The sequence below is a fragment of the Ambystoma mexicanum genome, chromosome 3q, assembly GCF_040938575.1.
Source record: "Ambystoma mexicanum isolate Mex_15411 chromosome 3q, UKY_AmexF1_1, whole genome shotgun sequence".
Lineage (NCBI taxonomy): Eukaryota > Metazoa > Chordata > Amphibia > Caudata > Ambystomatidae > Ambystoma > Ambystoma mexicanum.
Window position 1 is genome coordinate 340,528,540 of NC_090926.1, and position 288,358 is coordinate 340,816,897.

The window sequence follows — 288,358 nt, forward strand, 5'->3', positions numbered from 1 at the left end:
GGGGGGCAACAGCAGAGAGACACGGGGCATGAGAGGGGGGTGGGGGGGTAACAGGAGACAGACACGGGGCATGAGCGGGGGCGGGGGAAAACGAGGGAAACACGGGGCATGAGAGGGGGTGTGGGGTAACAGGAGAGAGACACGGAGCATGAGCGGGGGTGGGGGGCAACAGCAGAGAGACACGGGGCATGACCGGGGTGGGGGGCAACAGTAGGGAGACACGGGGCATGACCAGGGGGTGGGGGGCAACAGCAGGGAGACACAGGGCATGACCGGAAGGTGGGGGGCAACAGGAGAGAGACACGTGGTTTAAGAGGGGGGTGGGGGGTAACAGGAGAGAGACACAGGGCATGAGCGGGGGTGGGGGGCAACAGCAGGGAGACACGGGGCATGAATGGGGGGTGGGGGCAACAGGAGAGAGACACGGGGCATGAGAGGGGGTGGGGGGTAACAGGAGAGAGACACAGGGCATGAGCAGGGGGCAACAGCAGGGAGACACGGAGCATGACCGGGATTTGGGGGGTAACAGGAGAAAAACACAGGGCATGAGCGGGGGGTGGGAGCAAAAGCAGGGAGACACGGGGCATGAGCGGGGGTGGGGGGCAACAGGAGAGAGACACTGAGCATGAGCGGAGGGTGGGGGGCAACAGCAGGGAGACACAGGGCATGACTGGGCGTTGGGGGGAACAGGAGAGAGACACAGGGCATGAGAGGGGGGTGGAGGGTAACAGGAGAGAGACATGGGGCATGAGAGGGGGGTGGGAGGCAACAGCAGGGAGACACAGGGCATGAGCATGGGGTGGGGGAACACGAGGGAGACACAGGGCATGAGAGGGGGGTGGGGGTAACAGGAGAGAGACACGGGGCATGAGCGGGGGTGGGGGCAACAGCAGGGAGATACGGGCATGAGCGGGGGTGGGGGTAACAGGGGAGCGACACGGGGCATTAGCGGGGGGTGGGGGCAACAGCAAGGAGACATGGGGCATGAGAGGGGGGTGGGGGGCAACAGGAGAGAGACACAGGGCATGAGAGGGGGGTGGGGGTAACAGGAGAGAGACACGGGGCATGAGAGGGGGGTGGGGGTAACAGGAGAGAGACACGGGGCATGAGAGGGGGGTGGGGGGGTAAAAGGAGAGAGACACGGGGCATGAGACGGGGTGGGGGGTAACAGGAGAGAGACACAGGGCATGAGCGGGGGGTGGGAGGCAACAGCAGGGAGACACGGGGCATGACCGGGGGGTGGGGGGCAACAGAAGGGAGACACGGGGCATGAGCGGGGGTGGGGGGTAACAGGAGAGACACGGGCCATGAGAGGGGGGTGGGGGGTAACAGGAGAGAGACACGGGGCATGAGCGGGGGGGCAACAGCAGAGAGACACGGGGCATGAGAGGGGGGTGGGGGGTAACAGGAGACAGACACGGGGCATGAGCGGGGGGTGGGGGGCAAAAGCAGGGAGACACGGGGCATGAGCGGGGGGCGGGGGAAAACGAGGGAAACACAGGGCATGAGAGGGGGTGTGGGGTAACATGAGAGAGACACGGAGCATGAGCGGGGGGTGGGGGGCAACAGCAGAGAGACACGGGGCATGACCGGGGGTGGGGGGCAACAGTAGGGAGACACGGGGCATGACCAGGGGGTGGGGGGCAACAGCAGGGAGACACAGGGCATGACCGGAAGGTGGGGGGCACCAGGAGAGAGACACGTGGCTTAAGAGGGGGGTGGGGGGTAACAGGAGAGAGACACAGGGCATGAGCGGGGGTGGGGGGCAACAGCAGGGAGACACGGGGCATGAATGGGGGGTGGGGGCAACAGGAGAGAGACACGGGGCATGAGAGGGGGTGGGGGGTAACAGGAGAGAGACACAGGGCATGAGCAGGGGGCAACAGCAGGGAGACACGGAGCATGACCGGGGTTTGGGGGGTAACAGGAGAAAAACACAGGGCATGAGCGGGGGGTGGGAGCAAAAGCAGGGAGACACGGGGCATGAGCGGGGGTGGGGGGCAACAGGAGAGAGACATGGGGCATGAGCGGGGGGTGGGGGAACAAGAGAGAGACACTGAGCATGAGCGGAGGGTGGGGGGCAACAGCAGGGAGACACAGGGCATGACCGGGCGTTGGGGGGAACAGGAGAGAGACACAGGGCATGAGAGGGGGGTGGAGGGTAACAGGAGAGAGACATGGGGCATGAGAGGGGGGTGGGAGGCAACAGCAGGGAGACATGGGGCATGAGCATGGGGTGGGGGAACACGAGGGAGACACAGGGCGTGAAAGGGGGGTGGGGGTAACAGGAGAGAGACACGGGGCATGACCGGGGGTGGGGGCAACAGCAGGGAGATACGGGCATGAGCGGGGGTGGGGGTAACAGGGGAGCGACACGGGGCATGAGCGGGGGGTGGGGGCAACAGCAAGGAGACATGGGGCATGAGAGGGGGGTGGGGGGCAACAGGAGAGAGACACAGGGCATGAGAGGGGGGTGGGGGTAACAGGAGAGAGACACGGGGCATGAGAGGGGGTGGGGGTAACAGGAGAGAGACACGGGGCATGAGAGGGGGCTGGGGGGGTAAAAGGAGAGAGACACGGGGCATGAGACGGGGTGGAGGGTAACAGAAGAGAGACACGGGGCATGAGCGGGGGGTTGGGAACAACAGCAGGGAGACATGGGGCATGAGCGGGGGGTCGGGGGGAACAGGGGAGACACGAGGCATGAGCGGGGGTGGGGGAACAGGAGAGAGACACAGGGCATGAGCGAGGGGCAACAGCAGGGAGACACGGGGCATGACCTGCGGGTGTGGGGTAACACAAGAGAGACACGGGCATGAGCGGGGGGTGGAGGGCAACAGCAGGGAGACACAGGGCATGACAAGGGGGTGGGGGGCAACAGGAGAGAGTCACGGGGCATGAGAGGGGCGTGGGGGGTAACAGGAGAGAGACACGGGGCATGAGCAGGGGGCGGGGGGCAACAGCAGGGAGACACGGGGCATGACGGGGGGGTGGGGGGTAACAGGAGAGAGACACGGGGCATGAGTGGGGGGTGGGGGGCAACAGCAGGGAGACACGGGCATGACCGGGGGTGGGGGGCAATAGGAGAGAGACACGGGGTATGAGAGGGGGTGGAGGGTAACAGGAGAGAGACACGGGGCATGAGGGGGGTAGGGGGCAACAGCAGGGAAACACGGGCATGAGCAGGGGGGTGTGGGCAACACGAGGGAGACACGGGGCATGAGAGGGGTTTGGGGGGTAACAGGAGAGAGACACGGGGCATGAGCGGGGGGTGGGGGGCAGCAGCAGGGAGACACGGGGCACGAGCGGGGGTAGGGGCCAACAGCAGGGAGACACGGGGCATGACCGGGGGGTCAGGGGCAACAGCAGGGAGACACGGGGCATGGGGGGGTGGGGTAACAGGGGAGAGACACGGGGCATGAGCGGGGGGTGGGGGCAACAGCAGGGAGACATGGGGCATGACCAGGGGGTGGGGGGCAACAGGAGAGAGACACAGGGCATGAGAGAGGGGTGGGGGGTAACATGAGAGAGACACGGGGCATGAGAGGGGGGTGGGGGGTAACAGGAGAGACACACGGGGCATGAGAGGGTGGTGGGGGGTAACAGGAGAGAGACATAGGGCATGAGCGGGGGTGGGGGCAACAGCAGGGAGGCAGGGGGCATGAACGGAGTGTGGGGGCAACAGCAGGGAGATACGGGGCATGAGAGGGGGTGGGGGGTAACAGGAGAGAAACACGGGGCATGAGCGGGGGGGGTGGGGGCAACAGGAGAGAGACATGGGGCATGAGCGTGGGGTGGGGGGCAACAGGAGAGAGACATGGTGCATAAGCGGGGGGTGGGGGTAACAGGAGAGAGACACGGGTATGGGCAGGGGGTGGGGGGTAACAGCAGGGAGACACAGGGCATGAGTGGGGGGTGAGGGGCAACAGCATGGAGACACGAGGCATGACGAAGGGTGGGGGGAACAGGAGAGAGACACAGGGCATGAACGGAGGGTGGGGGCAACAGCAGGGAGACACGGGGCATGAGAGGGGGGTGGGGGGTAACAGGAGAGAAACACGGGGCATGAGCGGGGGGGTGGGGGCAACAGGAGAGAGACACAGGGCATGTGCGTGGGGTGGGGGGCAACAGGAGAGAGACACGGTGCCAGGGGGTGGGGGGAACAGGAGAGAGACACGGGGCATGAGCAGGGGGTGGGGGCAACAGCAGGGAGACACGGGGCATGACCGGGGTTGGGGGGCAACAGGAGAGAGATACGGGGCATGAGCGGGGGGTGGGGGGCAACAACAGGGAGACACAGGGCATGACCAGGGGGTGGGGGGTAACAGGAGAGAGATACAGGGCTTGAGCGGGGGGTGGGGGGCAACAGAAAGGAGACACGGGGCATGACTGGGGGTGGGGGGCAACAGGAGAGAGACACGGTCAAATGAGAGGGGGTGCGGGGTAGCAGGAGAGAGACATGGGGCATGAGCGGGGGGTCAGGGGCAACAGCAGGGAGACACGGGGCATGACTGGGGGGTAACAGGAGAGAGACACAGGGCATGAGTCGCGGGTGGGGGGCAACAGCAGGGAGACACAGGGCATGACCGGGGGTGGGGGGCAACAGGAGAGAGACACGGGGCATGAGAGGGGGGTGGGGGGTAACAGGAGAGAGACACGGGGCATGAGTGGGGGGTGGGGGGCAACAGCAGGGAGACACGGGGCATGACCGGGGTGGGGGGCAATAGGAGAGAGACACGGGGTATGAGAGGGGGTGGAGGGTAACAGGAGAGAGACACGGGGCATGATGGGTAGGGGGCAACATCAGGGAAACACGGGGCATGAGCGGGGGGTGTGGTCAACACAAGGGAGACACAGGGCATGAGAGGGGGGTGGGGGGTAACAGGAGAGAGAGACGAGGCATGAGCGGGGGGTGGGGGGCAGCAGCAGGGAGACACGGAGCATGAGCGGGGGGTGGGGGCCAACAGCAGTGAGACACGCGGCATGACGGGGGGGTTAGGGGCAACAGCACGGAGACACGGGGCATGAGGGGGGTGGGGGTAACAGGGAAGAGACACGGGGCATGAGAGGGGGGTGGGGGCAACAGGAGAGAGACACGGGGCATGAGAGGGGTGTGGGGGGTAACAGGAGAGAGAGACGGGGCATGAGCGGAGGGTGGGGGCAACATGAGAGAGACACGGGGCATGAACGGGGGTGGGGGGCAACAGCAGTGAGACACTGGGCATGAGCGGGGGGTGGGGGGAATATGAGGGACACAAGGGGCATGAGAGGGGGGTGGAGGGTAACAGGAGAGAGACACAGGGCATGAGTGGGGGGTGGGAGGCAACAGCAGGGAGACACGGGGCATGACCGGGGGTGGGGGGCAACAGAAGGGAGACACGGGGCATGAGCGGGGGTTGGGGGTAACAGGAGAGAGACACGGGGCATGAGAGGGGGGTGGGGGGTTACAGGAGAGACACGGGCCATGAGAGGGGGGTGGGGGGTAACAGGAGAGAGACACGGGGCATGAGCGGGGGGGCAACAGCAGAGAGACACGGGGCATGAGAGGGGGGTGGGGGGGCAACAGGAGACAGACACGGGGCATGAGCGGGGGGTGGGGGGCAACAGCAGGGAGACACGGGGCATGAGCGGAGGGCGGGGGAAAACGAGGGAGACACGGGGCATGAGAGGGGGTGGGGGGTAACAGGAGAGAGACACGGGGCATGAGCGGGGGGTGGGGAGCAACAGCAGAGAGACACGGGGCATGACCGGGGGTGGGGGGCAACAGTAGGGAGACACGGGGCATGACCGGGGGGTGGGGGGCAACAGCAGGGAGACACAGGGCATGACCGGAAGGTGGGGGGCAACAGGAGAGAGACACGGGGCTTGAGAGGGGGGTGGGGGGTAACAGGAGAGATACACAGGGCATGAGCGGGGGTGGGGGGCAACAGCAGGGAGACATGGGGCATGAATGGGGGGTGGGGGGCAACAGGAGAGAGACACGGGGCATGAGAGTGGGTGGGGGGTAACAGGAGAGGGACACAGGGCATGAGCAGGGGGCAACAGCAGGGAGACACAGGGCATGAGAGGGGGTGGGGGTAACAGGGGAGCGACACAGGGCATGAGCGGGGGGTGGGGGCAACAGCAAGGAGACATGGGGCATGAGAGGGGGTGGGGGGCAACAGGAGAGAGACACAGGGCATGAGAGGGGGGTGGGGGTAACAGAAGAGAGACACGAGGCATGAGAGGGGGGTGGGGTGTAAAAGGAGAGAGACACGGGGCATGAGAGGGGGTGGGGGGTAACAGGAGAGAGACACGGGGCATGAGCGGGGGGTTGGGAGCAACAGCAGGGAGACACAGGGCATGAGCAGGGGGTCGGGGGGAACAGGGGAGACACGAGGCATGAGCGGGGGTGGGGGGAACAGGAGAGAGACACAGGGCATGAGCGGGGGGCAACAGCAGGGAGACACGGGGCATGACCTGCGGGTGGGGGGTAACACAAGAGAGACACGGGCATGAGCGGGGGTTGGGGGGCAACAGCAGGGAGACACAGGGCATGACAAGGGGGTGGGGTGCAACAGGAGAGAGACACGGTGCATGAGAGGGGCGTGGGGGGTAACAGGAGAGAGACACGGGGCATGAGCAGGGGGCGGGGGGCAACAGCAGGGAGACACGGGGCATGACCGGGGGTGGGGGGTAACAGGAGAGAGACACGGGCATGAGGGGGGGTGGGGGGCAACAGCAGGGAGACACGGGCATGACCGGGGGTGGGGGGAACAGGAGAGAGACACGTGGCATGAGCAGGGGGTGGGGGCAACAGCAGGGAGACACGGGGCATGACCGGGGTTGGGGGGCAACAGGAGAGAGATACGGGGCATGAGCGGGGGGTGGGGGGCAACAACAGGGAGACACGGGGCATGACCAGGGGGTGGGGGGTAACAGGAGAGAGATACAGGGCTTGAGCGGGGGGTGGGGGGCAACAGAAAGGAGACACGGGGCATGACTTGGGGTGGGGGGCAACAGGAGAGAGACACGGTCAAATGAGAGGGGGGTGGGGGGTAGCAGGAGAGAGACATGGGGCATGAGCGGGGGGTCAGGGGCAACAGCAGGGAGACACGGGGCATGACTGGGGGGTAACAGGAGAGAGACACAGGGCATGAGTCGCGGGTGGGGGGCAACAGCAGGGAGACACAGGGCATGACCGGGGGTGGGGGGCAACAGGAGAGAGACACGGGGCATGAGAGGGGGGTGGGGGGGTAACAGGAGAGAGACACGGGGCATGAGTGGGGGGTGGGGGGCAACAGCAGGGATACACGGGGCATGACCGGGGTGGGGGGCAATAGGAGAGAGACACGGGGTATGATAGGGGGTGGAGGGTAACAGGAGAGAGACACGGGGCATGAGGGGGGTAGGGGGCAACATCAGGGAAACACGGGGCATGAGCGGGGGGTGTGGGCAACACAAGGGAGACACAGGGCATGAGAGGGGGGTGGGGGGTAACAGGAGAGAGAGACGAGGCATGAGCGGGGGGTGGGGGGCAGCAGCAGGGAGACACGGGGCATGAGCGGGGGGTGGGGGCCAACAGCAGGGAGACACGCGGCATGACCGGGGGGTTAGGGGCAACAGCAGGGAGACACGGGGCATGAGGGGGGTGGGGGTAACAGGGAAGAGACACGGGGCATGAGAGGGGGGTGGGGGCAACAGGAGAGAGACACGGGGCATGAGAGGGGGGTGGGGGGTAACAGGAGAGAGAGACGGGGCATGAGCGGAGGGTGGGGGCAACATGAGAGAGACACGGGGCATGAACGGGGGTGGGGGGCAACAGCAGTGAGACACTGGGCATGAGCGGGGGGTGGGGGGAATATGAGGGACACAAGGGGCATGAGAGGGGGGTGGAGGGTAACAGGAGAGAGACACAGGGCATGAGCGGGGGGTGGGAGGCAACAGCAGGGAGACACGGGGCATGACCGGGGGTGGGGGGCAACAGAAGGGAGACACGGGGCATGAGCGGGGGTTGGGGGTAACAGGAGAGAGACACGGGGCATGAGAGGGGGGTGGGGGGTTACAGGAGAGACACGGGCCATGAGAGGGGGGTAACAGGAGAGAGACACGGGGCATGAGCGGGGGGGCAACAGCAGAGAGACACGGGGCATGAGAGGGGGGTGGGGGGGCAACAGGAGACAGACACGGGGCATGAGCGGGGGGTGGGGGGCAACAGCAGGGAGACACGGGGCATGAGCGGAGGGCGGGGGAAAACGAGGGAGACACGGGGCATGAGAGGGGGTGGGGGGTAACAGGAGAGAGACACGGGGCATGAGCGGGGGGTGGGGAGCAACAGCAGAGAGACACGGGGCATGACCGGGGGTGGGGGGCAACAGTAGGGAGACACGGGGCATGACCGGGGGGTGGGGGGCAACAGCAGGGAGACACAGGGCATGACCGGAAGGTGGGGGCAACAGGAGAGAGACACGGGGCTTGAGAGGGGGGTGGGGGGTAACAGGAGAGATACACAGGGCATGAGCGGGGGTGGGGGGCAACAGCAGGGAGACATGGGGCATGAATGGGGGGTGGGGGGCAACAGGAGAGAGACACGGGGCATGAGAGTGGGTGGGGGGTAACAGGAGAGGGACACAGGGCATGAGCAGGGGGCAACAGCAGGGAGACACAGGGCATGAGAGGGGGTGGGGGTAACAGGGGAGCGACACAGGGCATGAGCGGGGGGTGGGGGCAACAGCAAGGAGACATGGGGCATGAGAGGGGGGTGGGGGGCAACAAGAGAGAGACACAGGGCATGAGAGGGGGGGTGGGGGTAACAGAAGAGAGACACGAGGCATGAGAGGGGGGTGGGGTGTAAAAGGAGAGAGACACGGGGCATGAGAGGGGGTGGGGGGTAACAGGAGAGAGACACGGGGCATGAGCGGGGGGTTGGGAGCAACAGCAGGGAGACACAGGGCATGAGCAGGGGGTCGGGTGGAACAGGGGAGACACGAGGCATGAGCGGGGGTGGGGGGAACAGGAGAGAGACACAGGGCATGAGCGGGGGGCAACAGCAGGGAGACACGGGGCATAACCGGGGGTGGGGGGTAACACAAGAGAGACACGGCATGAGCGGGGGTTGGGGGGCAACAGCAGGGAGACACAGGGCATGACAAGGGGGTGGGGGGCAACAGGAGAGAGACACGGTGCATGAGAGGGGCGTGGGGGGTAACAGGAGAGAGACACAGGGCATGAGCAGGGGGCGGGGGGCAACAGCAGGGAGACACGGGGCATAACCGGGGGTGGGGGGTAACAGGAGAGAGACACGGGCATGAGTGGGGGGTGGGGGGCAACAGCAGGGAGACACGGGCATGACCGGGGGTGGGGGGCAATAGGAGAGAGACACGGGGTATGAGAGGGGGTGGAGGGTAACAGGAGAGAGACACGGGGCATGAGGAGGGTAGGGGGCAACAGCAGGGAAACACGGGCATGAGCGGGGGGTGTGGGCAACACAAGGGAGACACGGGGCATGAGAGGGGTTTGGGGGGTAACAGGAGAGAGACACGGGGCATGAGCGGGGGATGGGGGCAGCAGCAGGGAGACACAGGGCATGACCAGGGGGTCAGGGGCAACAGCAGGGAGACACGGGGCATGAGGGGGGGTGGGGTAACAGGGGAGAGACACGGGGCATGAGCGGGGTGTGGGGGCAACAGCAGGGAGACATGGGGCATGACCGGGGGTGGGGGGCAACAGGAGAGAGACACGGGGCATGAGAGGGGGGTGGGGGGTAACAGGAGAGAGAGACGGGGCATGAGAGGGGGGTGGGGGGTAACAGGAGAGACACACGGGGCATGAGAGGGTGGTGGCGGGGTAACAGGAGAGAGACATAGGGCATGAGCGGGGGTGGGGGGCAACAGCAGGGAGGCACGGAGCATGAACGGAGGGTGGGGGCAACAGCAGGGAGACACGGGGCATGAGAGGGGGGTGGGGGATAACACGGAGAGAAACACGGGGCATGTGCGGGGGGTGGGGGCAACAGGAGTGAGACACGGGGCATGTGCGTGGGGTGGGGGGCAACAGGAGAGAGACACGGTGCATAAACGGGGGGTGGGGGTAACAGGAGAGAGACACGGGGCATGGGCAGGGGGTGGGGGGTAACAGCAGGGAGACACAGGGCATGAGTGGGGGTTGAGGGGCAACAGCAGGGAGACACGAGGCATGACCGGGGGGTGGGGGGTAACAGGAGAGAAACACGGGGAATGAGCGAGGGGTGGGGGCAACAGGAGAGAGACACAGGGCATGTGCGTGGGCTGGGGGGCAACAGGAGAGAGACACGGTGCCAGGGGGTGGGGGGAACAGGAGAGAGACACGGGGCATGAACGGACGGGTGGGGCAACAGCAGGGAGACACGGGGCATGAGAGGGGGGTGGGGGGTAACAGGAGAGAAACACGGGGAATGAGCGGGGGGTGGGGGCAACAGGAGAGAGACACAGGGCATGTGCGTGGGCTGGGGGGCAACAGGAGAGAGACACGGTGCCAGGGGGTGGGGGGAACAGGAGAGAGACACAGGGCATGAGCAGGGGGTGGGGGCAACAGCAGGGAGACACGGGGCATGACCGGGGGTTGGGGGGCAACAGGAGAGAGACACGGGGCATGAGCGGGGGGTGGGGGGAAACAACAGGGAGACACAGGGCATGACCAGGGGGTGGGGGGTAACAGGAGAGAGATACAGGGCATGAGCGGGGGGTGGGGGGCAACAGCAAGGAGACACGGGGCATGACTGGGGGTGGGGGGCAACAGGAGAGAGACACGGTCAAATGAGAGGGGGGTGGGGGGTAAAAGGAGAAAGACACGGGGCATGAGCGGGGGGTTGGGGGCAACAGCAGGGAGACACGGGGCATGACTGGGGGGTGGGGGGTAACAGGAGAGAGACACAGGGCATGAGTCGCGGGTGGGGGGCAACAGCAGGGAGACACAGGGCATGATCGGGGGTGGGGGGCAACAGGAGAGAGACACGGGGCATGAGAGGGGGGTGGGGGGAATATGAGGGACACAAGGGGCATGAGAGGGGGGTGGAGGGTAACAGGAGAGAGACACAGGGCATGAGCGGGGGGTGGGGGGCAGCAGCAGGGAGACACGGGGCATGAGCGGGGGGTGGGGGCCAACAGCAGGGAGACACGCGGCATGACCGGGGGGTTAGGGGCAACAGCAGGGAGACACGGGGCATGAGGGGGGTGGGGGTAACAGGGAAGAGACACGGGGCATGAGAGGGGGGTGGGGGCAACAGGAGAGAGACACGGGGCATGAGAGGGGGGTGGGGGGTAACAGGAGAGAGAGACGGGGCATGAGCGGAGGGTGGGGGCAACATGAGAGAGACACGGGGCATGAACGGGGGTGGGGGGCAACAGCAGTGAGACACTGGGCATGAGCGGGGGGTGGGGGGAATATGAGGGACACAAGGGGCATGAGAGGGGGGTGGAGGGTAACAGGAGAGAGACACAGGGCATGAGCGGGTGGTGGGAGGCAACAGCAGGGAGACACGGGGCATGACCGGGGGTGGGGGGCAACAGAAGGGAGACACGGGGCATGAGCGGGGGTTGGGGGTAACAGGAGAGAGACACGGGGCATGAGAGGGGGGTGGGGGGTTACAGGAGAGACACGGGCCATGAGAGGGGGGTAACAGGAGAGAGACACGGGGCATGAGCGGGGGGGCAACAGCAGAGAGACACGGGGCATGAGAGGGGGGTGGGGGGGCAACAGGAGACAGACACGGGGCATGAGCGGGGGGTGGGGGGCAACAGCAGGGAGACACGGGGCATGAGCGGAGGGCGGGGGAAAACGAGGGAGACACGGGGCATGAGAGGGGGTGGGGGGTAACAGGAGAGAGACACGGGGCATGAGCGGGGGGTGGGGAGCAACAGCAGAGAGACACGGGGCATGACCGGGGGTGGGGGGCAACAGTAGGGAGACACGGGGCATGACCGGGGGGGTGGGGGGCAACAGCAGGGAGACACAGGGCATGACCGGAAGGTGGGGGGCAACAGGAGAGAGACACGGGGCTTGAGAGGGGGGTGGGGGGTAACAGGAGAGATACACAGGGCATGAGCGGGGGTGGGGGGCAACAACAGGGAGACATGGGGCATGAATGGGGGGTGGGGGGCAACAGGAGAGAGACACGGGGCATGAGAGTGGGTGGGGGGTAACAGGAGAGGGACACAGGGCATGAGCAGGGGGCAACAGCAGGGAGACACAGGGCATGAGAGGGGGTGGGGGTAACAGGGGAGCGACACAGGGCATGAGCGGGGGGTGGGGGCAACAGCAAGGAGACATGGGGCATGAGAGGGGGTGGGGGGCAACAGGAGAGAGACACAGGGCATGAGAGGGGGGTGGGGGTAACAGAAGAGAGACACGAGGCATGAGAGGGGGGTGGGGTGTAAAAGGAGAGAGACACGGGGCATGAGAGGGGGTGGGGGGTAACAGGAGAGAGACACGGGGCATGAGCGGGGGGTTGGGAGCAACAGCAGGGAGACACAGGGCATGAGCAGGGGGTCGGGGGGAACAGGGGAGACACGAGGCATGAGCGGGGGTGGGGGGAATAGGAGAGAGACACAGGGCATGAGCGGGGGGCAACAGCAGGGAGACACGGGGCATGACCTGCGGGTGGGGGGTAACACAAGAGAGACACGGGCATGAGCGGGGGTTGGGGGGCAACAGCAGGGAGACACAGGGCATGACAAGGGGGTGGGGTGCAACAGGAGAGAGACACGGTGCATGAGAGGGGCGTGGGGGGTAACAGGAGAGAGACACGGGGCATGAGCAGGGGGCGGGGGGCAACAGCAGGGAGACACGGGGCATGACCGGGGGTGGGGGGTAACAGGAGAGAGACACGGGCATGAGGGGGGGTGGGGGGCAACAGCAGGGAGACACGGGCATGACCGGGGGTGGGGGGAACAGGAGAGAGACACGTGGCATGAGCAGGGGGTGGGGGCAACAGCAGGGAGACACGGGGCATGACCGGGGTTGGGGGGCAACAGGAGAGAGATACGGGGCATGAGCGGGGGGTGGGGGGCAACAACAGGGAGACACGGGGCATGACCAGGGGGTGGGGGGTAACAGGAGAGAGATACAGGGCTTGAGCGGGGGGGTGGGGGGCAACAGAAAGGAGACACGGGGCATGACTTGGGGTGGGGGGCAACAGGAGAGAGACACGGTCAAATGAGAGGGGGGTGGGGGGTAGCAGGAGAGAGACATGGGGCATGAGCGGGGGGTCAGGGGCAACAGCAGGGAGACACGGGGCATGACTGGGGGGTAACAGGAGAGAGACACAGGGCATGAGTCGCGGGTGGGGGGCAACAGCAGGGAGACACAGGGCATGACCGGGGGTGGGGGGCAACAGGAGAGAGACACGGGGCATGAGAGGGGGGTGGGGGGTAACAGGAGAGAGACACGGGGCATGAGTGGGGGGTGGGGGGCAACAGCAGGGATACACGGGGCATGACCGGGGTGGGGGGCAATAGGAGAGAGACACGGGGTATGAGAGGGGGTGGAGGGTAACAGGAGAGAGACACGGGGCATGAGGGGGGTAGGGGGCAACATCAGGGAAACACGGGGCATGAGCGGGGGGTGTGGGCAACACAAGGGAGACACAGGGCATGAGAGGGGGGTGGGGGGTAACAGGAGAGAGAGACGAGGCATGAGCGGGGGGTGGGGGGCAGCAGCAGGGAGACACGGGGCATGAGCGGGGGGTGGGGGCCAACAGCAGGGAGACACGCGGCATGACCGGGGGGTTAGGGGCAACAGCAGGGAGACACGGGGCATGAGGGGGGTGGGGGTAACAGGGAAGAGACACGGGGCATGAGAGGGGGGTGGGGGCAACAGGAGAGAGACACGGGGCATGAGAGGGGGGTGGGGGGTAACAGGAGAGAGAGACGGGGCATGAGCGGAGGGTGGGGGCAACATGAGAGAGACACGGGGCATGAACGGGGGTGGGGGGCAACAGCAGTGAGACACTGGGCATGAGCGGGGGGTGGGGGGAATATGAGGGACACAAGGGGCATGAGAGGGGGGTGGAGGGTAACAGGAGAGAGACACAGGGCATGAGCGGGGGGTGGGAGGCAACAGCAGGGAGACACGGGGCATGACCGGGGGTGGGGGGCAACAGAAGGGAGACACGGGGCATGAGCGGGGGTTGGGGGTAACAGGAGAGAGACACGGGGCATGAGAGGGGGGTGGGGGGTTACAGGAGAGACACGGGCCATGAGAGGGGGGTAACAGGAGAGAGACACGGGGCATGAGCGGGGGGGCAACAGCAGAGAGACACGGGGCATGAGAGGGGGGTGGGGGGCAACAGGAGACAGACACGGGGCATGAGCGGGGGGTGGGGGGCAACAGCAGGGAGACACGGGGCATGAGCGGAGGGCGGGGGAAAACGAGGGAGACACGGGGCATGAGAGGGGGTGGGGGGTAACAGGAGAGAGACACGGGGCATGAGCGGGGGGTGGGGAGCAACAGCAGAGAGACACGGGGCATGACCGGGGGTGGGGGGCAACAGTAGGGAGACACGGGGCATGACCGGGGGGTGGGGGGCAACAGCAGGGAGACACAGGGCATGACCGGAAGGTGGGGGGCAACAGGAGAGAGACACGGGGCTTGAGAGGGGGGTGGGGGGTAACAGGAGAGATACACAGGGCATGAGCGGGGGTGGGGGGCAACAGCAGGGAGACATGGGGCATGAATGGGGGGTGGGGGGCAACAGGAGAGAGACACGGGGCATGAGAGTGGGTGGGGGGTAACAGGAGAGGGACACAGGGCATGAGCAGGGGGCAACAGCAGGGAGACACAGGGCATGAGAGGGGGTGGGGGTAACAGGGGAGCGACACAGGGCATGAGCGGGGGGTGGGGGCAACAGCAAGGAGACATGGGGCATGAGAGGGGGGTGGGGGGCAACAAGAGAGAGACACAGGGCATGAGAGGGGGGGTGGGGGTAACAGAAGAGAGACACGAGGCATGAGAGGGGGGTGGGGTGTAAAAGGAGAGAGACACGGGGCATGAGAGGGGGTGGGGGTAACAGGAGAGAGACACGGGGCATGAGCGGGGGGTTGGGAGCAACAGCAGGGAGACACAGGGCATGAGCAGGGGGTCGGGTGGAACAGGGGAGACACGAGGCATGAGCGGGGGTGGGGGGAACAGGAGAGAGACACAGGGCATGAGCGGGGGGCAACAGCAGGGAGACACGGGGCATGACCTGCGGGTGGGGGGTAACACAAGAGAGACACGGGCATGAGCGGGGGTTGGGGGGCAACAGCAGGGAGACACAGGGCATGACAAGGGGGTGGGGGGCAACAGGAGAGAGACACGGTGCATGAGAGGGGCGTGGGGGGTAACAGGAGAGAGACACGGGGCATGAGCAGGGGGCGGGGGGCAACAGCAGGGAGACACGGGGCATAACCGGGGGTGGGGGGTAACAGGAGAGAGACACGGGCATGAGTGGGGGGTGGGGGGCAACAGCAGGGAGACACGGGCATGACCGGGGGTGGGGGGCAATAGGAGAGAGACACGGGGTATGAGAGGGGGTGGAGGGTAACAGGAGAGAGACACGGGGCATGAGGAGGGTAGGGGGCAACAGCAGGGAAACACGGGCATGAGCGGGGGGTGTGGGCAACACAAGGGAGACACGGGGCATGAGAGGGGTTTGGGGGGTAACAGGAGAGAGACACGGGGCATGAGCGGGGGGTGGGGGCAGCAGCAGGGAGACACGGGGCATGAGCGGGGATAGGGGCCAACAGCAGGGAGACACAGGGCATGACCGGGGGGTCAGGGGCAACAGCAGGGAGACACGGGGCATGAGCGGGGTGTGGGGGCAACAGCAGGGAGACATGGGGCATGACCGGGGGTGGGGGGCAACAGGAGAGAGACACGGGGCATGAGAGGGGGGTGGGGGGTAACAGGAGAGAGAGACGGGGCATGAGAGGGGGGTGGGGGGTAACAGGAGAGACACACGGGGCATGAGAGGGTGGTGGCGGGGTAACAGGAGAGAGACATAGGGCATGAGCGGGGGTGGGGGGCAACAGCAGGGAGGCACGGAGCATGAACGGAGGGTGGGAGCAACAGCAGGGAGACACGGGGCATGAGAGGGGGGTGGGGGATAACAGGAGAGAAACACGGGGCATGTGCGGGGGGTGGGGGCAACAGGAGAGAGACACGGGGCATGTGCGTGGGGTGGGGGGCAACAGGAGAGAGACACGGTGCATAAGCGGGGGGTGGGGGTAACAGGAGAGAGACACGGGGCATGGGCAGGGGGTGGGGGGTAACAGCAGGGAGACACAGGGCATGAGTGGGGGTTGAGGGGCAACAGCAGGGAGACACGAGGCATGACCGGGGGGTGGGGGGTAACAGGAGAGAAACACGGGGAATGAGCGGGGGGTGGGGGCAACAGGAGAGAGACACAGGGCATGTGCGTGGGCTGGGGGGCAACAGGAGAGAGACACGGTGCCAGGGGGTGGGGGGAACAGGAGAGAGACACGGGGCATGAACGGACGGGTGGGGCAACAGCAGGGAGACACGGGGCATGAGAGGGGGGTGGGGGGTAACAGGAGAGAAACACGGGGAATGAGCGGGGGGTGGGGGCAACAGGAGAGAGACACAGGGCATGTGCGTGGGCTGGGGGGCAACAGGAGAGAGACACGGTGCCAGGGGGTGGGGGGAACAGGAGAGAGACACAGGGCATGAGCAGGGGGTGGGGGCAACAGCAGGGAGACACGGGGCATGACCGGGGGTTGGGGGGCAACAGGAGAGAGACACGGGGCATGAGCGGGGGGTGGGGGGAAACAACAGGGAGACACAGGGCATGACCAGGGGGTGGGGGGTAACAGGAGAGAGATACAGGGCATGAGCGGGGGGTGGGGGGCAACAGCAAGGAGACACGGGGCATGACTGGGGGTGGGGGGCAACAGGAGAGAGACACGGTCAAATGAGAGGGGGGTGGGGGGTAAAAGGAGAAAGACACGGGGCATGAGCGGGGGGTTGGGGGCAACAGCAGGGAGACACGGGGCATGACTGGGGGGTGGGGGGTAACAGGAGAGAGACACAGGGCATGAGTCGCGGGTGGGGGGCAACAGCAGGGAGACACAGGGCATGATCGGGGGTGGGGGGCAACAGGAGAGAGACACGGGGCATGAGAGGGGGGTGGGGGGTAACAGGAGAGAGACACGGGCATGAGAGGGGGTGGGGGCAACAGTAGGGAGACACAGGGCATGAGCCGGCGGTGGGGGCAACAGCAGGGAGACACGGGGCATGACCGGGGGTGGGGGGCAACAGGAGAGAGACACAGGGCATGAGAGGGAGGTGGGGGTAACAGGAGAGAGACACGGGCATGAAAGGGGGGTGGGGGGTAACAGGAGAGAGACACAGGGCAAGAGAGGGGGTTGTAACAGGAGAGAGACATGGGGCATGAGCGGGGGGTGAGGGGCAACAGCAAGGAGACACGGGGCTTGAGTGGAGGGTGGGGGGCAACAGCAGGGAGACATGGGGCACGAGAGGGGGGTGGGGGTAACAGGAGAGAGACACGGGCATGAGAGGGGGGTGGGGGTAACAGGAGAGAGACACAGGGCAAGAGAGGGGGGTGTAACAGGAGAGAGACATGGGGCATGAGCGGGGGATGGGGGCAACAGGAGAGACACGGGGCATGAGCGAGGGGTGGGGGGCAACAGGAGAGAGACACGGGGCATGAGAGGGGGGTGGGGGTAACAGGAGAGAGACACGGGGCATGAGCGGGGGGTGGGGGGCAACACCAGGGAGACACGGGGCATGAGTGGGGGGTGAGGGGCAACAGCAGGGAGACACAGGGCATGAGCGGGGGTGGGGGGAACAGGAGAGAGACACGGGGCATGAGCGGGGCGTAGGGGGCAACAACAGGGAGACACGGGGCATGACCAGGGGGTGGGGGGCAACAGGAGAGAGACACGGGGCATGAGAGGGGGGTGGGTGCAACAGCAGGGAGACACAGGGCATGACCGGGGGTGGGGGGCAACAGGAGAGAGACACGGGGCATGAGAGGGGGGTGGGGGGTAACAGGAGAGAGACACGGGGCATGAGTGGGGGGTGGGGGGCAACAGCAGGGAGACACGGGGCATGACCGGGGTGGGGGGCAATAGGAGAGAGACACGGGGTATGAGAGGGGGTGGAGGGTAACAGGAGAGAGACACGGGGCATGAGGGGGGTAGGGGGCAACAGCAGGGAAACACGGGGCATGAGCGGGGGGGGTGGGCAACACAAGGGAGACACAGGGCATGAGAGGGGAGTGGGGGGTAACAGGAGAGAGAGACGGGGCATGAGCGGGGGGTGGGGGGCAGCAGCAGGGAGACACGGGGCTTGAGCGGGGGTGGGGGCCAACAGCAGGGAGACACGGGGCATGACCGGGGGGTTAGGGGCAACAGCAGGGAGACACGGGGCATGAGGGGGGTTGGGGTAACAGGGAAGAGACACGGGGCATGAGAGGGGGGTGGGGGCAACAGGAGAGAGACACGGGGCATGAGAGGGGGGTGGGGGGTAACAGGAGAGAGAGACGGGGCATGAGCGGAGGGTGGGGGCAACATGAGAGAGACACGGGGCATGAACGGGGGTGGGGGGCAACAGCAGTGAGACACTGGGCATGAGCGGGGGGTGGGGGGAATATGAGGGACACAAGGGGCATGAGAGGGGGGTGGAGGGTAACAGGAGAGAGACACAGGGCATGAGCGGGGGTGGGAGGCAACAGCAGGGAGACACGTGGCATGACCGGGGGTGGGGGGCAACAGAAGGGAGACACGGGGCATGAGCGGGGGTTGGGGGTAACAGGAGAGAGACACGGGGCATGAGAGGGGGGTGGGGGGTTACAGGAGAGACACGGGCCATGAGAGGGGGGTGGGGGGTAACAGGAGAGAGACACGGGGCATGAGCGGGGGGCAACAGCAGAGAGACACGGGGCATGAGAGGGGGGTGGGGGGGCAACAGGAGACAGACACGGGGCATGAGCGGGGGGTGGGGGGCAACAGGAGAGAGACACAGGGCATGAGAGGGAGGTGGGGGTAACAGGAGAGAGACACGGGCATGAAAGGGGGGTGGGGGGTAACAGGAGAGAGACACAGGGCAAGAGAGGGGGGTGTAACAGGAGAGAGACATGGGGCATGAGCGGGGGGTGAGGGGCAACAGCAGGGAGACACGGGGCTTGAGTGGAGGGTGGGGGGCAACAGCAGGGAGACATGGGGCATGAGAGGGGGGTGGGGGTAACAGGAGAGAGACACGGGCATGAGAGGGGGTGGGGGGTAACAGGAGAGAGACACAGGGCAAGAGAGGGGGGTGTAACAGGAGAGAGACATGGGGCATGAGCGGGGGATGGGGGCAACAGGAGAGACACGGGGCATGAGCGAGGGGTGGGGGGCAACAGGAGAGAGACACGGGGCATGAGAGGGGGGTGGGGGTAACAGGAGAGAGACACGGGGCATGAGCGGGGGGTGAGGGGCAACACCAGGGAGACACGGGGCATGAGTGGGGGGTGAGGGGCAACAGCAGGGAGACACAGGGCATGAGCGGGGGTGGGGGGAACAGGAGAGAGACACGGGGCATGAGCGGGGCGTAGGGGGCAACAACAGGGAGACACGGGGCATGACCAGGGGGTGGGGGGCAACAGGAGAGAGACACGGGGCATGAGAGGGGGGTGGGGGCAACAGCAGGGAGACACAGGGCATGACCGGGGGTGGGTGGCAACAGGAGAGAGACACGGGGCATGAGAGGGGGGTGGGGGGTAACAGGAGAGAGACACAGGGCATGAGTGGGGGGTGGGGGGCAACAGCAGGGAGACACGGGGCATGACCGGGGTGGGGGGCAATAGGAGAGAGACACGGGGTATGAGAGGGGGTGGAGGGTAACAGGAGAGAGACACGGGGCATGAGGGGGGTAGGGGGCAACAGCAGGGAAACACAGGGCATGAGCGGGGGGTGTGGGCAACACAAGGGAGACACAGGGCATGAGAGGGGGGTGGGGGGTAACAGGAGAGAGAGACCGGGCATGAGCGGGGGGTGGGGGGCAGCAGCAGGGAGACACGGGGCATGAGCGGGGGGTGGGGGCCAACAGCAGGGAGACACGGGGCATGACCGGGGGGTTAGGGGCAACAGCAGGGAGACACGGGGCATGAGGGGGGTGGGGGTAACAGGGAAGAGACACGGGGCATGAGAGGGGGGTGGGGGCAACAGGAGAGAGACACGGGGCATGAGAGGGGGGTGGGGGGTAACAGGAGAGAGAGACGGGGCATGAGCGGAGGGTGGGGGCAACATGAGAGATACACGGGGCATGAACGGGGGTGGGGGGCAACAGCAGTGAGACACTGGGCATGAGCGGGGGGTGGGGGGAATATGAGGGACACAAGGGGCATGAGAGGGGGGTGGAGGGTAACAGGAGAGAGACACAGGCATTGAGCGGGGGGTGGGAGGCAACAGCAGGGAGACATGCGGCATGACCGGGGGTGGGGGGCAACAGAAGGGAGACACGGGGCATGAGCGGGGGTTGGGGGTAACAGGAGAGAGACACGGGGCATGAGAGGGGGGTGGGGGGTTACAGGAGAGACACGGGCCATGAGAGGGGGGTGGGGGGTAACAGGAGAGAGACACGGGGCATGAGCGGGGGGGCAACAGCAGAGAGACACGGGGCATGAGAGGGGGGGGCAACAGGAGACAGACACGGGGCATGAGCGGGGGGTGGGGGGCAACAGCAGGGAGACACAGGGCATGACCGGGGGTGGGGGGCAACAGGAGAGAGACACGGGGCATGAGAGGGGGGTGGGGGGTAACAGGAGAGAGACACGGGGCATGAGTGGGGGGTGGGGGGCAACAGCAGGGAGACACGGGGCATGACCGGGGTGGGGGGCAATAGGAGAGAGACACGGGGTATGAGAGGGGGTGGAGGGTAACAGGAGAGAGACACGGGGCATGAGGGGGGTAGGGGGCAACAGCAGGGAAACACGGGGCATGAGCGGGGGGGGTGGGCAACACAAGGGAGACACAGGGCATGAGAGGGGGGTGGGGGGTAACAGGAGAGAGAGACGGGGCATGAGCGGGGGGTGGGGGGCAGCAGCAGGGAGACACGGGGCTTGAGCGGGGGTGGGGGCCAACAGCAGGGAGACACGGGGCATGACCGGGGGGTTAGGGGCAACAGCAGGGAGACACGGGGCATGAGGGGGGTTGGGGTAACAGGGAAGAGACACGGGGCATGAGAGGGGGGTGGGGGCAACAGGAGAGAGACACGGGGCATGAGAGGGGGGTGGGGGGTAACAGGAGAGAGAGACGGGGCATGAGCGGAGGGTGGGGGCAACATGAGAGAGACACGGGGCATGAACGGGGGTGGGGGGCAACAGCAGTGAGACACTGGGCATGAGCGGGGGGTGGGGGGAATATGAGGGACACAAGGGGCATGAGAGGGGGGTGGAGGGTAACAGGAGAGAGACACAGGGCATGAGCGGGGGGTGGGAGGCAACAGCAGGGAGACACGGGGCATGACCGGGGGTGGGGGGCAACAGAAGGGAGACACGGGGCATGAGCGGGGGTTGGGGGTAACAGGAGAGAGACACGGGGCATGAGAGGGGGGTGGGGGGTTACAGGAGAGACACGGGCCATGAGAGGGGGGGGGGGTAACAGGAGAGAGACACGGGGCATGAGCGGGGGGCAACAGCAGAGAGACACGGGGCATGAGAGGGGGGTGGGGGGGCAACAGGAGACAGACACGGGGCATGAGCGGGGGGTGGGGGGCAACAGGAGAGAGACACAGGGCATGAGAGGGAGGTGGGGGTAACAGGAGAGAGACACGGGCATGAAAGGGGGGTGGGGGGTAACAGGAGAGAGACACAGGGCAAGAGAGGGGGGTGTAACAGGAGAGAGACATGGGGCATGAGCGGGGGGTGAGGGGCAACAGCAGGGAGACACGGGGCTTGAGTGGAGGGTGGGGGGCAACAGCAGGGAGACATGGGGCATGAGAGGGGGGTGGGGGTAACAGGAGAGAGACACGGGCATGAGAGGGGGTGGGGGGTAACAGGAGAGAGACACAGGGCAAGAGAGGGGGGTGTAACAGGAGAGAGACATGGGGCATGAGCGGGGGATGGGGGCAACAGGAGAGACACGGGGCATGAGCGAGGGGTGGGGGGCAACAGGAGAGAGACACGGGGCATGAGAGGGGGGTGGGGGTAACAGGAGAGAGACACGGGGCATGAGCGGGGGGTGAGGGGCAACACCAGGGAGACACGGGGCATGAGTGGGGGGTGAGGGGCAACAGCAGGGAGACACAGGGCATGAGCGGGGGTGGGGGGAACAGGAGAGAGACACGGGGCATGAGCGGGGCGTAGGGGGCAACAACAGGGAGACACGGGGCATGACCAGGGGGTGGGGGGCAACAGGAGAGAGACACGGGGCATGAGAGGGGGGTGGGGGCAACAGCAGGGAGACACAGGGCATGACCGGGGGTGGGTGGCAACAGGAGAGAGACACGGGGCATGAGAGGGGGGTGGGGGGTAACAGGAGAGAGACACAGGGCATGAGTGGGGGGTGGGGGGCAACAGCAGGGAGACACGGGGCATGACCGGGGTGGGGGGCAATAGGAGAGAGACACGGGGTATGAGAGGGGGTGGAGGGTAACAGGAGAGAGACACGGGGCATGAGGGGGGTAGGGGGCAACAGCAGGGAAACACAGGGCATGAGCGGGGGGTGTGGGCAACACAAGGGAGACACAGGGCATGAGAGGGGGGTGGGGGGTAACAGGAGAGAGAGACCGGGCATGAGCGGGGGGTGGGGGGCAGCAGCAGGGAGACACGGGGCATGAGCGGGGGGTGGGGGCCAACAGCAGGGAGACACGGGGCATGACCGGGGGGTTAGGGGCAACAGCAGGGAGACACGGGGCATGAGGGGGGTGGGGGTAACAGGGAAGAGACACGGGGCATGAGAGGGGGGTGGGGGCAACAGGAGAGAGACACGGGGCATGAGAGGGGGGTGGGGGGTAACAGGAGAGAGAGACGGGGCATGAGCGGAGGGTGGGGGCAACATGAGAGATACACGGGGCATGAACGGGGGTGGGGGGCAACAGCAGTGAGACACTGGGCATGAGCGGGGGGTGGGGGGAATATGAGGGACACAAGGGGCATGAGAGGGGGGTGGAGGGTAACAGGAGAGAGACACAGGCATTGAGCGGGGGGTGGGAGGCAACAGCAGGGAGACATGCGGCATGACCGGGGGTGGGGGGCAACAGAAGGGAGACACGGGGCATGAGCGGGGGTTGGGGGTAACAGGAGAGAGACACGGGGCATGAGAGGGGGGTGGGGGGTTACAGGAGAGACACGGGCCATGAGAGGGGGGTGGGGGGTAACAGGAGAGAGACACGGGGCATGAGCGGGGGGGCAACAGCAGAGAGACACGGGGCATGAGAGGGGGGGCAACAGGAGACAGACACGGGGCATGAGCGGGGGGTGGGGGGCAACAGCAGGGAGACACGGGGCATGAGCGGAGGGCGGGGGAAAACGAGGGAGACACGGGGCATGAGAGGGGGTGGGGGGTAACAGGAGAGAGACACGGGGCATGAGCGGGGGTTGGGGAGCAACAGCAGAGAGACACGGGGCATGACCGGGGGTGGGGGGCAACAGTAGGGAGACACGGGGCATGACCGGGGGGTGGGGGGCAACAGCAGGGAGACACAGGGCATGACCGGAAGGTGGGGGGCAACAGGAGAGAGACACGGGGCTTGAGAGGGGGGTGGGGGGCAACAGGAGAGATACACAGGGCATGAGCGGGGGTGGGGGGCAACAGCAGGGAGACATGGGGCATGAATGGGGGGTGGGGGGCAACAGGAGAGAGACACGGGGCATGAGAGTGGGTGGGGGGTAACAGGAGAGGGACACAGGGCATGAGCAGGGGGCAACAGCAGGGAGACACAGGGCATGACCGGGGTTTGGGGGGTAACAGGAGAAAAACACAGGGCATGAGCGGGGGGTGGGAGCAAAAGCAGGGAGACACGGGGCATGAGCGGGGGTGGGGGGCAACAGGAGAGAGACACGGGGCATGAGCGGGGGGTGGGGGAACAGGAGAGAGACACTGAGCATGAGCGGGGGGTGGGGGGCAACAGCAGGGAGACACAGGGCATGACCGGGCGTTGGGGGGAACAGGAGAGAGACACAGGGCATGAGAGGGGGGTGGAGGGTAACAGGAGAGAGACATGGGGCATGAGAGGGGGGTGGGAGGCAACAACAGGGAGACACGGGGCATGAGCATGGGGTGGGGGAACACGAGGGAGGCACAGGGCATGAGAGGGGGCTGGGGGTAACAGGGGAGAGACACGGGGCATGAGCGGGGGGTGGGGGCAACAGCAGGGAGATACGGGCATGAGCGCGGGTGGGGGTAACAGGGGAGCGACACGGGGTATGAGCGGGGGGTGGGGGCAACAGCAAGGAGACATGGGGCATGAGAGGGGGGTGGGGGGAAACAGGAGAGAGACACAGGGCATGAGAGGGGGGTGGGGGTAACAGGAGAGAGACACGAGGCATGAGAGGGGGGTGGGGTGTAAAAGGAGAGAGACACGGGGCATGAGAGGGGGTGGGGGGTAACAGGAGAGAGACACGGGGCATGAGCGGGGGGTTGGGAGCAACAGCAGGGAGACACAGGGCATGAGCAGGGGGTCGGGGGGAACAGGGGAGACACGAGGCATGAGCGGGGGTGCGGGGAACAGGAGAGAGACACAGGGCATGAGCGGGGGGCAACAGCAGGGAGACACGGGGCATGACCTGCGGGTGGGGGGTAACACAAGAGAGACACGGGCATGAGCGGGGGTTGGGGGGCAACAGCAGGGAGACACAGGGCATGACAAGGGGGTGGGGGGCAACAGGAGAGAGACACGGTGCATGAGAGGGGCGTGGGGGTAACAGGAGGGAGACACGGGGCATGAGCAGGGGGCGGGGGGCAACAGCAGGGAGACACGGGGCATGACCGGGGGTGGGGGGTAACAGGAGAGAGACACGGGGCATGAGTGGGGGGTGGGGGCAACAGCAGGGAGACACGGGCATGACCGGGGGTGGGGGGCAATAGGAGAGAGACACGGGGTATGAGAGGGGGTGGAGGGTAACAGGAGAGAGACACGGGGCATGAGGAGGGTAGGGGGCAACAGCAGGGAAACACGGGCATGAGCGGGGGGTGTGGGCAACACAAGGGAGACACGGGGCATGAGAGGGGTTTGGGGGGTAACAGGAGAGAGACACGGGGCATGAGCGGGGGGTGGGGGGCAGCAGCAGGGAGACACGGGGCATGAGCGGGGATAGGGGCCAACAGCAGGGAGACACGGGGCATGATCGGGGGGTCAGGGGCAACAGCAGGGAGACACGGGGCATGAGGGGGGGTGGGGTAACAGGGGAGAGACACGGGGCATGAGCGGGGTGTGGGGGCAACAGCAGGGAGACATGGGGCATGACCGGGGGTGGGGGGCAACAGGAGAGAGACACGGGGCATGAGAGGGGGGTGGGGGGTAACAGGAGAGAGACACGGGGCATGAGAGGGGGTGGGGGTAACAGGAGAGACACACGGGGCATGAGAGGGTGGTGGCGGGGTAACAGGAGAGAGACATAGGGCATGAGCGGGGGTGGGGGGCAACAGCAGGGAGGCACGGAGCATGAACGGAGGGTGGGGGCAACAGCAGGGAGACACGGGGCATGAGAGGGGGGTGGGGATAACAGGAGAGAAACACGGGGCATGAGCGGGGGGTGGGGGCAACAGGAGAGAGACACGGGGCATGTGCGTGGGGTGGGGGGCAACAGGAGAGAGACACGGTGCATAAGCGGGGGGTGGGGGTAACAGGAGAGAGACACGGGGCATGGGCAGGGGATGGGGGGTAACAGCAGGGAGACACAGGGCATGAGTGGGGGTTGAGGGGCAACAGCAGGGAGACACGAGGCATGACCGGGGGGTGGGGGGAACAGGAGAGAGACACGGGGCATGAACGGACGGGTGGGGCAACAGCAGGGAGACACGGGGCATGAGAGGGGGGTGGGGGAGAACAGGAGAGAAACACGGGTAATGAGCGGGGGGTGGGGGCAACAGGAGAGAGACACAGGGCATGTACGTGGGCTGGGGGGCAACAGGAGAGAGACACGGTGCCAGGGGGTGGGGGGAACAGGAGAGAGACACGGGGCATGAGCAGGGGGTGGGGGCAACAGCAGGGAGACACGGGGCATGACCGGGGGTTGGGGGGCAACAGGAGAGAGACACGGGGCATGAGCGGGGGGTGGGGGGCAACAACAGGGAGACACAGGGCATGACCAGGGGGTGGGGGGTAACAGGAGAGAGATACAGGGCATGAGCGGGGGGTGGGGGGCAACAGCAAGGAGACACGGGGCATGACTGGGGGTGGGGGGCAACAGGAGAGAGACACGGTCAAATGAGAGGGGGGTGAGGGGTAACAGGAGAAAGACACGGGGCATGAGCGGGGGGTCGGGGGCAACAGCAGGGAGACACGGGGCATGACTGGGGGGTGGGGGGTAACAGGAGAGAGACACAGGGCATGAGTCGCGGGTGGGGGGCAACAGCAGGGAGACACAGGGCATGATCGGGGGTGGGGGGCAACAGGAGAGAGACACAGGGCATGAGAGGGGGGTGGGGGGTAACAGGAGAGAGACACGGGCATGAGAGGGGGTGGGGGCAACAGTAGGGAGACACAGGGCATGAGCGGGCAGTGGGGGGCAACAGCAGGGAGACACGGGGCATGACCGGGGGTGGGGGGCAACAGGAGAGAGACACAGGGCATGAGAGGGAGGTGGGGGTAACAGGAGAGAGACACGGGCATGAAAGGGGGGTGGGGGTAACAGGAGAGAGACACAGGGCAAGAGAGGGGGGTGTAACAGGAGAGAGACATGGGGCATGTGCGGGGGGTGAGGGGCAACAGCAGGGAGACACAGTGCTTGAGAGAGAGGTGGGGGTAACAGGAGAGAGACACGGGCATGAAAGGGGGGTGGGGGTAACAGGAGAGAGACACAGGGCAAGAGAGGGGGGTGTAACAGGAGAGAGACATGGGGCATGAGCGGGGGGTGGGGGGCAACAGCAGGGAGACATGGGGTATGAGAGGGGGGTGGGGGTAACAGGAGAGAGACATGGGCATGAGAGGGGGTGGGGGTAACAGGAGAGAGACACAGGGCAAGAGAGGGGGGTGTAACAGGAGAGAGACATGGGGCATGAGCGGGGGATGGGGGCAACAGGAGAGACACGGGGCATGAGTGAGGGGTGGGGGGCAACAGGAGAGAGACACGGGGCATGAGAGGGGGGTGGGGGTAACAGGAGAGAGACACGGGGCATGAGCGGGGCGTGGGGGGCAACACCAGGGAGACACGGGGCATGAGCAGGGGGTGAGGGGCAACAGCAGGGAGACACAGGGCATGAGCGGGGATGGGGGGAACAGGAGAGAGACACGGGGCATGAGCAGGGCGTAGGGGGCAACAACAGGGAGACACGGGGCATGACCAGGGGGTGGGGGGCAACAGGAGAGAGACACGGGGCATGAGAGGGGGGTGGGGGCAACAGCAGGGAGACACAGGGCATGAGCAGGGGGTCGGGGGGAACAGGGGAGACACGAGGCATGAGCGGGGGTGGGGGGAACAGGAGAGAGACACAGGGCATGAGTGGGGGTGGGGGGCAACAGCAGGGAGACACGGGGCATGACCGGGGTGGGGGGGCAACAGGAGAGGGGGTGGAGGGTAACAGGAGAGAGACACGGGCATGAGGGGGGTAGGGGGCAACAGCAGACAGAGACCCAGGGCATGACCAGAAGGTGGGGGGCAACAGCAGGGAGACATGGGGCATGAGAGGGGGGTGGGGGTAACAGGAGAGAGACACGGGTCATGAGCGGGGGATGGGGGCAACAGGAGAGACACGGGGCATGAGTGAGGGGTGGGGGGCAACAGGAGAGAGACACGGGGCATGAGAGGGGTGTGGGGGCAACAGGAGAGAGACACGGGGCATGAGAGGGGGGTGGGGGCAACAGCAGGGAGACACGGGGCATGAGCGGGGGGTCGGGGGGAACAGGAGAGAGACACAGGGCATGAGCGGGCGGTGGGGGGCAACAGCAGGGAGACACGGGGCATGACCGGGGGTGGGGGGCAACAGGAGAGAGACACAGGGCATGAGAGGGAGGTGGGGGTAACAGGAGAGAGACACGGGCATGAGAGGGGGGTGGGGGGTAACAGGAGAGAGACACAGGGCAAGAGAGGGGGGTGTAACAGGAGAGAGACATGGGGCATGAGCGGGGGGTGAGGGGCAACAGCAGGGAGACACGGGGCTTGAGTGGAGGGTGGGGGGCAACAGCAGGGAGACATGGGGCATGAGAGGGGTGTGGGGGTAACAGGAGAGAGACACGGGCATGAGAGGGGGGTGGGGGGTAACAGGAGAGAGACACAGGGCAAGAGAGGGGGGTGTAACAGGAGAGAGACATGGGGCATGAGCGGGGGATGGGGGCAACAGGAGAGACACGGGGCATGAGCGAGGGGTGGGGGGCAACAGGAGAGAGACACGGGGCATGAGAGGGGGGTGGGGGTAACAGGAGAGAGACACGGGGCATGAGCGGGGGGTGGGGGGCAACACCAGGGAGACACAGGGCATGAGCGGGGGGTGAGGGGCAACAGCAGGGAGACACAGGGCATGAGCGGGGGTGGGGGGAACAGGAGAGAGACACGGGGCATGAGCGGGGCGTAGGGGGCAACAACAGGGAGACACGGGGCATGACCAGGGGGTGGGGGGCAAACAGGAGAGAGACACGGGGCATGAGAGGGGGGTGGGGGCAACAGCAGGGAGACACGGGGCATGAGCGGGGGGTCGGGGGGAACAGGGGAGACACGAGGCTTGAGCGGGGGTGGAGGGAACAGGAGAGAGACACAGGGCATGAGTGGGGGTGGGGGGCAACAGCAGGGAGACACGGGGCATGACCGGGGTGGGGGGCAATAGGAGGGAGACACGGGGTATGAGAGGGGGTGATGGGTAACAGGAGAGAGACACGGGGCATGAGGGGGGTAGGGGGCAACAGCAGACGACAAAGACCCAGGGCATGACCGGAAGGTGGGGGGCAACCACAGGGAGACATGGGGCATGAGAGAGGGGTGGGGGTAACAGGAGAGAGACACGGGTCATGAGCGGGGGATGGGGGCAACAGGAGAGACACGGGGCATGAGCGAGGGGTGGGGGGCAACAGGAGAGAGACACGGGGCATGAGAGGGGTGTGGGGGCAACAGGAGAGAGACACGGGGCATGAGAGGGGGTGGGGGCAACAGCAGGGAGACACGGGGCATGAGCGGGGGGTCGGGGGGAACAGGAGAGAGACACAGGGCATGAGTGGGGGGTGGGGGGCAACAGCAAGGAGACACGGGGCATGACCGGGGTGGGGGGGTATAGGAGAGAGACACAGGGTATGAGAGGGGGTGGAGGGTAACAGGAGAGAGACACGGGGCATGAGGGGGGTAGGGGGCAACAGCAGGGAAACACGGGGCATGAGCGGGGGGTGTGGGCAACACGAGGGAGACACAGGGCATGAGAGGGGGGTGGGGGTAACAGGAGAGAGACACGGGGCATGAGCGGGGGGTTGGGGCCAACAGCAGGGAGACACGGGGCATGACCGGGGGGTCAGGGGCAACAGCAGGGAGACACGGGGCATGAGAGGGGGGTGGGTGCAACAGCAGGGAGACACGGGGCATGAGCGGGGGTTCGGGGGGAACAGGAGAGAGACACAGGGCATGAGTGGGGGGTGGGGGGCAACAGCAAGGAGACACGGGGCATGACCGGGGTGGGGGGTAACAGGGGAGAGACACGGGGCATGAGCGGGGTGTGGGGGGCAACAGGAGAGAGACACGGGGCATGAGAGGGGGGTGGGGGGTAACAGGAGAGAGAGATGGGGCATAAGCAGAGGGTGGGGGCAACATGAGAGAGACATGGGGCATGAACAGGGGGTGGGGGGCAACAGCAGTGAGACACTGGGCATGAGCGGGGGGTGGGGGGAATATGAGGGACACAAGGGGCATGAGAGGGGGGTGGGGGGTAACAGGAGAGAGACACAGGGCATGAGCTGGGGGTGGGAGGCAACAGCAGGGAGACAGGGAGACACGGGGCATGACCGGGGGGTGGGGGGCAACAGAAGGGAGACACGGGGCATGACCGGGGGTGGGGGGTAACAGGAGAGAGACACGGGGCATGAGAGGGGGGTGTGGGGTTACAGGAGAGACACGGGCCATGAGAGGGGTGTGGGGGGTAACAGGAGAGAGACACAGGGTATGAGCAGGGGGGCAACAGCAGAAAGACACGGGGCATGAGAGGGGGGTGGGGGCAACAGCAAGGAGACAATGGGCATGAGCGGGGGGTGGGGGCAACAGGAGAGAGACACGGGGCATGAGAGGGAGATGGGGGTTAACAGGAGAGAGACACGGGCATGAGAGGGGGGTAGGGGGTAACAGGAGAGAGACACGGGGCAAGAGAGGGGGGTAGGGGGGTAACAGGAGAGAGACATGGGGCATGAGCGGGGGGTGAGCGGCAACAGCAGGGAGACACGGGGCATGAGTAGAGGGTGGGGGGCAACAGCAGGGAGACACGGGGCATGAGAGGGGGTGGGGGTAACAGGAGAGAGACAGGGGGCATGAGCGGGGGATGGGGGCAACAGGAGAGACACGGGGCATGACCAGGGGGTAGGGGGGTAACAGGAGAGAGACATGGGGCATGAGCGGGGGGGTGAGCGGCAACAGCAGGGAGACACGGGGCATGAGTAGAGGGTGGGGGGCAACAGCAGGGAGACACGGGGCATGAGAGGGGGTGGGGGTAACAGGAGAGAGACACGGGCATGAGAGGGGGGTAGGGGGTAACAGGAGAGAGACACGGGGCAAGAGAGGGGGTAGGGGGGTAACAGGAGAGAGACATGGGGCATGAGCGGGGGGTGAGCGGCAACAGCAGGGAGACACGGGGCATGAGTAGAGGGTGGGGGCAACAGCAGGGAGACACGGGGCATGAGAGGGGGGTGGAGGTAACAGGAGAGAGACACGGGGCATGAGCGGGGGATGGGGGCAAAAGGAGAGACACGGGGCAAGAGAGGGGGGTATGGGGGTAACAGGAGAGAGACACAGGGCATGAGCGGGGCATGGGGGCAACAGCAGGGAGACACGGGGCATGAGCGGGGGTGGGGGCTAACATTAGAGAGACACGGGGCATGAGCGGGGGTTGGGGGCAACAGCAGGGAGACACGGGGCATGACCGGGGGGTGGGGGGCCACAGGAGAGAGACACATGGCATGAGAGGGAGTGGGGGTAACAGGAGAGAGACAGGGGGAATGAGCGGGGGGTGAGGGGCAACAGCAGGTCAACACGGGGCATGACCAGGGGGTGGGGGCAACAGGAGAGAGACACGGGGCATGAGAGGGGGGTCGGGGTAACAGGAGAGAGACACAGGACATGAGAGGGTGGTGGGGGGTAACAGGAGAGAGACACAGGACATGAGCGGGGGTGGGGGGCATGAGTGGAGGGTGGGGGGCAACAGCAGGGAGACACGGGGCATGAGCGGGGGATGGGGGAACACGAGGGAGACACCAGGCATGAGCGGGGGGTGGGGGTGTAACAGAAGATAGACACAGGGCATGAGCAGGGGTGGGGTCTACAGTAGGGAGACACGGGGGCATGAGCGGGGGGTGGGAGCAACAGGAGAGAGACACGGGCATGAGCGGGGGTGGGGGACAACAGCAGGGAGACACGGGGCATGAGGGGCAACATCAGGGAGACACGGGGCATGAACGGGGGTGGGGTGGAACACGAGGGAGACACGGGGCATGAGCAGGGGGTGGGGGGTAACAGGAGAGAGACACAGGGCATGAGCGGGGGGTGGGGGGCCACAGCAGGGAGACACGGGGCATGAGCGGTGTGTGGGGGGGTGACAGGAGACAGACACGGGGCATGAGCGGGGGGTGTGGGGGCAACAGGAGGGAGACACGGGGCATGAGCAGGGGGTGGGGGGCAACAGCAGGGAGACACGGGGCATGAGCAGGGGGTGCGGGAACACGAGGGAGATATGGGTCATGAGCAGGGGTGGGGGGCAACAAGAGGGAGACAGGGGGCATGAGCGGGGGGTGGGGGTAACAGGAGAGAGACACGGGGCATGAGCGGGAGTGGGGAGCAACAGGAGGGAGACACGGGGCATGAGCGGGGGTGGGGGGCAACAGGAGGGAGACACGGGGCATGAGCAGGGGTGGGGGGAACACGAGGGAGACACGGGGCATGAGCGGGGGGTGGGGGGCAACAGGAGGGAGACACGGGGCATGAGCGGGGGTGGGGGGAACACGAGGGAGACACGGGGCATGAGCGGGGGGTTGGGGGCAACAGCAGGGAGACACTGGGCATGAGCGGGAGGTGGTGGTAACACGAGGGAGACACGGGGCATGAGCAGGGGGTGGGTTTAACAGGAGAGAGACACGGGGCATGAGCGGGGGTGGGGGCAACAGGAGGGAGACACGGGCATGAGAGGGGGCGGGGGCAACAGCAGGGAGACACAGGGCATGGGCGGGGGTGGGGGAACACAAGGGAGACACGGGGCATGATCAGGGGATGGGGTAACAGGAGAGAGACACGGGGCATGAGCGGGGGGTGGGGGGTAACAGGAGGGAGACACGGGCATGAGAGGGGGCGGGGGCAACAGCAGGGAGACACAGAGCATGAGCGGGGTGGGGGAACACGAGGGAGACACGGGGCATGAGAGGGGCGTGGGGGGTAACAGGAGAGAGACACGGGGCATGAGCAGGGGGTGGAGGGCAACAGCAGGGAGACACAGGGCATGACCGGGGGGTGGAGGGCAACAGCAGGGAGACACGTTGCATGAGGGGCAACAAGAGGGAGACACAGGGCATGAGCGGGTGGTGGGGGTAACAGGAGAGAGACACGGAGAATGAGCAGGGGTGGGGGGCAACAGGAGGGAGACACGGGGCATGAGCGGGGGGTGGGGGGAACAGGAGGGAGACACAGGGCATGAGCTAGTGGTGGGGGTCAACAGGAGGGAGACACGGGGCATGTGCGGGGGTTGGGGGGAACAGGGGAGACACGGGGCATGAGTGGGGGGTGGGGGGAACACGAGGGAGACACGGGGCATGAGCGGGGGGTGGGGGGAAAGAAGAGAGAGACACGGGCATGAGCGGGGAGTGGGGGGGTACAGGAGGGAGACACGGTAATGAGCAGGGGGTGGGGGAAACAAGAGAGAGACATGGGGCATGAGCGGGGGGTGGGGGGAACACGAGGAAGACACGGAATGAGCGGGGGGTGGGGGGATACAGGAGGGAGACACGGGTAATGAGCGGGGGTGGGGGGAACAGGGTATCCGCTCCTTGGTCCTCCGCAGGCCACCGTGTACCGATGGCGATGGCGTGTCTCCTGCAAGTCTGCAGCAGCCTGGGACGTTCAGGAAGTGTAATCCAGTGTAATCCAGATGAGCCTCACACAGCCCCATTGGAGGCTCCGCTGTCCTCTGATCTTATCACATCGGAATTTTCGCTTGTTACGTTGTGATAATCACTTGTGAAGTCTGGAGTCACCGCAGAGCTTGCCACAGATGCCAATATACGAACAATAAACTAAGATGGCGGGCATCTCTGAAAATAAGACGCACTGCACACTTTACTACAGCCAATGAGAGAGCACGTCAGATGTCCGCGGACATCACGCAAGTCGCTTGCCCAATCCCCGTTCTGTCCGCGGAGTGAACAGGGAAGTGTGTCCGCGAAGCGGACACAGATATCACTAATTTTTTTCACTTACATTTTTGTCTTTTTTTTTAAAACTACTGGACGGATTTAGACCAAATAAAAGAAGCACGCTTTCGGGACCAAGCCGCCGCTCTTGCTGCAAATTTGGTGTAAATTCGTCCAGTGGTTTGGGCCATGTAAGAACTACAAAAAAAACATTGTTGAGGCGACGTTATGGTTAAGTTGCCCTAACAAAAACCTGTACACTTCACTAAAAAAATACTTTCCACCTCTCCTTTATGCTTCAAATTAAAACCGAAAAACCCCTGAAATTCAACAGTTATGGTAAACTAAGCCCCCAACCCTGCCACCACCCCTGTGCACTGCTAACACTAACACCCAGACCATGAAAGATGTCATCTCAAATGTCAATTATGACATCAATGATGACATCACTTGTTTAGCCCCTTTCTTTTCCTTCCCTGCCATACATATATATGTACATTCAGTAAAAAAAATGTCACTAAAGGAATGTTATACTTCACAGTGCAACCAAACACCACTGCACATTCCCCCATTATAGTAAGCTAAGCAACCATAAATCACGCCATCTACGTGCATTGCTAAGACTAACACCCAGGACATCGAAGATGTGATTACAAATATGATTGATGACATCAACATTACCCAAAGAGGCGGGGGGTAACTGAAAATGTACTATTGTTTTACACAAAAAGTGTGTAACGTAGAAGAAGGACATAAAGATATTATAAGTAGTAATAAGTAAATATGGAAACCTGAAGCTGAGAAAAGAAAACGACACAATTAATAACCACGTAGAATGAAGTGGATGGTACCACAAAAAGAAATAGGATGCCTCCAGCGTAATCACTTCACAGAAACTCGGCAGCCTAGAACGACAGTGGACGGACGCAGTAGGACGAAGGGAGATTAGAGCAAAAGAGTGAATGCAGGTCATTTTTTTATATAGGTGTGTTTTTTTTTTTGGTATGTGGTGCAGAAATAATAATTTCTTTCTGTTGTTTTGACTCAGAAATGGCTAGTACTTTGGAGTGGCTGGAGGAGTATTTCCTGCATGGGGAAATGTCTGAAGACAGCGACAATAATGGTACACATTGCTAGCATATGGAAAATAGTGACCAGTATTTTATAGGCATTTAACTTATGTATTTTTTTTTCAACAGACCAGGAAAAAAAAGAGGAAAGGGCAACAAACGAGACAGAAGAAGACAGGATAAAAAGGATAGAGCAGAAAATGGACATATTGAACGAAAATTTTAAAAGTTTTCGGGAGTTTGTTACCATTGCCCCACCTGCACCTGCCCTGCTTCTCCATTCCCTAGTGACCCATCCCCAAACCTTCAAGAGGAAAATAGACGTTTTGACGAAATATCCATCCTTTCTTCCCCTGACAAATCTTCTCCTCATAACCAGCCTGTGTTGAATCCTTATTCCCCCATATTTGTTTCAGTGTCCGCTTCCCCCGCTATTTCTTTAGAATGATGTGTGTGTGTTTTAAATGTTTTTGTACAGTAGTTGTAGAGAAAGAGTTTGTGTTTAAACATTTTTTTAAAAAGACGTAAAATGTTCGCGAACAGAGCCCCTGTTCGACCTATCCGCAAGGAATGGAATGAGGGTGCTGTAAAGGCAGTACACCTATCCTTACTAATGTCAAGTAAGATGGATTTGATGTTTGACTGCACCATCTCTTGAAATTGTGCGTAAATAAACAGAAAGGGGTGTCCAAAGGATATTATACCTCGCCATACCGCTTGGAAACGAGATGATACATGTTCGTAGAACACACCAGATGTCCCGAACAGGCTGTAAATGAGCAAAATGGGAGTGTGTGAAGGACAGTATAGCTGTCCATGTCAGGCGCAGCCAAAATGGTGCTGTCCGTAGAACAGACGCAGTGGCCGGCAAGTTCGTAGGCAAACAAAATGGAGTTGTTCTAAGGACACTGGATCTGTCCATACAGTGAACATAACATGCGTGGACATGCGCAGTACAAACATAAGTGTAGCAAACATCGCGCCTGTCCCTAACTGTCCGTCTCACTTGTGTCGCACTTTGTATGACTTTGAGAACCCGAACACTGTCCGTAGGACACTTGCACGCATGCGCACGTTTCATTCTTTGCATTTGCTGTCCAGGGGACTTTCATTACTGGCGCGGATGTGTTGAGGACGTCATCATGTGACCGCGCCCACGCTGAGCGTGGGGACTAATTTGCGCGGTTGGTGTGCTTCCGCAACAGTACAAAAGAACTTGTAGACACAAGGCAAAGTATTGTAGAGTGTAAAAATGTAATTTCACATATCCCAGACAATAGCTGACCTCAGGACTTGCTGTGTAAAATGTTTGTACCGCTGTGTAGGGATAAAGACGGTCACGAGGCACACCCCTCCACCCCTACAAATGGCCACACCCCCGAGCGCATCTTCATTGTCCTTCTAGCTATAGCAGATTGAGGTTTACTGCCTTTACTGCTATAGTGACCAAAAGGAAACTAATCGGTATGGCTTCCATGGCTGCTGTTGGGTCATTAGCCTCTGCACCACCCCCGAACCCGCCACCACCTCCCCAAGGGCCTGCAGAGAGATATATGGGTAAGGATGTAGAGAGCGAGGAAGAAGAGGAGGAATAGAATGAAGTGTAGGAACTCCGCACTAGGAGCACTCGGCGGGAGTCGTGGGTGTGGCGGTTGTTTTCCGTTTATGGGAACGTACCAAAAGTACGTGCGAACCTAGTGAAGTGTAACCAGTGCGAGGTGGTGCTGTCGTGGGAGATTTGGTGCGTACAGTTTTGGAACGACAGCCATGAAGCGACACCTCACTTTGTTTCCGCACTGCAGACATTCGCGAGGTGGTGCCATGTGAAGAGCGTAGTCGCTTGAGTTCCTCCACAGCATCCTCCGTGTCCGATCCTCCCACCACAAGAGACACTCCTGTGGGGGAGCACCTCCCTCCAGTTGCCTCACAAGCCATTCGCAATGCTGTTGGACCCTTACCTTTCAAAGGTGACAGTAGTGTACACGTATTGTGACACAGTACTCTGCAGGTGGGGAGAGTTTTCGAAGTGCTTTTGAGGCTGCAGTCACAGAGCACCAGAAGATCTGCTCCTTACCTAAATAAAGCTCACCCTAAATCTTTCACTGTTCATTTGTCTTTTCTTATCCCTGTGGCTGGTGTCCATTCCTTACCCTCCTTTGGCCTCTTCTCCTAGTGTGCTGTGTGCTGTTAAGCAATAAATGTAAAAACAACAAAAATTACAGAAAACGCTCTTTTCAGAGCCGCCTTTCTCAGTATAACAATAGAACTATGAAGTGACGGTCGTAGACCCCCGCGTAGTTTGAAAAAGTTTGCGGACAGTCGTAGGGGAAAAAAGGGAGGGTGCAAGTGAAGAAAAAACAATGAAGTGTACGCTGGAGTAAGTGATGGCTCTGAAAAGACCCTTTCGGTGGTGTGTTGTGTGGGTCAAAAACTGTGGATTGGTGAAAACGGATTGTCAGATAGGTTAGTGTAATTGCAAAAGAGGTTGCAATGCATTTTGTACATTATGAAGAAAAATCTGATTACCAGCATATGTGAGGCAGACTCCATCTCTGTGGAAAATGAAAGTGCTGCGAAACAAAATGTTTTCATTGTGGAAAGACGACATGGCAACATCTCTTAAAAATGCACACACATCCTTATTCACATTGCGTCTCCCTTTCTCCATTTGTGGACCAAACGCAGAAGAATGCAGCCATAAATGTCTTTGGGCAATACGGGAAAAAAGTATTTGACAATTTGGAAACATGTCCATGAGCTTCGCGAGTCCTTCCTTCATTGCAAATTGCAAAGAAATTCCAGATAAATGGCCTAAACTGTTTCCTCCGCAATGAATGAGGACGCTCTGTCAGTAAAGTAACACAGAGAGGTACCAAGTCCAGCCATCTCATGCCACGCACGCCATGCCAGTGCACTTCCACATGAGATTTGTAGATAAACTGGAGCTTTCTGCATGCACCTTCACCCAATGTATCCATGAGTCTCCCAAAATCCAGATAATCTGTTTTCGAGCATGGAAAGCCATGGCTGTGTGGTCTCCTGTGAGGGAGAAGATGGTCTCACTAAAGTACGTTGGTCAGAAGACACCTACTGAACTTTATGGACCAATCCCTAGCTCCGCTCATTCTCATTTACATGCATCTCCACTCCTGAATCCCTGTTGGTGATATGTGCTGGCTGCAAACTACTGCCATGTTCGCGGACATGTACAGGATCAGAGCGTGACTCCGGTACATTAAAGTACTATTCCCCTTTTTCCCCTTTAAGGTAGGCTCTGAAAAGAGCCGTTTTTTTTTTTTTTTTTTTGGCAAGGTACCGTACCGACATCTGGTATTTTATGTATTTTTTTGTATTTTCTGTCCTTGCTTTACTCTTGCAAACATTAAAGAACCTTCTCTAAAGCAAGCCTTACGTTCCAAAAGAACATTGCATTTCTCAAAGAAGATAGCGCAACACCATCTCCTTCAAAATAATCCGCATTGCTTGGAGCAATGTTATTGTGGCAGCAAAAAAACATACCAGCTCGTAGCATGAATGCACGCATGCTGCGATTAATGATACACCTCCCGATGCTTTGATCTGGACAGAAAACAGAATTGTTGTTCCATTGTACTCTAGGGAGTAAAGCAGAAAAAATGACTTTACTTGTTGGGAAGATGGTCATGAGTGCTTCGACCAACTTTGCCAAATCTGCCAACAAAGTACGTGAAGTCACAGATCCCAAATGGCAAGCACCGTAGTGCAAAATTACCACACGAGGAGTGGTCATTGTACGCATGTCTCTACAAACTTGCAGAATTGCCGCAGCATTTGGTGTGCCACATGCCTACTCTCGGCATAGTGTTGTAAGCCTTGCACAAAAATGTCTCCAAGCATCAAAACCCTGGCCCTCTCCACCTCTGCCATCTTCAGTGTGCGCACTGTCTTTCGACACAAAAGAGTAATGTGAACATCTGATTGGCTGATGCTTACAGTCGTCTTTCCATGCAGGATTTATTGTAGAAACCCGTATGTGACACGCCCTACCAGTGGACAAGCGCTGCCTACGTGCGGCACGTAACTCTTACCCAGTCCTTCCACCCTTTCTACAGCAGTACCAAAGCGAGTTCCTCATTGGACACAACTAAACAATCGCACAATCATCCACCAATCACATTGAGCATTGCTAATTTTAACTCTGTCATCAACATTGCGCACTTCAAAATTACTGTTGATGATTCTGAATGGAAGTCGCATATCATTGGACAGCACCTACTTCACAAGCTACTGTGCAAATATTGCAAATTTGTACGTGTAGCTCCATGCATGTGCACATGCATGAGTATAGAGAACAGGTATGTATATTTTAATCAGAGAACATGTGGAACCCTTATGTGTCATGATCTCTGCTTCCAAAAGGTCAGGGTTTTCCCAACTCCCTTGGAAGCAGATCCATAACCCAGGTTCCGAGTGCCAACCAGTCCCAATTGGGACCTTTTGGACCCAGTCCTGGCGCCAGTGGCACCAGGCTCATAAATATGCCCAGTCCCAGCGCTGGAAGCGCCGGGCTCATAATGCTTGGGTGGACTTACCTTCAGCAGACAATGCTGCTTACTTGCCTGCCAGTTGAGCCTCTGATCCTCTTCTGTTTGGAACTACTTTTCCTGTTGGGTGGGGCTGGAGCCACTCCCTAGATTCAGAACACTGGAACTCTTCTGGAAGGCAGGAACTCTTTTCTTACCAGGAACTCTTTTCTTACTTAGGCGTGGCTGTGGAAGGAGACACCAAAGCACTACAGGAGGCTATTTAAACCACACCCGGTGGATGAATCTTGCTTTGCGTTATTCTGCAACCTCTGCAGCAGAACGCTCATCGTGTCTTCTGCATCCGGTCCTGGGCCTAAGGAAAAAGGCTTACCATCCTGAATCCAGTCTTCAGCAACACCTATAAAGACAAGAAAGAACAGGTTAGCATTCCGGCATCTGAAAGGCAAAGGCTTACCATCCTGAATCCAGTCTTCAGCAACACCTATAAAGACAAGAAAGAACAGGTTAGCATTCCGGCATCTGAAAGGCAAAGGCTTACCTACTCTTCGTACGCTCCGGAGGCCTTCGGCGCTGCATCCCGCATCTGAAAGACAAAACAAGGTGCGTTTAAAGACATTGGGGAACTTTAATACTCACGTGCCATTACTCCTTTCCACATCTAATCCAGTGGGTATTCCGGCACCCTGCAGCCGCTCCGAACTCGTACCTGCAAAATAAAAAGACAGTTAGAGCGCATAGTGAAGCAGGCAACAAGCGCTTACTTACGTGCTTCCAGGCGCTTCTATTCATCACACGGGCTCCATCTTCAACTCACTTCAGCCCGTCATCCGCCATCGCCGGAACCCTGCAAAACAAGAGACATCATTACTAAAGACTTTAAAGACATTTGAATGACTCGAAACTTACTGTTCGTGCAGTAAACGACGGACAGCAGTCCTCTGAAGTCAAGAGGCCTGCGCTACCTATCCAGTGAAGAAACTGGTTACAGCACCCTGCCCCGAGGCAGATGGAGAGCTCGGCATTCACTTACCTAAGGTGAGAGCGTTAACCTTTGGGGGTCTACAGGAGAGGAGAAGAGGAAAGAGATAGGGACACCCCAATAACCCCAGTTCATTAACCCCATATTTTCTATCTGCAGACATCTTACTCTACACGTCAGGCATACAGTGCACAGAGGTCCAGCCCAAAGAGCCAACCGGGTGCTACACATCACCTTTGAAGATACGGTAGTCGCCCAGTCAAGACCGGCGCCTCTGCGAGAATCAGGTGAGCGTTACATTATGATTTAATTTACACAAAATAATGCTGATAAATGTCCATCGGGAATAAATAACAACGCTCCGATGTCCGATTTGTCATTCACAAATCGCACGACTGCTTACTGTCATCCGCATAACCTGTACATATGTTGCAAGCATGTCTATTTAGGGCAGAACTCAATTTGGTATGTGAAAATGTCGGAGTTGTGTACTCTGTACATCCTTCAGTAATGCTACTCGCAATGTGATCTTATGAGAATAAAAAGCGCTCCTGATTGCGGTGTGGACAATTCCTTCTGAGGGTCTCCCGATTTTTCGGCATTGTGCTTTTAATTTACAAGTAGAAAATGTTTCCCCATCTAGTACTATGCCCTATCACTTACAAACCTCTCTCCTATGCATAGTACACTTTGCAAACAAGGCATTTCCATACCCTTAAAAGTTTTAGCTATTTTGAAGGACTTTCAAGTACCATATTGCAAGTACCATGCAAAGACTGCACAGAGTGAAGTGAAATGTACATGTGCACTGGGTTGAAATATGAAAGTTGAATGCTCTGATGAAAGAAGCACAATTAATGTGTGCAGTATCATCACTGCTGCAAACACACAAAGTAATTGAGTTTGTTTTTTGAATCGCAGTGAAGACTACTCTCCTGAGAATCAACAGCATCTACACTGTAGACGACATATCCGAAGAAACCTGCTCATCTTGCACAAACAAGTAAGTACAGTATATATTCATATTACTTCATATTGTAACTACTCCTTAAAGAGGCTGCGTGGGTTATTTGTTTTTTTGGGCACCAAAGCAAGCATTGATTTGTAAACCATTCTACCTACAAATATCCATTTATTGAACAAAGAATAACAGGCAGAATGGCTGACAAATCCCTGTGTGTTTGGTACTCAAATAACATTCGTAATCCTTAGAAGGTTAGATTGTGAAAAGAAGTTGCTGTAGCAAGTTTTTGGCATTTCAGTTATTAATAATGGTTCTCGTCACAAGTAGGCCACTTTACACTCTCATCTGAAGCACATTGTAGTAGTATACAAACAGTAAAGTAGCCTTACCAAATCATTGCAAGAGTTCAATGCACGTTGACACACCATGACAAAGAGCTTCCCCATCAAACTCATGCACACATGCACACTGCACACATACATTGGACAACAGGCCAAAGTATATTTTTTTTCTCAACAGACACCAAAGAATGCTTACCAAAAAGCAACTCTGTAGAAAGGAACGCAGAAGTAAAGCAAATAAAAATAAAGGTGCCCGCATCCACCTGTTGTAGAGTTTGTAGAGAATGTTGGTACAAACCATCAAATGCAGTTGGGTAACAAAATAAAGGAAGTCTCAACTACCGAAACTGTACCTCCTCCATCAAAAAGTGTCACAAAACCCAAAAATGTTGTCAAAAAAACACGTACCTGTACAGCTAACAATGTTCCTAATAATCCTGATAGTGTAAGAAGAACCCATAGTAAAAAAAGTATTTTAGCAAAAATGTTTTGTCACAGAGTCCTTCACAATCTACTAAGAAGAGGACCAAAATCATCTTCACCCCTTAAAACCTACCATAGAAATTTAATCCTACAAGCTCTCATGGACACTGCAATCGTTCTCAAAAGGAAGTAGTTCATATTAGTGTTAAATAGGATGAAAGCACTAACAAAACTAAGTACCAAACTACAAAAGAAACTCAGCAATAAACGGAATGTGAACAAAAATAATTTCTTACATGTTTGTGGTGGTGAATGGAGTCACACAACAACCACAGAGCCATATTTTAATGAAGAAGCATACAAACAAAATCAAACAAATACAATTTGCCATCCACAGCAGTTGAAGAGGGTATGAGAAAATAAATACTATCATTATGGAACAAGAAACACTGTCACAAAACTATCCCCTGAAAACTCAGAATTACCTCTCGATTCAGCAGAACCAAACCGTCCAGTATTGTCAAAAACACCATAAGAGAGGGAAGTGTCGACACTCTCCCCCGAACCACAGAAGCCGAATGAAGTCGACCCTCCACCACATGGTTGGCACAGATACCTGATATTTAAAACACAGGATACCACGTGGCAGCCAATGGGGGGAAGAGGGTTAGGGAGAGGTTGTGGACGGGGAAGGGGAGGTAAAGGGAAACCGGATAGAGGTTTAGAAAACACCTACAGTGGATAGGATAGGGGGAAACACAGGGAAAAAACCCTACACTGTTTAATATGTAGCTAGTAAACCATGACACATAACACACACATAGATCACAAAATATGCCCCCTTAATACAAGCTGAATAAGGACCTTAGCTAGTGTAATTGTGCTCTCTAATAGCCCCTTGATACAGGCACATGTAGTAATTACCAGGACATAGAATACATGTATGCAAGCGTAAATGAAACAAACTCATGGGATATGATTCCCAACATGAAGAACATGACACATGGCCCTTTGGGCAAGCAGAAGCAACATAAACATTCATAGAACATGTAGGACCAAAGGTGTGAGTTCAGCACCAACGGAGAATGGATTCCAACAAACATATACACTGAGGGAGCAGCCTAATGCCAAGCTGTGTGTGGTACGGCCTGACCGCTTATTGCCTCCATAGTAGAAACATTCAGTAATCCCTAAACATGGACTAATCAAAGTGTTCAGCCCATATGATGTGCTCCTCAAAGTCTTTCATATGCAAACATTGCCCCACGTTACCAGACGGAAAGCAACAAAATCATGGAGCACTTATCTGTGCGTCTGGGAGACTCGCAAGCCGTCCCAGACGAGAAATGATGATGCCGTGATAGAAGCGCGCGATGCCCCGTTCACAGAGTCAGCGCCGGTATGGGAGCGGAGCCTGAACGAGGCGACATAAGTCCTCGTTGTACTTCCTGTGCTTCGCCGCTCGTTCTTTCTAGGACAGCGTAGTTCACCGTGTGCTGCTGAGATCACATAGCCGGAATCCTGATGTAAGGCGTGCGCGGACCGCACGAACCTCCGGCATGGCTTCGCCTCGTGAAACAATAAGCCACACCTGCCGTGTGCCGTTGGCCCGTGATAAACTGTTGTTAATTACTGACAGCTGGCCAACGGGCATGGCAAGGATTACGAATGGACAAGGGGTTGCTGGGAAATGTAGTTTATCCAGCCCATGTACAAATACTAAGCTCTTTTCAGATTTAATCACCTATTTCGCCTCCACCACCCCATATTCCTGACAAGTATACAAACGGCCGTGCACATCAATGTGTGCCATTCCAAACAAAGCTTTCAAATCTTTATGTCAGTTCCTCAATCAATATGTTAAAGGTAAAGACAAAAGTAAAATGAAAGTGCTGCAAAATATGGATATTTGTCCAGTGCGGAAAGACACAGGACTAAAAGGACATTCATTAGCCTGCATTTCTGGGCCTATTTGCAAAAGTACCTTCCATGATATTGAAAGAATATCAATACATCATTCCAATGTAAGAAATTTAGTGTATAAAATATACTATGCAAAAAGTCCAGCTTCATAATTAGGCAATTTAAATACCACTCTTCTGCATGGTACACCCAAATACTTACAAGAAGAAATTGGCCATATTCAGAAAAAGTATTTTGGAAGTGAGAGCCACTTACAAAATGCAACAGTTTTAGAACATAGTAGCAACAATTCTGCACATAGCAACCTTCTGTTACACACATACAGAAAAGAAATAGTAAAATTTAAAAGGTCATTAGCTGAAGGACCAAACCATGTGTGTGTGTGTTGCTGCAGAACAATTTACAAAAGGAACACAAGAAATGTGGACACGTCATACAAAATAGAAGACAATGAAGACTCAAAATGGTTTGAATTAGCTTTGTACCTTTTAGCTGAAAACAAGTATGAACTAACTGAACGCCTAATATGTTGCAGTTGCTGAACTGCAAAATTAGACAACAACCACACTCCTTCACGTGCTATTACAAATAATTTTGAATTGTTTCCATTACCAAAAATCCTGTAACAGCTCAATTTGTATGAGAGAATAATAATTCAAACAGTTCACCCATTTCAAGCAATTATACACCTTCATCCAAAAACAACAAAATTACCTTCCTCTGAATTGGTGAAAGGCATTCGTGGCAAAGTAGTTTATTTGCCATTAGATCTAGCGGAAAATGTACACACTCTAGGAGTGGAACGTTCAATAGAGCATTCTTTAATAGCCTTGGTAAATGGAGTACCAACAAATGACAAAAAAATTTGGCAACAATTAGTGGATTTACACAAAGTTAGACAGCATTGCAATATCTAAAAGACGATCATGAGTACTACAAGGAAATAAATATTGATGAAAGTTTAAGGGAAACAACTGAAATAATTCAAGAGCCATCAGAAACTGGACAATTTGAATTTCTGGATCCAGCTACAGTATCCACTCTTTTGGACCATAACACAATTCATCCATTGCATTCCAATGAAAGCATAGATGATGCACTATAAACTTACCAAATGCGACAAACCAAAGGGTCACCAATGAGTATTTGGGAAAAAAGTATAGAAGCACGTGCTTTTCCACTGCTATTTCCTACTGGCAAAGGTGGAAGATACGATGATAGACCCACTCAGATTGGGGCATCAGAATACCGCTCATTACGAATGTATTCGCAAGACCCCAGATTTAGACAAAATGTGGAATACATATTCCACCTACTCTATGAAAGTGAATTAGCAACACTATGGTATGGAGTTGCACACATTCTTAAATCTGGAACCCACTTTCAAAATATGTCAGCTACGCAGTTAATACAAAAAGTACCGGAAACAGATGAGGTCTTACAATCAAGTATAACAAATTTGTTTGCAAACATGCGTGGTACAAAGGAATACTAGTTCAGACGGCACGAACACGTGCGTTGCATGATCAGAAACCTTGTATCACCGACTTGCTTTGTTACGCTAAGTTGTGCAGAATATGCATGGGAAGATTTACATGAGTTCCTACGCATAGCAAACAGCAACAAACACAACATAGATATATTAACACCTGGAGAACTTTGCTCTCTAGATCCAGTTATGTCTCAAGATATTTCCATCATCGTTTCATTGCCGTGCTACACTTTATTTGCAATAAAACTGTTCCTCCCCTTGGAGAAGTGCAGCACTTCTTTTGGAGAAATAAATATCAAGCGAGAGGAGCACCACATATTGACATGCTGTTATGGATCAAAGTTGCACCGAAATTTGGGCACGACAGTGATAGCACTGTTTTGCAGTTTATCCAAAAATATGTCACATGTGAAATCCCTTCACAACAGGCACATAGTGAGCTGCATGGGCAGATTTTACAATTTCAAAGACACAAATGTGGCAAATATTGTTGCCGCAAATATAAAAACAAAGGTAAATACTACACCAAATGCCTCTTTGGTTTCCGTAGACCAGTTACAGAAACAGGTGAAGTAAACAACTTCATGTCTTCAGTTCGACATAGTGTTAAAGGTAAATCACCTAAAAACACGTATTACATAAAAAGAAGGGAAGAATCAAAATATATCAATGATTACAATGCAATCATTGCCCTCTTATGGAATGCAAACATAGATGTGCAGTACATTGCAGACAATTCAACTGCTGTTGCACGATATGTTACAGCCTACTTAACAAAAGCAGAAAAAACAGAGCTTCAAGACCTCTGGGATGACCTAGCATCAGACAAAACATTATCACAGAAATTGTACAGTCTAGGCATAAAAATGCTCTCTCATAGAGAATGTGGGGCCTATGAAGCAGCAGACTGTTTAACCAGCACTGCTTTGTATGGAAAATCAGACACCATAGTATGGCTCAGTCTTAGTCCTGCAAAATCTAGAAAAAGAGTGCTAAAATCATATGAGGACATAGAAACAATTGCCAGAAATGATCCCAACAGCCAAGACATTCTAAAAAACAATTTACTGGACATATACTATCCAAACAGGAGTACCACTCTGGAAAACATGTGTCTATACCACACAGCTCAAAACTTTGCATACAAAATAATGTAAAACCCGATGAAAGCAAACGTAGATATAGAGTGACCGATTGTGAAGGGAGCTTAGTGAAACTTACCAAATGAAGCTTAATTAATCATGTAAAATTGTCATTAAAAATTCCTCAACAGAAAGAACTATATTACATGTCTCGGTTACAACTTTTCAAACCATGGAGAAAAGAGGAAGACGTACTAGATAATTATGACTGCTATGAAGATGATTTCAAAGCAAATGAAAGCACTATCACTGATGTGACCTTTAAGCAGTACAAAACAATGTTACACAATGAGCAGCAACAGGAAAAAGAACTTCAGGGCCAACTAGATAAGGACTCTTCCGACAGTAGTCAACCTTCTGTAACAGGAAGTCAAGAACCACTAGGACAACCACTAACAGCAAATGAGGCTGAAGTAGCTATGGCAGAAGTAGAAAACACCATGTATCAGTATCAAGAAGATACAGAAGACTTAACTGTACAACAAGCAAAACTTAACAACTATCAGCGCACCATTTTTGAAGACGTAACAAAACAAATTGTACATGGTGTACAACACAAAATAAAGAATGTGCCTGTCAAAATTACAAACCTATAGTGCTGTACGTCAGTGGTGAAGCTGGATCAGGGAAAACATTCTTAATCAAAATCATCAGCAAGTTCCTTCAACAATTGACAAACAACAAACTGTCAGCTGTTGTAACAGCCCCCACAGGATTAGCTGCCTACAACATAGGCGGTGTGACTTTACACCGATTACTACTGCTTCCAGTAGAGCATCAAAATAAATTAGACTACTGCATACTTTCTGCAGAAGCTGCAATGGAATACGTAGAGTATTGAAACAAATGAAAATGCTACTAATAGATCAAGTCAGCATGGTCTACAACCTAAAGCTGGCTTTGATTCATCTCAGATTGCAAAGAAGTACTTAAAAATAATAACGAAGAACTCTTTGCAGGGAAACACATTATCATTTTCGGAGATCTTCTACAATTGACACCAGTGAAAGGTGAACTGATTTTTAAAACCTTAGGCCACAAACTCTGCCAGAAAACTGTTGGTAGCATAGGTAATGTTAACCTTTGACAACATTTCCAATACAGAGAATTAACTGAGAACATGCAGCAATCTGCAGATCTCACTTATGCCAACATTTTAAAACATATTAGAGTTGGTGTATTATTGCAAGAAGCACATGTTGTATTGAAAAACCGGCATATACATGCACTTAATGGCGATAATGCATGTGCAACTGATGTTATGGAACAAATAGCGCACAAAAATGTCAATTGTATGGCCTTAATTCCAACTCTTGCAAGCTGTTTCAAATTCAATGAAACAATGTTAAAGAAAGTAATGCAACCAATAGTAGAAATTAGAGCCACAGACAAACTAGACGTACATGGAATGACAGTACCCATGTGTGAGCAAGCCACAACAAGACTAAATAGTTTAGAAAATTCAATCTCCAACACAGCTGGGTTGGAAAAAATATTGAAATTATCCTTAAATTGTAGAGTAATGCTTAAACGTAACCTTGACGTAGAGCAAGGGCTAGTTAACAGAGCACTGGGCACAGTTGTTGGCATTTAATCATACCCACATGATAGCAACATTCAGTTTGCAAATATTCGCTTTGATAAAGTTTCAGAAGTGAAAAGGATAAGGCGCTCAATTGCTCGATTCCTTCTCTTCAAAGACATGTATGTACGTAGAATAGATTGCGTTCACTGTACACCCCTCATCTTAAACAATACCCTTTTCCAGATAAATTGAAACGTGGTAAAAGAAAAGTAAATGAAACAGAAATGCAACAGAATTCAACAGCAAATTCCGCAAAGAAAAGAAGATAAAGTTTCATCAATTGCCGCAAACATAGAACAACCTATTAGGGAATGTAAACCAGGGACGTCGGCAAAGAAGCAACAGAAAAACCAAAAAATACACTCAGATACAGAACTTTCTGCGCCATTCAAATTTGCAAATGAAAGTGGGGTAAGTTGCTATGCAAATGTAGCAATGAATATTCTATTTCAATTGCCACCAATTGTTAACAATATTTACCTGCACAGTACAGACCAATTGTGTTTGCAAATGTTAGTGCTGCATAGAAATGCAACAAGCAATCCTGACAACACATACAGTGTTCATGAAGTAAGACAACAATTGGACGACTGTGCTGGAATGGTGAGATTCACTATGAACTCACAAGAAGATCCACAAGAATTTCTAATGTACATACTATTAGTACTGGAAAACAAACGCATACCTGTAAATGAAATCTTCCAAATTTCGTACATGTGGAAACATACATGCATTCTCTGTAGCAAAGTGATACAGGAAGAAATCACAAATGAGCGATTTGTGTATGTTTCCATACCAAATTGTGAGAGCATTCCATTTCAGCAACTTGTACAAAATGCAAACCATGGCAGATTATGTAGAATTTGCAATTCAGAAAATCGCTCCACCTAACTGATACAATCACATAGTGCCTACATAATATTTATGCTTCTACGTTATAATGCAGATGGCACCAAAAACAACTGCAAACTGACTGGATTCACACACCGTCAAGTGTCACTTGGAAAGAAAACCTTTACAACAGTAGGAATAATCTACCATGCGGAGCTACAACCAATGCAGGTCACTACACTGCATACATTCAAAAAAATTCTGGATGGTTCGAATGTAATGATAGCACCATTGATCTAAAGTAGAAATTGCCAGCTAACCTAACAAATGCTCTTTTAATGTTTAATATTTAATGTTCTTAAAGCCAAAATTTACGAAATAATGTGTACTTCAAGATTGTCAACAAATTATGTGAACGACTACAAACAGTTAGAATACTTCCGACAGGTATCTAACTACCCAACAGGATGGAAGAATGATACAAATAAATGATTATCACAGATCGTTGGAAACAAATGCACAGGTAGAATACGCCTACAGGTATCTAACTGTTGTTAAAAATCGGCAGGAAGGCAACAAACAAAACATTAATGGGAAAGATGAAGGAAACAGGATATAACGACACAAATTAATGAGTTTCACAAATCTGTAGTAACAAATGCACAGGTAGAATATGCCTACAGGTATCTAACTCTTGTTAAAAATGGCCAGGAAAGCAACAAACATAACATTGATCAGAAAGATAAAGGAAACACTCAAAGGAAACAAGGAAGTAGTTAGTACCATAGGAAAGTAAGGTTTTTTTTAATCCGACAAGGAATTTTTTTCCCCAGACCCAAGGATTAGAAAAGCAAACACAGAAACTGAGCGCAATGCACAGTAAACTGGTTTGTAAACTAAATATGAGGGTAAAAAAAAGTTTATATTATGCAATGTAGTACATTTTCAAAAAATGCAAACACTAACACACCTTTTTCTTTCATCACAGAAATGGAAAAAGTGATACTTCCGCCAAGTACGATAGCCACTTAAAAAATTTATGTGGATTCTGAACAAAGTAAGGAGTAAGTGTATTGGCAGTCATTTTTTACACATGGGAATCTACACGTCTAATCTATGCTACTAATAAGCTGCAGTGCCTGTAGGCTGGCTCTTGCATCTTCGGTGAGTAACCTACCACCTACGCCTTACGGCCAAGGTACAAGGAGTATAGTTCCTATCCACAACCATCGCTGCATATCAAAACCATGGTCCTTGTAAATTAGCTATTTATAAATTTACTTTTCGGACCATTGTCTGCAGCCATGAAGCTAAGACACTAGGGCGTCAACACAACTAGCGCATTACACCACACCCATATTGATTTGTAACTCCACTGCTTATGACTTCAGTCTTGGGCGCATGGGCTGTGGCCATGCGCCCAAGAGTGCAGTGTCTCTCCACAAACACCTCAGTGATGTGTGGTAGTGGCGGTTTTTCTATAGGTGTGATATCCTTCAGAGCTTCTGGCCAGAGGCTTCACTCCTAACTGTATGTCCATATATCTTACATGGGATGGGTGTGCAGTGGCTTGCACGTCTAGTACTTACTTATAACTTAGTTCTTGGGTGCATGGCCTTCGGCCATGCACCCAAGACTGGACGTACTCCCCACTACTTGCCAATCGAACGCAATACTACGGGTGCATGCATGTGTGGCACATGCTACGGTGGTTGTGGCCAGGGCCTAGAGTTTTGGAAGGAAGGCCTTCGGCCTTCGGTCAACGGCCATGCATCCAAGACTCTAGGCCCTGGCCACAACCACCATTACATGTGCCACCCATGGCGGCGTACTGATAAATTCAATAACCTTAGGAAAAAGTAAAGCAATTACGGCATGCTGTCAATTTCAATGTTCCCTAACACCACATGTGTCCTTACAACTGTAACAACTTCCCCGTGCACTGCACGGGCTGAAATACTGGCCTTATTGGACCCCTCATTTTCTGTGCATACAAGGAGGCCATACAACATACCACATTAAGAAGATCACTCCACACAACTTGCCAATCGAAACGCAATACTACGGGTGTATGCATGGGTGGCACATGCTACGGTGGTTGTGTCCAGGGCCTAGAGTTTTGGAAGTAAGGCCTTCGGCCTTCGGCCGACGGCCATGCATTCTAAGACTCTAGGCCCTGGCCACAACCACCGTAGCATGTGCCACCCATGGCGGCGTACTGATGAATTCAATAACCTTAGGAAAAAGTATAGCAATTACGGCATGGTGTCAATTTCAATGTTCCCTAACACCACACGTGTCCTTACAACTGTAACAACTCCCCGTACACTGCACAGGCTGAAATACTGACCTTATTAGACCCCTCATTTTCTGTGCGTACAAGGAGGCCATAGAACATACATCATTAAGAAGGTATAAGTGTATTATTCGGTGCTTCGAGTGCAGGGTCTCCCCACAACCACCTCAGTGATGTGTGGTAGTGGGGGTTATTCTATAGGTGTGTTATCCTTCAGTGCTTCTGCCCAGAGGCTTCACTCCTAGCTGTATGTCTGTAGATCTTACATGGGATGGGTGTGCAGTGGCTTCCACGTCTAGTACTTATCACTTTGTTCTTGGGTGCATGGCCTTTGGCCATGCACCCAAGAACATATATATATATATATATACATATATATATATATATATAGGGGTTTTGGGGGGGTTGGTGTTGGGTGGGGGGTTGCGGGGGGTTTCCCCCGCATATATGTTACAATTGACCTTCACAATTTGGTCAATTGTGAAAAGGTCAATTGTAATTCGAACAGTTGTAAAACGAACAGTTGTAAAACGAACAATTCGTATACAACCGTTATACACTCCAAATATATGTTACAATTGACCTTCACAATTCGGTCAATTGTGAAAAGGTCAATTGTAATTCGAACAGTTGTAAAACGAACAATTTGTATACAACCGTTGTACACTCTCGTCAATATACAGGTGAATCACTTCCCCTTTTAGTTTCCCAATGCCTGAAAAAACAAATACAAACCTTTCCCCCAGCGACTGTACACCCTCCACATGCAAATGTCAAGGGCTTCAGCAGCTGCACAACCCAGTAGTGTGTCCCCACTGACATTGGTAACAAGCTATCTTGCCTTTATTCTTTTGCCTACATGAGAAACGTCAGTGATGAACATGTCGTTCAGTGGCAGAGGGGTCTAACCCCTAAATTTGAAAATGCGCACATGGATACTTCCCAGTGTCGCAAGGCCATCTAGCGTAGCATAGTGAGAATTGACCATGACATTAACTGAGGCCCCTGAGTCAATGAGAACAGGGACTTGTGTTCCATTGACATCCACCACACACCTGGGCTGGCGTTTCCTTTGCTTACCAATTTTGCCCGTGCGAGATGAAAAAAAATCTTCTTCGTCATCATTGCCAAAGAATTGTTCAGTCTCCTCCACGACGGGCTCGACATGCTCCACCTTCCAGGGTTGCCTTGGAATGGATGGTGGCTGCCTGGCATGGCCTCTGGATGGCGTAGCTTGCACAGGCGCACAGCATAACCTCGCAGAGAGGTTGGCAACACCACATCTTCCGCATGTGTGTCCTTTTGCCGGGCAGTCAGCGGCATGTGGCAGATCATACCCACACTGTGGGCAAGGAGAGGGCACCTCTGCCCAATTGTCACACCGTGCCTTTCTTACCAGGTCTGGACAATTGTTCCTTGCCCACAGCACACACTTCTTCCAGAGGGACAAATGAGCCCTGCTGCCTGGGCAGTTGCACAGCCGCAGGGACCATACTGACGTTGTCCACCATGGTGACGTCTCGAACTGATGATGTCGCCACCAGATACTTGGGTGCCTGTGCACTCCATAGGTGAGCCACAGCCCAGGGCAGCATCTACAGGCATGCTACACACATAGCAGGTGCCTTAGCACCTTTAACTCTCGAGTTGCACAAGCACTCCCCAGTGGACCCACAACCTCGGCTGGTAGGGGCCATCCTCTGTGGGCCCACAATGCAAACGGATTCTTAGTAGGCCTTCAGCGCCTATTTTGAAGCCACATGGCCCCGCAGCACCGTCCTGCCCACAGGACACGTTAGTCACCACCCCAGAAATGAACACGTTGACGTCGGCCGAGTGCACTGCAGGGTCGTCAGGCCAGTGAGATCCCTCGCGGGCCGAGCAACCACATTGTCATCAGTTTTGTGTGGGATTGCAATGGCTCCCACACAACGCAGGCCTAGGGAGCGGCAATGAAGAGACAGGACACGTTAGTGTAGATGTCAGGCTCCGCTCATGCCCTGATCTGTGCCTGGTGTGCCTTGTATTCCCCCTGTGTCCTTACGTCAACAATGACACAGTCTCTTAAAGAGACCACGCAACCAACTGTGAAACTGTTACCAGTCTACTCACAATCCTTGTGAACAGGCACCACTTCTGAGGTGCGTGGTTCACAGCAAGGCAGGCCTGCTGTTCAGTTAAATTGTAGGGTTGTGTGCAGTGCTTGACTGCCACTGAAGGGGCCTCTTAAAGCCAGTAACCTGACGTCCCCTCAGGTTTTACATCATCAACTGCTTCATAAAGGGAAAAGTCTTCAAGTCTGGAGGGTTTAAACAAGTGCATATTGAGAAGATGAGACTGTTGCATAGTTACTTTTCTCCATGGAGTGCTGGCCCTCTTTATTGCAAGAGCGCAATAACTATCCGAGCCATGAGCAAATGGACTCCAGTATAAAGAGGTCGGATCTAGTCATTACTGCTACCAGAAGCTTAAACCACAGTAACCTCACGTGAGCCCCTGTTAACCTGACAGGGTGCCATGTGCCCATATTGCAGGGGATTAAAGGTGTCTTTCCCATTTTTTTCTTGAACAAAACCTGTGATTAAGGGTCTTAGTGGAAGTGTGCTCTACTAGACCATCAGTAGGAGTTGTAAAAAAAACACTCTACTGTACAGGCAAGTTATAAGAAGAGCAGCAGGCACATTTTGTATCCCACATTGCCTTTGTGTTGATTCAGGCTGTTAAGAAAACGTTCAAATAAAAGTAAATTTTCTCCAGGGAGTAGCCCTTTGTTAGCTCGGAGGAAAATAAATGGAAGTAGAATCTTGCACTTGTGTGAGGCTGAACTAAGGATTAGCTTGGAGGGGGTGCAAGCAACAATCAATCAGGGGGACTTGGCACCTGTAGAAATATTTGCGTTTTTACTTATTTATAGACTTGCCTCACGAAGGTGTAGTGTACTAGTCTCACATTCCTATTTATACAATCCCACTCCACAATTCTGGAAAAGGGACAGACAGTGTGGTAGTCAAAAATCAAAATGTGTTTAAGTGAATAAAGTAACTTAACGGCGGAGTCAGCTGAGTCTTGGAGTGCTGTGTGCTGGTGAACACTCCTTTAGCAGTGAATTCCTGCTCTAGTGCTCTTGCCTGGAGGCGGAGCGTCCTACTGCTTCCCTCCTGTTGTGCCTACAAAGACTCTGACTCTCGCAGAGCGAACGCGGAGTCAACTGAGTCTTGGAGTGCTGTGTGCTGGTGAACACTCCTTTAGCAGTGAATTCCTGCTCTATTGTTCTTGCCTGGAGGCGGAGCTGTCCTGTTGCTTCCTTCCTGCTGTGCCTACAAAGACTCTGACTCTCGCGGAGTCAACGCGGAGTCAGCTGAGTCTTGGAGTGCTGGTGAACACTCCTTTAGCAGTGAATTCCTGCTCTATTGCTCTTGCCTGGAGGCGGAGCTGTCCTGCTGCTTCCTTCCTGTTGTGCCTACAAAGACTCTGACTCTAACGGAGCAAACGCGGAGTCAGCTGAGTCTTGGAGTGCTGTGTGCTGGTGAACACTCCTTTAGCAGTGAATACCTGCTCTATTGCACTTGCCTGGAGGCAGAGCTATCCTGCTGCTTCCTTCCTGTTGTGCATACAAAGACTCTGACTCTAGCAGAGCGAACGCAGAGTCAGCTGAGTCTTGGAGTGCTGTGTGCTGGTGAACACTCCTTTAGCAGTGAAGTCCTGCTCTATTGCTCTTGCCTGGAGGCAGAGCTGTCCTGCTGCTTCCTGCCTGTTGTGCCTACAAAGACTCTGATTCTCACGGAGCGAACATGGAGTCAGCTGAGTCTTGGAGTGCTGTGTGCTGGTGAACACTCCTTTAGCAGTTAATTCCTGCTCTATTGTTCTTGCCTGGAGGCAGAGCTGTCCTGCTGCTTCCTGCCTGTTGTGCCTACAAAGACTCTGATTCTCGCGGAGCGAACACGGAGTCAGCTGAGTCTTGGAGTGCTGTGTGCTGGTGAACACTCCTTTAGCAGTTAATTCCTGCTCTATTGTTCTTGCCTGGAGGCAGATCTGTCTTGCTGCTTCCTTCCTGTTGTGCCTACAAAGACTCTTACTCTCACAGAGCGAACGTGGAGTCAGCTGAGTCTTGGAGTGCTGGTGAACACTCCTTTAGCAGTGAATTCCTGCTCTATTGCTCTTGCCTGGAGGCGGAGCTGTCCTGCTGCTTCCTTCCTGTTGTGCCTACAAAGACTCTGACTCTAACAGAGCGAACGTGGAGTCAGCTGAGTCTTGGAGTGCTGTGTGCTGGTGAACACTCCTTTAGCAGCGAATTTCTGCTCTTTTGCTCTTGCCTGGAGGCGGAGCTGTCCTTCTGCTTCCTTCTTGTTGTGCCTACAAATACTCTGACTCTCGGAGTGAACGCAGAGTCAGCTGAGTCTTGGAGTGCTGTGTGCTGCGAACACTCCTTTAGCAGTGAATTCCTGCTCTATTGCTCTTGCCTGGAGGCAGAGCTGTCCTGCTGCTTCCTGCCTGTTGTGCCTACAAAGACTCTGACTCTCGCAGAGCAAACGCAGAGTCAGCTGAGTCTTGGAGTGCTGTGTGCTGGTGAACACTCCTTTAGCAGTGAATACCTGCTCTATTGCACTTGCCTGGAGGCAGAGCTGTCCTGCTGCTTCCTTCCTGTTGTGCCTACAAAGACTCTGACTCTAGCAGAGCGAACGCGGAGTCAGCTGAGTCTTGGAGTGCTGTGTGCTGGTGAACACTCCTTTAGCAGTGAATTCCTGCTCTATTGCTCTTGCCTGGAGGCAGAGCTTCCTGCTGCTTCCTGCCTGTTGTGCCTACAAAGACTCTGATTCTCACAGAGCGAACACGGAGTCAGCTGAGTCTTGGAGTGCTGTGTGCTGGTGAACACTCCTTTAGCAGTTAATTCCTGCTCTATTGTTCTTGCCTGGAGGCAGAGCTGTCCTGCTGCTTCCTGCCTGTTGTGCCTACAAAGACTCTGATTCTCGCGGAGCGAACACGGAGTCAGCTGAGTCTTGGAGTGCTGTGTGCTGGTGAACACTCCTTTAGCAGTTAATTCCTGCTCTATTGTTCTTGCCTGGAGGCAGATCTGTCTTGCTGCTTCCTTCCTGTTGTGCCTACAAAGACTCTTACTCTCACAGAGCGAACGTGGAGTCAGCTGAGTCTTGGAGTCTTGGGAGTCTTGGGAGTCTCTGGGAGGAATGGAGGAGTCGGTCTCTGGGTAGAAAATAAAAATATGCCCTGCCTTGCAGTCCACCACACGACCAAAGACCAGACTGCTTAAACATCCATCTACACACGTGCAGCTCCGGAGGGAACCCGCTGGGCTTGCCAGTCCTGACCCCTCCTGTGAAAACAAGGACGTGGAAGGAGCTGTTTTAACTTTTCAAGTAAGTGCCAGCGTCACCGCTTTGAGAAATGACTTTGCGGCTAAGCGGAATAATCTTATCTCCACTGTTACCAACAAGGGTGCTGCTTCACAAACGCAGATGTCTATTGTGCACAAACAGCGTCCTTTGGCCAATGCTATTAATGTGTGTCCCCTCAATCTGCTGGCATTGTGTCCATTGCCGCGTGAATCAGCACCCATCTCCCCGACACTTAGTTGTGGCTTCAATATGATACAAACTTGGGGTGGGGGATTTACCTGCAGGCTTGCTGATGAGGCCGCAAGTGGCCTTTGTCTGGCCTCAAACCAGGACACCAGGGACTCTGTTTCTTGTCTCTCCCCCAAGCCTAGGATCCCCTTGCTGCGTGTACTGGCATGGCGCATAGTAGTTGCACGTCAATTAGACTCCAAGACCTATGCCCGTAGTACGGCTACTGCGGCCTCTACTTCAACCTCACCATTCTATTCTACATCAGAATCACCGACCTTTAGCAGGTTGTCTGCTTTCAAAGAACTGCGTGAAACTAGCGTTATACTCAATCTGAACGCTAAACAAAACAACCTTTGCCCAGCCACCCACCTTCCTGAGACTGAAAGAGCTTGGTACGAGCATTGTGCTGAGCTCGTGCATGTGCATGTGGAGACTACTGAGGCCGGTTCGGTGAGGTGCCCCGCAGCTGGGACCACCTTGTTGCCTGATTTGACTCTGGCTGCATGCCCCTGTTCTCCGAGTGATGTTCTCACTGAATCGGACAGTAATAGAACTCAAATGGGCTCGGACGATGTACTTATCCACACAAAAGAATCGGTGACAGCCGCCCAGCCCGAGAGCTTTATGACAACACAGTCTCTTTTACATGAGCCCTCCTCCATGTCAGTCTCTGTTGAGTCAGAGCTGGCTGTGAGAAAACACGGGCTGTGTCCCAGTCCCTTGGGATCTATCATGGCAACACCCAGCCTGACGTATATTGCAAATCTTGAAGACCCACTTGCCCTGGAAACACCTACAAGGAGAAACTTGCTGGACGTGGTAAATAAATTACTTCATGACCTAACAAATCTAAATAAATCAAGAAGCGAGAACAAATTCCCAGATCCCAACAAATCTAACAATTCCTCAAATGTTGAGGCGCAACTCGGACATTCAACTAGTATCAACAGTCTGAGTGCCACCGGCAAGCGCCGACGGCTTGAGGATAGTGACTCTGCTGGTTTTAATTGCTTGCAACAAAGAGTTTCAAAAAAACGGTCTCTTCAAACCTCTGAACTTAGTCAGCCCTCTGCGTTGACACGTGAAAGTGTCCCTACGCCTTCATTAAAAACTCAACAGTTTCACTCTACTGAATCATCAACAGACGCCTCTTCGAGTGACTCATCCATCATGGAAAGAGAGTTTCCTAAAATAAGGCGCCTTCCAAACAAGTCGTATTCTGCCAGACTTGCTTCCTCTCATGCACCTGAAGTGATTGTTAAAAAATGTATCCAAGATGTACAACCAACCCTGATCTCGTCTATGACAATGCCGATGTCTCAATTTCTTAAAATGTATGAATAGCTGAAAGACAACGTAAACGACTTGAGTACCCTGGTCGCCCTCATGAATGCAAAGATGATGAACCTTGAAAACTACAACAATTTGTTTAAACAGCTGATCCATGACTCGAATAATAAAATTGATCAGTCCCTAGCTACGCTTGCAGATCAAAAGTGCCGATAAGAGATTACTAGCAGAAGTTGCGAAAGAGGCCTTTGGTCTTCTAAAACCACACAATTGCAACACAAGGCACCCTACCACACAGAGTTACACAGTAAAACTCAATGCAAAAAAGCTAACAAAGGCACTTTGACTGATGCTATAGCCATAGATGCAGAGATTCACCATTCTCCAAATAAGGTCTTGATTCGGCATGGAAAGGAGCAAACTACAAGTCCACGTTTACCTGTTGCTCTCCCCACAGTAGCTGAACCAGTGCCCATTCCATCCGATCTGGAGTTGAATTGTCTCAATCTCAGTACTCACACAAATGTTACATAATAAATGTACGGAAACAGCATACCGTTGGTGAGGAAATTGGGAGCTTTTCGGAGGCTGTCAAAAGCTCTCATTCGGAAACAAACAGTGGACGTTCAAGTGCCAAATTGCTCAGGATTAACTGAAGGCCAACTAAGAAGCCTGTATAATATACATGAGGATGTTGTGACACTTGAAGTCCCACACTCTGCTGCTTTTCCGATATTTAACTTCAAACAAAACCAGGTAGCTATACAGTGAGGATTGAAAGTGGCCCAGTCAAAGAAATCCAAAAACGTCAAAACCAAAATTATAAGAAAGACAAACAACTCAAGAAAGTTCTTGCGGAACATCAAAGCTGTATATATGAAAATACAGGTGGCTACAGCAGCAGATCAGACTAAGAACACAGCTCACAAAGCTGGAGCAATTGTTGATTTTACTCAAGGATTAAATGAGAGCGGAGCTGCTCAAGAACTTGAAGTGGTCGGTTGCAATAAATCTGAATAAGGTAATTCTTTAATTACCAATCCTGAAAACTCTGCTAATCTCCTTGATTTATCAACGTATGACGAGGCAGTAGAACCTGAAGTGCCTATCGCCCAACCGCCTGCCTTTATCCCAGTTGAACCCCTACCAGCTATGCGGTCATCGCTTTCCTGGTTTTGGGACCTGGCACGAGTGCAAGGGTCTGTACTTTAATAACGTCATTGCCTCCTTCTGAAGCTCCCTCTCCTGCCCCACAAGTCAGTTATTTCTGACATTGTGTCAGAAACGAGATAGGTTAGCTGAAGAATTTAAACTCGCGACCTATCCATCTATTCGGGCCAGTAAGTGGACCAGTCAAAGCATCCAAAAAAAAATGATGAATTTTATGACAGAATCAAAAGAAAGCGAGGGAAGCACACTGGTGGTTCAGTGACAAACATCTGTAACACGGTTGTGACTGACAAATGCCACTCCAAATACTGTCTGGTGTTGGAACGCATTGAATACAATGACGATGACCTTGTTCTTAACCGTAAACATTTATTGCGGCTCCTTGACTTTGTACCCTCATTAAGAATGATTGAGACAAATGACGTAAAAGTCGCTGACTTTCATAATCATGAACGGTATGACATGGTGAGGTTACATAATGATTTGAGAATTGTATGCAACACTTTGTTGGAAGCTGCACTTGTTTTGATCTCCATGGGCTTTGACATCATGGAAATTTATTTAAAGAATGACGATGCATCGACAAATCCTGATATTATGGCCAAGGATTCAGTGAAAAGGACTACATTCACACATAAAACTTCGACACAAAACGCAGACCTTGGTTTAAAAGAACCGGCTCATGTGGACCACCGGGAGAAACAACAAGACTCAGCCCTGGATGAAAGACCAACTATCCAAAACAAAATAACCTTATCACATCCCATTGAACAAATTAAAATGACCTTTGCTCAAAATATCAGTTTGCCTGTGTCCAACATAAAAACTGTCATTTCTGGGCTTTCGGATGGATGTGCCAAAGACTGGAGTTGGATTTCGAAAGCATTGACTGAATAACATCAAAGTTAATGCCAAAAACGTCTATTAAAGCTGACACATTTATAGGTTTCTGGAACACCCGTGGACATGTGCACCTTCAACAACCAAATTGGTTAGAAAATATTGACATTATGTGTGTCCAGGAAACCTGGTTGACAACTTGTCCAGTATTACATGGTTTTGAAATAGCCTTCAATTCTGCCATTAAAAAATCAATGGGCAGACTGATGGCTGTTCTCATGACCCTGGTACGTAAAAGTTCAGGATATAAGATCATTGAAACCAACAATCTCACCTCCTACATTCAGGTGACACGACTGCTTTCTGAAAAGTTCTGTAGCCAGAAAAAGGACAATTTACATGTCATCAATCTCTACTAGCAACACAAAGCCACTCCAGCCCATGTGTTCATTGATCAAATAACAAACATCATTGATTCCATCTATGAAGTAGATGGGGCAGCAAACGTGTGATGTGGAGACTTAAATATTACCTGCCTGGACGTAACAAAATCAAATCTGAACAACTTGGTGCTGTTGAAAGTGGCGCAACAATGGTCCTCTGAAATGGAGAGCAGAAACTTGCACATATTGAATGGAAATATAATAGATGATAGACCGCCCAGACCAACGTTGAAACGAGATTCACAGGAATCTATTCTGGACTATATCTTCGTTTCTGAGAGTGTGCACATCAATGTACGGAAACTACAAGTCATCCATATGACTGAAAGTGATCATAACTTAGTGATGGTTTCAATTGCTACCTCAGTATGAAAAGAATCTGAGAAATGGTCGCACGACACAGTCGTAGAGTCAAGCCGGGTCTGACTACGTCTGACTGAAGCAGAGACTAAAGGAATACACGAAGAGTATCGAAAGGCAAAATTCAGCTGGAATACCAACACATTTTAGAAAACTTTAAGGAAAAAAAGGTCTTAAAAATCGATGTTTCAAAAATCCTCACTTGTTTGACTTAGAGGTCCTCAAGAAAAAATGAAAGATGAGGGGCGACATCAGAACATGTAGTGGAAGTCATTCGTATAAAAACAGCAAGAAGATCTGAAAAATAAAACAAGCCTACAAAAACTGGCTCAAGCTCCATAAAACTACTATGTTGCAAACAGACGCTGAAGTCATGCTGGCAAAAATGGGAAGCAATAACACATGAGAATTTTGGAGTCTCATTAATAATCTTTCTGGCTCTCAAACAGCTCTTCAAGCCAACATGGTTACTGTGAATGCCTGGATAACTCATTTTACTGCACTGTATACGAAAAAAGGAAACACATCATTTGTGGATTTTTCTCCTATTAGAACATTGGGACTTGATTTTCTCTTATGAAGATATCTTAGACACTATTAACAACTTAGGTACTTCCCGAGCTCTGGTGCCTGACGGCCTGACTAACTTTACGGTCAAAGAAAAACCTCAAATCTGGTCAGAATTTTGTTATACCTTGGTCAAGAATATTGTGACAGAGCGTGTCACTCCAACATCATGGAAGAGTGCAATAATTGTCCCGGTATTTAAAAAGGGCAATAGATCAAACCCCAAGGCCTATGCACTGCTTGATGTTCTGAGCAAGGTTTATGCGATCCTGTTGAAAGACAAACTGTTAAATTGGTCTTGGCGGAACAACTTTATTGACCCGAGACAAACTGGGTTCGGAAAAGGAGTAAGCTGTAGCCTGAATTTGTTCATTGTCAATATTATGAAAATGGAAGTAATAAGAACTGGGACCAAGATTTATCTTGCTGTAATTGATTTGTCCCAATCCTTTGATAGTATTGACTGTGAGCTGTTATGGGCAAAACCTATCATCTGGAATTGCTCCCTGAGCCTTCTCTCTGCTATAAAAGATCTGCATACCAAGACCAAAATTAGAATACGTCCTGATCGAGTGGGTAAACTCTCCACCGCAATTCCAACACATTGCGCAGTTAAGCAAGGGTGCCCACTTGCAGCAATCATCTTCAACCTATTCCTCTTTAACAAATCGACCAAACAATTAACAGCAAGGGTTCCTTTTCACCCAAAATTAACGGTTCCCATGTAAGTCATCTACTTTATGCAGATGACTTAATTTTGCTAGACTTAACACCGGTCGGCCTTCAATGGAAACTAACTGCACTGGAAGGATATGTCGAGGAAAATGCTTTGAGTAGAAACATAGCCAAATCTGAAATACTTGGGTTGAGGGATCTGCGAGGACAAAAAAACTGTATGCGCATCCCTTTAAATGGCATATAGAGAAAATACATCTAAACTCTATAACCCACACAAAATATCTGGGGATGATGATCAGTTCCAGCTTGAACGATGCACCTTGGGTTGAAGCCATCAAACTGAAGTGTCGACAACTGGCAATCCAAGCAATGGTCCGAAATAAAAAATACGGCTTGTATTCTTTACTCCCAGTTTTGGCTTTTTTCAAACAAAAAGCGACTCTGGTGCTATCCTATGGTGCAGAGTGTGCCTTGGGCTGTTCAGCTGACCTGTGGAACATGTTAGAAAATACCTTTTGGTCCAAAGTCCTTGGTTTACCAAGATGTCCCCTGCTCCGTTTATAAGATATGAACTGAGCCTAATATCTATCAACGCAAGAGTGACCTGGAACACACTCTCTTTGTTTTTCGTAAAATTACCTTACAAGACACTGCTCTGCAGTTCAAAATTTTCGCAAACATTGGTGAAAACAATACGAGCTTGGTGGTGTATCTATGGGCGCAACGCTGTAACATCTTGCTCACGGAATTAGACACAGATTTGGCCACGCTCCATGACAATCCTGACCAAGTAAAAAAAAAACTACAGAGAAGAGACTGGTGCGAGACCTGTGACCTTAGACGATCTTACAGATTCATGCAAGAGGTTCCTTGCGAAAAAAGAGGCCTAAATGAAATACATAGTCCGTAGAAACTATTTCCTGATGTAAGAAGGAGAAGATTGTACATGATGTTCCGTATGAGCATGTTTAAAACGAGAGAAAGAACAAATCTATGGTCAACAGATAAATCCACTCCAGATTTATGTAGATTGTGCAGTGACTCGAAAGAAACTTTAAAACACCTTGGCCCTCATTACGACCCTGGCGGAAAGTGACTGACCGGACCGCCACAGCGTAAATAGCGTTTCCGCCATTGCACGATGGAGCAAAGTGCGGCCCATTCCGACCCATCGGGCACGAGCACCACGCCATGGCGGAAGTGCAAAGTCCGCGATGGCGGAAATGACCCCAAAACGGCCCACACCGCCGCCGTACGGCGCCCTAGGTGCAATACCGCCACCCATCATAGCGGACACTGCAGTGAGCGCCAACCGTAAAGTACGGCGACCGTAAATATACGGAAACGGAAGTAAAAACATGGGCCCGGAACGGGAAACAACACCCCATACACCTATAAAACCACTAAATACACACAACCACTAAAAACACCACCCTGAGACACATCCCAACCCGTCATCCACCCTAGTGAAACCAAGAAAAATGGGAAAAGTAGCGAAGAAAGCGTGCGACCGCAAGCGGCAGGTCCACTTCTCCCGTGAGGAACTCACCGTGCTAACAGAGACCCTCCAGGAGAATGCCGCCGCCGTCTTCTCCACGCAAATGACCAGGACGGCACTTGCGAACAAGAAGGCCATATGGGCCCTGGTGGCACAGCGGGTAAGTGCGGTGGGGACCGCACCCCGCAACCCACAGCAATGCAGGAAGCGGTGGGACGACCTGCGGATACGCGTCCGTAGCATACTTTCTGCCAACCGCAACATTGCCACAGCCACCGGGGGAGGGTCGGAATCACCCATCAAGCTGACCCCCTGGGAAGAAATCTGTGCCTCCACCATTGGAATGGAGAGCATAGAGGGAGTCGGAGGGATGGAGAAAGGAGTGCAGACATCCGGAGAATCAGGTAGGTGGCCCAAATAAAACAATGCCAAAACCACAATGTACAATCATGTGAAGTACCACGTGCCCACATAGTGCAACAGAAACACATGGCCAGGAGAACGTCCACACACATTGGCCTGATAGCGCACTTTAAAACCACAATAAATACATAAATAATTAAAAACCCCAATAACACCCACTACACGTGCAGCAGGCACACCCTAACTGCAGGCTGCCAAACAACTGCACCCTCACTCCACACACAAATGAAAGCACCTCCAAGGCCCCGACCCAAATCACCCTCAGGTACCACCCCAATGCATGTGATACATTGCCATTCCAATTCCCACAGACCCATTAATAACGCTCGCCCTCCTTGACTCCACCACAGGGTCCGATCCAAACGACGAGCTCCAGGACACCCCTACCAGCACACCTGCAAAGAGGGCCAAGACCGACGGCCAAAGACCCTCCACCTCAGCTGCACGCATCAAGACACGGCAGCAGCACATATCAAGTGGCAGCACACAGGAGGGAACATCAACAGGCACCCCAGCAGCCAGCATGCCCACAACACCACCACCACAGGTCCCCCCAATGGATGCCACAGAAGGTACTGCCTCTGGTGGCAGCAGCACCATAGGTGACACCCCATTAATGGCAGAATGCTCCGACACAGAAGACGGGGATGTCGAAGTCAGATCCATCCATGACCTATCCCAATCCCCCTGTCTGTTCCATCCCGTACACCATGAGGATACCACGCAGGGGCACCCACAAGACGACGACTGGCCATCCCCCACAAGCCCTGTGGCAGGGCAACATGAGGCGAACAGCCCCTCTGTGACACCACCGCAAATGGCCATGGCCCAGCAGAGGCAACAGTCCCTCGACCAGTTAATCGTGCAACAGCAGCAACTGGCCACGCTCCTCAAGGACCATGCCGATGGATGTGGGGGCACTAAGGCAGACATAGAAACATCAACTGAGACACTTAGGGCACAAATCGAGAGTAGCACCGAGAGCCTGAGAGTCCAAATGGAGAGTAGCACCGAGAGCCTGAGAGTCCAAATGGAGAGTAGCACCGAGAGCCTGAGAGTCCAAATGGAGAGTAGCACCGAGAGCCTGAGAGTCCAAATGGAGAGTAGCACCGAGAGCCTGAGAGTCCAAATGGAGAGAAGCACCGAGAGCCTGAGGGGGGAACTGCATGCGACGTCCAAAGACGTATGTGCCGAACTTGCCGCAGTGCGCCGTGTGCTCACTGAGCTCTCACAAACCCTTAGGGACATGCATGGACGTGAGCAGGCAGAGACATCATCCGTTGCAAGTTCCGTCCAGGGCAGCCCCCAACGTAGATCTGGGAGGAACCTGCGCTCCACAGGCAGGGGTGCCCCTGATACCCGCAGAGGGGGCTTGCAATAGCGACTGCCCACTGACAATGAGCATCTTTGGACACTGGTGTTCGGGGGGGAGGTAGGAGGGTGGAGGGGGTGTGTTGGGCTCACTTGGGTGGCGGGTCGATAGGGTGTTCCACATGATATCACATCTGCCATAAACAATGCACGATCAAACAATGAGATGTGTGGACAATGATCTTTGTGTACTAGGCCATCATAGGCGTACAGTCCATATTGTGCATGTACCAGACACACACAGTGCCACGAGTCCCGTGTCCATGTATCAGCCACCAGGCGTGAGTGCTAGAAGCATGCATCTATGAGATGCTGACGAATTTCACGGCCCTCCTGTGCCTCGCAGACTCCTTGAGGTGCTGCCACATCCCCACCCTCATCATGACCATCTTCAGGTGCTTGCAGTTCTGCGTCAGGGGGCATGGGCACATTTCTACGTACGCACATGTTGTGGAGCATGACACATGCCATCACCATCTTTGCAACCTTCTCATGGCGGTACAGGAGTGCCCCGCCAGAGCTGCTGAGGCACCGGAAACGGGTCTTCAGTAGGCCGAATGCCTGTTCAATGACTACACGGGTACGTGAGTGGGCATGGTTGTAGTCCTCCTCATGCTGGTCCCGTGGGTTCCGGACTGGTGTGAGGAGCCATCTCTTCAGTGGATATCCGGCATCACCTGTATGTGGACGATAAACGAATTATGTGGAATGCCATTGCTACGTACGCACCCCCCCTCTTCCTGCCAGGTCATTGCCGCATCACATACCCCACATCATCATGCATGAAATGAGACTCACCGAGTAGCCAGGATCTGTTCCCTGCGTGTCGCTCCATGTAGCGTGGTATTGTAGAGTTCCTCAAGACCATAGAATCATGGGTTGATCCAGGGAATCGGGCAGAACAATGTGTAATGATCCTGTTGGAGTCACACACCATTTGTACATTCAGTGAATGAAATTGTTTTCGGTTGCGGTACTGGGCCTCCATGGCATGTGGGACGACCAATTCCACATGGGTGCAGTCGATGGCACCAATGCAACCCGGTATGCCGCCAAGTGCATGGAATCCCACTTTTGTGTTGGTTATTTCCTGCTCCGAGCGTGGTAGAGAGATGTAGTCGTCTGCGTGCTGCAGGAGGGCATCGAGCACTTGCAATAGTGTCCGTGAGAACAGTGGCTGAAAAATGCCATGCAACTGTCCGACTGTGTGCTGGTAGGTGCCTGTGGCCAGGAAGTGGAGTACAGACACCACCTTCAGTAGGGGTGGGATGGCGGTTGGGCTATCTATCATGCTGACAAGGTCAGCCTGTGTCATGTCCACAATGGCGGCTATGGTGTCCCGGTCCAAACGGTAGAGGGTGTGGATCTGCTCATCAGTGAGGTTGAACGGATGTGCTCGGAGGCGTGGGATTGTGGGCTGCCTGCGTGGTGGTAGTGGCTGTGCTGGCGGCCCTTGCTGGCCATGCCTTGCCCTCCTCCTCCTCCTGCGTCTCCTCCGTGCGGCCGGTTGTAGTTGGTGTTCGTCTTCTTCTTGGAGTTGGAGTACTTGCAGTGCTATCAGGTCCCCCAGGGCCAACATCGCGAGTCCGGCCGGTAGCATTTCGGAGTGGTTGTGGGAGGAGACTGGGCGTGCAATTTATGTGTTTTCAGGCTGTATGGCCTCCACCTGTGGTGATTCATTCCACCTGTGCAAGCTGCTCTCCCCTTTGGGCGAGCACGTCCCGCACACAACGCTGCAATTCGAGGAATGGCATCTTGCTATTACAATCATGTATTAGTACCCGATGGCCGTGTAACATTGGTTGATATGTTCATTCGGCTATGGTCCCATTGTTTCACATGCATTCTTTGCAGTCGCGAACAGACTTGTGAAGGGTCAGTGGAACGTAGTACTCGAGTAACGGTGGGCCCTCATGCATCACTGTACCGAGTTGCACCGACGGGCGGGGCGTCCCATTTGTGGGTGAAGGCAGTTGCCATTTTCACACACAGCCGCACTAGATGGATTAATTTGTGATTTCAAGCGGCCACAGATGCCTTTTCGACGTGATGTTGCAAATGAGGAATTCGAAGGGCGGCGCTTTCGGTCTTCAGCTAGCGGCGAGGAGATGCCCACAGGTCTGACTGCAAATATAACGTTCTATTGTTCAGTGTCCTTGGGACAGGGGCCATGGCGAGGATGCAATGATTGATATGAATAGTTTGGGATGCGCAATAGCGAAGTGGATGATGAGGCCGGACGTTCCCAAATACATGTTACTTCACAACACTGGAATTACGGGCTGGGGCACAGTGGATTTTGCAGGCTGCATAACGCACAGACTCAATGGAATTCTCACATGTTATGTGAGTATGGAAACAGGCGTTATCATTACGGGATGAGGGAATGATGAATGGATGCATGGGCAGATGATTTGATACGGTGTTTGCCATGTACAGGGCTTCTTGGAATCTGTCCGCCTCCCCTGCGCTATGTGATGCAGGGCTGCCATAGTGGGACCATCGTCTATCTGGCCTTGTTGAGCCCTCCCTGTCTCGACGCGCCTTCAGACACTTGTGTCCATGCACGTTACCAATCCCATCTGATGGATTCTGTTTTCACAGACGCATGCACAGGTACACTCGTTTGTGATGGTGTTTTCACCTCGATATGGATAGTTATGAGTCGCAAGTGGTTTTGGGGTGGTGATGATCCTTTGGAGTGGGCTAGCATGCATATGGTGATCATTGAAGTGAGTTGTTCGAATGTAGTTCTGATGGCCATTCTTTTCTTTTTCTTTTCTTTTGGTTGACAGGTATCTCCTCCCCTTTTGCCACTGCCATCTGTATGCCACTCCTGCAGATGGGTTTTATTCCCGACACCTGCTGCTTCGTGTTAATCAGTGGAGCAGCATTACGATCTTATGGGACGATCGCCAATGGGCCACATGCCCTTACGCAGTACTAGTGGCTCGGAGCAACATTTCGGCCTTTCAGCTGGACTAGTGCCTCCCTATTGGGACGGCCCTGCGGTTCTAGGCGCTTCCATGTTGCCTTTTCGTACGGAATGTAGCCCCTGTGTACCATGAGGGAACAGGGCGTCACACAGGAAGTAGCTGGTCATTTCTTGCGGATGCAGCCCACAATGGTGAAATGTGTTTTGGAGTTCATGGCCTAATGGCTGTAATGGCTTGGTGAATCTGTTGTGCATTAAATTTCTATTCTGATATGGGCCGTGTAGCGTTCTTCTTTGCAAGTGATGTGGCATATTCCTATTTGGGGAGCGATGTATTGTGAGGAGATCTGCATTGGGTTCCAGCTTCGGAGTATAGTTGCGTGGTACTGTGCTGGGCGCGTTTGCCTACGAAGCCCAGTGAGGTCAGGGGTGAGGGCTGCCAATATGACTGTTTGGATGATGTCATGCTCAGGGGCGGGGGGTAGGTTTTGTGTAACAGATGCCGGTCAGCCAGGTGGATTGGTGGAATGATGTGATTATCGGAATTATGCTGCCTGTGTTTGCGTGCGTTTCTTGGTGGGAGACTGAGGTCATGTCCATTGGTATAGCTTCTGTATTCGTGCCATCTGTGCCCTGCAGCTCCCATTGGCCCCTCTTGTGATTCTTTTGTTCGTTGGCATGCATGGGTGACTTGTACATTTCACTGGTTGCATTGTGACTTCGTTGCACCTACGGGGAGTTGTACTATGTGGCCAGGGAGCGGTGTACAGGCACTCAGTGGGGCCGTTTACGGTTGATTCGCGATGCCGTACTTCTCACCATGGCGGAATGGTACTTTCCGCCGTGCTTGATGGCGTTAGGTACATGTCCGCTAGGGTCGGAATTCGCGTACCCTTGCGCCATGGTGCTAATTACGGTTTGGCATGGCGCGCGCGCGCGTACTTGGTGCAGTTAGCGTTGGCGTTCACTACGGTGTCGCTAATGGCATCGTACTTTACGGTGACGGGTCATAGTCGCACCGAGCGCTATTCGATGGCGGTATTGCATTTCCGCCATCGTTTTTCGCTTTCCGCCAGGGTCGTAATGAGGGCCCTTGTCTTATTTTGTGTCGCCCTCACTGAGGAAAGAACACGTCACTTTGGTAAAATTATGATTGAGAGATCAACTATATGTGCTAAAGACTGGTGGCAGATAATGTTTGACGCAACTGACCAAAAATTGATTGTAGCTTTAACCTTTTTTTTTGGAATCCATGGTCAAACGTTTGTTCCTCGTTGAGGACGAGGTAGCTGTTGATACAGTGGTTTTTAACATCAATAGCTCCTGACCAGGACCGTCTTTGAATCTGGCGTTGGTTGTGTCCTATGACTTTTTCCTCGGTTCATTCGCAATATTATGATTGAAGAGTTGTATAATATGCAGTCTTTTTTTCAACATGTAAGAATTTTTGGTTGCATTAGATGTATATTTCTTTTTTTAAAAAAGGTTTGTAATGAACCAATAAAATAAAATTTAAAAAAAAAAAGAAAGTAACTTAAACAAACTTGGTCTCCAGCTTTACACCATGGAGATCAATACAGAGCTATGTACAGCAAATACAAAATCTTTTCAAAAATTGAATTACCTGCCCACATGAATCTCACGGTTAATAGTCATTTGAGCATTTACTCTATATTCAAAATACATTGGGCCTCATTCTAAGTGTGCCGGTCCGGAAAGAATGGCACCAGTAAACAACGGTGCCGGTAAGCTTACCAGCGTTGTTGTTTCAGGACAGGCACACTACAACTCTGTCAGGCATGTGCCCTCCACCTGGCAGGTCAGACCTGCCGGGCAGGATAGCACCCGCCCGCAGAGTTTTCACAGAAGAACCGGCACGCTTCTGTGGTCCTCATTCCCATAGAGTCCAATAGGGACTGGGGACTTACAATTTGCCGGCACCTGACTTTCCGGTCCGCCTGGGTTGAAATCCCCCGGTGTTACTGGTCAGTCAAGCACTGGTAAATATTTACGGGTCCGGCAGCAACCCTCCGGTATCACCAGCACGGTTACGCCGGACCTGTAATAGGGCCCATTGTATTTTAAAATATACTAGACATTCTATATATTTCTATTGCTTTTTCATTAGTCTAAATACACAGAAAACTTTACGGATACCATTTTAAGAAGACCCAAGTGTATGGAGTTCTCTGTTCGAACAATTTCCTGACACTGTTTTTCTCCCGTATCAAGTGTGAAGGCATCATGAAGTGAACACAGACAACAGGTTCAAGTTTTAGTTAACAAAGTTGTATTAACTAAAAGGGTAGGATGGAATTAGGCCTAACTTGCCCTATGCTAAGGTGGGATTTCTCTACCTAAATAAAATAAGGATAGTTTTGTCAGGAAGTCCAAATCAAAAGTCTGTCTGTGTCCAAAACCTATACGTGCCCTCACAACTAACTGTGTACAATTCAGCATCAAGCTGAATAGTGTTCAAAATAAAGTTCTGAGCTTCTTCCATCTCTTGGCTTGTAATCAGTGTCCCCTTCCCCAGGTTTAAAAACAATTCACAGGGTATTGTGGTTCCCTTCCCCAAGAGTTCAAATCTTCCAGCTTTTCAAAACAACACAATTCCATGGGACACTTCCCAGCTCTTTTGTTATCAATACTTTGCACTGGTTCACATGAGTAGTTCTGTTTCTTGACTTCACAAACACATAAACGGCATTTCCAAAGCACAAGCTTCTTTATGGATATTTTCTTTGTTTTTTAACTTAGAGGTTGGCATTTGGTCTAGGCACAGTTGTCGGACTACACGTGATACCCATTACAGGTCACACAACCAATACCCTTATCTGCTTTCCTTTAACAATTGCCCACTGCTTTGCTTTTACATTGAGGCCTGTTTTTTTCATCAGTGTCACACTCTTCCAAAACTTTACAGTGGCTTGCTTGGCCACCGTGCACTTTGTTACACTTTATGTATTCTTCTGGCTCTTGCCAATACAGGTTTCCTCTTAACCTGGAGTTCCTTGACCTCTTTTAGATTAGGTTAATACTTGGTTTCTCATCCAATATTCTTCTTGGTATTCTCTTGGTGTTGTCAACACTTGTATTTCAAATAATTAATTCCGTTGTATCTGTCACTTGCTCCACCTTGCCTTCACTCCATTCACAAGTGCTCACAGCTTGCTTTTGCTCTGTGTGGCAATGATGAATCAACTTCTGGGGCACCAGCGGTCCAGGGATAAATATTGGTTTCTAAACCATTAATCAACCCCACACAGAAGGGATCCGAACAGATTGAAATACAAGTGAATTATAAGACCTCTTTGTCCAATTTTGGTAACGTGGACGGAACAGCAGGCTTAACTCCGCAAATTTGTGGATTGTTGGTTAGTTGCAACACAGTGAAAATACAATTATTACCCAATGATAAGAGGGACTGTCCAGTCAAGGTTGTATAAAAATATCTACTTTATTATTACAACAGACAGTTCTAGTAAACTACAAATACAACCCACTCTGTAAAGGAACACAGAGGACAGACAGTTTCACGAAGGAAAGTGATGCACAATGGATACTGACAGGAGGGTAGTTGGTAAAATAATCAGTCTTATTGTTGAAGGTTATTTGGTTTCAGCACCAAGGGGGGAAAGGGTTGTAACTGTCTCTAGGGGCCTTCAGAGAAGGACCAGGGGGGCAGAACCATAGTGTAGCTGGTGCTGAAGAAGTTCTTAGTGCTCAACAGTGTCGAGGCGGTTCCAGGGAGATTTGCAGCCCTTGAGACAGAGTTAGTGGAGGGAGACAGATGCAGGTACCAGGTGACAGGCAGTTCGGCAAGCGAGGCTGGACATACGTCTGCAGGCTGTCTGGCGCGGCGGCTCAGGGCCAGGAATCATTGTCTCTTTGCTGATTGGTGGACCTGGAATGCTGGTTGAGGCGGCTCAGACAGCTCTTATGACTGAGGCGTGACAACAGTCAGCGGTGCAGCCGGATGCGGTTCGAGGGCTCGACTGCCTCGTAAATGTCCTCAAAAGATGGATGCTGGATGATGCTTGTGTGGCACTCCTCCTAGCTTCTTCACAGGGCTCAGATCATCCTTTCAAGGTGAACGGCCCAAAGCTCAGGAGTGTGAATGCAGACAACCACCTTGTCCTTCGTCCAGTGGCTCTCTGGCACTTCCCACCTAGGAAACTTGCTGGCAGAACCTAGCAGGGCACACTGTGTGCTGGCTGGGTGCCGTTTCTGGATCTGCTGGACGGGTCCTCTGAGTCAGGCATCTCCCTCTGTTCCCTGAGAGATGTTTAGGGGGGATCTTGCTTCCATCTTGAAACTCCTGTCCTTCCTTCACTGGCGGAAGATGTAAGGTAGACTGTACCTTCAGCCCGGGTCCAAATCAGTCCTTCTTACTCTGTTCAAAGGCGTCGGATGATCTGCTAAGTGAGGGGTTCAGCCCTCTTTTAAAGCCAAATGTGCCCCAGTGATTGGTGCAGGCTAAGCCCACCTTAAATAATCATTCTTGGGTCAGCACCAACAATCTTCTGTTATGCATGAGGTCAGGACCAGAGTGTTCTGCAACAGGACAGACAAGGGGTGACAACATAGACTCCTAATCCCACCCATCTTCCTGTCTGTTGTAGATCAAAGTGTCTCTCTGGTTAACTGAGCCCTCTGTGACTCTTGATTAAAAGTGAAGGTCTCAAATCACATACTTCTCCCCTCTGAAAGGGGTCAGCTCTGCAGGGGTTTGCCTATGGTAAATAGTGAACCCAGACATGCATTTCACTGCCTTTCATATATAGGGTTGGGAACTAGCTTCAAGTTGACACATTGCGTATCAAAGTGGTGTTAGCCCCACCTTTCCTGCTTTCTATCCGTCAGCCAAGCCCCTTCAGCGGGCATGCTTCAATTATCTCGTTAGTATGCACTGCCACCAGCCGGATTCGACAAAAGGAATGCAAATCCATGGAGCCTTTGATATTTAAATTTGGCTGCCCATGACTGGACGAAGGAGTGCCTTCCCCCCTTCTGGAATTGCTTTGATGTACCTGGGGTTGTCACTTTGCAGCTGAATATGACAGGGGAAGATGGCTAAGTAGGCTGTGTCTTCCCGGAGTACATGTGACTATGCGTTTTGTGCGGGAAGCAGATGGACTGTGTGTGGAATGGCCTCAAACAGTCCTCGGAGGTTAATCTCCCATCATTAATTTTCATTTATCAACAACTCAAAAAGCCCAGGCATTTTTTTCCAGTTCCCGTAGTGCCCCATTATGAGCATTTCCTTGTTTCCACTCACCGTTTATACACAGCAGCTCTCTTCGGCTCCTTTCCATTCCTTGCTCTGCTTTCCGGCTTCCAATTGCTCCACTCTTCCCTCGCGAAGAACATAGAGAGCAGTGCTTGCTTTCCTTGTGTCTTTGGCAACTAGTGCTTCGGCGCCCCACAGCTTCTGCTGTGTGCACCTGGCAAGGAGGGCTTGCAGGACTTCCACATCCTCTCGCAGCTGGCCTCAGCCTTGACGTCCCTCTCTCCTGCTTGGAACGGCTCCCAGCTCCTGTGTCTTCCGCTCCTCTATCTCCAGCCCACTTCTCTCCAGCCAGCTTTCCTCCAGCCTGCTTCTTTCTCTCATGGCTTCTCTCTCTTTGTGCTGTCCGGCCAGCATTTTTATACTCACTGGGATTGTTAAATGACCACAGGTGTCGGTCATTAAGTTCAGTTTCCTGACCACTGTGAAACCCTTTAGCTGGACATGCCTGCCTGTTCCATCGGAACACCTCCATAGCCCTCTTCATCAGCTCAGTACCAGAGTGGTGTTTGGGGAGGTTTGAATTAAATGAATTGTGCTTAACTCTGTGCTGTCTCCTCCTGATCTTGGTATTTGACTGATACGTGTCTGCATTAACAATATAAAGCTGGTAAGTGTTTTACCCACCCAAATGAGGATGTGTCCTCCTAGTTGGTTTCTTCCTCATCCCATTGTTGAGGTGGTAATTTTGCAGGGCCTTTTGGGGGGAAGAAAAGGGGAAGGGTTGACCGTAGCCTACAAAGGTTTGAGGGATACAAGGTTCATTCATTAAGGGAATTGGGGATACCATGTCTCATCTAAGGACATCCTCTCCCCACTCTCCACCCAGGTGATCCTCCCTCGCAAACCCACCCCCAGGGTCAGGATCCAAAGTTGATGGTCTTTCCCTGGCAACCTGAGAGGGGGAACCAGGGCGAAAGGGAATGAGGACGCCCTCACGTTCCTCACGCACGACACTTATGATACCAGTAAGGATCTGCCTTACATAGACATTTATCAATCACATTTCCAAACACTTATTTTTCTCCAGAACGAAGACAATTATGGTCTCAGAGAAATGTCACTTGAATCAAGAACATGTATTTATATGTGTTTAACTTAGCTCCCCTATTCATGTGTGAAGTTGTGAATATTATGATTAAGTTCAATATTACACAACCCCATGATAAGAGTATATACTTTACCTGGATTTTATCAACCATAATCTACATGTGTAAAATATTCTGGACTTTCTAAATGCACATCACTGTTTAATTTTATTTTTCATATACCAATATGGATGAATGTATTAAAAAAACATTTTTGGCTGCATATGATTTACATCACCTCCTAAACGTGTATAGGCGCGTTACAAATACCATATCATATCATATCATATCAAACAATTTCTCTATATGCCTTGTATGTGTGTTGAAAGAGCTTTGAAGGTTTGAAAGGAATAAAAATGTAACCATCACCACATTCACCAAAAACCAAAAAAAGATCATATAACTACTGCAAAGTCGGCGCATCATAAATGAATCACAATTCTACAAAACGACACCTTTTGAGAGCTAAAAAAAGTGAAGACATATGATCAATGTTCATATTTCCCTGTATGTCATCCAGGGACCATGCCTCTACACATTATATGAGCTCGCAAATTATGTTTTATGCATGTGTACTCCGGAGACCCCCGGCCGGCACAGAGAGCCGAGGTTTGCTCCGAAGGACTTTAAGAAGAGCTAGCTGCACCTTTGAGATGGATGGGGTGCAGATTTATTACTCCAACACCAATCAATAAGCACAACTCAATGGTTTGGTAAAGGGATTCTGTTTAATGCCAAGTACAAAAAACGGGGAGTCATGGAAATCAGCAGTGACGCGCTAGTCCGTCTTGCTTCACCTCCAATGAACTTCATACAAGTAGTGACATTTATACTCAAAACTCGTCATAATTGATGTGTAACACTCAAAAGTTAATATGCAATTCTATTGGTTCGGAAAAGGTAAGTTTAATATAGGTACTATATCTGTATATGGTAACGCAGGGAGGGGATTGGGTAAACACTGTCAGGTGGGTGTCTAAGCCCTTCATTTAAAAATGACTACTGTAGACATCACTAAAAGTATGACTTCCCATTGGTTCTACTAACTATAGGAACCTAGATTATTTGGTCCATTGGGATTGGGTTGGCACCAACCCCATGCATACATTTCCACTTTGCTTAGCAGCACGCAGAATGGTCAGCCAGGTGCAGGATAGCCCATAGTTACCCGGCCTTCCTCCAATTAAGGTTACAATCAATCATCACTTCAGCAACTATGTGTCAATTATTTTACTGTGGTTGGCCTCGAAACTGCATCTTCTGTCTGGAAAAGTACTGATATCTCTGCCTCGGCGGATGCCAAGCGTAGGTGTGAACCCGTTCTGCTTCTCACTTGTCTGGTCACGTGCTACCCATACTGTGAATTCGTCTAGTTTCTCTCAATTTGTGCATGTAATTCTTATTCAGCTTGCCACCTGCCTACGCCTCCTTATCTTGACCTTTCAAGGACAGGATATTATGTTCTTAAGTTTCAATTATATGTAGCTACTATTTGTTTCTTCTATTGGTATGACCTTGGCTCTACTGGCACGAGTTGCATCTGCCGAGTTTCGATTCAGCCGTGTCTTCTCGTTTTACTAGAATATGAAGCTCTGATCATTCGGCCTTTAATAACCTGGGTTGATTCTGCTTCGTTTGCAAAGTGGAATTACACTTATAATACTGTGCTTCGTTTTGAGGTTGATTATGTATAATGGCGCTTGCCGCGCTATTCTTCTACTTAGAGGCAAGCCATACTGTTTTCTTAGCTTTCTTGCGGTTCCAAGCATATGTACAGGCGTTAGCTAGTTGAATATCTTCATCCTGCTTACAGTTTACGCTTCTTTGTATTTCAACATCGTTCTCTTCTTCTAGGTTCACAATATCCTTATTCATGGCATTTCGTCTCTTTGTGTAATCCCTGGGCCATCATTTCTTCTATCTGCGAGTCCGTCCGAGTCCTCGTGACGTCACCATTCGTCTTCCATTAAGACCATTTTGGTTTCTTCCGGGACGGTACTTAGGCGATCTTCATTTCCTCTCATTTGCTGGTAGGGTTTTCTCAATGGATACCTAACTGTCCATGGTTTTCTGTGTATTGGTACTTCAATAGGTGTTGCTCTTCTGATAGGCACCAGGCAGAGCCCTACTGTGGCTCTCTGCTGGTTTATTTGCTCATCATACGTCACATATTTTGGTGTGAACGTTCCTGGTACTTCAAAAGAGGCGACTGGAGTTCAGGCTTTATTTGGGACCTCCTCTACACATGAATCCATATTGGTATATGAAAAATAAAAATAGACAGTGATGTATATAAAGAAAGTCCAGAGTATTTTACTCATGTAGATAATGGGACTATGAGTAATCCATGTACATGTAAACAATGGCTTGCTTGCATTGGCTCCTGTAAGTTTGAATTAAAAAATAATGTTCTTGGGAATCCACACGTACTGTTCTGAACCCACATGTATATTGTTTTCTCAAAAGACATGGGTACAGTTTTCACTAATCATGCATGGGTTACTTTCACTAAACATGCTTTTAATATATACATGTATGTGTGGCTGTGTGACTGGAATGCAGCGGTATATGCAGCTTTAAATTCAAGTCCGTGCCTGCACAGTTTTCAATCTATTTGTGTGTGCAACTTTAAATCTGTATATGCCTGCATAATTGTAGTGCATTTGCATATGGTTTCAGCCTGTATGTATTTTGAGCTGAAGATATACTATTCCAGTCACACGTACAATGTTTAGGAACCCACTTTCCCTTCCATATTACACCTGGAACTGCTTGTACATTGAAAGATAAGGGAATGCAGCGATTTGCACTTTTCACCATTATTCATAAATACAATTAATTCTCTCAGCATGCATTTTGATGCACAAATATCTGGCCTATAACTATGGCTTTGCCAGGCTCCATTAAATGCATTACATTGCCCTAGGCTACGGTATGTTACAACTATACTATGACCAAAAGGACTCCATACCTGTTGGAGGCACTATTTCTGCTTCAAATAATATTTAACATTACAAAGGCAGTTCCACATTCAAGTGGCACCAAAATATATTTAGTTTTAAATTTGGTTTTTCAACGCAAAGTGGAATGGGTTTTAAATGACATCTCACTTTGTAGTCAATATAGAAGTGGGAATATAGGGCATTTAAATACAAACACCTATTTCCCTGTTTTGAAGTTGCTTTCCCCGCAATTCCCTACCCAGTGTCCTCCCAATTTTCTCTGTGAAATATCTTTTGGGGCAATTTGGGATTGGTCAGGGTTTCATTTAGCTTATGAAATGTGAATTCTGATTCTCGAGACTCAGCTGGAAACTCAGTCAGCCTGGGATCATTCCTTCAGCTAACCCTCTTTTCAAGTGGTCATCTGGAAGCCAGTTTCCAAGCATAGACTGTTATTCCTTCTATGAGTTCTGCATGGGTTCAGTCCTTCCAAATGGTAACAGCTCCCGATGTCCAGTTGTTTCTTTAATAATCATCTCCCCATATTCCACTCTCCTCTTCCCAGCGTGCATGCAATTCTTATAGCTCTCCAAATCCACCACTGAAGTGTCACAGTGGTGTGGTGTTCCAGCAAGGTGTGATTTAAAATGGCTCCTCTTTTGAAAAATGGCAATTTCGTATTCAACACCTACCTTCACGTGTGAACATTCGAAATTGACCAAATTTAAATAATCTAATTCTGTATGTCGGTACACATATTTAGATACTTTAATGGACAATGCGTAGTGAAGTTTGGCAATTGTACACATTTTGGGCAACTCAAAATGTGGAAACCTATAATTTGTATTAAATATTCTGATAGATATTACTCCTATCTATAAACTGTCAAAAAATGTTCAATTAAAGCTTACAATATGATGTAGCGATCAATTTAGTTATTACACATTTTTATTTGAGATCTCCCTCGTGTAAATAATTCAGGCTTTCTATTGCGGAATTGATGACATTTTCCAACAGATGGCATTGGCGGGGCTTCGCCTAAATATTCCCTTTTTGATGCTATCTATGTGCATCCAGCGCAGGTGTTTTGGGTCTGCCGAATAGACATTCCATAGACTTTAATTTGAGTTTTTGTCAGGGAAAATGTCTGATTGGTAAGCAGGTAGAGTTCAGTAACCTTTTTCTGGACCTCTTTGGCTAATGCAGTTTTTATAAGAGGCTTGAAATGAAATATGTGACAGTTTATGTTTGAAGCTAAACCCTGGATCCATTAAAGACATCCTGCAATGGGTATGTCTATATAATCTCTGGAGCTAGCCCAATCTGCACCACCAAGGCCATGTGTGTGTGCACTCCATGTGTTATTATTACACACGCCTAAACTGGGTAGGCCTGGAAATGTAAATACACAAAGGGTTTCAGGTTCCCTGTTCAGCAGCAAGGCTTTGTCCTTTTAAGCAGTAGACTCAAACAGGTCACTTTAAATCTCAAATGCAAGGCTTCTAGGCAAAACATACAGAACAAAATGGAACTGTTATGTTGATTCCTGTATGACTCTTCATCAAGTTATTTTAGGTAAATGAAACAAACCTCTGTCAGTACAGTCATTGGAATTAAAAGGAGTTGTCTATATCATACAAGTGAAATTTTGATTTCCTGTGCTTGATGTTTGAGGCTCAGAAAATCACATATGGCGGCAGCAAGCTTTAGCAATGTTAATGTACTCCAAAACACAAATTAAAAATGGGCATTACATAGGAAATACATTTTTACAGTAAGTACACTTTCAATGGGATTCTGTATCTTGGGAGGATAGCTCAGTGGCAACGTGCTCACCTTGGGAGCAAGACAGCACGGAGCAACATGGGTTCGATCATCCCCGGGTCCACGCTTAGAAACCTCTGGGTATTAAGCGTGTTATAAATAATTATATTATCATATTCTTTGGGTAATAAATACTTCAGTTTTGGGCCTATCTTTTAAATGAAGCATAGCTTTGATTTTCTTGGCCTTGTTCTTTGGAATTGCCGCACAGTGTGTGTAATTGTGCAATTGTCATTTATTTAGTGCCTTTTGCCATCTGTATGGCCCCAAAGTGCTGAATGTTGAATGCCAGTGGGGGACAGAAGTCAAGATATGGAACATTTGCCAGAGAATTATAGAAAGTGTGTGTGCATTTTAGCCAATAAAAAGGTAGGCAGGGGTGGCCAAGTCCCTGCTAGTCATCCATGTCGAGCAGGCATGTGGATGGGTGCTGATAACTAGTCTGGAGAGTATGCAAGAGCAGGAGAATCATTATGTGTGTAGCTAGACTGAATTTTATTAGTGGGGGACAGTTGCATTCTAATGATAGAGGTGTTGTGCAATGTGTCTTAGAGTAGTGCATGGAGTGGATGGGTGCTGAGAAGTAGTCTGGAGAGTATGCAAGAGCAGAACAGTCTTTATGTGTGCAGCTAGATCAAATTTGTATAGTGGGGGGAAAGCAGCATTCTAATGGAAGAGGTGTTGTGCAATGTGTTTTAGAGAAGTACATGATAGCAGATGCGTGTGGGTGGATGGCTGTGCCTTTGGCTAGTATTCATATGCATGGAGTGTGGAATATACCTGTGTATCCTGTCTGGTTCTTGGTTGCCTATGTGCAGCTGGATTTAGAAGTGGGTGAATTCAAAGTGCAGCTAAATTCTGGCCATTGGCTTTATTAATGTGCCTAGTATAATACAGTATTGCCTACCCTCAAAGATGTATCTAGATGCAAATACAATGGCTACCATCAAAATTAATCTAAATGCAATACATTGGCTATCAACAAAAATTCATCTAAACGCAGTACATTGGCTACCTTCAAATATTCATCAATATGCAATACATAGGCTACCCTAAGAAATGCATTTAAATGCAATACATTAGCTACCCTCAAAAGTTCATCTGAATGCAATGGATAGGCTACCCTAAAAAAATAATCTAAATGCTATACATAGGCTAATCTCAAAGATTCATCTAAGTGCGATAGAAAGGCCACCCTCAAAAATTCATCTAAATGTAAGATTCATCTAAATGCGATACATTGGCTACCCTCAAAATTAATCTAAATGCAATACATTGGCTAGCTTTAGAGTGCAGCGAGATTTTAAAACTGAGGTTAAGAATTGCGAGGTAGTAATAAGGTGATGGAGGTAATCTAGGAAGGTGCCCTTGCCTTTGTCCCTTCGCCTGCTGCTCGAGCAAGCCTGCTCTGGGACTCACTCCTAAGAGTGGTTCCTGGAGATGGATGGCCCAATCAGGGATGGGGTAGGTGGGAGTGGGGTGGGGAGTTGGGCAGGGGGAAATTAAATGGAGGGTGTAGGAGGTCAAGGGAGCCTCAGCCAATTGCTATGAAGATGGGATGAAAGGAGAAAAAGGACAGAAACAAACAAAGGACTTTGCCACAGCGGCAGTGCCCTCTAGAAGCAATCCAGCACAGGAAACGGATTGGAAATCACACTAAAACACAGGTAAATCCCTCCAAAAGAACCCCCAACAGGCTGTGAACTCCTTACCAGGTGCTTACTGTACAGGATGGTGAGGGTGCTGGTGGGTCAGCACCCCATCAACCACTAAACTCTGAATTCTAAAGTGGAGAGTAGCTCATTATTTGGGTTATGTAACTGTACGCAATGTAGATTCAGTTTTGCTTAGTATCTAGTAGTGTTAACATTTATACATCTGTGTGGAACTTCTGATACTTGCCAACTTTAGTTATGGTTAACTGTCCCACTCAATCGGATCTCCCAAGGCTAAGTCTTACTGCTGTTTAACCTATGCTACCCAGAAAAGAAAGGGTTTTTAGACCAAAGCATGAAATGTATTTGCAGATCCACTAGCTTAGTGTCATTCAAACTCTAAGCCAATGTTTGGTGATGAAAAGCCCTAACAAAGGGATGGTTGCTTTGCTTCCCTTCCCCTCGCAGTGGCTGAATGGAAAAATGTAATGGCACTCTATTTGCATATGAAGTGAGCATATGGTACATTTCAATCAGATGTCATTTTAATTGGGACAGTACGCAAGATGCAGAAATATACAACAAATAACAATGTCTATGGGCGGTGTCTCCACTGCTCAGCCGGGCAGACCTTTCACTTTTTGCTTTGTTTTAGGCCTTCCTTTTGCTATTAAATGTATGACGCAGCTTAGTGTGAAGTTACTTAAGAACCTGCCCTCTCCCAATAAGAAGCCATGCAGTTGTAATGAGGTTTCCTTAAGGGGGCTCTGTTGTGACTATTTTGGATGCCCTGAACTTAGGCAAGAGATTACAGACACTGGTTGAGACTTCTTGCTCTGGAGATCTCTGCAAGAAATCAACCCTTTTCTTGTAGAGGGTGCTTTTGATCAGGCAAACCAAAATACCCAAAGGTTTCCCTTGGAAGCATGGGCCAAAGGCCAGATTTACGCAAAAAATGCAGTGGAGGTGAAACCAGATCACAAGCTCAGGAAGAAAATACATTAACAAGTATTGCTTCTCAAACAAAGCTATTAAAGTATCAATTTTTATCTAAGTATAAAAGCTGATTACCACAACATAACATAACATGAATATAACATAAAACACTATAAGATGAAACTCTAGATGTGCAATAATAGTTCCTCACCATCAACATAGGATGAATAATGACAACCTATGGTGCAATTCAGAAAAGACTGGAATTGGCAACAAATCTGATTAACTTTACAAAATTTAAACAACTCATACCACTCTGTTAGAGGACAGGTAAGTGGTCCAGATATAGTCACTCACTGTCAGCTAAGTATACTGATGAGCAATGACTCCTTATACATGTTATTATGAGAAGTTCAAAACTTGCATAAAAGCTGAGTAGCATACAATAATATAAATAGCAAATAAAACCCAATTAGATGAAATTTCAGTGCCCCCAAAAAGCAGTTACGCACTACAAGGAAAGTATACTCAAGTTCAATGGCACCTCAAAGTATGATTAAGAGAAGTTTGAAATTGACATAAAAGCTGAACAACATAACATAAGTAGTGCACACATCTCAGTTAGATGACCTTTTAGAGGTCCAAGAAGTAGTCAGTCAATGGGGGTCATTCCGAGCTTGGTGCTAAGGGAACAACGATGCTGGTAAAGGAATACCGGCATCTATTACCGCTACGGGCTATTCTGACCAGCCCGACCGCTATTAGCGGCATCGCAAAGTACAATGCCGTTAATAGCGGTCTGGGCGTGGGCACGCGACCCAGCATGCCGGCATTAGCGGCATGCCGTAAACTGGAGTAGATCAGTGAAGCGGACATGCAAATAATGGCTTCATGAAGGCTGAAAAAGTGGTTACCGGCATGCCGTAAATACCGGCATCGCCGACCTACCGTAAAATGCCCTGAGCAGTGTTCACAACAGCCACAGGTGCACACAATCAGCATAAGGTGGAGGCAATTGAGTCTGGCACAGTACAAAAGGAGCACACCCACACACCACACCTCCTCCCACACCAAAATGATTCAAATAGTAGTAGCATAACTGGAGCTGGAGGACATGCTTGCATTGCCACAACATCAACAACAACAACAGCCGCCACCACAGAGGAGAAGGAGGGTGAGACAGGGCCAGCATGCCCAACCAGTGCAGCCACCATTACCACGCCGGCAGCCCCCAATCCCTCGCATCATAGCCAGTCCTTTCAACCCAACCCCTGAGCAGATCCACACCCTGTACCGTCTGGACCGGGACACCATCACCACCATAGTGGACCTGATACACGACGACATAGTGAGCCTCACTGAAATACGCACCGCCATCCCCCTCTACTGAAGGTGGTGTCTGTGCTCCACTTCCTTGCCACAGGCACCTACCAGCACACAGTGGGGCACATGCATGGCATATCACAACCCTTATTTTCCCGGATACTGACCCAAGTGCTGGATGCCCTCCTCAAGCACACAAGGGACTACATATCCCTACCATGGACTCCCCAGGAGATATTTGATACAAAAGTTGGCTTCCATGCACAGGCGGGTATGCCAAATTGTGTAGGTGCCCTTGACTGCACCCACGTGGGGTTGGTGGTCCAGCATGCCATGGAGGTGGTGTACCGCAACCGCAAGCAATACCACTCCATCAATGTGCAGATGATATGCGACGCCAGCAAGATCATCACACATTGTTGTGCCCGATATCCCGGATCAACTAATGCGGAACTCTACGCTCCCACGCTTCATGGAGAGACATGCTGGACGACGTGCATGGCTGCCTGGTAAGTTACATGACTGGCACATGGCATTGAACTGGGGGGAGAGATGCACACACCACCATGCTGACAATGTTGATGTGACTGCACGATGTGCACATCACCGAACACTGTGCCCCAAAGCATCACAAATGGTACATGACACCCAAATCCCAAAGGAATGAGGTAAGGTTGACACCTATCACTACATGACTAACAGGAAACCTCTCCACATCCCACAACACGTGCACCACTCATCAGCGGCACTCACCCTCCGTAACACCATCCTGCACCATGCATTGCATATGCACTATGTTGCTGTCTCCAGCATATCACCACACAGGACAAGCATCCGTGTGAGTGCATCAAACTGAACCAACTAGGGAATCCACTGTCTGGCACAGGGCCGGCACACTCACAGGAGTGCTGCATGTCACCATGGGAATGATCAGCACTGATTGCCCAATATTGCACAGACTACTGCCAACGCCCCTTCTAAGTAAATCTCACAGAACTCAACACCTCACTAATTTGACACTAACACAGCTGTATGTGTACACGATGCATGTGCAACAAGACGTCAGTGCACACCAGGTATCATCTTGAAGATGCAACCCACACCATCAGTCCATGGCACAGTACACATTGAGGGACTGAAAAAGGTGTCAATACATCCAGCGACATGTGCATGTGGCCAACGTAAACCTGCAGGCATGTGTGACTAGTACAGCTGTCCATCATGATTTGCCTGACATTTACCTTTAATTGCCTCTCATGCAGGTGATAATGGCTATCCCTTGAAGCCGTGGCTCCTCACCCCCTGTCCGAAATCCACAGAACAGGCCCGAGGAGGACTACAATTGTTCCCATACCTGTACCCATGTGGTCATCGAGCAGACCTTTGGCCTGTTGAAGGCACGATTTTGCTGCCTCAGCCGGTCGGGTGGGGCACACTCTACAGGCATGAGAAGGTGGCCAAGATCATCATGGCATGTGTCATACTGCACAATATGTGCACCCGCCGGAACGTGCTCCTGCCCCCTGACATTGAACTGCTACCACCTGGAGATGATGAAGGGGAAGGAGAAGATGTGGCTGGACATCATCGCAGTGCCGATGCACAGGAGGGACGTGCTGTGCGCCAGTCAGTGATTGCACAATATTACTGACACACATGGCAGCAGAGGGTGACATGATGGTTGGACAGAGGGCACTGGGTGTGCGGGTACATTTACACTATGCACTGCAAATTAATCAATGACACATGCGCAAATTATGAATGTCCACTCAGGTTTTGTTTTTCACACAACCAGTGTATTAAATGTAACAATGTAAACCTAAGTGCAAAATCCCTCCAAATTCCCCTCCCCCCACAACTCCCCCACACACCCTCACCCCATCCCCCTGCCCCCACAACTCCCCCACACACCCTCACCCCCGTCCCCCTCCCCCCACAACTCCCCCACACACCCTCACCCCCTCCGCCTCCCTCCACAACTCCCCCACACATGTCCCATTAAGTCTCCAAAGCCTACATGAGGCTGCCCTGACGAATAATTGGCACTCCCTGGTCCAGGTGGGTGGCATGTCTTGCCGGCGCAGGGTACGTGCCGACCTGCGGAGCGGGTTTGTTTGTGTAGAACTGGAGGAAGACGATGTGGCCACCTGCTGTGATTGTGTAGCGGGATGCCCTGCCTCCATGGCGGCTGGTGTTGTCAGTGATGGACCTGCCTAGAGCGGCTAAGTCCTGACGCCACTCCTGTCTGACCAGTCTGTTGTCCTGGATAAACTCCTGCACAAGGGCAGCAAGCAGGACAGACCACTGCGGTTCCCTGCGGGTGCACCTGTGGAGGAAGTTGGCTCCTGGCTGTCCTGCCCAGCCTGCTCAGGCCCCCTAGTCATAAAAATTGGACTGAAGTGTCCCTCCGTCTGCTCCTGACCAGACTGCTCCGGGGTGGTGGCGTGCTCTGTATCGAGGGATGATACTTGGCGGGATGCCGGTGGAGTTGTGGTATGGACCACTTCTGAAATATCGTCCTCCATGGGCACCCATATGTCGTCCTGTGTGTCCTCCACAGCCAGGGGTGCCATGGCTACCACCTCCTCAGCCAAACTCGACTGCTCGGATTGTGGTGCCTCGCATAAATCATCAGGACGGCCAATGGGTGGTGGTGGTGGTTGTGGTTCGCCCTCTATGGGCCTTGGTGGCACCAGTGTAATGGGTACCTGGGGTGGCTTGCCTGTTGGTACACGGCACCCCCTGGGTTGTCCCCTCGAGGTCGAAGGGCGGTTGCTGTCATCCCGGGACCTCTTCCGGGGTGTGGCTTGTGCAGGGGTTGCGTCCTGGGCATCACTGTCATGGTCAGTGCCTGTGGGGGTCGGAGAGAGGGACGGCATGAGTGATGTTTTGATAGGCATCATACATACATTAGGACAATTGGTCATCCACACAATTGGGGGTAATAGGCATTTGTGTTTGGATGAGCAAATTCTTTGATACATGGGTGGTTTATGCAGACATACGTCGGCGTCACTCATGTTGCCCAAGAGCAGTGCTGTCTGACATGCATAGTATTTTGGCCATGCACGCTGTGTGACTCATGGAATTTACATCTTTGTGTGGTGTGTATCATGTACGATATTGCCTTGCACCAGGCATCTGCATGTGTCTGTAATGCGTCAGCCTACTTTGCTGGGAGTGTGTGTGTGTGTGGGACCATGACTTGACTCTTTGAACTGACATATTGGTTGACTTTCATCAGATTTGCCATTGCAATGTTTACTTGGGACACTCACCTCCATCGCCCGATGTTGTGGCACCACACTCCATATCGCCAACACCTTCGATCCCTTCCATCCCTATCATGATGGCGCAGATGTCCTCCCATGGGGTGAGCTTGATCAGGGAACTGGGACCTCCTCCTGTTCCCATGGCCTGGCTGCGGTTCACTGAGAGGATGTTTTGTACCCTTAGTCGCAGGTCGTCCAAGCGTTGCAACAATCCTTATTCGTGCGTGGGGTGTTCCCCACAGCACTGACCTTCTGGGCAACAAGTGCCCAGGTCTCTTTCTTCTTAAGTACTGCCTCTCTCTTCATGTTATTTGAAAGCACTATGGCAGCATGCGCCTGCAGTGTGTCTACCAGCATCTGCAGCTCATCCTCATTATTTATTTATTTATTTATTTATTTATTTATTTATTCGCATTTGTTGAGCGCACAGGCAGCCCAGAGGGCATCGTGGCATCATTGAACCTTTCTTTCCGCTGGCAGGCAGCTCCCTTCTTCAAGGCATAGTGGTGTTAGAGGTGGATCTGTTCCAAAAATCAGCAGAGTCCCAGGGGTCCTGTGTGGTGAGGATGGCAAAGGATTGTGTTTTTAAAGATGGACGCCATGCTCCTTCACGTTCCTGTATGATGACGCTACTTCAGGTTCCGCATAGTAGCAGTGACCGTAAATAGCGGTGACCGTTATTAGGTTAAATGTGCCCTGCAGTTCCTAAAAACAATGATATTACACAGTGTGGTTCCACCAACACTCCTACTTATCCTCGAAATTCGCAGTGGGGTCAGTAATCCATTGCAGCCCATCAGTTGCAAACATTTCTCCCGTAGTACACTTCATTCCACACTGCATTATTCATCACACCCTTCATTCAACGAGGTTGTGAGTGCTCAGATGATGAAAGTGCCCCCCTCTGTACCTGGGTAGCCATGGCCCATTCCTTACTCTAAGCCCCATCACACAGAGTGCTAGACCCGATTGTCTCACGCCGAGCACAGCTTTGAGGAGTGTGAAGAACTCTGCCAACCTCCATATGTAAGAATCTAATCTGGTTACATTTCTGGTGAATGGGTGCATGCTCAAACTATATCATATAATCACATTCAATGTAAGGTGATCCAAATTCTATTTAGATGATTCCAAACCCCACAACCATTGTGACAATAAAGTGTAATATGCTGCCACCACTAAAAATGAAGATCTATTAGTATCTTCCCATTTATTACAGTAGGCCCAGAGCTCATCAGGCCTTTCAGGAACTCCTGGAGTGGATCCATTTGATATAATGGAGCAGCAAATTCAAAAACTCACAGAGAAAGAATGTACTGAAATGATTCCTGAATACCGTTGGATATGAAGGGGACACATGTTCCTTCCTTTTCATCTCTGCCCTAACACTCTAGGCCTGTCAATACAGCAACCTTTAAGCCTATGGTCTGTGACTCTGGCTGCCTGCCTATGTCAAATCAGCCTTCAGGTACCCATGGAATTGGGCTCTAAAGTCAGGAATGGTCATTTTACTGAAACACAGAGAGCTAAGGTTTGTTGCAGGAGACGTAAGCGTTCTAGTGTAATCCTACCAGAGTGCACACAATTATCCAAGCATGCAAATAGCCTTCCAAAATACAGAGGGCAGGTGGGATCTCTCACACTCCTGATGGCCACTCTGTTGAAAAAGTTAAGTATATACTAGGATTCGGGTCATTCACCATTGCCTAGGGAACTAGGTATGACACTGCATTAAATGTAGGAACAAATTCCCTACTGTAATGCCAAGCTGTGTCCCATCACTATCAAACTCCTATGAGGATGATTATTTAAGTCATCATTGGCATAGTCTGTTCCCTGCAAAGCTGCAAATATCCTGTGCATCTTGCGCGTACTTCCACCTACCGTCTGTCTTAATGTACGCTGTTCCCTGCAAAATCGTAGGTTCTCCCCTTCCAGCGGTTAGACAAATTTTGTTTTTTTGTCATTCTTGTCTTTCCTGTCTTTTTTCCAGGTTCCCTCTTTGTGGTTACTATTTACTGGAGAACTGTGCCCTTCTGGCCCTCGCTCACTACCTTGGTCCCCCTTAATTGTCTTGCTGTTTTGCTCTGTGCCCTTAACCCCTCTTCTTCGTCTTGCCCCCCCCCCTCTGAACTGTGTAACTGTGTAACTGTTTGCTGTGCTCTGTGCCCGTAGGCTCTCTCGCACTCTCTACCCCCCCTTAACTGTATAACCGTGTAACTGTTTTCTGTGATCTGTGTCTTTAGGCCCTCTCCCACTTCTCTTGGACCCCCCTCCTGTTCGGGGTACCCGTCACTGGTTAGTTACCTGTCAACCCCCTGCTTGTTTCCTATTGAGTGCCCCCCACCCTCCTGTACATCCTGCACCTGCCTGCTTGAGCTCCCTCCTCCTTCTAGCACCCTCCATGGTGCTCTCTGTCTCTCCTATCTTCTCTAACTGCTACTACTATCCTATGCCTCACACTAGGCCTGGAAGCAAGAAGTTCAAGAGGTACGTCCTGGTCTCCAACCCAGGTCTCCCTGTCGCTGATACCTACACCAGTACTTCCTCCAGACAGACTCTTACAGACATCCTCTTTGTCGTTCTGTTTCCAGACCTATGGTCTCTGTTCACTCTCCTTTTTCCTCCTCTCCCATTACTGGTTGCACTAGATGGGAGATCCTCTTGGCCTCCTTCCATTCTTCCAAGACCAGCATTATTCTCTATCTGAATGGCACTGTCTTGGTCCAGGGCCCTTAGCCCAATCTCCTCCTTTTTGATTGACGCTTCCCGCATCTCATCAACTTCCTCCCTTCTCTTGCTACTCCTTAGTCACCTCTATGGCAGCCTCTCCCTCTTATTCTTCCTCCTCTGCCCACCCTTGGGCACCTCTACCACCTGTGCAGGGCATACCTCAAGCCTGTACCCCTCCACAGAAGTCTTTCAAATGTGGCAACCTGCTCCACATCGCTACTCTCATCTCTCGTTCCACTGAAATCTATCACCTCCTTGAAGAACTCAACCTGGATGTCCTCGCTCTCACCGAGACATGGTTCATGGCCAATTCGCTCACAAGGTTTGACACTCTCCTCCTCAAGGCTACAAGATCCTCTCTGAACCCAGAACCAACCGCCCTGGAGGTGGAGTAGCCCTGATCTTTCCAGAGTAGGGTCCTGCATCTGTCATCCCTACGTATGCCTTTTCATCCTTTGAATGCCTGTTCTGCAGGCTCTCTATCTATCCTGGCCTCTCACTAACTGTGACCACCATTTACAGGCCACCTGGCCAGGTCGCCCTTTTCCTCTCAGAATGGGCTCACCTCTCCTCTTCTTTCCTTGTCTCTACCTCTCAACCTCAACATCCACGTGGATGCTTCCAATCCCTCCACGGGTTTCTTCTGCAGTTTTTGCCACACTCTCTCTTCTATTCAACCCTCTGGCCCGACACACTCTGCCAGGCACACCTTGGATGTGCTTATCTCTTCTGACATCCCGCTCTCTAACCGTCTTACCACTCCTCTCTCTTGGACTGACAACCTTCTGCTCTCCTCGAACATGAAGCTCTCTGTCCCCCAGGTGAAACCTACACCAGCACTGCCACCAACCTTCTTGATCATCTGGGCCATGAAGCGTGTGTCAGTGGAGGACTTTGCTGCTACTTTCTCTCCCCCTTCTTCTCCTGCGGCTGACTCACACTCTGACACAGCCCTCTCTAGCCTGCATCTTTCTATCACTAACACTCTTGATGTACTTAGCCCTGTCATAAGAATCTGCCTGAAGCCTACCTCCAAGTGCAACTATTGGTATGACTCTGACCTTGCTACTCTAAAACGCAAGTGTAGGGTGGCTGAGAGAAAGTGGAGGGCATTGGACACATCCTCTGACAAACTGGCCTGTCTCCAGCTCCAAAGGCAATACAGACTCTGTATCCTGTCTAAGAAGAGAGCCCACATACAAGCCTGTATCTTTGCGGCCTCTCATAACGCACCCGAAGTCTTCAAAATCTGCAAGGAGCTGGCTAATCCTGTTTCAGTCTCCACCTCTCCTGTTCCCTCCCAGGCCCTTTGCACAGCTCTGGCTTCTCACTTCACCTCTGAAACTCAGAACATCCTGTCCTCTTTCTCCTCCTCTCTTTCCCCTTCCACCCCTCTACCTTTCCTGCCCCCCTTGTGGCTGCCTCTCCCTCTCCTCCTCATTTCTCCTCCTTTTCTGTGATCACTCCTGATGCCATTTCTAGACTAGTCCCAACTAAGACAGTGACACCCAAGCAGGTGCTCCCCTGCTCCTCCAGAACCATCAAGGACCACATCAACATGCTCGCTCCAGCCTTGGTTGATTTCTGTAAGCACTCTTTTGCCACTGGAACTTCCCCTTTCCTCCTAAGCACTCCCCTGTGCACTCCATCCTGAAGAAACCTTCAGCCGATCCTTCCAAACTAACACCAAATCAATAGCAATCCAATCCTGGGAAAGTCTTTGAAAAGCTGCCCATCTCCCAGCTTACTCTCAAAACTGAATCTGCTGGTTGTCTCCATGCCCATCAGTCTGGCTTCAGAGCAGCCAGAGGCATGGAAACTGCTCTCCTGAACACTTCAGAAGATCTGTTCACTAATCTCGACTCTAGCCTTCCTTCTGACCTCATCCTCCTTGATCTTCCATCTGCTTTCGACACTGTCAATCATGCCATCCTGATCAATCTTCTCAATGAGAACCTGGGCATCATGGATTAGGCCCTAGCATGGTTGGCCGCCTCCCTCCTGGACCATCCCTCTCAGGTCCGTGGGTCCTTTCTCTTCACCACCTCTCTCTCCACATGTTATGTTCCCCAGGGCTCCAACCACTCACCCTGGCTTTTCAATGTCTACGTGGCCCATTTGACCCACCTCATCTCTACTTTCTCCTCTGACTTCCAGTGTTATGCGGACAACACTCAGCTCTCCTTCAGGCACCCCTCTGCCTCCTCCCCTCTCTTGCTCATTCCTGACTGTCCATCTGCGATTCAGGAAAGGTGCGCCTTCAACGATCTCTGCCTCAATGCCAGTAAGACTGAGATCCTCCTCCTTGGGACCCCTGCTCCCGCTTTCCCTCTTTCACTCTGGCTGCCCTCCTTGGGACCTCTCCTGGCACCTTGCTGTTAGGCAAAAAACCTTGGGGTCACCTCCTCAGATGAATTCTTCCTTTTCTCACTTTCCCCCAGAAGCTCAACGTCTCCACAGCATTGGTTCTCTCTAGGCTGGACCACTTCAACAGCCTGTTTTCAACCTGCCTTCCTCTACTCTCCACCCACTGCAACTAATTCAGAACTGCGAGACTTGCCCCTTGGCATGAAGCCCGGGGATCCTATCTCTCCAGCCCTGAAATCTCTCCACTGGCTCTTGGTGGCTGCAAGCATCGAGTTCAAGACCCTATGCATTGTCCACAAGGCTTTCTGGGGCAGGGGCATGCACTTCATCCAACTCTCTCTTCCTAAACCTCTTCCTTCGTGAGCCCTTCACTCAGCTACCTCCAACTCACTGATGGTTCGACGCTTCTCCAGGCAGAGAGCGGGAGGTAGATCTCTTTCCTCTGCAGGGGCCTTCCTCTGGAATAGCCTCCCTGCCCCTGTCACACTTGAGCAGGACTGTCTCAGGTTCTGAAAGCAGCACAAGATGTTCCTTTCCGCTTCTGTTTTCTCTCTTTCTCTCCCTTGCTGACACCCCTGTCTGCTGCACTTACTGGGCGCCTGGCTACCATCGGAACCCAAGAGGCAGCAGACTCCTCCATGACCTGTAAGCATCTGCACTGCCACTGAGCATCCACGAACTTAGGGGTTTTATCTGTAACCCTACAATCCCCTGTCTCCTTGCAATACTCAGAGCCGGCTCTCCCGGCTGCACTTACTCAGAACAATGCTGCCGTGATCGCACTTCACCCTTTCCCTCCCCTGGCACTTTTCGTCTCCCTCCCCCCCGCACTTGCACAATCTGAATAACACAGGGCTTAGTAGGATTGTTTGTTTCGTCCTCCCTTTGTTTTGTCACGACTAGAAACACTTGTTTACCAACGCATTATAAATGCCTCATCATATCATTTTATCATATCATATCGTGTTGGAGTGAAGATAAGGGTCCATAAGTGAGCCAGGCTCTTGAATTCCAGGAGCCTGCATGTCCCCATGCCAAATGGAGCCCGTCTGCTTTGTTAACTGTTGAACTGGGTCTGCCTTGCTGATGGATGAACAAATCACTAGAAGCGCGGTGAACAGAACCTGGAAGGATCTTGACAGACTTCTTCTTGACAGAACAAGTCTGTCAAGAAGAGAGGGCATAGAACAAAAGCTTCCAACAACCAAAGGTCTCTCTAGGAGCTGAATAGAAAGTGCCCTGATAGCCATGGCTTGGATTTGACATGCTCAGAACGAATCAAGAGCTGGACATCAGGGGCAAGCACATCACCACTCACTGTTGGACAATGGTTGCATGACAACTGTGTCAGCTTGCAGCACTCCATGTAAGATATCAACCACAATAGCCCTCTCTCTTAACGAGCATGTAAATCAATAATGTCACCCTCTTTCCCACAGAAATGTACATTACCTATATCGGCATATCCATTGTTTCTGGCCTTTTTTCCTTTCCCCTCTCATTCACATAGAAATTGGCTTAGACTGTCAATTGTCCCTAGCCTTTTATTTGCAGTCCTCCCTTAATGCGCTTGCCTACTTTTCTGCTTGAAATCTGTAGCCATCATGCACAACAACCACTTGGTAAGGAGTTTAGGGCCTGTCCGGTGCTTTTTTGGAGGGATATATCTGTCTTTTTACTGTGAATTCAAGCCCCTGTTTTTGTATCTGGACTGCTCGTATAGTGCACTGTGTTTGTGCTCTAGTCCTTTGTTTGTTTCTGGCCTTTTAACTGCACAGGTAGCCAGGCGAAGGGCAGTGGCAAAGGGTGCCTCCTGTTATCCAGTTCGCCTTGCGCCCCAGTCCTGTCCATAGTGCCATCACCATTTAGAGCAGAGAAAACTCATCATATAGGTAAGCTGAATTTACGCATAAAGCTTCCTCCAGATTCCTAGCACATAACTTGACTGACAGTGTGAATTTGCATGAGTAAATCTGTTTGGACCTTGGTATCTATACCGGAACACCTTAGCACAGAGCTATATTACATAATTATGCTAGCCACACATATGTATAGCTAATTAAACTGCAGCCAAGATATGGCGCACAAACTGGTCTGAATCACTGTGTTATTGCCTATATACCTGACACATAGGGCCTCATTCCGAGTACGGCGCTAACCAATGGCGCTATTAACGCCTTGGTTGACACCGTACCCGGACCGGCAGCGCCTTGGTGGTTGGCGGAATTACCGCCCCATTCCAAGGTTGGCGGGGCGGTAATTCCCCAATCCCCATTTACCCTTCCCCATTCCCATTCTTGCCCCATAGGGCATAATGGGAGTGGGGAAGGCGTCAATTACGCCACTGTAAATTACGGTGGCGTAATTAACATCAAGGTCCCTTAGCGCCATGGTATTTAACGCCTGCTAAAAGCAGGTGTTAAAAGCACCATGGCGCTAAGGGAACTCGGAGTATGGCGGTAAGGGATTACCGCCACCGCTCTCGTTAGCGGTGGCCGCTATCCCTTACCGCCATACTCGGAATGAGGCCCATAGCCTTTTTAGACTAATTTGCTTTTGTGTATGCACACCACAGCTGTACTTTACCTTACCTGAACACCTAACACTGAGTTGTATTGAATCATTGTGTTCGCCTACACAACAATTTTAATGGTATAGCTAATTATACTGCTGAGCCCATAACCCACCCCAAGTCTATTTTTGACTGAAATTCTAGCTAGAAATGTTGACTCATTGTGATTAGACAACATGGCTAGCAATTGTCTAGAAAATCTGTGTTTACCATCCACTAAATCTGTACAGCTAACTATATTGCCACATGCATAGTATGATGAGAAGCAAATATGTTGTGATGATTAACTCATTGATAGCAGCCTATCATGAAGTTACTCATCACAACATATTTGCTTATGACCATAATGCTCACTGCATACCTAAAATGGTATGTAATTTGTGAAATGTTTAATTTTTTTAAACCATGACACAATATCAAAACAAAAAAAAACTAACCCAATAGCTAAGGTTCACTCTTTGTAATTGCCTGCATACAAAGCACATAGCCACATAGAGCCTGTTTGTGCACACATACATGCAACACAGAGCTCATTTGAAACATTGCATTGGCCTCACACTTTTATGCCTTTTTGCACTATAACCATGCATATCTCGCATATAAGTGATTTATACTCAACCACTACTCCGAAGCTGACTCACTGTTTGGCCTGCTAACTAGCACATAGCTAGATGAACTTGATTGTTTTCATTGTATATAACAACTGTTCAACTTTATATCAATACATGAACACCTGGCGCACAGCCAGATTTGATTCGGTCTGCTTACCTGTATACCAAAAACATTAGGAGCTTTCTCATAGTGCTTTGCCCATAACATCATGCATGATGAATTAACTCACGTCTACACCTGCCTAACTACTGCACAACTCCATCATCTGCCTACATCCCTAGTAATTAGGGAGGTATGAATCAGTATTTGGGCCTCCACAATAACTGCAGACTTATTACTGCTGCCTATATACCTAGTGCATAACTCGTTTACTTTTAGTTGTGCCTACATACCAAACACATACAGGCTCTGCATACCAATCACCTTCAAACCTTAATTCACCATACTATCCCCATAATAACTGCGTAGCTTGTTGTATTTACAGGGACACCCCAAATACATAACTGGTTGGACCCACCGTATCTGCCTGAACAACCAGCACCAAGTTAGATCAACACACCTTTTATACCTATTCTGTCATAAACAGTCCTATCTCACTGAAACTAGGCCCCTTACACATAGAGCATGGGACACAAACAATTCCTCATACATTCTGGAATCATAACCATATAACCATAGCCACACACAAAGATGCACCTAAGGAACCCTTTCCATAACCTGGCCCTTGGGAAATCATCCCATCTTTATAGTATACAAGCCAACTTGCCTATAACATGTTTGGAGCACTAGCATAATCTACCAACTAAACATTGTCATACAGGGATAAGGAAATACTTACATGAACCAACCACAAACACAGCCCCGAAGAAAATGAAAAGGTACATTTCATCCCTCCCATCTTTACCTAAACTATTTTCCCCTCTTCCTGATCCTCAACAACTACAGCTGGAAGGATGCATAGAAACCTCAAAGATAGCAGAATCCAAGTGGAAGAAAGAAAAAGGAGATACATTGAAGCAACATTCACTACCCCTTCCAATTAGGCATCTCAAGACTCTATAGGCTTCATGGTAGCTCTGCTCAAGAGACCATTGGCTGCTTTTATCTCCAGATACCTCCTGAAGCATCCAACTGACCTAACATTTATCCGAGAAACAGGACTAACCAATGGCCCAACATCCTTACCTGCATTTACCCCGACCACGATTCAACCAACCATAAGACGGGACCTGCAAGAAACAATACCAGTTACTGCATTCATCACTAGACTTCCTGTACCAATCACCAAAACCACCCGGCAGGAACTAAGAGATGTGCTAGACCCCTAGAACAACCTGCTAAGTCTCTTTGAATGTGAAAGCCTTATCATGGAGCCCTGGGAAACTAATGAGAAGCAACCTTGAACAACCCAACAGCACTGGCCCAAGCAACAGAGTCACCTAGAAATGGCAGACACAAGATGCCTCCTGACCAAGGCATGTTCCGTCCCCAAGCACTCCTCTGACAGTTTTGACACACTTTCCGAAGACCTGATAGACTTACTCTTCATCACAGAAACGTGGTCCTCAGAAGATCAGTCCCCTATTATCCCCGAAAATATCCCATCAGGGTTCAAAATCATCTGTGCTAATTGCAACAATAGGAGAGGAGGTGGCATAGCTCTGGTTCACAGAGACTCCTTCGTAGTCTCAGCACCCTCCATTGACACCATCGCAGACTGCAAATCGCTGACTCTGACCTGCTCCATCTCTCCTACAGCTTCACTAAGCTTCCTCTTAATCTATAGACCTCACTCCTACAGCCCTCACCTTGCTGACAAGTTTGCTGATGCTGCCCCCATCCTGCCTATAGATCGCCAACTACTAACTATACTTGGAGATTTCAATATCTGGCTTGAGAAAGAACACAAGGCTATTAGCCGGTCAGATAGCACAGCGAGCTAAGCGCTCACCCCTGTTATATGTGTGCAGCCTGCTGAGGCAGGTTCGAATCCTGGCAGGGTCAACTCAGCCTTTCATCCTTCTGAGGTCAATAAAATGAGTACCATTTTGTGGGATAATAATGTCTTCTGTTATCTGAGTGCTCTGAGACCTATAGGTGTGTAGCACTATATAAGAAATTAATTATTATTATAACAAAGTCACTTGTAGTGAACACACTCTGGATGGCATTTTCTATAATGAAAACATTATCACTGTTCCCCAGTGCACCTCATTTGGGGGATGACTTATTTATTCTATTCAAATATTCACAGAGACTCTACGCCTAGCACGACCTTCAAAAGAACCATCCACCATGACCGGACCTTGGAAAGAAATACACATCAGCTCCCTACCGCAAATGGACCAACAAACATATTTTATGTAAAACTCCACCACAGTCACAACTGGATTATTTCCATGTTGGACTGCATTGCCATGAAAAAAAACTTTCAAAAACTCTCCAAAAATAAGCAAGTCAAACTAAATCACTTAAAAAAAGAAAATCGAAAACTGGAGAAAATCTGGAAGAAAAGCAATCTACATACTAGCACCTTTGCCTACCATCAATAGTCACACGTTTACAGGACTGAAGTACTCGGTTCTGTGTGATTTAATCGAAAAGAATTTGTCAAATTCGATTTTGTCTATTTTCTTTTCTCTTTCATACCATTTGGCTGCAAATATGTGCGGGGAAGACCCCCTGGTGCCTCCCTTTCCACTTCCCCCACCTTAATTATTACCTTTAGCCACCCCCCTACATATATTTGTGGGCAAATTCAGTTAAAAAAATTAATCAAATTCGAATTAGACAAATTCTCCAGCGATTAAACCTCTCTATCCCAAGTACTCAAAGCAAAGAAAGCTCACTGTTCCAACCTGATTGATTTGGCGAAAGCAAAATGTATAAGATCATCAGGGAATTCAAAAACCTGACAGCATGTAACACAACCGCTACCCCTCTGTGACCAGATTGCTGCATATTTAAAACAAAAGATCATAGACATCCAGGGCCACCTTGACAACAAAGGGTGCTCCCACTAGCATGCCACAGAGATCCCACCAACACCTCCCAATACATCCTCTTTTTTGTATTTCTGACTTCTATCTGAAGAGGATCTACAAGCTATAATTGAATTATGCAACCCATCAGGATCTCCTGAGGATCTATGTCCCCCAATCTTTACAAATCAATCACAAAATCTTCAGACGTAGCACCCATCTTTCTATCCCTCTTCAATGATTCCATCAGCACCAGAAGAGTTGCAGCTCAGTTGAAATCTGTATGCATCAGACCTTTGCTAGAAAAGCCCAGAGAAGATCTATATGACCCATCCAGCTACCACCCCATCTCAACCACGCCTTTCATCTGGAAAACGTCTAGAAAATTGTATATGTCATCAACTCTGGGACTTTATCGAAACAAACCAACTCCTCAACGAGGCACAGAACGCTTTTAGACCTTCTAGGAGTAAAGAATCTGCTCTGTGCTCCATCTGGTATGCACTTAAAAACTTAAAAACATTGCGGAAGACAACTCAGAGTGCACACATCCTCCTAGACATCCCTGCTGCTTTTTGACACCATCAGTCACGAGATCCTGCTGTAAAGACTGGAATGTCAAAGCCATCGTCAGAAGCTGTTTCTCCCAGCTGCACATGCTATGCCAAATCTTACCTGCATTCACCTTCAGGGCCATGGTCATCATTTCTCTAATACTATCCAAAATAGACTATGCAAACAGCCTCTAGCTCAGACTCCCATGTGACCTAATGAGGAAACTTCAAAGAGTACTAAATGCAGCAGCAAGTCTACTTCTCACAATGAAGTGATTTGAACATATCATGCCAACATTACGTACTCTCCACTGGCTACCCATCAAAAAAGGGGTTAATTTAAAAACATTATGCCCCACCCATTGTTCATACCACAGAAGAGGGCCTTCCTCCTTCAGAGGTAAGTTTCAACATTGCACTCCTTCCAGAATGCTTAGGTCCAGAAATGCTGCACTAGTGTTAGTCCCCAACTTCAACAAGGAATTGCAAGGAGGATTCTCTTTTTCTGTCCTGCCCAGGAAACTGTGGAACCAAAACTCTCCACCTGGAGGCAAACCAACTGACTTTCAGGAAACAGCTCAATACTTGGCTTTTCAACCAACCACTTTGAAATAAAAGGAAAATAATAGCAACCAACCAAAAACTGTGCACCAGACCCTTGGGCTATTTCATGACAAGCATGTTTCAAAACTCTTGGCACTACCATCTTTGGGAACCAAGCTGACTCATGGAACCTCTCCTGTGTGGCACTGGTCTGCACCTTTAATCTCAGTGAAATCTATTACCAAGAGCCAGGAACTGACAACACCCTGACCCCCAATGTCCACCTGCTCATCCCTCAACCAGCTCCTCACTAATACACACTTGCATACTTTCACCTACCACACTCCTACGGACAGCCTCCTATGTTGAGTGTATTTAACAGATTCAGACCCTATCCATCTTCTATTAACAACCGTGCTGTCAATTGTTGCACTCCACAATCCAGGGGCTGTCCATATGACCAACCTGCTCAGTAGGCAGCCACCACAAACAACATAGACATTTTCATATAGACACACAGGTAAAGGGTACTTCCACCCTGCACCATCAACACCAAAGGTTTCTTCCCGCTATCCGACTAACACACCCTGCCCTCTTTCTTACAGAGCCATGCGTAGCAAGGCCAACATTATTGTCCGAAGGGTGCTATACAAGAGCACTTTACGAGGGCTCCACTCCTATGCACCCACTGGTAGGCTCTATCACTCCTCCAATATTCCCACAGTAATGATATTTACAAAAGGAGACATGCGCATGGCAGAAATCACTGCCTTGAATGTGCATCGCTTATATCTACCACAAAGGACCTCCCTCTTCCAGAGTTTGTAAAGCACTGAAATCAACCCACGTGCTGCCACTCCCACAGAACCTTGATATCAATTATTTGATCCCAAGACATGTGCAGTCCACTGTGGCCCACCAGAATCTGTGCAACACTGTTAACACTACCAAAGACCAGCACAGCCTCTGTACATCAATGATATCAGTACAAGGGTCCTTAAAACGTTCTGTACTTAATGATCACTGATATTACCCCATGGGACCCACATATGCTCTGTGCCTATGCATCACTGATATCACAGAGTGACACACAAAACCTCTGTTCCTGTACACCACTGATAACCCTTTTTGTACTGCATTTCACTCAAATGACCCCAGGCATCTCCCAAAAATCTGTATCCGTTAAAAACTGAAAACAACAACAACACACACACACACACACACCACACACACACACACACACACACACACACACACACACACACACACACTCTCGGTTCCTGTACATCAATTATATCACCCAAGGGACCTGCACAATGTCTGAACCTGTAATTAACTCATGTCACCTCACATTCACTTATAGCAGCATCAAACCTTTTGTACTAGTACATCTTATCACCTAGGAACCTGCAAACCTCTGTACCTGTACAAGACTGATATCAGAAACAGAGTGACTTACAAAGGTAACCTTAACCTAGGGATGCAAGTGCTCTAAACTAAAGGGGAGCTCTTTACAAATATACAAAACTAAATTATTACACAGCACTGGTGGGAGTGGTGATCTATGTTTGTAGGATGGGTGAGAGGGAGCGCCCTCTTTGCCAAGTGAAGTTTGAGCCAAGCTTTAAAGAGATCAACAGTCAGACAGGCTTTGAGTGTGATGGCCAGCAGGTTCCAAGGAACTGGGCATGTCGGGAGAAAGAGCAGATGCATGACGAGGCATAGGACGGTGAGGTTCAGTGCAGAGGAGGAACAGAGGGAACGACATAGTGAGTAGAACGAGGTATAATCAGACATTTACTAAGGAGCAAGACCATTAATAGCTTTGTAGACTATGTGAACGACCTTGAAAAAGGAGCAGTTGTAGATGGAGAGCCAACCAGCATGTTGGTGGTAGGATGCAGTGGGAGAGGATATGGCTAGGTTGTAGAGTGGGAGAGTAGCAACGGTGTGGACTATGTTCAGAGGGAGAAAGAGGTAGATAGGAAGGCCAAGGAGTATGCTCCAACAGTAATCGTGTTTGATGAGCACAAGGGTGGAGATTAGAGTGTTTGTAGAATGGCGAGCAAGGAATGGACACATTTTCTGAATGTTGACACGGTTGATACAAGCAGCCGAGGTGGCAGTAGGGACGCCTTGGGTGAGGGTGCAAGAAGGTCAGTCAGCAAAAAGATAGTAGAGGGGAAAAGAAGGGTGGCATTGGAGGCTGAGAGAAAGATAACATCTGTTTTTGTAGAGTTCAGAATGAGGGAAAGGGGATACATCCAGTGACAGGACGAATGAGAAAGTTGGTAATCTGTTCTGAGATGGCTGGGGTGAAGGAGGGAGAACATATTTAAATATTGTGAGTAGAGAGGTGGTAGTGAAAGTGAAAGGATGAGATAAGTCTTCCTGGGACACAGGTACTGAGGGTAAAGAGCAGAGGTCAAGGACTGATCCTTGTGGGACCTAGAGAGGTACTGGGTGGGGTCAGAGATTTGCAAGTTCCAGGAGATTTTAAAGGAATGAACTTCTAGGTAGAAGATGATTCAGGCAAGAGTAGATGTGTAGATCCCAAGGTGTTGGAGAGGGAGGAAAAGGGAGGAGTGGCTGACAGTGTCGAAAGCGGCATAAAGGTCCAAATGGAGGAGTATAGATGAGAGTTTGGAGAGGTGAACATAAGAGATATAGTTATAGGCATGCTTGCATTCAATCTCTGTTTAAGTATTTACTACAGAAGCCAGATTGAATTGTCTCTCCAAGGCCATTATCCCCAATGTAGTTTGTGCTTTGGCTGAAGACCTTTGAATAATGGGGAAGGAGGGAAACTGAACGATAGTTTGCTGGGGCATTTGGGTCAGCAGGTTTTTTCAGACAGAAAAGGGCAAGTGATTAAGACTTAGGGCCTCAGCGGGTTACCGCAAACGCACCTTACCGGTGCCCCCGGGATATTACGGGTTCCAGCAACAGCAGTAAGTTCCCATTCCATGGATCCACATAGGACGCCATGGGATTGGAACTAATGAATCACCGGCACCATTGTTAAGTGCCAGTGATTCAGTAATTGCTTGCCGGTAGGGGCCCGAACTTCCAGCAGGTCAAGCCTGCCGGTAGTTCACAGCCCCTACCGGTAGACTTGGAGTGAGCCGGTTTGGTAAAAATGCCTGAGATGGTAGCACCAGCATTTTCTCTGGCATTTTTACCGTACCGGCTCACCTGTAATGAGACCCTAAGTCTTTGACCTATAGAAGAGAAATCAAGTTGATAGAAGCACAAGATGGCATGGCCTTGTGAAGGGTGGGTGTAAATTCAGTATGAGAGGTAGGGAAGAAGTAATTGAGAGTAGAAGGATGGGGGCCGCTGGAGAAAAGGAGGATGAGGCATGAAGAGAGCGGAGGGCTGTGAGAGTGTCACACACAGAGTGTAAGAGGTTTTAGAGGAAACGTAGTGAGCAAAGCCATTAGCAAAAAGAGAGAAGGCAGTGGATAATGGCTTAGGAGGTGTGAGCAAAGATTTCAGGGCAGATGAAACTTACTTTGGAGGATGTGATTCTAAAGGGAGGAGATTATGTTTGTGAAGTAGTAGGAGTTGGCAGCGTCCAGGTGAGAGGTTTGGTGCAGCAAGGCAGTTTTTGTAAGTTAGGAATAGGGTGGGGGAAAGGAAGATGTGAATGTGCATGCAAGATAGTGTTGGACAAAGGAAGACATAAAACGTAGGTCAATGGAAGAAACATGAATAGGAGAGAGAGACAGGAAAGAGCTTCTCACATCATCAAGGTAACAGGCAAGTGAGTGCTGTCTGAATGTCCTCTTTGTCAATTAAGAGGGAAGAGGGGAAGATGGCGGAGGGACTGAGATCTTGACAGGAGGAGTGCGAAATAGAGTGTAAAACAAGGTCAAAAGAATTCCCACCAGATTGGGTATGCTGGTCATGGGAGTGCAGGGAGAGGCCAGAGAGGAGGGAGTTAAGTTCAAGGAGGGTGGCTGCAGAATGCTTGGTCAAAGTGTCCCATCATGACAATGGGGATGTTGGTGGGATGTGACTCAAGGAGAAGACTCAGGTCAGGAAAGGCAGAGTGGAGAGGACCATGGGGTCTCTAGAGAGCCAGAGCAGTGAGAGTAAGCGGGAGGAGTTGAATGATGACATTTTCAACGTGCAACACTTGTATTCTCTCTGTGTCCCTGTCACTTGTCAGAGCACCAGGCATCCTCATGCATTCTGCAGTATACACAGGGGGTCTGAACATATTTACACGGAGCTCACATTGGCACGTGCACCTCATCTGTATCCGGATATAATCGGCATTAAGACATTGCAGACATCATTAGTCAAAGGCAGAAATAAAGAACGAAGCAACCCCTCTCGCATCTGCTCTGCTAAACATCTAGTGGCCCCACTGTAAAGCACCGGGGTGCCCCCTCAGCATAATTAAAATGAAGACACCCTCCCCATTTCCCCTGATCGCAGCTCCATATTATTGTGTAATTGCTCAGAACGTCTGTTTGTTACAGAGGCAAAGCAATTAGGCTCAGTGTGTGGCAGCGGCGGGAACATAAAGACGGAGCTCTTCTGTTCATTAGCAACACGGGTATTCAGCGAAAGACATTGAGGGGAGCAGGACGGAAACAGAAGAGGAGCCGGGAGTATCAGCTGAACCAGCAGGCGCAGGGCCCAGACAAGCAGCAGGCAGGGTCGGACAGGGGCCTGACATTGTCTCGGCACCAATGAAAAAGTGGCCCACCGTTGCAAGTGGCAATTCATTCCTTTAGTGACAGGCTGCTTTAAAAGTACCCAAGGGGGAGTTTCGGGATAAAATATTTAAATTGTCTGATTTAAAGAATATTTATTCAGCAACAATGGTCAAAACTACTAGCTGCATAGTGAAATAACTCATCAAACTGGCCCACATTGGCCAAAAAAGTGCCCCACTTTGAGCAAAAGAAACTGGCCCCCACTTGCGTTTTGCGTTTTTGGTTTGGGCATTGCCCTATTGCTGCAGTAGATAATACACACGACCCCATCTCAGAGGACATGAGAACAAAAGGGCTTGGTAACAGTACTTGGTGGTGAACTAAGAGGACTTGGGTGCGAGAGAGCATCCCGAATTGAACCTCTTTCCTGTAGGAAAAGCAACAAGGATACAAAGAGGCCCCAGGGGAACCCCATTGTATAGGCATAGGTGAGATGTCTGCTGCAGAGTGTAACTAACTGGTGGAGTCCATCTGCAATTCCTCTGCACAGCGACATTCCTGGTCAATACGGCCGCTTGGCGCGGAAAAAATCTACTGTTAGATTTTTGACGATTTTTCTAGTAGTTTCACAAAGCTTTCGACCAATTAGGAGGCTCGACATTATCGCCTTTTCTCATTGGCCGAGAAATTGCAGCTGTTTTAGTCAACCAGAGCATACGGAAATGTTGGGCATCGTCATTGTCCAGAATTCTTTTTTCACCTGGCCAAAAATCTACAAAAGCTAAAAAGGTTGGACTAAGCGAGCTCCTCACAACAGCTGGAATGGTGGAAGGGACATATCTTTCTTAACATTCCTGTAGTAAGGAATTCCACCATTTTTCCTATCCTTACCCATAGGTCTACAAGACTGGGATGTGGAAGGGTGCAAGGAGTGAAGCACACGAGAAATGTAAGGATATGAGACAGTACCTAGGCGTGAACCAAACAGGGTGCCCGCGGGTAGCTGGACACCCTTAGTGATCAATGAGGTCATTGGAGAAAACATAGCAGAGTACCTGGGGTGGAAAACAAAATAATATGCAGGTTGCACCCAAGAGACACACCCCATGTTGCTGAATGACGCTACTGGACACAGGGGGTCATTCCGAGTTGGGCGGTAAGGGTTTACCGCCTTACCGGTGCCGGTAAACCCTTACCGCCCAACTCGGAATGACCCCCTGTACAGACCTAAGGAAGTAAACAGAATAAACCAAAACATGCTAGATTGAGCAACCTGGTCATAGGATAAAAACACACCAGCATACCCAATGTAAGGCAGAGAGAGAGAGAGAGAGAGAGAGAGAGAGAGAGAGAGACACGCTGGGGGTGAATCCCAGGGTCAAAGGACAATGATGCTGCAAAATAAATAGGAGTGAACTGGTAGCCTGGCTGAACATTGAGGTCCTATAGGATTAGTACACAAAGGAGTCATTTAGGGCCATGGCAAAGGTTTTTTCTGCCATAGCTGAAAGTCACCTTGGCACCCTCTCGACCTTACCCGGTCTATTGCTCATCACATTCCCTGTTCCCAAATGTTCCTGGCCCCCTGGTTTTTAGGAAATGGAGCCCAAAAGGGCGTCGCACCTCAGGATGAAGATGCAATGTCCAGACACAGGTCGGGATGTCGGTCCTGTGGTTGCACTGCAGTGGCTAGGATCACCCATGCACAGGGAGGCGCCAATCCTATGGGCACTTGAACCTTCAGCCCATCAGTATTTCTATATTTGGTAAGTGGCAGAAAAAAACAGGCATGCAGATATGTGCTGTCTGAGTGATCTAAAGATCTTAAGCCATGCTTACCGCGAGCCCTTTCGTCTTTGTGGCTTTTCAGGGCAGCCCAAAGAATGCCTGTGAATGGCCTTAGCATAGCCCAAGTGTAGGAACACAATCGGGACTGTCAGGCGGAGAGATTGCACGGCTGTGCAGCCTTGTGATCTTGGGCAAATACCTCCAGTATTCGTTATGGGTGCATTGCTTAGCAACACCAGTAATCACATATATGGGCACTAAGACACCCTCTTCCTGCTCCACGGCGGACCTCGAAGTAACATGAATGATGCATTATGAATTTTAAGCTAAAGCCCTACCACTAATCAGCCGGATCCTTTTTTTTACTGCGAATCCCAAAAATTGCACATTTTTGTGCACTTTTTCTCGCAAATAAACCCTACGGGGAGACCTCCACCCCACATGCCCCATGCCTAATTTATATCCCTACCCTACTTACCATCAATATTTTCGAGAAAAAGTTCAAAAATGCGACCAAAAAAAACCTACATTTTCGGGTTTGCAGTGATCAAATGGAATGGAATGGAATGGAATGGAATGTAAAAGGTACTTATACAGCGCAGCATTCGCCCGAAGGCATCTTGGTGCTCCTCGCAGGGAAAGAGCAAAAAAGAAATGTTAGTAAAGCAGGGTCTTCACAAGGGTCTTGCGTAAGGCAAGGTGACTAACTGTTGCTCTAAGGGGGCGTGGTAAGGAATTCCAAAGACCAGTGGCCACCACGGAAAGGGAGCGACCACCCAATCCGACTAAATGTAACCACAGCAATGGCGATTAGATAAGCATCAGTGGACCGTAATGCCCGAAGTCTGAAGGTATTGGGGACACAGTCACAGATCAGAATGTGCAAGACATTGGACCTCTTCAGGAAAAGGTTGAAAACCTTCCTATTTAGATCATCTGAATTTCTGATCACAATCCATCACCTGCTTTTATCATGTGTTCATTGCTAGTTGTCATCGGCGCCCGAATACAGTTTAATTTGTCTGGTGCGCGTAATAAATTCCTCAAAATCAAAATCGAATCAAAATCTGTAGAAAGCCAGATGGATCAGGCATAGGGCCTTAAACAAACACGCTTGGCTACCGGTAACCAATGAAGACTATTAAGAATGTGAGAGATGTGGGCCCAGTGGGGAGTAGACGTCACTAGGCGTGCTGCAGAATTCTGGAGGACCTGTATGAGATAGGCAGGCTGGGCAAGATATAGGGAATTACAGTGGTCAATTGCAGAGGTTAAAAGTGCACGAAAGTGAGCAGGGATGAAAGGAAGAACACGGCTGCAGAGCTTAAGTTGGAAATAGCCCCGTTGACACATTGAACTGACCTGTGACTCCATAGAGAGGGAGGAAGAATGCTTGACACCAAGATCTTTAACAATGGAGACAGGGTAGGACAAGGGCCAAAAGAAGATGGCCAAAAATCAGAAGTCCAAAAAGAGGATGCAGGGGGGGGTTGGAGGGGGACCTACGACCAAGCACCTCAGTCTTTTCACCGTTCAACTTGAGCCAGTTGTTACGCAGTCATTCCCATACGGTCTCCAGACAGACACAGAACTCGGCCGCCACCTCAGGGATGGATAGATCGAGACGGACTACGATCTGAGAGTTGGCAGCATTTGAGTAGCAGAGGAAGCCATGGGAGAAGATAAGTTTGGTCAGAGGTTGAACATAGGCATTTAATAAGACCGGGGAGATGGGGGACCCTTGGGGTTCACAACCGGTGAGGACCGTTGCCAGACACAGAAAGGGTGGAAGAGAAAGAGTTTGGCGATGGTCCGAGAGAAAGGAGTAGAACCAGGCCAGGATGGTACCCGAAAGGCCGGCCTCCATCAAGCGATCTAGTAGGACCCCATGATCAAGGGTATCAAAGGCGGCCAAAAAATCAAGCAGCAACAAAGCATTGACGCCACCCCTGTCATGTGCCCGAGCCCGATCATCCACAACAGAGACAAGGACACGCTCGGTTCCCCATCCCGTATGAAAACCAGATTGAGAATCATGAAAAAGGAGGATTCCTCAAGAAAGGTGGTAAGTAGAGGACAGACCAGACATTCCAAAAGCTTCATGAGAAAAGGAGAAGAGAAATAGGCCAGAAATGTGCAGGAACCAGAGGATCCAAAGAAGGTTTTTTTAACAGAGGAATAACCGTAGCGTGCTTCAGAGAGAAGGGAATACCACCAGTGCAAAATGAAGTATTCATAGCTTCAGTCAGCAAATGAACAAACTGAGGCAGAATGTCTTTAATTATAGCAAGAGGGACAGGATCCCGAGGAGAAGCAGACTAAAGTTAAAATACAGCAGCAGAAACATCAAAGGATGACAATGTAGGAAATGTACACCACGAGGTAGCAGGTAATGGCACAGAAAGGAGCTGAGAGGGCATAGAAGAAACAAGAGAAGAAGGAATAATGTTGGACGTGGTCTTATCAATTTTATCCACAAAAAAGAGGGATAAAGAGCCGCAAAGTTCCTGCATCAGGGGAACTGGAACAGATGCATCTGAAGAAAGGCCATGCACAATCTTAAATAGCGCTTTGGAGTGGTTGATGGAGGCCTCAATGAGTGAGTCATTATAGACCTGCTTAGCACTAATGATAGCCCTATTGTACTTGGTGGAGACCTGCAAAAAAGCAAGTTTAGCGGAAGAGGAGTAAAAAAGTTCCCATTTACGATCCGACTGTCTGCGCATCAGGCGCAGTGCTCGGAGCTCATCAGTAAACCATTGCTGAGCTGGACGAGAAGATGATCTAGCCATCTTAAGTGGGGAAAGAGAGTCCGCCACCAGGACCAAGGTGTCAGATAGGCAGCCAAGATCAAGAGGATCGGCTCCAAGATGCTGAGCACAAATAAGAGATGTGATTCTACATTTTCGTCCTATACCACTCAGCCATGAGATGTTGCTTCTGGAAGTAGTAAACTCTCAGTGGGGTTTCAGGTACACAAAGGAAGCTCTAATGCCTGCAAAATGGGCTTCCCCGATTCCTCCAAGATATGGGTGCTGTAAGGAGCATGAAGTCAGCAGTAGCAATGGCTGTTCACCGTCGGCACGTCAATGGCCCTTAGGCAGCAGGGTCACCTTGTACAAGTGTCCATAATCTCCTTTATTTTTACTGGTCTTTAGTAATGCAGTAGTTATAATAGTTACAATATATTTGTATAACACAAGAGTGGTCAGGGTGGGCATGTCCTCAAGGTGAACGAGAGCTGAGTCTTCGGTCCGGTGTTTCTTGTGCAAGAATTTTTAAGAGTAATTCCCTAAAGAGCATGGTCTTCAGCTCTTTCCTGAAATGGAAGAAATGCATTTTGCTGATTTGTGCGATGGGATGGTGTTGTGCCGGCGCATAAAGGTAGTATTCCTGTCTCCTATGTTTTTTTTAAACTTGTTTTCCCATTCTAGCAATGCTGCCGCTTCTGTAACTGTGCTGCCCTCCAGAGATGAGCCGTTTATCAGCTTAGTAAAGTGGCACTTGAGTTGCCACATAGTTATATGTGGTATATGCTTTTTAAGGAGAATCTGGGCTGCTGGGCAAGCTGAGGTCATGTCAGGACTCGTGGGGGCCACTTTAAAAATGAAGCTTGGATGATAAGAACCCTTACTGTCAAGGCCTGGGAGAGGTGACTGCATGAAGTCACCAGAAAAGGTGGCCTATAACTCGCGTGCTGAAAAGTGCACACTTGCATGTACCAATTAAATAAGTATTTTACTTTGTGATAAGATTGCCAACATGAGGGCAGCCGCTCCAGGGCCTGCCTCAGGCGTGAGGTCCAATACAATGGAAAAAGTTCAAAGGACCTGGTGTCGTCCCTGCTGGGCTGGTTTTGGTAGCCAGTTCAAGATGGAGGAGATACTGTCAAACCGGATATTAAATTATGCCTCTTATTATAAACGATTTGTATATTGGCCTACGCCAAGTTGCTTAAAAAATTGTACGCAAATAACTCTCTGCGGCAAGGTCTTGACCTTAGAAATTGATGTAATCCGCCATCTTGAATCAAGCCTCCATCTTAGGTTAGAAACCGCCATTTTGGGGTTTTATACAAAGTCACCCAATAATCTAAAATGGTTGTCTCGTGTGTCCTTGTTCTTGCCTTAACCTCTCCAACCTCTGTAGGGGAGTTAATGTCAAACCTGCCCTCAGGCTACATGTTAGGGTCATGTAGACCTTGTCCTTTGTTGACCTCGGGAGCAGGGGATTACTTGAATTAGCAATGTTAAACTACAAGTATTCAAGAACAGTAATGCTATCCGAATATAATATGCGAAACATTGTTTGGTCTGTATTAAAGCAATATATAAAGAGTGTAAATGTTAAATTGAAGAATAATGGAGTGTTTTATTTAGTAAATGTATTGAAAAGTAAACCGCATACACGAGATATGTAAATTAGGAAAGTGAACCTGGCGCGACCCTAGCCCAGTGCATGATTAACCTGTAAGGGGGCTGGACATCATTTTACAAATTGTATAAGAGCGCCGATGTCCAGCTAGGAAATTCCCTCACTGCTCATATTGAACCCTGCTGGTGGTCTCTGTGATGTATTGACGGCCAAATAGCTATTTGTGTACTTTGTTCAATACTGTTCAATTTTGTAATAAAGATTCTGGGAATCTTTATAAGCCTGTGTCGGTGTATTTTCCTTTGCTCGGTGTAACAGCCGTAATATTGTATTTTTTTCTGATTCCACAGATGGTGCCCGAATAGGGATCCTCAAGATTGACTTCGTCTCGTTGAAGGTTGGCTCGGCTATCGGACCGGGATCGGACGGTGTCAACAGAACCAGCCACTCTAAGACGAGAAGTGAATTCCTCGACGAAACTGCACGATCCGATCCCTGGACGGTGAGCTGTAGCCCGAGACGACGTCTTGACGAGGGTCCATATATTTGAGGTGGGTAAATTTGCGGAAAATCACCAGACACGTGGGTCCTTTGCATTGTCCTTAGTAACCCGATCGGGCCTCCCAGTCCTTTGGTCAGGTGAATCGTGTCCCCATTCTTAATTTAACCCTGACAAATTTGAATTTGGAGCATTGTACTCGCGAGCACAATTATTTAACCAGGTAACACCAGAACTTTGATATGCCTGGGAAATTGTCTGCCTGCTTTAGGGCATTTTTCCGCAGTGACAGACAATCTTTGGAAGATAGCCGTCCCGCACCACAGGAGGGGTCGCCGGCATGTACTATGTACTGTAAGAAAGGCTTTGGTAGTATAGCATTTAATGACATTTGGCACAGACAAACCAGACATAATTCTAATCTTCGGTGGCCAACCAATGGTAGTTTTGAAATCCCTCGTATAGAATATTTAGAGTCTGTATTAGTAAAGAAGAAGGCTAGGCCTGTAGCATTTGACGCGTTGCACAGTTGGAAAATAGAAGCTTTGCAACAACAAAAGAGTAGAGAGAAACATATGTGTCGACATATGACGAGTGTCGAAAAGGCACGGATATATGATCAAAATAAGTAATTAGAGTCAGTTAGGAACACGGACAGGGGATTTCAATTAGGCATTCAGAAAATCTACCCTTCAAAAGACTTTCATATGTCAGACAAATTGATTAATAAACCTTTGCATGAACGAAGGCCCGATGCCTCTGCGCCACCTCCATATGTCCCTCCTCCTGGTGCTTTGCCCCTTCCTGTTGTAGTTCCCCCTCCTATAGTTCCTCCGGTCCTCCCTGTTGTTCTTCCAGCTGTCGCCCCTTTACCTGCCCCCTTGCCTTCACCTGTTGCTATTCAGAATGTGCCTACTCTTCCTCTTCCAAGTGATCCTGCATCGCTTGTAGTAGACCAGGGAGCAAGACCAAGGGTTGTGACTTGTAATACTGTGTCGCCAGACAAAAGGAATTAATTGACTGCTTGGGCTAAACATTGTATGGAGAAGGATGAACAAGCTGATGTTTTTTCCACACTCGAAAATTTAAAAGATATTCCTGAGAAAAATGTTTTTATCGAAGGATTAGGGACTCATTTAAGTATAATGTGGAATAGACTAAATGATGTAGATTTCCCACAAGGGTTACGGGATTTGAACGCCTTAGCATTGTCCAGAGATACTGCGGAGAAGGTTTATTAGCATGTTGAGAGGATTTTTGAGTATAGGAAGGAGTTGGAAGAGTTACAGAACAAGGAAGTAGATGGTTATAGTTTAGGTCTTATGTACTTACAGAAACGGTTTTCTCCTCGTCGAGAATTAAAAGGTGAGGAAGCACGAATTTGTACAAAGGACACGATAAGATGGATTTCGGATATGTTGATAACTCCAGATGAAGTATATGACACATACAGTCAATATACGTTAGAAATGCAAAAGAAAGTGATACAGGTGATGGTAGAGCACCTGCAGAGTGAGTGTGTAAGAAGAAAGATTTGTTGTCCCGCAGAATTGTTGAGTGTTTATAAAAGAGCTTTTTCGATTGATACTTCTTCGACTGCCCTAGCGCTTGACTTGGCTCTGTTGCTTAGTAAGCGTTCGGAGCTGCCTACTTCTCAGTTGCCTGTGAGAGAGGTCCCTCCGACATTTGTCCCAAAAGTTGAGATTGCGGCTGATGCTGCACGAGGTATAGTAGCCGGAGAAATTCCTGCACATTACGTTTCACAGTTTGTTCACGTCCCGTTTTCAAGACAGGAAGTGAACACCATAAAGCAATCTATTCCTGATATACGAAAGAATCTGACCGGATTCTATAAAGAAATAGAGTCGGTCTTACAGTCGTCGGTATTCACTCTAAGTGATATTGACCTATTATTTCCCGTACTCCTGCCAGTTGATTTGTGGAAGCAGATTAGGACTATAGATGACATACCTGGGTTGGGAGATACATGGGATAACATGACTAGGCTGGACAGAGAAAGACCAGCTGGCGAACGACCACCTCAAGTGATATTAACCTTGCCTGATAGAATTATTGTAAAATTGAAAACTATGGTTCCAGAAAAAAGAATCATATGGGACAAGCTTACGGCCTGTGTCCAAGGAAAGTCTGAGGGTGCTACCGATTTTTTCAATCGGTTTGAGCAGGTATTCTGGGATTTCAGTGGACAAGACTTGGGCACAGAGTCAGGGAAAAGGTTGTTTGTCGACAAATTTGTACGTGGATTGCTGCCTGACAACCAGTTACAGATTATGTCCTCTGAAAGCGCTTGACAGGCGAAGTCCCAATCAGAAGTATTGCATATGGCTCAGTATTATGAAAATCGTGTAAAAACTGAAAAAGAGAAACTTGAGGAAAAAAAAGGGTGACTTGAAAACTAAAGTTTTATTGCAGCAGATTGTTAGAAACCCAAGAGGGGGAAATCAATTTAGAGGTCAGTACATTCCACAGGGAAGTGCGCCCTTGGTTCCGGTAACCATTAACCAGTGTGCCTATTGTCGGCAGGAAGGCCACTGGCGCGCACAATGTCCGACCTTACAGCAAAGGTCATTTGGGAACATGGGTAGACGATCCAGAGGTCGCCCAGGTGCAGGGGCCCCTGGCAGAAGTCAGTTTGCACCAGAATCACAGCAACCTCCTTCACAAGATAAGCAAGTTTCGAATGTGAGTAATAGAAACATTTTTGATCACCCTTCTGCCGCGTACCTCTCCGAAGAACTTCCTTTTGGTAATATTTTGTTCCGCTAGGATTGCCCGAAGCAGGATTTGGAACCTACGCCTATTCCAGTTCATCAGAAAGGCCCCTACGTTGAGATGGCGGTGGGAAATAGGAAGCATCTATTTTTAGTAAATACGGGAGCACAGAAATGTTCCATTGACCATTCACGGGTTCCAAATATTCCCCTGTCAGGGCAATCCAACGTTTCTGTAGGGTTTTCAGGCACACCTGTAGTTTGTCCGGTCTCTTTGTCGGTACCGATAACACTGGGTCCCTTCACGGAACAGTGTCCATTTTTACTTACCACAAACTGTGGGGAGAACTTGTTGGGGCAAAATTTGTTGAAGGCATTACACGCAGTAATTCATTGTTCTCCGATGGAATTCGGCTAACAATTTCACCCCAGCAATTACTCGCCTCCAGTTTTTGACTCAACCTTTACCGCCAGAATTTAGTAATGTTCCAGAATGCTTGGGCAATTGATGATAATGATGTGGGCATTCTCCAAATTGAACCTGTTAAAATTATTTTGAAACATGGAGTAAAATTGCCTCGCATCCCGCAATTTAAGATCTCAGTTGAAGGCGAACAGGCTTTGAAATTTATAGTTTCTGATTTTGTACATAGTGGAGTAATTGAGGAGATTACGGGCAGCATATGTAACAGCCCCATTTTGCCAGTATACAAAAAAGGTGATAATGCGATTCCCTTTTGTTTTATAGTTGATTTACGCGCTATTAACAAAATTGTGGTTCCTCAATTTCCTATTGTACCTGATGTTACAACGATATTAACCATGATTCCGGCTTCTGCCACTCACTTTAGCGTTGTTGATCTTAAAAACGCGTTTTTCAGTATTCCTATACACAAGGATAGTAGGTATTTGTTTGCGTTTACCCTAGGTGGACACTCGTTTACATTCACTTGTGCACCACAAGGGTACACTGAGAGTCCAAGTATTTATAGTAGGGCATTGAAAGAGCAGCTTGATACCCTTGAGTTGCCTACTACTTGCACGTTACTACAGTACGTAGATGACCTCCCCTTGGCCGCTGATTCTGAGAGTGCCTGTAAAGAAGGCACTGTGTTGTTGCTTTGTCATCTAGCAAAACATGGCCACAAAGCTTAACTTAAGAAATTCCAATATTGTTACCAGGAGGTCGCCTATTTAGGCTATCTCCTGTCAAAGGAGGGAAGACGGTTGACACCTGAACGAATAAAGACCATTTCTGGTATGCCTGTCCCAAATACGCAAAAGGAAGTTAGAGCCTTGATAGGTATGGCTTCTTCATGTAGATTGTGGATCCCGAATTTTTCGTTAACGATTAAACCAATGTTGGCTTTGACAAAAAAGGGCATTTCTTTGCCATTGCCATGGACCTTGGAACACCAGACAGCATTCGATTTGCTCAAATCCGCGTTGTGTTCGGCGCCGGTTTTAGGAACTCCGAATTATGATAAGGCCTTTGTATTGTTTGTGCATGAACGTGATGGATGTGCTTTGGCTGTGTTAACGCAGGAACATGGAGGGAAGAATAGGACGTGCGGCTACTATTCCTCCGCCCTTGATCCTGTAGCATGCGCTTTGCCAAGATGTTTGCGCACTGTTGCTGCTGCTGCTGCGTCTGTAAAACAGAGTGAGGGAATGGTCCTGGGTCATGCGTTAACCCTAATGGTACCTCACTCTGTAGATATTCTATTGAATAAAACTCAAACGCAACACCTCACTTCTGCACGATTGACAAGATATGAACTGATCTTGTTTGCTCCCCACATTCAAATTCAGAGGTGTTGCGTATTAAATCTGGCTGAACTTTTACCTGTCTCACAAAATATTGTTGATGATGACGATACGTCACACGATTGCCTTTATATGACAGAACAAGAGACTAAAGGCAGAATCGATTTGAAAGACACGCCTTTGAATAGCCCTCAAGGAGAGCTATTTTGTGATGGCTCTTGTTTTAAACTTCCAGACGGTACATCCACGGCTGCTTATGCTGGTACTACTTCAAGCACGGTGGTGGAAACTAAAAGAATTATGCATAACTCTTTATAGCATTAACTCGAGCTTGTGAGCTTTCTGAAGGGCGTACAGTGAATATATATACTGACAGTCAGTATGCCTTTGGGGTGGCCCACAATTTCGGTAGACTTTGGAAAGAACGAGGTTTCTTGACCTCGCACGGAACGAAAATCCAGCACAGCACTTTAATAATGCGATTGCTTTCAGCACTTGCACTCCCTGTTCAGTTAGCTATCATAAAATGTTCAGCACATCAAAAAGTTACAGATAATGTAGCAAAAGGGAATGCCTTTGCCGATCAGATAGCGAAACAGACTACCACTGATTTCAGTTCAGAAATGTACGCTGTAAAAGAAGTTGTAAATGTTTGCACTTTGGGAGAAAGTATCGATGTTGTAAAAGATATTCAAGCAGATGCTACCATAGAGGAAACTAAGAGATGGATCGAGGGTGCAGGAAGATTGGATGATGATGGGTGTTGGGTAGACAATGTTGAAGGGAAATGGTTACTCCCTGACGCCTACATTACAATGATGGTTATTATGGCTCATGGTCCGACACATGTGTGTGCGAGGAAACTAACAAAAATGCTACACAGTGTATGGGCCAATGATAAGATTTTCAAAATTGCAGAGCGTTTTGTCCAGAATTGCATGGTTTGCTTGCAGCACAATGCAGGGAAAGGTACCTCGACTCCTAGAGGAGGTTTCGCTCCACCTTCTGTCCCGTTTGAGGTTATTCACTTTGATTTTATTGAAATGGAACGGTGTAACAATCTTAAATGTGTATTGGTTGTTGTTTGCGCCTTTAGTAAGTGGGTTGAAGCCTACCCGGTTAAAGATGCAACGGCCATAACCACGGCAAAAACTCTGTTGAAAGAGTTTTTTCCTAGGTTCGGGCTGCCGAGAGTCATCTGGTCTGATAATGGGCCACACTTTATTTCCACTGTAATCCTGAAAGTTTGCAAAGGACTAGAGATTGACAAACGGTTCCATTCAGCTAGACATGCCCAGAGTGCCAGATTAGTGGAAAGGCACAATGCCATTATAAAGAACAAACTCGTTAAGACGTGTGCTGGCACCAAGCTAAAATGGCCAGACGCCTTACCGATCGTGTTACTATCGATGAGAACGACCCCTCAAACTAAGACTGGGCTCTCTCCCTTTGAGGTGGTAATGGGGAGACCTGCTAATATTTGGGGTATGCCAAAAAGCCGTTCATTACGGGATATAGAAAATGTGCTTCTTTCAGACTACTGTAACCAGTTGACTAAAAATCTGTTTTCAATTTATCACCAGGTGCGAGAGGCATTACCTGTACACTACGAGGGCCCCGGTCACAGTCTACGACCGGGGGACTGGACCCTCACAAAGGTTTTGAGAGGTCATCTTGCCTTGCACCTCGCTGGAAGGGTCCCTACCAAGTCCTGCTAGGGCACCCAGACTGCCGTGCGGGTAGCGGGTCGAAAACTCTGGATCCATGCGACACACACCAAACGGATCCCACAGCCTGTGCCATACGATACAGAAGACACAGAATCTCTTCCCACTGCTGTAATACGCATGCCTGAAACAGCAACAACCAACAAGGTAAAATCAGAGACCGCTTCAGAATCCGCAGGGCCGGACAAAACGGCCATCTTGTCTCCGCACTCACCAACAGTGGAACTTCCGGATCAATCCTTTCTTGATCCCATTTCCGTCCGTTCACCACTTCCAGGAGGAAGTGACGACACTTTGTTCTCACTAGAAACTGCAAAATATAATTTGCGCCCAAGGAAATAAATGTACAGCATGGTCTGACTGAGTAACTGAAGAAAAAATCATTTGAGGGCTTGTCTTTTTGGCCCAATTATATGGAAAGTTTCTGTTGGCTAAGGGTTGTGGGAAAGACATTAAGAAGACACGCGACTGGAGTCGCCAGCAAACAAACAATTGGTGTTTTTCGATTGAAGACTACGATGCCTGCACCCGCTACCGCTCGTACTGAACTTTTAGATAAAAATATGACTAGCAGAGACAATGTTCAAGTATGTAAGGGGACCCCCAAAGTGTATTGTTGCCTTCTCGTACTAATTACTGGATTTGTAATGACTTTTGGGTTTGGGTTGTGGTATCTGAAAGAAGCATATCCGTTAGAGGACTTTTTACCTATTGAAAATGTATCTGTGATTCCCACTCCTTCTGTGCAATTGCATACTTTGTCGCCTAGAGATTCTTTGCATAGACGGAATTATCAGAATAATACGCTTTTATTAATAATGAATGACACTCATGCAATTTTTAATAAGACCAATTGCTGGATCTGTACACATTTACCGCAACATGGGGCTAAAGGGCTAGGTTGGTATATTTACCCTTTGCCTCTGACAACTGCCTGTTACACTTCTCTTAGAGCACTATTTTTTTGGTCGATGGAATGACAGCATCTCAGGGAACTTTGATGGTACAAATTTAAATAGTTTTGAAAAGAATGTTTTGATGCCCCTGGGACGCTCACTTTTTGCAAATAGAAGCAAGCCAAACGTTGCTTCTGTTTGGCCCTCTGATAGATTGTCTCGTCCTTTTCAGTCTTTAATCTCTTTCAAAAGGGCTCCTATAGGCAATAAGGATGCCACGCCTCCATCTTATTCTGTTAATCACAGCCCCGGTTCAGTATCCTTCTGCATACAGAGGAATGGAACACGGTCAATGGGTAATTTTAGAAAGTGCGCCAACATTGCGAATTTGACTAGTGAAAACAGACCTCTGTATGTAGGCGAACCTGTCTATTTTTTTTGCGGTAATGTGGCATTTCCGTGGTTGCCCAGGGATTGGCAAGGAACCTGTTATTTAGGGATTCTATTACCTGGGGTATTTATTGCCAGTACTACAGAAATTTCAAAGACTCGTCCACGACGAGGTGTAAAAGGGGATACTCCAACGCAAACTCTAGGAGATATTATGAAATCTTTTGTACCATTTTTTGGGCAAATTACGAATTCAGAAGATATTAGGGGACTAGCGAGAGTATTGGAGAGAACCATCAATCGGACCACTGACATACTCTATAATATGACGTTAGAGCAGAGAGCGATAAGATTAGTGGCTCTTCAGAACCGGATGGCATTAGATGTCATCCTGGCAGAGCGAGGAGGAGTATGTAAATTAGTGGAGTCCGCTTGCTGCGTTTACGTTCCAGACTCCTCTCCAACGATCTTTAGGGCGATCCAAAATCTACATGTTCTTAGTTCAGAAGTGCATGTTCCTGAGGGAAATTGGGAACTTGGTACATGGTATTGGGACCTCCTGCGGTCATGGGGATGGAAGTTGTTCTCAGCCGTACTGATTGTCTTGGGAAGTTTTCTGTTTCTTTGTTGTTGTATACAATGTCTCCCTGGTATATGCTCAGTATTAGGGGGATGTTGCGCGCAAGCAACAAGTGTATTAGGGAATAAAATATACGCTCCAAAGGAGCTCTCCAAAGATTATGTGTTGAAGGAAACTCTGGTATCAGACCTAATGGCAATAGATATGTCTGACAATGATTCGGGGTGTTTGGACGATGACGCATGGAGTTACTTGCAATCAAATCAGAAATAGCATTAGCACTTGGCATAGGCCAAAAGGAGGGTTTGTCAAACCGGATATTAAATTATGCCTCTTATTATAAACGATTTGTATATTGGCCTACGCCAAGTTGTTTAAAAAATTGTACGCGAATAACTCTCTGCGGCAAGGTCTTGACCTTAGAAATTGATGTAAGCCGCCATCTTGAATCAAGCCTCCATCTTAGGTTAGAAACCGCCATTTTGGGGTTTTATACAAAGTCACCCTGTAATCTAAAATGGTCATCTCGTGTGTCCTTGTTCTTGCCTTAACCTCTCCAACCTCTGTAGGGGAGTTAATGTCCAACCTGCCCTCAGGCTACATGTTAGGGTCATTAGACCTTGTCCTTTGTTGACCTCGGGAGCAGGGTATTACTTGAATTAGCAATGTTAAACTTCAAGTAATCAAGAACAGTAATGCTATCCGAATATAATATGCGAAACATTGTTTGGTCTGTATTAAAGCAATATATAAAGAGTGTAAATGTTAAATTGAAGAATAATGGAGTGTGTTAGTAAATGTATTGAAAAGTAAACCGCATACACGAGATATGTAAATTAGGAAAGTGAACCTGGCGCGACCCTAGCCCAGTGCATGATTAACCTGTAAGGGGGCTGGACATCATTTTACAAATTGTATAAAAGTGCCGATGTCCAGCTAGGAAATTCCCTCAGTGCTCATATTGAACCCTGCTGGTGGTCTCTGTGATGTATTGACGGGCAAATAGCTATTTGTGTACTTTGTTCAATACTGTTCAGTTTTGTAATAAAGATTCTGGGAATCTTTATAAGCCCGTGTCGGTGTATTTTCCTTTGCTCGGTGTAACAGCCGTAATATTGTATTTTTTTCTGATTCCACAATACCATAATTTATATGTTGCCATTAAACTGGCTGCAGGGTGATAGAAACAGATAGAATCATTGGCTCCAACCTATATGCATACTAAATGTCTCCTAGTCCCTTGACTAATTGGTCACACTCTAATCTACCCTGGCCTCCTAACGCGTGGTTCTTCTACATCATCACCTTTTTCCCCTGCAACTGGATTGGTGCTCTGCTTTATATGTTACCCTCCCGAGAGCTTTGTCACATGGGGCGCATCTTGTTGTTAACATGAGCACAGTGGATACTCCTGAGGTCAAATTGCGCTTCAGAATAAAGAAGTGCTTCTCTTGATTCAAGAGACCCTGGCGCCCCACCATACCTCACTATTACAGAACTACCTTTGTTGGCATCACCTCCTGCTCCTCATACCACAAATCACAAGTCATTTCACTCTTTGATCCCCCTTATCAGCTATCCCTCCTCAGAACTTCTCCCAGGCCTCTTGAGGATCACACTAATCAATTGAATTCTGATGGATTTAGGAGGTCTAGCTCATGGTTCTTTGTCAGTTCAAATAGGATGGCCGGTATTCTGGATTTGGGTTGTTTGACTGTGGTAGAATTGTTTGCAGTGGAATTGACCGTAGTCAATTTCGCAGCTAATACAATTTTACCGCGGCCAAACAAACCAAACCCATTTCCCCCCAATTCCCCAGTACATCCTCCACCCCCCTTACCTATCTTGTCTCTGTCCGCCACCTCTCCTGTACCCTGTGGTGTCTGTTCCATTCCTCAGACGTGGGTCGGATCCATTGCTGCACAGTCCCATTTTTTATTTTCCTTTCTTCCTTTTTTTTCTCGTCCACTGCCTCCAATATTGAGGAAGTGGGGACACCCCCAAAACCCATAAATATGGAACATGGGGAGTGGGGGACACCCCCGCAATCCCTGCACTCTGTTTTCTTTGTTTCGAAAAATCGATCGAATGGTACTGGCCGAAATCGGTCAAATGTACCATTCGATCCATTTTTTTTTATCAAGTTAGCTAATTCTGTTATTCTGGTGGGTGCTAGTGTCCTTTGCCAGGCCTGTTGGCAGCTCCAGACCACTGCCCTGACTCCCATGGGATTGTCCTTGGGAAGGGGCGCATCCTTGCCCATGCTCGGCCATTGACATTCCTTTCTGGGTTCGCAGACCTACAGGTTGATACAATTAAAACACTGGGCCTCATTATGGGTCTGGAAGTAACCCTGCCGGTGCTACCGGCGGGTTGCCGCCAGACCCATCTTAAATTACCGGCACCTAACTTCTAAGTGCCACCGGGCTATTACAAGTCCGGCGGCCGGGAAGTAAGGTGCAGGTAATTCTGTTAATCTCCATATCCATAGAGTCCAATAGGACTCTATGGGTGTGGGGACACAGAAGCACCGGCACTGTTGTTAACTGTGTTGGTACTTCCGCTACGGCTTTTCCTACTGCGACCGCTGTGCCCAGCAGGGTCAGACCTGTCGGGCACAGCGGCTCTGGCAGGCAAACCCGTAGTTTGCTGATCCGGAAACAAGGGTGCCTGTGAGCTTACCGGCACCCTTATTTCTGGACCGGCAAACTCGGCATGAGGCTCACTGTCTATTTGAATGCACATTATGCTCCATGTTCGCTGCTGGGGCATGGGAGACGTAAAGAGATTCCAACTCTTCATTGTGCCCCACTGACACATCTCTGCCAGGGAGTGCAAACTGCTAGGCCTCATGTTTCTAATATGCTGGTGCTTCAGTATCTCCAGAACCCAGTCCCTTTTCCTCCATTTTCATCGTTGCACCAATTATTTCACTGCCACTACACAAGATTACTCATGTCCTATACCTGTACCTACCTATATATCTATGATCATCATAAGCCCCTGACATTTGTTTTCCCCGCTTATGAGTTCTACCCCCTTGCAGCTGCGCATGTTCACTGTCCTGTGCACTAATATATTTTTCTTAGTGAAGTTGTTTGGGAGGGTATGGGAGCTGAATATGAATCCCAACATTCCCCCCTTTAGTTAATCCTCCATTAACTAACACTGCTGCCTCTCTTCTTCTGTCAGTATCATCCCTAGGGACCCAGACTCTACCTATTTGACGTAAATTCCACAGACCATTAGCATACTGTTCCAGTGTGAATGGGAAGAAGAGGGAGTCCCCATATCTTGCTGGTTGGTATCACTTTCTGGGTCTCTGGGTCTAGGAGAGAGAAAGTCATAGTCCCAGAGGGATGTAGGAGGCAGTTGATTCCTACCATATAGAATTTTTTTAGATTCAGTGTTTGAGTATCTTTATGTTTTGTGGTATGAGGAGTATTAGCTACCCATATTGAGACCATCATCATGGCACTGTTTGGGATAGTCTTTGTGCAACACCAAAGTATCATTTGGCACATGCAGAACATCACCAGCACAAACAAATCAATAGGAATTTGCATCTTCATTGCTATTCCCAGACAGACTGGAGCCCAAGAGAACATGGTTTCAAACCAAACTTCAACTTTCACTGCTGCTTTTGTCTCTATGCCTGTCTTTAGTTTGAATAGGGCTCCTATTATGTGTGACAGGGACATGTTTTCTGCATCATTTGGGGTATGTATGTGCACCATGACATTCCAATTTATTTGCAAATGCCACCTTCCATGGCTGTTAGCAGATCCAAGACGTACCTATCTTGAAGCGTCATCAGCCTTAGGGCACGCATTTCGCCCTTGTTCGGTATCGTTTGCCAACTGGATCATTTCCCACCTTATTACCTGGAGACATTTGGCATTGGCTGCAGCCTGGACACCTGGCAACACGAGAGGGGAAGAACACATCTGCTTTTGTGTACAGCCAATATTTGTCTGGGATTGCTTTCAATAGTTTGGAGGAATCTTCAGATAGATAATTGGATTGTTTCGGTCTTCTTCTGAGTGACCGCTTCTTTCTCTTCATTTTGGGGGGGCTGGGAGGGCTGGGATTCTGCAACAGGAATGGTCAGTAATGCCAGGTGGGCATCAGGAACCACTAGAATGGCTGAGTGCAAAGTTGAACAGGTGCCTCTCCATGATGGTGGGAGATGCATGTAGGCCCACTGGACACACACCCAGTAGATGTCCATGAGTGCTGATGTTGCCTTTTCCGAGGTCATGGAGGGATAAAGTCTTGTTGCACTTGCTGTTGGCTCCAACCGGAACAGTGCCGTGCCCTTGGTGTCAAGGAGTTCCCCCCTTCTCACCTGGGTACGATGTTTGCCGTTGTCTTTGATCGCTGCCTTCTTGCGAATGCTCCTGGTCTTGAACAGCGCTGCTCGAGGTTGCGTTTAGTTCTGGGAGCAAGGAGTCCAGGAATCCAGGAGTCTGGAAAAGCTAGTAACGCTCGGAATCAGGAAGGGGGAAAGGTTCAGGAGCGGGTAATAGCACTGAGACAAGGAAACAAGACCGCGGGCTTCGAACACACGTCTGAGGCTACTCTACAATAGCATTGAGACGCGCGGAGCCGCGGCAGGCATGGTCTATAAATAGATCACGCCGCGTTCAGCGCATGGAGCGAGCAAGGGCTTCAGTGCTGGACGGCCATGTTGGAAGTAGTACGAAATGTAAGCCCCGTTGAGACAAGGACCAGGAGTTCCAAAAGGGGCGTGATCTGAAGTTCATGACAGCATGCCTCCTCCAAAGGCCTTTTCCTCCAGGTTTGCCTGGGTGTATTAGGTGAAATTTTCTGAGTAACCGAGGAGCCTTGATATTTGAAACAAGTTCCCAGGTCCTTTCGCTAGGAGGATATCCTTTACACTCCACTAGGTATTGAAGATGACCCCCCTTATACCTGGAGTCACAAATCCGGGACACCTCATATTCCAGTTGGTTGTCAACCAGTAGAGGGGGAGGTCTACTGGATCTTCGAGAGGATTGGACGTAGGGCTTCAATAGGGATGTGTGAAAAACTGGATTCATTCTTTTCCAGGAGTCAGGTAGCTTGATTCGAAATGAGACAGGATTGCTAATCTCCTTGATGGAAAATGGACCATAGTAGCTGGGAGCCAGCTTGTTTGGTCGCAAGTGTCGGGGGAGTAGTTTTGATGACAACCACACTCGGTCACTGACCGTATAGGAAGGACCTGGTCTTCTCTTGGAATCCGCATACCTCTTGGTCTGTAATCTGGCTTTTTCTAAGTGTTCTTTAGCATCCCAATGAATGTTGATAAGGGTTTTGATCCAGGAATCAACAGTAGGTACTGGTGTAGGGTGAGGAAGAATCGAGGGTAAAACCGATGGATGGAACCCCTGACTACAATAAAAAGGGCTGGTCTGTAGCGCTGAATGTTCGGAGTTGTTGTAAGCGAATTCCGCAACGGGTATCAGGAGAGACAGTCATCCTGGACCTTGGTGGCGAAACATCGGAGATATTGTTCCAGGGTCTGATTTGCACGTTCTGTGGCTCTGTTGGTTTGGGGGTGATATCCTGAAGAGAGGGCACGTTGGATTCCTAGTACCCGACAGAGATGTTTCCAGAATTGTGAAATGTATTGTGGACCCTGGTCAGATATGATCTTGGAAGGAAGCCCATGTAGTCGGAATATGTGTTCCAGAAATATTCCAGCTAGCTCTGAAGAGGAGGGTAGTTTCATCAGTGGCGTAAAATGGGCCATATGGGTAAACAAATCTATGGTGACCATGATGGTAGTATATCCTCGAGAAGGTGGTAACTCCACTATGAAGTCTGTAGCAATGATTTCCCATGGTTTAGAGGGTAGAGTGGGCTGCAGAAGAAGACCCGCCGGTCTTTTGTTATCATGTTTATTTTGGGCACAGGTTATACAAGCCTGGATGTATTGCTGTACGTCAGACTTCATTTTAGGCCACCAGAACTGTCTCTGTATAAGACGGAGGGTGTTGGTGTTACCTCGGTGCCCGGAATGGAGTGTGTCATGACAAAGGTTTATTATTTTTTGCTGTAACTTCCGTGTAGGAATGAGTAGTGCATTTTCATTGAATAAGTAGCCTTCCTTGGCTCTTAATTTCCAGTGATTTCTTGTTGAAATGTCCATCCATATTTCCGAGGATTGGGTTTGCGATCGGACTTCTTCCAGGAGATCAACTGCTTGGGCTACGAAGATCGTGGGAGAAAACATTTTAGGAAATGCCTTATCTTCAGTGGTCACGTAGTCAGGACGGCGAGACAAGGCATCAGCAATCAGGTTCTGTGATCCAGGGACATGAGTAATGTGGAACTGATACTGGGCAAACAAGTAGGCCCAACGTGCCTGACGACTGTTCCTGCACTCCAGTGACTGTAGAATCTGAAGGTTTTGATGATCAGTACAAAATTGAACAGGATGTCTGGCTCCCAGAAGTAGGTGTCGCCATTCAGTGAAGACTTGGCGAATGGCTAAGAGTTCCTTTTCCAGGATGGAGTAGTGTGTTTCACTCGGAGTTAAGGTTCTTGAAAGATAAGCAACAGGATGTTCCTAATCATCCTCCATCTTCTGCTTCAACATTGCTCCTATAGTGTAATTAGAGGCATCCGTTTCCACTAAAAAGGGTCGACTTGTATCAGGTTGAGCCAAAATGGGAGCTTGTGTGAACTCGGTCTTCAAACGCTGAAATGCAGTTTCTTGTAATGTTGACCAGACAAATGGGGTATCCTTCTTTAGCAGAGCCACTATAGGTTGTACAATCTCGGAAAATGTGGCTATGAACTTTCGGTAGAAATTGGCTAGTCCTAGGAAGGATTGGATTTGTTTCAAGGATGTGGGAGTAGGCCAGGTGAGAATGGCCTTTACTTTTGAAGGGTCCATGCCAGTCTCCTCTGGACTAAGGATAAATCCCAGATAATGCACAGAGGTAACGTGAAACAAACATTTTTCAGGCTTGGCTAAGAGGTGATGTTCCCGGAGTCTTTGTAGAACTGCCTTAACATGTCCTTCATGCTTCAGAGGGTCCTTGGAAAAAATCAATATGTCGTCCAGATAGACAATGACGAAGAGAAACAACATGCCAGAGAACACCCTATCCATAAAACGTTGGAATACTGCTGGGGCATTGGGTAGTCCAAAGGGTATGACCAGGTACTCGTAGTGGCCAAAGGGTGTTCTAAAGGCGGTCTTCCACTCATCTCCTTCCCGGATAAGGATCAAATGGCAGGCACCCCTGAGATCCAATTTGGTGAATAATACTGCACCCCTCACTGCCTCCAGGATATCCGATATCAAGGGTAGTGGGTATCGGTCCTTAAGAGTGCATTGATTTAGGCCACGATAATCGAGGCAAGGTCTAAGTTCCTGGGTGTCTTTCTTAGGAACAAAGAACAATGATGCGCCTGCTGGTGACTTTGAAGGTCTTATGGTTCCATTTTCAAGGTTTGTATCCAGATATTCTTTGAGGGCCTTTTTCTCAGGTTCGGAAAGGATAAACATCCTACCGAAAGGAATCACTGCCGAAGGTTCCGTTTCAATTGCGCAGTCTTCGGGTCTGTGTGGAGGTAAAGCCTGGACTATGGTAGTGGAAAAGACATCGGCAAATCCTTGGTAGGCCTCCGGGACCTGTATTATATTGGAAACCATGAGTGGGGTTTCTTGCTCCTTAGGTGGTTCCTCAGGGGGTGTTAAAGGAAGTTCCAGGGATAGACAATGAAACATACAAAACTCAGAGCCTAGGAATAATGATCCTGCTGTCCAGTTTATATACGGATTGTGTTTTTGTAACCAGGGCATACCCAATACCATGGGGTAGTGGGCGGACTTAATGATATCGAATCTGATTAGCTCTTGATGGTGGTTTATTGAGAGCTGGATTTCCTTGGTCTGTAGGCTTATGGGCCCTGAACTGAGGGGCCTTCCATCGATGGCTTCCACAGGCTGCATGGTGCTTCGTGCCTCATATGGGATTTGATGACTGACAACCCATTCCTGATCTATGAAGGTTCCCATAGCTCCACAGTCAACCAGGGCCAGAATGGGGCCGATCTTATTCTTCGAAGGTGAAAGAAATGGAATTGATGTGGAGCAAACATCTCTCTCCCGAATCTCTGCTCCATTTAAGATTGGGAGCTGGCGTTTCCCGAACGCCGAGGAGGTGCCAGAGGACATTCCCTGACCAAATGTTTGTCTGAAGCACAATACATACACAAACCCGTATGGATCCTTCTCAACCTTTCTTGAGGTGATATGGGTCCACGAAAGGCTCCAATTTGCATGGGTTCAGGTTCTGGGGCTGGACTTGGGTTTACGTCCGTTCTGGCTGTGCTCTCAAAGGAAGTCTTGGGTGGGTTTCCCTTGGATTTCTTCCTTTCAGCCTTCCTTTCCTGGATGCAAAAGTCTATTTGCAAGGCCAGGTGCATTAGTGCTTGGAATGAATTTGGTCGGGCCACCCTGGCCAGTTCATCCTTGATCTCATCGTTCAGGCCTCTCCTGAACAGGGTAAAACTAGCCTCAGAGCACCAGTCTGCTTCCTTAGCCAATTGTTTAAATCTGGTCACATAAGTGAGCATATCTTGGGAGCCCTGTTGAAAGTCCAGCAAGCGTTCTTGGGCTGTATAGACCTGCTCTGAGCGGTCAAACATGCCTTTAAGGGCCTGTGTGAAACCATCATAGTCGTCTAGGAGGGCATCGTCGGAGTTAACAAGGGGTGTTGCCCAAGTTAAGGCGTTGCCGGAAAGGTGGGATATGATGAAACCCACCTTAGCCCTAGGAGTAGAGAAATAATAGGGCTTAAAGGTAAAGTGGACCAGGCACGAATCCAGGAATCCGCTAAGTGTTTTTGCCGAACCATCATACTTGTCAACAATACCACCCAACAGGGCACCCTCCTTTGTAGCAGAATCCCGGGATAATACCAATTGTTTAAGCTCTGCGTTTTCCGCCTTAAGATTTTGGACCTCGGTTGATAATTCTTGCATGCGCCGGATTAAGTCCTGCACGGCGGCTTCCATCTCGTTTTTTGGTTCGATTGAGTGGCGTCTCAAACTGTCAAGGAGTTCCCCCCTTCTCACCTGGGTACGGTGTTTGCCGGTGTCTTCGATCGTTGTCTTCTTGCGGACGCTCCTGGTCTAAGTACTGCACGGCGGCTTCCATCTCGTTTTTTGGTTCGATTGAGTGGCGTCTCAAACTGTCAAGGAGTTCCCCCCTTCTCAACTGGGTACGGTGTTTGCCGGTGTCTTCGATCGTTGCCTACTTGCGAATGCTCCTGGTCTTGAACAGCGCTGCTCGAGTCTCGTCTGGTTCCAGGTTGCGTTTATTTCCGGGAGCGCAGAGTCCAGGAATCCGGGAGTCTGGGAAAGCTAGTAATGCTCAGAATCAGGAAGGGGGGAAAGGTTCAGGAGCGGGTAATAGCATTGGGACAAGGAAACAATACCGCGAGCTTCGAACACATGTCTGAGGCTACTCTACTATAGCATTGAGACGCGCGGAGCCATGGAAGGCGTGGTCTATAAATAGATCACGCCGCGTTCAGCGCATGGAGCGAGCAAGGGCTTCAGCGCTGGACGGCCATGTTGGAAGTAGTACGGAATGTAAGCCCCGTTGAGACAAGGACCAGGAGGTCCAAAAGGGGTGTGATCTGAAGTTTATGACACTTGGAAACAGACCCCATATTTATCTGCTTCTAGCACCTTTACTCAAGTGTGCTTACAAACAATCCATGTCATTATCAAGACATAGGAGGCCCAGATGGTACAGCATTTCTTGTTTATTACTACTTCTTCCCACCTGTTGGATGTGTACACTATTCCATCCATCCTCAACAGTGGGCATGTCTTGCATCAAGGGTCTTCTTTATCTTTAGCACACTTTTCCTCATCCTTGCTCATCAGTACAATTTGTACTCTGTGCCCTTGGAACATACTTTAAATCACAGTGACAAATGAACCAAACACTGGGTGTCTAGAGGCGGCATATCCTCCTGTGGTACTAACATTTTGGGTGCTCCTGATGTGTGAGGAATGAGAGAGCATACATAGCAGCTCCCATGAGACCTCTGCCTCCCCACTGAGTGAAAGTGACTGTACCATAAATTACTGAATTCTGGGTGGTGCACATCAGTTATTGTATTGACTATTGCCCCTCTTTACTGGTCATACCTACTTTCTTCTCTCATTCCCCTTTTGACCCAGGGCTTCCATTGCCATGTTACTGTATCTAATGCTGTATGTAGTATCCGTGTTCATTCAACATCCCTCATATCATTTTGAAAAACCTCTTTTCGAACAGTACCATAATCAACATCGAAATAGTTGTGCTCTGTACACCATCCTAAACTACACTCCACCTTAAATGTCCTAAGCATATCAAATGGCTGAGCGAGTATATACATAGTCCCAAAACAAAACCTAAACAGAGATGTAATGCTGACATTATCAAACGATAATTGTGATGAGCAACCTGCAGGGAGCAAGAAGAATTTGCTAACCATGCAGTACTTATAGAATTTCTCATATCACTAAATGCTAAACCTATTACTTTATACCAGTGAAGCAATACAAGTGTAAAAGGAAGACACATACTTTAATAACATGGGTCAGAAAAAAATTATAATAACTTTCTCAATTAATTAATTTCTCAATGAATTACTTTCTTGACAGCTCACTCTTACACACTTGGAAAGGAATGAGGTAGGGCTTTTGCTGAGTTAGTTGTTGTCATGAGTACTTAGCAAAATATGTACTATGAGTGTATACGGGTACGATCCTATTCAGAATGCACTCAGGCCCTTATGGAATAATGGCAGTTGGAGGCTGTGTATACCTAACCCATAGACCACCCGTATGGGCCTAGGAATAAAGTTAATAGTGTAAGATAGTTGGGTATTGTAAGTCTGCGCTCTTCCCAAAATATAGTCTAATAGTTACTCAGTCCATTGATTCTTCTGATCACTTTAAAACAAATGTTATGTTTTATTGATCTCCAAATAAGGTATTCAGCTGGCACGTGTTTCGACCCTTAAGGTCGTCTTCAAGGCTGACATTTAACACAAATTTAACATGTTGCAAAAGAAAAGTAAATGTTCACAATAGAGAATTACAAATATCAAAGGTTGTAAAACAAATATAATGGTATAATACATGAAATAAACAATAAACCCACAAAATGAGTAACATACAAAAGAGACACCAAAATGAGGTTGTATCAATGTAATTACATACGCATTATAAAATTATAAAGTAGTCCATGGCAGGTATTACAGGAGCAGGAAAAAGAGACACAGGAATTAATTATTTAGAAATACAGCAAATTTGGGTCCTGAATTAGAAAGTGGTTCACCTTTGGTGAAGATAACCTGAAATTTATAGTACTACAGAGTTATTGGATTGATAAATATTCCGATGTGTGCCAAACCCTCATATACCATGCGCAACCTGATGGTGCCAGAACCGGTGAAAACCATGGAAAAATTGCTTGGGTAAATGGACAAGCTATTGGATAAATGTAACCTGCCACCATGAAATGGTTACCATATCAGATTGTATAGCATCAGTGATCAGACTAAAATCTAAGGGTGGATGGTAAGGGTGAAACAGGGATATAGTAATTGTTGTCACGTGACTGAAAACTCACCCAAAGGTTCTCTATGTACAAAGCTAACCTATTTAAGTAATTAAGGACACCATTATTAGTACTATGCGGCTAATTGGTATATAATTAATAGAAAAATATAAACTTAACATACCCTATCCAATTCACCACGTTGTGTTAAAACATGTAATTGTAAGGAACTCCTTCACAAAGTTGAAGAATACGCGTCCACTACATTAACTCTTTTTTGCCTATTAAAAATACCAAAAAAAAATATAATTGTTGCAGGCCTAATAGTGAGCAATGCTTTTCAGAAAATCTTACTGTCAGATATCATATATTAAATCTTACCATGAACAAAATGTATGTGTCCAGCTTGGTCACGGACCTCCCAGAAATGTTTCACAAATGACTGTTAGTAGTAGGTAGAATAACTATAGAGAGGTAACCAGAAATTAATAGCTAGGGATTAGGTCAGTAGAAAGATGCGCACTGTGGCCTATCAAGTACATGGTGCTCGCAATCATTAACTCACCTCTTGCTATATTCTCAGGTCCAAAAATACCCCTCGGCATTCCGCGCATATTAGGAGTGTGGTGGTAACATACACAGAATTTGAATATATTTTCACTCTGCACCCATGTGATGCCTCAAGAGCCTCAATGAGGGCAATTAGCTCTGCTTCTTGGGAAGAATAATGCATGGGCAACCTTTTTTGTATTAGTACTTCATATTCTCCATTTACCAGGTGGACCATTGCTGCACCTGTGTACCTTTTAGCTGTCTCCTGGTCAATTGTCGTTGAACTGTCAACAAAGAATATTTCCCCATCCTCTAGGGCATAGTGCTTTACCTTTGGTATGTCGTCTTCTGGGCCTTTGTAAGTGATAATGTCATGTACGTCATCGTCCTCAGTGATTGGTTCAGTGATGAAGGAAGCAGGGTTCACAGTCTGACACCTGACAATGTGAATGGCAGGCTGGATAGGATTACCTCATATGCTGATGCTCTCTGTGTCATAAGTGGATTTTGTCCTTTCCAATATAAAAAATGCTGCACGTTCCACATATATGTCTCTGAGCACCCCATTGTAATAGTTGCCGACTTCTCAATGGCGAAGGCAGCCACTGCCAGATGCCAGAGTCTGTTCAGAAGCGAACTGACGCTGCATTACTGAGTCCAGCATGACACTCTAACTGTACTAACGACATCTTTTAGCTCTTGGAAAAGTGTGAGCATTTCTTCTGTCCATGTGATTGTACTCTTTGTCCTTTGGCCTCCTTCAGTCGGTGTAAGATTTGTCTGGTATAAGTAGTGTAGTTAAATATCCATGTCCTGCAGTAGTTACAAAGTCCTAAAAACGTTTGCATGTCTTATACTGTTACTGGCTGGTGGTTACTCTGCACTGCTGCTGATCTGTCAGGTGTTGCCTTGTTGCCATGAATGGAAAGCAATTGGTCTAAATATAAAACTTCCTGTTGACAGTGCTGCATCTTCGATTTGTCTACCTTGTACCCCTTGTCAGCCAACAATGTCAGCAACGTGATGGAATCCTCTCTACACTGCTGTTCATTCACTGCTGCACACAAACAGATCATCCACATATTGAATGATAATGCTGGGCACATGTATGTTCCCAGATTCTGCATGGAGAACCCTGGTAAAGATACTGGGGGACTCACAGTACCCCTGAGGCAGCCTAGTGTGCTGGAATCGCACTCGTGGAAAGTAAAAATGGTGTTGTATTGAGAATCGGTGTGCAAGAGCATAGGAAAGAAGGCCTTCTTCAAATCAATGACAGTGAAGTGGATCGCTGTGGTGGGTATATTATTGCAAAGTATTGTGGCTAGATTCAGGACAACTGGAAACTCAGCTTGCACTATACTGTTTAGGTTGCGTAAGTCCTGAATCGTTCTCCAGCTTGACCCCTTTGATTTTTTCACAGGGTAGATCGCTGTGTTGCAGGGGGAGTTGGATAGCACTACAATGCCCTGCTGCAACGGCACCATATTGGTATCATGTATACCCTTGTCTGCCTCCTTTGACAATGGGTACTGACTTACCATGGGCAGTACTGTTTCTGGCTTGAGGGTAATGCATACTAGAGTTACACTTTTTAACAGACCTACGTCATGGGGGAATTGTTTGTCCATAAGCTGGAGGGGACCTGGATCAAATCATTCTGAGCAAACTGTGGGGCACTTCCTGTCATCATCATGATATGATATAAGTAATTTATAACGCGCCTGTAAACAAGTGTTTCTAGGCACTACAAGACAAGGAAGGGAAGACAAAAAGAGACACAACAATGATCTTACTAGGCCTTGTGTCAGAAAGGTTGCGCAAGTGCAGGGGAGTGGGAGTGGGAGAAGTGCCAGGTGGAGAGTGGAAGGAGGGAGTATAAAGGAATTCACAAGTGCTGCCAGGGAGGTGGCTCATAAGTGCAGATAGTCAGGGGACTGTAGAGTTGCAGATACCGTCCTTAAGTGGTTGGGAGGCCCAGAGGCAGTGCAAGGGCAACTGGTCATGCAGGGTCCTGGTCCTGTGGGTTCAGTAGGTGACCAGGTAACCAGAATGTGCAGCAGACAGGGACATCAGCAAGGGAGAGGGAGAGAGAAAGCAGAAGTGAAAATGAAGGTCTTGAGTTGCTTCCTGAACCTTAGGTGGTCCTGCTCAAGTTTGAGAGAGGCAGGGTGGCTGTTCCAGAGGGAGGACCCAGTCAAGGACAGAGATCTACCCCCCAATCTCTGCATGGAGAAGCGTCTGACCCTCTTGGAGATGGATGAGCAGAGGGCACAAGAAGGAAGATGCTTGGGAAGAGAAAGTTGGATGTAGTGTGGTACCTGGTCCCCGGTCATGGGGCAAGGAAAGTTCTGATTTTGAACCATTATCTCACGAGGGATACACACTGCCTGTATAATCTCCCCATAATTGTCCCTATCTTTAAATAGTCAGCTGTCAGTAACCTCCTGCAAGGGCTCTGTTGGGTCTTTAAACAAAACAGTGTGCTACTCCACTCCCTCTGCATCTATTTCAATCAGTAAAATCCTCTCTTTGGACACCACTACTTCTTCTAGATCGATATTAATGATCGTCCTTGAAACATGTTCTGAGCTGGCCTAAACAAAATATCTGAGTATATCCTCAACTGCTTGTTTGCTATGCCTGACACTGCATTAAGCAGGATTGTAGCCCTGTACATAAATAGGTCTGGATGCACTGGCAATCCTCTTGTTGTGCCCTCACTCCTCAGCGCGTGCTCATTCAACATTGCCCTTATGTACCACATGCCTGGGGTTGAGCACACTACACCTTCCTCAGTAAACAAGATGGTCATATTAAGTTTACGGAGTATGTCTCTTCCGAGCAAATTTATCGGGGAGGCAGTAGAATAAAACAGTGGTGCTCGTACCTCTCTATACCCTAACATAATGGACAGCTATTCTGTAAATGGAAGCAATTGTATTGCTCCAGAGAACCCTTGAGTGTCCTGACAAAGGGAAGTGCCCCTCCATAATACAGGATGTCGTGGCCCCTGTGTCCATCATGAAAACAAACTGTTTCTTTCCTATCTCCACGCCCACCAATGGGTCCTCTTCTGTGTTGGCAGTGACAGACAGGATGGGGCACGCTAAAGTTCTTTGTGGGCTGTCTTAATCTGGGTATGTGTTTGTCCCTGGAAATGTAAAAGGATTTTCCCCCCACACGCTGGCCCCCTGATAGTGTGTTATCATGCCGTTAGGCACTGCATTACCGTTGGATACTTGTGGCATTTGTGGCTGTGCTGGATGTGCTGCATACGCTGGTGTGTTACTGGGCACTGCAGCAGGCCGCTGCGAAACTATGGCAGTCACGTGGGAGGGGCCATCTGCTGTGGTGAACCATAGAGGGCATTCGAAGATGGCATGGCTCAGTGCTGTGGGTAGGGGATTGACGCGACTGGCGCATAGGAGGCATTTGGGGGTCATATGCAACCACTTGTCTGCTCCTACACTCCCATGAGAAATGACTCATTCTCCTGAATGCCCAACATTGCCCCATATTTCCCCCCTTTGCCCCATCCCCCAAAACCACCCCTTCCTCCCCGAAACCCTGTGAAGCCTCCTCTCCCTCTTGTGTATCCTCCCTGGGGTGCTCCTTGAGATTGTCTTTGGTATCCACCAGTCCAATCGTACCTTCCTCCCCATGTGGGTGCTGCTCGCACTTATCCCAGGATCACCCTATGTTCCCCCTGCCCTTCTTTGAGCCACTACTACCGCCCCCTGCCCTGCCAGTCTCGCTAATTTCTTTTGCACTAGTTTTGCTTCCACTGTTTGTACCCTTTGTGCCATTTCCTTTGTAGAGGAGCAGTCGAATGGAGGAAGTCCTGCCCCCAGTTTGCCTATATGTTGGAAACCAGACATCGCGACATTTGCAACACCAGTGTTAGTGCCTATATCGTGAAGAATCTTCGAAACAAGATATCTAATCAGAAAGCCCTATATGATGTACCCCGAAAAGTTGACGTCTCTTGAGCGAGATCCTTGAAGAAGTGTAAAGATGAGCGATAGAGAAGATTGGTGATGTCACACGAAGTAAAGGTAACGCACTGAGGAGAATAACCAAAGGAAAGGATGTATATTCCGTATAGAATCTGATGATGAATTAAAGAATTGAGAAGACTTCAGTACGCAGAATGAAGATTGCACATGTGAAGAGCACTGAAGAAAATACAAGCTGTTTTATAACTGTACAGATGCTGTAACACAAGTAGGCTAAGTAATCATAAAGGCTGGCTATATGTAGTGAATAGACAGAGGCGGTACCGCCACTATATGTATATAGAATCTGGATATTCAATGTCGCAACTTTAGTAATGATGATCAAGATCCAAGCCCATGGCTAGTGGGTCATTTATTTGTTATAATATATACGGGGCACAGCCAAAGATTGTGGCCACTGGGCAGTGTTGTGCTACAGTCCATGTCTAGTGCCTGACCAGTGTATATAATATACAGTGGACATGGTTGAAAGCTGTATCCACTGGTAAAGGCCACAATCTATGGCTGGCAGCCTATTGGTGTTTTAAAATATTCAGTGCACATGGGTGAATGTTGTGACCTCTGTCCATAACTGAAGGACTAGTACCCATTAATGTGTTAAAATATATTTGGCCATGCACACTGACCATGACTGAAGGCCATGCTTAATGCCAGTTACTGTTGTAATGTAATTAGGGATGTCATCAGTGATGTGATCTGTGATGTCATCATTGTGGTCATAGGCTGCCCAACAGGGGGCGCGAAGTTAAGGTGGCTTTAGCTGAATTGCAGGGGTTTTGTTGCGTTAAGTTCTCACCTTAACATCCTGCAAAAAAAAAAAAAAATATATATATATATATATATATATATATATATATATATATATATATATATATATATATATATATGCATATATATATGGGGAAAGTGTGAAGGATGCAAACACGTAGTATGTGGAGATGTGGGAAATGTGGAAAGAGAGGGCATTATGCACAAAATATGGAGAAACAGGGATATCACGTTACGGTTTTGTCACTTTATGGCCACAAAAAGGGGGGGGAACAACATACACACTGAACATATGTATCCCCCCACAATATTAGACAATATTCCCATAATAGAAGCATAGCACCAACCTAAGCAACCAGTAACCCCAAGTCCTGCTAGCAGAACATTGAGTGAATGTCAGATATGGAGTATATTTGGAGCATTTTGAAATTTCGGAAGATGGGCTTTGAGAAAAAATACAGTATGTAAGATGGCAACACATTTGCTAGCACAAGGAAGAAATGCATAAGAGTAAGTAATCACATATGTTTGTACATTACAGAGATATTGTTTTGTGGTCTAAATTAAAGGGTACTATTTTCTTACGTTGCCTTATTAAGGGTACAGCTTATTAATGTAGGTGGGAGAAACAGCATAAGAAAAGGTAAGTACTTATAGAAGTAAAAGGCAATGTAAATAGGGATAAAATGTAGGTATCTATGGAGAACAATGTGAATGTGTGAGTTCCTTTATTGATCTTTATTGAAGGAAATGAGCACAGGTGAATAAAAGGCTAAATAAGCATAGTGCTTTTAAATTGATAGCATTTTTAGTAGAGTTCAGGAGAAGTATGGGTTATACCTATACGCTTGGCCGTATTACATTCTTTTTATGATGTGTACAAAATAAAGGAGACCTTTGGACAAGAAAAGGTATATTGATATTGTATGTGATTATATTTATGTTGAAAAGTGAATGTATATATGTTTGATAACCTGGAAAGGTACACAATTTGATGGGTATGTCCTAGTAAAGGACTCGAAAAATAGTGTACTATAAATGTAAGTGATAGGCAAAAATGGTATACACATATGTCACACTTGCCTGCACGCATATATCACATGTGCTTGGTTTCAGCATCAGGGGTAGGTGTGTTAGAGTAGGAAGGTTAGGGAGGTAACAGATATTGTTAGTTGTATCTCGGTAGGACGAACACAGCCGGAAATAGAAAAAGTCGCAGTCCGACGCCACGTGAAGAAGGGCGAAAATAGAATCATAGAAAAGATCATCTAAGCTGGCCTGCCATCACGTCTAAAGACACTGCAATTTCAGCTGAAGAAAAGGACAGTGTACCAGTGAGAGGAAGTGGGGTTGTGTGTGTGTGTTCAATGGCTGTTTGCCCATTTTGGGCAGGACAATGTATTTTAATCCACAGTAGCTTGGCCATTCAGGGTCCTGACCCCTTATAGTTTGTATAGCCAAGTTACTCACCCAATGTTTCCAACCTTAGGTTTTTGTGCTTTAACACGGCACTCATGATGTCACAGCCCTAAAAAATGCCTTGCTGAGTTTAGAACTGTAAGAGACATGGAGATTTTCCCTGATGCTCATGTTATCCCTGTTTTATGTGGGGTTTGTTAAATAAAACAGTAATTTGTCAAGTCTTTTGGTCACCTCAATTTTTTGGGGTTGGGAATTTCCCCTGACTCCCCAGGGGTATTTTGGCTGTATCAGAACATCAGGGCCCGGTATGGGCAGCACTGCGGTGCACGTACCCCGATACACCAGACCTCCAGTAAATAATTCAACGTGCTATGCAAGATGATGAGGACCCAGCTCGGTATATCTTACAGATCCAGGAGATTTGGAGAGTAGAAACAGGTGAACCGTGGGATCAGTCAATCGTGTTTCCATTTTGTGTTTGAAAAAGGACTCCCCAAGGAGGTACAGAAGGCACTCAAAACAATAGTGGAGATCGAAACAAAATGGTGGGCGGAGATACAATCCAAAATTGTGCACCATTGTAAATGACTGAGGGAGAATGAGAAGGTGAACCCTATTGGTACTTTTAATTGAGCTAGCACACCATACGATGGAGGGGGATACAGAATAACTCTTACACCAAATAATAAGACCGACTCAGGAAGTTGGCAAAGGACTCTGTTTTAATCTCAATTGTCTAAAACAGGGAGTTACAATGGATATCAACGGATGTCATACAACATAGGCTCTTTCATATTTCATATAAAACACATTTTTATACTGAAAATGAATCATACATGATGTCATACTACGTGGAAAACTAAGAAAACCTACTTGGGATTGTGATTGGACTAAGGGGAACATCTAGGTATACATTCTTTAAGGGATTGGATTGTGATTGGTTCTCTATCGCAAGGTGGACAACTTATGCCCACCCCAATGCAAGTCATATACAACACTTATTAAGTACACAGCATCTCATTGGCTTTCAAACTATAGGGCTCCTTGTTATACGGCCCTCCATAATTGGTTGGCATGCTTGTACCCTTCTGGAATATTTGACTCCCTAGCAGCATGTAAGCTGGTACCCCAGGTGTCAGTGGGTGGACTTGACCACATCTCCCCACCCAATTAATCCAACATCTATCATCACTCATGCCTTCTGCCATTTGAATTGTCTTTGAACATGGCCTTGCAAAGTATCACTGCTCCTGAGAATAGAAAGGAGTGAAAGCACGTTCTTATCTTCAAGTCTTGGTGCTGCATGCCCAGTTTCTATTTCCATCTAACTCATGTGACAGGAGACCGCTTTTTAGCTACTTTTCCGTATTTAATAGTATTAAATTAATAAAACATGGAACTCATGGTGTCTTTTCTTCGCACCTTAACAGGGACTTTTCCCGCTTCTAACGTTCTCGGTATCTTCAAGGATAGATAACCAGTTCTTGGCTGCCCCATCGCTTGACATTGGGCCAAACAGCCTTCTCGATCCTTCCTCGATCTTCAGCTGTTTTCCTTGCTGTGCCACACTTTCAGCCTTTCTCTTCATGAGTAATCATTTTTATCATAGGCTGCGTGACAGGGGGCATGAAGTTAAGGTGGCATTAGCTGAATTTCAGGGGTCCTGATGCGTTAAGTTCTCACCTTAAAGTCCCTGCAACTAAAGTATTTTCCTTGAATTTCAAAGGTTTTGTTACAATGTATCGGTCACCTTAACATCCCTGCAACTAAAGGTTTTCCTTGAATTTCAAGGGTTTTGTTATTCCGTAGATTTTTAGAACGCTTTCAGACAACTAGCATGGTCTTCCGCCAAGCTCAGTGGTGCCCACTGTCCAATTTAAAACACTACCAGATCACTAGCTGTGGCCTTCAGATTGCAGGCTTTGAAAACTCACAGGGGGTAATTCATAGAATTTGGCGCCAGCCGCGTGTGCCAAAACCCATTTAGGCGCACAGCGTATTCATGGATTCATACATTCATAAGCAGCCGTGGCGCAGAGTGGTGCAGCGACCCTGCAGCAGTGCCAGTTATGCCCCCAAACCCGCCCCGTGCACCAAAATCCAGTACATGGCACAAAGGCCAGTGGACCAGCATACTGACCCCCAACCACGAAAGTGCATGTAAAAATCCCCACGCGCCCCTCGGAATACACGTACCCCACTCGCGCCAGCGAAATCGCATGTAAAACTCCCTGCGCACCCCTCGGAATACACATACCTCACTCGCGCCAGCGAACTCGCGTGTAAAACTCCCCGCGCACCCCCGGAATGCACATACCCCGCTCGCAACAGGCCTATCGCGTGTGAAACTCCACACACACCCCTGTAATACACCTACCCCGCTCGCACCAGGCCAATCGCATGTGAAACTCCATGCGCACCCACGGAATGCACGTACCCCGCTCGCACCAGGCCTATCGCGTGTGAAACTCCACGCACACCCCTGCAATACATGTACCCTGCTCGCGCCAGGCCAATCGCATGTACAACTTCACATGTACCCCTCGGAATACACGTACCCCGCTCGCACCAGCGAAAACACATTAAAAAGGTCCCCCCTGTGGAGTGGGCTGCCTGCGGAGCATGCCCAGGGGTGATGGGCTGCCTGCGGAGTATGGACTGGGGTGATGGGCTGCCTGCGGGGCATGCCCAGGGGTGATGGGCTGACTGCAGGGCATGGGGAGGGTGATGGGATGCCTGCATGTATTCCGGGGGTGCGCGTGGAATTTCACACGCGATAGGCCTGGCGCGAGCGGGGTACGTGTATTTCGAGGGGTCCGTGTGAAGTATTACACGCGATTGGCCTGGCACGAGCGGGGTACATGTATTTCGAGGGGTGCATGTGGAGTTTTACACGCGATTGGCCTGGCGTGAGCGGGGTACATGTATTTCGAGGGGTGCGTGTGAAGTTTTACACGCGATTTGGCAATGTGTCCCCTCTCGGGTGTGCCCCTCCCTCCCCATGCCCCGCAGGTAGCCAAAACCACAGGGGACCACCCCACACCCCTGGGCATGCCCTGCAGGCGGCCCATCCACCCTCCCCATGCCCCGCAGGCAGCGCATCCACCCTCCCCATGCCCCGCAGGCAGCCCATCATCCCTGAACATGACCCGCAGGCAGGCCAAATGGCACCATGCACTTGGGAACCCCGACTCATGTCCCCACCCCAGTGATGGGCACCTGCCAGCAGGCCCCATGTGCAGCTCTGTAGCGGCCTCCTCCTCCTCTATAGACACCACCAACCTGGATGGCTCTGCACCGTCTTCCGCCGTTGCAAGCCCCTGTTGGGGCTCATCCACCCCTTCCGCTGCAGCCATAGTGGCAGACGCGGCACCAGTCCCCATGCTCCCGGATGATGGAATTTCCTGGGAGGGTGAATGGGCCTTGCGTCGCTGGCCGGTGGAGGCATCCCTGCCGCTTTCCTCCACAGCGCCGTCTCCGCCCTCTTCTTCACTCGCTGCTGTGTAAAGGGAGACATTGAACACAAGCGTCAGGGTACTGTACAATAGTCCCCTAGACAGAAAGCAATAGCACGAGTGGCATTGTCAAACGTCACTTCCATCATGTCTCCCAACAACACATGGGTTAGCGCAGGCAACACACATGCAGGAACCGGCATGGCACATGCAACAAACATTTGCATCCATGTCCACTGCACCGTAGAAACATCCAATGATGGGCTGAAACTTACATGCATCATGGGACATGCTGATCACATGCACACGCATCACCGGAGGGTCATGCATCTGGCCCCGTATACCCACAGACACAGTGGATACAAGGATGAGTAGGCTGTTTCAGTGAATCAACACATCGTCACAGATATGTGTCTTGCATCCATGGCACACACACTACTCAGACACACGGACATGTACATCATGCATGACCATGACAGCAGCACACATCTCTCACACCCCAAACATGTCAAAGTACAGACACAGGCATGCATACATGTGTGCATTCTGCATGCTGCTCCGCATGATGCATTGTAACACATGCACCATCCATGTGGGTCATGCCTGACTGGACTCACATGCAGCACCATCATGTCCCTGCACACACACATCCATACATGGCGCATGTCAAACATGCAGCCAAGTAGCTAACTACCAGCACACTGCAACATGCACTGTTTTAAACGTGAATGCATTACCATTTACCGCTCGACTCCAGACGGGCATGCATCCTGAGGATCTGGTGATGAAGCAATGGGGGAATGCGCTCCAGGACCCTCATCTGCTGGGTGGTAAGCGGGTCCCGGCACCCCACTGCATCCGCTGCTTCCAAGAGGCGCCGGGCCTTCTTGAGGGTCCTGTACTTGTAGTCCCACCCAGCGCTTCTGAACGTGTTTGATGTCGCGGGTTGCCACCCCCTCCGCGTTGATGGCACCCACTATGTCCTTCCAGATCCTCTTTCATCCTTCCTTGTCGGCGCGCAATGGTGTGAAGAGGGCATCATAATGCCCAGAACTTGCTCTACCAGGATACCAACTTCCTTTTCACTGAAGCTGGTAGCCCTCTGCCTCTCTGCTGGGGTGTTGCCACTGGTGCCGGAAGGTGTTGTGTTGGACATGGCAACCCCCGAGGCAGGTGTGGGTGGGCAACTCGGTCCTGGGGCTGGGCTGTGGAGTGATGGAACACCAGTTGGGAGTCTTCTGTTCCAGCAGGGGTGGTCACAGCAACTGGACCCCAGCAGATGGCAGATGTGCAGGCACCAAATGGCAGGGCACGGTGGCAGCAGGCAGGCAGGCAGCAGCAGATGGCTCGTGGGAGACTGCTCGGGCTCTGAGGGGCAGTAATTCGGCTTTCTGGGCAGGAGCGTGGTCTTCCGTGTGTTGTCACGTGGCCAGCTTGATACGGAGTGATTTGGCACGTGAAAAACAGCACGTTTGCGTGAATTCCGAGGAAAGGCCCTTGGTGCATAAGTGCGTAGGTGATGTAACGTGCACACAGGCATTTCCCTGGCATGGGTTGAAGGTCCCATGTGGCTTTCCATCGCTCTGTACGTGCTTTTCATGGAAAGCGGTGCATGTGTTTTCCAGGTGTTGAGGTTCACACGCGATTACTTCACAGCAGCTACAGTGCGTACTTCTTCTTTTGGCGTGGGTGTTGGCTACGCGTTCTTCTTCTACACGCAAGGCAGACGGTGAGTCGCACATGCTATTTTTCATGATGCCGGTGTCCCTGTTAGTCACGTACCTCTTTTTTCCGGGCATACTAGCCTGCGTGTTTATCACGTACGTTTTTTTGTGTTCCTGGCTCCCACAGCCTAATGCGTACGTTTTACTACACGCACGTGGGCTACAGGGGTCGCTTATCTCTTTTTCTTGCTTTTTTTGGATGCCTGAGCGTTGCGTGACACGTCATTTCTCCTAGGGGGCCAAAGGATGAGACATTCATCGTAGCTGTATATACGTGTTTGTTGCTTGCGCGCACTTTTGTAATGCGCAGGGACGTTACCGCCTGCCTTCGTGTGGCAGACATGTTTAGGCCTGTGCGTCTCTTTGGCCGTGCATGGGTTTCCCCTATTCGATTCCATGAATACGTGTGCTTCGTGTGCGGGTGGGCATTCCGTGTACTTCCCAGCAGTACTTCCCCCAGTTACGCCCTTATTTTCACACGGTGTTCCCCATTCTGCACATTCCGCCCCATGTTCCGCCCCCTTTTTGGTATGTGCACTAATGTTGTGCGCTAATGTTGTGCTCTTTTGCTGTGCGTGTAGCGCATGGTGTTCTGGATGTTGCAATGACGTGTGCGTCCATGTGCGCCACGCAGGGATTTGGCGCACATCCCCGGGGAAAACATGCGCAGGGCCTTCCATGATTCGCACATGTGCACGTACGCTTGCGCCAAGATTTTCGGTGCACATTTCTTCCATGAATTGGTACCACAATGTTTTTAGGCAATGTGCAGTGAGACTAAATTATTAGCCATGGACCACACACTTCAGTTAAGCAGTGTGCTCCAAGCGGTACACCCCTTTTCGGCACTGTCATTTTGCTGCATGCCGAATTGACCCACATTGCAGCCACGTCTAAATGCCCTCGTGCCAAATAAGATCACATGACTGCACTGCAACAAACCTCGCCGCCTCCCAGTTGCGTTGCGTTGCTTTTCTTTGAATTAAATTAAATTAGTTACATTAAAAACAACATACATCGTTGAACCCTGGTCTGCCAGAGTTCAAGGCACAGCACTTAACCACTTGGCTACAGTTACTTTCTGTTTTACAGGGCATACATTTCATACTTAGCCTTTCATTTAATATGTTCAATGATAACATGCTGGGTATGAAACTTGTGAGAATCCAAACAATAACATTACTGCAGCATAATGGTTAAGTGCTGTATCTCAAGCTCCTGCAAGCCATGGTTCTCCAATGACAGTGTTCAGCATAAATGTGATTGTTTTTTTATTTCGTTTTTTCTGTTTTATAATGTTGCCCAGAGACTGTCTAGTCCTCTTTTTGAATGTATGTGTAGTGTAAGGGGGAATGTGTGGTGGGAGGGTGTGCATGTCATCTGAGAGGGTGTGCATGCAATGTGTGTGTGCTTGATGCAAGCATGTCTGAAGGTATGTGTGAGGGATTGTGCTTGCAGTGTACATTTGCTCCGTGATTGCGAGTGTTAGTGTGTGCGCACGCCTGTGCAGCGGTGTGTGTATGTGAGCATTGTGACACGTCGAGTGTGAGTTTTCAGTGTCCGTGTATGTCTGTGGATGTGTGCATGCCTCCATGTAATTCGGAAGTTGACCATCCAGTTCTTGTTTTTTTGTTGCATTTTGTGCACACTGTACTACAAGTCCCAAAATGCAAAGTAAAAAGAAATCTGAATGATCATCTTCCAAATAACAAGGGACGTGTGGCATATAACAATATATACAACACATGTAACTTGGCTATATTAATGATTTCTCCTGCACCTCTATTTGTTTGGGTTGAATGGCAGTAGGGGATCTGTAAGATGTTGAAGGCAGAGGTACGTTGTGTACAATCAGAGGGGGGGGGCGTAAAATATGGTTTTTTTTCAGCTGAAGAAAGTGAAAATAAGGAGCTGGAGAGGAGTGGTGTCTACTTGCCCCTGCCATTTTCAAAGTTTAACGCAATATATTAAGGGAATAATGGGACTGTGGCAATCCCCTCCCATGAGTTGCAAAGAAAGTTTTGTTCATGATGGCTCACGTGCAATGGAAAACGTACAACTATTATTAACCCATTGGTAGTGCAGCTCAAAAGACCTTCTTAAAATCATGCAGTGATTGGGTGAACGTTTCCATGAAGGAGGGCACATGGATCAAAGGCATGCATGTTAAGACTACATAGTCCAGAATACAGTGTTTACCAAAATATACTGTTTTACATTTTTTTTAAAACAATTCTTGAATGCGGTCTGACAGAGCCCCAGAACCAGCATTCAACCACTAAGCCACAATTGCTTAGTCCTTTATGGTGCATACATTTCATACTTAACCTACAATTTAATATGCACAATTGCAAAAGGCGAAGTATGAAACATGTGAGAATCCAGACAATAATATAATTTTAATGTAATGGTTAAGTGATGTGTCTCAAATTCCTGCAGGCCAGGGTTCTCGAAGGCAGCATTCAGCATAAATGTGTTTTTATTTCGTTTTTTCAGTTTTATAATGTTGCTTAGAGACGACATAATACATGTTCCATTCTGTTTTAATGTTGCAGTAAATAAATGTATTTCATGCTTGATTCATGTTAAATTCTGCAATGGCAGTGTAATACATGTCCCACTCTGTTTTATGATGTTGCAGTAAATAAATGTTGTTCACGTTTTATCCATATTTCAAAATGCAAAGTGCCTGCAGGTTCATGCCAATTGCAACCTCTCGGGCCAAAACATCCTTGTGCCGAGAGGTACAACATGCAAAGTGCCTGCAGGTTCATGCCGTGCCAATTGTGACCTCTCGTGCCAAAACATCCTTGCGCCGAGATGTCCCTGCAGCCAACTGGCTGCGTCTAGCGAGCGTGCCCAAACGGGACCTGCGGCGAAACGGTTGCACCATAACGGCATGCACCTAACTGGCCACGCCGAAAGGTCCTGTCCAGTGCTCCAAGCCCCTTGTTTTCTGGCCAGTTTCTTGGTGACTGTTGTGAAACATTGCCCAACCCCAACTAACCACATTTAAGCAGCATGGAAACAGGAAAGAAAATTACCGGATGCAAAAATAACATATGCACAGGTACTTTCTGCACCCATAGCGACAATGAAAAGCTGGCACCCATGAATATACGCACAGTACTGCTTAGCTTCAAAGTGAGTAAGGGACCGGCCCCCTCAGGTTATGTTGATCTTAGTGGTCTTGTAACTTTGTCTCATTCATTAGGCACCATCACCTGAGGGGGCTGGCTTTTTCCTCACTTTGAAGCTAAGCAAGGTCAGTCCTGGTTACTGCATGGATGGGAGACCAGGTCACCAGTGATTTTTCACCCGCAATATCACTGTAGCTGTACAAATATCTGCTTCTTTTTATTATGTATAAAAGATTGCAGGCTTTGAGTACTCCCAATGTTTTAGTCAATGCCCTGTGCGATTAAATTATTTGCAGAGGATCACACAATTTGGTTAAGCAGCGTGCTACAAACCCATTGTTTCATAGCCGGTCCCTTGGTGACTGTTGTCATACATCGCACAACCCCAACTAACCACATTTAAGCAGCACGTACAAGGGAAAACATTGCTAGCTGCAAAAATAACATATGCGCAGGTACTTTTGCCCAAAAGCGAAAATCAAAAGCTGGCACCCATGAAAATATGCACAGTAAGTGAACATATATCTTAAAGTGAAATATACAAATGTAGTTCAATAGACCTACTCCTTAGACGAAAGGGCGGAAGACAAAATACCAGTGGACTTTAAAAAAAGTAATGAACACCAGATAACTAACCTGAGAGAGGAAATGTTCCAATAAATATGCTAGCAAAGTATAAAAGGTGATCACCTTCTAAATCCAGAAATCTGGCGTGAAATATCCCCTAGAAACTAAATCCCAATATGAAACAAGGGCTTGTGGTCTTGTGAGTAAGCGTCTGCACTGGAAACATGACAACCTGAGTAAAATCCTGGTAGCCAAATACTTGAGCAAGCTTGCCAACCTCAAGAAAAACCAAGGGGTTGCATTTGCCCTCTAAAAAAAGTTACGCTGTCCACCCACATGTATCCTTTACTGGTGCCATGAAAAGCAGCCACAATCAGGGGAAAATAACTGCACCAGTGTCCAGGATTGTAAACTCTCTTACCAAATTGTGGGCAAATACTCATGACTCATTTTCCCTCCCATCATTTCCCCTCCTCACTCCCATGTCTAGCTTTAAAAAATTATCTGCTTTATAAAGCTAACTTGAAAAGTAGACATACCATAGTGGCACTCAAATATATAAGTCTTTATAGAAGTATGTTAGGCAAAAAGTGCACAGTTGTGGCATTAATCCCCCCAACTTGACTGTGAGACTACAACTACCAGAATGCAATACAGCTAAAGGCAAAAAATGGTTTCTGAGTGCAAAACTTTCACAGCATGACAGTAGCGCAGTTTTAAAAAAATGTGGATGGTGTGTGTTATGAGATATTTAAAACTAAGAAAACACATGGCACTCAGGACTGTGGACTGTCTCCCATCCATGCAGCAAACAATGCGAGACGGACCATGCTTGGTTTCAAAGCGAGGAAGGATCCAGCGCCCTTAGGCCACGTTTCTCTAAGTGATCTTGTAAGATAAGCTCATTTATTAGGCAACATGGTCTTAGGGGGCTGACCCCTTCCTCACTTTGAAGCTAAGCAGGGTCCGTCTCAGTTACTGCTGTCATGGGAACCCCACTGTTGCTGTAAAAATGTTGATTTCTTTTGTATTATCGACTGGGAGACTACAACTACCAGAATGCAACTCAGCAAAAGGAACAAAATGGTCTCTGAGTGCAAATATTTCAAGGACTGACAGTAGCACTGTTTAAAAAATAAAATAAAATAATTTGGATGCTCAATCAGTCATCCATCCATGCAGTAACCGGGACTGACCCTGCTTAGCCTTAAAGCGGCCAGCCTGTTTCTCTAAGTGGTCTTGTAACGTAGAGTGATTTAGTAGGCAACATGGCCTGAGAAGGCTGGCCCCTGCCGCACTTTGAAACTCAGCAGCGTCTATCCTGGTTACTTCATGGATGGGGGACCTGGATGGCAATTGTGTCATTGGCCATGGCCAGTGAGTTTTTGCTATCCGTAGTCCTTTATAGCCTCGAATATAGCAGCCAATAGGAAAACCGGCCAAAAAGAGAAAATTATTTCCTGCCCTTACCAAGTGCCCGATCATCTGTGCCGACTCCCCCACTCACCAGATGGCCTCCTCACCTCCCCTGTCTTCTCCCTTTCCCCCCACAACACAGGCTGTTTCTGCGATGCAGTTTGCTTTGAGATGTCGGCTATTCGAGGCTATAGTCAAGGCTACAGAAAGCTTTGTGTTGCAAATTCAGTGCCTAGACCCCCTCCAACTCCCAAATTTTACTTGGTGCCCTCTTGCCACCCCCACTGCCCCCACCTCTAACTTGATGGCATTTGCATGTTTTTTGACCTGCAAATAGCTTTTTTCCTGTGTTTTACTTTCACATATCCTCGGGTATATCAAGAGAAAAACAAGATGGCAGTCTTTCATATCTAAAAAAAAACGTTTTTTTGGGTAAATCCCAGAGATATCTCTAGCTATTTTTAGGAAGAGGGCACCAAGTTGTTTCAGACCTGGCCAAATCCGTACAGTGGTTTGGGCTGTGCACTTTGGCAAAAATTGACCTTGTTTTTCTATGGGAAAATGAATGGGAAATAGGCTGCACCTTTAGAAAAAAAGTGTTTGAGACGCTTAATAACTTTTTTATTTTATAACAAATCCTTACAAAACTTTGCAGTCGGGGGTGGGAGAGACGGTTTTTAATCACTTTTGAATTTTCAGGCAAAACTATTACTCAAACCAAATGCTATGAACGATAGTATTGTGAGGGGTTCCTATGGGATTCCGACTCACCTTAACTATAGGGTGGCTATCACCGCCCTATAAAATATGTAAAACAAGGGGGTTTCTGGGAGTCCCTCTACCGGCACGAACATGGCCCATTGACCTGTTCTTGGGTGGATGTCCCTCAGGAGAGTTTCAACCAAGTCTTTAGCTCACTGCACCTTTCACAGAGGAGAAATATCCCTGCATATCAGTATTTGTGCTGCCCAGGAGCAGTCCAGCACTGAAATGCTAGGCAATTCTCCTCTGAACAAGAGTACCAACAGCAACCCCAGACATGTGTTTCGGCCTAGTCGGGCCTCATCAGCGAGGTGGATCTGTGCCTCTCTAAGACCAGTGAGCAAGGGGTCCAGGTCTAAATTACCCTGGTAACTTAGGGTGAAACCCACTGTTACTTAATATGGAAAACAAGGGGGGTTCTGGGAGTTCATCTACCGGCACAAACACTGCCCACTTACCTGTTCTTGGGTGGATGGCCCCGGGAGAGTCTCAACCAAGTATTTAGCTCACTGTCCTTTTCAAAGAGCCGAAATATCCCTGCAAATCAGTCTTTGTCCTGCCCAGGGCAGTCCAGCACCAAAATGCTAGGCAATTCTCCTCAGGACAAGAGTACCGACAGCAACCCCAGAAATGTGTTTCAGCCTAGTCAGGCCTCATCAGTGAGGTGGAGCTGTGCCTCTCTAAGAACAGTGAGCAAGGGGTCCACGTCTGGACTCCCCATGTAACTTAGGGTGAAACCCAATGTTACTTAATATGAAAATCAATGGGGGTTCTGAGAGTCACTCTACCAGCACAAACACACCCCATTAACCTGTTCTTGGGTGGATGACCCCCGGGAGTGTCTCAACCAAGTGTTTAACTCACTGTCCCTTTCACAGAGGAGAAATATCCCTGCAGGTCAGTCTTTGTCCAGCCCAGCGGCAGTCCAGCACCGAAATGCTAGACAATTCTCCTCTGAACAAGATTACCAACAGCAGCAACCCCAGACACGTGTTTTGGCCTAGACGGCCTCATCAGTGAGGTGGAGCCGTGCCTCTCTAAGAACATTGAGCAAGGACAAATACTGATATGCAGGGATATTTCTCCTCTGTGTCTTCCTGCCTTTCCTGCAGGGGAATCTTCATCTGTTTCTCTACCTCATTAACAAGGTTTATCAACTAGTTTTCCCTAGCCCTTGCCAGATGATAACCAATAATCAACAACACATACCTCATAACAAGGTTTTCTACAAGATCTTCCCCAGCTCTTGCCACGGGGAACCACCATTGTCAATTCTTTATTCTATTTCTTAATTCCCTAATATATAAACATAACATACACCTGTCCAATCCCACTTTTGTTTGTGAAGTCTGTGCTCTCATAAGCTCTCACCATATTTGCACCCGTGGATCAGCCGAAGCCTCTGGAAATGTTTTCTCCTCTGCCACTTTGCCTTTTGGCTTGCGGGCTGTCCTGCAGGGAGTGGGCATCAATCTCACCAAGGGGGCACGCGTGACTAAGTGCTCGATCCCCATGGGTTACAGCGCAGTCCTTCATGCTCGCGGTGGGAAAAACGGCAGCACCACGGGTATTGGATAACTATCCTCTGCTACCATATGTTCTGATATGACCAAATACCCCATGGGAGGAGCAGAGTCCGGCCAGGGGAAATGCCCTGCCCCAAATCATTAAATTGGGCACCATCATGGCTGTCATCCCCTAGTTGCACCCCAAGATGCCCTGCTATATCCCAAATGTCATCTGCCTGGTCTCCCAGCACTGCTGTTGCAAACTCTTCCTCTGTCCTTCTTAACGCCTCCTCCAACTCCTTCTGCAGCCTGCGCTCTGGTTCTCTATGTGCTTGAGCTTGTGTGGCTGCGGATGCTACCAGATTCGGGAGATTTTGATACTGCCCCAATGTAAAAGGATGAGGGGGTGCAGTGGTAGACAGTGGGACATAGGTGGGGTTTGTGTACCCTGATGCTGCGTGTGTAGTGAGAAACCCTACTGGAGGACCTTGTGCTACTTCCGTTGTGACCAGTGCGTCAGGATGCTCCTGGATGGGTGGAGCTGTGGTTGTGTTTGGGGTTGGGACATATGTTAAGGATGGCCTACTTCCTATCTTTGAAGTGCCAGGGGGCACATCTTCTAAGTCATCCACCATCTTCCATAACTCCAATACCGCTTTTAACTTCTTCTGTTTACACTTAGCTGTGAGGAAAGTGTACTTATGACCCAAACATCCTTGTTATTTGTTCCTTGTTATGGTCATGGCGTGTACATGCCCCTCTCATCTCAGCCACCCACTCTTTATGGTATTTCATAATCTTCTCCCTGTATAATGGGAAAGCTGTGCAAATATACTCCAATGGGGTCGCCGGCTCCATTTTACCCACCCCTGCTCAGATGTTACGTAATACTTTGTCTTGTCAGGCTACATATCAGCGTTGCCTTACTGTCCCGTTACCCCACCACTTTTCCCATTCTCATATCCCACTCCTCCCCTTTGTCACACTCTACACACACACACGCACACCTCAATATAATCTCGTGCCAATGTTCCCCACACACACATCACACGGCCCACTCACACCTCCATTCCACTTCACTTCCATGTATATATGACGACATCAGAATTCCGTCCTCGGTCCATACCAACACAATAAGAAATACCAATACAAATACACCAAAAACTACTTCTTTGTTCTCACACCCCCTTCATATCGGGCGGAGAGATCCCAGGCCCACTCAATATACTGAGTCTCCACCCTTATTCCTCTTTTCCTCAGTTGGACAATGCTGTCTTCTTCCCCCAATTGGGAAGGATCCGTTACTTCTGAATCCTCTACAATAATAAAAAAGAAAACATTACCTATTTACAATGCCACATGGTCTTCTCACCCCACACCCCCTACACTCACATCATGCTCCCACAATCAACAACACTCACACTCCCCACACCCATGTTGTCTTCTCCCACAAACGGTGCACTTACATCTACATGCTCTCCCGAGCTCCTCTGTCACATGGTCCCATCAATGGCCTGCACATTCCGGGAGCGGTGTCCCACTCCAAAGAACAGACAGAAATTCAGGAAACACGGCTCCTGTAAGCCTCTCCAGGTTGTGAGCAAGGGACTGGTCACTGCAGGTGGGCACAGCCCCTCTGGATATGCAGCAGGAATCTTATGGTCTGAGATCACATCGGAGACACCAATTTTGTGAGGCAGAGCTCCGGACAATAAAAAACACTCCTCTGGGGACAAAAAGCTCAGTGCACCTCTTGGCAAAGAAAATAAGATTTATTTTGTATACAGAAAGGAAAAAGTGGCAGAACATCCCACAGAACCAAACTGACACGAAGATCTTGGTTAGTTTCAAGTCATCACAATGTTTTAAAGAAAAGAATCGTCATTCGTGAAGTAAGCAATATACAGTGTTGAACCCCAACCCCATTGGCTACCACCTATATTCATATTGCATGTCTCGTATAGTACCTGGTCCCCTTTTGCAATGGCTCAGACAGGCTAAAAAACGGTGGTGTGGAAGGTTGCCCAGAGCAATTGCCAGTGGTTTAGATTCATTCGAAACCTTCCACCCATCACTTTTGTGGTCAGTTTGTTTCTCCTTGTGAGAGAGGGTATGCCCAGACGTGGGTCCCTTGCTCGCTGCGCCACAGGGAACCAGGCTGCACCTCACTGAGGAGGTCCAACAAGGCCGAAACATGTCTGGGGTTGCTTGGTTTTCTGTGCAGAGGGGACCTGGCCTAGCAGTTTGGTCTGGGCTGCTACCTTCGGTGGCGGCAGCTGCTGACTGATTTGCACATGGCTGGTCCCCTTTTGCAAAGGCGCAGACGGGCTAAAAAACGGTGGTGTGGAAGGTTGCCCAGAGCAATTGCCAGTGGTTTAGATTCATTCGAAACCTTCCACCCATCACTTTTGTGGTCAGTTGTATAGTACCTCGACTGATTGATCACACTCTAATCTACACCGGCCCTCTAACACCTGGTTCGTCTACTACGTCACCTTAGTTACCCAAAACTTGATTGGTGGGCTGCTTGATATGTTCCCCTCCCCGCGAGCTAGGTCACATGGGATGCACCTGGTTGTTAACATTAGCTCAGTGGATACGCCCCAGGTCAAAGTGGCCCTTCAGAATAAAGAAATGTTTCTCTTGATTCCAGACACATGGGCACCCCCACCATACCTCCCAGATGCTGAACTACCTTTGTTGGCATCATCTCCTGCTCCTCGTACCACAAATCATGAGTTGTTTCACTCTCTGCTCTCTCCTTATCAGCTACCCCTCCTCATAACTTCTCCCAGGTCGCTTGAGGATCCCACTAATCACTGGAATTCTGATGAATTTAGGAGTTCTAGTTTATGTTCATTTGACAGTTCAAATAGGATGGACATTATTCTGGGGTGCACTAGTGTCCTAAATCTACGCCGGGTTTGTTGGTAGCTCCAGACCTCTGCCCTGACTCCCGTGGAATTGTCAATCGAACAGGTGCAGTCTTGCCCGTGCTCGGCCATTGATACTCCTTTCTGGTTTTGCAGACTGACAGCTTGATACAATTAAAACACGTGTGTATTTGCTGGGACATGGGAGAGGGAAGGGGATTCAAACTCTTCATCGTGCCCCACTGACACATCTCTACCAGGGAGTGAAAACTGCTAAGCCTCATGTTTCTAATTTGGTGGTGCTTCAGTATCTCCCACACCCAGGCCCTCTGCATCCTTTTTCATTATTTCACATAATATTTCACTACCACTACACAAGATTACTCATTTTCTATAGCTGGACTTACCTATATGTCTATGATCATCATAAACCACCGATATTTGTTGTCCACGCTTAGGAGTTCCACATTAGGAGTTTGGCAGTAATCCGACAGTAAATCCACTGAATTGCCATCAAATTGAATTACCATTACTGCCATTTGGTCTCGTGGAGTTACTACAGAATTATAAGTGGTGGTAAGTCCCCATTTACAGAATCCATAAAACTACCACAGGATTTTTGGTGAATTACTGCATGGTAAATCTGATGATTCTTTTAGGTAAAGTTGAGGATTTACATCCAGCAACAAGCTGATGGTAGTTTCTCCACTTTTCCTCTGGAAATCTGTGGATTTACCATGCAGTAATACCACCGGTGGTAAATCCACTGAAAAAAAATAATTTGGCGGTGCAGGAAAAGTGGTGGTGATTAAGTTACTGTCCCTTTTTCCCACACCACCAACCTTGTAATGTGGCTCACAAACCTGTTTTTTTTGGGTGCCCTCTGAGGCTTGTTGTTTTGCTTTTCCTGGTGCATGATTACAATTCCCACAACGCTAGAAAAAACTGTCATGGATGGGTTACGTGTTTCTGGAACAGGGGCAACTTCAGAGCTTTCCACTAACTGCAATTTTTAGTGACAACTTCTGGCATCACCTCTGCATTCAACATTCCATAAGCATCCAAAGGCATTTCACAATTCACATCCTCACAGCTGGCCAACACCAGCACTCTTTTTTGGGCACCGTCATTCAAAATTCTGCCTGCCTGCGCACGGCAGCGCGGATACCAGTTTATTATTTTTATTTTGTTGCCTGGCCTCAGGGTTACAAAACACTGAGAGCGGGCTGGGCGGGGTTGGGGCAGCTGCCTCAGCCCGGCCCACTCCCAGCAAATTCAATTGGGCATGCCACGTGCATTTGCAACTTTTGCAAATTGCTTCGAGTTCGCTTACTCTCAAGGCTGGCTCACTTCCATCAACACCACATCATCTGGCAAAAGGTCAGCCTGAAAGCCGCACTTCCCTCAGAGCGAGGTGAGCGATCTGGCCTGACACTAGATAAACAGTTAACTTGGCCTGCTAGATCATAGCACGGGGAGGGTGAATGGGAGGGGGAGGCACGCACAGAGGGATATTATGAGCGCGAGGGGGCAAGAGAGAAAGAACATGAAAAGGGAGGGATACATAAATCAGGAAAGAAAGAAGGTTAAAGAGGGAAGGAAGGAGGAAATTAATGTCCATGGTCGAGGGCCTCAGCTGCAGCGCAGCTCAACAGAGTGTTCGTGCTTACTGGCGTTACGTAGAACCGGGCAGTGATCTGTGAGCCATCATGCTCCACCTTTCCCACGAATGCCCCATCAAGTGGGATCGGTTCCAGCCCCCCAAAAGCAAAAATGCGAGCTTTCGGTGTGACTAGCTTAGGGGGCGCATCCATGGCATCATAATGTCCCCGGGCCATCACATTGACTGACGCCCCTGTGTCTACCAGGACCGGGACTGGCGAGTGATTCACCTCCACCACACATCTCGGCTGTCTCCTGTTCTTCCCCCTCAGGACTCCCACACTGGAGACAAAGAATATGTTCTCTTCCTCCTCTTCGTCTGCCTCCTCCACCTGGGTCTCTTCCTCGCCCTGGTCCACCTGGGCAACATTCGGCGGGCAGTTCTGGCGCAGGAACTCGAACTGGGCCGGGTCTCTCGGCACCATCACGGGCAGGGCTGCCTTGCACACCTGAGAAAAATGATCAGGCAGGCCGCACCTACCACATGTCCTTCCCGCCGCCGTACACTCAGTCGGGTGTGGAAGATCGTACCCACACTTCTGGCAAGATTCACCCGCTCTTCCAGCTCTGTCATGGGGTCCCACCTCAGGTCTTCTGAAGCCTCTTCCACCTCGCCACATGGTACACACCTCCTCAGACTTGACTGAGCGGGACCCCGCCTCCATCCAGGCTGCTCGAGCTTCAGCCACCTCGTGACACCGGCCCAGTTCAAGGATGCAGGGCAGTGCAAGGCCCGGCTCTCTCAGGAACTGTCTTCTGAGTTTGCCTGAGGAGCACGCCTGGATCAGCATAGTTTGTATCATGCCCTCTGCATCGCCCCACGCACATGCCAACAAGAGGCGTCTGAGGCATCCATAAAAGGTGTCCAGCGTTTCATCTTCCTTTTGTTTTGCAGAGAGCATTACAAATCTTTCATAGTCCGAGTTGGCAAGGGCCAGAAAATGAGCCTGGAGGGCAGTCTTTGCCGCATCATAAGAGCCATCCCCTGGTGGAAGCGACTCAAATATCTCCTGGACTGAAGGCCCTGCCGAATACAGCATAGTCGCCAGCCTGCTGTCATCATCCGTCACCTGTGCGGCCCTAAAGTACATATCGAGGCGATCAACCCACCTCTTCCATCTGGGCCCAATGCTGGATGGCGAGCCCGACACGTCAAACTCAGGAATGGGTTGCAGGGCCGCATGGGCTCGTGCTTGAGCCATGACGGGAAGTCCTTGCTGGGCAATCGGCTGCATCGCCGGCGGCGCCTGAGGCACAGGAGCTTGGCCTCCAACAAGAGCTTGAGGGGGTTGCTGTGGATTTACCGCCTGTGGTGGTGCCTGAGGCAATGGAGCCGATCCACTGCTGGAGCTGGAGTGGCTTGCTGTTGGGCTGCTGCTTGTCCATCGTCCTGGGGAGGCTGTTGAACTGTTGCCAGCCCACCGTCTTGATCATCAGCTCCATTCATGGGTTTGAGCGCACAGGCACCCCCAGCATAGGCCTTGGGGGACGCAACTCAACACCCACCACCAGCACGAAGTACTGATGCCCCACCCAGGCAAAAAGAAATGTCCAACCTGGGGGCGAGGAAGATGATGGTGTAGTGCCTCTCTCTCCAGCCTGCCTCATGCACAAGTACAGCAACTGGACACGAAGAAGAACCAAGAATAAGAAGATGGAGGGTCCACCACTGCAACAGTCTTCACTGATGATGAAGAGGATGAAGAAGAGGAAAAGCTCTCCAGTATGATGATGAAGGGGATGAAGAAGTGATCAGAACCCCAGCTGCAGCAGCACCCTGTGGGCACAGATGCTCCAAAAATTGAGCCAAGAAAGAGATCTGGGCTATGCAGGCCCTTCTCCTTGCTTGCACTCGATGTAGGAGACCCCAGATTTGAAGAAAAATCAAAAAAAGGGCATGGGTATGCAGGTATGACGGCCTGCTAGCAGTATGTCCAAAAATTAGGTCTGGATGCCGTTCACCGCCCAAACCGGAGCTCATTGAAGTTCCACGGCCTCACATACAAAATGGGCGCAAGCCGCGTGCGTGATGCACAGCCTACGGCACGAAACAGAATGCTGTGATTCTGTTCCAGGGAAAAAATCGCAGATTTCATCACCGCCGGGCCCAGGCATCATCCCCCACTCCTCGCCACTGTTGGGGGTTTGTCTTGACCCCCATCTGTAGCCGTAAGCCCCCAGTACCCAAGAACTCACACCACACACGTCCTTCAGTCTCAGACTTCCAGGTCGCACTGACGCGGCTGGGAACACTCCCTTTATTTATGCTGCACGTGGCGGCTGCAAGGACACGCCGCCGCGTGCGCGTCCCTTCAAGGGGCAGGGCCACACCATACACTCACAGTCACAAATGCCTTCACCAGCGCGGAGGGGGGCATGCGACCCAGGCACTGCCCCTTCTCTGGAATGGTCTCTGTCCCAAGGCCGTGTTTGGTGCTGAGCTGTCAGCCACCTGCGCCAGAGCTGGCTTTGTTTGAAATCTTAATAATGGCGGGTGCCTTAGTCTGCCCGGAGAATGCTGTGCAGACAGAAATCACAGAGAGCGTTTACATCGGGAAGAGGGGACTAAGCTGTGCAAGACTTGGATGGAAACACAATTTTTCAAAAAAATGTGCTTCTGAACACGAGCCAAGAGTTATCGGTTTTGAAGTTGAACTTCCCAGAGCCATTGTGCTCCTGCTTTACACAGATTTGGCTCAGCGGATGGGTGCTTGAACTGGGTTAGCTGGCATGCAGATGGGCCTGGTTGGTTGTGGCAACTTTTAGAGTTGCAGAGGCGCGAGTGGGGGACGAACCCGGTGGTGCGGCAATTGGGCCAACGCCTCACCAGCACGCACCTTTGGGGGAAAAACATGGACAGAAGGTTTTAAATTAATCATAACAAATGGCTTTGTCTGGGAAACCTTCCATAGCATACTTATTTTAACCTGCCTGTACCATTACTGAACGCGACTAGTATTTTGTTAAGCAGTCTTGGTCTGCCACCGTTGGGAACAATTGAGTCAACACTGCTAGGTCATACCCGAAGGTCATGTCTCCCCTGCACGTGAGCATCAGCAAATCCAGACATTTTTCGGGCCTTGTGGGTGATAGTGCTGAAACATTGAGGTGGATTTCACAGGCAAGGATTGAGTCAGACGCGTGGTTATTACACTACATCAATATTTGAGATACAGTACCGTTCGCTGTGGGTAATCTACCAATGGAGAGTATACTAGGCTGCTTATTGCCACTACAGGGTGTCGGACCAGATCTGGGAGCATGCAAAAAACATCTCCTGGTTCGGCAAACCCATTGCACCCTTTAATTCAGTGCGTACTTGGACTGTTTTTAACATTTGATGAAGACGGGGTTCGAACCCATAGAATGTTAGGATCAGGGGCGAGTTGCTTGGCCACAAGACCACTTGAACCTGTGAACTCCCTCATTAAGCACGTTATAAATAACAAATGACAATTACAATTAGGGTGAGGCAGAGCAGCCGCGTATTGTCAGAGGTTTGCAGTGCTGAGCTTGAAGGTAGTGCAGTTCAGGATTGCGGTACCTTTATGGAGCTATATGGGCGTTCCAGTGGTTGGCAAGCAGGATCTCTGTCAGTACCATATGTCTGGGTTGCGCCTTCTACAAATTTGGGAAAGGAAAAGGATATGTGTTGTGTATGTCAACCTATACATCTACCCTGCCTTAGCCGCCATTTCCATGGTCGGGTTGGGTGAGTAGAAAGGTCCAGAATGCCATTTTGCAGGTCGCAGGAAAAACAGAGAAAAAAGCTTTTACTTCCTGAAATAACCTGAGCAGTAATTGGAAGGTTAGCAGCAGTGTGTTGGGCTGGTGGTGGGCAAACTGATCTAGCACTGAGCCGGCCCAGGCCACCCGCATTGTGGGCGGTGCCTGTCGGTGGCGAGGCGGGCATTAGGGGGCCAAGATTTTTTGGGCCCTGGCACTTATTTTATACAAATTAAGCACTGCCTCCCTCCCTTAAACCAAAGGGAACAGAGTTCAAACAAAGCGACATGTTACTAACATTGCTAAAAGTTTTCCAACTTTTGAATTCCATAAACTTCACTCCATCCAACAAACAGGAGAAAACTCTGACTTCACCAAACCCCCCCAGCGTCTTGCATGTGAAAACACAGGAAGACTAACACTCACACACACTACTCAACAGTCCTTGTGTTTGGGCCTAACAGCGGGGCAATCAACATTGACTAAAACAGGGACCAGCACCAAACACTCCAAAGGCTTCCATCACACAACCAACTTGACCATCTACCTTCAACTCTTCCAAAAAACAAAGTGGTGTACTGCATTTCCTAGCACACCACCAATCTCAATCCTCAATACTCCTCACTGCCAAAACACCAGTCCACAGGTTGAACACCTGAAGTCCAACATTCAAAATAGAATCTCATAACACAACTCGACCACTGACACACTTTTACCAATAAGGAGCACACTGGGCTCCCAACACCTCAAACATGAGATAATAAATGTTTGATGACACATATATCTCGGTATGAAACCCCACCAAAAACATGGTACAGCATGCTACCCCCACAAGGGTACCAGGCGCCCACCACCAAAATACAACTTGCGTGGAGTGAACTACCCCCACAAGGGTACCGAGTATCCACCTCCACATAGCAAAATGTGCGGGTACAAACCCCAACTATTGTGCCAGGTGTCCAACACCCTTCTTCTAGGCCATAACCTCCTGGGTGTCCAACATCCCAACCATTATACTCGTGGATGCCCAACCCCCTAGGACGGCACTTAGCCAGGTCCTGCCTCAAGATAGCGGACATTGCACGCGCTACACAGACACAGAGTTCAATATGACCGCCTCAACTTCAGTAGTGGTTTGCTAGGCCGCCAGTTAAGTTTACACAAACATGATAAACACACATGCAGCCTCACCAACACAATATGCAGTAAATGTGCACACAACTGGCATGGTAATTGAAGAAATTACCTATTCTTTGCAAGCTCAGGTCCTGAGCTACAAAGTCTGCAAAACGACAGTGGAGGCACAAATGTACATAAAACAAAGAATTCCCATAGCAACACAGAGGCCATGTCACACTAACACACCATCAGACATCAAATCAACACACCATCTGAAATAAACTAATTATACAGGCCTCACATCACAAATAACTAGCTAAACTTCTCTAGATCCAATAGAAATTTCCTGGAAAAATGCTAGCAAATCTGGGTCCAGCTCTTGTCAAATTGCCAACGTCTTACCACCTAGCACCAAATCAACGAACATAATGTAGGTGGGCGGGATCGCGCTGGAGTACGTGGTGCTTGGAGCGTATGAGATCACCCTGTGGAGGAGGACGCCAGAATGCGGTCGGGATCTCTGGCCAGGGTAGTTTAGTGGAGGTGTACGTCGGGATCACAGACTGGATTACTGTATGAAGGACCAAGCTCAGTGGGACCACTGGCCCGGTGCAGGAGAAGGAACAGATGTTGGTGCATGAGCAAGAATCCTCATCACCAGTTGTTGCTGTCGTTCTAACAAAGGACGCAACACCGGTTGTTAAACGGGACCTTTCTTTAATCTCACCTCTTCCTCCAACTACAATATAGGAAGTGACGTTTCTCAGGAACCCCTAACTCCTCCCTTTCCTCCCGTTTTCCACCAGTTACCCCGCTGTGCCTTAAAGGCACAGAGGCTGGTAACACCTCCTCTGCAGCCGGCATCTGATGACACTTGGTAAAATCACTAGACAGTGCACAGTAGTTAACATCTTTCACCTGTGTATCCAGACCTGTTCCTCGACTCTTCTTCCTCTCTCCCACTCCAGTGCACAACTCATTTGCGCTTCGCCACCTTCAACTCCGGCTGCCTTCTTCAAACACCACTCCGGTAATCCTCAAGCATGGTACCAGGTTCCAGTGCCCAACGGAAGGCCTCGGGAGCGAACGCTCTCACGGAACCCCAAAGTGCATGCGTGTCGTGACCATGCTCCATTCCTCCTCTCTACTTCAGAGCCAAACGCTTGGCCCCTTGACATTCTGAGATGTCATCATTCAACATCAGCTCCTGGACAGTGTGTTGCTCCGAAGCCAAGGGACCCTCGCGTCTCAATTCTGACTGCTGCAACTACGCCCCTTTTGCATTGACATTGCCCAGGCCTTACTGGTAAGTGCCATTGATCAGTAACTTCTTGCAACAACGGCTTTCTTGCAGCCACGCAACTCTGCTGCACGGAGCACTTACCATGGGCAGCAGCGGCGAACCAATGGCTCTCGTACTGTCCCGCTTGAACAGCTGCCTCTGGGTCCTTTTAAACTTGTCGCCAATGTTAAAACGCACGAAAAGGAGATACTACAGATCAGGTGAGTAAATAACTACATTAGGTTAGAGACATACAGAGACATCCACTGAGGCCAATAAATGTTGCCCTGATAATCTGCACACCCCACACCCTATGCACCACTTTAGTTAGGTTCTTTCCACCACAGAATCAATGCACTAGCTGAGGCTGTGGGCATACACATATTTACAAAGATAGCCACATTCCTATCATTGTATAGATCAAGGAGACTTGTAATCTAGCCCAGAAGAAGTTAAAAACGTTGTAGAAAATAGGGAGAAAAAAGAGAATTTTGCAAGAATGGTCCAGATTGCCTATTACATATCTAAGCACACCAGGGATGCACAATTTCACCCACTGAAGCTGCTTGTGCCCCAATAAAGTATGCACTATTTTTCCCACTCCCCTTATACTTTTGAAAACAGGTAACCCCAACAGGTTAATGCATTTTGTTGTAGGCACATGGTGGTGGGGTTTCCCAGCAGACGGTAAGAGGGTCCAGACCACATCTCGAAATGGGCCCCCCTCACCGCTTCACCCATCACTGATCTGCTCCTCAACCAATAAAGCGACAGCCACCATGTGTGGAGTGGAGTGTGCCGGGCTGGTCAGCGGGCGTTTTCATCTACCCTTCCAGCTCTTCAAAAGCTCAGCTTCCCAGAAAGGCCTTTGGGATTGCTGTGCACCCAAATGAAGCCTCCTCAGTGAGCTGTGCTTCTTTCCCTGACTCTGCAGGCAGCACCCGTAGTCCCTCCCTGCTTCAGGCTGAAAGTCTGCCTCTATCACAGAGGAATGTGCTTGAAACAAATGTTTTTCTTTTAATGTTTTATTGGTTTCATAGTCAAGAACAAAAATATTGTTAACCAGACATACAGAAAAAAAACCTTTAACATTAACTCAATCCTCCAATCTCTCTTTAACAGTCATCTTAAAAGACCTCGGTAGTTACCAAAACACTTGTCCTAGCTTTTTAGCACAGCTTGCAACATTCTCATAGTTGCAATTACCACACCCGTGTGTTCGCCCATCACTACCCATTTCCATCAATCCGTGGGACTTAAAGTTGTCCCCCACATCTTAGATCCTTCTAGGAAAGTCTTTCTAACTTGATGTAATGACTCGCAGGCCATTATCAGATGCATTGCAGATTCCACTGAATCAATAACCTTACAGAAACAGCATTGGGGATTGACCACCCCCGGTATTTTCCTAATCCACTGCACCTCTCTTGTACCCAAGATATTTAGATGACACCTAAGCAACATATCTCTATATCTCGGTGAGGGGAATTTTTGCAGGTAGCGGGAGAGAACATAGAGACCCTTTCAATCTTCAATTCGAATGCGCCCCAGCTTGTCCTTCCCATATCCCGAGATGGGTTTTGACTTATCGCTAGTGCATCCCACATTCAGGGATTCACTATAGCAGCGACGATACAACCTGATATTTAAGTACCTCGGATTTCTTAAATACAGCTTCATTTTGAGTTGGGATTTCATGGCATCTTTACTACAGGATTTCCATAGCCCATATTTACCCCATATAGTAATTTTCATGTAGCCATGCAGCAAATATGCCAAGTGATCCAAATGCATGATTAGGTCAAATGTTTAAATCAAGTGACATTTAAACGGCCGCATTACCATCATGCTCACAATCAGTAGTGTAGCACAACATTTGAGGGCCCCTTGCGAGCCATGCTAAGGGGTGTCTGGACTTTGCATTGAAATCCAAGGCATCTAAGACCTTTCCATCGAATTTTATTCAACGAAAATAGTTTCCATCGAAATACATTTTCTTTGAATAAAATTCGAATGAAATTCGATTGATTTTTTTAGATTTTAAATTAGGGGTAGGGTATGGGGTAGGGCAAGGGTTAGATTTAGGATAAGGGGGAGGGCAAGGCTTAGATATAGGGTTAGGGTTAGTGTAAGGGGTTGGGCCAGGGTTGGATTTAGGGTAAGGGGTAGGGCAAGGGTTAGATTTAGGGTAAGGGGTTGGGCAAGGGTTAGGTTTAGGGTTAGGGCAAGGGTTAGGGCTAGGGTAGGGGGTAGGGCAAGGGTTAGATTTAGGGTAAGGGGTAGGGCAAGGGTTAGATTTAGGGTTACGGCTAGTGTAAGGGGTAGGGCAAGGGTTAGGGTTAGGGCAAGGGTAAGGGGTAGGGCAAGGGCTAGAATTAGGGTTAGGGTAAGTGGAAGAGCAAGGGTTAGGATTAGGCTTAGGGTAATTGCGATTGATGGAAAGACCATAAACCACGCTGAGGGGCCTCCCCACGGTTCGCGAACACTCTGACCCAGCCTAGACTACCACACTTGTGCAATACACGCAATGATCCTGCTGCGGCAGGGACACGCCGCTCTCTACATTACGAGAAGTATACAAATATGTGTTTTATGCATTATACTTTTTGAGGAAAAACTGGCTAAAAAGCCAGAACGTTTGCAATTATTTTTAGGGTAACACCAATCCAAAAATCTAATAAATGCAAGACACCAACAGCGCACAGGAACATGAATGCTTTGCTATTGAAAATGCCATGCCACAGTGAAAACATGTCCCACTGGCTGCGCAATGTAGACCAGTCTAGACACGTAATAAACATATTACAGTAAAACATGCCATGTCACATTAAGGCATACCTAGACTGGTTGCACTAAAATGCCAGTCAAAGCAATAACAATTATCATGTTTATTTTATCACAAATGCCTAGAAAAATATACAGTGCCACAATGATAAACGGCTAGACTGGCTGCACCCAAATGCCAGACTAGCCAGGTAATTTCACTTAGCAGGACTGCTTTATCAGAGAAAAATCCAAGCCACAGTAAGAAATGACTAGACTGGCTGTACCAAAATGCCAGTCTAGCTACTAATAACACATATCAACAAATATCACGCCTGCTCAGCCTGGACACAGATGACCATTACAATTTAGCTCACAATCCCAACCCGATTCTCCCACACATATCCTCTCCCTCCCAACCACTACCCAACCCCCATAATCAGCTCCTCTGCCTAGAATTACCTCTATATCCCTCTTCCTCATCCCATTACTGACCTATGAGGCACCTTGCCTCATAGGTAAGTGCAAGGATGAGGAAGAGTGGGTCTAACAATAATAAATATTCCAGTTAACTAAGTCAGGCATTACCACCACATCCCACTACCTCGTCCCAGTGCTTGTGTATGAGGCAGCGTGCCTCAAACACAAGTACTAGGGCTAAGAAGAGTAGGGCTAGGAGTAATAAAGATTACCAATAAGTAATCCAGGCATTACACACAAGCACACACATTCACACACCATTCACCATACACTCACACATATGCACACTAAGCCAGCCATGCATTTACATGTGCACCCTTTCATCAAACACTCACACACTCACACACCACACCCAGGTAGTCACACATACATAATGCACTCGCTCATTCACACACATTAGATTATATACATACACACACACACACACACGTACACACATGCACACACATTTACACAAAATACATTTTCTTACCTTTTGAATCCTTGGTCCAGGGAACGAGGCCTCCAGCTCCCTGCAGCAGGAAGCTTGATGCCATTATCACAGAGGAGCAGGAGGCCTCCATGTCATGGGGGGCGAGGGCGCTTTCACTGTAGGAAGAGATGTTTTTCTGTGCAATATCCTATGTAACAAAACCAAGACACAGCTAAAACATTGGAAAATGCTTTCACATAGAGACATTGTTTACTTTTACATGACCCTTAACGCAGGTTCAAGTTAGACTATCTCCATTCGAGCCAAGTTTGCAGTTTTAATTCTAAACCTCTGAAGACAACCTTATTTAAATACTATACAATAAAAAAAGAATTTGTTGAACAAGTGTGTCTATTTAGTTTGCTCAATATTATAGTAACTTTTTTACTTCACCATGAAAACTTTCAAAACATGTATTCCTTTTGCTACTATGTGCTAAAAGCCTTATAAACATTAGGAGAGGTCATTATCCCTTCGCATAATGGCCCTTGCCCCAAATTATGGCCCTCGTTGAGGCCTCTTATTCCTGACCCAGCACTATTATGGTGTTCCCCTGGCCCAGTCTAGAGCAGTTTTGCTGTGTGCTGTAGTGTCCTCCCCTTGCCCATTTCTACCGAAAACTCCTTTTACCCGTGCTTGCTCTCCTTGGACAGGATTCCGGTTCCGAGTTGTAGTTCTCTTGCCCTGCACTGGGTGAACGGTGGGAGCCTGGGGTCATCATTTGTTTTCCGTGCTCCTTTTTTCTTTGCTCTCTGTTGTTTATGGTGGGGTGCGTTCCTGATGTTGTCTTCTGTTTATCTCTTGGTCCCTGTTGTCTTTTGAGTGTGTACTTTGTTTGCTAATCTGCAGCTTCATGCATTATTTACTTGTATGTTTATTTCAAATTGTGTAACTGCTACATAGATATACACACGTAGCCAATGCCAATGCATGCCAACGATTTCCCCTTTATCCTGTCAGGACTACAGTTACTTGCTCCTTGTCTAATGCCAGCTTTGTATTGTGTCCACACCCTTTGCTGTTACATATTCTTGCTTGATTGGCAGGATGCATGGGCACACTGCCCTCCCAGGAGATGTTTCTTATTCTGACAGCACTCCTATCTCTAACTGTGCCTAGATTGTGTACATATGGGAACTGAAGTCTGGCCCTTGCCACCTTCACACCGCCTGCATGGCACAGAAGATTTTGATGTGACTTCTAGGCAACAGGTAGCCCTTTAAAATAATTATTTAATTAATGACAAACAAGTGCTTTGAAAGAATCTGCTCAGCTTCTTCGAAGACTAATACAGCGCAAAACAGTAAACCAAACATACTGATCCCAACCAACAAACACGCCAGGAAAACCTTACCAGTGAGACGAGTCTTTGCAACAGATGCCTCCTCATCAGTGCCCGTCAACACACAAAAACATGGACATCTCATCAACGAGCAACTCGATGAGGAAAAGACAACTAGCAACTTGGAAGTACAGAGGACCACTCACCTATTTTCACAAAGTCATTCCCTCATAAATATATGCAGATACAAAAGAGGGAGGATCCGGTCATAAAATGATTCCTTAAGCATGTAGGACTTATTATTCATTTTTCAAATCAATTAAGTGCGTAGAAGTATGTTACGTGTGGTATTCTCTGCTGGTAACTGAAGCGAAAGGGGATTTATGTGATTTCTTAGAAAATATTTTACCTAATGGAGATTTCACAGAATCCATTTCACTGAAAAACAAAATGCACTTTTTACTTTCTCTACTTTTTTTATAATGTTGGGGGAGACCCCCGCAGCTCCCTTCACGCTCCCTAACCTATGCCCTTACCCCACACCCTCCTAATATGCATTACACGTATCCGACTTCACCTACCATTTTCGGTGAAATAAATTTGGTGAAATCTCATTGGGTAAAATGGTATTCAGTGAAATCTACGGTAACGAGTGAAAGGATGTGCCTACAAGGGTCTGCTGTGCTGCACATGTAAATGTATTTGGCCCCTTTAAGGAACTACTTCTTAAAGTCTCTAACATCGCGAAGGGAAGTGAGGAGAAGTGCGTTCAGTGTGTTCTGTGGTATGAAGCCTTGTGAGGTACTAACCTCTGCACTGAGCTTGCTTTCTAGGGCCAGTGCTTACAGATTGGCCTTGCTTTTTCGTCCTGCCTTTTGGGTGAAGTTTTCACTGGCTGAGCATCGTGGTGGTGAGTTGCTGTAAGTGAAGGCAAACGTGATTGTAATGCAGTTCGGCAGTGCCATGGAGCGGTGAAGAGGAGAGCAGCATATTGGATTTGTTTTTGCAGTGTTAAGTCTGGGAGCTCAGTGCTCGGCTTCTGAAAGGCAGTGATATTTCGATATCCCGACTCTAGCGTGAATGCGAGCATAAGGGCCAAAGAGAGGCATACGAGTTTGTATCAGAGTTTGGCAGGGGGAATTGGTGTTGCCTGATAGAATGCCTGCTAAAATCTGTTCTCACAAGTCACAAGGTACAAAGTGAACACGTGGTCATGTCCCTGGAGATTTCCATTCCTCAATCGTTGATGTCCGGTCATTAAAAAAAGTTAAAGGCAACATGGATCTAAACCAGAGAACGATGACAAGAATATTATGGGGAGACATACCAAGGACCAGACTAAAATTGCTGAATTTCTAGTACCAAGTGTAATTAAATTGGAATCTGTGAATAATAGTAAAAATGTGGACACTTTGGGCCCTGTACTAATATCTAATACTCCGTCTAACTCATTGGTTGACAACAACTCTTCGAAGAAATTAGTATATGAATTAAAATGACAAACCTTGGGGTCTATACCTCGGCGAAAAGAAAAAGAGTCACATCGGAGTATGGAAGGGTGTGAACATGTTATTCCCAGCAATGTGTTGTCATCTGTAGTTTAGACACGAGGTAATATTATAGGTGGTAATTTATCGAAGAGCCCTGACCTGACATGATTTGCCGAATCTCTAAGCTCTTTTTCCAAAGCCTATTGTTTGATAATTCAACTTTGTCTCAAGTCTCTGAACCTGCATCTATACATTACGATAAGGTCGGCTCTGTTTGTACACCTAATACGTTGGATGAGATTGCAGCAAAATTAGATGTAGTATTAGGTTTTTGCTCCACGATTAGGAAGGAGCATCGGGATCTTAACAACATAGTGGCTAAAATAGTGCTTGTTATATTGACTAACTGTAATTATAACAATACTATAAAGCCTATTAAGAACCAGGTGGCCAAAGCTGATGAAATGATTGATGTCCTATGTGCTGTTATTACAGAGGACGCCAACTATGATGCTCCATTGGCTATAGGGAAAACAAGATATGACAGTTCCACCAGTGGGGAACACGGTGTAATTTATATTCCCTCAGATGATAATGTTAACTTTGGAATTGACACCCTTAATCCTGGGATAAAAAAGAAGCAAGGACGGAAGTGTAATAAAAAAGAATGCCAAGCCCAATAACATAAATAGTAAAGCACTCTCTATACAACCTTCCAAAAAGAATAGTGCCTCATTGGCACAAATCAATACTGATAATATTGCGTGTATCAGCATTGATAATCGATATGATGTGACCTCTACTACTGACAATCATCCTGCTAGAAAGAATACGGGGCAGAAGGCTAGTGGACCGATGGATGATTACATATCTGTAACACAAGATATTCCTGAGGTAAATTCGACTGTGCCCCCTGTAGGTAGAGACGTAAAGACTATGTGCACTACCTCCCTTGCTTTAGATACTACTGTGTCTGCGACTGAGGACAGGAGGGTTGTGACTGAGATACACAAATATATGGAAAGAAATGATCATGATGGTGGATGCAAGGATGTATATAAAGGTCTAACTCTGTCTGGGTATAGCACAGGGAATATATGTGGTAACTAGATATTGGGCAAATCTATAAAACTTGTTGAAATTTTGCCAATGGCTGTGAGCCCATTTCTTAACCAGAATAAAGTTTTAGGACTGTTTCAACTCATCGCTGAGTTGAGCATGATAACCTCGAGTGGTATTGATCTGCCTGATTTGCATTGCTGTGATAAATGGGCTATTATCCAATTTGTATCTTCAATTATATTTGAAAAGATAAGACAATCTGCAGCCCTTTTATTGAGTAAGGGATTTGAAATTATAATCTGCAAAAAATATATGAATGCTAACATAAACTACTTGCCTCAACCTCTGACCAATTCCTTTGTGAGGGATAATAACCACTCATTAGAGAAAACGGGTCAATCTATGGCTTATGTTTGCCAACAACTTTTACCTGGTGAAAATAATAAAATAGTATCTTGGCATACAGAATGATTGCACTATGGTGCACAATGAAAATCATTGGTAAAGGACACAATATCTCTGTGATCATGGAACACGTGAGTTTATCGCTCTTTTCTCAGTCCGTAGGCATGCATGGCAATATTTAGTAGTGATATTTTGCATTACAGGAAACATGACTCTGTGGTAAAATCCTATTGGATGGTTTTTGGGTTTTGACCAACCCAGCTGTTTACTCTGAGGCTGGCCGGCCTTTTGGAAGATTATGCATTGGGGTTTCCAATAAGCTGACACTTAGTGAGGAATTTAAATATGGCAGTTCCCCCTACATCCTCTCTGGTATCATTTCAGGGTTGGATACTTTGGGGATTTTCTTTTAATTAATGTGTATTCTCCAGCTGGCGTTACATGGGTCAAATCAATATTGTAATTAGATAGCGATATTATGGAGGGCTGGACTGAGGAGTTCCCCAAATCACATTTGATAGTGGTGGTTGATTTTAACTCGTATTGTAATATGGCCAAGACTGTGATGGATGAATGGGATGATGCATGTGAACCGTACGGTCTGACTTGTTCACAGGATTTAATTAAGAAACATAAACACCAGATCCAAATTAAAAATGGTATGATGAGGCTTGAGGATATTAATGAGCATGGATTAAAACTGCCCAATCCCACAAAATCTAATGACGTGGGTAATTGGGAGACATGGTCAAATGGTATGGTATCATCCAGAGTGGACTATATTTTTATAAGTGAAAGGGCATTTGATACTGTAAAGAATATGGTTCATGTGTCCACCTGTTTGAGTGACCATTTTATCCTGAAACGTATCCTGAATTGAAGAATAGAATTACCTCATAGATATAAGAACGTGTTTTCAAGTTAATGCTAGTGGCAGTATTATTGTTTGGTCGAAACAAAACATTAGCAGATATGAGAAGCTATTTTTGTCATTGGATTTAGATTAACAATGTCTTGCTTCTATGACTATTTTCGATATTTGCAGGATGTGGGAGTCTATTCTTCAGTCCATACCTAAATGTCAGATTGATTTACAATCAGGAAAAAAACATAAGATGATTGTGCTATATATATGAAATGATAAAATTGCTGAAGAAAAATATTCGCAAGATAAACCACAATGAAATAGTGAGTGATTTGGGGAAAAAAGAGCGCAAGGACTAATATTCATACACAATTTAAGAACTGGTTGTGCTACCATAATTGTGATGTAAATAATTCCAACTGGAAAACGATTTTTAAAATTTTGCATACTAATATTTCTAAACGCTTTCAGTATTTTTATAGGCAATACATTGCTGAGGAAAGTTACAAAGAAGTGATTGAGATTAGTATTGAGGAATGGATTAGATATGTCCATGGGTACTATTTGGATGGGAGAGCGGAATCTATACACATAACTAATGTGAAATGGGGAGGTCTCAGTTCTTTTCCTTTTGACATTGTTGATATTGCTACGATAATTATGAAACTTACAGCTTCTAGGCACCAGCGCCTGATGGTCTTGCGAATGTCGTGATTAAAGGGAATCCTATGAAGTGGGCCACATTGTTTCTAAAATTATTTACGTCAATAAAGGAAAGTGGCGAAATACCAGAAAGTTGAAGCAAGTCGATATTGATTCCCATTTTTAGAAAAGGATCTCGAGCTCTACCATCTAACTATAGAATGCTAGCTATGTAGACTATTTGTAAAAATCTTTAGCACTCTTTTGTTGAAAATCATGAATAGTCTCTATCTGTGTTTTGTAGACTATAGTGGGGCATTTGTTTGTGTGAATCGTGAACAACGCTGGTTTAAGCTGCAGAAATGGGCCATTTGTCTGATGGTGCAATATTTTTAGGGCAATGTATACAGGAATAACTGGAACTGTTTGTGTGGATAAAAGAGGACCCTTTACAGCTCTGGTTCAAACAAACAAAGGCTTAAAACAGGGATGTGTTTCCTCTCCTGTTTTGTACAATTTGTATGTGGCAGATATGAATGTTAGTTTGGCTGGTTTTAATTGTTGTCCCTCTAAAATATGTGATGTGAGTATAAGATGGCTATCCTATGCAGATGATAGCGTTATAATGGATAAGACTGCTATTGGACTCCAAAGATTGTTGGAAGCATTGCATGCTTATGCTAGCCTCAATGATCGTACTATTAATATACACAAGTCTAAAGTCATGATAATTGGTGCTCAATCAAGGAAAAAGAAAAAAACTTATGTTTGGAACATTAACAATGACATTGTGGAGGTTGTGGACGTATATCCATATCTAGGAATGCTGATTGTTAACCACCCCTCCATTTCATCACATGGTAATATATTGGGCCTCATTACAAGTCAGACGGTAAGGGGTTAACGGCGCCAGTAAAGGTGCCGGCGTCGTCAACCCTGTACCACCTGATTACGAGGTCCCCTCGCGGGACCCGGCCTGGCAAATAATACAGTTGCAATTTGTAGTGGTAGCATATACAGTGTTTTTGGCAAAGTGACCGATAATACATAGTTTTTTAAAACAACTTTTCAGAAGAAGATTTCAAGCTGAAGGACATCATAATCCAATACAATTACAATACAATGGCCCTCATTCCGACCCAGGCGGTAAGGGGTTTACGGCAGCGTAAACAGCGCCCACCCTTACCGCCTGATTCCGAGGTCCCTTAGCGCCATGGAGGATTTAACACCTGCTTTTAGCAGGTGTTAAAATCCATGGCGCTAAGGGACCTTGTTGTTAATTACGCCACCGTAATTTACGGTGGCGTAATTAACGCCTTCCCCACTCCCATTATGCCCTATGGGGCAAAAATGGGAATGGGGAAGGGTAAATGGGGATTGGGGACTTACCGCCCTGCCAACCTCGGAATGGGGCGGTAAGTCCGCCAACCACCATGGCGTAAACATAGTTTACGCCATGGTGGTAAAGGTACGACCCAGGCGGTAACTTACCGCCTGGGTCGGAATGAGGCCCAATGAAAACAACAAAGACAGAGTAGTTATCACACATATTGTAAAATGCTCGAAAAAGTTCAGAATTAATTAATTTCAGTAACAGCCTGCAACAAATCGCAAACACACATCCCAGCAACTCTGCAACTCTGTCTCCACACACTTCAGTGGCAAAATATGACTGATTCTAGGATACCTGGACAAGAAAAGCCAAAGCTGCGGACTCGACCCAACAATGCACCCAATAGCATAAAAAGTGCAATACTGGCACCGGAAGCTTCAAACCCTTCTCGATGCAAGAATTCCTTAGCAAAATCAATGTCGGCAATTTAGCAGAATCACTAGAAGGCACATGCCTCCAACGAGGGTCCCAAACTCGAAGATGGCCGCCGTTTTCTATTGAGGTGACCACCTCCCTGCAGCCAATTAGCCTGAACAAGGCTACGAGTGGATTGGCTAGAGCCATCAATTTTAGGGCTTCTCGATTCACCAGCTGGCGAGTAGCTGGCCCGCCTCCTAAGGCCCCGCTATGAAGGCTCCTGTCCTGAACCTACACAATACCCGAAGGAGCAGCTGGAGCAGGAGCTCGCTGCACACTGCAGAAGCAGTGCATCAGTCATTCTCAGGGCCTGTCCCTGTTACGGTAAGCCAGTGGGCTTTATGGAAGCACTACAAGAATTATCATTTTAATTTGCAAAAGTCAGTCGAAGAGTGTAATTTATATATACACTCCAGCGTTCCCATCTTCCAGCCCAGCAGCACCTTTTACTCATTCCTACGCCCCCTCTCCCTCACCCAGTACGTATCACTGTATTGGAAACCACGAGGGTCCCGAACTCGAAGATGGCCGCTGTTTTCTATTGAGGCGACAACCTCCCTGCAACCAGTTAGCCTGAGCAAGGCTACGAGTGGATTGGCTGGAGCCATCCATTTTAGGGCTTCTCGATTCACCGGCTGGCGAGTAGCCGACACGCCTCCTTAGGCCCAGCTATGAAGGCTCCTGTCCTAAGCCTACACAATACTTGAAGGAGCAACTGGAGCAGGAGCTCGCTGCACACTGCAGAAGCAGTACTCCAGCCATTCTCAGGGCCTGTTGCTGTTACGGTAAGCCTGTGGGCTTTATGGAGGCAGTACAAGAATTATTTTAATTTGCAAAAGTCAGTTGTTAGGAAAGATTTCGTAATTGTAGGTAATTTTCCTTCCATGTGGCAACCCCTAAACCTTTTGCTATTGTTTTTCACCTTGTTCTTGACTTTGCCAGAGAAGTGCAGCCTTCTGCCGCACTCCTCTGGGCTTTCGCTCCTTTCTTACGGGGAAACTGGCATGCCCTTAAGACAGTCAGTACCGGGGAACGCTGTTTCCCGTAGTTTCTTTTATCATGTTGCGGCTTTCGTGCAACATGACACAAGAGGGCACTGTAAGCTAAGTTACAGCTCTCTTGAGTCTCTAGCCTTCTACAGACCCTAGATACTCGTTTAGGATTGTATCTAATCGGTGCAAGTGATTCAGGGACGGGAATGGTGGCAGCAATCGTTTCTTGTGTTTTGAGCTCCTTTTGGCGTTCTAAGCGCGTTTCTCGCGCTTACCCCAAAATGGTGGCCTGGCTCCCAAAATGGCCAGACCACGAGGCTCCTTTGTCCTGTCCGCTGACCGTCTTGCTCCCTTCACCTTCCCCAGGTCGAGCCGACCCGGGGCCTTCCTTATTTGGGCATGTACTTTCCCGCAAAACACGAATGCTTTCGCAGGCTTCTACATATCTTGTGTGTGCCTCCAGGATGTGGGCTGGGATGTCTAGTCCCAATACACATCCTGGGTGCCAGAGAGTCTAGGGTGGTGTGAATGCCTGGGACCACCGTGGTCCGTGATTGGTCCACGAATGGTGTGAGTGTTGATGAGCGGATCTCCCATTGGGTCCCCTCCGTTTTGGCGCGAAGGGAACCATGGATAAGAGGGGGCTGAAAACACCACTACCATGTCGATCTCCTGAGTTCTCACGAACGAAGGATTCCAGGAGCCAAGTATCCTGCAACCAAGAGGCTGGACCGAGGAATCGCTGGTGACTCGCTGAAGGACTTCTCCTCTGCACTGCTGTCGCCTTGTGAAACCCTTTTCACCTTTGATCGAACCAGAAGACCTGTACTGGTACTTCGACCCTTGGAATAGCGGGAACAGCTATTCTCGGCATCTTCACCATCTCCTGCCAGTAAGCCTTCGGAAGCGTCTCTGGGCCATCCAGCTGACTGACCAGCTTACACGGGAGTCTTGCTCTGTAACCGCCGCCAGGTTGTGTAGTATTTCGAGTCCTTGTCCCTCTCACACGCTTCGTACACTTGGCGTTCCCAGGTCTGAAGTGAGTAGTGTACATTTGGCTCAGATACACACGGCCGCTCCGTTGCCCTGCTGTGGTAACAAACTGTGCGGGTTTCTTCGATTGGGACGTCTTTTTACTCAACACGACGACGAGGCGTTCCCTGCTCTTCTGAACCTGCCAGCTGCTGAAACTGACGCGGAGAAGCCTGGGTCTGCTTGCATCGGGGACCGGTGAGTAGCATAGCTAGGATCTGGTCGCCCTCCTGCAGGAGCCCATTGCTTTTCCCCGCTGTATCAAACAGCACCCTTTTCCGTACTCGCGCTCTGCTTCTGCCTACTGTGGAGGCTGCGCTTGAGTCGCGGAACTTGTTCTTCTTCTTTTGTGCACTAAACTGAACTGCCTGATTTCCCTCGAAGAGCTTCTCCTTTTGCCCGTTGGCACCAGCGCGTGCAGGTACTTTTGAGCACCAGGCTCCACTCTTCGCAGGGCTCGGACTTCCATCTAGTTAGGTGCCTCTGAAGGCAAACTGGGTCTAAGCATTATTGCGCACTGCCTGTTTTCCCTCCCTTTTAGGTGGACTACACATTTCGTGCATATAACGCTTGAGACTTGTTGTATTTGTATATATATTGTGTTGATATGGTATGTGTTGGTTTACTATCGTTATATTGTGATTTTCTCGCTACGGTCATTGTTTTAAAGGCCTTGGAATAAATGTGTATATATTTTTAATATAACAACTGTTTGGAGTAGTTTGTAAGTGTTCTTGCTTTGTGTGCTCATTGCGGGCTTTCAGTCACCCTCAACCCTCTTGAGACCTAGTCTTGACCGCCGCGATCGCTACCTTGATTGGTCTGGCTCGTCCAGAGGTTACCCTGTTCCAAGTAATTAGGTTGGCCTTCTGAACTTCTGCGCCACCAGGACAGAGTATAGAAATCCGTCTTAACATCAGTCGAAGAGTATAATTTATATAAACACTCCAGCGTTCCCATCTTCCAGCCCAGCAGCACCTTTTACCCATTCCTACGCCCTCTGTCTCACCCAGTGCGCATCACTGTATTGGGAACCACGAGGGTCCCGAACTAGAAGATGGCTGCCGTTTTCTATTGAGGCGACCATCTCACTGCAGCCAGTTAGCCTGAGCAAGGCTACGAGTGGATTGGCTGGAGCCATCCATTTTAGGGCTTCCCGATTCGCCGGCTGACGAGTAGCCGGCACGCCTCCTAAGGCGGGGCTACAAAGGCTCCTGTCCTGAGCCTGTCCAGAGTCGCCAGGCACCCAAGCCAGAGATCTACTGACACTGCACTGTTATACCTTTGCTATTATCTACTATGCTGAGCATACACTGGAGTTTGTGGTAAGCACAGCTTCCTGTCTGTACTAGCCTTATACCACGCTGTTTGTATCACTAGATTACATGCCCAATTGGCTGTCACTGTACGCTAATACCTAGCTTCCTTTGATTATACTATCTCGCCTCTCATTGATCCTGAATATCTGTGTCTCTATTGCATACTCTGTTAGGAGTAGTGGCCTGTGCCCCAATGTATTGCACAAGACCTGCATGTGTGTTTCCTGCTTAGCATGCCCGTGGCTAGCCAATGTAACATTTATGACCCGCTATACCTTCTACTGTCCATACCCCTAATTGTCATAATACTGTGGCCTCGCCCTAAACACTAATGCCACAGTCATATAACAAGGAAACCTCTTGTATAGAATGTCACCATCAACGCTACGTTGTATTTAACCACTGCACCTTCACCTTTGAAAACCTCTTTGCGTACCCTGCCTTGAAACTCGCATCTAGCCTTCTGTGCTGCAAAACAGAGACTTCCAGCCGACGGTGCCCTTGCCTTGAAAACCACATTTAGCATTCTCTGACTAAACCTCGCATCACTACTGCTCCAATCCGATCTATGATAGAGGATGGAGGTGGCCTATGTTGCTAGATGTGCTATCCAATAGACTTATCTGAATGATGTTACGCTCACTGTTGTTGCATGTTACCTTGTATTTGCTGCTCATGCCCCTCTGCATATATTAACGCATCTCTAGTCTTTCCACTTAGCTGAGAATTGTATGCCGTCTGGGTTGTAATACACAGCTGAGCAGTTCCGCACCAACATATTCTGCACCTGCACCTCGTAACGCTCGCCTCTTATGTTTACATTGCATCACTCATTTTGACCCTGCTGCACTGTGTTGATATGACTCCTGCCACCACCTTCACTCAAATCCTGAAAATTGCTAGTTGCCAAAATTCCTATCTCCAACTGCCGCACCCTAACCATGTACTTGATATACAGACCCCTGGGCTCTATCGGTACCTTTGAGGAGGATATTTCCAGCCTTCTTGCCAACAGCACCAAAGACTCCTCACAAATATTAATACTGGGTGATTTCAACCTTGGATTTAATGATCCAGAGGACAAAAATGCTCAGGCTCTAGCTACCATCCTCTCAGAACATGGACTGTGCCAAAAAGTTTCTGCACCGACCAATGTCAAAGGAAGGTCCTTAGACTGGGTGGCCGACCTAAACTGCGAAACCTCTATTACCATGGTAACGCTACAATTGTGGACCGACCACCACACCTGATTAACTTTTTTCTAGCAATAAACAAACAAAGAAACAACCAGAGATAAAGTCATGGCACCACCCTTGCTGTCTAGGAGCAAAACAAATATCACATCGGACAAGCTACTTCCACATATCCTTCCATCACTAAACTCACTCCCAAGCAATGCCGACCCCAACCTCCTGGTTGAGGTATTCAACAATACTATGTCTAAGGCCTTAGACACTATTGCACTGGTCAAATTGCATAAAAGTAAACAGCGTGCTCATCTCAATGCTTGGTTTACCCCCCAACTCAAAGTCCTCAGACTATAAAAAAGAAAACTAGAATCTCTATGGCGCCACCCTCCCTTGGATGAAAATAAGATGCATTTAACTGACTTTGCAAACAACTATAAAAAGGAAATCATCTGCACTAAAAAAGACCTCTATAATGAAAGAATCTCTAACGCCAGCTCTAACACTAAGGAACTATTCGGGATCCTACGAGAACTGGAATCCTACATTCCTCCCACAGACAATGTACCCAAGGACAAACCATGGTGCACAAGCATACAAAATGCCTTAGCTAATAAAATAACATTACTCCAAAATAAGATTGCTATTAAAAAAGCCTCCTTGTCCATCCCGTAGCCGCAATCCACCAGCCCCATTGGATACACCAACACCTTCGAACCATTTAGATTCACCAAAGTATCCATCCTGGAAACTGAAAACATTATTTTGTCCATGAAACCTTCCAACTGCCAGGGCGACAACAGTCCCACCCAAATAATTAAAGATGCAGCGAGAGACTTAGCGCCGTTCATCTTGAAATTAATCAATGCCTCCTTCACGTCTAACACTGTCCCAACTAGCCTAAAAGAGTCCTGGGTTTTACCATTGCTAAAAAAACAGACTCTGGAACCCTCTATCCCAACAAACTTCAGGCCTATTACTGCGGTGCCCTTCCTTCTCAAAATAATCAATAAAGTTGTCTACTCGCATACAGAATTACCTCGAGGCCAACCACCTCCTAGGCTCCCGCCAATCCGGCTTCAGGCCAGTACATGGCACGGAAACAGCATTAATTAATTTACAAACTCAAATTGATGAGCACAAGGACAAAGGGAAAACTGCCATGCTACTCCTCCTTGACCTGTCGGCTGCCTTTGACCTGGTGGACCACGAAGTTCTGTGCATACACCTGACCTCAGCTGCCCACTTCTCGAGGGATGCAATAGCATGGGTCAAATCCTTCTTAGACAACAAAACGATGAGAGTTTTCTCTCCATCAGCATCGGCAGACCCCATCCATACGACATGTGGCATTCCACAAGGTTCTTGTGTATCGCTAACAATGTACAATATATTTACCAAGCCTCAACTGACAAATTGGACAGACTGGGTGGCAACTACACAAACTACGCAGATGACATCCAGATCCTCATTCCCCTTTCGTGCAATTTCGACAAAGATACGGCCTTGGTAAATAAAATCTACCTCCTCATTCAGGCATGGATGGCATCCCACGGCCTCTGCCTGAATGACGACAAAACCGAGCTCCTGATTCTTGGATCAGCTGCCAACCTAAAAAACCGAATTCAAGCTACTCTGCCTTTAACATAGACGGAAATACAATTAGGGTAGTTAAAGAAGTAAAAACCTTAGGTTTCTACCTCGATTCCACCCTAACCCTAAGTAAAAAGGAAAACTTCATGGCATCATCATCCGCCTACAACTGCAAACTAATTAGGGCCTGCAGGCCATTCTTATCCAAAGCGAGCTGCATTATCCTCGCCAACGCACTAATACTTTCAAAACTGGATTATAGTAATGCCCTATACCTAGGTGCTAGCAAATACATCCTAGACAAGATCCAAATCTTACAGAACAATGCCTTAATAACGGCCCTGAATATTCCCAATAGAGAAAATGTCCCAGAAATCAGCAGAGAACATGACTGGCTGAAGATAAATGACAGACTCTTGCTCAAAACAGTCTCCATGAAGTTCAAAAGCCTTAATAATGCATCACCCCCTTATCGAGCGGAAAGAATTGTTAGTAAATGGAACGCACTACCTCTAGCTCTCAGAGCTGACCAATCCTACCCCAGCTTTCGGCGCAATACCCTGAACTGGCTGCGTTCTAATGACATATGATCTCTACTGCACTGTTCCCAATACCTACCAATGTCTTACCTATCTGCTACGTGCCACCTACTGCACAATTTTTCAGTATTTCCATTGTATATTTTCTGATGTCTTCCTGTCTCACAATGTAACTTTTTCTCACTATGTAACCTATGTAACCTAAGCTTTAAGTATTCTTGTTCTCGTTGTGCCCAGTTACCTATGGGTTTGGTGCACCCTACAAATTAATAAACAACCTAACAAACAAACACCATGTACAAGGCTAACACTCCATATTCCAGGTATGCCCCTACTTTTCCAGTTAATATTCAACTCATCAGCAGATCAAGGCATCGTCACTCAAGCATTTCAAACCCGCTTACATTAAGCCCATACTTAATAAAAATGACACGCAACCGCACTGATCCAATGAGGTAGCGCCCAATCTCCAACACACTCTTCAGTGTGCAAATCCTCCATTAATTACTACAGAGATTCACATCTACAGGGAGAACAGAGTAGATCCTGTCTTCCACACAGGACACACAAAAACCAACCATGACATAAGCACTCCAATTTCAATTACCCTCCTGGACATCTTCACAGCACTCAAAACTATTACCCAAAGGGTCCTGCTGAACAGACTCATGGTCATCAGAAAGAAGGGGACTGTGCCACATTGGACCCCCCGCACCCCACCCTTTTGGATGACCCAAATGGTCCTGCAACATCACCTGCTCAGTACCCGAAGGACTCAGCCTATCTCCACTAATCTCAGCATCTATATCCCCCCCCCCCGGCCCCTCTTGGAAATCATCAACAAATCAGACATCACATGCCTCAACTATGCAAAATATACACTCATATAATCTACAATTGCAAATCAACCATACCTTGGCACCAAACTCTCAAAGACCGTCTTGTGGATTATGACAAATTCACTAAACGAAACCCACCCATAAAGGAACTTATGATCTAAGGCACCAATTGACGACTGCCCTGGCCCAGAAAATTTGGATCCTTCACGCAGCCAACTGCGAGATCAAAACCACTGACTCTTCCAGGGCAGTGCACTCACACTTAAAACTCAAGATAAAGCTATCCTAAAATGCTGCTTCTTCCACCTGCAAACTATTATGAACATGTTATCATACAAGACTTTCTCAAACAGAACCATGGCAACCATCACCCTTGTGCTCTGTGGGCTCGGCACCACCAACAGCCTGTATCTGATCCCTGGACCGCCCATAACATTTATTGAAGTGCCAACAAGGGTCCCAAAAGATTGCATGTAATTTACTCCCAAGGTTGCAAAGACAGGAACATGTCATCCTGGCTCTCAGAACACTCCATTGCCCCAATTCAAATGCAAGCTACAATTCGAACCATTTTGATTGGCAGCTGTGACTTCAAAAGCAGGGGCGCATCATACACAAAGAAGAAACTCATCCATTAAAACCTGGATAGACCTCTTCACTGCCGCAATGCATTCTTCGTAGCACTGTGGCACTTCAGGCCGAAACTACAAGGAGAATCCCATTCCTGTGAACCATGGCAATGGCACACAATGCCTAGGCATTTTGCCACAGAGGAATTTCACAAGGAGTTCAGAAAATCTCTCCAAATGTGGCTGTTCACTAAACTGCAATAAATACACTAGAAAAGACTGCACCAATCACAACCACAGGCTAAGACTTGCATGGCCACTAGAAACAATCAAACTAACCACTACAGAAAAGCAACTGTAATAGATGGACCTCACAGACATTAAACTGCATACCAACCATCAGAAATCTGGACCCAAATGCCGGTCACTGCACTATGCTGGCCAACCTGGTCAAAATGGAAATGGGAACCTTAAGTCAAGAACAGCAGTGATTGGACCCAGGCAGGCCATTCCCCCAGCTCTTTCCCCAAATACCTTTGAAGTGTGGAGTACTGGCACAAATTCCAACAGATCTAAGAATGAAACTTAAAACCTGAAGAGCTCCTTCTCCATATGGAGGGAGTAACCACCACAACAAGGGTTCCACTCTCAGCTCAGGAGTACACTGGACCTTTAGCAGCCTAGTCGACCCCCAAAGCTCCGGTAACAGGACTCCTCAAAATCGCAAGCCAACTCTCTCTTTTGCCAATCTAACTGACTCCTTCTCAATCGATAATCATACTTACTACACACATACAGACCTCATACGTATGCTTTATGTATACTGGCACAGCACCAACCACACTATCCTCAGTGGAGCTGCCAGGCGCACAAAGCACGGTCCACCACACTTTTAGCCCTATCACACCCACCTGCCCTCATCAGTACACCAGCACTATCATCTAATAGATTTTGAGTAATCCCCCTGGATGAAATATACACCCAAGTGTCACTTCCACAAACCGCATGGAACCATGATGGCTGTCGGGACTAAGATACTTCCGGCCTACACTGACCAGCACCACAGGTTTCACACCTGCAACCCCTGTCCCCCACTATCCCCCTCTTACTCCTTTTTTTCTTGAGGATTCAGGCAACGAAGGGATGTCTTGCTAGATCTTCCTCGTGTGCTTGAACATAACTCCGATTCCATGGTTCTGTACTGTTTCCCAAGTCCCAAACCAGGATGTTACATAAACCTGGTGTTTTAAGTACAGGTGGCCGGGTTTTTGAGAGTTGCCGGCTTTGATGCAATGTTTTCTTCTTGCATTTGCTGAGATAAAGGGTATAGCTTACAACAAAAGTCTATGGGCAAATTCTGTCTGGGGGCCCTACATCTTTTTATGACAAAACAGACAGAAGATATTTGAGTTATTCAGTTGTAACTTCTACATCTAAAATCCCTAATCATTACTAAATATCCTTGAAAAAGAGACTGACTATCCCTCAAATAGATGTTATCTGCCTAGTGTGCGCTAATGTGCCGCCTATCTAGCTTAGGGGATAGACAAAGAGACTGACCCTTCCCTCTCTCACTACTTTTGCGAACATCTAAAATAGTGCACACCTTTGGAAGTCAAAGTCTATTTTTAATTACTTCCTCATAATGTGTCTTATCAACTAGAATTACCAACTATTTTGTGTAAAAAAGCAACAATCTTTGTTGAAGATTGATAATGTTTGTCTTCTTAAAAGTGGATCTATGGTCACTGTGGTGAGATAAAGGATGCCATTATCAAGCCTGCTTTTCTTTTTTATTTGTAAATGATGTCTTGTGATATCCTCCATGTTTCGAAAAACATGGGGAGATTAATGTGATGGTCAGATTCAAAATAACAAAACAAATACAAAAACTGCAGGTGATCTCGCCAGATGATGTATTTAATTAATATCAATGAATGGATTTAGAAGTGCAACAAAATTATATGTATCTTAATATATTTCCTTTACTACCGCTATAAAAATTTTATAAAAAGCATGAGTGAGGAGAGAGGGTAAAAGGACATATATTTATTAACAGATTCTCTCAGGTTTCCACAAACTTCTTTTGTGTTTGGCCGACTCACTCCCAGACTCCCCTGAAGAACTCAATCATGGTCTTGTGAGCTTTAGTAGAGCTGCACCAGTTTTAAACTCTAGCATCACACCAAAAATAAAATAACAGATTTCACACATTATGAGACCATGAGGTCGTTTCAATCTGGTGGGTGAATGTTTTCAGTGTTACAGCAGATGCCTGCACAGCCAATAATCCTCTTTGTTCAAGAGACATACTCATGGATGAAAAACACATTTGAGGCCCTCATGCCCTAAGGAGTCCTCTGCTTCTGGGCCACCAAATGACATCTAAAAGGGCAATAGTAATGTCCCCTCCCAGCTGAGAGTGGCATCATTGCTGGCACAGACTGCTTGTGAAAGCTGGAGGGAGGAGAAAGGAAAACTGACGGTCCACATTCACTTCAAGTTTGGGTCTTAAAGGGCACGTTTTGATTTTGTCAACAGTCTACCTGTGGTGCAGAATGGAACGCCGCCGGCCTGCCCTTGGGTTTAACAGTTGTAACTGTGCATAACATCCAGGTCCCTGGGGATAGTTCTACTTCTAAATCTGAGTCAGTGATGCCAAAATGGCAAGCGTGCTCACAAATGCTTCAGTCGGTTCTTGTAGGTTTTAACAAACTGGTTTAAAATTAAATTGAGAAGTTCCGAAATAGTATTGATGTCCACATCAACATCATAAGTTCCTTAAGTCTTTTAAGTGACCTGTTCAAATGTGTCCATTACAAAACGTCCTTTGGTGGACACTGATGGAGCGGTTTGAAAATAAAAACTATCTTCTCCAGAGCTTTCTTCCAATCATCCCTGCTAGCCTGTCCATCAATGCTGCCTAAAACACTGAACCATTGTTTCAATATAGGTGCCTGTGGAGCCACAGTAGGACTCACACAAAGTATTCGAGGACCAAGGCTTCAGTGTAACTTTCTTGAGGCCCCTGGATGCATCCATTGTGCCACATTGGTCATTGTGAAGCACCCCACTTGAAGAAGTAACAGACCATGGGCCTCATTACAAGTATGCCGGTCTGGAAATAGCATTGCCGGTACATCCGTACTAGCACCTTTTTTCGGACCGGTGTAATCCGAGTAGCGACGCCGGTAACACCGGCATCGCCCAGGGACCCGCTCCTCCTGCCAACACTGTTGCCGGTATCTGCGGAGACACACTGCAGCTATGCCAGTGATACCGGCATGGCGTATGTATGTTCACATTCAGAGGTGCACGGACAAGCAACCACTGGCAGGGACAAGCCAATAACAATGTGAAAATGATGCCGTAAACACTAGCATCGCGGACAGGCGTTAAGTGGATTCTGGTGTGTACAAACATGCCACAGGTGCACAAAATCAGCACAGGTGGACCCAATGGGCTGCTCCATAGCACAAGAGCACCACTCCCACACCCCACACCCCTTCCAAAACCACAATGCTACCATTAGCACTAGCAGTACTGGAGCTGGAGGACATGCCTGCAGAGCTACTGATTGAAGAGGCAGTGAGGTGGAGGCCTGCCCACCCCGCCAGCAGGAGGAACCTGCCGCCAGACCACCCCGCCAGCAGGAGGAACCGGACGCCCACCCACCCCACCAGCAGGAGGCACCTGCCGCCCGCCCACCCAGCTAGTAGGAGGAACCTGCCGCCCGCCCACCCTGCCAGCAGGAAGAACCTGGCAAATCATCTGGCAATGATGGCAAACATATAATAAAGATAAGGGATGTCTGGTGCTATGTCTATGGTCCTCCAGGCGAGTATATAGTGAAAAAGGGGGCTGTGGACCAACTAGACCAAAGATGACACGATACTGTTTATCAACTCATAGTAAAACATCATATTTATTTTACAAATACGGAAAACAGTTTCACAGAAATTCATAAACTAGGCTCAATTCACAAAAAATCATCCCTCCAAGTTCTATTCAATCATAACTCACACATACATTTCCCATACTGGCATACGTTTTGACAATAAGGTAAAATGATGTTACCATCTCAAATTATAATCAAATAAATGTCACTTTAACACTCTAGTATTAAACGATGTGACCCTCTCTACATCTCCAGGGGTAGGAAAACTATTGTCGACACATGTTTTGGTTGGATTCTCAAACAAGGGTAGGATCCCCTTGCCCAGTTATTTTGGTCAACCTTCCTCAGGACGGAGTGCACGTTGCCTCTTCATAAACAAAAAGGGGGGTGAATCGGGAGAGCCTCAGTTCTAGGAAAAATGAAATGGACTATAGTAGTCTCGTCAAACAGTGTTGTCATCTTCACTTAATTATAACCTCTTAAAGGTATCTATTACAACTTTATTCATCGGTTGCATGAGGCCGACTCACCTCCTCTGGACTACCAGGGGCCGGTAGGTCGGCAATAAGGAAAGAATCCTAGCGTGGGTACTGCGAGTAGTGGAAATCCACATCAATTTAGTACCTCACGTGCAGAATGGGGACACAAACAGGCGCAGAGGACAAAGTCAGAGGCCCTGTGCTTCTTTATTTTCAGTCAGAGGGAAGGAGAGGCTGAGTAGCCCCAAATAATGGTACTCACTCCTATAGTGGTAGTCCAGAAGGGGTGAGTCGGCCTCATGCAACCGATGAATACAATTGTAAAAGATACCATTAAGAGGTTATAATTAAGTGAAGATGACAACACTGTTTGACAAGACTAATACAGTTCATTTTTCCTAGAACTAAGGCTCTCCCGATTCACCCCCCTTTTTGTTTATGAAGAGGCAACATGAATTTGACGCTCGCACTCCGTCCTGAGGATGGTTGATCAAAACAACTATGCAAGGGAACCCTACCCTTGTTTGAGAACCCAACCGAAATATTGATGATAGTTTTCCTACCCCTGGAGATGTACAGAGGGTCATATCGTTTAATACTAGAGTGTTAAAGTGACATTTATTTGATTATAATTTGAGATGGTAACATAATTTTACCTTATTGTCAAAACGTATGCGATTATGGGAAATGTATGTGTGAGTTATGATTGAATAGAACTTGGAGGGATGATTTTTTGTGTATTGAGCCTAGCTTATTCATTTCTGTGAAACTGTTTTCCGCATTTGTAAAATAAATATGATGTTTTACTATGAGTTGATTAACAGTATCTTGTCATCTTTGGTCTAGTTGGTCAACCCCCCCTTTTTCAATGATAGCAAACAGCCGGACACATCCAGGGCCACCAGGGCAGGGCCCCACTGCTGGACTACCACCACCTCCAGCCAGTATGCCAATGCATCAACCAGCAGATGGGAGCGGGCAACTACACCTGCGGACCAGGCCCCCCGCCAGCAGGATGAACCAGCAACCTATGCCCACCCACCCCCCACCAGCAGGAGGAACCTGCCGGCCAGCTCCCCTGCCATCAGGAGGATCCTGCTGCCCGCCCACTCGCCAGCTGGAGAACCCTGACACCAACCCACCCAACCAGCAGGAGGCACCTGAAACCTGCCCACCCCGACAACAGAAGGAACCTGCCACCTGCTCTCCCCCGCCTGGGCCGCAGGTGTAGTTGCCCACTCCCGTATGCTGGTGGATGCGTTGGTATCCTGGCTGGAGGTAGTGGTAGTCAAGCGGCAGGGCCGTGCCCTGTTGGCCCTGTATGCGTTTTGCTGTTCGCCGTCATTGCCAGATATTGTGCCTGTGTGGGACAGTAAGGCAGGACATTAGTGATGGGTGTGGATTCATCAGACAGACATCAATGGTAGTACTTTCAGATGTATGTGCATTGTCATGGACATGGTGGTGGGCATACCTCGGTGCACACATGCATGTATAGGGGATGCTGTGTGGGTGCATGTGTGGTGTGCGGACATGGTGTGAGCAGTGTCTGTTGCCTGGGGTACTGGTGTTTCCCAGTTTGGGTGTTATGGGTGTGCCACACAAGCTGTATGACATGGTGTTGTGTCTGATTGTGAAATGTGTTTCACATGTGACTGCTGCCTAGGGCAGTTGCTGCGTTGATAGTGATTTAGCGGGATGGGACATGGTGTGTGGGACAAGTGTGCCACATGTATCATTGATGTGTGCATCTTGTCATCTACTGGTGGTGGGGGTATGTGACACTGACGTGACTTGGGCATGTGGTAGCACAGCGGTGACAACAGCAGTTGTGCAGTGTCAGGGGAATGTGTGCCTGCGTGGCTGCAGATGCAACTTGTGGGGGCAATACAGGGGACCTGTGTGATTTGTGAGTGGTGTATGATTGTGGATTGCAGGCAAGTACGATGTGCATGTGTGCAACGAGGTTGACAGTGGGTGGAATGAAAGCAGGGTTATACTGTCCTTGGGTACAACATGTTTGGCATATAGGCCTACCCATTGGCATTGGGGCTACAAGGTGTGCGATTTGACATTGAGCTTACAGGGAATCACCAGCATCATTTGATGAGACATCTCCAGCCTCCCCATCTCCGACTCCCTCTATCATCTCCATGTGCATTATACTGCTGCAAGTTAACTCCCATGCCTGCAGTTTCATTGGAGATGGCCGTCCCCCTCCTGTGGCCATGCCCTGGGCGTGCTGTGCTGCAAGGAGGTTCCGCACACAGAGACGTAGATCGTCCCACCTCTTTTTGCAGTCCCTCACTGTCCTGGAGGTTGTCCCCACCGCCAACCCCTTCCAGGCAACCTCCTCCCAAATGGCCTTCTTTCTGATTTGTGTTTGGTGCCGTAGGTCATTGCAGAAGACTTCTGCAGAGTGATCGACCAGCGTGCGCGCCAGCATATTCAGTTCTACTTCACTGAACCTTGGCGTGCACCTCCGTACAGCAGGTTGTCTTGAGGACATGTCTCTCGATATTCTTCAGTGCTCACATTGTGCCTCAGACTCTGCACCTGGATTGCAATGGATTGTGTTTTTATAATGGCCGCCGGCGCATTTCTTGTTCCGACGATGACGTTATTTCCGGTGACAGTAATACTGGTGCCGGTAACAGCGGTGTGCTTGAAGCCAGAAACAGAGTCAGCGTCAGCGAGGATGCCAGTATGGGGGTTTTTGGGGCCATTTGATGGTGTTACCGGCATGCTGGTGCTACCGTTCCCGGCATGACGCGATGTGCGCGCACGCTGACTCAGAATCAACCGTTGATTTCGGCAGCGGCTAACTTGTAATGGGGCCCCATGTTTCTTTGCATCTTTAATCACACTCACTTGCTAATGTTTACTACAGACTATAGAATTGTGGAGAATGCTGAGGTCACGAGTGGTAAACCTCATATAGATGGATGCAAACACCTCAGACCACCACCCAGTCAGCATCTGCATCAGAACTGCAAATGTGATGTACACTTGTACTGCCTTGTAATCACACCTCAAAATAATCAGAACACAGGTTTCAGATTACATTCAATGGGCCTCATTACGACCCAGGCGTTAAGGGTTAACGCCGTCGTTAACCCTTAACGCCTATTCTGATTTTAACGGCTGTAATTTACGGTGGCGTAATTAGCGCCTTCCCCATTCCCATTATGCCCTATGGGGCAAAAATGGGAATGGGGAAGGGAAAATGGGAAATGGGGATTTACCGCCCCACTCACCTTGGAATGGGGCGGTAAATCCGCCATCCACCATGGTGTAAACGTAGTTTACACCATGGTGGTAAAGTTGGCGTACTTAGCGCCTGGGTCGTAATGACCCCCAATGTGTCTATACATAGCATGCTATAAATATGGTTAGAGGAAAGTTTCTCAATGAAAAAGATGAATTAGATTTTATTCAAAAAAGTGATAAAACTACTTTTGATATGTAGTGATGTAGTCACTGTGATAAGCAGGGATATTAGTGAAAGAAAATAGATGTGCACTAAATTTAAGTGAGTAAATATATGGCTACCTGGATATATACCCTTTGGAAATATGCTGAGGTCAAAATGATAAAACCACTGTTCTCATTTGGGGTAAGGAACAGTGGAGTTTGACCACATGCTTTAAGAGGACCACAAGATGCAGGTCAGCATAACAATCATTTTCCAGGCAGCGGCTTGACAAAAGAAAGATAGCAGTCACCAATACCCTGGCAAAAATATTACAGAAATCAGAACGGCCAACACTTCAATAGTAAAAACGGATACTCCTGATTTCAGTACCCTCCTTTCCCTACACCATGAAGGACAATGTACAAAGGGAATTTAAGGGCCCCAGAAAAACGTTATTTTCAAAGTGCATAGCTCGTGAAAAAAAATATGTATACGCCAACTCCTTGAAAAATAAGGCCTATTAATAAACTTGGCCCTCCTACTATTTTCAGAAAGGACCTAAAGTATATAAAGGGTAGTGTAGGCTGGTGATTTCCTTTAACTGGAGGGGAGTAAATGCTTCCTATGAAAATGTGGGAGAGACCAGAACCAACCAAGAGGGGATAAGTGGAGTTCTTCCCCAGAGAATTGTTTTAAAGTGATGGGTTTACATTTGTGCATATTATAGCACACTTTCTGTTTTCAAGAGGGCACAGGATAATTTTCAAGATGTCTTTGCCCAAAATATATGTCAGTTTAGAACATACTCCCAGTGGCATTGCCATTAGAAAATGCCATGCCACGGGAGGGAAATATGTCCAGACTGCCTGTACCAATTTAGGCCAGTGTGGCCACATAAGAACACCCAAGATATTGGCTTTACCCTTGATGCCAATAAACAATGGCATGCCACAGTAAGGAAAAATATCTAGATTGGCTGAAAAAATGTAGGCCAGTCTATCCACTTAATAACACTTTGCATGTTGGCTTTTCCTTTGGTGTCCAGTAAACAATGCCATGCTACAATAAAATATGTATTCAGACTGGCTGTATCAATTTGTATCCAGCTTAGCCACATAATAACACTTATCATGTTTGCTTCACCCTTGATACCCTGTAAAGAATTTCATGCTACAGAATGAACATTTTATCAGACTGGCTACACCTATGTAGTCCAGTCATCTAGCCATGTAATAACTCATGTAATGTTTGCTTTATCCATGACATCCAGTAGAAAATGCCATGTCACAATAAGAAAATATAACTAAACTTCCCGCACAATTGTACACTAGTATAGCCAAGTAATAACACTTAGCATGTTTTACTTATCCTTAAGGTCCAGTAAAAAAATGCATATGCCACTACAAGCAAGTACATACAGACTGCCTGCCAACGCTCCCAAATCAGAGACCTGCTCCCCAGCATCCACTCAAGAGCATGTATTCATACACCATTCATACTCATTCACACACCCACAGAATGCATACATTCTTTCACCCACACACCCATACCGGCATTCATACACTGTTTCACCTGTGCGCACATACAACAGGCACCTGTTTGATCCACGCGTGCACCCATGCAACATACACTCCTTCATTCATAATCAACCAATCAAGAATACACATATATACACATATATGTTTTTCCAACCTCAGGTTCTGGAGCAGAATCCTCTCCACCTCAGGCTCTAAAGGCACCTCTCCAGTTCCTGTGCAGCATGACCAGGAAGCAAGGAGAGCTTCCTGGTTAAGCACACGCGTGGTGAAGCCGGAGAGGCTCCAGCCGCTTGCCCCAGGTCCTCCAAATGTGTGAGAGAAGCACAGGAGCACCCCATTCACACATTCAGGTCTGCAGTACCCCAGCCTGCTTCCCCAATGGGCCATACAAGAATATATAAGCAAGACACCCCTAGACTATGTTTTCCTCTGACAGTTAAAGCCAGCCTGGGAGTGATCACTAGCTGCTTGCTTCATCTGAGGGAGTGCTCAGTGTTTTCGCTGGGCTGGTTTGGATCGCCCATAATGGGTGTTGGCTTCTGTGGCCCAACCCCCATTATGGTCGAGCCACCCCTGAAAAGAATGAAAGCAGAAGGAAGCAGCTCACTAATGTCATTCTGATAATGCCAGTGAACAGCTTCCTTTTGCTCTGCATTCACAAAACAAACCTGTGGCCAGTCCAGAACATCGAGATGAGAATATATTCAGCATTTGGAAACATGAGGCTCACAAAGGGACACTAAACACGCAGGGTATGGCCGAGGCCAAATGTCGAGATGAGGAGCTGAACCCCCCTCCATAATCCCTCCAGCACAAGCAAATCAAAGGCAGAAATGACTCGCCAATAATAAGCCAGAACAGAGTCAACTTGGAGCACGGATGGGCGTCCCACTGAAGTAAAATCCGTGTGAGCAGCAGACAAGTGTCATTGGAAAAGGCATTTTCAAACATGTAAGACCCATATACCGCAAGAAAGAACAGAAGTTCTGGGCACTGTTCTGGGCACCATAACTCAATGCTTGACATCTTCTCGCAAACCGCAGCCAAAAGAGATGAAGTGTGGCTATGAAGCAATGAATGAGAAGGCCCGAAATCCTGTGGGGTATTTTTCAGGATAATGATTAAAAAAAACAATGATAAAGAACACAAGCTTTCCAAAAGAAATGAGTCAATGAATACATGACTATGTTCTGCATCAGGATTGCAAAATCAGGATTGGAAGGTTAACTCCTGGAACATAGCCAGACTGGGGGTAAAGCCAGGGGGCCACGATTTGTGCAGCTTGAGTTTATCATTTCATCTAATTCTCCTACAAGAGAGACATGGACCAAGATGTCCTGGGAATGCAAGGGCTATGGAACAATGCCAACAGGAAATAAGCAGAGCCAGTGATATGGGTGGCAGCAACCAATTAGCTGAGAAGAAAAGATACTGAAAATGGATAGCCTACCCTCCGCATCTTCCAGGCCCCCAATTGTGGACCTGCTGGTTGTGTAATGTTCCACATGGAGAGTGATAAACATCTATGAGAAGACCTAAGCATTAAACCCCACTTGCTAGCCGGTGAGAGCTAGCTTGTAGCAGGTGGCCTAAGTGCTAAAATGGGAGGTGACGATGAAGACTTTCTAGAGGTGAGATGGGCAGATGGAGCCCCAATCCTCCTGCATTCCAACACTAGTAAATGATATGATATGTCATTTATAAAGCGCCTGTACACAAGTGTTTCTAGACGTGAAAGGTAAAACAGTGGAAGCCTTCTGCACATGACTGGGTTTGACCTCAGCCATTCACGCAGTTGCCTATCAGATGGAAGGGATCCCCACTGTTTGTAATGGAAGTGCATCATCTGTCATCAACTATGTACTCCTCCAAGTGGCAAGATGGGGCCAATTCTCCAATACCCCCATTCAATGGAGAGTCAAAGGTGACCATAACCACACACGGCTGACCCTGTGTAGAGCCAGGCCATTCATGAGGGAAATACATGGAAACATGCATGATCATATGAAGATGCAGATGACCCTGACAAACAAATTATAATGGCATCAGTAAACCTGGAAGCACTAGAGGCGTGGTTCCTGGCCGAAGAGATATATTCACCAAGCAACACACTTATCCAAGAGTTATTCGCTATTGAGAAGAGCAACTTGATGCCAGGTAGCTTAGTGTTGTGTGAAGGCCTGGTGTGCGAGCGAAGCCTCTGAATAACAAGGTTCTGTGGCTTTGAAAGATGGAAACATGACCAAGTACGGGCAACGAAGATTCCACCAAAGTGGCCTGGTACGATGCAGGGTATTGTTAAAGAGGCCCTTTACCAGCCATAACCCAATAAAAGCCATTCAGACACGTAATTGTGCAGAGAAAAAAAAGATGTATGTTTTCTGCTGGCTGGTCGAATTTCCCATGCCACAGATGATTAGTTGCACAGAAAGACTCAGAGTTTGTCCATCTTGAACACACTTTTCTAGAAAGCAAAGCATCACACAATAATCCTGTTCCGATATGCCTGAAACACATGATTTCTTCATTCCTGCAATTACCTTATATTATGCTAATTAACATGACGGGTTGCTTTCCACATTTACTGAATCACAGGCATATCTTGCAACTTTAAAACTAGGAAAAAGCAGTTCTGGATGATGCACATATGACCCAGACTCTAGCACACTCTGCCATGGACATGAGATTTGTTGCCACCTTTTCATTGGTCACCTCACTTTTATCTCCTTTTAGCCTACTGCCAAATTTATTCTGAAACTCCCTTTCTGCCATGGCACCGCTAAAATCATATTTTCCTACCTGTTCTCAAGTAACCTTGGCTTAGGTGTCTAGCTACTTTGTTTGAGCTCTTCACAGCTCCGTATTTATGGACTTTTCAGAAATTTGAATCTTCATGAGGTTTTGAGACCTGCATTTATCTGTAATGCATGCTGTGGCGTCTATTTTAAAATGAATGGATCCCTTTTGCTATCCTATGGGCCTTATTCTGATATGTTTCCCTAATGTCTATTGAGTGTGGGTAATATTTCTTCATATCTAAACACAGTTTGGCCTAATGTCTGTGTTATTTTGTAATAAAGACATATGCTGTATCTCTTGTGCAGCTACATGTTTCATAGGTGAGATGACATCAATTACTTCTGTCATCCTTGGCTCACATCCAGTTATCCTCAATGTTCCTGTTTAGGGTATAAATAATACAGTTGTTTGAGTGCATAACTCTTCTCATATTTACAATAGTGTACCAGGGGGCAGGACACCGGCTCTAAATGACATTTTCACCCGTCTTTCAGCAGACGGAGAGAGAGTCTACTCCTCTTCATTCCCCGCTCTGGTCGAAAATATTGACTGCATACTTATCGTTTATCCTCCCCCACATGAGATGTACCTATGCATCCCTATCTCAGTCCCCCCTCAACTCAGTGCTCTATCTCAATGTGGGAGATATCATGGAAGACACTCTTAAAGTACTAATAGTGTCTCCACTCATGTTGTATTCTTCTAATCTATTGTGCATGTATCCTTTTGAGTCAAAGGTGTGGCATATTTTGCCCTCTTTTATGATTTGTGTGTATATATATGTATCCCCATACAGTAACATTGTTTACTTCCATCTTGTTCCCACCCCTGACATGTTCACCTGTGTGTCATCAGAAGGAGAGAGAGTCTACACCTCTTCAGTCTCATGTCCTGAAAGAAGTCAGAAAGTGATCATTAGGGATCAAGAAAAACGTAGAGCAGACGATAATGCAGAAAGCTGTATGAAACATTAATTGTGCCAAAGAAAAATAATTCTGGTAGCAGGAATGGAAAGTGTTCAAAATAGTGGCTGCCAAAAAGAACACCAACATATTTGGTAGAGGGTGTACCGCAGCACAAACGTGAGCTGTCTTGTACTAAAAAGCTCTCACTAAATGTGGCTCAAAAACTTTATGGCACTGACCCTGGAACTCCCCATCAGGTACAACAAATCTCTAGAAGCACCAAACCCCAGTGAAGAGGAGCAAGACGTCTCCATTTTATGGAAGAAATGTTCAGCTTTGTTCACCCCAACTCTAAGAATGCAAACAATAGATGGTCTGCGGCCAAAAGCAGCACCAGGTTCAAACTTCCTCCAGAATGAACTTCTCTGCAGGTTTCACTCCTTCACCACCTGCATCCAAAATAGCATATTTGCAGATCCCTGGAAGAACAGCATTGTCACCCTTCCTAAAAATGGATCACAGCAGCAGATAGACTTAACAATCTAATTGACATCAAGTCCTAAATATTTTCAAAAATCATCTTGCAGAACGTACAAAAATGGGCCGAAGAGGCACAGACAGGTTTTCAACAGGATCTTTTAACTATATATTATGAATGTACTCTACACTACTGGTTACATAATATACCATAATAAATTCAGAAAAGAACTCAAGACCCACCTCTTCAAGGAGTCTCTCCTCCTCAACACTTAGGCCATCACGTCAGCTCTCGCACAACCTCACTCGCTAGACGCCGCCCACCCCTCTCCTACCCACCACCTGGTACAGCTGTAGCCCTCCTCTGTCCGCCGCTGTATCCTACCCCCGCTGTATATCTGTTCTGTTGTTTCCACTGAAAAGCACTCCGGTATGCATCTGTAATGTTGAACACCTCTGTTTAATACTCGGTTATGTATCTGTAGTGGTGAATACCTCTGTAAAGCTCTCTGTTCCTTCTCGAACTAGGTCTGCACTCAATAAATACAATAATAATAATACTAATAATAAAAAAAAGGATATATTGGTACTCTGACTGCATCCAATAAGGGAGAGTGGGGTGTCGGGAGTGGTCAGGCAAGTGGTAGAGGAGTGGCAGGGGGTGGGGCAGGACAGAACAAGGCCAGACGGGGCTTGACCTTTGGCTTGCAATCTACAATGGCTTTGTTTAGCTTTGTGGCTAGATCCAGTAGTTTAATTGATTGTTTTACTCTGGGATCATACCAGCAGTGGGGAGGGTGGAGGAATGAGGAGGCGTGTTGGGGGGCTGCATACAGCGCTTGCTCTCACTTCCCCATAAACATCTGCCTCTCAGAACATTAATCTTGAAAACCTAGACAATAACCCAAGATTTACTAAAATCTTGAAAGCAATGTATAAACGATTGTTACTGATATATTCACACGTTGAGGTGGGACGTGTATACCTAGCACCCACACTGCAGAGTGCGCACAGTTTTTCCCTTCTCCGCCTGATCCTTTATCGAAAGTATAAAAGGTGCACAACATTTAAACCTAAAAAGTTGTACTTAATTTCATGCAAATGACAATCATAACAAGCGATTTCCCAAGGGTCCCAATCAGATGTGTAAGTGGTCTTGTGGGTAAGTGTCTCGCCCCTGATCCTAGTGACCATGGTTGAAATTCAGGATTTTAAAGCATTACTAACGCACTAAAAAATGTAAAGTATGCAAATGGATTTCCTGGAGACCGTGAGAGATTTTTTGATATATCTACTGGCCCAAATGCCAGCACTGGCTAGCCTAGATATTTTCTGGAAAAAGAAGGACACTAACAGTGCTAGATAAGTCTGCAACAAACATCGAAACAATATATTCATAAATAGAAATTTTTTTTTAATCCAAATGTGCCGGCAAATTAAACAAGATGCTATCTGGCACATATCTTTAGAGCATGTTTATTAGGAAGTGGGTTGCCTGCCCGTGAACGTTTTGTTCGCGAGTGGACTGCCTGCAGTGTAACTGCTCAGCCCTGCGTTTTGACCGTTCATTAAAAACAGGGGCACAAGCAATTTTTGTCACCAACCGCCAGTTTTATGGAGGTGGGGGACACCCCTGAAACCCCCGAGGCCGAAGATACCGAACATGGGGAGCGGGGGACACCCCACAACCAATGCTCTTCATGTTCGGTATTTTCAGACACAAATTGATAGAAAAAATACGAACTAATGGTAGTGACCGAATTCGGTTAAATCTACCATTCAATCAAATATTTTCGATCAATTTGGGTAATACTGTATATTAATCTAACCTGTGGATCATCATTTACACTAAAAACACAAAATAATAAAAATGGCTTGAATATTAGACATTGGGCCTCATTACAAGTTTGGCGGTATCCTTGCTGGTAAAACCGGCTGGCTGCCGCCAAACTTACACATTTTTCCGGGGGTTAAATACAGGGCCATTACAACACAGGGAGACCCTGTATTTCCCCATTGCCATGGGCCGGAAAATATTCTTCCCCATTCCCATTGACCCCAATGGGGTTCAATGGGAATGGGAAAGCCGGATGCACCGGCACCATTCGCGAATGGTGCCGTTGCATGCGGCATGCTCTGCTCGTGGGTGCCGGTACGCCTGCCAGGTCAGACCTGGTGGGCGCAAAGGCACCCGCGAGCAGAACTCGTAGTTTTCCGGTCTGGTAACTATGGTACCGGCAAGCTTACCAGTACCGTAGTTACCATCCGGCAAACTCGTAATGAGGCCCATTATATTTGAACTGCATAGGACTCTGAGCAGTGTAAATTGATAAAAATGTCAAAACTGCGGTCCGTCACACCGTAACTCAAGGCAGCACTCCAGTGAATCTGCATACAGTCACCACGTACCCCAAGGCAACACCCCAGGGAAATTGCGAGCTGTCACCCCGTAACTGAAGGCAGCACTCCAACGAAACTGTGGCCCCTCACCCCGTAACTCAAGGCAACACCTGCAAATCTGCATACCACCACCCAAGGCAGCACCCATGCGATTATGCAGACCGTCACCCCATAACTCCAAGCAGCACCCCGACAAAACTGCGACCGTCACCCCTAGTTTGAAGGTACATAAAAGTGGGTCTACATCCCTCAGTCATAGCATCCCCCACACCACCCCCACTGACCTCTGCTCCAAACCCCATGAAGCTCCCTCAAGTCTTGACGCTAACCCCACTCACCTCCACCACAACCACCAGGTAGCCCCCTTGGCTCCTGACACCACCCCCACTCACTTCTGCCACAACCCCCAGGCAGCCCCCTCAAGTCCTAACACCACCCACCCAGCTCCTCCCATCACTCCTAGGCAGACCCTTGCTAGTCTGCCCCTCTACCAGTCCACTGTGGAGCTTCAATTTATCCCAACTCCTCGGGCCTGCCCCCACCATGAAGTACACCTGCCACATATCCTCCTCCAATATGATCAACTGGGAGTACTGCTGTTGAATCCAGACCTGGAGCATTTTCCATGATTCCCTTGTAGACCACACTCAGCTGTACATGAACAGGACAGCACACTGTAGCACCACCTACACTGTGACCACCCCATGTACATGTGACATGGTAATGCAATGCAATTTGGCATATGTATAGTGCTTTTGTGCTATTTCAATGGCCACAAAGCACTGCAAATGAATTCCCTTGGAGGACAGAAGTACAAGCAATCACAGATTTGGCATAATCACAAAGAATGCCGGGGTGCATTTCAGCCTGTAAGAAAAAGTAGGCCGCTAGGTAGGGGTGGCAAAGTCCCTACCGGTGACCAAAGCAGAACAGGCCTGTGTATGGGTTATGGGAAACATGTCAGAGAGTGTGCGAATCAGGGGGACAGGAAATGTGTGCTGCTAGACTGAAACATCAATCATGGGACTCAGCTGCATTCCAGTGGCAGAGGTGATGCATGATATGAGAGCAGGTAGTGGGTGATTGCAGACGTGTGCGGGTGGGTGACCATGATGTGGAAGTAACACAGCAATCTACCATCTACTGCACAAGTAATGTGGCCCGCACACCCATCCACAGTGAGCACACATCGCACTGCAACACCCAAAATGCCAAATACCCACAACAGTGAATGAAGTGTGGGCACATACACATTGTCAAGCAAGTGCTAAAGGAACACCTAAACATCAGTGGACCAGAAAGGAAATCAACGTACAATAAACTCCACCTCCAGTCGCGAATGTGCCGAGGCAAATGAGATGACACCAGATGCAACACACAACGAAAACATGGGGAACATGTGTCAATACACATGAACAAGTGAGTATCCAGCAACACAAAATAGGTGATGGCTGGAAGGTTTCAAATTAATCTGAACCTCTGGCATTGCTCTGGGCAACCCTCCAGGCCATCGTTTTCACTTCCCGAGCCATCACAAAGGGGAAACACCATATGCAAATTAGGCTTGGTCCCACCCCAAAAGGCGCAGTCCAGCCCAAACTGCTTGGTCATATCCTTTCTGCACAAGACCACAAGCATCCCCAAACATGTTTTGGCCTTGTTGGGGCTCATCAGTGAGGAGTATCTTGGTTCTCTAGGCCCAGCAGGCACATCCGTCCCACTAAGGGTGACTACAGCAAAACAAAAGAGGTGATGGTTGAAAGGTTATAATTATTCTGAACCTCTGACATTGCTCTGGGCAACCCTCCAGACTATCGTTCTTCACCTGCCAAGCCATTACAAATGAGGAAAGACCATATGAAAATCAGGCTTGGTGCCATCCCAAAAAAGGCAGTCCAGCCCAAACTGCTGGGTCACATCCATTCTGCACGAGACCACAAGTATCCCCAAACATGTTTCGGCCTTGTTGGGCCTCATCAGTGAGAAGCAGCTTGAGCATTACAAACACAAATCCCTAAGCTAGTTGATTGAGAGGACCTGGATAACATAATGCACCCAAGTTTGTATCGTAGACTATCAAGCAAAAAGTTGTCACACCCCTCCCAAAGAATACCCGTCATTACACAAAAACCTTTCAAAAGCTGACCCCAACATCTTAATGCATAATAATCCATACCCAGCATACTAAAGAAAACACATCAAACTGAGTCGAACACAGACCCCGCAAACAATTATCAGTACCACTCTAGCTCTCCTTTATTCTGTTCCCCAAACCAAGACAAGGCCAACTCCAGGACATGTCTCTCTGAAGCAACACACACCCGCCACCATGAAAAGGCAGGTGCCCCAACAAAGACAAATAGCATGGCTGCACTATGTCCAGAGGTTTTCCACAACTTTATACCCAAAACCTACTAACTCGCTTCTTTTCAACCACCCTCACTCACTACCTACTGACCATAAACGCCCCAGATTGCTCGAGAAAACCTGCGTACAAACCAATCTATACCGCATTTTTTCCTCAAACCAGCCAACAAGTCTCGAGCACCAAACAATTCAAACACTGGATGTCTCCGACCTGGAAACAACATGCCTCCAGGGTACAAAACAAAATGCAGCTAGAAAACACACACGAGCAGACGCAATCACTCCTGGTTCTACACTCATGAACAGCTGAGCACAAATTCTATCTTCTCCCTCTTTCTACCGTAACCAACACACCCCACTTTGCCTTTCAGAACTATGAGAGCACCTGCAGAATGTACAAACGGCAGCGGTGCACAGCATAAACCAACATAGCATAATATAAAGTCTATCAAACAACACGTGACCTCAACTCAAGCTTGAACTTCACCACTAGTTGACGAGAATCGCTTATCAATGCAGTGTGCAATATGCGAGATGCTTAGCATTAAAAGCAACAGTTGGGAAGTTCTGATGTAGAGTCTAAAGGTGACATTTGTAGTGAGATGGACTTTGCATTAGAACATGTGTTTATTTGGACTGAGTGCTGGTACCTTAACATTGGCATTTCCAATATTTCTGGCACTCACATTTTATTACCTTCTAATGGTGGCATTTGCAATATTTGTAGACTTCACCTTTTTCCAGGCAGTAATATTACTCATCTAAAAAAAAGTAGTAATTGTAATGTTTCAGCCCTCAACCCAAATGAAATGTCTGCACATAAGCATTGTGCTGCTTCCTGTCAACTGGTGCGCTGTGTGTGTCCATACAATAGTCGTGTGCTTCTTTCTTCATTCTGTTATTGTTTGCACTGCATATTGTTGTCCATAGTATTGTATTGCACATGAATGGCAGGTGGATAAGTTCGTTCAGTTTAGGTTCTTGTTGGTGATGGCGTTTGTGTGTGTGGTCATACCTCATTTGCATGCAGGTGTATGGGGTATGAGTGTGGTATTTTCACTTGGTCGTTCTGTTTGGGGTTTTGTTGCTTTTTTCAGACAAATATCTTGATCTGTTTGTGGCGTTTTCATCCTTTCCCAATGTTCCTGGCATTTTGTCCTTCCGGGGCACACTGCTGTCAATATGGCTCTTTGTTGTTTTTATCCATTCTATCCACACTTTGGTCTTTTGTTCCATTGGCGCAAATGACTGATACTCTGGACTTACTGCGCATTTAGGAAGATATTGATATCTATTTATGTTTTGGGTTTGGCTGATTTGAATTTTAAAATGTGTGTTCAAGTCAAGGGAAGGGAAAGGTGTACCCCAAAAATCTCAAAATCAAAGTGAACAGTTTGGAGATGCGCATCCCAAAACTGTGTTGCGTCTCTACTAAAACCCAGTGGCAAAAACTGGAGCAGGGCTGGAAAGAGCAGAGCAAATGAGACAGAAAGAAAAGGGCAAATGAGACAGCAGACAGGCCTATGTCATCTGACAGACCTGACACAGCAGAGAGGCCTAGGATTGCGGTGAGGATTGTAAGTACTACCAGAATTGGGAACGCTAAGAGGAGGAGCTGAGAGGCCAGGAAGGGTGGAAGGCCTGGGGTTTATGAAGAGACTGAACTACTTGCTAGCAGGAAGAGCAGTATTTCACTTGTGAGTGGGAAAGACACTCAATACCTTGATAGGGGAAGGGCACTATAAGCCTTCAGAAAATAAAAATTGGGAAGGGCACTTCATTACATATCAGTGGGAAGGTCGCCATATCCCTTATCAGTGGGAAGGGCACTTCATTACATATCAGTGGGAGGGCCGCCGTATCCCTTATCAGTGGGAAGGGCACTTCATTACATATCAGTGGGAAGGTCGCCGTATCCCTTATCGGAGGGAAGGGCACTTCATTCCATATCAGTGGGAGGGTCACCGTATCCCCTATCAGTGGGAAGGGCACTTCATTCCATATCAGTGGGAGGGCCACCGTATCCCCTATCAGTGGGAAGGGCACTTCATTCCATATCAGTGGGAGGGCCACCGTATCCCTTATCAGTGGGAAGGGCACTTCATTACATATCAGTGGGAGAGCCAATGTATCCCTTATCAGTGGGAAGGGCACTTCATTACATATCAGTGGGAGGGCCACCGTATCCCTTATCAGTGGGAAGGGCACTTCATTACATATCAGTGGGAGGGTCACCATATCCCCTATCAGTGGGAAGCAGGGGCGTTGCTAGGGGGGGGCTAAGGGGGCTATAGCCCCTGAACTTTTGGTTGTAGCCCCGGATAGAATCTCAGGAGCTACAGCCAAAAGACTAGCTAGCCCCCAGTCCCAACAGTTCCGACATCAGCTTAGCCCCGGATCTTTTCCAGACCTAGCAACTCCCCTGGTGGGAAGGAACTTCATTCCATATCAGTGGGAGGGTCACCATATCCCCTATCAGTGGGAAGGGCACTTCATTCCATATCAGTGGGAGGGTCACCATATCCCCTAAGGGCACTATATCTTATGCCAGTGATAAGGGCGCTATACCCCTTGTCAGTGGGACGTGCAGTATATCTATTAGAAGTGATTAGGGTATCGTATCACTTTTGAAGAGTCAGAGAGCACGGTCTCCCTTACTGAGGGCGTGAGGGGTACTATATCCCATGGAGCAGAAAGAAGTGGGCCAAGCAGCACCTTTCTGGATTGGATTATAAATTGTGACCTGGTTGCTATATCCCTGTGAAGGCGATTGAGCATAGAAGTGGCTAGGTGCTATATCGCTTTAGCTGTGGAGCTAATATGAATACAACATGTAGCTGGTAGTTATAGCGCTGTGATTATGTGTTGAACAAAGAAGCTGCTAGGCGCTATCTTCTTGTGACTGCGTGTGTGATGTGGGATGTGAGCTAGGGCATACTTTTCCTGAGAGTGCCCTTTGGAAGCAAACACGCATGCTGGTTACTATACCCCTGAGACTGTGTAGTAGATTAAGGAACTTGCGGGAGGTCAGTGTTCCTCTTAGATAAGAAGCTATGACACGTTATAATTAAGCGTGATTACTCTGGATAGGGTTAGAAGATGCAGTTATGTAGTAAATACTATTTTACATATGTACAGTGGTCAGTAATACTTTTGGAGGCAAAGTGAAAAGGAAAGCCATCCGATCCCTCTCTAGCAATTGAACATTTAATCCAAATATTTATAATCTATAGAATATATAAACAATCATACATAAACACATGTAATTCCGTGTCCTGTCACCTGAACAGTCATAAACGAAATTCATATTTTACAAAAGCTGTATAAGATTCATAATCTCAGATCTCAATAGTGCATAGAGCATCAGAGGTCTAATACACATGTAAATAAACTGTGACATAACAGTCAAGAGATCAGAAAGATTGCAGGCAATTCTCAACACTCGGTCTGAGGACTTACGTGGTGATTCTATGCAAATGGCTAGCAGAATTATTTTATATATACACATATGTTGTCTCACGTGTATCATCTTACTCCAACATATTTCTGTCTCTAATATCATTAACAACATTCTTCAGGGGGAAAAATATGGACCCAACACAAGATTCAGATGTACACATGTCAACATGCTTAGTGTTTGTAATTCTTAGAGTGTCAGTTCCAAAATACACTTAGTGGTAGGAAATGTGTTGAGAAGGTGTACTTGAGATCCATTGTGTCATGAAGAATATTCAGAAACTTGATAATATCCACAAGAAGGAGAGACCATGTGTCCTTAAAGATGTGCCAGTGAAACATATAAACAAAGGGTGTGTAGTGGCGAGAACGAGTGGTCGGTGTGGCGCCATGAACTGCTGTTTGGCCGCTCATTGTTGTAATTGCAGTCTTTCTGTTGTCTCCATTATTAAGGACGGGCTCACCTGCTGGAGAATTACAAATCATCATTTGCCGCGCTGAACGCCACGCAGAGTGGCGAGAACGAGTGGTCTGTGGTGGCTGCGGGAACTGGTGTTTGGCCGCTCATTGTTGGAATTGTAGTCTTTCTGTTGCCTCCATTTTTGAGGAGGAGCTCAACTGTCAGAGAATAACAAATGATCATTTGCCGCACGGAGCGCCGCACAAAGTTGGAGAATGAGTTGTCTGTGGTGGTCCGTGGCAGCTCTGGGCAAATCGGGTCCCTGGTAAGTGAGCTTTCACAGTCCTCTCCATCGCTAGTGGAAGCTTACGCATCTTATTCTGACTGTTTGCTACCACACGGATCGGTGAAGTGCAAACCAGCTGTATGTCTGCTTATGACTCTTTATGAAAATAAAATCCTGAAGAGGCCTGGGATGAAACCCCACACTACCCCGCTCGTATGCATTAAGGAGCCGTTCTAAACGGCAGAACCCGGCCCCTCCCCCCCATGCTGGTCCCCTCCCCGAAACAGAACAACTAGCGCATTGGCGATTCTATTGCTAAAGCGGACAGGGAGGTTGCTCATCCCCCACCATCAACAGTTCAAGAAGACAGTCCTGACACTTAGACCAGCAGAGGAGCTAAAGATCACTCATTTCTTTTCACCCGCCAACCACCTGAAGACCCACTTTCCGGTCACTCCGGCTTCTACAAACGTCTCTTTCAAAGAAGATTCGCCTTCATCTTTTAACATGATTGACAATAACAATTTACTAGTTAACATGCGCCTCGAACTGCAAAGGAAGTCCAAATGGCGAAATCCCATGACGCAACCCTGTTTTGTCTAGAGTTACTGCCACTAATCTCTCTGCCAGCCCTGATCTGACTAGGATCACATCTGGGGCTGACAGTATTTTGGAAAGTTCGATGATTTCCACCATTGACTCCTCAAGAGACAGGTCTATAGAGGCCTGTGACTTAACATATATACCTACTTTAAGTTCAATAGCTACGGTGGACGCAATTTTCAGCTTATGTTCTGCTATGACCAGTGAGCAGAGTGATATTAAGCGCATATTGGCTAGGGTTGTAGATATAATCCTGGCCAATAGCACTGCCACTTCATCGAATGGAGTCACAATCACCGCAATGGCTCCCTCATTTGAGGATGTCGGTATGCCTGACTCTCCCCTTACTATCTCAGCTTCCACCCACCGGACGGATGCGACTAAAACTCCTCTGGCAGACCATGTCACTACGCTGCAGTCAAATGTATCCATGATTTCTCCACATAAACAGACGGTCATAAACAGCATTAATTTAAACACCAATGGGGCAGGTAAAAAGCATGCGGAAACAAGCGAAGAAAGTCATGCTCCCATTAACTATTCACCTAACTAATCCGCTCAGAGGGTCCCTTGCAGGAAGAAAAGTCAAACGATGGCTGAAAAAGGGCAGAAGAAGTTCACTCTGAAATTAACTGAAAAGAACAGCAACATATTGCCTGGCACTCTGTACAAGTGGCTGCAACTCCCAGAACGCGCTTTTACAGTTTTCTCTCAAATTCTAGGGGTAGGGCACCTATGACCTGAGGTGATATCCAAAACAACTGAAACTTTATTTGGCAGCCTATCTACGGTTGCTCCGTCCACTTTGCATCAGGGATTGTCAGCTGTTCCTCCGGATATGCAGTCACCCATAAATTCACATGGGGCACTTTATTCTGCACCTCAAGCACCACAGCTGGGACAAGGTTTGGCTAGTATGGTGCAGTAGCCGCCTTATAGCCCCCCAACCATACCCACCCTCTACCCACAAAGGCATCCCACCAAATATCTTGCACCCTCATCAACACCAGGTCAGTTTCCAAAAATAAACTCCACATCTATGACTTCATCACAGAAGAAAACCCAGACATCCTATTCATTACTGAAACCTGGTTCTCGGATGACTACCAACCCCTCGCGCATGAGATCTTCCCACCTGGTTACATTCTCACCATCCGGAACACTTCACGAAGAGGAGGAGGGCTTGCAATACTGCACAAAGACCAATTCAAGCTAATAGCCAAGGACATCTCCACCAGCACCACAGACTACGAATCCCTCCTGGTAAAACTCCAACTCGCACCATCCGCCTCGCACAGCTTCCTACTCATCTACATACCCCCCGGCTATAACAAAATCTTCACAGACACATTTGGTGAAGCACTGGCCGCCAACCTCATCCTACACCCAACCCTCACCATCCTAGGAAACTTCAACATATGGTTCAACTCCCCATCAAACCCTATGACCAGGTCAATCACAGGCAGTCTAGATCCACTCCATCTGAAACACCACACCTCCACTCCCACCCACACGAGAGGCCACACCCTCGATGCAATTTTCAGCACCGCAAACATATGTACCCAGCCCCAGTGCCCCTTCTCATGGTCCAATCACTTAGCACTCTGTTTCACCATACCACTCAACACTGTGGTCAGCGACCAATGCCCCACACGCTCACCACCAACTGCCGCCTCTACTTTCCACTATGGAACAAAGTGGTAATCACTCCAGATCTTGAATTCTCACTCCTCAACTCAATGAAACTCATGCTTCCTCGCAGAAGGACCTCCAGCAATAGATTCCTTCGACCTCTGGCTTACCAATGCCTTCAAACCCCTCCCCCTGTCAAAATGTACCTCGCAGAGATCTGGACCAACGCTGAGGTGGTTCATCCCCAATCTCAAACCTCTCAAAACTCTCAAGCACCATGTGGAACGGGCCTGGAGAGTCGACCCATAAGCCTAAAACAGAACCACCCTAGCAAGGACAACCAGAATTTACAGATCGGAAATCAGAAAAAGCAAGACATCATTCTTTGGGAACCAAATCCAAAATGCTTGCAACCCAAGTAAAGAACTACATAAAATCATAGCAGAATTCAAATCTCCTGTATGCGCCCGCCTGTCCGCTCCTGGTTCCCAAGCCTTATGCGACACCCTCTCTCTACAATGCAGCCAACGAAAGACACAACGCCGTCATCGCCAAACTAAAAATCCTACAGCCACCGCCCACTTTCCCGCAGCCCTCCCCCAAACACCCACAATCACAATGTTCTTTTGACACTTTCTCTCCCATCACATACCAAGAATTCCTCTCGCTGGTAGCAGTCAGCCACCCATCAATCTCCCCGGAAGACCTGTGCCTACTCTCAATGTTAAAATAAATACTAACCTCCACCTGTGCAGGTAACGTTGCACGCGCAATTCTTAATCACTCACTCACATCAGAATCCTTCCGGAAAGCGCTAAAAACATCCTACACTAAACTCATTCTCAAACAACCGACTCTTGACCAAATCCTCCTCCAAAACTACAAAAACTACCGACCTATCTCCAATAAGCGTTTCATCGCCGAACTGATTGACCGCGCTGCCTACAAACAGCTAGGCCAATTTGCTGAAGCCAACAACCTCCTAGACCCAGCATAATCAGGTTTCAGACCACCAAGGGGAACAGAATCCTCCCTAGTCTCCATCTGGGATGACCTAAAAAGCGCAGCCGACTCAGATGGCTGTGTGGTTCTCATCCTGCTAGACCTCTCTGCAGCCTTGAATAGCATCGATCACTCGATTCTATTAGTCAGACTACAAACACTAGGAATCAAAAGCACAGCCCTCTCATGGGTCTCTTCCTTTATCTCTAACTGGTTGCAAATCATGCACCTCAACCAGTTCACATCCACTTCGCGTCCAGGTTGGAAAGGTGTCCCCCAAGGAGCATCAATGTCACCGCTAATCTTCAACTTCTACATACAACCCATTCCCACAATCATCCACTTGTACAACCTTACCTACTTCAACTATGGAGATGACACCCAGATCATCCTCAAAATCCCAAACTCCAAAGGCTCCTGCAGCCCGAACCTGTCATTGTGCCTCTCTGACATTGATTACTGGATGACGACCAACCACCTCATCCTCAACCCTGGGAAAACCAAAATCCTAGTCTGCGGGAAAACATCACTCATCACCCAGCCAATCTCATGGCCCGAATCACTAGGACAAGAAGCGGCACCCTCTAACGTGGTTAAAAGCCTTAGATGCAAATTTGACTCAGATTTATCCCTCACCCAACACACCACCAGTGTATCCAAAACCTGCTTCTTCCACCTACGTATCCTCATGCATATTTACCCCTACCTCACCTATCCCCACTGTTTCTCGGCCATCAACTCCATCATCCTTTCCGGCCTAGACTACACAAACTGCCTCTACCTAGGAGCCCTGGCATCCCAACTAAGGAAATCCAAAGAATCCAAAATCCGGCAGCATGCCTGCTCATTAACCTGCTCGCCAGAGAACACATCAAGCCTACCTCGAGAGTCCTCCACTGGCTCCCTATTGCCTGACGCACCACCTTCAAAGCCATGTGTATCACAAATCGCGCAATCCTCAACACCGACCCTGAGTTCCGCCGAGACAAAATTGCCTCCTTCCAACCTTCCAGGAACCTCAGATCTCGCACTGCATTTCGCCTAGTGATCCCACCCCACAGCTCCATAAGGCTTGGTGGTTCCTCCTTCTCTGTCTAAGCGCCAATCATCTGGAATTCCCTACCCTTACACATCCGCAACACTGAAAACCACCTGAAATTCAGGAAGGCCCTTAAAACCTGGCTCTTCCCAATACTCTCCTAATCCACTGTACCCCGTGAATACACCACTAATAAACTCCCCGCATCAATCACAACTCAGGGGCCGGAAGCTCTCACAGCAGTTTCACCTGACACACCGCCACATATTGCCCAACAACACTGCCAGCCGACTAGTACTAATGGTAAGCCAGCAGCTTTCTTTGTGGCACACCTGATCCACTATCAACCCACCCATAACAACAACCCCACCCGACAAGCACTCCAGTCAAACCAGCAGCCTTCTCTGTGGCACACTCGCAACATTCTCACTGCGCCCCCGCCCGCCGGTCCACATAAGAGACGACTAACAATTAGATAAGATGCCCATGGTAACACACGCCCATCACTAAGCAATCACTGAGAATGTTAACCTCAATCGCTCATTCAGGGAAGCTCTCCACACTAGCAACCTCCCACTACAAATGTATTCCCAAATCTAGGTACAGCTGTGAAAACAGAATCAAAATATCGAGGCTGAGTACCCCAAAAGGAAATACACCGAACACAGGTTACAAAGGAACATACAAAGTACTTTATTCTATACTGAATCCAGTTACAAAAACAGAGCAAAATCAGATAGCTATCGGCCCTCAGTACAACACAACGAACTCCATCTTGGTTCAGTGTGTTCAGTGAGAGACGTTGTACATTAGAATGCATTCGCTTTTTATACATTCGGTGGGCACGATGTCCAGACCCACTTCGGGTTAATATTCCTTTTAATACATCACTGATCTAGGGTTCGTGCCAAGTCTCAAACAACGGCATATACCTGGTTTGCCTTTAATACATGTATCAACAAGCCTATGCAATAACTGTGTATTCTAAGATTTTCCATGCAGGTCTTCTCAAACATTAATACAATGCAGTTAAACAGATGTTCTTCGTTCAGTATTTGAATACATTGTCTCAACATATGCTTGTGGATTAGTTTCATTGCACGAGTAATCCTTCTACACATAGGTCAACGAAGGACAAGGTCTCAGTTCACGACCTCAACGAGTGGCCTGCAGGCAAGTTACACATTAGCTATGTACAGAGGTCAAGACGGCCATGTTGTATTCTGGAATGACATCGTCCACCATTTTAACTCACAGGGTGACTTTTACCAAGCGAATCCTGAAATGGCGGTTTGACCTAAAATGGCGGTTTACATGGATTTAAGGTCAGGACCTTGCAACACGGATTTCTTTTACAAGCGACTTTCGAGCAGCTTGGCGTAGGCCAATATTAATATATTTATTACAATAGGAGGCACGATATACTTTCTCTTTCGACACAGCAAACCATTGATGACTGTTACATTAGGGAAACCTACTGTACTATAGGCTGAAACCTATGGCCTTGAGAAGCCTAGCCCCCACGCCCCAGACCCCACCATGCAGGATTCTCAAATTTAGGTGTAGCATCCTCCTATGTTTATTGTATGAAGAGGCTTACTGCATTTTGAAACGTAGGCCTCCCGCCCAGTATACATGATTCTCAAATATAGGTGTAGCCCCCAGCTTTGTTAACTGTATGATGAAACCTACTGCATTGTGATACCTAGGCCTCTCTCCCACTATACAGGATTCTAAAATCTAGGCGTAGCGTCCGTCTTTGTTTACCATATGCTTAAACCTACTGCACTGTGAAACATAGGCCTTTCTCCCACTATAAATGATTCTCAAAGCTAGATGTAGCCTCCATATTTGTTTAATATACGCGGATACCTGCTACAGTATGAAACCTAGGCCCATTGGTATAGGACTCTCAATTATAGACCTGGACAAATATTGCCCCAGCCAAGCAATCTTACAGCCTACAGTACGTATATCTCACACCACTGGACACAGGCCGCAGACACGGCCAAGTATCCATGCACGATAGAATACGGCTATGGCTAAGCACATCCGGTCTAGTTCACACATAGCCGTCTAGACTGAAACACCTGACGTACCGCAACACCTCTGCCTCTAGCATACAGCGACCACCACCCAAAAGGAACCCGGTATAGCTGGCCTCACATAGACTCTCTGAACAATGGCAATCTATCTCTAACCCTCTACAGCACCCATCCAGGTGCCTGACCTCTCTTGGGCTGCTTAATCGAGCCTTGCCAGCCACCCAAGTCTTAGAACGGCAACATGCACACATGCATCTCCTAAGCTAAACTTCCTAGAATTTCCGACCACATCGACTACAGTCACCAAAGGCGTTCCAACCAAGGAAAAAAGCGCATTGAGGCCACACAAGTGGGGAAAGAGCGCTATATAAATAACAAATACAATACAATGTGCCAGGGCTGCTCTCTGCTCCCATGTTTAATACGTCTGCAGCAAGCTCAGCACAATCTACTACATTAGCACCCTCATACGCCCAGTTTTATCAAAACCCAGTGGGTGCAATCCCAAGGACCTCTTTTGCTAACCAATACGTGAGGGGCTCTACTAAACCGGACTCCAGAGAACATCTAATCCAAGGCCCATGTTCTTTTTCATCAGCACCTACCATACCAAGCTTGGGCCTTGGAGCCAGCAACTTTTGTAGTGCTCCACAAACAACAATTATTGATAGAAGCAAGGCGGCATCACAGTCCGTCAACGTTAGGCACCGCCTACTTCAGATTGAGGAGACTGAACCTTCAAATGAAAGACATTTTCTCAATCATAATAATCTTATGTCCCCCTTCAGTCAAATTCACGCTCTGCAAATTTTACTGCTGCGTGACATTGAATTTTGCAATTGCCACCCTTATATAGCCTCACAAACTGGTTGATTGTATCCTTTGTATCATTGGTGGTCGAAAGGTTCCTACAAGCAGCATTTGAACTCTGTAACCTGGGTCTTGATATCCAGGTTTGTCAAGCGGATACATCTAATGGCGACTTGTTTCCCTTTGGTGCTAATTACATGCAAGTCAGAAGGCCTTACTACAATCCACCTAAGGAGCTAAAGTCATGCTTGGCCCAAGATCAATTGAAGTCTAGGCAATGCCATATGAAATTGAACACATGGAAGTCTGCGAATGTTGACCGTCAGTTCTGAAGCACTGTTATTAGAACACAGTGCTCTGTTTTATCCTGGAACACGCAGGTTATAATTCCTTTTCTTCTCATATGGCAGGCATTGATGCACTAACTTCGGCGGACATTTTTCTCTTACAAGAAACCTGGCTAATGTCGGGCTTACTTCTGGATGGGTACAACATTTTTACCCCGGCCGCCTTAAAAAATCTGAGAGGCCATCTTAAGGAGATCTCTGCGTCGGAGTTCAACCTTAAATGGATGCCAACCTGATCCGTCTGGACAGGAATCGATGAAATTGCATGTAAGTTGTGATGAATGATTTTCTGCATGTCAAATCTAGTACACTGATTATTGGCATTTATGACCCGCCCAATGGATCGAAGACAACAGGCCTCATTACGAGTCACCCGGTATGGAAATAACAGTGGCAGTAAACCCGCCACCACCGTTGTTTCCATACCGGGTGATCTCGAGTCCTGCAGGCGGAGGTGTCATTCCCGCCAGGTCTGACCTGGCGGGTTTAACACCACCTTTAACACCACCCGCCTGCAGGTGGACGTGGAAACACCAGCACATCACGCGATGGTGCCGGTGTTTCCACTTCCCCATTCCCATTGAGTCCTATTGGACTCAATGGGAATGGGGATTTACCGAATTCCGCCTCCGGAATTCCCGGGTCACTGCGGTCGTAATGCCCTGGTAATTCTGGGAATCACGGAGGCGGAATGGTAATACGAGTAGGCGGTAACCTGCCGGAATTTCAGGCACGGTTACCGCCGGACTCGTAATGAGGCCCAACATCTTTATGTGGTGGCATTAAAGACACTTTGGAGAGATGGCAATGTATGCATACAGGCAGAAAAATCCTTGTGGCTGGCGATTTCCATGCCCACTGCCTATTGCCTTGGGAGACATGCTTGGTCAATAGCAATCTATTTGAGTTCAAGAAATGATCAATTGCGGCTAACAAATATGCACTTGATTTGCAAAAACGTGGGGCTTGCTGGGTAGATATTATGCTACCATACCCAATGGGAAGACTTCTTTAAATGATACCATCACTAGCCAGGCTGGAAATTGCTCGATTATATATTTGTTACCAATACTCTCCATGACTTAACAAGTAACTATGAGATTACTTGAACTATGTTAAGCCATCATGCCATGATAAAAGCCGCATTTGCCATTAATCTACACACCAGAAGCAAACCTGCACTGTGTAGGGCAATAGTGCCTGTGCAGAACAATCATTTCGTGTGGACGCAGGCCAACACTCATTGAATTTGGTGCAAGTGTATTGAGAAGACCTGTTGGACTTCAGCCGATCTACTCAGTATATGTAATGGCCGTCTGCAGCTCTTACTGCAGATAGTATGGTCTCCTGCGTCTAGGCCCAAACGTTTTTGCTTTCAGAATGGAGCAATCCCTCCTTTATTTGATACAGCTATCCATGACAAGAAGATGGCCATGAGATCTCTAACTTTAGGCATAATAAGTGTATTTCCCTATACACTCAAAAGTCCAAAATTGGCACAGTGAGATCTCTATATACAAACTGGCTGGCTCAACACAAAAGTAGCATATCATCAGCCAACTGGAAGATGGTCTTTAGGTTAATTAAAACCAACTACTCCTGCAGATGTTGGAATCTATACAGAACTCACCTTGTCTCGAAGTCCTCCAGAGAACTGTGAGGGATCACAGAACAGCAATGGATTAAACATTTAGGCGAGACTTACTGGGATCCCAATTCACACAATAGCACCGTCACCCAGCAAGTCGTGGGAGGTGACAATTGATCAAGTACCATGAGCAGTACGAATATTGCTGATATGATTACCAGTTTGAAACCATCCTGTGTGCCAGGACCTGATGGGTTAGTGAATATTCTATTGAAAAAGAGCCCTTTGTTCTGGGCAGAGATCCTACATTTAATGTACACTGAGATCTTGAATAGTAGAGCGATCCCGGACAGCTTGCAGTATTCAATTCTCATCGGAGTATTCAAAAAAGGTTCGCATTTGGATCCCCGCAATTATCAATTGGTTGCTATGCTGGATTCCAGAAGCAACATTTTTGCCACGATACTTCTAAAACTTCTGGGGGAATGGATTGAAACCTGCCACCTTCTCAATCCTCAACAAGTTGGCTTTAGGAAAGGTTGCTTGACAGTGCAAGCCATGTGGGCCCTTCAGGTTTTGTCGGCTGATGTTTGTAGCGGTAAAGACGGAGCACTTTTCCTCTGCTTCATCGACTATTCAGCCGCTTTCGACTGTGCAGCACAAGAACGACTATGGAGTAAATGAAAATCTTGCGACATAGGCCTACAGTTACTCCATTTCATTCAACTACTATATACCAAAACATCAGTCTTAGAACAACTATCGCAGGATGGATCTGTCAAAGCACCTGTTGCCACCAACAGGGGTCTTAAGCAAGGGTGTTTTTTAGTACCACTGCTGTTTAACCTATATGTTGCTGACATGGGGAATGACTTTGATAAATGTCATAATTTTCCTCCACTCCTTGGTGGCAACTCTACCACATGGATTAGCCCAATGGATGATACTGTTATATTAGATTGCACCCCGCTGGCCCTACAACATTCTTTGGATGCTCTTTCGTAGTACGCAAAAAATAATCATATGAAACTCAACCATCGGGAGACTAAGATCTTACAGCACCAGCGTAAGGGTAAAAAGCCCATGAATCATAATTGGTGGTTAGATGGGATAAGATGGAAAACATTAGCACTTATTGATATTTGGGTTGTCCTTTCCATGGGGTCCCTTTTTCCAAAGAGTTTGGGCCACCAGTGTGCATGAAAGTGCTTCTCATGTGGCAGGTTCTCAAAGATTTTATCAATAGGGCTGGGGGAGACTCTGTGGAAGTCTTTCTGGAGGTCTACTCCAAGTCGACCATCCCAAGTCTACTGTATGGATTAGAATCTGCCCCGGGTGTCACTGCCAAGTGGTTAAACAGGATCGAAGGTAAACTATTGAAGTCAATGTTAGGGTTAACTAAAACTGTCACAGTTGAGGCCCTGGGAATGGAGCTGGGCGTGGTTTCTCTGTCCACTTTATGGAAGATTAGATGCACCAAGATTTTAATGAAGATCCTCGCAGTGGACTCTACCATCTCCTTAAATACTTTAATCCTGTTACTTGGCGCACACAGGGCTTCCAAATCAGGGAATCTAGCTAATCTGATTCTGACTAATATGGTCACTACACACTTCGAGGCCAGTGATATGCAACTTGAGGACTTGTCCACCCCTGGGCCATTCCTGTCGGAGTTAAATCATTACTATGGGATCGGGTGACGACTTTAGAAGCCCTCTCCCTACTTAAGCGCCATGCTCCATTTGTAAAACAGGGGTTCCACTGGTATGAACTTCGCAGGGACCTTATGAAATAATGCAGCTTGCCGTTGAGGCACTTTATTTTATATTTACATTTGAACATCTTGCCTGTTTGCAAGTTCACTAGGGCTCGAACACAGGAACCACGCAAACTGTGGCTTTGTCGTATATGCAAGGCTAAGGTGGAATCCTGTAGACACATATTGACAGGATGTACGGGTTACATTATGGCAGATTTTGTGCAGCTCCAGGGGGGTATGCAACAGATTAATTTTGGTCCACGATATTCTCTGCTGAACCACTGGTTATGGTTGCCTCTGCTTTCCACATTTGGGAGATAGTTAAAATCAGACTGAACCAAGGAGAGCCATACACTAGTAGGTCTAATATCCAATTTATACAGCGACATGTGTAGCAGCTCTTATTTGTTTGTCACTCTATTTAGGATGATTTTACTGTCATTTTCTCTTTTTATTTAATAGGTCTGAACTTGTTGGGACAAATGTTTAAAGGGCATTTATTTGTGTGTTTATTATTTTTCCTTTTTGATGCTTGTAATTTTGGTATGCAAAAGGCTTGAATTAGCCATAAGCATTAAATAAAAATATGTCCTCTGAATGTTAGAGGGTAACCACTGTGTGATCTACAACTAGAAGAACCCATGTAAATATTAGTTTTAACTTCTCTGTAGACTATGTTCAAAAACAGAAGAAATAAGACCAAAGTATCAGGTCAAAAATTACCTGTGTGGGATTCCAAGATAGCGGATCTTAGCTGAGGACGCAAGAGTGTCGGGCTCTGCTCCTGAAGAGGCCTTCAATGTCAGGCTGGGCACGTAGCCCATCAATAAAGTGTTTGCAGCATTCCTGAATAAATAGGGTGTCCACCCCCACATCAGCATAAATGCAGTCCTGAGCAAATATCCGGAGGCTGTAAGCAGGGTTCCCTAGGTGACGCCGCTCCTCCGGCTCAAAGGCCCATACCCGCGCCACACTCCAGAGGGATACAGCCCGCAGTGCAGTGCGGGAGTTCACAGGCGCAAATTGAAAAGGAAGGCCCCCTCCAGCACTACTGGGCCAGAGGAATAGACTCCCACGCAACCCCACACTTCACACAGGAATTCTTAGGGGTATAGGTGGCAGAGCCAGGTCCCCCCGTCTACAATGGCACCGACCAAAGAGGACATTGAAGCATGGTTCCAAGAATTTCAAGAAAAACGAACTGCAACATTCCAGAAGCAGTTTGCTGCAATGTCCTTCTTCATATCTGCTAGTGAATCAGTCACTGACAGATATGAAGAAGGACATTACAGCCCTAGAACAACGTGCTGACACATCGGAACGGGCGCAGCAAGAGGTGGTGGATGACTCCCACAAAAGGGAGGAGGCCATTGAAGATCTGGCTAGAATATCCCAAAATGTGGAGCTGAAAATATGAGGACCTCGAAAACAGGTCCTGCACGTCGAATATCTGCATCCGGAATCTCTCAGAAAAGGTTAATGATGCAGAATTAAAAGGCACGGTCCTGCAGATATTTACAGACCTCATGGGAGAGAATGGGGCCGGGGATATCCTGTTAGATAGGATACATTGAGTGGGGCCCAAACAGCATGAACCGGGTGCGCAACCAAGAGATGTGGTAGCCGCACTGGCTATCCCCAGAAAGAAGCCATTGTATGAGCTGCCAGACTTGCAGAGCCAATTACCCATAACGGCTTGAAAATACAGCTGTATCAGGATCCAGGCGACTCTTCAGCAAAGGAGAGAGGGATGGGTCCGGTGGTGGGGGCACTACAAATGAAGCAAATTAAATACAAATGGACATTCCCTTTTGGCCTCATCTTCCTGTGGGACGGCCGTCAGCAGAGAATCCAATCACGGGATGAGGGGCTTCGGCTTCTGCAGCTGAAATAGGAGGATGACCCTCCTATTTAACTCATTTGCCAAGAGTGGCATATTTCTCAGTCAATGGAGGAGTCTAAGATAATTCTCTTTCCAAAGCTGGACAAAGACTCAGCACAGTGTGGGTCATACAGGCCCATCGCCTTCATAAACATTGAGGTAAAAATATATGCAAAATTGCTGCAGAATCTCTTGGAAAACTTGTTACCAAAGTGTATTAATCCACATCAAGCCGGGTTTATCTGGCACAGCCAGACCCAGGACAACATCTGCCAGGCCTGGCATCTCATTGAGAGGATGGCACGGAAAAGGGACCCGGCTATTTTGCTCTCGTTGGATGCAGTAAAAAACATTTGACAGGGTGGAATGGCCCTTCCTGTTCAACATCATGGAAGCTATGGGGTTCGTGGCAGGTTTTGTGAACATAGTACGGGACAACTACTGCTGCATGGTCACCAGATTGCTTATCAATGGCCAGATATCCCAAATGATCCACCTCGAGAGGGGCACGTAGAATGCCCTCCACCTGGAACCCTTCTTAACCACACTCAGGATGAGCCCAGAGCTTAGGGGAATCCCATTCGGCAGGAAAACACATGGAGTAATAGCTTACACTGATTATATGCTCTTAACACTGTCAAACCCCTGGGGCCTCCCTACAGGGGGTGGTCAGATAAATTGTTAGGTTTGGGGCTGTAGTGGCTTCAAAATGAATATCTCAAAATTCGAAATCCTTAATTTGTCATTGCAGGGAGAGGACATCGGGAGGGCCAAGGGGTTGACGCATTTCAAGTGGCTGCAAGGGGGCATTCAGCTACTGGGGGTCACTTCAACGCACACTCTGGAGGGGTTGTATGGGGCAAATGATCAACCTCTGCTGGGGCCCCTTAAGCAACAACTACACGTATGGGGTTCCTTCGCCATTTCGTGGTTAAGGAGGATCAATATGATTGAAATGGTGGTACTGCCTATGGTCCTTTACTAAGGGTACCCACGCAGAAGGGTGGTTTAGGTCTGCCAAACTTCCGTCCCTATTATCGGGTGGCCCAACTTCGGGTGATTAAAGAGTGGTGTCTGGGAAGTTCTGAGAAGAGATGGGTACACATGGACGAAGCAATCATAGGCGCTCCACTAGGGGAGGATCTGTGGCTGCAAAAGTCTAATCGCCCACTGAACATACAAATATCAGTAGTCACAAGAGTGGTAGAGGATGTGTGGGACAAGGTCCTAGGACTCTACCAAATCACCTCCTTTCTATACTCATATACATCCCTGTTTGGAAACCCTCAGTTTACACCCGGACTAGAATGAGGCGTATTCATGAGTTGGTCACGGGCGGAATGCACAAAGCTCAGGGATATGTTCCAAATCTTTCACTCAAGCCAAAGCTGAATTGGGCTTAGTAGAAGGGGATCGGCACTGGCACTAGCTGGCTAACCCCATTAACCGAGGGGCAGCAGTCAGACCTCTTACGCCAATCGAGAAATACCTGATTGGGAACACAGGTGATACGCACTTGGTTTCAAACATATACAAATTGGTGTTAGATGCAGAGGCTGTAGCTGCACCAAAGTATAGAGCCAAATGGGAACATGCATTGGGCGAACACATACAGGAAGAAAGGTGGGAATTTCTATGGAGGGATACACCCAAACTGGCATGAGCCGTACAGATCAGGGAGTTTTGGCACAAAATGACCCAATGTCACTATACCTTGGGGCGGCTGCACAACATATTTCCCATGGTTTCACAAAATAGTTGATGGTAATGTGGGGACTTAGGGGATTGGCTGCATGTCTGGTGGCGTTTTCCAAAGCTGGGGGTACACTGGAAGGCGGTCAACGACAACATGCAAACAATATTCTGAATTCAAGGCGCTACGGACCCTACTCCGCATGGGAGAGGAGAGTGATAGGCCCTGGCCGAAGCACAAAAGTAAACCATACTCCATTCTTAGTCTAGCAGCGCTTTTGGTAACTGCGCAGAAGTGGAAGGCCAAAGACTCACCTCCTGAACGAGACTGGCTGATCAAGGTCTGGAACTTTGTCTTGCTGGAATGGCTTATCTACTCTCTACAAGGGAATCAGGCCAAATTCACATGGGATCGGGAGATGGTGAGATGGTGTTGGCTTTCTTACAGGATATTTATAAAGCACCCTACACTAAAAAGCACATAAACTCTGTATTCTAGGTTTACATTCAGGTGCTTGACTCTAGAATCAGGGGAGGTGGGTGGTGGGGGGACAAGTCGGGTTGTTGAGGGTGTTCACATTCTGTCTTAATGAAATGTCAATAAAAAGAAATAAAAATGAATAATTACCTGTGGTTGATAGTTCAATTTCTCTAAAAGATACATTCTACTTGCGCTCCCTTTTTACCGTCTCCTCTTTGTGGAAGCATATCTTTTCTAGTGGAAATCAGATAGGCATTCATTAAGGGAGTGGCCTGTTGGTAGAAGATTAACAAAGTAAGGCTATTCCACACTGAATAAAATGTACTGGCTTACCAGCAGCTATTTTAGAATCATATTATTATTAGAATAGCTGAAAATGTATAACGTCGAACCGAGCGCGTGGTTTAGCCCTTAAATAGTGCGTAAAGGTTTACGCAATGACATCATCATGTATCCCAACGTGATGATGTCATGACGTTAGGCTGTTTGTCTACCTAGAGTTTTAGGATGTCATAAGCAAACGTCATCAACAACAAACCAAGTATTAATATGGGTGTGCAGAAGTTAGCTATTGCCTAATGAGTGTGGACCAAATCTTGATCTGCATGTGTGACCAACGTTCAGGGTTTGCGATGTTTAGGTACATGGCTGTATTCCTATTGGCAATATAATTCATTCATAATCAGAGTAACAACAAAGTCCAAAATAAATAACAAATTCGCCAAATCAAAAAATAAATGTAATATTAATTCACAATTAGAGGTAAAAATCCCCAATTTCACTTCACAGATCAACAATAGAAAATAGAAAATTCACTTGCAGGTAAAAATGATCTTAGTATTCTGATTCAAAATAAGACTTTCTTAGAGTACATTCTGCCATTCAATTAGCTCATTAAGTCCATAAAAATGGCTCTATGTCTGGAAAATACATTTGTGTTCCAGATTTTTGAACTTTCGAATCCATAATAGATTGATGTATGCCTTTTACTTTCAAGACAACAGTGCAGAAGAATTAATTTATTGTATGTTCTGCTTGTACAAAATGTTTGGCCATAGGGTCTGTGCTCTATCATTTGAGTTTTCACTTTACCTTTGGTTTTTCCAAAATATTGAAATCCACAAGGACATTGAATCATATCAATAAATTGTCTTGTGTAATAATTAGTCAGGCCGTTTTGATTCCATTATTGTGCCAAGCCAATGTCTATTGATGTATCTTTTTAGTTTATCCACACATAGTGCACACGGATTGCAGGGGCAATGGCCTTTCAAGGGATTCTGACCCCACAGTTCTCTGTGATGGATTTAGTAGACAGAGGTTTATGTCTGATATAATTTTTCATAATCAGGGAACCTATAACGGTGCTCTTCTTGAATGCAAAAAAAGAGAATGGAATTCATAGAGATACCTTATAGTTTAACCCATCAAGACACTGGCCTCTTCACAAGTTTGGCGGTGCAGTAAAAATGTGGCGGTAATGCTGTGACCACTGCATTACTGAACGCCAAACTATGAGTTGGGCAGAAAGTTGGAGGATTCACCTACAGCTCTGAGTTTGAGGTAAGTACACTGACTTTCTGCCCATTTTTGGTGCAATTACCATGATGCAATTACCGCAGTGGAACTACTTCCACAGTAATTGCGCCGGAAAGGCCCCATTGAGTCCTATGGACAATAGAAAATGGGGGCTTACACTGCCACTGCCATTTGTGATCCGGCAGTAAAACCGCCGGACCCAGCGGTGGTAATGGTAATTGCATTAGGCAGTATCCCGGCGGTTTACCGCCAGGATACCGGCCAACTTGTGATGAGGCCCAGTAGTATTTGTTAGCTAGTTCTGAGAGAACAATATATTGTTTACTTGTAGATACACATTTAGTACCCATTAGGCATTTAACCCAATCCAAATCTGACAAAGCTAATAAAGACTTCAAAACTTACTTCTCTGTCACATGCTTTGTTGGATCTGCCATAGACAAGATCAGTTGTTTGTCAAATGTGTTGAACTTTCATGGGCGAGGTCAAATGTTGCAGAGTAAAACGTGCTTTAGTTGCCCTGTGTAAAGCATCATGTGACCTTATATGGTCTGTCATTAACATGGTAGGTTAGCATATATATTTTTCAGAGTCTGCGATAGTGACTCTGTAGACATGTTTAAATTGGACTCCCCACAGGCATTTTTGAGACTTAACTCCATTTGAGACGAATCTTCACAAAACTTTCCAATAAAATATAAACCCACTCTTAAATTTTAGAAACTTTTGTGAGGGGGGCAATTTATAGGGAAGAGACCGAATGCATACATTTTCCCATTAATTTTCATAGGCAAGCTTTTGCTCTCACCTACAGCCCAACCTTTAGACGGATTTACACCAAGGTTTTGCGAGGAGCAGGAGTCTAGCGTAACTTTAAAATCTTCTGTGGTTTCTTTTGGAATGATACCGAAAATGGTCAAAAACAAGTTGCTGGTCTGCATCCAGTGTGTGTGGGATCTGAACAGAGCTGGATTTGCTAGGATGCATGCCATTGCCCCAGAGGGGCCACACACGTGCCCCAGATTTAGTAAAGACTCTGCAGGATTTTGACTTATGTTTGGGAGTGTACAGTGATCCAGTGCTATTGGAAAGAAATGATTGATAACATTAATACATTGTTTCATAGTTCCTACAAATGTGTCCCATTGTGCCTGTTGGGAAAATGGCTGGGCACCAAAGGGGAGAAACATAAGAGAAAAATGGTCCACTTCTTATTGGTATTTGCAAAAAGTAGGATCCCAATATCGTGGAAGTGTTACCAGGGCCTGCTTATCCCACAAATGTGACAGATGTGAAGGGATGGGGTTTAGCCGAATCAGAAGTGCTACGCGAGGAAAAAAAGGTACAGATTGAAGATGGTATTTTAATGGACTGGGGGCATTTGCTGAACGCTCTCACAACTTCTCTGGATCTAAACAAAATTTAAGAAGGCCCCATTTTGCGAGATCTGTATTTTAGTTCCCATATATGTGGTAACAGACGGGGAGTCAATTGATCAAATATTACCCAAATTCAATACTGGAGGAAGTAAGGTGCTATGAGGACACTCATGGACCTGACCTGTGGGAGTGGGGGGTGGTGGCTTATATCAGTGCAATGTTTGCTACATCATTCTTGGCAAGGGGGGAAGAATAATTGTGTTTGGGTATTGTGATATACGGTACCATATAATACATGTCATCAATACCTTAAATACTGTGCTCCGAGAACCCCAACCGGCCCATAGAGTCAGGGTTTGCTCAGAAGCACTTAAAGACAAGATAGTGGCACCCATGAGATGGATGGCGGTGCAGATTTATTACTCCAACACCAATTAATAAGGACAACTCAAACGGTTTGGCAAAGGGAGTCTGTTTAATGACAAGTAAAAAAAACAGGGAGTTATGAATATCAGCAACTGTGCGATCTTCCTTCTTGCTTCAACTCCAATGAACTTCATAAAAATCCTAACATTTATACTAAAAACTCATCATCCTTGATGTGTTAACACTCAAAAGTTGACATGCAATTCTATTGGTTAGGAAAAGGTAACTATAATATAGATATTATATCTGTATATGGTAACGGAGTGAGGGGATTGGGAAAACACTGTCAGGTGGGCATCTAAGGCCTTCCTTCAAAATTGACTACTGCAGACATCACTAAAAGTACGACGTCCCATTTGTTCTACTAACTATAGGACCCTAGATTACTTGGTCCACTGTGATTGGGTTGGCACCAACCCCATGCATACTTTTTCACTTTGCTTAGCAACACGCAGAATGGTCAGCCAGGTGCAGGGTTCCCTTCAACTCACCTGGCCTTCCTCCAATCAATCATTACTTTAGTGGCTATGTTTCAATTATTTCGTAGTGGTTGGCCTCGAGACTACATCTTTTGCCTCAATATCTTCTCCTGCGTTGGTGTGGGGGTCTTGCTCTGTTCGTTCGGCTGGTCGCGTGATTCAGACACCGTGGTTTTGCCTTTTCCTCAACAATTTGTGTATTAATTTTATGTTCACCCAACAACTGCCTTCGCCTTCTTATCGTGCCCCTTCAAAGCAGTATATTCTGGTCCTTGCTTCAGGTAATTGTAGCTACTGCTCGTTCATTTTGATGGATACGACCTTGGTTCCTTAGGCACAAGTTGCCTCTGCTGAGTTTCGTTTCTGCTGCTCAGCTCCTGGTTTCGTTGACTGTGAAACCTTTCTCGAATGGCCTTTTGTAATTTTGTTGATTTTGCTTTTTGTGCAAAGTGGAAGTATACTTCATATAAAGTGCTTTATTTGAGGTAGATATGTATATGGTGATTGCCGCACTTTCCCTCTACTAAGCATAGCAAGCCACATGATTCTCTTAGCTTTCTTGCGGTTCCAAGCGTATGTACACATGTAAACTGGTCAAATATCTTTGCCATGCTTACAGCTTAGGCTTCTTTCATTTGATATCGCCTTCACACTCTAAGTTCACGATATCCTTGTTCATGGCGTTTCGTCTCTTTATGTCATTCTCTGGTCGTCATTTCTTCTACATGTGAGTCATTTTTAGGTTCTTGAGACGTCACCATTCGTCTTCCATTAAGACCTTTTTGGTTTCTTCATGGACTGTACTCAGACGATCTTCATTCCGTTTCATTTGTTGATATGGTTTTCTCAATGGATACATTACTATCCATGGTTTCCTTGGTATTGGTACTTCAATAGCTACTGTTCTTCTGATAGGTACTGGACAGAGCCCTACTGCGGCTCCCTGCTGGTTTATTTGCTCATCATACGTCACATATCTTGGTGTGAACGTTCCTGGCACTTCAAAATGGGTGATTGGAGTGCAGGCTTTATTTGGGACCTCTTCTACACTCCCCCCTCTGGCCGATTCATCGACCACTTTCTTTGGATCCATCTTATTTGGCTCCTCTGCATTCACCTTAACTTCATCGCCTGAGTCCATTCTTTCTTCATCTTCTGTGTCTATACATGATGATCCGAAGAAATGTCTCTTTGGAGTCCATATTTTTATTACTCCTTTTAAACTTCTTGGTGTTCTTACGTGTCCATACTTGTTCAATGTCATCAGCTGACATTATCCATTTGGGCTGCAGTAAACTCATCTTCCCACATAGTTTCTGTGTTTTCTGGGATAGAGAAACTTTGTTCCTTCTGGTGCGTGAATGCTGGCCTTCACAAATTCTCTCATCTCCTCATCAGTCAGGTCTTTGGGCTCCCATCCTGGCTTGACATCAATCATGATGTTCATCCCTATGGCTTTTTTCGCAGTTTTCTGGCACTGGGATATTATTATCTTGATAACAGTAATATCATCACAAGTAGGGCTCCTAGGAACTTGAATGCATCTGCCATCCATTGTGGAACCCATGAGAATAGTGATCAAAACCAGCTGTCATCATCAACTTTGTCCGTCTCATCAATCATCTGGTTCTGCAGTTTTGCAGTACCTATGGCTTCTGTTAGAGTTCCATTTTTCTCATTGTGAGAAGGTATAAATGTGCAACATGATTCTCCAATTTTTGCGCAAACTCCTCCATCCATGGCTCTGATCATGTCAAGCACATATCTATTCTGGAGAGTCATCAGTCGGACTGCTCTTAACTCTTCCTGATTGTGTTGAATCCTTTTATGGTTGTGTTGATGGTCTGCAGTAACTCCCCTCTGGTTATCTGCAACCATTTAGTATTTGCTCCAACTTGGAATCTTGGCATGAAGATTGTTGCGAACACTGATGAGGTGAGGCTAAACAGCCTGTGTTCATATGGGATTGCATGAAAGGCTTCTTCTGATTTGGCAGAGAAGTAATTCTCCCTTTTCGTTCAGGTCAACAGTTCCACAGATCTCCTTTTCCTCAGATGTGCATCTGCTTTTGGGAAACTGTCAATATTCAGGTCACTTTTCGGGATCACCAGCGCTGGAACGTGGACATTCACTATTACGGGTATGCCTCCCCAGTTTCTGATGTATGCTTTGGATCCACATGCCCAATAATGATCCATAATCACTGCAGTTCCATGCATCATTCCTGAAGCATCAAAGATTCGCCCACAGTTCTGATTGTCTCCCATCTTCCGTGTGCCATTATTCCTGAAACACAATTTTGAGCTCTCCAGTGGCACTATCTGCAAGGGTCCTCCTCTGTCTTCGACCCATGTCAGCAGATTTGCAAGCCTTGGCTATAATGACTTGCATATTCTTTGCGAATTTTCAATTGCTTCCTTGCAGGCTTTGAGGACCATCTATGCCCTGCAAATTACTACTCCTTTCTCCCATCCGCCTGGTGAATGCACTGTTCCCCAAATCTGCATCTGGCCTCTGTTTTTCCAACTTTGAACCTCTTCTGCAGTTTTTCCTTGGACATTTAGTTTCTGGTTCACTTCCCATCTGATTTCTGCTCCTTTCACTCCAGGTTTCTCGAACATGATCACATGATTCTTCGTATGAGCTCTGTCTCTTGTCTATATGTCTTGAACATAATCATCTTCATCAGGATCAGTTTTTTCAGTTGCCCACTTCAGTTAGGCATCACTACCCATGATCTGGCCTCATAGCTACATGCGAGAGACAGTGTGCTGTCTGGACATCAATTTGTACAGCTACAAAGATCTTGGACTTGCCCATGCTATATGGTAGGAGTACACACACAAAGCATTGCCCCTCTGAACTTCGTCTTCCAACTTCCTTCATGTGTTGGTACCAAATGTTGTTTCCCAAATGTGCTGTGCTGTCCAAGTAATCGTTTAGTTTGTTGTTGTCTCCGTGCATGCTTCTCTTGATTCTTAATGTTTTCATGTAGTTCGCTATAACTACATCCCTGAATGTATCTAAATGGCTCTTTCTTACTGGAGGATTCTCAGGTATCATGGTCCATGGTGCAGGCCTCCTCATCTGTGCCATTTGAGTAGACAAAAGTCTGGCATTTCTTCCTTTGTCCTCATGTATCTTTTTGCTTCTGGTTAGAAATGTCTGCATCCACTCTGGCTTGGGTTCAGTGTATGGCTGTACTGTGGAACTTGTACTAGTCCCTTTTACTGGAACATATATGCTCGGCAATGTTGTCTGTGTGGGTTCATTCTTCAGCTCTTCTAGCATTTTCCTTTCTTTGGCTATGAATGGCCATACTGTGTCTGCTATCAGTTGTGCTTGTGCAGAGATTTTCTCAGAGTTTGCTCTTGTCTTTCTTGGTGTTGGCTCAAGAGTTTCTGATACAGCTGTTTCTGTTGGCTTTCTTTCCAACTCTTCTTGTCTTTCCGAGACGTCTGTTTCCTTCATTTGGCTCCTTACTTTACATGTAGTGAGATTTCCCATAGTAGGCAGTCTTCTCTACTGCTTGGGCTTGTGGTTCTACAGACATTGACACTAGGCCTGGGGTATGTGCATTCAATGTTTGCATGCATGTGGTTGTCAGTAACCTTTTTTCATTCATACTCTGCCGACCCTGTCTCCGGTTTTTCGATTTGCTTGTTACCACAAGTGTGTGTGCTAATCACATCCATCTCAAGTTCACTCACTACATTATCAGATCTCCTAAGGATTAGAATTACTATAAAGGGCCTGGGTGCTTTTGTGGGCACCATACAAACATCATTAGGTGGATGTACTGGTGATCTTTACTGTGTATGTTCAAAATGTATCAGTTCCCAGTTCATGCCTTTAATCTGTTTCATTCCAGAAGACATGCTGTGTCCTTGTCAGTATAAAAAATAAAAGAAAAATACAACAAATTAAATCTTTGACACTGCTCTCTCGATCTGTCCCTCGGCAGAAAGTTTAAAATCTTCCCAAATAGTTCTGCTGATGGTTAGAAAGTTCGATTTACATCACAATTCCATGCAGGAGCATGCCCATCTGTGCGGAATTTGCAGGGTCTCTGATGTATGTGAGGACATCAACCTCGATCGGTCTCCCCACAAGCTCTGGAAAATCCTCAATCAGGCGGAAAAATACATTGCTTGCCAACCTGCTGTCTTCTGGTGACAGGGACATTTGTCCTGTCGTTGCTGGAATTTGGGACTGTATACTTTCACTTCACTGTGAACAGTGTCTGCACTTTCCGTTTGTGTGGAGAGCCACTTGAATGTCTATACTATTTAGGATTATGCTCAGACGTTCTGTATTCGCTGGATCTCGAAGAAAAGTCAATACGTCTGTCGTTCTCCTGACAAGTTCTGGACACTCTTCGATTAGGCAAAAAAATAATACATTGATAAGCTCATTTGCTTCTTTCTCCGCTTGGGACATTTGGCTTTTCCTCGCTGTACTCTGGAAGTAGGAGGAACTGTTCGGCAATCACAGAAAGTAATCTCTTTATAATCTTTTCGTTTTCAGGATCTTGAAGAAAGTCAGTGACGCTTGTGAGCCTCCCCACCAGTGACAGGTACGATCTTAGCACTAGATCGAAGTATGTCACCAAATCTTTGGTGATGTTGCTACTGTGGGACACCATAAGTGATTCCGAACAAGGTTATCATGCGGAAAGAGTCAGGATATTGGTTTTTCTTCCAGCTTATGTGTCCTCGATCAAAATTTCGCATGTTCTCTTTTCCTTATTAAGGCTTCAGGGTGCCTCAGTCTAAAGTTCTAATTCGCAGGCTATGTTGTGGTTTATAAATGCAATTTTCTTCTTCACCCTGCAACTAGGATGCACAAAGTGTCTGTTTTTTATGTCCTTATCACCTTTTTTGCTTAGAGGAATGTCCAAAGTAAAACCACAACTTTTGCACAAAATGTCCTTGTCTTTGCTTTGCTGTTGCTCATGCGTCCTTCTTCCTCGTCATGGATCTCGTCTGCACGTGCTGTGGTTCTTCCCCATTGTTTGCAGTCTCTTCGCGCTGGGGTGCAGGCAGGGGACCTTCTCCGATGTAGGGTTTGATATCGCCCAGAAAAATCCAAGCTCTTCTGCCTTGTAGTTTCACTGCGGAATGAGTGCAAGGGCCCATAAAACCTGGGCTCGTCCCACCTTTTCCTGGTATGGTTTTTTTATCAACACTGTGTCTCCAGGGAAAACCTATGGAACACAAAGTCCTTGAGCTGTGCCTTCAGTAATATCTCATTCTGTGTTCCGTGCTGCCCTGCACCCTTTTTGTCGTCGCTGCGGCTGGCCTGAAATTATAGTAAGGCAAGATGTCATGCAGTTCAAGTAATTTTGCATTTCAGACCCTAAGATTTCTCCTGTTGACTGGGCATCACATCTAGCTCTGTCTCGGGGTGTCAGCGGAGTGCACATTCTTCTTCCTGTGGCTATTTCATGCGGCGTAAGATGATGGTCGGAACCGGGTTGGTTCCTGAGTACATACAGTGCCAAAGGAAGGCAGTGCAACCATCACTTCCTTAGAGTAAGTTTCAACTTGGCTATCCTCTCCTTTAATAGGCCGTTGAGCTTCTCACAAATCCCGTTATCTTGTGGGTGGTACGCCGACGAGAACCTCTGCTTTATACCAAGCAGCAAGCTAATCTGTTCAAAAACCTCATTTACAAAGTTGTTTTCGTTATCTGATCTCATGACTTCACATACCCCCCACCTGGGAAATACCTCTCTTACTAAAAATGTGGTCACACAGGTAGAGTCTGGGTGTGTACAGGGACCTGCTTCGATCTCTCTAGAGAATGGGCACACCACAACAATTAAATACCTGTACCCGTTACATACTTGAATCATATCGACATAATCGACATGCAAGTGTTGAAATGGTCCATTAGGCCTTGGGATGACTCCTCTAATTACCTTCAATGTGTGCCCAGTTGTGAACTGTTGGCAAATTATACAGTTCACCAGAAAAAGTGCAACATGCTCCACTAAGTTCGGTATGAACCAGTCTTCCGCGAGTGTTGCAGCTAGATTCTCTTTTGCTGGGTATTGTAACTGCTCCAGCGCTAGTTTTAACAGGTCTATAGGCATTACTGGTTTACCAGTGCTGTCTTGTCTCCACAAGCTGTCAGAGAGGTTTAAAGAACACTCTCGCTGCTTCCACAACATTTTTTCCTCCTGTGGTGCCTCACCTTGGAGTTCCATCAACTGTGGTTGTCCCAGATTGTTATAGCTTTCAGGTGCAATCCGTGCAACCATAATTTTCTTATTTGTGTGTGTGACTTCCACTTCCATGATCATCTCACTCTTGGAAGCCATTGTCACAACTCGCCTGCCGTGGAGACTATACCTAAGATGGAGACTGAAAAGGAGGTAGAAGAAGGACTCCTTCCCTGGACTAGCTGTGCGCATTCTAGTCTTTTGACTTTATATTCCCGGAAGTTGCTAACGCACTCGCGTTGCAACTTCCAGTACTTTGGAAAGTGTTTCCCAGCGCTCGCGTGTAATTTTCCTTTTGTCCTCCTGGCCGCATTCCGAACGGCCTCCCCTTTCCGTTGCTGCCGTTCTCGGACGGCTGTTCCTCTGTATGCTGTCTACTGCTTACCTTCTTTGAAACTCCCTCTTTCCTTGCTCGCAGTTCTTGCGAGGTACCTGCTACTCTTCTGCAACCTAGCTCTTCCGGATTCCTTGCATCCTGCTGCTGCTCTCTTGAGTGTTTATTTGGAGCTATTGTGTACTTTGCCTACTCCTTCAGGTTCTCAGTGCATTCTGGGATCAATAGTCCCAGCAAGATATCACAACCTACCAGGGTTTTTTCGGCAAGGCTTTTTCCCTGGTCTGGGGTGGGCTCCCTGGGGTCCCCACTGCCAGGCAAATTGCATCTCAGGCAAAGTGGCCTCTAGTGGAGCCCATACCCATCGCACCAAACCAGGGCTAAGGATGCACAAGAAGCCCAGCGACTTTTGGAGACAGAGAAGAAAGGAGATACCAACGGATGAATCCTGGGACTCTGATTCAGACGGTGCCTCAGCCATAAAGACTTCAGGTGAGGAGGGGGTTGGTGGAGATAACAAGGATCAGACTGAATTTGAGAGCCATACGCGTGGCTTCCGTGTCTGCTGCTTGGTTTCAACATGAGATCAAATCTGTCCCTCTTGTGTGAGCGGCACACTTTACGACCGCCATGCCCACTGGGAGCTGTAGTGCCTTGATCAGCCTGTCCAATAAGGCTGTGTGCTGCACTGGCGTGCCATCTGCTCGGAGGTAACCCCTCCTTTTCCAGCACGTTAGGCCTGCGGGCACTGTTGATGTCACATAGGCCGAGTCACTGTATACTGTCACTTCCTGGTCTTCGTGATTCTTAATTCTGCAGCCTGTGCTGAATAATGAGATGGTATTCATGCACTAAGGAGTACTCAAAATTCTCCATTGTGGTGTGTTTCATCACATCGATGCCTGTATATCTTTGCCCATTGCTTTGATCGATTCTCGAAGAACTGTCAATGAAGACCCTTTCTCCTTCTGCCAATTCATTTTCTTTCACTCTGGGAATTTCATCATATTATTCTTCATAATTTGCACAGTCATGGCTCTCTTGCAGTGAATGGCTCTGCTATGAACATAACTGGGTTCACTATCTTACATCGGACTATTTTAATCAATGGATTTGGTATGATCACTTCATAAGCAGAAGCTCTCTGAGATGTCAGTGTGTCCTTGGGTTCTCTAGAATAGCAAATAGCGAGTGCTCGACGTACAACATCATGGAGCATCCCATTACAATTGTAGTAGCCTTCTCAATAACGAACGCTGCGGCAGCTAAACTTAGTTCACATGGGAAATGCCCTCTGATCAGTGAGTCCAAATTTCCACTATAATATGCCAGGGGCTTATACCCCAATGTGGTTCTCTGAGTGAGTACTGCCATCATAACGCTGCCATTTTTGTGCGAGAACAGGTAACATTCCTCGGCATAATTGGGGATTCCTAAAACTGGTGCCATGCAAATGGCTCTCTTGAGTTCAGCAAATCCTTCATTCATGGCCTCAGACCATTCAATCTTTTCCTTCGTCACTTGGGCTTTCTTTAGGGCCTGAAGCAGAGGCTTGGTGTACAAGCTGTAGTCAAAGACCCATGCCCTGACATAATTGCACAGGCCTAAGAAGCTCTGCATCTGTTTTACTGTGTGTGGCCTGACCGTGTTCAGTATGGCTTCAGCTCTTTATGGGGTAACTCTTTTCTCCTCATGCATGATCAGTTGGCCAATGTACAGCACTTTTTGTTGACAATATTGTAACTTCGCTTTGTCAACCTTTCTCAGCCAATATAGTGAAGAGCTGAACAGAATCGTGTCTGCATTGCTCCTCTGTCGTGCTGCAAATTAAGCTGTCATCCACATATTGCAGGGCAACACTTTCGAATGCAATATTGCTTAGGTCCATCTGTAGGAGTCTGTTAAAGATAGTAGACTCACAGTACCCCATGGGGTAGCCTGGTACTTTTCAGACGCATCTATTTTAACGTAAAAGACGTCAGATCTTGTGAGTCCCAAAGCAACGGGATTGAGAAAAAATGCATTTTTCAGCTCAATCACTGTGAAATATTTTGCATCAACGGATATATTACATAGAATTATAGCGGGGTTTGGGACTAAAGGGAACTCAGCCTCAACAATATCATTTATTGGGCGTAAATCCTGAATTAGCCCCCAGGACCCTCCCTTTGATTTTTTGATCGGATAAACCGCAGTATTGCATGATGACTCTGACGTCACTAAGATGCCCTGTGCCATCATAGCTGAAATTGTCTTAAAAATGCCTTCATCTGCCTCCCTGGACATGGGGTATTGTCGTACCTTCGGTAGAATCACTCCTGGCTTCAGTTTAATCTTCACTTCTCTGACTCCTTTCAATAAGCGTATGTCATAGGAGCCTGTAGTCCATACTGAGACAGGGCCATGTCATCATCGAAATATTCGGGATGGTTCTATGCCAACATCATTCTCTGGGGCACATCTTTTTTGATCATTCTCACCCAAAAGGTGAGGCTCGCCTCAACTGTTGTCTCTCCCATATCTGCTTGCCCATTAAACAGATCATCATCAGTGACGTCAGTCAATCTGTATCCTTCTTCAATGGTGATTACTATGCACCATTGTGGGCCTTCATCGTCCTAACCATCAATCAAAGCCATTTTCCCTCGTACTGCAGCTGTGTGCATCACCAAGGGAAATACTTGTCCCTTTTCCTCGTGCATAGGTATTCTTGGCCTGAATAGAAATTCATCTGGGACCTCATGATCTTGTCTGCAAGGCCTGGCAGCCCTGCCATTAGTGCACATATTCCATAAGCGAATAATTCGGGCTCTAAGGGTGTAGCCCTCATACCTGTGTGTCCTGCATATGCTCTAATCATTGCGCATACATCTGAATAGTGCATTCCTGGAGTTGAACATATTATGCCCTCCTCCGTGAATGAGATTGTTACATTTAACTTCGTCATTAGATCTCGACTCAAGATTTTTACTGGGGTTTGTCGTGAATATAATAGAGGCACATTCATCTCACATTCTCCTATAGAGACTGGAAGTGCTTTGGTAAAGGGAACACGACTTGTAGCTCCTGTGACACTCTGAGTATTTATGGCATCACCGGACAAGGAAAACTTGCCTTCACGTATACATGAACGTGTTGCTCCCATGTCAACTAAGAAGGAATATTCATTATCCCCTATAACGACATCCACCTTTGGTTCCCGGTGAGGGTCTGGTGTCACTGATAGGATATAACACATCAGGGTTCCCAGTGAGCTGTCCTAGTACATATATAGTTTTGGCCCACCATGTGCTGATGGATTTCCCCCATTACCAATGTTACCCCTCATTTCAGGGTTTGCAGCCTGTCCTGTACTCACTGTCTGTGACAGTTGAATCAGTGACTGTTGGGACTGTCCTGGAAAACTCACCAAATTCTGAGGTTGCAAGCCTTGTTGCGCTCCTGGTGCTTGTTGTTGCACTGTGTGATTTTATGCATCTCCCTGGTGTAAGAATGCAGGTGGATTTGCCATGCCTGCTCCTATTCCTTGGCCGTTTTGCAACATTCCTTGATTTCTGCATGTGCGCGCTAAATGCCCTATCATCCCACACAACCAACATACTGGCCGTGGTTTGATCATATGCCCGTTTGACACATCTTGATTGCCATGTTGTATGTTTTGAAAACCTCCTTGACTATTTGGAAAACCTCCTTGATTACTCTGCCATCCTCTCCCTCTAAATCCTCTTCCCCTAGGGTAAAACCCTGTGTTGCACTGATAATTCTGCTGTGGATTATTCACCTGTTGCATGCTCGATTTGTCTGTGCTAGTTATCATTGCTACTTCGAGAGAATATTTTGATAATTTCTTCTATACTCATTTTTCCTCTTCACCCTTTTGTGCAGCTTCTTTTTTGTGATTCTTTTCTTGTAGCAGACTGCAATAGTGTGCAATGGTCAGCTGTATTTCTGACCATGGTTTAGCCTCGATTCCTACCAATTTCTTGAGTTGTTTCTGTACCGGCTCTGGCAGCCCTTGGCACAATATATGGTAGAACACAGGTATAGATTTCCCCCAAGAATCATGAGTCTTGAGTACCCACGCGTCTTGAAGATTCTGTATGTAAATCAACAGATCGTCCGACTTCTTCATTTTCCGTGTCATTATAACTTCCATATCGGAAGTATCTGGGTATAGCACTCGTAGCGCTTTCCAAACTGCAGCTCTGCAATTGTTAAATGGAGCTCCGTCATGCACGGTATTAACTGTGGTCACACCAGGATAACCTGCCCGTGTCCACACATCGTCTGCTCTCTCACCAAGTATGGCGATTAAGAGACCCTTTATGGCCCCTATAGCTAACGTGTTCCCTCCTGTCATTTTTACTAGCTTCTGTATCCATTTTCCGGCTCCCGATGTCAACATGAGAAGCTTGTTTTTCAAGTTTTCTCGATCCATGTGTGGCCATGGAATATATTGTGGTCTTGCTCCCCCTTTCTCATGTAACGGAAATTGGGATGTATAGCCCTCTCTCTCTTCTCTCATTGTTCTCCTGTCTATTGCAGGGGTAATGTTCCTGCATCGCCGCCTACCTGGCAATGTCCTTTGGCGGCTCACATAGGGTGGTGGTGACACCCCCCTCTGACCGTGAGATATTTCTTCGTGTCGGTCTGACTGCATGACTGACTCTGATGCCCTCGGTGAAGACTCACTAGTGTCTGACCACCTTATCCCTTTGTCCCTCGAAACCCGTCTTTTTCGCATCTCCTCTCTGTCTCTCTGTTTTCTTCACGCTCCTCTCTTTCGGTGTCAGGCATTGTCTGTCCCCAACTCATGCAACTTCTTGCGTCTTCTTTGTTCCTGCTAATTTCTAATCTATCTAGGGATAGTTCCCTATTCCCACTACTTTGGGAGACATCCTCAGTGTCATAAAGCTGGGTGCTCTCTAGGCGCTCGTCTTCCCCCTCCCTTTGGGGTACTTGTTCTAGCCCCATATCATCATATATTCTATCGATCGTTTCTCTGATGCTTCTGGTGTCAAAGTCATCTTCAATGTTCGCCCTAGACGTGCCTGGTACTGAATCGGACTCAGGAAAGAATTTTTTGATGTCTTCCCAATCTACTACTGGATCAGGTTTTTTAACCCCTCGTTCCATATATTCAAGATCGCGTGCTCTCTTTCTTCGCTCAAATTCTCCATCATCATCGAATTCTCTGTGCTTCCTCGCTTCTTCTCTGACCCTATCTTCTTCCTCTTTCTTTTCGTTTCTACATTCATTGGCCCTCCGGATTTTCTCATCCCTTCATCTCCTTATTCATTTCTCTCATATTTTTTGCTCTTCCTCTAACTTACGCTGCTCCTGCCTGTCTTGATCATTGGCTGCTCTTTGTTTACGATCGTACTGCCTTTCTAGCTCTTCACGATATAACTGTTCTAGTCTCTGTCTATCTTTTTTCCTCATTCTTTCGTTTCTCAATCCTTTTTCTTTCTCCTTCTCCCTTCTCTGTACATCGTCTTTTGTTTCACGTCATCAATGCCTTTGCCATTGAGTTTCAACAAAATCTGCCCTCCCATCCATTCGTTCTTTGCCAGTGCTACCTCATCAGTTCTATCCTCACTTCCTTTCCATCTTTTACCTTCTCTCTCCTTATCGAGAGATGCACTTCTCTGTGTCTGGTCCCTTCTTCCGTCATCGCGTCTCTCCTTGTCTCTTGGGACTGTGGAGGTGATATCCTTATCTTTATCTTTACCTTGATTTTCATCACTACTTTGCGTAGGTGACTCATACGCCGGGTTACTATACCCTGTGGCTACTTTAAGTTCTCTTAGTGGGTATAACCCTTCGTCCTTATTGCCTTCATTCTCCGTTTCAGATGGGGCGGGTGTTGCAGTGGGCATCTCACCCCCCTATGTGCATACATTAAGTATCCATTCTATTGGCGGCTCCTCTTCCTTCTCCTGTTCATACATTTTCCAAAGCTCTAAAATAGCTAGGCGTTTGTCCAACTTTTTGCCCGTGTATGTGGCATGCAAGTATGTTGTCATGTGTTGCAAAACAGATTTAGATAAGGACCTGCCCTGTGGCCATGGCATAAACATTTTGTGGGCGGTTCCTTTAACCCACTCTGTACTGTATTTTTTCAGCTTAGGTGCCTGTTTCAGCAACTGTTTGCACAGGTGTGGTAATGGAGTTATGTTCTCCATGCTTATTTCTGTTCTCTTTCCCTTTATATAACTCTTGTCAAAGCTTCACGTGACTTAAACAATTTCAACAGTATGAGAGAGCACCAATCACTGCAAGCTCCAATCATGATTTTTCCACAACATTTTATATCTCTATTTTTACTCAATAAACATCAATTCGTATACTACAATATCTCAGTTATTTAATCGTGCAAATATTATGTCGGTTCCTTCAAGAAAATGTATTTATTTATTTATTGATTTATGACGTCACAATTAACAACACATAAGATAAACGTTAACAGACTAGACGAACTCCACCTGGCCACATGTACCTCTGCCTCTAGTATTACCCCGACATGGAGTTTAAAATGATCCCTTTCACAGTGTCTTTAATCGCTGTGGTAGCCTACTCGTTCCCCTTTATTTGGGACTCTGGATACAAGTTTCTTCTAGCCGCTTGTATAGAAGTGTAGGAATAAGGGGGAACATCTCTCTTCTTGGGTGTCCTCCCTGGTAACCTCTCTCTTCTCGGGTGTCCTCCCCGGTATCTTCCCTCTATCTACTTAATTATTCTTGAGTCAATATTCTCTTCCATATATATATATATATATTCTTCTCTACTTCTAACTATATTTTGTTTTCCCACCTCCCTCCGTTACCTTTTCCCTTACTTGTTTCTAAGGCATGCACTTTTGCCAAAGCATTAGTCTTTTTCACTCACCGTTCTCATGTTTCCTCTCTGGATCCTCGGGATCACTGCCTTCATCACGGCTTTCTTCGGCTTTTCTCCCGCTCATCTGCCCGTAGGTGTAGGAAGGGGTTGTGTTGGGAAGCATGGGTCACTTCAGACCTCGTTATGCAGATTTTTGCTTTTATTCTACCACTGTCTACGGGGAGCTTCACAGTCTACTCAGCCGAATGGCAAAGGACTCGTGATATTGCCGAGGACCTAGAGTTACTTTATGTCGACGGTCAATGGGTGTCCTATTCTAATAGATAATCTATAACCATCAATCTCTGCTACCAAGTGTGCTCCAAGACCCCCAACCGGCCCATAGAGTCAGGGTTTGCTCAGAAGCACTTTAAGACAAGATAGCGGCACCCGTGAGATGGATGGGGGTGCAGATGTATTACTCCAACACCAATCAATAAGGACAACTCAAACGGTTTGGCAAAAGGAGTCCGTTTAATGACAAGTACAAACAACGGGGAGTTATGAATATCAGCAACGGTGCAATCTTCCTTCTCGCTTCAACTCCAATGAACTTCATAAAAATCCTAACATTTATACTAAAAACACGTCATCCTTGAAGTGTTAACACTCAAAAGTTAACATGCCATTCTATTGGTTAGGAAAAGGTAACTATAATATAGATATTATATCTGTATATGGTAACGGAGTGAGGGGATTGGGAAAACACTGTCAGGTGGGCATCTAAGGCCTGCCTTCAAAATTGACTACTGCAGACATCACTAAAAGTACGACGTCCCATTTGTTCTACTAACTATAGGACCCTAGATTACTTGGTCCACTGTGATTGGGTTGGCATCAACCCCATGCATACTTTTTCACTTTGCTTAGCAGCACGCAGAATGGTCAGACAGGTGCAGGGTTCCCTTCAACTCACCTGGCCTTCCTCCAATCAATCATTACTTTAGTGGCTATGTTTCAATTATTTCGTAGTGGTTGGCCTCGAGACTACATCTTTTGCCTCAATATCTTCTCCTGGCTCACAGCCATGCGTAGGTGTGGGGGTCTTGCTCTGTTCGTTCGGCTGGTCACGTGATTCAGACACCGTGGTTTTGCCTTTTCCTCAACAATTTGTGTATTTGATTTTATGTTCACCCAACAACTGCCTTCGCCTTCTTATCGTGCCCCTTCAAAGCAGTATATTCTGGTCCTTGTTTCAGGTAATTGTAGCTACTGCTCGTTCATTTTGATGGATACGACCTTGGTTCCTTAGGCACAAGTTGCCTCTGCTGAGTTTCGTTTCTGCTGCTCAGCTCCTGATTTCGTTGACTGTGAAACCTTTCTCGAATGGCCTTTTGTAATTTTGTTGATTCTGCTTTTTGTGCAAAGTGGAAGTATACTTCTGCTAAAGTGCTTTATTTGAGGTAGATATGTACATGTCGCTTGACGCACTATCCCTCTACGCAGCATAGCAAGCCGCACGATTCTCTTAGCTTTCTTTCGGTTCCAAGTGTACATACACGTGTAAACTGGTCAAATATCTTTGTCATGCTTACAGCTTAAGCTTCTTTCATTTCACATCGCCTTCACACTCTAAGTTCACGATATCCTTGTTCATGGCGTTTCGTCTCTTTATGTCATTCTCTGGTCGTCATTTCTTCTACATGTGAGTCAGGTTTAGGTTCTTGTGACGTCACCATTGGTCTTCCATTAAGACCTTTTTGGTTTCTTCAGGGACTGTACTCAGACGATCTTCATTCCGTTTCATTTGTTGATAAGGTTTTCCCAATGGATACCTTACTGTCCATGGTTTCCTTGGTATTGGTACTTCAATAGGTGCTGTTCTTCTGATAGGTACTGGACAGAGCCCTACTGCGGCTCTCTGCTAGTTTATTTGCTCATCATACGTCACATATCTCGGTGTGATCATTCCTGGTACTTCAAAATGGGTGATTGGAGTGCAGGCTTTATTTGGGACCTCCTCTACAATGCTGTGACTCTTCAGTTGATTTTTGGAGGGGGGTTAATTTTTGTTCTTGTTTTGTCATTTTGGAAATCAATAAAAATGTTTTTTTGTAAAAGGCTGGACTTTAGGCCTCTTGGTGTCACCCAACCCTAGGCTGGCTAAAGGGGGAATCTGTCATATTGTATTGAAAATTGGGTATTTCAGCTGCTTTGTCTGTGGACTAGCGGATATGTCTGTAGGTCCTTATTGGCCTGTAGCTATCAAGCAGATCTGCAGGCAATTTCTGGGTCTCGGCTATGGTATAAGACATGGGCATCAATAGGATCAATGTGGCCGCTGGGCATGGCTGCCGCTAAGGCCCAGTGGCTGTGACAATATCAGTAGGCAAGTGGGCCACCAGCCGTGCCTGTTAAACCTGGCAGTGCCCACTTTGGTAGGGAGGAGCCACTAACCATCTCTGTAGGGCATGCCTATGGCCACTTTGGGTAGCTTGGGAGGGCCCCTCCAAAGTAACTACTGGCCATGGCCCCAGCACATGTGCAGTACCCGTTACAGGTAGATTGTGGTGGTCAGGGCAGGGTGAGAGACCCTCCCTGAGGCAAACTGCCCAGTGGACACTGCCAGAGGGCATGCACAATATCTCCAATGGGTGGCTCAGGAATTCCCGCAGCAAAGGCCCTGCCTTTTCAATGTAGGCACTGGATATGATCACAGGCCATGATCAGTGCACCCAAGGTGGCTCTGGTAGTTCCTGGGGGAAAGGTCAATGAACTATTGGGTGGTTTGGAGTAAATCCCCAGGCAGGGCCAATGATCTTGGCCTTGTTCAAGTAGCCACAAGGCACGGCTTCAATCCATGCAAAGTGAGCCCATCTAGTTCTATAGGGTTCCCAGAGCAAGGCTTTAAAGTATTTTGCAGTTATGCCCAGTCAGCCCAATGAAGTGGGTGGCATGTTCCTGGGGACGGGAGAAGGCAAAGGTAACACTGGGCACGGCCTACAGCCATGCCTAGTGAGCACCTTGTGTGGCTGGGGCCCTGCACAGTTGCTGCCTCAAGTGGCTGGAGGCTGTCCAGAACAGGGCCTTCAAAGTCAACGGGGCCCACCCAGGATATAAAATATGCTGCGAGAGTGGCAGTAACCTCGGGTGGGTCCCCCACTCAACAGGGTCCACCGCAAATATATGAATAATGCAGCGGGTACAGCAGTGAGTGAGGGTGGGACCCTCAGCCAATAGGGCCCACTCTGAATATCAAAAAGGGCCGCAGGCACGGCTGGGAAGCGTGGGCAGACCCCACTCACACAGGGGGCCACCTCACTCATGGAGTGGGTGGAGTGTTCCAGGGGAAGGCTGAAGGTCAAGGTCACCAGTGGTCATGGCCTGATGCCATGCCCAGTTGGCATGTAAGGTGGCTATGGATTCCCGGTAATGGGCTAAAAGCCTAGCGTCAGTCAAATTGGCTTTTGGGAATAGTAACAGGCCATTCCCAATGTGCCAGTTGAGTGTTCCCAGTGGCTCTGCCATGGCCTGGCGAAAGGGCCCAGTAGTCCCATTGGGTGGCAATGGGGTGCTCTAGGCAGAGCCAAAGTAGCTCTTGGAATGGCTGCAGGCCCTGCACAGTTAGCTCTTAAAGTGACTGGGGGCTGTGCAAGACAGGACCTGTTGGCACGTTGGGTGGCTGCGGGCCCTGCACAGTTGGCTCCTCAAGTAGCTGGCAGCTGTCTAGAACTGGGCCTTCAAAGCCAACAGGGCCCACCCAGGAACTAAAATATGCTGCTGTCATGGCAGTAGCATTGGGTGGGTCCCCCAGCCAACGGGGCCTGCCCCAGAAAAGATGAATAAGGGTGGGCCCAAGGGTGGGCCCATATTAAAAAGGGCCACAGGCATGGCTTTACGTTTTCTTTATTACATTTATACCGCGCGGTATCCAGTCATTGCATCGAATACAAAGCATTGAATGCCAAAAGCATTGAAAAAAATGCATTAAAAAAAAGCATTGAATGCATTTTTTTCAAAGGTAAAGGTTTTATTTTAATTATAATGGGTTTTAAGGGGTAAAAAAACAGGGTTTGGGGGTGGACCCACCCATTACAAAAAATTGTAAAAAAAAATGCATTCAATGCTTTTTTTTCGTTGCTTTTTTTAGATGCTAAGGCATTCAATGCGTTGGCATTCGATGCAATCACTATAAACCATACCACGCACCGTTGATCTGGAGACATGAGGGTGCAAGATAAGACAAACAAGAACAAAAATAATAATAAAAACATACAAAATAACAAACAAGTGACCCTTTCTAGGGGGGTCAGCCTAATAATGCAACCTTTAACATTCACAAAGAAATTAGGTATACTAAAGCAAAGAAACCAGTGAATTACTGATTGATCAAAATACTCCAAAATAAAGGGGAAAATATCAGAACATTGGATTACAACTCTAAGAGCCCCTGGGAAAATAGCAACACGTGCTTAAGTAAAGAGGAAGATTACTAGATCCACAACCCGCAAGAACACAGCCTCTATTTGGAAGGGAAGACCAGTCACTGAAGTCCATCCTTCGTAGAATCTTCAGATCCGATGATCTAACAACTCCTGGCCCTGTTCTTTGTCGAAGCCAGGCCAACACTGTATTGCAAAGCGCTTCTCATTTCATTTCACATCGCCTTCACACTCTAAGTTCACGATATCCCTGTTCATGGCGTTTCGTCTCTTTATGTCATTCTCTGGTCGTCATTTCTTCTACATGTGAGTCAGGTTTAGGTTCTTGTGACGTCACCATTGGTCTTCCATTAAGACCTTTTTGGTTTCTTCAGGGACTGTACTCAGACGATCTTCATTCCGTTTCATTTGTTGATAAGGTTTTCCCAATGGATACCTTACTGTCCATGGTTTCCTTGGTATTGGTACTTCAATAGGTGCTGTTCTTCTGATAGGTACTGGACAGAGCCCTACTGCGGCTCTCTGCTAGTTTATTTGCTCATCATACGTCACATATCTCGGTGTGATCATTCCTGGTACTTCAAAATGGGTGATTGGAGTGCAGGCTTTATTTGGGACCTCCTCTACAATGCTGTGACTCTTCAGTTGATTTTTGGAGGGGGGTTAATTTTTGTTCTTGTTTTGTCATTTTGGAAATCAATAAAAATGTTTTTTTGTAAAAGGCTGGACTTTAGGCCTCTGGGTGTCACCCAACCCTAGGCTGGCTAAAGGGGGAATCTGTCATATTGTATTGAAAATTGGGTATTTCAGCTGCTTTGTCTGTGGACTAGCGGATATGTCTGTAGGTCCTTATTGGCCTGTAGCTATCAAGCAGATCTGCAGGCAATTTCTGGGTCTCGGCTATGGTATAAGACATGGGCATCAATAGGATCAATGTGGCCGCTGGGCATGGCTGCCGCTAAGGCCCAGTGGCTGTGACAATATCAGTAGGCAAGTGGGCCACCAGCCGTGCCTGTTAAACCTGGCAGTGCCCACTTTGGTGGGGAGGAGCCACTAACCATCTCTGTAGGGCATGCCTATGGCCACTTTGGGTAGCTTGGGAGGGCCCCTCCAAAGTAACTACTGGCCATGGCCCCAGCACATGTGCAGTACCCGTTACAGGTAGATTGTGGTGGTCAGGGCAGGGTGAGAGACCCTCCCTGAGGCAAACTGCCCAGTGGACACTGCCAGAGGGCATGCACAATATCTCCAATGGGTGGCTCAGGAATTCCCGCAGCAAAGGCCCTGCCTTTTCAATGTAGGCACTGGATATGATCACAGGCCATGATCAGTGCACCCAAGGTGGCTCTGGTAGTTCCTGGGGGAAAGGTCAATGAACTATTGGGTGGTTTGGAGTAAATCCCCAGGCAGGGCCAATGATCTTGGCCTTGTTCAAGTAGCCACAAGGCACGGCTTCAATCCATGCAAAGTGAGCCCATCTAGTTCTATAGGGTTCCCAGAGCAAGGCTTTAAAGTATTTTGCAGTTATGCCCAGTCAGCCCAATGAAGTGGGTGGCATGTTCCTGGGGACGGGAGAAGGCAAAGGTAACACTGGGCACGGCCTACAGCCATGCCTAGTGAGCACCTTGTGTGGCTGGGGCCCTGCACAGTTGCTGCCTCAAGTGGCTGGAGGCTGTCCAGAACAGGGCCTTCAAAGTCAACGGGGCCCACCCAGGATATAAAATATGCTGCGAGAGTGGCAGTAACCTCGGGTGGGTCCCCCACTCAACAGGGTCCACCGCAAATATATGAATAATGCAGCGGGTACAGCAGTGAGTGAGGGTGGGACCCTCAGCCAATAGGGCCCACTCTGAATATCAAAAAGGGCCGCAGGCACGGCTGGGAAGCGTGGGCAGACCCCACTCACACAGGGGGCCACCTCACTCATGGAGTGGGTGGAGTGTTCCAGGGGAAGGCTGAAGGTCAAGGTCACCAGTGGTCATGGCCTGATGCCATGCCCAGTTGGCATGTAAGGTGGCTATGGATTCCCGGTAATGGGCTAAAAGCCTAGCGTCAGTCAAATTGGCTTTTGGGAATAGTAACAGGCCATTCCCAATGTGCCAGTTGAGTGTTCCCAGTGGCTCTGCCATGGCCTGGCGAAAGGGCCCAGTAGTCCCATTGGGTGGCAATGGGGTGCTCTAGGCAGAGCCAAAGTAGCTCTTGGAATGGCTGCAGGCCCTGCACAGTTAGCTCTTAAAGTGACTGGGGGCTGTGCAAGACAGGACCTGTTGGCACGTTGGGTGGCTGCGGGCCCTGCACAGTTGGCTCCTCAAGTAGCTGGCAGCTGTCTAGAACTGGGCCTTCAAAGCCAACAGGGCCCACCCAGGAACTAAAATATGCTGCTGTCATGGCAGTAGCATTGGGTGGGTCCCCCAGCCAACGGGGCCTGCCCCAGAAAAGATGAATAAGGGTGGGCCCAAGGGTGGGCCCATATTAAAAAGGGCCACAGGCATGGCTTTACGTTTTCTTTATTACATTTATACCGCGCGGTATCCAGTCATTGCATCGAATACAAAGCATTGAATGCCAAAAGCATTGAAAAAAATGCATTAAAAAAAAGCATTGAATGCATTTTTTTCAAAGGTAAAGGTTTTATTTTAATTATAATGGGTTTTAAGGGGTAAAAAAACAGGGTTTGGGGGTGGACCCACCCATTACAAAAAATTGTAAAAAAAAATGCATTCAATGCTTTTTTTTCGTTGCTTTTTTTAGATGCTAAGGCATTCAATGCGTTGGCATTCGATGCAATCACTATAAACCATACCACGCACCGTTGATCTGGAGACATGAGGGTGCAAGATAAGACAAACAAGAACAAAAATAATAATAAAAACATACAAAATAACAAACAAGTGACCCTTTCTAGGGGGGTCAGCCTAATAATGCAACCTTTAACATTCACAAAGAAATTAGGTATACTAAAGCAAAGAAACCAGTGAATTACTGATTGATCAAAATACTCCAAAATAAAGGGGAAAATATCAGAACATTGGATTACAACTCTAAGAGCCCCTGGGAAAATAGCAACACGTGCTTAAGTAAAGAGGAAGATTACTAGATCCACAACCCGCAAGAACACAGCCTCTATTTGGAAGGGAAGACCAGTCACTGAAGTCCATCCTTCGTAGAATCTTCAGATCCGATGATCTAACAACTCCTGGCCCTGTTCTTTGTCGAAGCCAGGCCAACACTGTATTGCAAAGCGCTTCTCTGGGCTCTTTTCCTTCAACCTTCGCAATGTTGGTTATCACTAGGTTCCTTTGGTCCATAACAAAGACTCTTGTCTTTAATTAACAGCTGTGAAGCATGGGCAGACCCCACTAACACAGGGGGCCGCTCAGCCCATGCAGTTGGTGGAGTGTTCCTGTGGAAGGTTGAAGGCCGAGCTCACCACTGGGCATGGCCTTGGCACGTTGGGTGGCTGCGGGTTCCCGGTAACAAGATAAAAGCCCTGTGTCTGTCAAATTGGCCATTGGGCATCAGGCCATGCCAAATGGACCAGTTTGAGGTTCCCGGGGGCTCTGTCAATGGCCTGGTCAAAGAGTCCAGTAGTCTCATCGGGTGGCACTGAGGTGCCCTAGGCACAGCCAAAGTAGTTCTTGGAATGGCTATAGGCCCTGCATAGTTGGCCCTTCAAGTGATTGGGGGCTGTACAGGACAGGGTGTGTTGGCAGGTTCGGTGGTAGCGGGCCCTGCATAGTTGGCTCCTGAAGTGGCGAGGAGCTGTCCAGGACAAGGGCCTTCAAAGCCAATCAGGCCTGCACGGGATATAAAATATGCTGGGGCATGGCAGTAACATTGGTTGGATCTCCCAGCCAACGATGCCCACCCAAATAGATGAATAATGCCACAGGTTTGGCGGTGAGCATGGATGGGCCCCCAAGCAAAGGGGCCCACCCTGAATATAAAAAAAAAGCTGTGTGGTGAGTGCAGGTTGCTCCATGTAGTGGACAGGGCGCCCCTGAAGAAAGAAAGGGGCTAGGGCTCCATCAAGACATCATCAGGGGACAGGCCCTAGCCTGCAGTCAGCAATCAGCCAGCCACTATCCAGCCATAATCCAGGAGCAGCCCTGCACCCGCTCACCCAGAGCCAGCACCTCAAGGATAGACCTCAAGGTAATATAAAGGGGTGACTGACTGCAGCAGTCAGCCCATTGTGACATTGTGTTTTATGTGGTATATATGTTGTAAGTCTATGTATAAATGAAAGTTACATGTATATATTTATTTAGTTATTGTTAAGTATATTGAAAGGTTAAGTAGGGGTAGGACGTTCTGTAGATGCCGGTCAAGTGGCACAGCGAGTAGAGCGCTCGCTTTGACATCCGTGCAGAGCCTGCTAACGCAGGTTAGAATCCCGGCAGGGCCAAACTCAGCCTTTCATCCTTCCGAGGTCGATAAATGAGCACCACACACCGTGGGAAATAATAAGCAGCGCTCAGATACCTGAGGGTTTGTAGTGCTATATAAATGCCAAATTATTATTATTATTAGAGATGGCCATTAATTATAATATAATAGGGAGTAGAGGGGAGGTACTCTGGCTTGATTTAGTGGGATAGCACGGCGGCCTGCCTGAGGCCTCCTAGCGAAATGGGACCATCCACAGAGGCCATCCTCTGGCCTCACCCTCTGTGTGGGTGTTACCTGAGTATAGTTAGGGGGTCTGTTGCGCCAGACTCACCCTAAGGGTCCATGAAACCCTTCCAAAGAAGGGTGGGTGACGTCTGTGTCCCTTAGTGATCTAAGAACTCAGGGTGTAGCCCATCTCCTCTTGACAGCGATTTTATTTGGCAGGTGCCGCACCCCTCCCTATCCAGGTGGACTGGTGGTATCCATGGGAAACTGTCCCTGCTCCGGGGAATGGAATAGTACAGCCTTGAACAGACCAGTGACGGAAAACAGAGGCTAAGTGCAGGTCTACAGGGGTTAGTATAGTTGTGCAGTACTGCTAGTTGCAGAGGTCCCCCACCTTAGCTGTAGATATTTAGGTACTGAATTGTAGACACTTCCCGCTCAGCTGAATCCTGTCTCGTGGTTCGTGGCGCCAGAAGTGCACAACAACATTCTGGCACACAGCAGCAGTAACTTAGCAACGTGAGGCAGAGATGGTTCGCGCAAAGAGCAGCATCAACCCAGTATTTATCTATTCTCAACAGATCAGAAACAAAAGTTACTTGGCAGAACGCCTCACATGCTTCTGTAAGGGCCGCAGCACAAAGGCATATGTAAGCAGCCTGGCGGAGCCCACGACACAGAAAAGACACGTGGACACAGAGAAAAACAGTGTGTGAGGGGGCACACGAAAAACAATACTGATGGATACACTTGCAAAGAGACACTAACAGAAGGAAACTGATGTAAACGCACAGGGCCGGATTACCAAATAGGCAAAGTAGTCACTGGCCTTTGGGCCCCACTCCTTCTAGGGGCCCTGCGACATTGGATCAAAATAATATTGTTTTGATCTTGAAAGAAAATTACAATCAAGCTTTCTTAATTTTCTTCTCCAAAAGGTAGAAAATAATGAATCAACTCAAAGAAACAAACGCTTTACATTAATCACTCTATGTAGAAAATACTGTATTAATGTTATATACCCATTAACAACTTAAAGTGCATAAACCAGAGACATCAGATTCACAGAACAGTTTGTCTCTTAGAAACTTATCTTCTGGCAGCTGTCAGTTTGTAAAAAAAATCTGGTGCAAACTATGTACGTGTAATGGACAGTAATGATGGTCATCAGCATCTAGCGGCCGATGTGCACACTGCTTACTTCAAGGTTATCCCACCAGAGCGTGCGCAAGAGAAACCTCCAGAAACAAAGCTTTTTGTGAGTTAGTGTGTTGCGAGGTCCAGCGTAGAATATTCGCGAATAGAAGCTTTGAGAACACGGACGACTATATATACCCGACGGCTGCGTTACTAAGTAAGTTCGCTTTTCTGAGTTATAGTGAAGTTTGATTAACTTCACTGTCTACGTAACAGAACAAATCTATTTTGTTCAGGAACTTTTACTCATTTTTGTCTGATTCTTAAACATTGTTTCATTTTATTGAGCAAAGCGTAAACATTGTTTGTCATCGCGCTTTTGTAGACCCATAATGTCGGCCCCCGAAAAGAAGAGGTACCAGGCGATAATTTGCGAGTGAGGCCCCGAAATTTCGACTGCCTAGGGGCCTCCACAGGATTGAATCCGGCACTGTAGATGCACACATGCCAAAGGGGAGTGAGACATAGGTAGGAAGATGGACATACGCACACATACAAAGCGAGAGACCGACAGACCCATGAAGACTGGTGCTCACACAGAGGGAGAATGTGGAGGGCCGAGTTGGTCGATATTTGTTTTTGGGGCGGGGGCTTATTAATGGGAGCAGCCTGTCATATTGCAGCGGTTTCATCTTCCCCTGTAGACTGGACAGGCATTCTTTACCTCTCCCTCTCCCAGGCTACTAATGGGAAATCATTATCTGTCGGGAATCCCCAGTCTCTTTAGCGTCCTGGGCCAATTAAGCACAACTTACTGTAGGTACACTCCTGACCGTTCATTAAGGTGCATTTCAAATTAGGCTGTGCATGCAATTTTTCCCTCATCACTCCTTTTCTTTATTGTTCCCCATCAACGTCGCAGGTGCCATCTCAGCTGACCCAGGTCACTTGCAATTACTTTAATTGGTATTTCCAGAGACAGGGCCCCTTCCTCAGGCCAAACAAATGATCCTGACAGAGGAAAGGGTGTGGATGGAGGAACTTGGAGAGAAACATTATGCAAATGATGGCCTGGGTTTGCCATTATGAGAAGACTCGTTCCCCAGTCCTCCGGCCCCCTTCACTATCCACTTCCGTATTGCAGGCAGGGTCGGACTGGGTCATAAAATTGTCTGGGCACCAATGAAAAAGTGACCCACAGTTGCAAATGGCTATTCATTCTCGTTGTGACAGTGTGCAAGGGGAGGTTCTTTTTAAAAATAAAGTGTGATGCAAATTGTGCATTTTAAACAATATTTATTCAGCAACACTAGTTAAAACTAAAAGCCAAACACTAGTCAGTCACAGAGTGAATTAACTCATCAAACTGGCCCAAATTGATAAAAGAAAGTGGCCCACTTTGACCAAAAAAACTGCCCCACACCAGCATCTTGTGTTTTTGTTTCGGCCACGAGCCTATTGCCCTATAGGACAGTATGAGCCTCATTCCATGGAATTAATCGTGGGCATAGTTCCATGAGGAAAGTATATTGTGTTCTGGTGCTGGGGTTTGTTATAATGTGGTGTTTACCATTTGCACCCCCTCTTGACGAATCTGATGTTGCGGGTAAAAAGGTAGGGCTCTGGCTGGATAAATGGCAGCAGAGAGATCAAAGCAGAGGCACCTATTCAGTCAGATTTGCGAGGCACGCTGGGAGTTAATGTTGCCTGTGGGCAGTTGTGCATGTGCTTTGTATGTGGTGTGTGTTTGTGTTTTAGCTGGGAGTTGGTATGCATCCATCAGAACTCTTCTCCTCTAGGCTATGGTGAGGTGGATTGAGTCGGTAACAGATGTCAGGAGAAAAGGGTTGAAAAAAGTAGTGGAACTATATTCCTTTCCGCCCGCCCTCATGCCCCACCAACCCCATGCCCAACCTCACCTTTCCTCCACTTAACACTGTGTTTTACAACTGTAGCATCAAGACTGAAACAAACACAGTGAAAGAAAATCTATCTTAACTAACCATCATTACTTTTAGTTATTGCCCCCCTGTGAGGAATTCAGCCATCCGCACGGTGGGTGTGCGCTCGCCTGGGCTTTTATGACATTTTTAGTTGAAATTGAATGATGGTAAATCAACCTCTGGAAAATGTGTGCGGCTAATCCACACTCCATACACATTTTCCTATGCTCGCTGCATGACATACGCATAGACCTATGTACTCTGGGTGGGCAGAGCCTACAGTTGCAGTTCCCCCATCATATTTAGTTGCGATATGACAGGAGGAGTACAAAATGCATCTCCAGAAGGAGGAGGACCAAACCTTCCCCCTGCATGGTCAACCTGATTAACTAAAAAAGGGTCCAAGGATCTGATCTGTCCTTTTGTTGGGCCATGCAGCTGGTGGCAGCGGCTTACATACCATTCATAGGGTAATTCAAACAGGCCCACATGTGGCCTGGCTGCCGAGGGTAAGAAAGGAGACAGGAAACCCCAACAGCCTTTCATATGCACTGTGTCAACCTGAAGTCAGATCCCACCCTCAGTATCGATTCACTGTGAACTGTCATGTCTGGGACTGCACCCTTACCATTTATAAGGTACGAGACTGTGGTTTGCAGGAGCCAGAGAGTCTGGTCTTGCCACAGCTTCAAGGGAGACCTGCCACTTTAATCAGTAACCACAGAAAGCTCCATTAAGCAGAGAGACCCTTTTGTCCACAATAGACAGGAAGATGGGTGGGACTTATTATTACATGTTTTCACCCCTTTACCTTTTCTGTTGCAAAGTACTCTGGTTATGACCTCATGCTTGCAGGAGATTGCTCATGGGGACCCAGTATTGGTTCATTAAGGTAGGCTTAGCCTACACCAATCCCTGTGGTCCATTTGGCTTTAAAAGAGGGCTCAGCCCCTCGTTTTGGCAGATCATGGGAAGACTTGGAAGAGTAGAAAGATTAACTCATCAGTGGGCCCTGGCTTAAGGTACAGTCTGCCTTACATCTTCCACCAGTGAAGGAAGTGTAGGACCTCCCAAAGAGGGACGAAAGATCCATCCCCTAAACATCTCCCAGGAAACAGAGGGAGACACCAAATCCAGAGGACCCTCCAGCCACTCCAGAACTGATACCCAGTCATCACACAGCAAGCTTCATAAGCAGGAAGTTCCACAAGATCTCTGACCCCGAAAACATGAACAAAGCAGCTGCCTGCAACACACTCCTCAGCTCTGGGAAGTCCTCCTTAAAGGACGACACAAGCCCAGTGAAGAAGCTGGGAGAAGTGCCTTGATGAGCATTTACCGACATCGACCTTAAAGGATATTTTCGAGTGAGTCAGTTCCTCAAGCTGCAACCGACAGCAATGCTGACTGTTGTTACGCCACAGTCACTTGAAGCCATCCGAGACATCTCGACCAGTGCTTCAGAACTGCCGACCAGCACAGAGACCACGATTCCTGAGCCGCCATCTAGGCCAGCCTGCAGTCATTCGTCCAGCGTCGCTCACCAAACTGTCTTGCTGCCTGATGCCCGCAGCTGACTCCCATCTGGACCTCTGTCAAAGGTGCCGGCATAGCGCACTGAAATCAGATCGAACCTGTCGAGCGCCATGAACACCTACAGCACAATGTACATTGTGGTTCTGTCCTCATGGAAGGCCCCTAGAGTCATTCTAAGACCCATTGCTCCCTTTGTGCTGAAGTTAAGTAACTCTGGACTACCCTCCTGTCAGTGTCCAAAGGGCATCCCTTTTCCTTCTTTGAAACTGTCTGTTGTGCACTAGCACCTGGAAGCGTCTCATGTGCTACATGGAATTACCAATAACGATCTTGGACCCAAATAACCAGACAGAGTAAAACAAAATGGCAAAGTACTACTTTATTATCAGCATAAAATAAATTAGGGCACTCTGAAGAACAACAAGATGTAGTCCACAAACTCACACACAAACTTGATTGTACAGTGGTTTTATACCTCAATGTACGTCAGTTTTAACGTCATTCTATGTGGCAAACTCTAAAACCTATTGAAGGGAGGGATTGGTTAAGGGAACATCTATAACTATATGTCATGTAAGTATTAGTAATCTTACTGGTTGCCCCTTATCTAATGGGCATGCCTCGAACCACCTCTAAATAAGTATAATACTGATCATAGCAGAATAACGGCAGCAGGTTGGTCTTTGCAACATTGTATAGCCTGTTGCTACATAGACCCTCTGATTGGTTGGTATGCTTTCCCAACCTTGGGGCTTTTGGCTCGTTAGCAGCATGTAGACAAAATTGAGCCCAAGTGCCGAGAGTAACGTCAGACTACTCCCCACTTACCCAATTAGTCAATCATCTCTTATCGGTCCAGCCCTAAGCCAAGGCTTCTCCTTTGTAGTTGACCTTGCAGCATGTTCTCTATTCTGGGACTTTTGAGGGTGTGTAGGCACACCATTATCTTCACCTGGAGCTTAATGAAAAGCCCTTGTTTTTTACTTCTGAATTACATGTGAGGAGATCGCAAATTTTTCCATTTTGACCTTCTATTTACTGCTATTTGATTCAATTGTGCTTGCTGTTATTACTCCTCTCGGCATCTAGAGACTTGCTCATATCACCTTGTATAGGCTTTTCACATCTTTAATCTTCCAATACATGGCTCTTGCAGATGTTTTCCTATTTACTTCATCTAAGAGAAAATATGTCTTATGTACATGGTTTATCCCTTTGACTCCCTTTGTGCCTTTCAATTATTCCTCGAAGTAGCATCCTTGAACGCAAGCCAGTAGACTCCTCTTTATTGCTCACACAATCCTGTTTTTCCACCGTCTCCTGACAGCAACCCTGGTCTGCCACTGAGGTACCTCAATTGGTTTCAATGTGAGTCTGGCGTCCATCTTTCCATCATGTCTGCCCTAGCCACGTTATGTTTTCTTCTGCAGCAAGCTTCTATATGTCTCAACTACCATACATTTCTGCATATATACATTTATTAGTCTGCAGGTTACATTATCTTCTTTGCATATATGATTTCTTCATCTTTGATTACATGTTTCTCGTTATTCTTAAGTATTTTCATATCGTTTCACTACGTCCCAGTATCTCTCCTTCATGACATCATTCTGCTGTTGTTCAATTTCACTTATAGCTCTATGCTGTCCAATGGTGTGTGCCAACATCCTTTCACCTTTTCAGTGCAAGGGTACAGTCAATACAGTTGCTTGAGTGCATATCATCTATCATACACTCAATGTGGCATTAGGATGATACCTGGTGTCCCACGTCGGACTCTTCTCCTGCTGTTGCAGTATGACGGAGGTGAGGGGGCGGGAGCTAGAGATGACATGTCTACCTGCTCCTCTACAATCCCCCTCTGTATTCCTTCATAGGGTGGGTTGTATTTCGTAGTGTTGCTGGAACTGTCTGTTGTAATAAACAAGAAAGTAGATATTTGTATACAACCTTAACTGGACAGTCCCTTTTAACATTGGGTAATAATAGTATTTTCGTTGTGTTGCAACACACCAACGATCCACAACCTTTCTGAGTTAAGCCTGGCCTTTCCGTCCACGTTACCAAAATTGGACAAGGAGCTTTATAATGTGCTTGTGTTTCCAATCTGTTCAGACCCCTTCTGGTGTACTAGAGGTGTGGGGCTGATTGATGGTTTAGAAACCGATATTCATCCCTGGGCCACTGGTGCCACGGAAGTTGATTCGTCATACCCCCACAGCTTGAAATGTTTATGTGCGCTCCTCTTTCTAATCACCAACCATTCGCACCTCTTAAAAACATGCCAGAGGACATACCCCATCCGCCCATTACCCGCGCACACATCTGGGCCTGCAGAAAGCTCACGTTAATGGTGCTTAATTTCACAAGACGTTCACTGATCACTGCGGTGCTGAGGTATGAGGGGGTGCAGGAATGGGTGTTACACCCCAAGCAGGCTATTGAGATAAAGAAAAGCAAATAGGTGTCTATAAGATATCTCAGCAAAATATAACAGTAGATCATTCTCAGTGGGGCTCAGGTTTGAATCCTGGGAAGGTGGGGAAGACAAAAACAAAAGAGATCTTCGCCTGCAGTCCAGGAATGGTGCTCGGTGGGGTCGGGGGGAGGGGGCAAAAAGTGAAGTAACAATGGCAGATTTTCCCCAAAAGTTGAAGAACGATGTTCCCTTCAGTTCCTGCCCACTTGGCCTCTGGAGGAGGTGTAGTGAGTGATGGATTTGTCTTACAGGGGGTCGGCTGCAGGCTGGCAGCATAGAGTTGTATGCGTGTGTGTGTGTGTGTGTGTGTGTGTTGGTTAGGGTACAAGGTTGAGAGAGAGTAGGACCACAATAAAGTTGCATACCTTGCATAATATGGCATGAATCCCTGACGTTGCACTAAGCACCAGTCAAGGGATCATGCCTCTTTCCACTCAATACCGTAATTCATCACAACATACAGTTCCATCGTGCATGACAGCACAGAATGACATACAACTTAAATTTGCAACCTGGGTGGGGGAGCCAACCAATCAGGTTGCTCGGATCGTGAGCCAAATCCCACGATCTCAGCCCACATTCTGAACAGCCTGATGACTGTTTCCCCACCTGGCCATCTTCCCCTCTCCCCTCCTCCCCCTTCCTTTGCCCTCGGATTTTAGATCCCTTCTCAACCACTACCCCACTTACCTGGTTCTTGGGTGGGGCCGCCACCGCCACTTTGTGTTCTCGCCAGTCGCCATGGAAACGGAAGAGGTGATCCGTATTGTGCCCCACCTTCCAGCTCCATGCTGGCCATCTTGGGTAAGTATTTTGTTCAATTTAACAGGACACCACGAGGTCTACCATTCATTCAAACAAAATACATTGCTTTTAGCATCCCGGTTTTCCTAATTCAAAACCCGGGGTGCTAATAGCAGTAAGCATCCATTCTGGGGGCTTCAACAGCTGGTACAGTGGCAGGGGGCAGCGTTAGAGCCCTTGCTTTGCTCAGGCCTATAACCTGGGACCCAAGACTGTTACCACCCAGTGAAGCCCCAGAATGAGTACTTATTGCTATATTAGGCATGACATGATTCAGATTAATACCCAGTTTGAAAATCCAAGAATACCTCTTGTTTTACTTAAGTCGGTGTATTCCTAGTTTTACTACCTGGGCATGTTTAAAGTTTTCAGAATCCTAGTATGTTGCCATTTTAACAATCTGAGACTCTCCCATTTTGCGGAGTATACAGTATAGGCAATTACAGGTATGTTTCAGTATATATAATGCCGGCATATCCCAGTTGTGGCTTGTGAATAATTAAAGTGGAAGAGCCTAAAGGCTGCTGCTGATTTGGCACCAGCATAGTGGGGGGATTCTCCTCCAAAATCTGTTTTGCAAACATGGATCCAAATGGTGCATTTTACATCTTAAATTGTGGGTAGAATGTATTACAATCTACAGGATGTTCCTACATTTCTGTAGGGCAACAATAATCCAATAATTCAGATGCAAGGTGTGATGTCCCCTTGATTTACTCCAGTGCCACTAATGTTGCCTCAGATCTGCCTTAGGTTACAGTCTATCCCACCAAATGTGCCCTAGTGTCGCTCAGATTGCCCCAGGTCACCTCCATTGAAGGGAAATGGAGCCCACTCTATAGGACTTTGGAGAATAGCAAAGAACAGAAGCCGTTTATTAAATTCCAATGCAATAAAAAACCGACAGCGTGTACCCTTGTAACATTTCTATAGAGTTTATAGAGCTGACAAAAGAACGTCTTATCACTATGAGTTCACTTGTTCTGGGAGGAGCTACCAGTCCTGGGAAGACATTGTCTTCTGCTTTCCTGTGCACATGCTGCATCCATTTACACGACTTAAACCTCTTGGAAATGTCAGGACTCAGCGATATCTCAGAGAACTACCTGCCACCTTTCTGCAATACTTAGAATGGTGTATTTTTCCATCAGTTCCCTGCTCCATCATCAGCATCCAACACAAATCACAATTGTTCTGGCCTGTGATATTGATTTAAGGGAACCAGGTTAAAGGGAACTGGCCTTTGTTAATCCCCTAATACAATGGGCCTCATTACGACCCAGGCGCTAATGGGTTAACGGCGCCGTAAAAGGCTGCGGCGCCGTTAACCTATTATCGCCTAATTACGGAATACGGAGGTAAGGGATTACCGGCATCAGCACCCTTACCGGTGCCGGTAATTCCTTACCTCCAACCTCGGAATGACCCCCATTCACTACACTTCTATTAGAACAACATCTCCAGCGGCAATAATCAGTAATCAGTATTAAGGGTCAAAAGATCATGGTACCTTCTAAGGAATGAAAAGGTATGCTTTAATACCGTCCATAACAATGCATAGTAAATTGAAGGAGTGTGCAAGGTGTCAGTCCAGTACACTGTTTTGAAGGCATTTCTCTCGGTTTTGACAATTGTTTCTATGCTGTGCGTTCGTCTACTTATTTCAGAGATCTATTGGACCCGTGGCATGTTATTGTGTATGCTCAGAACGCGAGGTGGCAAAAGAGTTAACCAGTTAAATGATATTTCCATAAGTAAGACTTAACAACCTTTTTCATTCAAAGGCCATTAGACAGAGTAGGTCTTAGGGCATGTTTGCAGTGTACAGTGAATGTTTTGGGAGGAGCACCACTAACTCAGACACAACTATTGTTGACACTAAATATTGATGTTCCCTCTAAAGAAAATCCATGACCCAATCCTATCGCCTGCATCTACTCTCCAGCAGGGCTTCATTTTTCTTACACCCTAAATTTCGGGCAGTTGAAGCGTCCACAAATGCTAATATGTTCCTCACCACACCAGACATCTACTGTTCTCTATGAGGTACTGAGCACACACCTAGTAGGCTGTCCATCAGTCTTTGTCTAATGTCTCTGTGAATGTCAATATTGGAAAGGTAGGAGCCCAGATCCCTTCAATGGCCCAAGACCTTGAGAGGAATACTGAGAGTGTTCACAGTCCCAACTGCTATATTTCCAAAGCAGTCACCATTGCCATGCTTGAGGAGGAATCCCAGACCCTTGAGTGAGTGCCCAGGACCAGACTTGATGGTGCGCATCCTCACACATTCTTAGCAACTGATTCTTGAGAAAATCCTGAATCTCCAAACAAGTGACATTTTAATAAATTGCTTCCAAATCAGATTTGTCAGCAGGTCCTTGGGGATGGTGCTCAGAGATGAAACAGCTCACCAACATTTTCATTGACGTGTATCATGTGTACCACAGTTGTAATGCTGATTGCCTTCTCTAATGACCCAAAAGGTTGTTCAATGATTGGCCCTTGTGTAATGTTCCAGGCTGCAAGTGCAGAACTTTCTCTATTCCACACCTGATCCGCTACATCCTTCTTATTTTTCAAGATGAACACGGCTCTCTGCTGTGCCAAATGAATGGCCACACCTTTGGAACAGTTTGGGAACTGGGAAGTCATCTGGAAAACACAAAAGGTAAAGAGAAACTGTTAGTGGCTTGAATAACGTTCCAGACTGGCAACCTGTGTCCCGACATATCTAACTAGCTGCTGTTTCATACCAGAGCTCCTGACCGCTGCAGTGACAATGCAGTGAATTGTGGTTACATTCATGGCATGGGAGATGGTGCACCGAGTCAGTGAAGACCCACCGGAGCATGCACATTTAGCGGTTGCATCATTTTCTGTTGATAAATGCATCTTTAGAAAACAGAAGAGACCTATGCCTTTATCTGTGTCATGAGTGATGTCGCAGAATCCGCGGGCAGCCACCATGCTCACTGCTTCAGAGAGGGGAACCCTGAGGAACAAATCCGGACCATGGGCAACATTAGCTGTCATTTCAGTGTACCTTACTATCTGCATAGCAGTTTATCAATCAGTCGAATTATCTTCCATGCTCTGCAGAATATGAAGTATTAGCACAATAACCAGCAAGGTTACTAATATTAAGCGCCCTGGGCCATATAGTTTTGCCTGGCTTGACCTGATCCTTTGGGCAGTGAGAGTAAAACCAACTGTGGGAGCAACTTGTGGTGGTGTTTATTGATTAATATTGATAGCAGAAACTGCTGATAATATGAATCTATCTTCAATTTGGAAGGGCCACACATGAGTGAACTACCCATCCTACTTCCCATTTAACGTCAGATGAAATAAAACCCAGTAAAAGATCCACTCCACAATCCAAAGGCATAGGCAATGCGGAATTCCCTCCATGCCATTATGTACCATTGTTTCCAACACAGCCAAATCTTCACTTCGGCTGTGGTGGTGGCATTGCTTAGATTGACACTTGATGGGATAATCATTTTAAATATCAACTTTGTTCCCTTCAAAAGTGTTCGTTCCACAGTCTTATGTTATTGTATGCAGTCAATGAAAACGATGAAGAAAGAGAAATACCATACTAACAGGCATCAGCCGGTGCCTCATCCTATGGAGCTCCACATTTCTCACAGCATGAATCCAGGTGGTTAACTCCTTTACCTCGATGGCAGTATTTGTATTGAGCAATGCATGGTAAGAGCCCTTTCAATGGGGGCCAACAGTGCTTTTCACCTTCACATTATCACATTCACCTGGTTACAGTGAATGGCATAGCTACTAAGGCTCCTTCAGCAAGTCCTTTTTGTACCTTGGAGTGGATAAATGTAATGTAGGTAATGAGTCCCTACCAGTATTCAAGTATTATGTTTTTGGTCAAGAGAAGACTCATGTAGTAAGTGTTTAGCGGTGGTCATGCGGTAAGATGCATTGGGTATGCATCAGGATTTTATGAGTACTTAAACCAGTTTTCCTCATTATTGTACTTCAAATGCTAAAGTGTACCAGTGGTAAGGCATCTGGTCACTTGGGGCCCTTTTCTGCACACAGTTTAGCTAATTTGTTTGTGTTGGTGCCATTGTACTGCTCAACAACACCAGCTGATTAAGGTTGTCATGGGGGGGGGTGAGGGGGGAGTGTTCTGCAGAGCTCTTGTACAATCTGTCTTGAATACTGTGTTCCCATGTTACTATTAATATTCACATGGACTCTGAATCATGGTACAAAGACTCTGATAAGTAGTTTGACTACTGTTTTTTAAAAAAAACTTTCCTTATTTGGTTTCATAACAGTTAAACAACAAGCTACATACCCCACTATCACAGTGTCCTCCCCACCCATCTCCCCCTACACTCGTCACTTAGGTACCTAAACACAATCAGTATAGCCAGTTCAATTTACAGTATTGAGTCCGGTTTGGATACGTTCACAGATTTCCGGTGACATCATTACGTTGTCTTTTCTGTCTGCCTGGGCTCATTTCTCTGGGTTGATTCCTAGGCCAGCTGGGTTCTTATGATTGTTGTATGGCTCTCATCCCTGTACACGAGCCTTTCATCTATGAGGACTACCACTCCTCCCACCCTGGGGCGCCTTTATTGCAAGGCGTCTCCCGCTGCCCGAGAATTATTTTCCCACACTGAGTAGTAATGTCGGAAGGGAAGCCAGAAATCGATTGGATGACTGCTGGCCGGGAGAGACTGTGCATATCTGGTCTTTCTTTGTTCGCATACGCTCATGAACTCTAGCCATCTTGTAATACCCGTGCAGTACACTTCCCCCATGTTCTGGCTATCAGGTGCCTGGAAGTTGCCGTCGCCATGCCCAGTAGTTCTTACTCGTCGCGGGGGGCTGCCTCAATCAGCGCTAAGAGCCATAATTCTGGTGTATAGAGCTGTTTTGACTGTAACATCGTGGACATTGCCTCCTCAATTCCTTCCCAAAATGGTTGTACCCGTGCACACTGCCACGCTACATGATAGAAGTCTGCTGCCGCTTCCTTGCATCTCAGACAGGCCGAGGACTTCTCCAGGTAGAGTCTATTTAGTTTGGCCAGGGAATACTAAACCTGGTGAAGGAATTTGGAATGGATTAATCGAAACCTATTGTTTATGGACAGATCTTGTCTGCATGCAAATGTGTTTCCATTGGTCTTCATTTATTGCTTTCCCCAAGGAGCTGTCCCGGACATTCCTGCATGCCTGCCCTCGTAAGACCCTTTTCCCTCTGATCACCTTATAGACTGCAGATACTATTTTCTTAGTTGATAAGGGTTTGAGCACGTATTGGAGTATGGGGTGAGGGGTGGGTGTGTTGGGGAACCCTGGACATTTGGATCGTAATATCTCCCTGAGACTATAATACAGGAGCAGGGTCACTGTCATGCATTCCTCCTTCGCTTGTAGAGATACCCATGTCATAAACTGACCCTTGTGGACTAAGTTTCCTAATGTTTGGACCCCCAGCCTCTGCAAGTGAGTCCAGAAGACACCCTAATTTGTAAGCGGAATCCTGCGTACATTATATAGTGGGAGTTCAGGGGAGAAGGCGCCCTCCATGTTGGTCTATCGTGCAATCTGTTCCTATGTCGTGGGTTGGACCTCAATCTGCAGTGTCGTGGCCTGAGTGCCCAGAGCATTCCTACCAGGTCATTCGGGCTCGCCAACCTATTTTGCCAGGAGAGTGTGAGGGGAGTCAGGGATGGGGGGCCAATTCTGCCATGTATTGGACCTGTGCCGCTAGGTAGTACAGATATAGGGCTGGGTATTCCAGCCCACCTTGTTCGTAGGATTGTGTGAGGGTGTCGTATGATATCCTAGCATGTTTGCCTGCTCAGGCCAACCTTACCATTAAGCTTTTAATGCGCGCCCAAAAGCGTTGGGAGGGACAAATGGGTACATTATTGAAAATATAGAGTAACTTGGGTAGTATCATCATTTTGGCTAGAGCCATGTGTGCTGCTTGTGAGATGGCCAGTAGTATCAATGCTTCCACTCTTTGTTCTAGCAGTTCCAATGTCCTCAGGTAGTTACACGTATAAAGATCCCTCACCCCGGTAGCGACCTGCACCCCCAGATAAACTATGCCCTGAGGGCACCATCGAAAAGTCCGTTCCAATGTTGACCTGATGTACGCCGGGGGTCAGAGGCAGTACCTCTGACTTATTCCAGTTTATTCTCAGCCCGAGAATTCTCCAATTCTGCCTATCTCTTGTGTTAGTGGGGGAAGGTTTTGTCTAGGATGATTGACGTACAGCAGGATATCATCCACATGTAGTAAGATAATATTAAGGTGTGCTTGTATATGTACACCCCGCATTGCATGAAGTTCCCTAATGTGGCAGGAAAGCGGCTCCTTTACTAGGACGAACAATATTGGTGAAACGGGGCATCTTTGACGCGTGCCTCTCATTGGATATATATAGTCTGATGTAATCCCTTGCGTATACACCTCCGCTCTGGGAGCTGTCTACAGGAGACAGACCCATTGTAAGAATGTTAGGCCCAGCCCTGACTGGCATAGCACCTCTAATAGAAAAGGCCACTCGACAGAGTCGAAGGCCTTTTGGGCATCTAACGCCGCCACCAGTATAGGGACTTATGGGTTTACGTTATGCATGAGCGCAAATAGCCACCTCAGATTATGTTGGGTTGACCGGCCCGGGATGAAGCCGGCCTGGTCTGGAAGGTCCAATGCCGGCATATGCAGGAGCAGTCTGTCCACCAGGATTATTCGCAACGGTTTCATTGTTGATATGAATGAATGATAATGGCCGATAAGATGCACATTTGTCAGGGTCTTTTGCGGGTTTCAGAAGCACTGTCACCATTACTGTTCTCGTGGAATCTGGGACGGTTCCGATCGACAGTGCATTCCTGTACATATCCTGTAGGCTGGGGAGGAGGTTCATCGATGCCTTATAAAATGATGCTGTTATCCCATCATTCCCCAGGTCCTTACCATTAGGGAGGGAGAGTATTACCTTGCGAATCTCTTCAGTTGTTATTGGAACGTTCAGTGCCCCACCTTGTTCTGGATCTAGCCACCCGAGGGCCACCTCGTCTAAGTACTGCATCATTATGTCATGTTCCCCGTTGGAGCAGGCAGTGTATAACATAATATCCCCCAAAAATGCAGTTAATCTCCACCAGATCTTTAATGAGTTGTCTGATCCTCTATTTCCATAATTGGGGTTAATTGTCTTTCTTGTTTTATGGCCCACGCTAGCGTTTTACTAGGGCAATCACCTTCCCCATATCTTGCTGCTGCTATCAGGTCCCCCATGAACCTCTCTTCACTGACTGCTAGTCGTCGTAATTCCTCTATCAATCCCCTCAGGGCTCCACATGTGTCATCTGTGTCTTGGGTCCCCTGAGCATTCTCTAATTCTTTAATGGACCCTTCTAGCCTGCACATTGTTCTATGTATGGTTTTCAATCCTCCCCCTTCCTTGGACATACAGCACCCCCTTACGTACACCATTGAAATTCTCCCAGATTATCCCCGGGTCTGGGCCTGAATCTATATTAGTTAAGAAGTATGTTTTTATATCTTGGCTAATCTCCTCCCGGAATGCCACGTCTTCTAGAGCCGCAGCCCTAAACCTCTATCGTAAGTGCCTTAGGGGCCCCATCGGGCCAGCTACCCGGGCCAAGACTGAGGAGTGATCCGAAAGTGTTCTGACTAGGATTTCCGTTTCCCATAAACACAGAGTCACATTGGAGGTGGCCATAATGTAGTCAATTCTAGATGAGCTGCCATGTACCCCAGAAAAGAAAGGCATGTTCCCTGTCTGTCGGCTGCATGCCCCGCCATACATCATGCAGATCGCGGTATTCCACTATAGTGGGCCATGTTAGTGTTGCACGTGGGAGGGTCTGTTGTGCTCTAGACGATCTATCCAGCTCCAGTGTGAGAGCAATGTTACAGTCTCCCACCCAGATAACTTCAGTTGCCAGTTATAGGGTCGAAAACAAAAGGATCGAATGCCTTTTGAACGACAGTCAAAGGACCGAAAAAAAGGGTCGAATTCTATTATTTTTTTTGGTGGGGGTTCTCCTCAACCCCCATTTTCTATATTAAAAACATTTTTTTAGCAACCCAAACTAAAAAAAAAATATAAATAAATTAAAAAAGAATTCGACCCTTTTTTTTCGATCCTTTGACTGTCGATCACAAGGTCATTTGATCCTTTATTTTCGATCCTTTGACTGGACACCGATAACTTCATATCCGGAGAATCTGTGTATGTGATTGGCGCATTGGTGGAAGAATTCAAGCATGTCTATATTTGGTGCAAAAATGTTTATCAGCAGGAGTTTTAGCCCATGAATTTCCTCGGCCAATATTATACATTGCCCCTCTTCGTCTCCCATTCTCTCATGTAGCTTGAACTCCAGGGATCTGTGTATATAGATTGCCACTCCCCTGGAATGTGTGGTATATGAGGACCCATATCTATGAACTCCCTACCCTGCTAGTCGGGGTAAGGTCCCCTCCTGGGGCAGATGTGTCTCTGTAGACACAGTATATTCACATTGTGATTCCTGTTATAATTAGCTATTAGCCAGGTTTTTTCTGATTGTTGAGGCCTTGTATGTTCCTGGACATTATTCACTTGGCTATTCGACATCCACAGCCTGGGTCTAGCGACCCGTTAGCAGCCACCTGCCCATTCATCTTCCTCTCCATGATGCCACTACTCGTATTGCATGCTTCAAAACAGTGCATCTCCCCCATTGATCATCTGTTGCCCCCCAGGCTCTGTTTCGTACTTTGTCACTGTTTTAGATAACTGTTGGTGTAGCGCACGCACCAACAATGCTTCCCTCTTAGTACCCTTAATCACTAACTTGTGTAATCTACCCACCTGCTCAGCTCCTGTTCCCGCCCTCCCCCCCGCATGCCAGACCATAACCTACCGGCTCCCCTTCCCACACCCACCCTAAACATCCCAACCACAAGATTTTCAACTATTCTGCATTATATGTGGGTATCAGGGCGCCGAGGGGGGCCGTTTTGCTCCATATGGCGACGGCAGTGCCTAATGTTCCATGCCCCCAGTCAGTGCCCCCGGAGCCCGATGTTAGATTCAAAGCCATTTGTTTTATGGTGATTCATTTGCATTAAAGGATATGTCAGTGACGTCAGGGTTGGTGTCTCAGTTGCCTCCCCGGGTCTGGGAGGCTCATGGGGAATCTCTCCGCTGCCTCTGGTGAGGGGAAGAATGTTGCTGTGCCATTATGTTGTACATAATCGGGTACATCATCGAGTACTGTACCTGTAGGGACACTAGGTGCTATGAGCAAGGGAATCGCCATTTTAAGTAGGCCTCAGTTAGAGGCATTGGGCTATTATAATGAATTAGGCCATATTTGTTAGCTGAGAGCACTTCATTGAATTTTGTCTTGTCCTGCAAACAGTCTGAGAGCTCCAGGGCAGATGGGGAGGGGTGTGAGATAGTTGGCAGCTTCTTATTGCCAGGGAAGCATCTCTCAAGGGACGAATGCCCAGTACCAGATAGCAAAATGCTGCCTCAACAGATAGGGAAAGAATATATAATGGCCCTCATTCCGAGTATTGCAGTTCGGAAATAAGGGTGCCGGTAGCAATTTACCAGCACCCTTTCCGGACCGCCATACTACAAAAATGCCAGTAGGGGTCACATATCCCCTGGCCGCTCCGATCTCACAGGTTTTCAGGCACCTACCGGCATGGTTGTCATGGAAGCACCGGCACCATTAGCAACTGTACCAGTGTTTTTGTGCCCCTTTCCATGGAGTCCTATGGGACTCCATGGAAATAGGGATTTACCATTCCCGCCGCCTGCCATAATATCTCGGTGGCACCGGGAAGTCAGGCGGCGGAAAAAGTGTTACGGGGTTGTCGGTATTGCAACCCTATAATGAGGCCCAATGTTTGTGAAGTCCGCAGTGAGGGGTAGGGCCAGTTCTCAGGCAGCCACAATGTGAAATGAGCTGAATAATATGGAGGAATTAGCAGAGATGATGGTCCAGGTGCGGGGTTCAGCAGTGGAGTACTAGAAGAAGATGTACAAGGACTGGCAACATGCAACGAGATAGGGTGTTACACAGTGAGTAGGTGCAGATGGTGGGAAGGTGGGAACGAATACAGGAGGTGTGTGCCATGTTGGTCCGATGCTCATTGTTCCTTCTCTGTTGGACTTTGTGGCCCCAATTGTCTGAGGCGGCATGGTGCAATTAAAAAGAAGCCCTCGATCTAACTGTTTTCCTGAAATGGGATTGGTGAAATTATTTGGGGCTGACCAAGGGGTGTGTGATCATATTGGGTAGGTGGTGTTCTTTTGTGATGACATGGTAACTGCTAATAGTTTTAGAAAAAGGTATAGGGTTGTTTATGGGACTGGTGATGACCAGCCAATGATAATGTTAGGATGTTATTTTTACTAGATTTCCTCAATGATATGTTAATGTTCTGTTTGTGGAAGTTAGATATGTTCCGTTCATCCCAGCCATGATATACAAATACATTTGTGCTTTTTCCTGCATGTGGTGCACTCCTTTTTGAGTTTTGGTGGACTGTTTTTTCCTGCTTTTGGACCTTTATTGAAAGCGCCCCTAGCTCAGCAAAATGGCACAGGGTTATTGGAAATACGAACAGCATCAATACGGGTGGAATAAACAGTAATGGTCGAAAAGCTTTTATTACACATTGCACATAGGAACCACCTTGATCAATGAGTAGCAGGGGACTCCCGACAAAGATGCCTCTCAGGCTAATTCTAATTTTCACTTTTGGTATCAGGTGTCATGTTGTTCGATGTAAATGCTGGTTCACTTGGGTTAGGGAATATGGTGGATTTGGGAGTGGGGCTGAAAATTATGTTGGCGTCTATTGGGATATTTCCTCTTACGGTGACTCTGCTGTTGCCAATCATTACAAGCTGTGGGGTTTCCAAAACCTGCTCTCTGAAAAGTCTGCACTGGTCACTTACCTCCTCCTCTCCACTGCCCTCTTCTGCTCCCCTTAAATCTTCTCCCTCTCCCCTGAGCCACCTGTCCTTGGAGATTCTGCAGATGCAAGGCCATATGTTTGTTCTCAGTGTTTTCTTTCTTTTTCCACTGGCATGCCAGGCAGTGACTAGCTACCAAAACCAGTTCTGGTAAGGGCTTAATTTGCCAACCCACACATATCACTTTCAGCTGGCGCTGCAGTGTTGGCAATAGCTCCAGAACAAATCACTTGCCATGGCATGGCTTCCTGTGCCATGTCTTTTGGCTTTCTTATGCAATAATGGTGGGTATAAAATACATTTAGCTGATTCAGGAAGTCATCTGGGAATTCCCCTTTTATCTGTTTACAGTTATGCATTTTTCTCCAATCCATTTTTTAGGGCTAGCATTTATTAGATTTTGTCATGCACATATAAACTTTGCATCTATCTCAAGGTCGGCCACTGGCCAGCCGCTTCGCTGAGTGGGTCATTGTCTGACTTTGGCAGATATTATTGCATGCATAAACTGGTTCATATCTACCCAGGACCGTTTAAAACACTACCACAGCCTCAAGCTCCTCAGCAAACCTCTATGGCACTTCATGGAAGTTTGAAAAGTATTTGACTAGATTTCTGACGTCCCCCGGTGTCCATGGAGCATGCGTGGTAACTGACCTGTTTCCTTCACCAGAGTTCCCAGATAGCTGTCTCAGAGGGGCTTGAAATGCCACTTTCTCCTATAGTTTGTGCTTCCTTGGATCACATATACTAGGAAACAAGAGTTGGTGGGTATCTCAGTGAACAGGCTGGAGAACCCACAGGTAGATGACCAGGGTGTGTGATTGGGTTGAAAATAGGAATGCAGTGGGGGCATATATTGTGCAATGTGTTGATGGGCAGTGGACAATGGGCAGGTCTGGACAGTTTTTCTGGGAAGTAATGTGCTTTGGGGTAGACAGAGCATTAGATGGAGCATTTTGTTGTAGATTAGATCAAACACCTATATATATAGAATGCTTAGGTATGTTTCTGTACTCAGCTGATGCAATTTATCAGTGTTATGTTGCCATCTGCTGTACAAATGACAAAGTGCCCCCACTTCAACAACAGCTACCATTTCAACAAATAGAATGAGCAGGGTTCTACGCAGTCACCTTCACCTTCCACTATAGCAAACATTCAGAAGTTACTTTTTTTCACCACCCACTTCTCTTCACACAGGTCACAGCAGTTCCAGTGTCAATGGACAGTTAATTACCAGCTCAATGTTTCAGTCTCTAAAGAATGAAGCGCAGTAGGACGAATGCCTCCTCACGAGCTAGAACTAGAAGTTGGTGCTGTCATTATGCTTCTACACAAACTTATGCCATCACTGGGACTCTGCAGTGAAATAAGGTTGACAATTACGCGTCTACAAAGACACATCGTGGAGGTCCATGGGATCCATGGAACTTACATACTGTTCTTATATCATGGATGCCTCTCATTCCATCTGATATGTTTAGCCTTTTCCATGACCATGAATAGGTAACAGGGACCTATGCTGCCTTCCTGGAAGCGGTCGGTGGTAATGACCCTATGAATTTTCTACCGATATTCACCTTTATTTATTTATTTATTTATTTATGTATTCATATTTGTTGAGCGCACATCAGCCCATGGGCATTGTGGCGCTTGTTACATTGGTGTTTGCAGCTTAGTTACATACATAGATACATACAATGGACAAATGACATTGAGGATAGAGTGGAGCAGTTGCCAGCCCTGATTCTATATCTTGGATGAGTGTACCCTTTGACCTCAGATTATTCATTTTGCATTTTACATTTTTGTGTAAGTCCTTCAATCCTCAAATGTTTGAGGCAATTCATCTTATTGTTGCCTCTTCAAACCTATAAGAGTAGATTTAGCCCTTTCTTTAATTCAAAAGCTTACTTTAAATGTACTATGTTATCAACATCAAAAGTACCTTTGAGCGGATTTGCTTAAACTGAGTTTCATTCATTAAAGCACCCCATGCTTGTAATTACTTGCATGTCCATCTGTTATATTTCGTGTACATATACTGTGCTATGGTGCCCTTTGGTGGTATATGCCCATCTGTGGACTGACCTATGCCAGTTACTCCGGTTAGCCCTGCTACTCTTGGCAGTGTAGGCCTTAAAAGAGCCCCGTCTTCAATATCTCTGTCCATACACACACACACAATTACTCTGTCCATATATACACACACACAGAAAGGCCCCGAGTTTGAAAGCTTTTGGGTTTTTAATAAAAACGGAAAACTGTGTTAAGTGGCCCTGAGATAGGAGAGACAATCATTCACTTGTTGCACAGGTGCACAAAAGTGCGGAAGAAACAGAAAGGAAGCTGCCCAGTCATGGTATTCAAGCGGCTCCCCCTGCTTTCGATACCTACTTCCAGGCTAGATCCTTGTGGTTGTATCAGACCGGGACAGCTTCGTGCCCATGGATCTGAAGTCCGATGTTATCCCCACTGGCTGACTAATGTGCATTTCAACATGTACTGACTGCTTACAGCTAGCCTGTCTGGCAGACCTTATGCATCTGACTGAGTGTAAAGATACCTAGTTATCACGTGTTGTGTATTTTTATTTTAGTTCTGTGCACAGGTGGATTTTTCTATTCCAGCCCTGACCAGGTCTGACTTTTATAGATTACAGATTATGGCCCAATCCAACACAATTTACAGATTTTAATTTATATTACAAAACCCCACAATACAGATGCACCCCTAATTTCCCCAACCAATCTGCGTCTGTTCCACCAACTTCATAAAAATATAATTCTATGTGTAAACCCAAATTAGGAACATCACTTACGGTCAAGCTTCCCTCTGACTGTCCCACTAAAGATTTAGAGCTGTCTCCTAACTGTCAGATGAGGCGCTACAGAGGTTCAGAGGATAACAGTCCACAGGCTGTCAATGTCCTTCTGGAGGTACTAAGAGGTCTGAGGCGTGGCACTAAATTGTGGAAGAAAAACAGAGACCACTCAAAAGAATTTAGAAGAATAGGAAGGAACAAAGATAGGTTATTACATTGCAATGACATACAAAAGCTGGCAGCATATCCAGTGTAAAACTGCATCCAGTAACCCAACCTCAGATCCCCAAATCACACGTGTGTTAAGAGTCTATAGAGGTGAGGAATGAGCTTCTTATCACTCTGAGCTCACTTGTCCTTGGAGATGCTACCAGACCTGGGAGGACATAGTCACCCCCTTCGGAGATTGAACTCCACCTATTCCATCTTCACCTTCCTGCTGTATTCAGTCACATGGCTCAAGCCTTCTTGAAATGTACAGATTTCTCGATAACCTTGAGGTCTACCTACCTTGAGCCATTTGATCAGTTCACTGTTACATCAGCATCTTCCAAAAACTCATGATTGCTCTGGCCGGTGTTGCAGATACAGTGCCAAGGCTTCCAAACAAAGTCAGTATTGTCACTGTGCAGGTCGCACTAATGACTGAGACCTCATCATGTTGTCCGTGTTTCAGTTTATCTACAATTTAGTGCCTATGTTAAGAGGGAAGAATCATAAAATTACACAATGATTTTGCAGGCCCACATATCCATGCCACTCTAACTGCCGCCAGTTCAACCCAATGCCACGCTCATTGCCCAGTGCCTCTCCCATGTCACCTTCATTGCCCCATGGCTTTCCTATGCCAACCTAGCTCCCTTCAGTTCTTTCCAGTACCACTCTTACTACTTCCAATTCTGTCCCATGCCACTTTCACTGCCTCTTCATTCCTTCCAGTTCTTCCCCAAGTCCCACTCATTGCTCCAGTCGGTTCTGCGCCATTCTGACCTCACTATCTCCGCTCTGCCCCATGTCCACTCTCACTACCTCCAGGCTCTGCCCCATGTCCACTCTCACTACCTCCAGACTCGGCCCCATGTCCACTCTCACTATCTCCAGACTTGGCCCCATGTCCACTCTCACTACCTCGAGACTCTGCCCCATGGCCACTCTCACTATCTCCAGGCTCTGTCCCATGGCCACTCTCACTATCTCCAGGCTCTGCCCCATGGCCACTCTTACTACCTCCAGACTCGGCCCCATGTCCACTCTCACTACCTCCAGACTCGGCCCCATGTCCACTCTCACTACCTCCAGATCTACCCCATATCACCCTTGATGCCCAGTTGCTCTCCATGTTTCTCTCACTACCTCCGTCCCTGCCCCTAGGCCACTACCACAGGCTTCAGTTCTGTATCATGTTACACCGATTGTCCCAGTTCTGCCTAATGCACTGTTACTGCCCCCAGTTCTGCTTTATGTCACTCCTGTTGTCCCAATGTTTCCCCATGCCACTCACACTGCCCCTTTAGTGTCGTTGCCATGTGTCCCTCCTGGGTCAATTGCCTTTGTGGGCCACCCAAAGCTGGCCTCTCACATTCCACCACCTCTCCTGTTCTGAACTCCGATTTCGGGGACTCCTTCCCTATTCTCTCAAGTGGACACCAGGGACAAACACAAACACGCACGCACGAACACACACACACACAAACACACATACACCGACACATGCACATAAGCATGACCCAACAAAACACTTTTTTTAAACGTACCTTTTGTCCTCTGCATTGCAGTCCGTTGTATCTCAGCTCCTCGTGTGAATCCCTGGTGGTCCACACACCACAGAAGTAAGAAGTAGGGAGAAATGTGATAGACACAACCACTGCCCAAGGACCAATAGATGCCCTGGCATCTCTTCGATTGCGTGCTACAGCATGTGTTGTTCAGCACATCGCGTGGCTCTGATTTGTTGGCCTTTAGGACCTCCTCTGAACCAGTGGCACCCAGTGCCACCATGTCCCTGCACTGACAGCCGCTCTGCAGGCTCCCATGTAGAGCTGGGCTCAATTTGCACCCTGCCATAAAGATGAACCGACCAGGCATTCACTCTGTGTCAAGTGGTGCTGCCTGCAGAGCTCTAATGGGAACTATCCTCTGAGCGTGATAGCCTGGAGACAGGCTCACATGAGCCCATGACATGTCTGCGTTATTGGCCCCTCCACAAAGGGTCTAGAGTGATCAACAAGGAAGCTAAGACCATGCATTGTGTGTTCAGTTTTATTATTCTGGGGCCATGTACTATTGGGCCCAGCTGAAATACAAGACTTGGCATTTCCCCAAAAATAAATAACAACAGTTTGAAGGGTGGTTTTCTCCAAAAGCAAAGGTCTTTCCCTCGACATTCCGGTATTCAGTCCTTTGGGCATCTGGATCCACTATCAGTGCTCAACCAGTTCACTGGAAGATGACATTGTAAGTGTATGGGGTTTGTGACTTTGACTCAGATTAATATCAAGTCTTGTTGATGGACCTGCAAGGGTGGTAGACAACAGAAAGAATTATAGAGGAGTTCTTGGGCCGGCCTAAAGCTACCCTGGGTTCCTTCCCGTTTACCTCTCTGAACTGTCCATAACCACATTGATGCAGTCTCATTCTTCAGCCCACCATCTGGTCCAGCCCAGGGCTGACATGGCCCACCAGAACCTTTCTGTTGTTGCTGGCCTCCTTGGTCTTCTACACTTTCCTCCCACTACTCTCTCCATTAAGCGTGACAGTTTGTGTCCCACTCCCGGAGCCTGATGTCCACACTTCCTCCTAGCTTGTAGGTCTCATCCTTTCATCTTAACCCTCATCTTCCTTTGAGTTCACAACCTTCTTAGGCTTATCTCTTCCTATGTGGTTCCCACCTTCCTTCTCCACGTCTTTCCCCCATTGACCTTCGTTGGTGCCGCCACCTTCTTATCTCCCTTTCTACTGCTGATGTTCCCACATGTTTTATTTCTACCAACACTTTATATCAAATAGCCCTTCCAATTGCTATAGCCCTCTCCTTGGACTCTTTTGCCACAACCTTCATAAGTTCACACTCCACGTTTGTTGTTGCCACCTCCTCCCCAAACTTTATTTTCCCCATCACCTCCTTCTCTACTCTTCTCCTCTTCCTCAGTCTGTTTTTACCACCATCTATTTACTTTTGTCTCCTGATTCTACCCATTCTTCCTTGGTCTCCTTTATTCCAACCTCCTTCGGCTGTTCTCCTAATGTTGCCACCTGTTCCTCAGCCTCCTCTCTCAGCATCTCCTTCTGTTCTCCTCCTGATATTATCCCCTCTACCTCGATCTTCTTCATCCCCACCACCTCTGCCCTTTGATTTCCTCTCTTGATGTTCCCACCTCCATATCAGCTCTTTATACCTCCTCTGGCTTTTCACTTCCATCGTCTCTCCATTCTCCTCTTTTTCCACCGCTCTTCATTCTCCAGACTCCCACAAATGCAAGCTTCTTGCTCCTACAACATACACTGCCATATTCCGATGCTCTGCTTTAATATTCTCTTCCATCCTCTGCCTGGGTGAATTTTTCAATAAGGTTCTGCACCTCTGTAGAAGCCCTTGTGCAGATAAGACACAGAGCTCTAACGAACAGATCATCAGGACTGGCCCCGACAGGGCCATAAACATGCAGACATGGAGGGTGTCAAAACACGTCTTTATTCATTACCAGACAATGGCTTAACTGCCGAAACCGCGACCCCACGTGTCGCCTCTGGTTACCACCCCCTCCCTAGCCCAACATCCCTTTTCTCTCAATGTGGCCCAAACCAAAGGCCACCCACATAACGATTTGGGAGGGTAGCGCTAGTCATGTTACGAAGTGACAACCCCTGATTAGTAATTGGGTAAGTGTTCTGATTGGCTACCTTCCTGGAGTATACCTGGATCTGATCTAGGTTGAGGATGTGGGGCAAAGACTATATCTGTTCTTTTGACCCAATTGGATTTCAGATGTGTCCTCTGAACCTCCCTACGGATGCCTGTCCTGATCTGATGGCTGTGCTGCATCCAGTGTTTGAGTTATGGGTTGGAAAGAGGCTGGGACAGCTTCCTATTCTTTCAAGTCCGTTGTTAAAAGTGTGCGAATGGTGAGCAATATACTTGGTTTTTCAGGTGTAGGAATCTGTTGCTGGGAACAAAGGAGTTCTAAAGCTGCTTGGAGTGAGGCAGCAGAATGTCCCTGAACCCGAGTCTTTCTACTGGGTCTATCGTGGAAGGTGGAGTTTGTTACCTGGTACCTGTCATCACCTTTAAAAACCCTTTGCGGCCACGGAGTGAGGCAGCAGGGTGTTGCTGCAGACATTGGCAGACTGTGGCGGGCAGTGCGGTGAGTGCGCCCGTAAAAATGAAGCTGCTGACGAGGGGGGCGGCAGTCATGGCAGAATGGGAGCCAAGGAGTCGAGCATGAGACAGGTAGAGGAGAAAGACCAGCGTGCAGCAATGGAAAAACAACATGGTGTCGCCACGCCGTCGCGTTTATTATTACCGGAGTGGAGATCGCCATCTGCGAACCCAGTCACAAAAACTTCCAAAGACTCGAGCGAGTTAAAGAGAAAAGAAGAAAGTGCAGGTAAGAGCAACCTTGCACTTCCATCTCTTACCCCTCAATTTGAGCCCACCATTTGCACAAACTTAAACAAGCGCATGCTACGACCCCCGAAGGAGCCGGCAAACTGCAATGCAAACAAACCGATCTTAAAGAAGCGGACCCCGAGATATACTTCTCCAAAGCCTCTATTCGACAAAACCACTATAATGAGTGAATCGGAGCGGGGTCTGCAGCCGGGTATGCAACCGCAGGCTGCAGCGACGTCGGAGGAAGAGGCAGGGAAGCGGGGAGACCACTTAAACTATGAAAACATAGGGAGGCAACGGGGGGGAGTTTTAGCACAGAAGTAAAGGCCATTGAGCCCATTGATCTTAATGGCGTGGTGCATAATCTGGAAGTGGGGAAAGCCCACGCGTTATCTGGCATGAATAGTTATGCTGACGATAGTGCGACGCATAAACCTACTGTCTCTGAAGAGGTTCAACGGCCTGGGGAAATGGTAGATACGGATATTGCCACCCCACGTGATGAGCAACAGGCCAACTCTAAAGTGGACAGGACGAAAACCCTGTTTGATAACTCGATTGATGTCCAACCTGGAAACCGTGAAATTAGTATCACTTATCTGCATAAGGGAAATCATTTTGGAGCGAGATGAGAATTGCAACCCCACGACTGAATCAGCACTGAATTTAGCGGCCAATACAGCATTTATGAACGTGGAAGTACCGCAAACCCCTAAAGCTCTGATGAGACTTAACATAGAAATACACCCAATAATAGAGCGAGAAGACCTGAGGAGTCCGGTTGAGGCTCCTCCAGCACTAGTAGAAAAACTACCAAACTACATCCATGAAGGAAAGAACATGGGAGCTGAAGTAATTCCTAGGCCACCTCCCAAAACAGGCAACAAAGAACTTTTAGATGCTTCTTTGGAAGGATCATCTACGCTTAAATTGTCTACTTAAAAAATGTTTTGAGGCAGCTGGTGAGTTGGATACATTGTCGGAGGAACAGGAACACCCGACATGCATCATACTCCATTACGAGGTTGGACTCCAGAGGTTGAACCTCAGATAAAAGAAAAGTTAACCCTGGCAAAAAATGCACCAAAAACAAATGCTAGGTGCAAAGTCAATGAAAGGAAAAAGAAAGGACCTCAAGTCCAGTAACAATACAAACGTGCTCAACGACTGACAAAACTTCAACGTCTATTAGATGGCATTTTGGGAAAGCCCTGAATTATCTCCTACCCAAAAGCCCAGAGCAAGCACAACTTACCCTCTCTAGGCTTAATGTAACATCATCGGTAAGGGTTAGAGACGAAGGAAGGCCACCAATGACTAAGACCTGGATAATTCACAGTTCATGCATTTTTAAACTAGAACATATACTTGACTCATATGACGACCTAACCCTTAACAGGACCCCCATAATGAACTTATTTAAACATATTTTGAGGCTGCGCCATTTACATAGCGCTGATCTATGGATTGCGGAACCCTGTGACACTGGTCGTAAGGACTGCTCCTACCTTCATATCCTCTCAAAAGTAATACAAAATATACTTATGAAGGCGGAAGAAAGCCTATTGATTTTAGGCTATGACCTGAGCGAAGTTGACCAAGATGAAAGGAAACTTGAGGGAGAACCTCAGGAAAAATCCAAAAACACACTGAGAATACCTAGGGATCAAGAAGGACAAAGGTTGGACAAACAACACGACAAGACAGAGATTAGGGGGCTAGCACCCTTTATAAAGGCCCCCGAAAGGCAATCGAGTCATGGTGATACTGAAACTATTAACATTAAACACACCTGTTGGGCCTCTATCCAAGAAGACAGTTCCAATAACTAAAAACAGAGTGTGATTAGTGTGATAGATGACGAGCAATTAGAAGCTCAGAGAGACCCAGATCGCAGACCAGCTGGTCCAGTGGAAAATCACTATAGACCAGTTGCCGACAATTTCTAAAGCAAGGAAAACAGCATCGAATTTAAAAAAAGACAGTTATGATAAAGCTCCGGAAAATTGGGTATGGATATCCACCAGTTCCCTCGATAAACATTAAAAACTAGCCATTACACGCGGGGGAAGTGGATCCAAAACCCAACATTATGATCACTCCCCATTTTCTGCCTTTGACTCAGAAAAAATGTATTACAATGGGCTGTTGGAACACTCGAGGCTTTGTCCATTTGACCGCAATTAGTGATGTCAACGTGGGCGCTTATGATATACTATGCCTGCAAGAGACCTGGCTGACAAATAAACCACAGTTGGACGATTATATGATCGATTTTACATCAGCAAAGAAGGGGCCTACGGGCCATCCGACAGCTGGCCTATTGACAGCCAGATGGTCAGGTTGTGGTCTGGATTTCCAAGAACAAATCCATTCATTTCATTTGCTGCAGGCCTACTTAATTACATGGAAGTGCTCAACTGAGCCTATTGAAAAGGAGAGGGTGGAGACGATCCTTATAGTTAACGCATTGGAACCCAGATGCCACATCAAACGAGGCCTATTTGAATGCCATTAAAAGATCTTAGACGAAGCCAGTTCTAAACATCAATGTAACCACATTATAGTAAATGGCGACTTCAACGCTATTTGCCCAGACATTGGAGATAAAAAAAAAACATATATCAAGATCTTCCCCCATTTTGGTAAGAGGCTGGAGAGCCTTATGGGTGAATGAGACTTGCATAACTTGCATTGGACGCGATCCAAATCTAATTTGAAAATACCTTCATGGCAACGGGCAGATCAACAGGGAACTGTTGACCATACCTACGTTTCTAAAGAGTTGTTGGTGTTGACTGACTGTTTCAGAATTGAAAAAACTTAAATAGCAATGTAATATTCTAATTACAACGTGGGTCGCTCCACAAAAGACTCAACAACGCTTAGACCATGAACTCGAAGTGGACAGGAGAGGAATTTGCCTGAAACTAACTGAAAAAACAATTAGACAAATGTCGAACCAGTACAAAATAGCAAGTAACAAAAGTGCAATCTGTTCAAAGCACCAAAACTAGGAAGAGGATTACACCCCACTATTAACAACTCATACACAGACAAGAGGAAAGAACAAAAACCTGGGCACTATTCATCTCCACATGTATAACACCGAGTTGGTAGCAAGAAGAAGAACACTACAATAACTAAAGCGTGTGGTAAAGAAAATCAGCCACAGAGGATAATCAAGCAAGGTGGAAACGTGCACAATCCGAGTATAAGAATTGGCTAATGCATCACCGACAAAAACTATATCAGCAAGAATCTGAAACAATGCTATGGTCAATATGTGGCAGGAATACGAAAGATTTCTCGTCTTTGATAAAAGGAACCATCACGACCAGTAATGAACAATTGCAAAATAATGTGGGGGAAGCCCAGTGGGTGGCTCATTTCGCTCACTTGTACGAATCACCAGTGACTAAAAAACAGCTTGCAGAACCATCAGATTTCTCAATCAGCGAAGCTAGCAACTTGGAATATTCCCTGTGACGAGGAGACGATTCTGTCAAAAATTAAGAAATTAAATAATTCCACGGCCCCTGGACCAGATAGGAGATCAAACCTTGATTTAAAACAACATCCAGAGACATGGGGATGCTTCATTGTCAAAATCTTTAAGAACTGTAATCATGGTCAAGAAATTCCTCCATCATGGAGAAAAGCAACCATTGTCCCTATCTTTAAACGGGGGGCTAAAGATGATCCTTGCCAATATCGTCCCATAGCACTTCTTGGCCTCATTGGTAAAGCATTCAGCTATCTTGCCTTGGAAGCATTTACAAACTTGGCTCAAAGACGATGATTATATAGACCCATTTCAGGCTGGCTTGATAACGAATGCAGGAACCACTACAAACCTACTTTTATTAAGTACCATTAAGGCTAAGGTCCTGCCGGGTGGCCCGACAGTTTACATGGCATTCGTTGATCTCGTCCAGGTGTTCGACTAGATCAACAGGGACCGCCTCTGGCACAAACTGAAAAATAAAAACTGCCTGGATTCATTGTTTGCCCCGATTAGAGCCCTATATCAAGAACCAACCATGAGAGTCAGATTCAGTCAAGATGGCCTCCTGTTTAAAGAAATCAGCAAAGCCTGAGGTGTTAAACAGGGATGCCCTTGGGACCCTACATTGTATAATGCATATATAGCTGATTATGCAGACACGGAAGCCGAAGTAAGACGTTTTCCACCGACAATAGGGGGAACTAAGGTTCCTAGACTCTTATACGCAGATGACATAATTCTGATAGACTTAACACCAGTGGGCCTGCAAAGACAGTTGTACAACTTGGTGAGTTACCTAAAGAGTAATGATCTGCAATTGAATAAAACAAAAACTAAAGTCATGCTCTTGGAAAAAACCTCAAAAAAATCTGAAAAAGCAAACTGGTACATTGAAGGGCTACAACTGGAGAAAGTTTGCAGTTTCAAAAACCTGTGACTGATGATAAGTAGCCATCCAGCTGAAACAGCAATGCAAGGCATGCTGTGGGCCGAACTGAAAGTGATGACAAACCAAGCAAAGACAGTAGATAGAAAATACGGCTGTTTCTCACTCATCCCTACAATAAATGTTTTCAAAGCCAAGGTGATAACATCTTTAATTTACGGCACAGACGCAATGCCCCTAATGCCCGACAAAATCTGGCTTAAATTAGAGAGCTATTTTTGGAGGGGTGTACTCGGATTGTCGCAAACAATGCTGATGGCTCTCATTAGACGAGAATTTTGTCTGTCATCATTAAGTGCAATGAAAGCCAGAAACACACTAATGCTATACAGAAAAGTGATCGCCCATTCAAGACCAAATGTCGATATTGCAAGGATATCCATAAAGTGGAAACAAGTAGACATCATTTACTTAATTGCTCTGCGACCCAGGATGTCAGACTAAGATACCTTGGCAACATACTGACAACTTTTTCTACGTTTGATGAAGAGAGCTGGTGGTCTGCACTAACGAGTGGTACCAACACACGCTTTGTGATTGGGGTGGCCTCTTTTATGAAACATATTTACAAGGGCCAGTTGAAGATATGAATGAAACAATCTAGGTTCAATGTATAACGTGAAAGGCAGGACAGTGACATGCTCTCTCTCTTCTTTATGTAAAAATTGTTAAACAATTAAATAAAATACAAAAATTAAAAAGCTGCTTCCCGCATCAGATTCTCGATGTTGGGGAAGTCGCAGGCTGAAAGCATTGTATCCACATCCCTGCGAAACCACGAGGTACATCAAGGGTTCCACAGACCTCCGAGTAAAGTCCTTTTGATGTGGTGGGGAAGCCGGCAACAGTAGCACTATACGTACTACCCGTCTTAGACAAGTGAAAAATACTTCCCGTAAAAGGAAAGCCTGTCTTTTCGAGGTAGCAACTTTGGGTCTGGTTGATATGAGCTTCGGGCTCTCTTACCTGGGGAGTGGGTGCCTTTCCATCATCCTGAAGAATTATGGAGAGTACCTGTAACCAAACTTTTATATTAACAGATGCTAATCAAAAGAAAGCACACTTCCTACCCCTTATAGGAACATAAAAGACTCACAGACTATAGGATAAATAGTAGGAAAATCAAACAAGAGCCGGCCGTCCCGACAAAAGAATAAGAACTTTCGGGAGGCAGAGGTATGTTACCAAATGGATGATAGCCTAAATCGGCAGCCCTTCAAGCATTCCCAGTGCAGTGAAAGGGTAGACCAATAGAAATCATGTGTTATGTGCATCAGGCATGCTCCTATCCTCAATCACCGTTTGGTTCACTGTGGGACTGTGCATACACATCAGTTCTGTGACACTGGGCCTCATTACGAGGCTGGCAGTATCCCGTGCCTGTAATACAGGCATGGCCGCCGCCGGTATACATTTCTTTCCAGTGCCCAGAAATGGGCAATTACCGGGTCATTACGGCCTTGCCGGACCCAGTATTTTCCCATTCCTGGGCGCTGGAAAAAATTCTCCCCATTCCCGTTTGAGCCCCATAGGGCTCAATGCGAATTGGGAGGATGGATGCACTGGCACCGTTTATAATGGTGCCGGTGCATCCGACATGCAGTGCTCGTGGGTGCCTTTCATTCCGCCAGGTCAGACCCGGTGGAATGAAAGGCACCCGCGAGCAACACTTGGAGTTTGCCCGTCCGGATACAACAGTACGGCAAGCTTACCGGTACCATTGTATCCGGACAGGCAAGTTCGTAAAGAGGCCCACTGTCTATATCCTCAGTGATAGACCTCACTGTCTCCTCCATAAATTGCCTTGTTTCCCCATCCTAAGAATGAACCATTCATAAATCCATCTTTGGAAACCCTCAATTCAGCGTTCAACCCTGGCCTGGCACTAAAGGTCCACATGAAATAGCAAACAAATCTACCTTGATTCTTGGCTTAGTGTATGTTGTACGCTATGGCTATCACCCCTGCGTCAGTGAACGTACAAGGTCGGCAACAGCCCGCCCGCCCGAGCCTTGGCAGGCCGGAGTGAAGTGAGGGTCTCAGCGAGGGCTCAGGGCCTTAATCGGCCCTGTACACCCCCCAACAAGGGAGTGATTGCTATTCGCACCCCGGGGATTCATCCAGGATGCTTATAGATGTTTTTTAAAAAATGTTTTTAAAGGAGAAGGTCTCCAGGACTATTGCGCAAACACAATCTTGTGTAAAAAAAAAATAAATAAATAAATAACAGTCACCCACCATAGAAAATTAGGATTTGAAAGTTTTGCTAACCCACACCACACTCCACTTCACCTCTATCCTCATTCTGCTCCTTCTTATCTCCATTTTCTTTCTGTCCTTTGCTTGATTCTCCTCATATTATCTCCCTTATGTTTTCTCTTTTTCTCTATCTTTCTTTGCAGCATCATAGCTCTCATCTCACACACCTCCGGCCGTTGTCTCCCGCTGTGAAGTCAGGTCACACACACAGCAAGCCCCTTTCCCATCTGTAGACTGGAGTGTACTCTGAGCTGCCAAAAATAAACTCATCTAATTTCACACACCTGGGCACCTGGGCTACTGAAAAGGCTGAGAGGCCCCTTTTCCGATTCCCATCTCCCTGTCTCTCTCACCCTCTCTCTATCCCCTCTTTCTGCGTCATGCACCCATCTCTCTCGATCGTTACATCTTCCTTTCTAAAAGATTAAAACTGTCTGCCATGCGCTATTTATAACCGTCTCCCCACAACGCCTAGGGCATACATAATCCAGGTGGAGTCTCTGGGCTGCCTCCCACGTGCTCCCAGCAGCCTGAGGCAAGTGGAAGCACACAACAGTACAGTGCAAAGAATCCTATTGGGGCCTGCCAAGCCTGCTACCTGGAGACAGCAGCCGACAGAAACCATGACGTCAGTGGAATTAGTTACATTTGCAGAGCAGTCAACTGACCCGTGAGTTGCGGATTTGGGCCGCAATAACATATATCAAACCATTGAGGCCGCAGCCGTGTCAGGAACCCCGCGAGCAGGGCCGGCTGAGAAAAATGGCCATCACTTACAGTGATGATTCTTTTACATGCAAAGGGTGTCTTTCTTCTCTGTACAATGGCTTTACTGAGGTCTGCCTCTGCCAGTGGCATAGCTTCCCTGTGACCTTCTAAAGTTTGCATATTTTTGCAGCCCAGAAGTGTATAACCTTGCTGCCACATCTCCAAACATAACTAATAGAATTAAGTGCTTTGCAGTCAGGCACACAAGTTAGTGGTGGGGTTGGGTTGGAAGATATGTCAATTTCTGAAAATAAATCATGCACTGATATACAAGTGTTTACAACTGTGTTATTTGTAAGTCCAGGTAATCATGTTTGCCCCCATCACTACATATATTAATTACTGATTTTCTAATTGTCAAGAAAGTCACTATGTGCGAACACACGATCACAGGGCGCTCTAGTGCAATCCCATTACTTCTGAATACCTATTAAAGGGTAACTTAGAAGTACAATGCAGTGCACACTTTAGCGGAATGATGCAAATAAGATGAACTGTTCTTCAAACGAATAACAAATCACAGTCAACTAAGAAACGGTCTCTTCTATTGGGGGAAATGCACGTATCGATGTTAAACACTATTGCAAAAAGGTGAATATCAGGGAACTGTGCTCGTTTCCAGTTCTAATGGAATTGTGCTCAATGTGGTGGGTTCACAGCGCATTTTGTCCTTTTTAGTGAGGTGGGTGGAGCTATGCAAATTATGCAAATTTTGGCAGTGCATGCCATGGGAGTGTGAGCAGTGCATGTTATTACTGTATATGGTGGTCACAGCAGATGCCCATGAAGAGGCTGTGGGCGTGGTAATCAAGGCCGGATCTTACGATACATGGAGAGAGCCGCAAATAGGACGCATGAATGGGTCAGAAGAGGGAGGCCCGCCATCGACAAATAGGCGAGTCTGGAGAGAGTAGCCCACAGGCCCCCATAATATGCCAGGCAGTCCGATGGCATGGTATCTACTTGAAACAGGGCGAGCTAAACCAACTTTCATTTCAACATAGGGATGAATGTGCAGGTCGTACAGAGCTATGGCGAGGAGGTGGCTTAGGTGCACTGTAAGCTGGGAAAGCTCAGCAGCACTGCACCCAATGGCCGAGCCACAGTCCGAAGTAGCTAAAATAGGAAAATACTTTGCGGGAGGATTCAAGGATGTCCCACATCCTCTGTGCCCAACCACACATGGCAAAAAAATGCACTGAAATAATTATACTTGTAGGCAAAGGTAGACACAACTTGGCTTGGTTTTAAAATAGGATGCAATGTGCCACTTATTTATAAAATTAGAACACCAAATAAATAGGACGCAAAAGCGCCCCCTTAGAAGAGCTCACCTGCTAAAATCAGCAGTCAAGATGGTTTCCACCAAAAAGGACACCCGGGCCTTTTAAGATTTTCTCAGCAAACCCTGTTACTCCATACGTGAAGCCAGAGGCGTTGCTAGGGGGGGGGGGCTAAGGGGGCTATAGCCCCTGGTCTTTTGGTTGTAGCCCCCGATAGAATCTCAGGAGCTACAGCCAAAAGGCTAGCTAGCCCCCAGTCCCAACAGTTCCAACATCAGCTTAGCCCCGGGTCTTTTCCAGACCTAGCAACATCCCTGCGTGAAGCGTCCTCCCGACAGGCTCACCACAGTCTTCATTTCTTAGTAAATAATGTTAGTTCACTTAATGGGTCAATATGGGACTGACCTATCTCAGTTCTGTTTCGCTCGGCGGCTGACCATCGACGGTGACACATTAGGAGTGCATAGACCTTAGATAATAGTGTTACTTGACCTTTCAGTTCCAGGAGCTCAAAGTGCCATACCCTGGCAGGTGGGCAAATAAGAGTCTACAGACTTCGGAGGAGTTGCTGTCGCCAGGTGAATCAACTGGTATCACCGTTTTACCATCTTGGTTGCAACTATATAACTCAATGCAGATTAACAGCTCCTCTATGTAATGGGGGTGTGGAAGCAAATCCTACACTTCCCGCTGCCACCAGAATGTCCTTGGTTCCACAGAGCGACCACAAAGTATCCCAACCAAGAGCAAAGCAATGGTGTGGCGGCCCTCTAAGTTTCATGTCCCAGCGGGGGTAGGGGGCCATCACTGTGCCGGGCGGCCTAACTACATTGGCTGTCCGAAGGGGATCTGGACACCTAACCATTTGGTGCCACCTCCTTCCAACAAGTGTCCACCAGCCACAGCCTAAAGGCGTATGCCCAGAGGGGACATAGTTTCCAAGGTGTACAGTGAGTCTACTGAGCTCTCACTAGAATGCGTAGTTATTATAGATTCACTTTTTTATTATGACATTTCCTGGTTCAATGCTCTATGATATATATAGCTTGCTTCAAGGTTTTGGATTTTAAACCATTCATGTGGTATTTAGTCATAGTAATACCAAATCCATTAGTTATAAAGTTCATAAGAAATAGGTCTACATTCTTATGTGCTTGGTACATATATGTTTATGATTTGATAATCCAGTCAAGCCATGGATGCAGTGTCATTAATGGTTTATGGAAGCGCAGCCCTGTCATCATAAGAGCCTGTGGGCCTCATTACCAGTATGGAGGTAGCCATGCTGCTTTTATCTTTTACTGTTAATGACGGGCTCATTGTTAGCATCCTGGTCTGCTCGCGGGTGCCACTAAGGACGCCTGGTTTTACCAGACGTCCTTAGCGGGTCCCACGAGCAGACCTCATAATGAGGCAGTAGAGGGTTAACGGGGCCGGCATCTCTAGCGGCACCGTTAACCCTCTACCGCCAGGGTCGTAATGAGGCCCTGTGTGTTTTGCACAGGTTCTGTGCTTCTACAGAGACAATTATTACAACAATCTAACCATACCAATCCATACCATAATAATGTAACATAAGAGTCCACAAATAATGTATAATACTGGTTGTGAACAAAAGAAATAACAATAATAAGTCAGTTTGCTTTGAAGGAAAATTCATAAAGGTATAGTTGGTTTTTAACATAGCCACATGACTAGTTAAGGATTATGGTCAGTGTAAGGGTAGGGGGCGGCATAAAAGTGACAGTAAGGGTCAGAGTTAAGTCGTTGTCAGGATTAGTTTAGTGTTAGACTCAGAATTAGGGTCCGCATCAGGACAAGGGGTTTTGGTCAGGAATAGGGTAAGAGTCATGGTAAAGGTAGATTAGCTTAGGTTACAGTCTGGGATGGGGGCAAGGATTGGTTAGGTTAGGGATGACAATCTTAGTTACAATTTGCACAGGGGTTAGTAGTAAAGGAGGGTTTGGGGTACTTTTTCATATAGATCTTTTAAAGCAAAATAATCAAAACTATACGACATTAAAATAAGAGTGAGATGTCCAATTGAAAATGAATAGGATTTAGTTTTCAATGAAATCGGATTTCTGTATTAAAAGGGTTAAATATTGCAAATAAATGGAACTTTATTGAAGTGAGGTCCAGCAGCAAGGCAATGTTGGTATGTCCTCTTGAGTGCGCCCTAAGGCTAACCGTTCCGTCTGGGAGATTGAGCGTTCCATTGCTGGGTAAGCTTTCATCTCCTTTGCTTGCCTCAATACGCACTGCCTAGTGCCACTGCCTAGGGTGGACCGTCTCCAGGTATGGTGCCTTCCCCTGAGCGGACGTAGAGCTAGCCTTGGCCAAATGCTGGCCTCTTCACATACATGATTCCTGAAAGACCTAGGACTCTTTACACCCATGCTCTTACTATTCTCTTTCCCATTTTTGAGTTCATTGATTTTTGTTTTGTTTTTATTTTTAAAAGCCTCTTGATATGTTACATTGTGTTATGTTTTTTAATAGCCCCACCTACACCGCAAATGGTTTCTTGGCACTGAAGAAGTAGTTTTTTGTTTTTGTTTTACTGTTGATGTAATAGAGTCTTGTCTTAATGAATAGGGAACGAAACCAGAGCTTAAAGACTTATTTATAAGTTAACATGACTTAGCCATAAAGATCACATGGGTTAGGATTTTTGTAAAGCCCGTGGGGACAGTAGACCTAGGAAAAGGACATTTTGGTTCACAGACGGAGGAGTGGAGGACTCTAAAAAGATCAGATGTTCTAAACAGTGGGACTGCGGGAGCACAGACTTGGTTGGTAGCTGTGTTGGGAGGTACCAAAGCATCTAGCGATAAGGTTCAGGCGTTTGCCTTGATTTCTTAAAGTATTATCGTTAAAACTGTTTTTCACAATTGTTGCAAAGAGTCTGGGTCAGCATATCGTTTTAAGGCTTTTGGGGCCTCGACTTCAGGAATCATTATTTTCATTCTTTCTCAGGGAACTTTTAAATTTGCTGTTCCATCATATAAATAGTTATGTTTGCCTTCAAAATGTTTATTGTATTGTTTTTGACACAGTACGAATATGAGTTTGTCCACATGGTGATATTTCATTCCTAATGCATGTTTCCCCCTTTTGCCTTCATTCCTTTCCATGGGCGGTGCATGCGCCTGTGTCATCATGTGCTGTCTTCCAAGAGCACTGTCTGATCCACGGTGGCTTTAGGCCAGGCTGCTACTTTATCTATATATGACCGGGGTTTCAAAAAGTCTGTGGGCCTCATTACAAGTGTGCCGTTCCGGAAACAACGGTGCTGGTAGTTCTGTACATGCGCCTTTTCCAGACTGGCACAGTATGAGTCAGGATGCTGGTATTACCATCACCGTAAGTGACCCGCAGACATCCCCACCATTGCCGGTATCTGCAAGTGCCACTGCAGCCATGCCTGCCATACCGGCATGGCGTAACAAAGTGTACTTTATGAGAAGCACGGACACGCAATTGCCAGCATGTACATGCCGGTATGAACATGAAATTGATGCTGGAAACACCGGCATCGCTGACCAGGCGTTAAGTAGACTCATGTGTGTAGAAACATGCCAAAGGTGCAAATAATCAGCACAGGTGGTACAAATTAGCAGTGCAACATCAGAAAAGGACCTCTTGCACACCCCCACACCCCTTACAACACCACAATGCTAGCAGTAGCAGTACTGGAGGTCATGCCTGCAGGTCTATTACTTGAAGAGGCATGGAGGCAAAGGATGCAGCGGAGGCGTATGAGGAGAAGGAGGGCCATCATGGCCCAGCAAAACCCCATTGCCCAGCCTGTTGCACCACACCGACATCCACCAATCCCTCGTTTAAGGGCCACTCCATTAAACCTGAGCGAAATGCAGATCCACACCCTGTACCGGCTAGACCGGGACACCATCATCAATAGAGTGGACCTGATCTATAACAACCTGGTCAGCTTCATAAATATACGCACAGCTTTCTCCCCTTGTCCAAGGTATTGTCCGTGCTACACTTCCTTGCCACAGGCACATACCAGCACACAGTCGGAGAGCTGCATGGGATATCGCAACCCTGTTTTTCATGTGTCCTGTTCCAAGTCATTGATGCACTCCTGTGGGACGTACGAGACCACATCACTCTAGCCAGAACAGCAGACCAGGTAAACTTCACGAAAATAGCCTTCCATGCCCTTGCAGCATGTCAAACGTCATTGGTGCCTTGGACTGCACACATGTGGAGCTGGTGGCCAGGCATGCTGTGGAGGCTGTGTACCGCAGCAGAAAACTAGATAATTCGCTGAAAGTGCAGATGGTGTGTGATGCCCGCCTCATCATCACCCACGGCTGTGCCAGATTTCTCGGTTCCACCCATGACTCCATGGTGCTGTGCAACTTCATGCTGCCTCGGTACATGGCACATCAAAGTGGACAGCGTACTTGGCTGCTGGTTGAGTCCAACTACTATGCCATGAGCACTTTTGAATTGAGGGCCATGTCTAACACACATCACCCGTGGCTGTGCACATAGAATACTAAATGCCATCTCACATACCACTTACCTGTGCTCCTTGAAAAAAACACCTATATCCTGCACATGAAATGGATCATGTGCAGGATATAGAGTGGAAAGGGGAATGCTTGCCATTATTAAGAATCTCAGGAATCAAGTACATACTACTACATGTACATTCACTAACTATAAGGGGACACATATGTAGTTTGTGTTGTGCGTGCATAAAACATGAAAGTGTACAGGTCTGACTGAAGCTGTTACACAGTCATAGCATGCCTGACTGCAAGCCCTTGACAGGCGTGCCTGCAGCTTAGATATCTATCCAGCGCATGTATGGCAGCAGCCAATCTGAACAAACATGAACAAGAAAACTACATGTACCATAATTGTGGGACATTTTGACCCACTCAGCTTTGCTATGCTACATCACTTTACTGCATTGGTGCAAGAAACAGCAAAAAATGGCCGCGCTGACTCCTGTGAGCGCCAAGATCTCCAGATTGCGTGTTTGTAACCACCAAAAAAATGGCTGCATCGCCCTGCCAACACACATTTCAGGTGGGGTGGAACAGAGTACTCACTGCAGGAATGTGCCAGTGTGCTCTGCAACATTTAACAGACGGAAGTGAAAGAGGCAGCATTATTGTTCTGAAAACCCGAAATGCCTCTTTAAAATGTCACTTTCTCAACCTTAAAAAGTGCTGTTTGGTGCAAAATTCATCAATTTCTCCTTAACCACTGTGATTAAAGGGCCCTGCAATACCCATGATCAGTCATTGTGTCACAGAGGAACCAGGCCTCATTTGAATGACAGCTCCTGTCAAAGGTATCTTTGGAAAAGCAACCAGGGACTGTGTTTTCATTTTACACGGGAAACACAGCTAAAAATGTGCAAGTGTATCTAAAGAATCAGCTGTAAGAGAAAGACTCTAAACAGATGCCTGATACATGTATCCATGCTGCAAACAACTCCAGCACTCAAGGAAAGAACTAGAGCTGTACAAAGTGTATATTTGCTGCATATGAAAACCGATTTTAAAGAAATAAGTTAAATGTGCTTTCTCCTGACTGAAGAGCAAAAAAGTACAGTGTTGTGTAAAGGCAGACTCATTTAGAAATGTAAAAATATTTCTTGCTGGTGAAAGTGCTCCTATAAACTGTTTTGATTCCATAGGTTTCAGTCAAGATTTAAAATGAGAAAATAAAAGCTAAACCCAGGATAAATTGGTGAACTATTTAAAAAAAAATCTGTTCTGCCAGTGCTAGCCCTGAGAAAGGGTGACACCACATAAACTGCTGGCACAGGAAAGGCTAATTGCTTGCTTTGAGGCTTTGAATACCCAGGACAATGGGACTTCCCAAGTCGTCCTGAGACATTCGTCTTTGCTCCAGGCTGAGACAATAGCAGGCTAAGGCTCTCACCTTTCAAGTGGGAGGGGCAGTAAACTTCAGTCAAGAGAAGGGCCCCTCATACTGCTTCAAAGGAATTGACATTTGCTTACAGTTGGGGAAAAGAAAAAAAACTGATAAGTCACAATAGACTTCCTGTTGGTTTTAAAAGGCCTATTTTGTAACTGAGTTTTCAAGACATTAAACTTTGCAGCAAGAATGAGGAAAAATATGAAGGTTGGTAGTTTTAAATCAAATGTTATGCTTTTTCTGTGAAGGCTTGGTAGAACTCACTACTGAATAAGGAACAGAAGTTGTAAAGAATGACAGATTGTGTGGAAATTATTGATATTGCGCACATAGCATTTTGTACACACATGTCAGGGGTAAAAGCACATCTATGTACAAAATTGGGAAATTTTAGGCCAAATCTTTCATGGTTAAAATTGCCAAAATGTAGCAGTAAGGCTAAACCAGGTACCACAGACTTGGGGTTTGGATTGAAATATGACCCACAAAATATGTAACCTGTGTATCTGATTTTCTCAGAGCTTATCACTGTATAAATATGTATTTGTGGTAAAATTAGATTTTGGTTCTAGGAGCTAGGGGAGCTTTTTAGACATTGTAAAAGTAACACCATAAACATGACATCCTTTTCTGTGACCCAATCAGCAAAGAGTAAGGCGGAAACCATGCTCTTGCCCAATCCTAGCATTATAGCTGTGGACAAAAAGCCTGCCCCTGCCATATACTTTAGTGATGTCATTTGGCATGATAAATAAGGCAACCTGACAACGCTCAGAGACTGATTCCTGACTTTCTTGATGATTTCCTGCTTGGCGTCCTGTTCCTGAATTCTTCACCCTACTTGATCCTGATTCCAGATTTTCATTACAAAGCAAGGCATATGCATTGCTGAACCCTTTTTCAGCTAGGCCTCAAATCCTGATCCAACCTGGCTTGCTACTACTACTAGATGCATGCCTGCAAACTCACCATCCCACTGATCTCCAGTCTCCATTAACCAGAAGTGCCAGTCCAGTGCAGTCCTGTGACCAGAACAGTCCAGATGATCCTGTCCCGCCCAAGTTGCCCAGCTGTCCTTGGTTAGACCTGATCCGTGTGATGACCAGAACCCTTGACGGTCCAAAATCCTAAATTGAAGTGGACTGTAATTATTAATAGGAATCAAAGACAACTATAGCATACCTTGCCTTGCCTTGTCTTATCCCCACCTCTAAACCATCCCATCCTTACCTTAATAACTTGTAACATTCTAAGAATCCTTATTGCCATCCTGTCTTTGATTTATCTTGCTAAGTACCATTTCTTTAGTCATTTTTATCTTGTGTAAATCTTAAATTATCCATCCTACTTTGAGTGATCTGACTGGTTCTGCCGGGGCGAGCACTGGGGATTTGGTGTTGAAGTCATGAATCAACTCCAGAGCTTACTTTGTCCTCCTTGGTTTTCTAGCCGGAATGTTCTAGTCATAGTGTGTAAAACTATAGTAAATGTTTTCTTGTCCAAACTGAGTTTCTTTTCTGTTTTCACTGCCCGATTTTTCTAAAAACGCCTCTCATTCAACATTGCATATCTTCCTCAGTTTAATAGAGACCTCATTTCAACTCTGGAGTATACCTAAGACCTATAGCTACAGTACAACCCATTAACCACACTCACTGTATTTCACCTGTTTTTCTTTAAAACCGTTTGCACAATTGCGAATTTCCGCCTAAAATTAACCAAAGTTTTACATGTGTGATTTTTGTTCTTAATTATCTTCAACCTTCCTTTCAGATTCAAAGTGTTTACTTTTGCTCATACTATAGCTCATGAGTGTTAGTATCTTTCCCATGTTGCTCCAAAAGAGATTTGTACTGATTTAAGGATTTTTGCACACATTCATTGTTTTACACAGCCATTTCCAAAATTACATTTTAAAGTGTAAGTTTTTCTCTCTTGTTTACGGGGGGAAGGTGTATCCAAATTCTGTTTTCTATTCCTTATTCCTGATTACCTGCTGCTTTTCTTATATCTAATTAGTATTGTTTATTTGTGGGTTGAGGAATATTGCAGGAGGAAATCCTAACTTAAGTGCTATCTTTACAAACAAGCTAAAAGCGTTATTTTCTCTGATGTCTGATGTTTTCCTTCTGTGTTGCTAAAGAATGAATATAAGTACATTACATACCTTCCTATCTGTTATTGTCACCACATTGGTGATTGCTGCTCCCTATTATAAAATATATGTTTGATTTTAATTTTAAATAAATAAATAAATATTACCTTTAACAACCAGCCTGATTCCTAGTCCATCGTGACCTGAGGTATTTGAGAAAGGGTGTGATATGAGTGGTATATCACTCAAAATATTGAACCTATAGACATAATAAAATAAGTATTTCAGCTGTGCGCTGCATACTAGGCTGAGACCAGGGTGTATCACCTGATTGAAACACTTAACATAATGCACCACAACAGATTTGAAACATGTAGCAATAAAAACATTTAGCAGACACACACCACCTGAAGGACAGACAGAGAACAACACAGCACCCACCCCCATAGCAGTATCAGCCAACACACCACATTTCCATGTCCCCTGCCTCGTCGAACCACACAAACACATGCTACTCATGTGAAATGCAAAAGTGCACTCACACATTTACATGTTGTTCAATTTTCCTTCATAACACAAGAATGATAGATGCTTCTTTTCATATTATGTCTTTGGTATAACAAAGGTCGGTGGTCATAGTGAATGCGATTGGCCCAAGTGAATGCCACTGCATACCACACCACCCACACGCAATTTTACATATCAGGTACCTGAAACAGGACATATGTTAGCTTAATTGAATACTGCATGTGCATGTGAGTCCACTGAAATCATCACTATATAGCCTGTGCCAACATGACATGGACAGAGGAATGACAATGTACACTTTCTGTTAGCCCCCTGAAGGTGATGAGGGTTAGCTCATTTTCAGACTCCCTTCCTCCACCTCTTCTCCTTCTTTCATCTTTGACTGTCTTTCCGCTATCCAGGAGTGGTGTGCCGCCAATGATCTCTGCCTTAATGCCAGTAAGACTGAGATTCTCCTAATCAGCACACCTACTTCTTCCTTTCCTGTCGCTCTCTAGCTGGCCTCTCTTGGCCTTCTTCCTTCTACCACCTCATGGTCATCTTTGACTCCACTCTTTCCTTCTCTTCTCACATCTCTGACATCTCTAAGTAGTCACACTACCAGCTGCACCTCCTCAGAGGTATTCTTCCTTTCCGCTCCTTCCCCCAGAAGCTCACTGTCTCCAGAGCTCTGGATCTCTCTAGGCTGGACTACTGCAACAGCCTCTTTCTAAATCTGCCTGATTCTAATCTCCGCCCACTGCAACTCATCTAGAACAGGACTGCAAAACTTGTCCTAGGCTTCAAGCCCAGGGATCGTTATCTATCCAGGTTTGAAATCTCTGCACTGGCTCCCAGTGGCTGCGAGGATTCAGTTCAAAACCCTCTGCATTGTCCACAAGGGTTTATAGTCAAAATGTCGACAAAAAAATGTCGACATGCAAAAATGTCGAAAAAAAAATGTCGAAAACAATAATGTCGACATCCTATACATAGAATGGAAGAAGTCAATTTATCGAAAAAAAAATGTCGACAAAAAAAATGGTCGATTATCATAGACAATAACCAGAAATAATCATTGGGGGGGGTCCCCCCCCCCAACCCCCCAACCTCACCCTCCATCACGAACCATCCCAGCACCCCCTCCCCTTCCCTTCGTCCGTAATCACCCACTTGTCTGTGACACTGGATAAAGATAGGTTACGAAATGGTTAACACGCTAGATGACATTCCTGAGTAAAGCACCTTGTTTTTGATAGCAGGAAACGGTTAACGGCTGTGAAAAAACCGTCATTACCTGACAGAACATCTCTTGAGAGGTTACTTCGGGCAATTGACAGCATTTTTTTCGTACTTTTTTCTAGCGAAAAGGTAAGACGCACTACCATTATGAAAAATTACGTCTACAATAAAGGAAATAGTATACAGTACCTCAAAAAAATTATTTTTACGTGTCGTTTCAGGTGATAAAATGGAAAACAAAATAGAATTTATAGAAAGCCAAAAAGGAAGTAAGCAGCTGGTATGGAATGGATACATATTCTGTAAAGAACTTCAGCGAAAAGAGAGAATATACTGGCGCTGCACAGAATATACAAAAAATAAATGTTCAGCCCGCGCAGTAACAGTGGGAACAGAAGTAAAGGGAAACGCTGAACACAATCATATGCCTGATCAAACAACTATAATCA

General features: G+C 47.8%; 1 long non-coding RNA gene across 1 annotated transcript; it reads left to right on the plus strand.

The window, feature by feature from the left end:
- Positions 1 to 55,442: 55,442 nt before the first annotated feature.
- On the plus strand, positions 55,443 to 225,161 carry LOC138581862 (uncharacterized). Its single transcript, XR_011304832.1, has 3 exons — positions 55,443 to 56,637; positions 93,631 to 93,744; positions 225,111 to 225,161. It is a non-coding gene; the product is annotated as an uncharacterized lncRNA (long non-coding RNA).
- The last annotated feature ends 63,197 nt before the right edge of the window (positions 225,162 to 288,358 follow it).